Source organism: Micrasema longulum, unplaced genomic scaffold (genome assembly GCF_059751315.1).
Source record: "Micrasema longulum isolate JH-2025_06_02 unplaced genomic scaffold, ASM5975131v1 h1tg000281l, whole genome shotgun sequence".
In the NCBI taxonomy this organism is placed as follows: Eukaryota; Metazoa; Arthropoda; class Insecta; order Trichoptera; family Brachycentridae; genus Micrasema; species Micrasema longulum.
In genome coordinates, this window is record NW_028277485.1 from 1 (window position 1) to 283,835 (window position 283,835).

The window sequence follows — 283,835 nt, forward strand, 5'->3', positions numbered from 1 at the left end:
CACTGGCTCCAATATTTGTTATGAGAGAAGCCAACTTGTCGGATATGCGGATAATATCGACATTCTCGGGATATCAATAATAGACATTTAAGAGGTCTTTGATCCCTTGGAATAAAACGGCACGAGATGTGGGACTGAAAATCAATGTTGAGAAAACAAAAATGATGACACAGAGCAAGAACCCATCGCACAGAGCAAGAAGCAGTGTCCAATACAAAGATAATTACTTCTTTGAAGTGGTCGAGTACTTCACCTAAATGGGCTCTAGTATAACAGAGAACAATGAGGATCAAAGAGCAGAAATCAGAAAAAGACTTAAAGCAAACAAAACATACTTTTATTTGCTGCCAGTGTTCAAATCACGTAACGTCCACAAAAAAACCAAAATCACCATTTACAAAACAATTATACGAACTGTATTGGCATATGCTTGCTTTTTATTTAGAAACTTCGCTGGTCTGTCTTTAAACCTCATCTTTATAATGTCATTTAATCATTGTTCACTCTATATTTCTGTAAAATAAATAAACAAACAATTAATGAATGAAGATGGGTAAGGCGTTATTACTGACAGTGAAGATGGCTAATATACCGGACACATTTGAATGGAATGTACTCCGAAGAATCTGCGGGCAAGTGAGAGAGGATAATCAGTGGCGCATTCGGTACAACACAGAATTGTACAACATATACCAGGCCCCCGGGATCTTGGCACATATGCAGTTGCCTAGATTAAGATGGGCCGGACGTGTACAGCGAATGCCTGATTCACACGTCCCTAAAAGATTAACGAGCGGACACCCGGAGAAAGGAGATTAGTGGGAATACTCAGGCTGAGATGGGAGGGTGAAGTAAGAAAGGATGTAGCGCAGTTTCTCCAGGTGGAAAAGTGGAAGACGGCGGCTGAGGACAGACTTAGTTGGAGGCGAAAATTGCAGGAGGCCAAAGGTCTGTGTCTGTGGCTTAGGCTAAAAGACCCAATGACAAAAATCGCAACATTACAGCAGAGTCACTTTACAGCCATTTTGTGACGTTACGAGTATAATGAACTATTTAAGGTGTTTAAAACTATTTTCAATGAATTACACTACCACATTTGTATTCGTATATATTTTTTTTATATATGTATACTTTTTAATTGACATTAAACCCTCTACAAAATGTTGGCAAGAAAAAAAAAACAGACATTGGCTCTTTTAGACCCAACACACAGGTGACCTTTGACATTCATGACTTACTGTTGTACAATTTTACAAGAAAAATAATTATTTATGCCGAGTACATGGGACTTTTTAATGAAAATCAAGCTGACGCATTAATTAACAAAGACATAAACAATGACCCAATTGTTTTGACTAAATAGACAAACAAAAACGAAAAAAAATATATATAATACATTTTGAATAAATAAAAAAATGGCATGAAATAAATGTCTTATAAACGACTAATTGAAATTTAACAGTCATGTAAAATGTACTTACGAATACCAATAGACCCACAATTGACATGGACAATTGATATCAATAATTTAACTATCAAAATAGCATAATAATCGGGTCTTTTTTTCAAAATCATGCACAATTTTTAAAAATCTAATGTATGAAGCCTGTGTATAGTGAAATCTAAAATATTATATATGCAAGAACTATGGGGATCAGAAAACCGAAATAACATAAACAGATTACAACGACCGCAAAATAAAATATTAAAGTTAGTGTATGACCATCTAACACCAACTAAAGAACTGTTCAAAAGTTAACTTAACAGTTAAATGTATATGAACTTCTCCAACTAGAACCCCTAAAATTAATACATAAATAAGCCAGTGATATAATTGTAGACAAAGAACAGAACTAAAACATTAAAAATTGTAATGAGCAGGGACACAATTCGAGAATATCAGAACAAACAAGAAAGACAGTCGAGACTAATAAACCAGGGACTGAAACTATACAATAAACTACCAGACAAAACTAAACAATAGACTAAGACAACCTATGCAAAACATGTGTAAAATGTTATCACTAACAATAGAGTTTGAATCAAAAAAACAAAAATATTTTGTTAAATGAATGTAAGTGATCCGCAAGGGTTTATAACTTAATTTCTTTTTTTTTACATATTTCTTTTAAACTTCTTTATTTATTCGGGCTGCGGTCCCGTGGTTAGTATTACGGACTCACGGATTAGAGGTCCGAGGTTCAAACCTTCGAGTTATTTACAACTCTTTGAAAATGGCCACCAAAATTGAAATATTTGGGTAAGCTTATGTTTCTTTTAAAAAATATATACATATTAAATTTATATAATTACCGTCCGGTTTCTAAGCTACGACGCGCTCCTTTACTATTATTAGAACAGGAAATGGTATAAAATCTTACGTATTAGGGTAAGATGGACACTGTTAATGCTATACAATAGGATTGTATTACTTTGTAAATTATATAATGATAAAAAGTGCGTAAAAACTCAGAAGGCTGTCGGTAATAAAATAAATACTAAGGGGTTAAAAACAGCGGGTATTTATTTTAATTTCAAATATCTCAACATTGAAAAGACTTATGATCCATCATTTCGTCGTGATTGTAGAACAGCGACAGATGTGCGAAAAATGCGACGTTCACTTTCTTGTATATTTGATCTCGTAAATGTTATATAAAGGCTTTATTTTCCAGGTTTGAAAAAAATATAAATCGAACCCAAGCATCAACTGATATACTTTTGTACTGTACAAATTGTGACATAAAACGTCAAGTAAAATTTTAAACCGCTCTCGTCTAAAGTTGCGTTTTTGTTCTACGATCATGATGATTTGATGATTTGAGTATCTAAATCACTTTGTAAACTGTGTATAAGTTACTTCTAAAAAAATAAGAAAAATGGTAGTTCAAACGTAGGCAGAATGTAAAAAGATACAATTTTAACCGACAACTTAAGGGTCATATTATAACCTAAGAATAGCTAAACATAATCTTTTCTTAACAAACGATTCTTCACCGTGGTTAAAATATCAATAATATCATGTTTAGAATCACTAAAACTACAATTATATATAATGATCATAATTATCGCACCGCTATCCGCATCCAATGGCGCACAGGGCACTGCATTAAAACACAAAATGCAGTGAATCTTGATGAATTACATGAAGGGAAGGTGCCAGTCCAGGGACAGTGAAATATTACAATGCAAAACCACATTTGAACCAAAAATATACAATTTGATAAATACAAAAAAATAAAACAAAGCTATACACGTTTTAATGGGAGTCTAAATACCACTAGCAATTTCTTACAGCCTAATCATAAACAAAAATGTTTGAGTAAGTCCAAATGCTTGCAGACTGGCTGGATTTCCTCCCTAGGGAGTTATCCATATTTGAATTTATTTTACCAGAGAGAGAAAACATTTTTGAGAAGGGAATATGAAAGTCTAGGCATTTACAGGACTTATGACCTGTCATTGGCTGGTATAAGTGGACACTTTAAGGTTTTAGCTTTTTTACTTCACAAAATTTAACAGATGGAAGAGTTGAGGAAATGTGGATGTTCAAACATAGGCAGAATGGTGAATGTTACACAGTGTGTAAAGTGGCCACTTAAACCAGCTAGTGACAGGTCACAAGGCCTGTAAATGCCTAGACTTCCATATTCCTTTCTCAAAAATATTTATCCTCTCTGTTGAAATAAATTTAAATAATCAAAAACAAATTAAAAAAACAAAATAAAAAATCTACCTTGGCAAACAAATGTTTATCGCAGGAGGCAAAACAAGTAGTTCACAATGGAGTTCTAGTGCCAACTCTAATATATGAGAGCGAAGTATGGAATTGGAAAAATAATTATGAAAGTGGTTTAAATGCTGTCGAAATGCGATTCCTCAGGCGAATGTGTGGTAAAACGATGTATGATAGGTGCACAAATGTCGAGATCCGTGAACTGTGTAAGGCCGAGACATGCATTATTGACAGAATAAAGAAAGGTGTGCTGCGTTGGTTTGGACATTTAGAGCGAATGGACAGCAAAAGAACGGCTTAAAGGATCTACGACGCGAATTTTGACAGATGCAGAAAACGAGGAAGACCGAGAAAGACATGACACGATCAAGTCCATCAAACAATTGAAGATGGACATGTCAAGAGTAGGAATACTCGGCGTGCGTGCATGAGAAGATGTATGAATGTAGAGGAAGCGAGGTCTGTGTCCAAAGACAGAGTGATATGGCGTTCTATCCTGTCTGCCTACCCCTACGGGGAAACAGCGTGATGGTTTGTTTGTAAATTAAAAATAATAATAATAAAAATAAATAAAAAGTTAAGGAAATGCAAACGGTAAATCAGTATATTAGTTGTGGTGTCTTGCTTGCATTATATCGATTATCCCTATTAACAATGTCGGATATACATTTTAAGCAATTTTCACTTAGTTATATAAATATAATCACCATAAAAAGTTGCATGGTATACAATAATATATTTAATTGAAAATCATTTTATTTTTCTGTTTCTAGGCTAATATTGTCGGTAGCAGTAACTTTGTCCATGAAACAGTGTTGGTAAAACTAACTAACTCATTTTGCAAAACTGACATTGTTAATAGGGACCATCGATAAACATTAAATACTTTTTAATTTATTGAATTGCGTCCTACAAATATTAATTTCTGGTATAAAAATATTCATTAATTAAAAAAAAAAAAGTTTTAATACTCTTACAATTTTTTTGATGCAATTTATTTCATTATTTTTTTGGGAAGCTTATTTGTATAAAGGCCCTCTTTGTATAAATAATTGCTTCTTTATTCTTGGTGCTATGAGAGAGGTTTTTTCTCATGTAGTAAAATATTCAGGTCTTGATTTAACAATAAAACAAAATATAAATACCCGTCATCGTTAATAATATTAATTTCACCTCGACCTTGCTAATGATCGAAACCGGGACCTCAAGCATGGTATGCGAACGCAACAATAGACCGTCATATTCCTAGTCCATATTCTTATTTTTATTCTTTGTGGTGGGGGTCAGTGCTATGCAAGGGTGTTCCCCCGAGGATAAGGCTCCTTTTAAGATGTAAGGCATTACATTCACATGGAATGTGTATAGGTGTTTCCTCACCTGCACTACAGAACCTACATCTAGAAGTTTCGGAAAGGTTCATTTTAGCAAGGTGTTCGTTCAATCTGCAGTGCTTTAGGCGGGCTCTTGTGATAACCCTCACTTGATTTCGGCTGAGCTTTATTAGGTTAAAGGCAAAACTTTGCGAGTACCCTTTATTCCAAGTCCTACTATAAAAAATACTCTTACCAGAGTTTCAAAATGCATAAAATGTAAACAATATCAGGTAGAGGCCTGTAACATTTTTTCAGGTAATGTTCCATCCTTTGTCCTGTTCAGTAATTATTGAACACTGAAAAATAAACATGGAATTGAGTGATAAAGAATACTGAATCGCTGTAACTGCGTAATTTAAAGCTGGGAAGATGCCGGCTAATATTAATTTTACCCTAAAAATATTAGGTGTCAGTTGCCAGTTTGTGTATCGCACTATTTATCGGTTCAAGAACATTCTGTGTTGAAGATTGACAAAGAAGCGGATGTCCTCGAAGTGTGCGGACTTCCGGAGCTATCTAGTCAGAAGCGGAATTTATCGAAATACATACATATAACATCGAAGAAAACTTCCACAAGCAAATTGACCGGATGTATGCTTGTAGCCCTCGAAAAGCCGCTAAAGTTATTTCCAGAGTTCAAAAATGATATTATCCCATGTCAGTTATGGTTTGGTGGGTTTTTTTCTATGAAAGGGTTGCTAAGCTCCATTTTTATGCTCGGGGTGTGAAGAGTGCAAAAATGATATACAGGAAAAAGTTGTGAGGCTTTTAATTGACACAGTGTTCGGTTCAAGATATTCTATCTTCCAACAAGATTCTACTCCAGCCCCGAGTGCAAAGTCTGGCCAGTATATTCGTGAAATTTACATACTGCAGTTTATTGGCTCTCCAGAAGCCCAGATTCAGATCCACTAGTCTACTAATTGCGCTCAGTATTTGAGAAAATACTACAAAAAGGCGTTTGAAATAGCAAAACACACCGAACTGCACATAGATGACAAACATAAAAACATTATAAAAAAAATTATTGATTAAATAAATAAAATATATGGAAAACTGGCATTGGCCTAAAATTTTGGTTTATTCGTAAATATTGTATTTTTCTGTTCCAATGGCTATTGTTTTCTTTAAATAAATAATAAATTAAAACAAATTCAGCCAAGAGAAAAACAGTTGATGGACGTTTGTGTGCAAAATATTATATAGAGAAGCATGTCAAACATTAAATTTGCTTAAAAACGATGCTCAATGGGATGGTTCAATAGCTGTTGAAACAATTTCTGCTTATCCAACTCAAATACCCACTTTATTTGCAATCATTAATTATTATTATACAACTATGTAGGACTATCCTATGATTTAATGTAAAAGATCTTTACCGACAAGCCATATAAATTGGCTTGGTGAGTACTGTAATTTTTTTTTTTTTTTATGTTTTAAAAATAACTAAAATGTAATATTGTATGTAAATAATAAATAAAAAATAGTGTTGTAGTTGTTTGCTGCAAATGGAGAAATGCCGTTTTTGTGATCAACACTATTTTCAAAAGGCTTCAGTTTTTTGTATGAAAGCGGCCTGGCTATTTTTAGCAGAACATAGAATTGATCTTACTGCCCCCAATTATACCAATATCGCATTTTGCTGCTTTCCGCATAAGTACGTTCAATTGTACCTACGTTCTATGGTCTGATGTAGGAAAACCGAGAGATTTATTTTTATTTATGCAAAATGGAATTATCAAAAACACAGTACGTACGAGTAAGAGTAAACGCGGTTTTCCTTTTTATTTTAAAAACGTATTCCCGGATTTTCTCCCTGGATCATGGCACAAGAGCAATATTTTTTTTACACACAATAGATATTTACCATTGTTGTGTCCATACCGTTTTATTTTTTGGGTAAACTACGAGCTATAACCATCCGAAAATTAGTAAAAACGCCAAGTTTTATATATTATCTTCGGGCGCGCTGTGCAAAAATAATATGAAAACAATGCAAATCCAGCAATAGCAAGCATTGCCGGGGTCAGCTCGTTCATAATAAAGCGCAAAATAAGTTATTTTGTAAATATTGACAAATTCAATATCGCATTAGGTCAAAACATTTAAGCACTATTAGTTCTATAAGTATTTATTCTAGTAAATACTTACAAACAAAAAATTATGAAAAACCATTTTAACATATTTTATGGATAGGCTATTATTATTTATTATTTTATTTTAATGGGGAAAATTCATTCAAGAACCTTTTTTATCGAAATATTTCATAGTCTTTCAAAACAATTAACGTAAAACATGAAAATTATTATTGAAAACGCAACAAAGCATTTTCAATATTATGCGGATTATCTATTTTTTTTCAGTTTCACACTTATGTTAGATGCAATAGCATAATTCTGTTATACAACAATGTTTGAGTCTGTCTAAATGCTTGCAGACTGGCTGGATTTCCTCCCTAGGGAGCTGTTCATATTAAATGTTTTCCCTCTCTGTTGAAATAAATTTAAATAATTATAGCTTAATTTTAATATGTATTTTTCTAAAGTGTACTTTTGTAATTATATTTCTATGTAAATTAATATATGTATGGAAAAATAAACATATGAAAAAAAATCTTTTTTTTAAATGCACACTTTATACAATATGACCAGCAAATATACTCATGAATACGCATTCGCCGAATTTATTGCGCTGGTAAACAGGTAAAATCACATTCCGTAATGATGTATATAGATGTAATAAATTAAAACACAATTTACACAAATCTGATGAACCGCTCGCTCTCCCCTGCTAAGATAAAAAACAGTTTCGCCCAATAATAAACAATTGAACAAGAATTCCCATAAGCGGGGAGAACCACTTACCTCGATTCTTCCTTGTCGGGGAAGCATTGTAAGTACGAGTGGTTATTCCGACGCAGCAGGGCCAGCTGAGGGCCGTCGACAACAGTTGATCGACTGGAACTTGTTGCGAAACCAAACACGGCATATATGGAAGCAGCACTCAGCATCAGTAGACGTTTCGGAGCTGGTATCATAATCGTCGTTATCTAGGCAACGAGAATCGCAGGACCCCCTGTCTGAGATCTTCTCATCAGATCTATCAGAATTTCCATCACAGGATGGAAGAGGCTCTTCTTGGCTCTCGGAGGAAACGGATTCCGGCATGTTCAATGCGATTCGTTCGCGAACCATTTGCATCGCGTTCTTTAGGTTATCCAAGGTGTGATAAGGATCCACGTCACTGATAATTATCCTCGGAATGACCATGGGGGAATCGGGCCTCGTCCCGCCACGGGCAATCATGATTACTTCAAAATCGATTTCGTCAATCGCAAGCGTAGACACCGAAGTAGCTAGAGAAATCAGATCAGTGCCAAGGGCTGAGTGGCCATCCAATGAACGATACAGATCTTATCTGATACGAGGGTTGTCTTTTAAGTTTTGTATACAGGCACATAGAGAGCGCCACGAATCAAATATCACTATTTAAAAAAATCTTCATCTTAAGTTAACCTAAATCCAAAGTTATAGTGCAATAGGTATAGTGGTGTGGCTACAGTGATTGTCAATGTTTACAAATTATTCGAACAATGACATTAAGCCGAGAAAATTTTCGCGCTATCATTTTTTACAACTTTCTCAACAAGAATGCCTCGCCAAGTTGGTTTCTAATTTCGGCAGTGATTCGGAATCAATCGATTTTTTTTTCGTTGGTATGGCGAATTCAAAAGTGGACGGCTGAGCCTTAGCGACGACCCAAGGACAGATGCACCAAAAACGGCAGTCGCCCAGGAAAACGTCGATGCTTTGCGCAAGCTCATTAAGAAAGATCGACAGTTGACAAATTGCGAGATTAAGGCATCATTGTGAATTTAAAAGACCTCAATTTTTTTTAAAAATAATGAAGAATTGTGTCTAGAAAAATAGTTTCCCGTTGGATACCGCATCTGTTGACCGAAGAACAGAAAGAAGCTAGGATCAATAATTGATCAATTATTGGTGTCAAAAAACTCTAGACCGCTTCAACGCGGGAAACTGTAAAAATGTGACATCGTCAGTGATAATGAATCGTAGGTTTTCTCATATGAACAAGAAAATAAACGCCAATCGTCTGTTTGGGTATTCCAAATTGAGGAAAAGACAACAAAGAGCATCCGTGTGTATGTCCAAAAATATGGTCACGACATTTGTTCCAAAAGCAGGTAATTCCTCTGCAAGATCAAAGAACTGTTACTATCGATTGGTAAACAGTTATTTATTTGCCGAAAGTCATCGCTAAGCTTAAAAAAATCAACCCTGAACGACAAATTATCCTCCACCAAGATAATGCAAGTTCGCATACAGCTCTCAAGACAATATATTTTTTAGAGCAACAAAACGTCGAATTTCTAGACTATCCTCCGTACAGTCAAGTCCCAACGATTTTTTTACCCTTTCGAAAATCAATAACGGACTGCAAGGTCAAAGGTTCCAGTCGCCAGAAGAAGCAGTCGACGCCTTCAAAAACGCAATTTCGACTGTACCAACAAACGAGTGGAATAACTACTTCCATAGTAGGTCCGAACGCATGCAAAAATGTATTTATCATCGTGAAGAATACTTCGAAAAACAATAAACTCTTTGAAAACTACATACTGTTTTACTCCAGCTCTATATGCAAAATTCAAAAGACAACCTTCGTACAAAAAATCGCACAAAACATAAAAAACATCAACTAGGCCGTTTGAAAAACACTAATATGTTAAACATCAAAATATTTTTTAGTAAATACCCCCTCTACTAAGGGAAGACAAACGACGTGTTTATTACAAAATGTTTAGTGAAAAATCGAATTGAACTTTTATTTTTTATCAAGAATGTTCAGATTATATAACAGTATTGAAAGAACAGAGATTGACATTTTTTACTGTGGGTTGCTAAGGTTTAAGAAGAGTATTCACGATGCGTTTTTATATAAATGAATTATTTTTACAATTACTTAATTTAGATTATTTACATTGCTAGTTTTATTTAAAGTGTATTTATTAGTGTTTGCATTTGCATGTGGTTTATACATATTTATTTTTGTTTTTAATAATTTAATTTTAATCACTTACACTGATAATTTAATTTTTTTTATTTATTATTTGAATCGGTATGTAATTGATGAAAAAAAAGAAGTGGATTTTTTCATTTGAATATTTCTGCATTTCAAATATTATTTTTCATTATTTGTAGACCAAATAAATTGGTTATCATCAGAATCTATCAGAAAAAAATGGAATCTACGTTTTTCTACATTTAATCTGAAACTCATATAAAGTTGAACACGTAACCCTATACAATAAACTGTAGCTTTCAGAAAAGCTTCCATAAGATTAGAAGATTATTTATCATAATAATATATGTATTAGTTATATTCACGCGACAAAAAATCATAATTCAAAACATAATTAAAAAGAAACAAAAATAAACTTTAATAATTCATGTAAGGATTCAATTGATTTGGAAATTGAAAATTAATGTTTTTAAATTGGACAACTTCTATTTGCTTTGTTAAAAAGTAAACTAAAAACATTTACAAGATTTAAGATTTTTATTAACAATACTTATAAAATATCACAATTCATCCGTCTCGTAATGTATGAAATGTCGGGTTCGATTCCCCACCAAACAAAAACAAAAATGACATCCTTTATAATCGCGTTATTTTTTTTTTGTTTCTGTTAAGACGGATATATTTTTTTAATGAATTTTTTATATTATTTGAATGCATAATGAATAAACCCCTATTTTTATTAAAAAATAACTATCACATTATTTTATATATATACAAAAATAAAATATTGTAAGATTTAAATTGACTACTGACATAAGACGCGAGAAATACAACACCAAAAGCTTAGTTAGCTTAACAGGTGGTTCGGGATGAAAAACCTATTCAACAAGCATCTTAAGAATTTGAGTAATTTGCGCCAGGGTAATCATTTAATAATAAGTTACAAAAATTTGTATTTAAAATACTGACTGATAATACTAAATACTAAATAATATACTGTATAAATACTAAACTGACTAACATTAAAACACCTTTAAAAACAAATTAAATTTTGTAATATTCAACAATTTAAATATCGCATCGGAAAAGTGGCCAAATTTTCTATCAGTGAAATAATTTTGATTAAATTTTTAATAAAAAAATTATAACTACTGTACGAAATCAATAAAAAATAATAATAATGTGTTTCATACCTTGAAACCTTTGATAAAACGCGGCCACAATTTCGAATAAATAAATTACACCGTTAACAACCACAATATGAACGGAAGTGAAATAGGTTCCTAAAATATTTATATCCATTGCTAAAAAATCAATTCTCAAAACAAACCTACTTGAAATTATTTAGAGTAACCGCACCACGCAAAAAGGTGAGGAAAATCGCGGTAGTCTACTTAAACTATTAATTTCACTTACGTAGACAAGTTTGTTAACACGAACGGGTTTCAAAATGTGCTTTGAAAAAATATTAGACGAAAAACTTTACAGAGAAAGACTTAATGAGTCGTCATTTTAAATTTAGTTGAAATTTTTTTGCAGTTAATATAGACAACGTGCTACGGTGCTGGGTGCTGACAACCACTTGTAACGGCGGAACGATGTGTACTAATTCCAAGCGCTGATAATGCAATTTCCATCCCTCGATAAGTGGGGTGCATTCGTACCACGCATGTTATCGTAGAAGAGTGCGGAAAGATGTTGCTATCGGCACTTCAAATTCTGTTTCTCTCGGGACGGCGGCGTTTGTATAACCAATCAGAGCGCTCGTTCTTTTCCGGAAAATGATTTTCCGAACACCGAAATGGTTTTGAAGGGAAATACGAAAACGGAAAATATACCTTCGGTTAGGAAAATTTCCTGAAACGATATTCTTACTGTTTGTAGTGATAGGTATTTCACAAAAACAATTATGACTAACATTGTTATTATTTATTTATATTATACCTAAAATGCTTTTAGGCCCATTTAAATTTACAAAAAAACTTTAAAACTATTTTTTCTTATTTATATATACATAAAATAGTTTAGATTCGTTAATGCATACACATAAATTGATTATTCAACCCAATTAGTCCATTTGAAACCGGGAGCAATAAAGAAAAATTAATTGGTGTAAAAGTTATTTAAAAATAAATTCAATTAATTATGAATGCCTGGCAGCGTCAACAATTAAACAATATTATAAACCGAAAAACAAACGAATAGCAAATTTGATATAATAATATATTATTATATTTAAATTAAAGGATGAATAAGAGTAAGTTACTATTTTAATAAAACAACGTAAATTACTACTATGTAACTTAAATTATTTACAACAGATTTTTAAGATACGTTTTTAAATCATATACTCATTAAACATAATATAAAACTTCCACGAGCTACACTACTCATTTCTGGGTAAGAAAAGATTATTTACAAAGTTTAAAATATTCATTTATAATATTTACAAAACATAAGATACCAGAAACACAAAGCATGGTATTTTTTGATAATGTGCATGCTTCCACTTTCCATTATGTTATATCCCAACTCAATACAGGGCTCTCGGCCTTATAGAGTTAGGGATACGTAATTATTGTTATATAATATGTATCTTTGGATGAATAAATAAAATAAAATAAAGAAAGCACACGTCTTACAAAATTACAACACATATTGTTTAAAAATTGGTCTTTAAAAACTAAATAATAAAATTTAGATGTTTCTTTTCATATATTTTAACGGATAGTATTTTTTGTATAGAAGAGGTACAACGTTTTTGCATTGAAAAAAGTTTAATACATGTGCATTCTTTGATTTTTATGTGATATTTGATAAATTGTGAACAAAAAGATTTAAGTAGCTAGCGAATATTTGGGAGTCTTAGACCCAAGAAATTCCACCTGTTGCGCACTTTTGTTATGCTTGAATATATATATATATATTTATACACACATATTTATGTACGTCTGTACATGGCATGGACTGGTTCTCTTTAGGAATAATAGATTGATCTTTTTTTTAAAGATGTTTAACGTTGTGATTCAGTACCTAGTCACTTGTCGAATAGTGTTTATTATTTGTTTTATTTATTTATTAACGTCCAAAAGACTTTTACATATACAAAGGTTAAAAACAATTTAAATACATAAAATACAATTTCAAATGAAGAAAAATATATTATTTTTAATATTTATCAGTAATAAAATAAATATTAATAATTTTCTGTTCAATGATAACAAATTGAAAATTGAGTACGGTTAAAATAAAAATTATTGTTTCGTAAATATTGTACGCATTACGCACATACCATGTGAAATAAATGAGCTTGATATTTTTATTTCATCAAGGTACATTTTTGAAGTTTTCGTCCAATTACTTTATAAATACAAATGTTATTTTTTAAATCCAACTCTTAAAAAAAAATCTAAAATTTAAATGAGTAACGATCGAATAGATACGAAAGTCGAAAATACTCGTATACTATATAAAAATACCTAAAAGTTTCACTAAAACATTCAGAACATTTGACATCTTTAGTAATTCGTTTATTTTTTCTTTACCAAGTAGCGTAGTATTAAGCACCACGGTCTAAGTCCGAGGGTCAATTTATATGTTACCCTAGATCCTTGAAGTACATCATTGTCTCTTATTGCTAGGAATAATTATAGATAACGCTGTAACCTAATGTAGGTGCACTACCGATGCATCATTAGGAGCCAATAAGGCAAGGAAAACACATACGTGTCCTCGTTACGTTTGTTGGTTACATGAGAAAATAAAGTTACCCGTTAACTGTAAAATAATCTTTGAGAGCCGTGCAATTCACTCCTTGCTCTATTGCAACACCTTTTTCTTATTTTCCAAAACGGTTTTACGACTTATCTAAAAATAACAAATGAATAACATGTTAAACTAAAGTCATCAACCGTTTGTGCTCATTTTACAGTAGGTACATATTTCTACTACTACTACTGCTATCACGCCATTTCCCCGTAGGGGTAGGCAGAGAGAATGGACCGCCACACACGTCTACCCTGGCATACGTTCCTTGCTTCTTTCACATTCATACATCTTGTCATACAAGCCCTTCGGTTCTGTCTGTTTTTCACATGACCAGACTTAAGATTAAAACTAAGTTAAGACTAAGATTATTGACTTAAGATTATTTCTAAAATATAATACATGTATTCCAAAATCTTCCTCTCTCCCAAGGAGAGGAAGATTGCCTGGAGAACCTTGTTGTAGTCGGCAACATAGAGGGAAAAGAGGACGAGGGAGGTCTTTCATGCGCTGGTCGGACCTGTGCAACAGGCACTTCGTTTGTAGCAGCTAATGCAGAGACAAGAGGAGGACTACAGTATCGAGAATACGACATGGTGATCAGGACTAGGAAGAGACACATTTATATGATCTAATATAATAAGATTTATGGTAACAGCACGGGACACCGTGATTTTTTTATTAATATCTAGAACACGGTCAAAATGATGGCTGAAAAGGAACGTTCTGTAAAATACAGGATAGTTAGACATCCTACAAAAAAATTATATATTGAATCTTAAACCACACGCTGTTGAAGGATTAATATTATAGTTTTAGTAGAGACCTTTAAACTGAATTCATGGGTTGCATTAGCTAATTACTCGGACACGTCATTACATTATATCAGTTCAGCAAATAAAAGAGTTGTAACTTACAAAGGATTAGGATAAAAATAAAATTAGCCCACCAGCTGCACAAACACCTGATCTAAAAATGCAACTATTGCGCTGACATGACTGACAAATCTCATCACAGGTTCTTAGTATTGTACGTACACAATATATATTGCTCGTTCCTACGCTTTGGTAACAAATATGTACCCTGAGTTAAAGTAGAATAATTTAGAACACAAACCCCTAACGCATTATTTGAGCATCTTAGAAATATTATTAACAGTAATAAACTACATATGATTACAATATTTGAGTTTGTCCAAATGTTCGTAGACAAAAGACTGGATTTCACCCACTCGGGAGTCATAAAGATTAACAAATTACAACAGGGATGAAGAATACCTTAAATAAGGGAATACGGAAGTCAAGGCATCCCTGTTGTAATTTGTTAATCTTAATGACTCCCGAGGGGGTGAAATCCAGTCTTTTGTCTACGAACATTTGGACAAACTCAAATATTGTAATGAAACCAACAGGTCCAAGAAGAAGTTTAAAAATTGAAAAATTGTTTTTAGGCGTTGCCTATATGTGAAATAATTTAGTCAGATGAATCTCTTCACAACAATAAAGGTTTCAGCTCTTTAATTTCACTAAAATCAACAAATGGAAGAATTGACTAAATATGGATGTAGCATAGGCAATACGGTGAATGTTACACAGTGTGTAAAGTGGCCACTTAAACCAGCCAAAGACAGGTCATAAGCCTTGTCAATGCATTGACTTCCATATTCCCTTATTTAAGGAATTCTTCATCCCTGTTGTAATTTATTCAAACATATGATTATGTTGGCATAAGATGGCGTTATAGAAAGCAATAATTATACCTGTTTTACGCTTCTAGCGAGTGGAATATAAATAATATAAAATGCCTTAGAAATATTTTATTTACAACCAAAAACTTCTTATTAAAATTAATAAATTTGTTATTCTATAAAAAAGGTATGAACTAAAATATTTAAACTGTTTATATTTTTTTTAACGTTTGTTGAATGCCTAACTTCACGTAGAATTATAGAAAAATACCACCAACTGCGTGTAGTTTAGAATATTTGTTTTTTTTTTTTTTTTAATTTAGTGTTTTGTCTTCACATTTCTTTTGTTAGTTAGTTAGTATCTTCGAATCGAATAAACCAAGTCTTTTATGAGAATCAATGTACCAAAGTTTGGTCTAAATTTGAAGAGGCGTACTCTGCCGTCCGAAAAGTAATTAAATTTTAGTTTTATAAAACGTTTAAGAATATTTTTTAACAAATATTACCTTTAAAAAAATGTTGTATTTTTTAAATAAATGTTTTATGATTTTTCTTATTGCGTGATTTTGAAAAAAAACAGCATTTTAAAATGGCTAAATCGAATGATTTCCTTACTTTATGTTCTTCAATAAATAATATTTGTAAATTGAAATACATAAATGAATAATAAACTGATTTGAGACCATGCAATATTTCATAATTATTAAAAAATAAAATCATTATTATCATTCTTATTCCGCATCTAACGGTGCATATGGCACTGCGTTAGTACACCAACCGCAGTGCATCTTGATTAAAAAAATGACTTAAATATAAAAAATTAAAAACTGTTGGTTTTTTAAATAAAACATATTTCCTTTTATTTTATAAATAATATATAATTGTTTCCTGTTTCTAAATCTTTAAAATTTGATTTTTTTCTTTATTATAATAAGATGGTACATAGAACACTACTCAATACGCAAATTGCAATGTATCTCGATAGTTAAAAACATGAGGTGGCCTCCGGCTAAGACACGAGACACACGTACGGAAGATTCCTGGTTCGATTCCCGGTGAGAACACAAAAATAAAATTTGATTTATCTCAAGTCTGGGTGTATTTTGCAGTAATTCACCACCGCAATTGGATCTCCTTACCTATTGTGGTGCATTTTTTTTTACAAAAATTAAGATATAGGGTTTCTGGCACAAGTTAGTAACTACATTTTACTAGTTGTGAGATATTGCACTTTTAAAGTTAAAGGCTCATCCTAAATCAACAATTTTAAAAAAACTTCTAGCAGAATATCAATATTTTCATTATTGTTATCAAAAACATTTTTCACTTTGTGGTATGACATTTTACACTTATTTGTTTATAAATTTGTATAAACCACTTAATTTAATCAAGAAACGTGTGTAGAAATTTTGCATGTCAATAAAAATGGTTTTCGTTTAGATAATTTAGAACGATTAGAAATTAGTAAAGCCATTAATCAAAAACTTCAAATAATAAATAATCACTCATTTGTTTATAAATTTGTATAAACTACTTAATTTTTTTAATTACACTTCGACCGGTTTCAAGGTTACTACCTCATCGGCAGGAATTTAACTAATAAATAATCAATTAAATTTAACTTCGAGTCCTCTTTTGAAACTATTCCCGTTATGATTTATTTTATCTTCTTTCTCTCTCTTTCTTTCAATTTTCTGTCTCTTTCATCCAATATTTAATTATATAAATAGCAACGCGTGTAATTATAAGATAGTTAAATTCCTGACGATGTGGTAGTAACCTCAAAACCGGTCGAAGTGTAATTAAAAAAATTAAGTGGTTTATACAAATTTATAAACAAATAAGTGTATCAATATTTTTATTTATAAAATATTAAATATTTTTATTTACTCTTAAATAAAGAATGTTTGATGCCATTTATGAAGACATCTCATTTTTCGAAAAATTTTGGTTACTAACTTTTGCCAGGAACCCAACGATTCTATCAGTCTCGTTAATTTTTGTTTACTCCAGGAGTTATTGTGCCGTGTGTTGTTGCATTGCATTCTCTATCATAAGGATCGGTGTATGCTCATGGACGCTACAATGCGATCCGAATCGTCGACAATGAGTGCGAACGACATCTGGCACAGTAAAACAGAAAAACTCAACAGGCGTCTTATGTACGGTGGCTGTGTTACCATCATTTTTTATATAGGCAGGCAGCGTTTGCCGGCGCACCTATATCTGGTTCAATGCGTTCTTCGTCCTTTAAAAAAGCTTCCAAACGGTTTTTAACCGATACGGAATGGACAAATAGATTTGGAGATTTATTCCAGTCTGAATCCTCCCTGCTGGAAAGAAAGTTTTCTTGGGATTGCGATGGATTGAGGACGATAGAACTTAAACGTAAATTAGTGTTAGGATGTAATTGATACATCTCGAGCAGGAGCAGTCATAGTTATCATGTAGTATCTGATGATGTAAATGCTAGTGCTTTCAATCTGCCGTGGTAAGGCGTAAAGCAGTCCCGGAGAAAACTAGGGTGTTGATGTAGTCTAGGGAGGTAATGGCTGATTTTAAAAAAAGGTGAAAAATTATGTTTTCCTGGTATTGCCAACTCAAATTAGTTTTGTTCTTATTCCTACTGAGTTTTCAATTTATTTATCACGGCTGTCTTAGCCCGTATGGTGTATTTGTGGAAACAATGAGTTCCAAGAAATTTCGTTAAACAACGCGACAGGATTATCGGTGCTAGTTCTAAATTTTTCAGTACTGTACGAATTCGGCCCCATGATGTCAAAGAGTAATTGCATGTTTATTTTATTTATGTCGGTGCGTTCTGCATTTAGGGTTGTCAGTCCTCCCGGAAACGGAATAATATTTTGTTGAATCTCCCGAATTTCGGAATGCAGTTATAATCTTTCTGAACATATTATTGTATGGTGATTACGGTTGTATTATTGTATGTTGTGAAATTTTCAAGTCGTAACGAGCTTAATAAAGGGAGTTGACTTCTATTTTTAGACGGATATAACACGTTTAAAAATAATAATTGTAAAAGCTGTTTTCAAGATGCGCAACAGTTGGTAAGTTTAATAATTTCGGGGGGCTCCAGAAAATTTTTCATTTTCATAGTGGGCGGTGGGCGTTTTAAGTTCGAGGACCTAGCACAGAGTAACTTAGAATTTTCGTAGCACATCTTTGGACTTTACCCAGTAGCTCGATGCCTTAAATAAAGTGGGGACTTTACATCCGGTATCTAAATTTGAAATGAGGCCTTACACAGGTCCTGTGTATTTTCAATGAGAACCGCTACGCCAAGAGGCGGTAAATTTATGTTCTTAAACAAAAGAAAAATATACTGTTACTAGATAAGAAACACAATTCATATTTCAGTGATGAGAAAATCAAAAGAGAAATTTTGACGTTCATAGACAATGTGTTCTTTAGAACTCAGTTTATTCATTTCAAAAATCAATGTGAAACGTTCGATGTCGTTTTAAACAATACGTATTTATTACGTGTATTATACTGTATTATACTTGTTAACGTGTATTATACTGTATTATACTTGTTAAAAGTATAATTAATATTAGGAATATCTCAAATATTGTAATATGTCTTTTATGTTAAAAACACAAAAGGGTAACAATAGAGCAAAAATAAATCCTGGAATAATTCAATGTCGTTTTGTAACAAAAGCACATTAAACAAAAAAGGCCTTTAAAATGAGATAACAAATATTTTCCAAAAACTAAACGGAAATCTTGAAAATGAATGAATGGAAATAATCAAGGAAAACACTAGACTAGTTAAAAGTTTGAAAAAAAAGTTTTGTATGTATAACGCAAATAAACCAGTAAAAAAACCTAATCAAGAAGGAAAAAAAAAACAAAACAAAATTATAGCTGTTGATCGCATTAATTTTTTAAAAATTATTATTTGTGATTTAGAATCGACTGTTTTTATCCTATATGTTTATGTTGAGTTCATTGATTTGTATTGTATAGAAATATCATTAATTTATGTTATCTTGTGTATAAATGTATTTTCTTGTGACCATTGTGTTAATTCAATTTACGCAATTTTTCATTTTTCGTTCAAAGCTAGTGTTGACAAATTAATGCATTTTACAATATTTTCAAAAATAAGACATTAAGGCAGAGTAAGGGAGATAATAATAATTCGAACTTTCAGGGGTCTTTTTAAAAATATAATGTACTAGCTGAACCCGACCACGTTTCGCTGAGGCTTTGTCTGATATGAATTATTAGGAGCGTAAATAAAAATAGTCTAACAACTGTGCATTTACCGAGAAAACACATTGCTTAATTGAATATCTTGCGTTGCTGTGCGCATTCTGTAGAATATGTAGAAAGAAAATTGTAACTGTTGCTTACATTTATAAAATAGAAGCACTGTGTAGAATTGTCTTCTAGAACTTATTAATTATGACAAATTAAGTGTTAATTTAATACGCATAGAATGTTCCGTTTCCGTTAAAACTTCCGAATAGAAAGTATAAAGAAATGCTCTTCTGCTAAAATATAATGTTCTGTAAACATTTGAGTCAATTCATTGATTACTTTCCGAGATTTGCGGCCTCAAACATACGGAAGCTTTTATAACATACTTGCGGACCCGACAGGTTGTCCTGCCGGAACGACTTTTTTAAGATATTTATGTATTTGTTTTATATTATTATATTATATTATATTATTATTTTATATTTATTATTTATCCAGGAAGAAACTACGTGTTGAAAAAGAAAGTTTAAACCGCGTTTTACCCTGAGCATCCTAAAATTATGACACTTAACTCATCATGCTCAACGCGAATTTGGTCATTCTTTAACCGCCAGCCGGGTTTTGACGTGACCTTGACATTTAATTCGAAACCAAAAGAAAGAAGTAGTAATTTATTTATTCTTTGTTCTAGATTCAATTGTATTTCGTTGTATTTTATTTAATTTGTACCTGTATTTAGTATGAGAAAATGTGTTGACCATAATTGGGATTGACTGCATACGTCCGTCAATAAATAAATAATAATCAAAGAAAAATGACTGTGTCGTAAAAGCGTGGAAAAACTGTCCAGATAAAAGAAAAAGTACTTTTCATAAATATGTAGGTACCTAAGTACTTGTTTATTATTAAATTACAAAACTATTTTGTTTTAATATTCAAATATTGAATTTAATTGGGTATCTAGGTACTTGTTTATGGTTGAATGCCAAAACATGAAATTATTCATTTTCAAATGAGTAATTATTTTTTCAAATGTCAAAGTCTGCGCTACTCATTTGATATTTTACTTATGTTTTTTATAACCTTTCTAATTCATATATCTCAATTTTTTTCTTGTATAAATTGTTTTTCGATCAATTCTGTTTTTAATTGTTTATGTTCAAACTGTTCCCTATTATGATTTGTAATATTTGTTTCATTGAAATAATTATTTTTTAATAATTATTTTACAATAAATGTATCTTACAGGTTTATGTAAAATATTTTAACTTCATTATTACTCCTTGGCATTATTTTTTCAATTTTAATTTCAACAGTTTAAATTTATCATTAATATAAGATGTTTGTGAATATTTTAATTATTTTGTTGTAATTTTTCTAGTTATTAGGTTCTATCTTCCTTCTAATATTTTACTGTAAGTTTCTCTTTTACCTAAGACAGGGATAACTAATTAAATAAGGGCTATTCGATTTGGTTTTTTCGTTAGTGCCTATTTCAATTTATGTTGAATTTTTTTTATTTATTTATTTTTTAGTTACATGTTTTATTACAGTATTCTTGATAATTTGTTGTTTCTATTGTTGTATCTATATTGTATTCTTTCTTTTTTTTGTTGTTTTTATGTTTATTGTAAATAAATGTTACTTGTTTTTGGCCGATGTTATCATGTTTTGGTAAAAGGCCATAATAAAGGGGGAATTTTTTTTACCGACAGTGGTGCATTATGTGTAAGAATCCGTTTTTCACAAATGTTTAAAAGATAGGTTGAAACTATTTAAGCATTACTAAAAATCCATTAAAAATTAATTAATATGAAGAAATTAAGAAATTATAAGTAAATTAATCAATTCAGTAACCATTCAAAATAATTGATGTTTTTAAACGTTAACATACAAACTTTTTAATTTAAAAAAAAAGTCGAATGCAACCATGGAAGTTGAAAAACACATTTTCGCACCTAACTTTTTTTTGATAAACATGTTGAAGGTATTATTATTTACAAACCTAAATCATGTGAATTGGATTATTTTGCAAAATAACGCATAAAAATTAGTCTGGTAGTTATCGAGTCCATAGAGGACAAACTTTTATAAACTCATTTTCATATATATAGAAGATTATACCATAGAATTTAGAATAGTCTAGAAGGAGCGTAGAATCATATTTGAATACATCGGACTGTGTCTGAAAATCCCCCCACTATGCCCCACGTTCACCGCGCGCATGATTAAAGTCGTCGCGCAATGTTGCCAGATCTCGAAAAGTATAACCATAACACTAAAGTAAGATAACTATATTTTTTTAAAAAAGCAATTAGTTAATTTCTCTAAAATCTTATTGTACACGCGGAAACATTGATTTCCAGAGAAGATAAGTAATGGGTCATTTAGTAAGAGTACCTCATTGAATTAATGAACTATGAACTTAAAAAATAAAACAAATCTTATTTTAGATAAAACAGATATTTTTATGTCATGTTAAATAATATTTAATGTTTTAAAGATAACGTCGGTCAAATATCCACCACGGCGTTGTTTAATCCGAGAGGTCTAATTTTTGTAAGTTCTCTCATTAGATGAGCAAAGGGCTAGTCCATGATTGGAAAGTAAAACTAAAGTCTCAGATAGATACCGAGGTGCTGGATTTCGAAGAATGTTGAATAAAAGAGAAAGATATTGAAAGTTGATGCCCTGATCAAAAGAAAGCCATTTTCATTATTTTCGAGAGAAAGACATCAACGATTTTTTTCGAATGAAGAGTTCAGTAAAACTTTTTACCGATTTCCTCATTCATATAAATAATACCTTTTTAAAAAAACATATAAATACAGTCCACCCGATAGTTTTCATTTACCGTTTGTTGATTAAGCTTTTTGGAATATTGCCTTTTAGAAACAGAACTAATCATTAGAGTTTTACATTTAGATAAATGACCTTTTTCGCCATAAAAACATTTCTCTTTAAAATGCATTAATCAAATTATGTTTCGCTTTGTTGGTTTCCAAAACTCATCTCGGCATACTCTTTGTACTATTTTTATCCACTCCGTTTACCTCCTTTCATCAGCAGGGAAGCTAAAGTTCCACTAAATCAATCAAAACCAATGTTTTTATTATTAAAAAGTAACAAAATGTCCATTTTATTTTCTTTGACAATCTGACAAGTGGAAAAATAGAAAAAAAATTGAGTAATGCATTTGCTACTTGCAAATTCATATGCTAATTTCACATAAAATGTGATCCCATCCTGTTTCTTGTTGATCACAGCCGCATTTCTACACTTTAAAACGACATAATACGGCATAGTTGAATTCAAATCAGGAGTTGCGTACTGAGCGCCGTCTACAAAGAAACTAGTGGGTCAAACCGTAAAACTACTCGTTTAAAAGTAGTTTAGTCACCTTCTGTTTGATGCGCGAATGCGGATTCTGGACTATTCCTTATTCTATGGACTATACATAAGACGGTGAATTCAAAATTGATATTAAGAAATTCAACGGAAAATCATGTATAGCATATTCATTTTTAACAGTGGTAAGATTATCGGTGAAATATTTTTTAAATAATTTAAAAGTCAAATACATGCATGAATTTTGATAAACTTCCTTTTCTGTTGATTTATAGAGCCACATTTGTAGAAATTACCTACTTGACTCTCTAGGGTATGAAATGCAGTATATTTTTGTTGGCTTTTAAGAAACAAAATTGTTTATTGAGTCGACAAATAGTCTTGATGGAGATGGAGACCCTCACGGAGATGGCAATGTCTATATTAAATTCAAGGCATTTACAGAGCAAGTACTCATATTTGAATATGCATGTTTTATGTTTTATGAGGTAAGTATTATTATGTTTTAAAACAATAACAAATAACTGATCAAAGCATGCGAGTAACAAGAATACAAAGAAAGAAATGTGTCTTAAAGAAAATAAAATACAATAGCTGAGAAAGAAACATAAAAAATGAGTGAAAAGGATGACACAAGATCGTAAAACCATCATATTGATATCGCTTAACAAGTCACGTATATCGACGTTTCTCGCAGTGTCTTTGAGTAACTAATTCTTATTAAAGATAACTTATAAAGCGCCATTTTCGTAATACAATATCTCAAGGGCGCTTTACAAAGTGATTATATAAAGAAACAAATTCAATCAAATAACTATTGTAAATCAAAATTATTGGTAAATTAAGCTATGGTAAAACTAATATTACTAACGATATAACAACCGGGCCTTAAATAGTTAACTACTACCCACGCAACCTTCGTATTTCTAGAATAATCTTGCTGTACTTTCTTAAGTAGGGGAATTTATTTTTATGTTGACCCGTTAGCACCCGCATTAAAACGCGTAAAACTTCAAAAAAAACTCTCGATTTTTAGAATCTAAAAATGTGAAAGTAGGGTAAATTAATTTTGGAAGGCACCCGAAAAGACAAAAAAAATCTAATTATATGAGAAAATAAACCACTCTTAATTAACATACGAAAAAGAGCAAGTAATATTTTGTATATTTTGTACGATTTTTAGATCAGTAAGTTTTTTAAGCATTTTTACTATTAGAAGAGATATAAAAATATTATAAGGAGATATTGTTATAAAGAGATTACAAATTTATTGATTACTGTTTAAAAGAAACATGCACAAAAACAGTATTTGTTTAAATTATTCGTTTTAAAATGAGTATTTTTTTGGTGATCCCGTGTACCTTACTAGGGATCACCCAATAATATATTGAGTATACTGATAACAGTAACCGTGAAAATCTACGCACCTCATAAGTCCTAATTTGTCGATTTTGAAACTTATAAATCAATGTTTATCAGCATTTCTTGTTTCAATAGTAAATAGGTATGTTCAAATACGTAATTGGAAACCTTTTAAAAAAGCTAAATTGGTGTAATATTGAATAATTATGTAATATTTCATTCTAAATAAAGACTATTTTTTTTAATGTTATAGACTGGATTTTACACCTTAGGAAGTTTATCAAGATTGGCAGATATAACGACAGATAAGAAAACATTTTTGAGAAGGGAATATACATTTTTGAGAAGGGAAGGGAAAGGCATCATCTTGACATAAGATTGAACTTATAGAAGAATCGAAGAAATATGGATGTACAAACACAGGCAGAATAAAGAATGCTACATAGTGAATAAAATGACCACTTAAACTAGGTAATGACAAGTCAAAAGCCTCGTTAATTACTAGATTCTATATTTCCTTGTTCTCCGTTGTGATGCGAATATCTGTGAATTTCTTATACGTTTCTATCATGTGCCGTGAAAGGGTTCCCAGTTTTTAGTACGATTTTTTTACAGATAACCACGTCACTTATCACTAATTTAACGAATCAGCAATAATGCCATTCGACTGGGATAAACTACGGATTTGTATATATTTGTCTTTAAAGAGAGGTCACACAACAGTTTTTTTATAAGAAAAACAACAGCAGTGGGTCTATATTTAAAAAGTTAAGAAAATACAGTCTTTGTGTGACAAATTAGCACTTTGGCTGGCGGCAGTTTGGGCGTTTATTGAGTTTAATGTTTACAAATGCTGGTATTTATAGATCATCATCATCAACCGTCTTTTATTCAAAGGTGAACATAGGATTCCACTTTAAGTTACCACATCTCCCTATCCTGAGCCAACCAATTCACGCAACCCGTCTTATGTCATCAGACCACCTTGTCTGAAGCCTGCCGACACTTCTACTGCCTGTTCTGGGTCACCATTCCAGGACTTTTTAGACTATCTAGAGCAGTCTCGACTAAACTATGCGCCGCGGTATAGTGCCGCAAGATGTTTCAGGATGTGCCGCCAAGGAAGAACCCCAAAAACAGTTTCAATAATGCATATTAAGTAATAATTTCTTCAATTTTAAACGAATTCAGAGGATATTACTCCTTTCTGCATCATTTTCAATGTGTTTTCCATAACTTAAATATCAAATGTACCGGTGGGTTATCAATTCATTTGCAAGATTCGACGATACACACCTGATATTAGCAAAGAAGGAAATTAGAATAGATCTACAAAATGACCCTGTGAACAAAGCCTTATTTTCTGAACTAGAGTTGTCAGCATTTTGGATATCACGTTGGAGTCAATATCCTCGATGATCTACAATAGCAAATATATCTTTGTTGCCATTTGGTTAGTCGTATCTTCGCAAATTTTGGTTTGCAGCGCTAGGGGAAGTGAAATAAAAAAAACGAGAACGGAGAGATGAGGAGTTACGTGTTTGTTTATTTAATTTAGAGCCGCGTTTTCAGTTCTTTCTAAAAATCAATCGCATCCTTTTCACTTTTAAAATTATAACCACCTATGTATATACATATATGTTGATAAAATGTTAGCTACATTCAGGGCCGTCTTAAGCCATAGAGGGGCCCTTAGGCCCATAGAGGTTGAGGCTTTTAGAAAGGGGGCCTTCCAGAATTTCCAGGCTTGTCCTTATGGAAAAGATAATCCTGCTTACATTACGATTGCCTTTATATTAATTTGTACATTTAATTTTTATTTGGTGTTCAGCGAAACAAATCCCATTCACCGGTGTGTAGACAAAAAAATTGCAGACACTGATCTAGAGCCTGCGGTCTGACTATATGATCAGCCCAGCTCCATTTCTGGTTAGCAACTCTATGTACCACATTTATGTCCTTTAATCTCGCTACTATCCATGAGTTGGTTCTTCGGTCTCTAAACGAAATACTGAGCATTCTCTTTTCCATAGCTCTGTGTGTCACTGATAATTTGTGTTTGTTTTTTCGTGAACGCAAAGTATCACAACCATAAGTCAGTAGGAGGAGAACACAAGCGTTGAAAAGTTGTTTTTTTTTAGAATATACGAGAGCTTACCAAAGGTAGCCCATGCTAGACTTCGCTTTCCTATTTCCAGCTCTTGATTATCTTTCCCGGGGTTTATTTCGTGACCTAGGGAGAGCTTACCAAAGCAGCGCATGCTAGACCTTGCCTTTTTTTATTTCCAGCTCTTGATTATCATTCCGGAGGTTTATTTCGTGACCTAGATAGAGTTTACCAAAGACAGCCCAGGCTAGACCTCACCTTCCTATTTCCAGCTCTTGATTATCTTTCCCGGGTTTATTTCGTGACCTAGGGAGATCTTACCAAAGGCAGCCCATGCTATACTTTGCTTTCTTTCTATTTCCAGCTCTTGATTATCTTTCCCGAAGTTCATTTCGTGACCTAGAGAAGCTAACCAAAGACAGCCCATGCGAGACCCCGCCTTCTTTCTATTTCCAAATCTTAATTATCATTTTCGAGGTTTATTACGTGACGTACGTATATATAGGTAAAGCTTTCAACTTTTTCTAAGATTTGTCAATTTACGAAGATGTTCGATGACTGGTTTGCGTCACTCATTACTTTAGTTTTTAAAGCATTCATTTTTACGCCTATTTTCAGGAATGCTGAATTAACTTATAACATGTTTTCAAGCTCCTTCTCATCTTTGGCAAATACCATATCATCTGCGAATCTGAGATTGCTAATGAGTTCTCCGTTGAAGTTATACTGTTGTCGTTCTAGTTGAGAGGTTTAAAGACATCTCCGAAAGCAAGTGTAAATAATTTGGGGGATATTGTGTCACTCATTATTTTTTATGTTTTTAGAAGTTGTGAGTATCTGTGATCTACTCTACAATTATCTTAACCTTTTATCACTGCCCATACCCCTCTACAGAGTCAAAGGCGTTCTGAAAATCAATGAAAGCTAGTGATAGTGACATTTTTATTATTTAAAATATAAAATTTTATATTTACAAAAGTAATTTAAGAGTCCTCTTTCTTATTTACAAAAGTTATTTAAGAAATCCTTTCTAAAGATACCTGTACTGTGTTCAAAAATATTTTTATATATATATTATTATTTAATTTGATTATCACATTTATTTTTAAATTGTTTTAAACGTCTACTTGATGTGTTGATTTAATTTTTATTTCGAAACCGGTAGACATAGAAAAGTCGGTAAGTGGTTATATACAAATATTTAATAACATTTATATTAATTGTATTTCTGGATAATATTTTTCAGGGTCTATATATAATCGATCGTGCTGTAACCTCTCCTACATCCTGCCTGTTCTACCGGTACGTATGCGTCTAGTTTATTAAAGAGTATTATTAATTATTTTTGTGAACTGCTTGTACAAGTGGGATAATAGACTAATAGGTCAGTAATTTTCCAACATCCTATGGTCGCCTTTTTTGTGTAGGAGAATGATCGTTGCGTCGTTCCATTCTTCTGGTATGTGCTCTCCTTCCAGACATTTATTTAATATGGGCACGAATCCTTGCTGAAGAATTTGTTCCCCATATTTTATAGTTTCTATGGCTGTACCATCATTGCCAGAGGTTTTTTTCTATTGCATCAGTATCTGTGTGTATTTATAAGTTTAATATTTAAAATATTGTTGGCATACTTCTGATCCTACTATCAGTTAATGAGTATAATTGTTTCGGTATAAACTGAGTTTAAAACAGCTTTAAATATCCATTTTGCATAAACGCTATTTTAAAATGTATTATTATATTTGTTTAGAATGAACATTAAACGGTTTATACTGTGGCATAAACGGGGGGCGATTACAAACGAAGGGTGCGAAAGCTATATCTACATAAATACGGTATAGTTAAATAATAAAATATCGTCGCTTTTCACACGAAAAAGAAAGATATCCATCGCATTTTCAAGTGAGTAAGAATACCGGGCCCGTATTACAATGGGTAGTTAACATTTATCTTCAATTTTACCTACAAAGTGAAATTGTGTTTTGTGTATGAAAAATAGAAAATGAATACATTTTTTTTTCTCAATATGTACCGATGAAGATAGCATTTGTAATCGCGGCCCAGAATCTTAAAAGTACATTTTTTTAATGGCGTCTCCGACACGCTTGTTAAGGAACACTATTTTCAAATTAAAAAGAATGAATTGAAAATACTTACGATTATGAGTTATGAGATCTTATTATTTTCTTGTTGGATTAAATTATTGTTAAAGATAAAGAAAAATAAGGAGAAGTTAATACTTGGCCATTCAAAAATAATTTTAGGTAACTATAGCGAAATCTAAGGAAAAAAACAGTGAAAATTTGATACCTTGAAAACGGAAAACAATTGACTGAACATGATTAACTTTTATTTTACAGGCCTAAGGATGTTCTATTACTATATTTTTTTTAGCTCGAGTGTCTAGCCACCCTGAAAAGTATTTTTGACTATCCTGCATTTGTCGTTATCGGCATGGCTAACTTTGTAATACCTCAATAGACATAACAGAAAAGCTAAGCATGCCGCCTCGATGAAGACAGCGTTTGTAATCACCCCCCAGAGTTTTCTTATATTGTCGATAAATTAAATCTTATTTTCTGGACGAAAACGTATATATCGATGGCTCAGCTACATAGAGCTGTCACTAGAAATTACTAGTTTTGAGAAATGGCTGAGCTGACCCAAGTTAAGACTCATCTAAATAAATTGATTTGTAACAAATAATTACTTATACCACCTTAAGTAAAGTATATGTTATAAAATTAATCATAATATATATATACACAATGATCATTAATTTTAGGATTAAAGTTGAATACAAATTAACACAACGTTTCAATTAGTTGTGGAGCTGAGAGATAATTAAGTTTATTTATCTACATATGAAAACATCTGTTTACCAAGAGAAAACTAATATATTTTTAGTCATACCTTTATAGAATTGAAAGGGAGTTCTTTTTTAATATAATGAGTAATAAAACCCAAAACTTCATTTTTTGCGTTCTATAGAACTGAGCGATCGATATGTGTGGGAAAATTTGAATTATCTACGTCAGAAACCTGTATTACGTTTATTTCTTTTTAAAATATGAATATTACATTTTTCATACAGAAACTCCTATTTAACTTTAAAGATAATTGAAGATGACTATGTCAAGATGATTCTAAACGGAAATATAAAACTGAATATTCATAGATGGCGCTTTTATAATTTTTTATTGAAAAATGCCATTTTTACGTTTATTTTCAATGTAAATTTTACACAACTTTTTTTTCAATGGAAATTTTACAAAACCAAGTTTTGTAAAAAAAAAACAATTTTTGTAAAATTTCCATTGAAAATAAACGTAAAAATGGCATTTTCCAATAAAAAATTATAAAAGTCCCATCTATAAATAATAATTAGTTTAATATTTTCGTTTAGGATCACCTTAACTACCCATTGTAATAGGAGCCGGGTATACCTACGGATACCTGTGTACATAAGTGTGCTTCGAAAGACTCCATATTTTAAAAACTCTAGTCTTTCAAATAAGCATTTAAATAAAACAGAAATAAACGGCACTCAGTGCATTTTACATATTAGTTACAAATACAGTTAAATATACATACATGTAAGTATAATTATAAGTAATGCAGAGCATTTAAAACAATACTATTAATTTACAAATTAAGAAAATCTAAAAAGATAAACAATAAATAAAAAATTACCAGTTTATAAAAAGTTATGGTTATTAATAAAAAATGATATATAGGTATTAGAAATACTTTGAGCCAGTAAAACAAACTAAAAATACAATTTTTAATAATAGTAAACAATAAAAAATATTAAATGTTTTATTATTTAAAACTAATACTAAGTTAAATAGTATAAAAATATATCATGATGGAAAAAAATTATAAAGAAAAATATTTTGTACTTTTAAATAAAATCAAGAAATGAAAGGAAAAAAGGGAAAAATGAACACTAATAAAGAAGTTTAAACAATTTTAAACAATAGTTATATATTTACAGGGTGTTCTTTAAACCCTGTCACACCCGAAACCACGATGATCAGAATAACCAAGAAGACATATTGGCACATTAAAATAAATTTTTAGAACGAATAAAAATTACAAAAATAAAATATTTAAAAAAAATGGTTGGTTACTTCTGAAAAGGTGAAGCGACAAGAGGGGAGGGGGGAGTCTGATACACCGTCAACCACATGGCCACGCCCTCCTTGCTTCTTCTCCTCGAAGTAAGCAACCGTTTTTTTTTTATATATTTTTTTTAATTTCTGCGTTCTAAATATTGTTTTAAATATGCTAATATGTCTTCTTGCCCATACTGATCGTCTTGGTTTCGGATGTGACAGGGTTTAAAGAACATCCTGTATAATTGTAACTTGCCGTGGACTTAAATATGTTTTATCTACTAACATACAACTTTTTCCAATGAATCTGCAATATGAAACTAAATATCTTTTATAGGAACTCTTCTTAGAAGTAAACTGTTTGAAAACAAGTAAAACTTATGAAAAGATAGTTTAACTAAGGCAGAAAATAAGTAGTATTACTACAAACCAGTGTAGGTAGTAACCTATTTACGAGAACATACAATCAATAATCACGAATATATTCATGTGCAAGGTGAACTTACATCGTATTAATTTACATTTCCTAATAGAGAGATACTTTTAACTCATCAAAAATGATCCCTACGGGAAATCGGATACAAAAATGTTCTCTTACGCGCGGTAAAAATTAGAGCAGTAAATTGTACAGCAAATATATTTTTATAAAAACTAACTACTTTGAACGACGTCACTCGTTCATATAAATCAACCAATTATGAGAGAGTTGTGGAAGATTTCCGGTTTACGATGTTTCAACGGACCGATCGGCAGAACCAACCGAGAAGCGGAAGAGAACCTGAAATGTCGTACGCGCAATACAAAACTTTAAAAATTCATAGCGCTGATAATACGACACATAAAAAAATAAATAAATTGGCTAAGTTTTTAAACCATTGAACTTCCTCATTATTCGAGTAAACAAAAAATAGGAAAAAAATATTTGAAACATTCTGTACCTTACAGGATAAAACACGCGAGTCCATCTTTAGCCATTTTAATGTTTAAAATGCTTAAATTGTAGCAATAAGCTATTTTATAAAGTCCACTCAATTATTTATTTTTATTTTTAAAACATATATTTACAAAATAATCTTCTAAATTAATGTAAGTGCTGCTGAGTTGCAACCATACAACTCGTCAGCAGGTTCTTATATATTGCTTAATGCGTTACCTACATTAATAATAATTTTATTACATATTTTATATTTTATTTTTATTATTATTTGTTGTAAAAATGCTTTTTAAAAATTGAAATAAAATTCTGTAGTGCACCATGGTACGTATTCTGATGGGAAGTTAAAAATTAATTTTAATTTTATCTACTAAGTAAAATTAAGTTTTCTGTATGAAAAATATAATATATTCACATTTTTTTTTCTAAACATGTTCAATTACCGATTACCGATGAAGATACTTTGAATTTTCATACAAATATATACACTTTCGTACATAAATATCGATATTACTTTATACCGTCTCAGTATATACTGATGAAGATAGCCGTTCATAATCGCGGCCCATATTTTAATGCAAAAATATCAGTAGTCCTAGATACACTATTTTAATATGTATTATTAATTCATTAAATAAATTATAAATTTATTTTCATATTTAAAGTAAAAACAAACTTTACATTAAAATAATCCATGACACAGTCGCAAAATATGATTTGTGATTTTTTTATATATATGTGGCCAAATGAGGCCTTCTTATTTGCAAACGAGTTGTAATTATATTTGTAGTCTGCCCCTGTAATAAAAATACTTACCTGATGTTATTATCTCGCAAAAATTAGTTTAAAAAACAGCACATAAGTTTGGAAAGGTTATGAACGATTTACCAGTCCTGAAAATTAGGCAATAATGAGGCGAAAACGCTCGTTGGTCAAATAAAACATAATAAAATTTTACTGATATTTAGTAGACATATTTAAGTATTTGTATCAAGTATTGGAAATAAAACGGAGGAAATCCTTCAGAAGGTGTTCTTTGTACTATTTGTAACAATGACGACGCTTCCAGTTACCTCCGGTCGTAAGCAATAGTAACCTTAAACGCTGCATAACAAGTAAAGGGTGGAACGAGCCTGGAAATAAACTAGAAACCTTCCGCACGGGAGCAACGTTGAAATTCAACCTCACGGGGTATTATGATATATTACCATAATAGCAAACAGCAAGAAGCAAGGAGAAGTACCGCTTTCCAATCATCGATCTATTTATAAAATGTTAATAACGATACGCGGAATCAATTAATTCCAATCTGCTATAGGAGGGTGCATTATTAAACATGAAACATTGAACATGATTTGCAACGTGTTTCTCATAATTTGCAACGATTTGTCCGAGTCCGGGCGGATGAAGGATACAGTTTTGATTGTGAAATATTTTCTAAATCCTAAACGCGTGTTTTCGACCCGATAGCGAATCTCAGATAAAAATTCTGAAAAAGGAAACACAGTGGAGAAAAGTCAGTCTCGGAGTGAAGTGGTTGGCGTGTTAACCTACCATGTATATGGTCCAAGGTTCGATTCCTGGGAAGGTTGTTTGTTGGGAAGGATACATGAAATGTTTATCTATAAGGTGGTTTTACACTGCAGCTTTTCATTGTCCCTGAACCAACACCTGAGCCGCGATTAAAAACGCTATCTTCATCGGTACATATCGAGACGGTTTAAACTAACAATCATATATATGTATGAAACTGTATATTTTTAGGAAAATTCAAAGTATCTTGATCGGTAACCTGTAATCGAAAACGTTTAGAAAAAAAATGTAAACATATTGTATTTTTCATACAGATAACTTAATTTTACTTTATAGATAAAATTAAAGATAAATTGTAAATCTTCTCATTAGAATACGGACCCTGAAGCGTAAGACTGATCAAGCGATCAATAAAGTATAGTTATAGTATAGTAATTGTTTGTTTTGCAATTTAAAATGTATTATGTATACCTAATTTATGTCTAGTGGTCAGACCATAATATTGCCCCAAAACAATATTTTTTCTCACGGGGAACATTAATTTAAAATACCTAGATTATAAAAAAACTATCAAACGCATTGTACCTACAGCCAATTCACTAAACAAAATGATTTTTTTACACTTGAAAATAGACGCACTATATCTTACCTATGTTGTTTATATAAATTATTAAATAAGAAAGTAAACTCTTTCAACCTACTCTCCAAAATAATTTTTAATGTCCCCTTTCGCGTGACACGAAATAAATATTTATTCCATCTGCTAGTATGTACCTCTAACTATGCACAACATACTTTCCTCTATCATTCTTGTTCAAATGATTTTATTTTCATCTCTTGATATATTTAACATGCCCTTTCATTTGTTTGAAAGTAAATTAAAACTGATTCTATCTGGCTGCGTTACTCTCCCACTTGCTTTTTAATTATACACACGCTTAAGCTAGGGTTTCCTAGGACAGCGGTGCCCGTATCTTAACGGCCGTAGTGAACGGCGATGCAGTGGACAGCCGTCGTAACGGTGACTAGAGAGTGGTTTCCTAGGAAAACGGTGTTAATAAATGTTATCAAAACCGTTTTCCTAGGAAACCACTCTCTAGTCACTGTTACGACCGCTGTCCACCGCATCACCGTTCACTACGACCGTTAAGATACGGGCACCGCTGTCCTAGGAAACCCTAGCTTTACACACACCTGAACACTTACTCTCATACAAATGCATACAAAAACGCCGTCTTACATATATATATATATATATATACTAGCGGACCCGATAGACGTTGTCCTGCCCGAACGTTGACTTACCTGCTATTAGATTGGAAAAAGAATTTTCATTGATAAGTAGGTACCTAGGTACTTGTTTATGATTAATTCAAAAACTAAAAATTGTTAATATTCAAATATTGAACTTAAGTAGGTACCTAGGTACTTGTTTAAGGTTGAATTCTAATACATAAAATAAATATTTTTTTCAAATATGGCATTCTTTTTGCAAACGTCAAACTCCGGTCTTTTCACCAACAGAGGGGTGTATTTATGTAGGAAAACGATTTATAATAATGTGTTGAATTTAAAATTATTTCAGTATTACCAAAAATCCAGTAAAAAGAAATAAATGGGCAGAAGTTATAAAGAATTTAAGGAAAGGATCTGATCAAGATTCACAAAAACAAATGCTGTTTGTAAAGATTCAAAAACAAACTTTATTTTTTTTTAATAAATGTATTTTCTCGAACGCAACGCTAGTAGATCGATGAATAAAACATTTATGCATAGAATTAAGATAATTCTATGCATTTATACTCCTTACTTATTTTTTACATGTTAGATTGAAGATTTTAAATCTACGAACACGCGCAGCGCAAAGATCTATATTTCTCTGAAAACCGCGCGTAAATCGGTTAAGCCGTTTAGGAGGAGTTCAGTGATATCACACGTCTAGAGGAGTTATATACAGGGTGTTCTTTAAACCCTGTCACATCCAAAACCACGATGGTCAGTATGAGCAAGAAGACATATTGGCACATTAAAAAAAAAATTTAGTACGAATAAAATTTATAAAAATAAAATATTGAAAAAACATGTGGTTGCTTACTTCTGCAAGGGAGAAGCAAGGGGGAGTCTTATACACAATCAATAAAAAATATTAAATGTATTATTATTTAAAACTAATACTAAGTTAAATAGTATAAAAATATATCATGATGGAAAAAAAATTATAAAGAAAAATATTTTTTACTTTTAAATAAAATCAAGAAATGAAAGGAAAAAAGGGAAAAATGAACACCAATAAAGAAGTTTAAACAATTTTAAACGATAGTTATATATTTACAGGGTGTTCTTTAAACCCTGTCACATCCGAAACCACGATGATTAGAATAACCAAGAAGACATATTGGCACATTAAAATAAATTTTTAGAACGAATAAAATTTACAAAAATAAAATATTTTTAAAAAATGGTTGGTTACTTCTGCAAAGGTGGAGCGAGAAGAGGGGAGGGGGGAGTCTGATACACTGTCAACCACATGGCCACGCCCTCATTGCTTCTTCTCCTCGAAGTAAGCAACCATTTTTTTTTAAATATATTTTTTTTAATATCTGCGTTCTAAATATTGTTTTAAATATGCTAATATGTCTTCTTGCCCATACTGATCGTCTTGGTTTCGGATGTGACAGGGTTTAAAGAACATCCTGTATAATTATAACTTGCCGTGGACTTAAATATGTTTTACCTACTAACATACAACTTTTTCCAATGTGTTTGCAATATGAAACTAAATATCTTTTATAGGAACTCTTCTTAGAAGTAAACTGTTTGAAAACAAGTAAAACTTATGAAAAGATAGTTTAACTAAGGCAGAAAATAAGTAGTATTACTACAAACCAGTGTAGGTAGTAACCTATTTCCGAGAACATACAATCAATAATCACGAATATATTCATGTGCAAGGTGAACTTACATCGTATTAATTTACATTTCCTAATAGAGAGATACTTTCAACTCATCAAAAATTATCCCTACGGGAAATCGAATACAAAAATGTTTTCTTACGCGCGGTAAAAATTCAGATAATTCTATGCATTTATACTCCTTACTTATTTTTTACATATTAGATTGAAGATTTTAAATCTACGAACACGCGCAGCGCAAAGATCTATATTTCTCTGAAAACCGCACGAAAATCGGTTAAGCCGTTTAGGAGTTAAGTGATATCACACGTACAGAGGAGTTATATACCGGGTGTTCTTTAAACCCTGTCACATCCGAAACCACGATGGTCAGTATGAGCAAAAAGACATATTGGCACATTAAAAAAAATTTTTAGAACGAATAAAATTTATAAAAGTAAAATATTGAAAAAACATGTGGTTGCTTACTTCTGCAAGAGAGAAGCGAGGGGGAGAGGGGGAGTCTGATACAAAATCAACCACATGGCCACGCCCCCCTCGTTTCTCCCCTGCAGAAGTAAGCAACCATTTTTTTTTTAAAGATTTTTTTTTTTAATTTCTGCGTTCTAAATATTTTTTTTTAAATATGATAATATATCTTCTTGCCCATACCGATCATCGTGGTTTCGGATGTGACAGGGTTTAAAGAACACCCTGTATATAAAGATATATAATTTAATATGTATGATTATTATTTAGAAACTTCGCTGGTCTGTCTTTCAACCTTTTCTTTATTATGTAATTAATCATTGTTAATTATATGTTTCTATAAAATTAATAAATTTATTTTAAATATGTATAGATATATGAATGGAACGAATCTAAAATGCGACTGCCCATTCAAATTTGAGCTTCAATCACAATGATGGAGTTGTGGTGTATGTTAAGGATATCTTGAACGTAAACTTTACTTTGGTAAAGAAAGTACTTATGACCCAAATAGAAAAAAAAATATCGATACTAAATGTATAATATATGGGCATGTTTATATTGTATGCTTACGTTCATACTTTTGAAAAAAATATTCTTATTGTTAAAAAATATGTAACTACAAAAATAGATATAGAATAATTAATAGCTATCTCATAACAGATTTATTGTACCTAATGAGATAGCTAGCAACTAATCTTGCAGTTTATAAAATGTACATTATATACAAATAAACCATTACGCCGCGCCGCGCCGGTTACATTCGTAACCCTGTCATACATCGATTTCTCATACGTTCGTCTGAGAGATCGCATTTCGACAGCATTCAGCCAACTTTTATCCTAGATTTTCCAATTCGATACTTCACTCTCATACATAAGAGTCAGCAGCAGAACTCCATAGTGAACTGCTAATTTTGCCTCCTGCGAAAAACATTTATTTGAAGGTTAATTTAAGTGCACTGTTCACTCTGTTCCCGGCTCTTGCCCTCCTTTTAATATCTTTCTCCGTCATTCCATCCCTAGTAAGCATACTTCCTAGATACACAAATTCCTCTACCTGTTTTAGTATAACCTCATTCATATTTTCAATTCTTTCAAAAACCATCACTTTCGATTTATCGACATTCATCAGCAAATCGCACCCCTTACATACATCGTGGACTGATGTTACCAAGAATTGCAGGTCTTTTTTGTTGTTAGCAAGAAGCACGGCATCATCAGCATACAAAAGATAATTAACAGTCAAATCACACATTTTTGTCCTCTAAAATCGTAGCCACCCAAAAATAATTTCACCGCCCACCTTTATAATTTCACCCTGGAGCCTTTTGCCTTGTATGGAGCATAACAGACCCTCCAATCTGGGGGAGTATATTTGTCCTCTAAAATCGCAGACATCCAAAAAAAATTTCACCGCCCACCTTTATAAACGAAAAAATATCATTAAAACCTTAAGCTTTTCCATTCTTCATATATTTGGCTATAATATTTTATATTAGATGTATTATTGTAAGAACGAAGCTGTACATAACTATAAAAAACGCTGACACTGGCGGCACTGAAATTTAAATAGATATATGTTTTATATACCCATTAGAATATATATATAAACAATAAATAAAATCAAGTACGTATTTTTTTAGGCGTAGGTTTTTTTGATTTTCAATTTACGAAAATCATCGACTTATGACCATTATAAAAAAATATGATTCATTCCAATCCTGAATCGAAAAAAATCATTTTACGGATTTACTGGATTTAAATATTGATGTTTCCTACCTCTATGTCCATTCCTCTGACGAGGGCACTGTGTGGCGGAGCAGCCCTCAAAAGATCTCCTCCCAGCGTATGCCTTCTGGGGTCATCCCTCCGGGCAAGGCGACCCCTGCTCCCTTCTGTCACCGAGCCTGAAAAAGAACACATTTTTATTACTACATTTATACATATTTAAAATACAAACTGGGGGCTAATACACGGCCGTAGCAGTGTTGACCGACAATAGTGCCATGATACCATGCTGGTGAACACTGGTCAGATAGATGCGACCGGGAGGGTCGGTGGGTTGCGGATAGCCGGCCACGCTGTGGCGTGGCACGAGGCAATGGGGAACATCAATTTGATCCCGGACAAGAGAAGATACCGCCCTTTTCTGTCCAGACTCGATGGTATACCTATCACCCCATCCTGTCATCCAACTAACGAACCTCCCTTCGATCCGATCCTCGACTCCTTCCTACTGTCCAGAGTAGTTCATCACGTTTCCAAAAACCCAATCTATGGTTTAATCCGACCCGTGCCTAGAAATGCATGGTTGCAGGGAAGTGCAGTCGAGAACGCATGGTACCTGATACCAGGCGACCTCAGGTTTTACTATGTAGCCTTTCCTTTCGGTGGAGTTTTATATGTTAAAAATACTCGTGGGAATTTTATGGAAAGTAACACAAAAAAATCGATGTGTGACTTTAATAATCTTCGTCAAAACATAATCCCATAAAATGTTTAATATGATCAAAGTGCTTCAAATCAATCTCCATCAAGAATTAAGGGGGCAAATAAGCACAATTCAACCGAACGAAGGTGTTTGCGATCGTTTATGCGAAAGATCGTATTTGGTGCTAACATGCATTGTTGAGGATTCTATTTGGCGTAGGAGAATATATTTTCAGAAGAATTTTTCTCTATGGTTTAACGAAGATTTGCCAGTTATTTAGCGAAGTCAAAACCGGTTTAATTATATTTGGAGTGCGTAAAGTAGAATGTTTAATTAAAACCAAATAATTGTATTACATTATTTTTATCGTCATCATCATCATTCCCTTTCGGCACCTAATGATGCATAGGGCACTGAATTGGTACACCAATCACAGCGCATTTTGATCATTTTTTGCTACATAAAGGTAAGATGATCAGTCTTACGCTTCAGGTACCAGTCTAGGGAGAATTATGTATTATTTGACCTCATAGGAAATAAAATACTTTCTTTATCAATTCAGCTGGTACAGAGAAATAATATTTATATTTTAATATTTCGTTTTGATACCTACCGCAAAAAACTTTTTGTTTGCAAAAATGATTTACTGAAAAAAGAGCCGTTAGTTTTTAAATATTCCTATTTTTACTCTAAATAATGAAAGTGTTTTCTGATACTCCAACGGTATTATTGGTTGATTAAAATCGCAAGTAATATATTTTAGGATCCCCTGTCGACAAAACTGTTTGTGTATTTAAAAAAATTGTTTAATCAATTATTAACGCGGTAATATTAAAACAACTCACATTATTCGAACTCTGTAAAATATCTTATCCGACTTTGTCTATTTTGCTTACATACACATAAATAATACCCACCGTATGCACCCATATCTAAAAAGCATAATAATATCATTCGATCTTTAAAAAAAAAAGTAACTACGCACATATTGACTTTTTATACCATAAAATGGTTGAAGTTTAATTTTTTGTGTCATGTAAAAGCCTTCTGGGCGTATATAGCTAATAAATAAATATTATTTTTATAATACTATGTACAATCGTCATCTGCAAAATAAGGTTACAACATTTGAGGCCCTTTAGTATCAAAGATAGCCAAACGCTAAAAATAGTATCAAAAAGCGGGCACCTGGATATTTAATCTATCTAAATATTCAGGGCTATTGGTAACTTGACGTATTCCCGGCTAGACGAGGTATGGGTACACAAATGCAAGAAATTTAAGAACCCCAATGTATGGCCGAATGTTAATAGTTTTTGAGATATTTTTTACAACTTTTTTTTACATATTAAACCTTAGGATTCAGATATTATTGGTATGTTTATTATTCATTTTAAATCTGAAAGTAGGGCACATAATATAAGTATATAAGTCTGAATTTTGATATGATATGAATGAATATTTGCTTAATTTATTACTTTACAATTTTATTCAAATTTATAATGGTTTTTTTTTTTTATTGCGAATTAATTTAATCTCGTTTTGAATATTAATTGTAAGAATGGGAAAACTATCAAAATATAATATAAATATAAATAGATAAAAATAAAAGATTCTAAAAATATATATATTAACTGTCTTAAAACGAGGAAAATATTCCTAGTTAGGCAGTTTTAGATCAACCACCATCACCAGCAAAAAATAAATAATATATCTTTATTTTACTCGTTAAACCTATAATAACTACTTTAAATGCAAATTACTATAATAAATACGTAACGTAACGTAAATTTTAAATCATTTTATAGTACAAACATTTATATATTTTTTTAAATCGTAATTTTCTTTGTTAATAATCTTTACAATATCGAACATCCAGAAAAATATCTTAAACCCTTTTTGTGCATATGAAATTTCAATATTGATATTTCGGTGTAACGACCAGTAACTAATATGTGTTTTTACAGCGCAAATAAAATCAAAGATTAAAAAAAAAACTTAGTAAATAAATAATTCCCTGGAATAATATTAAAAATCAAAATCGAAGGATTTTCTTTGTTTACAACGAGTGAGTTCTTCAATTAAGTAATTTAGCATCGACTACCCTTCTATATTTTTTCTCGGGATTATTCTTGGAGCTTTGTTCTGTAGTATGGTGAATTTGTTTCAAATTTGTCGTGGTTTGATAGGCTAATGTGCTGCCGTGGTGATTTTACATGAACCCATATCTACAAATCTTCTGGTTCTTCCCAAAAAATTAAATTGAAAATGTTTTGTTCTCTGCAATAGTTTTCGTTGTAGCTTTCAAGTGTACATAATATATTGGTTATAAATGTTAATAATTAGTACATATTTTAATGATAATTGGATAAAACAATATTAGGACACTCGTGTATTATGTTTGTACTATTTTAAGACTAATTAACTCGTTTTTTAACAAGGTTTTTTTTATTTTTAATCGAGGCTTAACCCAATTAATATCTATTTAGTTGTCTAGGAGTGTAATGTGTGACGTCTAGTATCCACGCAAATGACCGGCGCGGCGGAGCAGCGCGTCCATAGACCTATAAATATTGTCTGTGACAGTAAAATAGTATTTTCAGAATCTGCTACGTCCTTGATGTGCGTCATATTGTGTATATTATGTAGGGCTACGAATAGATGCGATGCAATCCGGTTTTACTCGGTACAAGCTTGTAAGAGGAGCAACTATTTTGAGCTTCCGTTAACGAGGACGACGATCTAAAATATTTAGATAACTAGTGTTTTGCATTGCAATTCATAATTTTCAACTTTTTTAATAACAAAAAATAAAGGAAATATGGGATTCTAGGCATTTTCGGGACTCATGTCATGTCATTAGCCAAGTGTTGACATGACACCGTGACATATAACGAACAGTTTTTATGTTCACAAATATGAATGAAAAAATAATTAAAACTGCTATTGTATTCTTAAAAAATTCTAATCTGTTTTTAAAATTTCTTACTTTTACATTCGATTTTTGATTATTACTAATGATTTAACAACCCGGCCTAATGACTTACTTAAAACCGTACATCAATAGATGTAATATTCTAGAAATTGTCGAAAGTTGTTAATAAACATATTTTTTTAATCCGTTCAAAAATGAGTAACCTTTAATATGCCCTACTTATTATTTTTAAAATAGTTCCGTATGTTTTTCCAGGAATTGTTTACACGGACTCACTTAAAACCATACCTTTAATTTGCATAATTCTGTAACCGTTTTATATCTTTTTTTTTATTTTGTCTTTAAATAGTACAAACATAATAAATGAATGTCCTAATATTAACTGTCCTGTAGAATATTTAAATGATTTTTTTTGTCAGTGTACATAAAAAAACAGTGTTTATAGTATTTCTTAAATTTAGTCATGAATAGATCATGCTTATTTAATATTTACATTCAAATGGTCACGTTTCGCACTTAAAACAAATATCTTTACTAAGAAATTTAAGAAATAAATAAAATTTATTTCTTATCCTGACAACATTGTTCATCCTATACAAGCGCCCTCATCAAACTGCCACGTAAGGCTGGTCGACCTACTTCACATCTTGATAATTACATAACATGAACTCTAGCGAGTAAGATTAACTTGATTCCTTTAAATAGAGCCACTGAAGACCGCAAATAATTGAGCAAGAGGCGCACTTGTGTGCTGCAAATCAATCCCTAGGGTCCGATTACAATGGGAAGTTAACATTTATCTTTAATGGATACAAAGTAAAATTAAGTTTTCTGTATGAAAAATGATATATGTATATTTTTCTTTCTAAACATGTTCAATTACAGATTACCGACGAAGATACTTTGAATTTTCTTACAAATATACACATTTTCTTATTTAGATATCGATGTTACTTTATACCGTCTCGATATGCACCGGTGAAGATAGCGTTTGTAATCGCGGCATTAAAACAAGCGTTGTGAGTGGGAATTTTCAATGACTTTGGGTATTCGGTACTTAAGAATTTAAATGATTCCTGAAACTAATAAATATCTAACATTACTACTTCTGCTACTACCATCACGCCATTTCCCCCCAGGGAAAGGCAAGGAGGATAGACCATCACACGTTATCAAGCATACATTCTTAGCTTCTTCCACATTTATACATCTTGTCATACATGCCCCTCGGTTGTGTCTGCTTTTGACATGACCAGACATTATCCATTCGTTCTACATACACATATTCCCCTAAGAGATCGCATTATGACAGCATCCACACTTCGCTAATACATCAGGCCCAGCACTCACCCTCCTTTCAATATCTATCTCAGTCATTCCATCCCTAGTAAATATACTTCCCAGATACACAAATTCCTCTACCTGTTTCAGTAAAACCCTGTTCACGGTGATTTCACATTTAGCCATACTTCCATTTACCTAACTATACAATACAAATAATACGATTTTTTCCAATTTTAACAATGTAATTGCACTCAAATTGTGGTTTTAAGTGAGCCAAGCCGATTTGACGGCATTTTAAGAATTTTCAATTTTTTAGAACTGTATTTGTATAATTTACAAATTAGGTTTCTCTTTCCTATACGGTTTTTTTTAAACATCGAGATAGTAAAGGAAAAAAGATTCTGAGACGAAATCACAAGCTCTGTCGTTTCACTTGTCATCACGAGCTGACAGTGTGTTAATTAGGTGTTTATTGGTTGAATTTTTCTAATTTTCTGGCTCATTATAGGAGAAGTAGTATATTATACTTAATTAGTTTCTGCACCACAAGAGGCCCAATAAAAGTGGCGCACAAATCACCCAGGCTTGAGTGAAATCACACTATGGTATGAAACAGATAAAAAATACAGTTCAGTGTGTGTGAAATAAAACCAAAAACTTGGACGAGTGCCTTTGGCTCGATGTCTACTCTCATGTGAAAATCATGAAAACGGAAATCATGTGTAAATTAGAAACTCGGTCTATGGTACTAGAGCAGTGATTTTTTCACACGCTTTAAATATTTACCATTGGCGTGTCTTTTACGGAAGCTAGGATCATCCAAAAACCCTTAAAAGCGCCCATTTTTTTCTACCGTCTTCATTATTATAAATGATAAATAATGTTTAAAAACGGAAAAGGTACCGGCACAGAAAATTTGGTTTTGATTCTTTTTCTAAAAAAAAAAATCGGTTCAATTGTTGGGTGCGAAAAACGGGAAAGCGAAACCTTAACTTGGTCAATTTCAGGTAAGCATAATCAGATCCAAAAATCCGATTTTATCATAAAGAACATTTAAGATATCGCTGTTACCGTAATTGTAATACGGGCTCTGTACTGGCGCCTGAAGCGTACGATTGATTACCTTCGTGCGACAAATTATAAAAACCTGCAGCATTTGGTGTGCCAATGCAGTGCCCTATGTATCGGATGCGTGAAAGAGTACAAAACATATAATGGTGGAATGTAGATTGAGTGTAGAGTTGTAGATTAGAATGAGGATTATCGTGATTAACCAACTCTATTATCGTTTAGCCGAAGACATTATCCGAAGATGGAAATAGAACCCTAATTCATTGTAAGATCTGCATAGCAGTGGGGAACGTTGATTTTATTTACAGGTAAGCTATAAAAAATATCATTCATTTTTAAATACATAGTAGATACATAGTATAATGTAAGTGATATATACTATAAATTGTTAATTTTTTTTGGTTCTGTGTGATACAACAACTCTCATCTATGAAATTAACTCGAACGTCATAACTTCGTGATATATTATATTGTGTAGCCACATTATCCATTAATTTAACACATAACTTAGGTAAAAAGTCATAAAAAATAGCACAATGAATTTAGTCAGTATTAGGTATGCTCATTACGATTGAAATGTCAACTGGCCGATTTGTTCTAGAAATTAATAATGCCAAAAAGGCCGCGTCGAGCGCCACATGTGTTGCGAGTCATATGTCAAAAGTATCGTTTCAAAGAAAAATAGTCCTTAAGAAATAATGTTTGAAAAACTGTTTTCCAAATCGAGAATCTTCAAAGATTTTGTGTAATATGAAAGTTTACTCTAGGAGAAAAATCCCGCTACTGGGTTTGTCATGTTTAAAATATAGTACACTTATTTGTATGAAAAAATAAGCTGTAGTAATCGGCTAGTTCCTTAGCTCACTGCTGGCGCTGGGCGCGCTTTATAAATATTTTTATTTATATTTGGAGAAATATGTAAGCTTTATAAGAAATCATAATTATTTGTTTGTTTTTTGTAAATAAAGTTACCGTAAAACATTATTATGGATGTTCAAATAAAATGGTAAGCTGCGCATAATTGCTTCTATACACAGTTCGCCCCTGCTGCATAGAGGCAAAAATAATTCAACAAAATCGTACATATATACACACGGTTCCAAGATACAACTCAATGACTTTAGCACAGCAGCTGTATTAATACCTAAATATTCTATCGAGTTGACATTCAAACTACCTAGTTCCTCCTCTGTATTCATAGCAGAATGTCTAGCTGTAAGAGAAGCTCTTTATTAATGTCTATAGCTATCTGATCCCCCTATAATTATTTTCACAGATTCTTTGAGCGCAATTAAGTCCATCTTTAACAACCTGTCTAAATCTCATCAAAGCGGACTGTTATGTTATATTAGATCTATTTTATGGAGACTGAGAGACTCCAATGGAGATGTGGATTCCAGCCCACTCGGGCTTCAGGGGAAACAAACAAGTTGATGAACTGGCAAGAGAGGCTTTGACAAGCGGTTTACCTCCTCCCTTCTTCCATTCGCAGATTTCAGACTTGTCCTTTCAATTCATGAGCCAGGCATAACATCATCGGGAAATTGATTGAAAGCAGCAAAACGAAAGGTTCCAACTATAGAGGCTTGCAAATTCATATTCCTTCTCAACCCTGGTTTAAGTCGGCAAAATTATCTAAAAGATTGGTATCTAAAATTTGTAGATTAAGCGTTAGAAACTGCTGCGCTTTAGTCATTTATTTAAGATTAAAATAGTTCAGAGTCCATGGTGCGAGAGTGGCCAAGACATGGAAACATCTGACCACATACTGTTTGGCTTCCCAATAACTGAAGGATACAAGCATTATTTTTAATTTACAAACATACATTTTCCTATAAATTTCGCTTCTCTCCTATCCTCACTTACCCCTGAAGTGATTCATCACATAAGAGGATTTCTGAGTGAGAGTGGTGTGCACTTTTAGGAGGCTTTTATTATTTTATTTATTTGTTGTACATAATGATAATTGTACATTAAAAATCCGTGTCTACATAAAATCGTTTACGTGGATGGCAGAAATCATCCTTCGTAGGATGATTTGCCAATAATATGTATTTTTATTTTTTTAAACATAACCTTACTAACATATTTTAACAGAGACGGGAAATTTCTGTTGTTAAGATAATACGAAAGTCTAGGCATTTGCAAAACTTTCTTTAATTATTAATACGAGGGTTTTTGTTTTGCTCGCTGGATCATTTTGTATGGCGACCGTTTCTGCACTTTGGACAAATGCAGCCATGGTAAAAAAAAGCCCAACAAAAGGTTTGCAGTGGTGAATTATCCAGCCTACAAAGAATGGCCTGTAGCATTGTACTCTTCTCCAACTATAGCAATGGAAGCGATATTTTGCCTAAATCATCTACACATTCATGTGCAGGTGGAGGCAGGCATGGCCATGATACGTGCGACGAAGTCAGACAGTGCCAACTGTAAGTCTGAATCTATAAGGATTTGCTCAGAATAGCACCATAGGAGCTTGTATAGCACTGACCTCCACCTTATAGAATAAGAATGGCGGCCGTTTTGCCTTGTAATGAATTTATGGAAACTTTGAATTGTTGTTTTGTTGTTGTTTGTTGTTGTTGTTGTGTAATTTTACATAAACTAGGCCCGTATTTCAATATGAAGATAATAAAATTATCTTCAACTGTCTATAAAATAATATAGAATTATCTGTATCAACAATAGAATATTCATACAAAATAGGTTTTGAAAAATGTTAATTTAAAAGTTACAGAGGAACATATTTCAAGCTGTCATAGATACATTCTTATTTTCTGTACGAAAATAGTATATTTGTATGAATATGAAGCACTCATTGATGCAATGGGCACTGAACTGCCACTCTAATCGCAGCGCAACTTAATCATTTGAAAAATGAAGGCAACATGATAAGTTCAGATCCAGTCCAGGGACTTCATAGTAAAAAATCCTCTTCTACATTAATATTCAGTGTCTACTCGTAACTTATCGGAAATCAAACCCAGGGTCTAAGCCATGGTAAGCAAACGTGCTAATTTCCTTTTCCAGGAGTTTTTTTAAGTAACTATTCTGGACGTAGTCAACATTTTAAAATAAATTACGTAAAAGCCCTATGAGAGTATATAAATAAATAAATATGAACGGTATTATACATATGCATATTATAACGATTAATCCAAATCGAATGTTACAGGGAGCAGTGAATTAGATATAAATTGATAAATACCTAATATATACGCAATAAATCAAGAAAATTGGGGTTATCTTCAAACAGTTTGTCCCTTATCAACTCACATTAGACTCAACTGTATAAAAACGATAACAGTACGTAAAAAATGGTTTACGATTTAGATAACATAAACTCCAAACTATTAATTACAGATGATGACGCCAATTTTCAATTGAAACGAGGTTGAATTAATAAAGATGGACGGAAGTGTTGAAAATACAAACCAACAAACACACACTTCAATCAACTAAAAGGAAGACAATCAGTATGTCTAAGCATTAAAATATATACACATATAATGCAGCACTTAGCACCCGTCTTGTATTCCATCCAACCTAAGTTCCGGAACCTATCTTGTCGTCAGTAAACGTGAAGCAGCGTAAAAAGGCGCGATATACAGCTTTAAATTCACAATAAACTGGGTAGTCTTTTTTACTCTACTACGCGTTTTCCACGGCAATGTTCACGCGACAACACTCATTATTCGGAACATAATTTCATAACTAATGTTCTATAAAGCATCATCTCTATTTAATTATACATCAAAATCTATAAGTATTTTATATATTTTTATGGATGGGTAAGAATAAGATTCAGATTTTTTTTTAAAAGTCAAAATTTCGTCAAATTTAAGTTTGCTGTTACTATTGGTAGATAAAACAGATTAATATTTATTAATGCTTTATTAAGTTAGTTCACAACATCTTAATAAATAATATTCAATCATTTTAAATATTTTTTTGTAAAAAAATTTCAAGAACATATTTTTTCAAATTAATTTTAAATATTTAAATGCGCTATTTTTCTTTTATTTCTTCGGGTAACTCATTGTACAGTATATATTGTAATTACATTAATCCCTTGTACAACATATTTTGAGACTTATTTTCTTCTCATTGGTAATCTTTTCTTTTTTTATCCCTAGTTTCATATATTTTTTTTATTTTTTTTTATATATATGTATAACATTGTTGAAATGAACTTAATTGTTTATATTTTTTTATTTATCCCCTAATTATTTTATGTATAAAAATAGCCTCATTATATTGTATTTGTTGCTTTACTGTGGGAAAGCCAATTTTTTTGCATTCTTTCTACGAGTATATATAATTCTCATCGCCATATTTTGAAAAAAATGTATGTTTTTAATTGCCAACAAATAAAGTGTGCTTTTAATTTCCCCTTCATTACATAAACAAATAAAATAATAACAGTAATTTATGTGTGGACATATGATTATTTTATAGATATAAAAACTATGGCCATTTATGTTTTTAAATCTTTAAGCACAAAGAATAAGGAATTTTAAGGGATTGCTAATAGGAATCTACTCGTATTTCAGTCAATTAAAAAACAGACCGGTCAAATGAAGAGTCGGTCATTTTTTTTACTAAAAACATAATATATATCAAAAGATACATAGGTACATGAAAAAACCTAATTAATTAAAAATAAGTGCTGATTTTAATGTTTTTTAAAGCTTGCACATATAATATTAATAATAGTTTATTATGCTATGCACATTAAAGGATGAGGAATGTGGCATCAGGTAATGAGTTCGGAAGGAGACAAGAAGAGGAACCAGGGCTGGTACTCCATTATATTTTTGTGTCAATACGTATTTGCTAAGAAAAGTAGCATGAATGATTGGCCTCGAGAAGGGAGACTACACTTACGGAGAAATGGAGTCAATGTTAAAAATCTCAAGTCTACAAAACGCAGAAATAACATTGACTCCATATTTATGTTTAGTTTGCTGAATGGCTTAATTGATGTAGCATCGTTACTGGAACAAGTGGCATTCAATGTTCCGATCCGCCGGTTGCGAAATAATAATGTGCTGTTCCTCGATCAGCACAGCACAAACTATGGCTTGCATGCACCAATGTCCCGATTATGTCGTATTGTAAACTCGAGACAAGATCTGAAATTTTTCAGCGTGAGTCTTTATAGATTTAAAAAGTCACTAAGATAGACCGGATCTTGTCTTGAGGTAGTATTTTTTTTTTGTCCTAGCTTTAATTTGATTTAGTTGTATTTTACTTTATTAGTGCTGTATTTATTATAAGAAATTGTATTTACCATCGTTATAATGGACTGCATAAGTCCGTCAGATAAATAAATAAATAATAAAGGAATTACAGCAAAAAAAGTCATCTGAGATCTTCATTTAGAAAACTAATGATAAATAACAGATAATAGCATTTTTATGAAAGAAAAGAAAACGGTGCCAACATCTACATGAGTAGATTGAATGAGAAAGTATATTTATATATTAGTGTTCATTTTACATTTTATTCGAAACTCGAACTAAACCACAATAAACACAGATCACAAAAATTGAAGCTCGCATCGGTTGATCAATGTGGGATTACTGATCAGTTGGTACAAACGTTGGAGCAACCTGTATATATTTTCAAATAGTTTCATTAGCGATCAACAAATCTATAGCTGTCTCTGTAACGCTCATAAGTGTGTCTGAGCGCGAGAGAGACCGAGAGTATTTTGACAATGCATATGCCGCATGACGTCATACCATGCGCTTATTCACAGATACTACACAAGATCGGTGTGTAAATGTATTGTTCGCGCCAGCTTTTGCTAACATACCTGTACAAGTACATTGCCGATAGTATTAACGTCCTTAGTCCTTACAAAACAATCAATAATTGACCCCATTGCAGGTGAAGTGAAACAACTTTTCCGACAAAATCAAACGTTTGTATTTAAAGTTCAAACGTTGTGAGCTTTTCTTTTTTCTTACTAAACTCTTTTGATGGGGAGATACGTGTGAAAGGGGAGTTATGGTAGCCGACACCATTTTTATTTCCGAAGTTTGGACGAACTAATATTTTTTTAATTTATTCTTTAGATAACATACTGTCATACAAAAAACAATAAATGCATATTAAAAATAAATAGACTAATTAAGTTATCAGGCGGCCTCCGTGGTGTAGTGGTCAAGACGCTTGACTCACAGACGGAAGGTTCCGGGTTCGATTTCCGGTGAGAACACAAAAATTAAAATATGATTTTTCTCAAGCCTGGGTGTTCTGTGATGTATTTCACCACTGTAATTGGGCGTCCTGGCCTGTTGCGGTGCAAAAATAAAAATAAAAAATAAAATAAAATATAAAATAAATTACTTACACATCTATATATACAAAACAAAAATGCAATTTAAAAAAAAAACGAGTTATGAGCTAAAAAAATAAATAAATAGAATGTATAAATCTCTTACATGCATGCATGCTACTACAAAAGATGTTTTTTTCTTGACAATAGTTATTATTGTATGTACAGGCACGTCTAATGAATGAATTCTGTGCGTAATTATTTTTGCATTTAGGTACCGGAAAAAGTAAAGTTAGTCTAGTTCAATGAATAGGACAGCGTAATCCAACGTTTTCAATTAGGTACGGTGAGTCTACGAAATCATTTAAGATTTTATAAAGAAAAACCAAATCATGAACTATTCCATGCATTTCATAAGGACAATATGATAGAGATGAATTATTTGAATTTGTTTCGATGAAAAATTTTGTTGAAATTATGGACAAAAAAAGCAGATTTTAATAGCTTCTTTTTTAAATGAATAGAATATACTTTTTTTATAATTTTCTCATTTTTAGCGACAAAAAATTGTGTTCTAACATTAGCACTCATTTTTCAACTTTTTGATATCTATCGTATTCTTCCAGTAGCCTTTATTTCAATTTAAAATAAAATGTATACCCACACACAGGCCATGCCTTTATGGGATTTTTTTGTGTTAATGTAATAGTTTTTTTGTATTTGTAACTTATGTATACCTATTGTAAAATGCAAGGAAACATATATTTTTAATATAAATTTCAAAAAATAAAATAATAATCAAGTCGCTACTCATAATTAAGTATACAATACATATTGTAACATATTACAGAAAGCAGTAATTAATAATCATCATCAACCGCTATGTCGCATCCAGTAGTGCATAGGGCACCGCGTTGACCAATCAAATGCAGCGTATTCACAAATGTAAGGTAATCACTCATACGCTTAAGGTACCCAGGTAGGTTAAGAACAATGAAATATTGCGGTCAAAATAACCTTCAAATTAAATATTTCGCGTCCTTCCTGCCAGGAATCGAACCTAGGACCTCAAGAATGGTTGGCGATCGCGTAAACCACACACAACGAGACGGAATTATGTCCCTCGTTTTACAAATTCGGGACTATTACCTGAGAACAGTTATCGAGTCGAAAACACATGTCCGGGGTGTGATTCTGTCACACACGGAACTATGTTCTTTCATTCAACTTCAACTTTAACAATACTTTTTCTCGGGGTAAATTTCAACAGTATGTTATTTTGATGAAATGTTATAACGCTCAGATGATTCAGCAAAATAGAGAACTAATGGTAAACTTGTTGCACACAATACTATCGAAGCTAATGACCCGAAAGTAAACGGATACGTTGATAGCTAGTAATTATGTCATTATTACTAGCGCACGTCCACATTCTGCGAATTGATCACTAATGAATGTGTCCAATTTATTAACATTGTACGTTTGCTTAGAAGCTGTGGCTAAGGATTGAGTGTCTTCTTCGATCTCCTTTTCAAAGACTATTTAGTACATGCGCATATGCATTCATTAACAAAGCCTTTGTAAGGAAAAGGGCAGTAAGTCACAATTTTATGTATTTTGAGTTATATGTCGATGCTTTACTGACAGAATGCATTAAGTTATTAAAACTGGTTTCGAAATAATCGCATTTAAAGCTTTTTTGTTATTTCAAAGCATTATTTCTCTAACGATATTCTTTTTTTTTTTTAAAAAAAGCTCTGAAGAATAAAATTTGTCTAGACAATAGAATAATATATGCCTAGGCATAGCATAAAATTTGAAATCAACATCTTGCGCCTATATTTAAAAATTGTTTAAATATATAAAGACTGTTGACTTAATGTCAGTATAGATAGCCTCGATATATACCACCGTAACTGTGTTTATTTTCTTTTTTTATTCGATTTAGGTTTCGAAGCAATAAATATAAGTTTTTTTTTTATGTACCTTAATTTTTTTTATCATTTTATATTCTTTTATACTTTGTTTTGCCATTTATTATGAATTATGTTTTTGTTCTGAATATTATATGTTGCTATGTATATTGTTAAAGCGTAATGCATATATTCATCCCAACTCAACACAGGACTTTGATTCCATGGAATTGGGTTTAGTCTCAATAAATGTTACGTATTGTAAATAAAATAAATAAGTAAATAATTTATTTTTTTTAATTTTTCGTTAGACAATATGGCAGTTAGTATGAAGTCTTTAATATACAAACTAAGGTAAACAGCACAAATTTACTGCACTTTTCACTAGCAATTACATTTAACGAAGACATTTTACTAAGATATTTTTGAATCGGGTAGTGGTCCCGTGGTTAATATTGCAGACTCACGGATCAGAGGACCAAAGTTCGAACCCCACTCTACCCCAACTTGATTTCCATTTTCTAATAGAGAGTTATTTACAACTGGTTGAAAATGGCCACTGAAATATAAATATTTGGGTAAATTATAAGAACGCTAGTATTTATTTTTTCTTTGAAAAAAAAACAAAATAGCAGACAGACGGAACAGACATATTGTCTGTACCTTACCGCTCTAATTCAATACTATCGCTATTCACCATTACCAAAAGTTACAGAAGTTTTTTTTTTTCAGTTCAGTGCCGAAAAACGGCGTTTATTGGAAAAATTGTAAAAGTACACACTTAAATTACAATATTAAAAATACGTATATAGTTTTATTCCACCTTCATTTATAATTTTTTACCAGTGACCCACATCGTCAGACTGTCTGACTGTCTGACGATGTCGGTCACGACATAACCCGGTCACTAGTAAAAATTTATAAATAAAAGTGCAATAAAACTATATAAGTATTTTTCTTATTATAATTACACCAAATTCCACCAAGAAATGTCAGTAGAAAAACTCAGTACACACTCGAAGTAGAAAAATAAAGGAAAACCAATATAAGTGCTTGACATGTTCAATTGCAAGAAAATATTCCTAGCAGCTTCGATAGATACAAAAATACCTGTTCTAAAGATGCACATATGCATGAAAACAAGACAAGAGATCAATATCCATATCGCTTTCTGCCCTTTATCCTTTAGCAATGTTTTTTTTTAATAAATACTATGGCAGAAAAAAGTTTTAATTAAAAACAAAAGGTCTTATTTATTTCATTTAAAAAAGCAGTTTTTCGCTTTGTATTGATATTGATGTTTCATAATTTTCGGGTTTATAGTTTCTTTAGAGACGTCAAAATACCTCTCGTATATATAATAGCAAAACCTTGAGCTCAGGTTTTGTTGACTTACTACCGTCTTCCTTACAAGTGAACAGTCGTTCAGTCACGCGTGAACTGCCCGAGTTAATCCTAACGAATAGCGTAATGCATTCATTAGCATGCCTAAGACAGACATTCTTTGTAAACGAACAATAAGCAGATGCTCGTCCGACCAAGACAAACATGAACCCAACAAAACGTACAAATGCTTACAAATGAAAGTACAAACCTTCAAAAGCGCTTCCGTCACCAAAAATATCAAATGTGTAATCGTATTCACCGTTAAAATACATAGAAAATAATAAATATTCCACTTTTCACTATCACTTGTACTTGATCCAGAAAGCGAAAGTATTGACCCCAAAAACTGGCGTAAAGATGCGTTTCAAGGTACACAAATAAACTGATAGTTAAACTTTTTACTATAAACACTTTTTAAGCTGGTTATGTAGATTTATATAAACACCGATTTGACATTAACAATATTTTGAGCGCGTCCAACTGTTTGTAGACAAGTAGAGAGGGAAAACATTTTTGAGAAGGAATATGGAAGTATGGGCATTCTCAGGGCTCATGACCTTGATTCAGTCTCACCTACATCAATATTTTACTTCACGAAAGTCAACAGGCGGAAGAGTTTAAGAAATGTGGGTATTTAAACATCGGCAGAGTGGTGGATGATTGCACAGTCATAAGTTCTGTAAATGATTCTTCCACATCCACTTCTCAAAAACGTTTTCCCTTTCATTTGCTTTAAATTTCAACCGATTTGACATTATTACAACACACTTTTTAAATTCACCTTCTTACACATTTGTTTAGACCGCGCGTTTTACAATTTCTTGATGTTTTCTTTGATCTATCGGGAATAAACGCGTAGAGCGACGGTCCACTCGCGTCCCGCGCGGGAACTATCGACAGAATCACCGAATTCCTCTCTTCCGCTAGTTAATAAGGTTGAGAACACAACACTAGGCTCTGACTTGGTTCTGACACTTGCCCAGAATAGTAACGGCGTGATGCACGGATATTTTCGTACAGCGGGGCGGGGTCTCGCTACGAACGGCCGACGGCTGATAAAGTTTTATCAGCACTAAAAATTGGCCGAACAACCGATCTTCAGAAAACAGTCGATAGTCTGCCGCTGTTATCTTGTTTGTATTCACATTTCCCCTTTCGATTTTCTTATTTAAAAACACGTTGCGATTATTTCATTTTTTAATTGATTTGATTATTTAGGTTGGGGTACCAATGCAGTGCCCTATGCACCACCGGGTACGAATAAGGAAATAATTCAATTTTACCTTTCCTTTCTTTTAACTAAGAGTAAACAGGTACCTAGTACTGCATCAGTAAAATTGTTTCCTTGACGAATCCTTTAAGTGGACATATGGTGGTTCTTACAAAGCCAAATCAGAATTACAGAATTTTGCTATTTTGGACCCTAGTGAGGAGGAGAATGTGTATTATGCAGGAGTAATATAGGCGGCATTTGGTTTTCACTGAGTAAATACCAGATCTCCAGACAGCCTTCATACTGTTGAATGTGGCACCTGTTAATAATGCTAATGGGGGCTGCATTTCATTCAGTCCATGCGCTATGTATCTGCAAGACGTGTTGGGAAACTTACTACACAGAGCTTTTCAGGTGATATTTACAAAGATGCCGCTACATAAATAACATGTAATAATTAAAACGTCGAGATTCGTGCATTATGTAAAGCCGAAATAAACATTATCGACAAAATTAAGAAAAGATTCAAACTCAAAAATAGTATGATTCGTTATTTTGCTTATTACGGGTATTTTTTAAAAAGGTATTTCATCATAACTGTTCACGTATTACATCTCCTCCTGACCTGAGACATCATTGAAATATAAAGAACAGCGCATAATTAAATCAGTTACAACGCAATTCGTCAGCAAAATCAATATACAATGCAAAATTATTAGTATAATAAAAAAAAATAACACGGAGCAATCTCAGCATGCAATCCGGACCGCTTCCACCTTAACAACCTTGTCATGCAAGCCGTTAAATTATGTAGACTTGTGCCGTGACCAGATCAAAGACTTATCTCATCATAGTATGTTGCTACTTTTCATTGATTTTCGCCTTATATACGTTTTTAGGCAGTTTTCCATCATCCATTTGTTCCAATGTTAACTATGCGAGTCCCAGATTTGTATAATCTTTACATCGAGTCGTTATACATCAAACATAGTTTTTTCTCACATTCATACGAAGATACATTATACTATGTACGTCCTTTGATAAAGTATCAAATCGAAATAAGAAATAAACAGAAACAAAGGAGAATTAGAGTAATTAAAAAAATATATTTTTAAAATTATTAGTGACCAACCGAAACCGAATTTCGGCTTCTGTTCTAGTTTCGGCCAAAACTGAAACATATTTATAGGTCACGTCAAGACGCCCAAGATTTAGGCGTTTTTATTGTTAAACCTTAGGAATTCATTAAAATAAATTTAAAATAAAATACACAATGAAATGAAATATAATAATTTGATGAGTAAATTTGTTTATTTTTAACGCTTTTTGACTCGTTGTTATGTTATACATATAACTTATATGTAACATATCTTTAATGTACGCTATAGGATCTTTAATCAATTCACTATAAAGGTATTACAAATATATAAATATGAATGATCTTAGAACCACTTACTATTTTAGTCAACAAATCACAAAATCAGTCTACTTTTTATTTTTTGTGTTAGACAACGTCAATACAGTAACTACTAAGTAACAACACTAATATCTGAATGGACAACAATCCAATATTTATAATGGTGCTAATTTTATAAAATATGTCAATAGTTAAGTATACTTGTGATACTAAAACATTAAACTTTTCAAAAGGCTGCTTGTAAAAAAATAAATTATAAAGACACATCCCGATCGTAGGTTTCGACTGAAACGAAGTTTTAGTCAAAAATTGACGAAACTGGGAACCGAATATTCGGTCGGTCACTAGAAATTCTCTCTGGAATAAATATGTTATAGTAAATTCACAACACAAGAATGTTCCTAAATAGAAAATATTACTTTTCGTATGCCTAATTCATTGAAACGAGAAACATTATTTAATGTTACTGGATTGAAAGGTTGAAATTTTACAACGTGACATTTAAACAGTGTATGTGGAGCAAAATAATGTACACTATATTTTGTGATTTTAACATGTTTTGACATACACCGCAAGACAAAAAAAATTACGAGTTTACCTGCTACCGCGCCCCTTGACTTTACTGAACCCTTTTTCTAAGAAATCCTTTATCGATACCTCTTTCTTTTGTTTAATAAATTAAGGACACTATGTGTCACCTTTCTACAATATTTACATTTTAAAATGTCTCAACAGTCTTGTTTTACCCGCGTTTGAGTGAACATAACACAACAATCATGGAAAGTGCAAAGCAAATGTCGATTGCGATAAAATCCAAAATAATCACATTGTCGCAAGAAAACATATCTAATTGTGAAATATCTCGTCGAGTTGGGTATTCAGAAGGTGCAGTGAGGTTTTTATTTAAAAAAATCCAAGAAACTGGATCCATAGAACGGAAAAAAGGAAGCGGACGGGGGCGCGTGACATCTGCCCGAGATGATCGCTTAATAAAAAAAATTGTTATGCGCGATCGATTTTTAACGGCACCTGAAATACACGCAGAGGTGCAGTCTACCAGCACATCAACATTTTCAGTAAAAACAGTGTCCAGGCGGCTGTTGGAGCATGGTTTCCAAGCACGGAGTCCCGCAAAGAAACCATTACTCACGGACAAAATGAAGAAGGCTAGACTGGATTGGGCGAAAGAGCACCAGAATTGGACCTTGGAGGATTGGCAAAATGTTGTTTTCTCTGATGAATCAAAATTCAACCTTTTTGGTCCAGACGGCAGAAAGATAGTTCGACGAAAACGTGGGGAAAGATATCATCCGTCGTGCGTCACTCGAACCGTTAAACATTCACCCTACGTGATGATTTGGGGGTGCATGACAGCATACGGTTTAGGACCTCTAAATTTTGTACAGGGTACGATGAATGCCATTCAGTACAAAAAAGTGTTAAAAAAACATATTATTCCAACAATCGAGGACATTACGCAGTATACCGCGGACCCAATTTTTCAGGACGATTCTGCGCCGTGCCATAGAGCCCGCACTGTGAGTACAAATATATATATTTTTAAATGCATTTTGTGACCACATGATAAATAATTTATTGTTTTTTTATAGATCAATGAATTCAAGGAGAAAATTGGCTTAAAATCGTTGACGTGGCCCGGGAATAGCCCTGATTTGAACCCGATAGAAAATTTATGGGCGATTATGAAAAAAAAAGTCGGGAAAAAAAAATCTAAAAACATTGAGGAATTAAAAAAAAACTTAATTCAAGTTTGGGAAGAAGAAATAACATCAGAAATTTTAGATTCGCTTTACGCTTCTCTAAATAATAGAATTTTACATGTTATAAAAAATAAAGGTGAATTCACTAAGTACTAAATATTTTTAAATGTTATAAATATGTATAAATGTAAAATACTTTAATTTAAAATAAAGCGATAAGAACCTACTTCTTAAATATGAATTAAAAAATAACATGTCTTTTATTATTCCATCACAAACACTCGACCATAAATGAACCGTTATGGGTCTCTAAGGTTCGGGTAATCTGATACCTAATATATAATGGCAATTTCTAAGTACAATTCATGAGTAAGATTTTTTATTTTAACCTTGAAATAACGAGTAGTCATCACATATGTCAAACAATATAAAAAAAACTAATTAAATATCAAGAATAATTCATTATATGTCAATTTTAGTTTTTTTTGAGAACTCGTAAATTTCGATGTACTCGTCTTGCGGTGTATATCGAAATGAATTCCATAAATTAGGAAGTAGTAAGCGAGAAATTTGCTTAATTTGTTGCTTTCTCCCTCCTACCCAGCGTTTATTTATTTATTTATTTATTAATGAAATCATACAGTCTTTATATAAAACAAGGTACAAAAGAACAATTTTAAAAAGTAAGACCAATTACAGATTCCACACTAATGAATGCAGGAGGAGAGGGGAAAAATAATTTAATTCTAAAAAAGTAAAAATAAAAATATTACATAAAAAGTTCATAAAAAGGAGAAGACATTGTAAAGCTACTCTACTTTCCTCCCTCTCTCTCTGCTTTCATGAACATTTCAATTTAATTGTAAAAAAATCACAACTAACAATAAATTATTCGATGCAGGTAGTAGATGTAGGTAAGTATACATTAAGAGTTGAAATCAAATGATTAAAATTAAAAGTAAAAGTTAAAATGAAAAGTTTAAATTAAAATTAAGTTAAAAGTTAAAATTAAAAAGTTAAAATCGAAAAGTTAAAATTGACGACGCAATACGGAATGAGCTTTAAACGACAACATTTTTCGAGTGTATTTCATATATAGATAGAGGTGAAATTCCTATCCGCCGATTTAGTCGATGGTTGAACATCCCACGGCACCACGACATATCATAGGGTGGATTCATTAATAGTTATTTGTTAAATTATTTAAATTATCAAAATGCAGATAAAAACACGAAACAGTACACCATGTGGCCGACTAATCTCCACTCGATTTCTTTTAGCAAAATTTTCACCCGCGAGTAGAAACTAAATAGATGAAACCAAAAAAGAAAATAATAAAATTGTGTCTATCAACTCTAATTTTACCGGACCGAGTAAATTGGCGCGATACGTGTGAAATGGGCCCGTACACGACACACGCAATCATTCATTTTTAGAATAATAATGTAATATATCAACTGCAATACAAAATTATCAAAAAAAGTTCAGGAATTGATTTGAAATTAGAGTTGAAAATTTCTTGATAATTTTTCAACTATTAAAATTGGTTATGCGGTTATTTCATGTAAACAAAATATTATATATGTTTGTTTTTTCCAAATTATTAATATATGCATGATATTATGACTTTTTTTATTTATTTAAGTATTTTTATCGCATTTATGTTATTTCCGCCTTGTTGTGTAGAGGTGAAAACGTTAGGCTAACAAGCATAAGTTTCAATGCAAAGGTTGTTTTTATTTCCGAATGTGAGATAACACGACAAATAATATATAGAACTGCCTAATTAGATAAATACTATAATTTATTTTAAAACATATTTTAAACGGGTCAGAGAACGGTTAGAAAATGGTAATCATAGAAGTATTAAATTAAATTGATGTTCAATAAAATAATCGTGATGGATTTAAGATAGGTAAAGCTATCAGCCAAAAATTCTCAAAAACCATTCATTAATTATTTTTTTTAATAATTTGATTTGGCAAGGATTTGAGTAATAATTCGAAATTTAAGAAGGGAACCAAAAAAAAAATATTTTTTTAAGAATGTGCTTTGAATAAATATTATTGCTGATTCAGGTCATGTGTATTATGTGTGTATGTATGTTTATGTAACTTTTGATACTTTTTTAGTTTTTAATTTAAGTTAATATTTATTTTTCGATGCAGTGGTTATTTTATAATAAAGCTATTTTTATTTTGTTTTTGTACAAAAAAAAATGTAAAATGTACATATTTATAAAAATCAATATTTTTTTATACATGTCTCTAAATGGGTTTTTCCCAAAACTCCTTGGGAATATTTAAATTTGTTGCAACAGAGAAGGGAAACTTTTTGAGGAGGAAATATGGGAGTCTAGGCATTTACAAGGCTTATGGCCTGTCCTTGAGAATAGTTCATAAAATCTTATATAACCTGCTTTCTGAATAAATAAAACTTTGGCAAACATTTTTTTATCGCAGGAGGCAAAACTAGCGGTTCACAGTGGTGTTCTAGTGCCAACTCTTATGTATGGGAGCCAAGTATGGAATTGGAAAAAAAAAATGAAAGTAGGTTAAATGGTGTCTAAAATGTCGAGATCCGTGAACAATGTAAGGCTGAGACATGCATTTTCGACAGAATCAAGAAAGGGGTGCTGCGTTGGTTTGGACATGTAGAGCGAATCGACAGCGAAAGGACGGCATAAATGATTTACGATGCGAATGTTGAAGGATGCAGTAAACGAGGAAGACCAAGAAAGACATGGCACGATCAAGACCACCAAATAATGAAGATGGACATGTCAAGAGTAGGAAAAATCGGCGTGCGTGCATGAGATGTGTGAATGTAGAGGAAGCGAGGTGTGTTTGCAAAGACAGAATGATATGGCGTTCTATCCTCTCTGTCAACCCCTAAGGGGAAACGGCGTGATGATTTGTTTGTTTGTTTGTTTGTGAATACATTAATTATACATCTAATCGACTTCTCTACCACGGGATCACAATCGACTCAATACAACATTATGAATATCTTCCTTTATGAGGATATTCGGTGGGAGGGCGATATGATGAATCGATATTTGAATATAGTTTTAATGTCGCTCTCTCGTAGATGCCTCCCTAAATACTGTGCGAAAAAGATAACTGCACATCGCGTCGGACTAATTATGCCTAGCTAAAATCGACAAAATCAAGGTCTCGTAGTCCCGTTTTCCGTACCCCAAAACTGAAAGGCCTTTTTGTTTTATTTATTTTATTTAAATGTACAATACAGCACGATTGCCTTTTAAAATGTTTATATTTGATTAGGTATTTACAAAAGCATATTTTTAAAAAGTGCACAATATATTATTAAGGCCCAACATATGTATTGTAGACTGGGCCGATTATGTATGAAGTTTTTTTATTTTTTAAGGCATCAAAGTGAAAGGGGTCTAAAAAGATGCATTTTGAATCACATTGAACGTAAAAATATAAAAAAATATATTCCGTACTACTTTTAGTCCTCAACCGAAGTTTGAGGTTTACCACTGTCTGAACATTTTGCTGATTATTTATATTGATTTTTTTTTTTTAGTAAAGATATAACTTAATCACATTACAAATTCGAACACGTTTTAAAACTACCGAAACGTAAAAAGTTTACACTCCGCGGAACTGATTCCGTTGAGTGCCTGGCTAATATTAACGAAAAAAATAGCTCATTAAAACAATGCTACCTTTTTATTACAATACAAAGTGCAACCCACACCCTAAGATGGTTTTTAAATAAGGTTTAATGCACATTATAAAATTGCACTTATTTTCTTACTTAAATACGAAATGATTAATACGAAAATATCGACTTTTTCGAAAACTTCAAGCTCTGGTTGAGGGTAAAAAGTAGTATCGAATATTATATAAAGTTGGTAAGAGGCAACTTTTTAGACCCCTTTCATTTTAAAATACGGAAAAAAAAATATCGGCCCACCGTAATGTGTGGTCCATAAATACAATGGTATTTAAACACGAATAAGTCACTAATACACATTATAATACATAGTTAGAGAGGAAGAGTCTAAAGCTGGTAAATCCAGCATAAAAAAGATCCATCTTTCTCGGTAGGCTATTCAAATGAGCAATCATCTTCCCCACAGGCATCAACGATAAATTTGTCCTTTTTTTTAAAAAAAAAAGAGTGTTAGAAATAAATTTTCGGTCTGCATGTTTTACTTTTTTTTCAAATATAATAATCATATTTGTATACCGTTAGTCCGAAGCCGGCAGATAAAAAGAGGTAATTTTATGGTTTTTTGAATGGTCCTAGCTCTTATAAAGGACAATTTAAATAATCAACCAAAAAAAAATATGAACTCTCCAATGGTAAAGATGTGTGTAAAAAAAATATCGCACTAGTGCCATAATGAAGGGAGAAAATACGGGAATACGTTTGTACGAAGAAAAGTCAAACCGCGAATCCTCTTAAGCGTAAAAATAGCTATCTTCGTGTTTCTTCAGACACATTGTTTGATAGTTTACTTGGTTTATTTTAGATGTCCTATTTTAGTGTTTTTCCCGTTCAAGATCCGTATAGTAGAAATTTCCATCTGTTTGTGTAGGTAATAGGTACTGTCTGTTTTTGTGTAGGTAATAGATACTGTTTATACTGCTATCTTTATTCATGTTTGCTTTTACTTCTATTGATTTGTTTATTGCCAATTGTAAATAAATTTTGTGTCTCACGTCTTACGTCTTTTTAGAAGAGTTTTAACATTTTTAGTTTGACCTTTTTTAAGCTTATATTGAAGTCAATAACAATACATAGTAAATGACAAATCTACCTTGTAATCTACCTTGCACGATTGTACTCGTACCTTTGTATAATAAATTTATTCAAGTCTTTATTAAATTAAGAAAAAATATTGCCAAAGGTGTGTGAAACTAAGATTTCCTTTTTTTTATTAGGGGCTATTCTAGTTAATACATTTCACTGAATTTAACAAAAGGATGAATGTTACATACATTATTTTATATCATCCGCGAAAATTTGAAATTCTGTAAGAGACAAAATGTAAATTCCTTAAGAAAGGGAAAAAAAAGATTATTTCTCTCTGGAAAATAGAGAGTTTTGTGTTTAATATTTTCTTAAACAATTTACACTTTGTCCTTTTCAACATTTCAAATTTCGACGGACGAGTTTTTTCTGGGTACAACATCGGGGTTAACTTTATTTGAGTAGACATATATTTGGTCTGCATGCAAAAGACAAAGTGATATGGCGTTCTATCCTCCCTGCCTACCCCCCCAGAAAATCGGTTTAACGGTTTATCTGAATGAATTTGAATCATTCGTCGTTTGATAGTCTAGTTATGGAATTCCTTTTTTTTTTTTTTAGGCATTTCATTCTAAGGATATCTGCCAAGGGCAAAATATAATATACATGGTATTGGAATATAATTGTGTAAATAGGAAAAGGCGAAGAAACCCAAATGTTTTTCTCATTTTCTGGCAAGAATCTTCCTATATGATGGATTATTTCAGGATCAAGGATGGAGAGGAGTGATGATATGTTAAAAGGGTAAGGAGGAGTACATAGTAAATACTATATCTGTCTCGTAATGGACAAAAGAACAATATGTGACCACATTCAGACCATGGACTTCCCATAGCATTGATTTCAAACATATGCTATTTGTGCTACAGTGACCAATTCGTTACCCTCTAATATTGAAAATCAACATTATGTTTTGTTTTTGTAACAGGTTTGTTGAATGGAATTAATGAATAAATAAACCACATAAAAACGTAGTCCGTGAAACGGCAAAGATTTCAAATTAACAAGCTGCGTAAAGCAACGACTGCGACACGGTACAAATCTTAAATACATGACGTAACATAAAATGTCATCAGCCCTGACTGCAGGTCTTACCATCGTTTTGTATACTTTGCCTGTGGTTTTAATAAGCATCCTTTTATCGCAGAGTACGCCAGAAAGGAATCTCCACTTCAACTATGCAGTATTGGTACGGTGATGAGCATCTTCATCTACACAGGCACTAGTCGTTATCATAGATCCAAGGTATTTGAAGTGTGACACCTTAGGTAGCTTTGTGTCTTTATTAGTATGTATATCGCAGCCTAAGTCTTCCACCCCTCAAAAATCTCATTCCATGTTTTCAGTTTTTGTACGACTTACTCTCAGTCCGTGCTTTTCCAGCTGTTACACCCATGTGTTGAAGTCTCTTGTAGCTCCGAAGATTTCTTATCTACGAGTAAAATATCATCAGCATACAGAAAGCACTATGGTATGGTTTATTGTTATGTCCTTGTTATGTAATTCATAATAAAGTTGAAAATTAATGGACTCAATGCTGACCCTTGGTGAACACCCATTTCGAAGTGAAACGGATCGCTTGTGATAGCTGGTCCCGACACTCTGGTACTAATGTCATCTTACATATCCTGTATTGATGTCATGTTGGCTTCCGGTACATTATGTGCTAGCAGAGCTTTCCATACTAGATTAATAGGACCTCTATCAATGGCCTTTCCAAGGTCAATAAAGACCATGCAAAGATTTTCCCTGCTAGCCTGATATTTTTCCATCAACACTTAAATAGTCGGAACAGCTTCTGTTGTTGACTTGCCAGCTGTGAACCCAAACTGGTTCTGTGTAATGTCCGTTAACGCCGATGGACTTGCTTCAACAACCCTTTCTCAAAGTTATAGTGTGTGAGATGTTAGTGCTAAGCACAGTAATTGCTAATAGCAATTTGTCGAACGAAGCTAGAATTCACGCAAGATCGAGTGTGCAAATCTGAGAAAAGTATGATTGATAAGATTAATAAAGGGTCACTAAGATGGTTCGGTCATATAGAACGAATGGATGACGAAATTATGGTAAAACAGATTATATATATAGTGAGAATTAATGGTAACGTAGAACGAGGACGACCACGAAAGACGTGGCGTGATCAGATAAACCAAAATATGTAGACTTGTCATATCAAAAGCAAACATATCGAAGGGCACGTAGATATGTCAAGATGCATGAATGTGAAAGAAGGTAGGAATGCATGTCGGGATAGACGTGTGTGGCAGTCCATCCTCTCTGCCTACCCCTTTAGAAAATGGCGTGATGATGGTAGTAGTATTCAATTCAATATTTTAAAAATATTCGAGAAGTGGTAGGTATTCAAGCACAGACTAAGGTACATACGTGCCTTGGGGTTAGGAAATACATTATGATAAATTATGACAAGGGTAGAAAAGGATTGCAGAAAATGATGTCACGGCAAAAAACTTTCAAAATAATAAAATATTCACATCCACCTAGTTTTGAATTATTGTGAAAATGGAGTAATATCAAAATCACAAAACTTGAAAAAATCGTAGCGCTGATATTACGATACATACAAATATTTTTTTAAAATTTTATTCTTACTTTGATAGTCTTATTAACAAATTAAAAAAAATAACCCGTGAACCACTTGTGCGGATACGTGATGATGATAATAATATTTTTTAAGGCGGAAATGTACGAGGTAGTATTTAAATTATAAATTGTATTTATAGTTTTTTTCAATGCGGTAACAATACGAAGCCTCTTTTAGTCATCTAGTGGTCAAATTTAGTAATATAAATAGTTTACAGATGATGTCAATATGTATTTTTCTTTTACTGAAAAATAAATAATTCACCTTTTTGTCTATGTGTAGCTTAAATTAACAATCATTAATATAATAACATATCGTAGTATAATGTGAAACAACGAGACATGAATTTGATTGCAAATTACAACTAATCATAACACAAAGATCAAAGTTTTTAATCAAAATTACCACAAAAATTACTACAAAGTTTTATTTAAAACCTTGTGATTTATTAATGAACTGTTTATATTGGTAGCTTACTAAGCAATATTTTAATATGGTTTCATTTTAAGCCCCAGTATCATCTAAACTGAGATAGCAACATAAAATGCATTAAATTTGCGGTGTTTAGTGACATCTATTGCATTTTACTGCAGTTAACTGCAAAGGTCTGCGCCAGCTAAAGCTTGTGTAATTTTGCCCTGTGCATACGATCTAGTTTAGGAAAACGACCGATAGATGACTATACTGTCACAATATTGCAAAAACTATTTTCAAAAATTAATAACATATAAATTGTAAATATTCTTTGTGAGAAATTTATGATGATTATAAAAAATAAAACAAGTAGATTTTAATATCTAAGGCGAAATTATGATTTTGACATAATACTTAGGAGTTAAGAGAACGAAAGTATTGAAGAAGAAAAAACTAGCGACATCTATTACTGGAAAGGGGTAGGTTTTAAAGTTTTAAACCAAGCATTGGTACATAGATAAACGAAAAATGTAAATATAAAAACACACGCGGAATTTAAAAAGTGAATGAACAGTGCGTAAAGAAATTACTTAACCCAGCCGATGACAGATTAAGAACTTGTTATCTCGCCCAAAGCACCAGTGAACGAGTGAACCTGAAATTTCCGAATTCAAGGTACACATGCAGGATTTTCTTATTACGCCAAAACTTGATAAGTATAAAAGTATATCTTTAACATAACTCAGTTACCCTCGACGACGAGCGTTTTCGACTCGATACCTTCTCTCGGCTAAAAATCCAGAAAGAGGAATCGAGTGTAGGTAAATCCGCCTAGTAGCGTGGGCGAATCGTCAAAATAAGCGATTATGGACTGCTTACCATTATACTGCCGTCATAAGAAAGAAGGACGTTTCTACATAAAACAAAAAACGGAGAAAAAAACTATTTTGTGACTCGGAGATTGAAAATTTCGCTGTGTGAAAAATACTGCAAAAATTAAGTGTATTATTTTATTTATATTTTTGATTTTATTTGGGATTTTTACAGCTATTACATAAACAAAATAAGTAGAAAAATATTACCAATACTTAAGCCAATTAAAAAAATCCACTGTAAATCTAATGCCACATAATATATTTATTTATTTATTTATTCACGCTCTTTATCAAAATACAATTCCATGTTCATTTCACATGAAAAGAGTTAACGTAATTGTATGTGTATGACGTTTGTATTCATGTGTATGTTAATGTGTGTATGCGTAAACGAATGAGGGAGAGGGTGCGTGTGTGTGGGTGCGTAAGTATTATTAGTAATTAATTATTTTTTATTTAGTAATTAAGTAAACGTCTTTCTTTTTTAGTGTTAATATGCCAATTGATTCTACTCAACATATAAAATAGACGTTACTGGCCATTTAGTGCTTTTCAAAATAGTGACGCCGACCTAATAATCAATGAGCCTCGAAATTACGAGCAGATCTTAAATTTAATTGAAAACGAATATGTACATTCATTTCAGATATTTTTAAAAACGAAATAGAAGAAAAAATAAGTATTTTAATCAGTCTTTTATAATTATTTAAGTCAGAACAGCCTTTTATATTTAGTAATCTTCGAGACTTTTTGCAGTTAAATCTCATTTATTAGTGAAAATAATATGGTTGTGGTTATTTTAGGAAGATAGATTTATTCTTAGTAGATGCGTATTTTTCTCCTGATTCCGAATATGTATTTAGCTCATTTTCGAAAAAAATGTTAGATGCGTCCTTCTTTCTTATGACGGCAGTATATTTGACTTGCGATAATAAATGCTCTCTCCGTGGTGTTGAATTGGTTTAATTCCAACAATTTATTATTAATTAAAAAAATACTAAATGTATTAGAGTTGTGAGCCGTGATGTCAAACAAACTATGTTTAGTGTAAAACTTAAAGACAAAGAACTGGATCTTGTGGATACCACTGTATTTTATAGTATAAAATTAGATTCTAAGCTTCAATGGGGTCCACATATAGCTAATTTATCGTACAGACTTAGTTCTGCAGCCTACGCTGTTAAAAAGATTCGACATCTTACTAATGCAGAACCAGCTAGATTGGTATATATCAGTTACTTCGACAGCGTGTCTTACGGTATAATGCTGTGGGGAAGTGCCGCAAATGTTGATTCTGTTTTTGTGCCGCAGAAGAGAGCTGTTCGAGTAATTTACAATATGAGTCCCCGAGAATCGCTTAGAGATATGTTAAAAAGGTCAATATATTGACAGTCACATGTCAATATATCTATGAAAATTTAATGTACGTACATAAAAATATTGTTGATTTTTAAAAGAGATTAAACAGAGATTTCCATGGGTTCAATACTAGAAATAAAGATATACTAAGTGGCTCCACCACTAGACTGCAAAAAAAAAAATCTTTTGCCTCAAACTACATTCGATTCGACAATAAGGTACCTCTTAAAATGTAAAGATTTTGTCAAGCACAACATGTTTGGAAAAAGCTACTATTGAGTGTATAGAGTCGATAAATATTTGCAGGCCAAGACAGCTTGGCATTAGATTGGCGTTTATTAATTTTAGTTTTTTTTTTAATTAAATTCGTTTGATAGGTTTAATTGTTTAATTATTGATTTATATTTAAATAATTGATATTTTATTGTATTTAAATTTATTTCAACGGAGGGGAAAACATTTTTGAGAAGGGATTATGGAAGTCTAGGACTCTGGAAGTCATTTACAGGGCTCATGACATGTCATTGGCTGGTTTAAGTGGCCACTTTACACACTGTGTAACATTCACCATTCTGTCCATGTTTATACATCCACATTTCCTCAACTCTTCCATCTGTTGACTTTTGTGAAGTTAAAGAGATGAAACCTTTATCACATGGGTGAGATTCATCCGGCTGAACCAAATCACCTACTAGGCAACGCCTGAAAACAATGTTCCATTTTTTATACTTTTTCTTTTACCAGGTAGTTAATTCATTGTTATATTTAATTATTTATTTCTTTTACGTAATGGGAAACGTTAATGTAAATATATGTATTTGATTAATGTAAATTTAATAAATATTGTATTTTTATTTGTTATTATTAAAAAAATATTTGAAAAATATTTTATTGATTCATATTTTTTAGTTTTAATTTATTTATTGACGAAGAGATTCGATAAATCCTATATAAAGAATAATAATAACAATGTTTATAGTAAATATGTTCATGCGAAAATTTATAAAATAATTGCTATTTGTTATAAATCACAACGACCGATTATATCTTCCTACAAAAAAATATATATGAAGTGGGCCATGCGCCCTGCCCATTCTCAGTGAACGATGAAACTAGCCTATTACCTCAGCGTATTCTCCATACAAAAAATTACACTGTATTTTACATTTTTAACCCGGGTCAGCTTTTTTAGTACTAAAACGAGCTTGCAGATTACAAATATTATACAAGATTCTCTGTTTGGAAACTAGTATTTCTAACATTATTTTCGAAGGACTATTTTTATATGCGATACCGTTGACATATGTATCAGGATATGTGGTGTGTTCTCAGTGGCCGTATTTGGCATTATTCTTTTATCAGTGTTGACAGTTACTGCTAAATGTCATTGTGGTATTTGTCAATAAACGTTTGTGCAAGTATTGTATTAAAATAGTGTAGAATAAAGCTACATATCGCGTGGTTAATAATAATTTATCATTGTTTGAGTTGATTTTCACAGAACCACAGAAAAAAAAGTCATTTATAATTATATTACTTACATATTATGTACTTGTATGTGGTATGTATTACCTCTATGTATTGATTTATTGATTTATTTTATTTTATTTGGGAAATCAAAAGTTCTACATATATATTTATAGTAAACAAACAGATATAGTGTATAAACTCAGAACTAATAACAAATAAGTTTATACATATAAAAATGTTATTTTCATGAACTCGTAAATATTTTTCAATAATCAAAGATTTTTTAAATATTTTTTTAAGAACAGTAAGTTATTGTAAATTGGGCGGGATTAGGAAAGAATGCTTAAAGAGAGGATAAGGAGGGGAAGGGAGATGTACATATTTATTATTATAATGTCTACTAAGCTACATAATGCATTTTTAGTATATATTTTAAATCTGACAGAGTGATGTTTGTGTAATCTATATCTTTAAATGTATGAAGGTACAAATTAAAAAACATTTTTTGTAGATCACCTATAAAAAAAATACGGCACTCCCTAGTTGTGTAGTGGATGACACACTCGCCAACTATGCTTGAGATCCCAGGTTCGATTCCTGGCAAGGTCGACGCGAAAAAATCATTTTAAAGGCACTCGAAGCGTAAGACTGATCACCTTATCTTCGTGTAGATAGTCAAAATACACTTCATTATTGGCGTACCAATGCAGATGACGATAAATAAATGTAAGTATGTTCATGTTACCGTCGACAGCAAAAAAAAATTCAAATATCACAATATTCACCTCAACTGGTAATGCAACAGTGCAATTCTATTAAAAATAGGGTGCTGATAAAAAAAGGGATTTAAGCTCGGGGGATTACGGAAAATGTGCTTATACAGGTGCGTTGAGAGCTTTTTTTGTCTGAATTTTTAAATATGCAGGGAAAAAAACTTATCCAAAATCAATGAATCTCTATTAGTGTTCAATTGTATTTGGCGGGGTTAACGGGTCAGATTTTCGTGTCAGGAAAAGTTCACATTTTTGTCAGTTTCCATTATATTTTCAAAAATAACATATCTCGTGGCAATATAAGTAGCTATATTTATTTATCAACAATATTTACAGTATGTCCAAATGTTTGTAGTCAAGCTGGATTTTTAACGTGTTGCAATTGAGAGGGAAACATTTTTGAGAAGGGAATATTGAAGTCTAGGCATTTACAGGGCTTATGAACTGTCATTGGCTGGTTTCATAAGAAGGATAACAATTTAACAATTGTTTTCAGGTGTTGCCTAGAAGGTGAAATGGTACAGCCGGATGAATATCATTCACATGGTACAGGTTTCAGCTATTTTACTTCACAAAAGAAAAAAGAAAAAGAGTCGAGGAAATTTGGACGTTCAAATTTAGGCAGAATGGTGAATATTACACAGTGTGTAAAGTGACCACTTAAACCAGTCAATGACAGATCATAACCCCTGTAAATGCCAAGACTCCCACGTTCCCTCCTCTAATATGTTTTCCACTCTGTTGTAACAAATTTAGATATATATTTATAAGTAGTGTTGTGTACATATTGACATAATGTATACAAATAATCGACAAAAACTTACACCTAACACGGCACCAATGCGTACACAACACAAAATACTATACAAATTTCTAACAAGGACAATATGTAATGAGAATACGTATGATATTATTTGTGTTTGTGTTGTTATTGTTTTGTGTCTTTGGAGTGCGATATGTGGAGCATTGTATGTGAAATATGGTGTGTGTTTAAGAAGTAGGTTTAGTTTAAATAGAAAGGGGTAAATATTATTTGAATCAATAAAATTTACCTTCCGTTTAAAGTAAAGAGCAGTCTTTGAATATGTCCAAATCGTACATCTAATATTTTTAAAAAGTACAGATATTTCTTCCTAATGAAAATATTACATGTTTAACTTTTTATTTTGAAATTTAAATCGCAAAACAGATTTAAACAGATTTGTTTGCAGGTTCAGTAAAAGATATACATGCGTAGCGACCGTGGAATTAAACGTTTATTTTGTAAGTATTTCTAAAATAGGTTAATGGTGGGCCTTATAGTTAATTTTGCCACAATTTATCATGGAAAACCTCTTGGGTAAATGGAAAAAGAGATCAATGATAATCACTTACCATCCCCTCTATTCTTTCCATCAGGATTCCAATCTTCCTCTGAAAAAGAAAAAATAGCCAATATTAGCCATTTTGCGAAAATGTTGGGCATTCACGAAGGGTTAAGGTAATTCAATAATATAATTTACTACTTTGTGAATATTTTAAATCAAAGCTTTAATATTAATATATATAAATTATTATTTAAAATAATAAGTTTTCACTGTTTTTTTCTTATTTTATACTAAACATGTTGTGTAAGTTGTCTTAAATCAATGAAAACTATTAATACAATTTATATAAAATTTTCATTATTTCAAGACAGTGTTTTTTACAAGAAATATTTTTTTAATATATGAAACTGTATTTTAGTAGAACTTGTATTGTGTATTGAATAAAATGTAATAAAAATACTTAAAATAAAAATACTTAAACGACGTATATTCCAATAAAAAAAATAGTCGGAAAAGCTAGTCACCAGATGTCGCCTATGAGAAAGAAGCAAATAATTGTAAAGCACGCTGCTTCGACTAGACATATAAATATATAAAACACAATTTCTGAAAATTGTTGGGACGTGAAAATCGCAAACATAATACAGTACGATGATTGTTTCACAGTGTGTAAAGTGATCACTTAAACCAGCATATGACAGGTTAACAGCCATGTTTATGCCTAGATTTCCACATTTTCCAACTGTTCCTTCATTACTGATACGACTGCTACTACCATCACGCCGTTTCTGCATAGGGATAGGCAGAGAGGATGAACCACCACACACAACTACCCTGACATACATTCCTAGCTTCTTCCACATGCATACATCTTGTCATACATGCTCTTTAGTTCTGTTTATTCTGACATGACCAAACTTAAGATTTTGGTTTATCTGATCATGCCAGGTCTTCTATGGTCGTCCTCGTCCTATGTTACCGTTATATATATATATATATATAATATATATATAATATAAATATATATTATATATATATAATATAAATATATATAATATATATATATATATATATGACGAAAGAATGGTAAAACAGCATATATCTATATATATATATGTATATACTGTATATATACTGTATATATATATATATATATATACAGTATATACATATATATATATATAGATATATGCTGTTTTACCATTCTTTCGTCATCCATACATTCTACATGACCAAATCGTCTCAGTGACTCTTTCTCAATATTATCAATTATACCTTTCTCATATTTCCCACAGATTCACCTAAGAGATCGTACTTCGACCGCGTTCACTCTGCTTTCATCCTCCCTCTGGCAGTTCCATGTTTCACTTCCATAAGTAAGTGTTTGATCTAAAACTCCACTGTGCCGCGCTAGTGTAGCTTTCATTCGTTCATCTCTGTTAAAATATCGATACCTTAAAGCGTTCCTAAAGAAAAGAATTTCTGAACACTCATTGTAAAAATATACTTACATATTACGTTACAAAATGTGGCCAGTAATAATAATGTCATCATTGTTATTTAAAAATGCTTAATCCAAATTTTTAACTTGACTGTCAAATATTAGATGTATTGATTTTTTTTCCATAGATTGACTAGAATATTATCTAGTCATCATCGTTCCTTTTTCGCTACTAATGGTGTATAGATCACTGCATCGGTACACCAACCGCATCAAATGTTGTAAATTATCAATCCTACGCTTCAGGTCCAAGCACTATGAAATCTTCTAGCGAAAAAACACATTTCATGAATAAATGTTTTCATTTCAATCATGTCGGGAATTTAGCCCAAAACCGCTTGCATGGTAGGCACTGACCATTAATTAGACCACGAAGCGGACAATACTACATGGTCATTTATATCCTAACCGTGAAAAAAACTTTTATTGGCAACTGATTTTTTTATAAAATGACGCAATCGCTCAATTTAGATGAAATGATTTACACAGAAAACGTTAAGATGAAAAACATAAAAATTATGACTACAACTTACATTCAAGAAATACAAGAGTGCCAAATAATATATTTTACAAACTACCTAGGACTATCATAACAGAATAACAGAAAAAGAAACAGTTTGTTGTATACAGCGATCAAGTTTTACTATTCACTTTCAAAAGACTTAATTTATAAAACGTTAACGCGCTTAAAAAACACCTTAAAAAAAAACTCTTCTTACAGCCAATGTGACGATGTGATGATATGTGATGCTATTTTATCTCCTTTAGATAATGTCATAATATAATATATTATATCCTCTCATACCCGCCCTTTTGCTAATTGGGAATATTCTGTACCAATAAAATATGTAATATCATATGTAATTTAACATGTAAAGTAAAACGATATATTTTGTGATAAATAAATAAATCTAAATCTAACATTATTTATATAGTATGCTGCAGTCATAAGCAAATAGGCAGCTTTTTGACAAAACTCATAAAAAAAATCAATATGAGGTAATGTTCTATAAGAAATTTCGAATCATTTGAGCGGTAAAATAATTATTTCAGTACGAAAAACAATAAAATGTTTTTTAAGATTTTTTAAGGTTTTTACGCAATAACACAATATCTAGACATGCATAAGCAAAAACTCATTGTAGATATGACACACACAGGTATTATGCTTTAGAAACAATCGACATAGTGTGTATTCACTTATGATTAATTACAGATTTTTTAAATTTGCAAAAAGTTGATAAATACTAAAAATAATCATATTAAAATATGAGTTTTGCAAATAACTGTCTTTTTGCTGAAAAGGGCAGTTTAAATATTATTTTATTATTTATACAGTTCAAATCAATATTTTACTTTACTGAAATTACTTTTTTTACATTTATTCGAACTAAGGATTTATGAAAAAACTCGATAAAAAATATGAAAAATTTAATATCCCTCTTGAGTTTGCTCGGTATCTTTCTAGAATCTTGATTAAAAGAATTTTCGATTGAAAATTTGGTTTGAATATTCAGTGAAAATATGAAATGAAAAGTTACCCTCTGACTTAGACGTTAATTTGAAAAGACACTATGAAAGCGACAATACGTTCTCGTCGTGAATACCTACGTATATGGAGAAATAAATTTATATATAAATTAATATGGGTAGGGATTAGGGATGCGCTATCTTAATAAGTGGTCAATTATTGAAACCCAAGGGGTTACGAGAATAAACTATTTATTTTAGAAGTTATTAAAATCGATCAGCGTAAAAAATCGATAGTCTAGAAGACAAACGAGCTATTACAGTACTGGTTAATTTTCAGGAGAGCGGCTTACGGTTTGACAATATGGTTTTTTGTTTTAGTTTTCAAGCCACTTATTATGAATATGCAACTACGATTTGGTAAGAGATTCAAAAATACGGTTCTAGTGAGTGCAAATGCTCTTTCAATACATTTAACGTTAAAATGTCCAAATCGATTTTTTTGTACTTCTTTTTATCTTCCAGACATCTAGACCATCGATATTTTGAAAGCAAACTAAAAAAATATAAGAACTGGATTCAATCCCATTGAGAGTTATTATTATTAAATATTACAACGAAGATGAAGAACAATTGATAGATCGGTCATAAAAGTCTAGGCGTTTACAGGGCAAATGACATATCATTTTGTTTATGTTGCCACCTTACACACTGCGTAACATAATATAAAAAATTAATAATTCCCAGGGCGGTTGAATCCAGTTTTTGCCTTAAAAAAATGTATAGACTCAAAATATTGTTGATAAAACCAGCTGGTCTTAGCTGGTTGCCTATTATGTAGGTGAAATAATTCAATCAGATGAATCTCACCCGCAACAATTAAGGTTTCAACTCTTTAACTTCACAAACGTCAACAAATGGAAGAGCCGAAGGAATACAGATGTTCAAATAAAGGCAGAATGGTGAATGTTACACCTGCGTAAAGTGGCCACTTAAACCAACCAATGACAGGTCATAAGCCCTGTGGGATGCATAGACTTCTATATTTCCTTCTAAAAAATGTTCTTCATCTCTGTTGTAGTATATAAGTATTAACAGCTCCCTGGGGGGGTTGAATCCAGTCCTTGACCAAACTCAAAACATTGTTTTAAAAAAAAAATTAAGGTGATTTTGCACTGCAAAATTTCACTGTCCCTGGATTGACACCTGAAGCGTAAGACGGACCTTACCTCCTGTAACATGGAATGTACTTTTCTAATGCGGGGCCCTATACACCATCAGATGCGGATTAGGGTTTGATAATGACTGAGGTATAATACATAGACACGTTTCTTCTATACTAGCAAAGTCTTATACAATATTATTCAAAGCAAATATTGCATCGCCATCAACAACTTGAAATAAAATAGAAAAACAAATCACGATACACACGCAAACTTCCATGTGAGAAAGAGATTCTGAGCATTTCTATTATTTGTTTGAAGGAAAAACGCCTCTTTCATCTCTTTTTACCATTTTCCTCCATCTAGGTTTGTACTCATTTGTTTTGTATTATAAACATGTTTCAGATAACTTCGTTTCGTTTTCTTGACATTGGATATGTTTTTTCTTTGGAAAAAAAATTGAAATTACCCACAGTAGGTCAGTACGGGGTCATTTCAGGCACGGGGTCACTAGAACTGCCTATACAAGCACACGCGCCATACACACATGTTGGGTGCTTAATGCCAAGAAAATCGGGGGTGAGATGGCTTGGCTAACATCGCGTATGTCGCCAAGTGACATTCAGTGTAATCCGAAGCTTACAAAGTTGTTTTTTTACAGCTTAAGATAAAATAAACTCTTTTTAGTACTTACGCCACAGCAATCAAATAAGTTTATTTTTATCGCAAAACAAACGGCAAATTCGTGTATTTATAAATCAAAAGACAAAATAGAACATATTTTTTAAACTAATTAGTTTTTTACAATATTTGAGTTCGTCCAAATATTTGGAAAAATACTGGATTTAATCCCCTAGGGCGTCATTCAAATTGAAAATTACAACAGGGATGGAGAACGTTTTAAAGAAGGGAATATGTAAGTCTAGGCATTAACGAGGCTTATGACCTGTCCTTGGCTGGTTTAAGTGACCACTTAACGCACTGTGTAACATTCACCATTTAACGTATGTTCGAACATCCATATTTCTTAAATTTTTCGATCCGTTGATTTTACAAACTCAAAATATTGTAATAAAACCAACTGATCCAGGGAAAAGTTTAAAAATTGGAAAATTGCTTTCAGGCGTTGCCTAGTAAGTGAAATAATTTGATCGGATGAATCTCTTTACAACAATAAAGGTTTCAGATCTTTTACTTCAGTAAAATTAACAGATGGAAGAATTGAAGAAATACGGATGTTCAAACATAGGCAAAATGGTGAATGTTACACAGTCTGTACAGTTGTTACTTAAACCAGGCAATGACACGCCATAAGCCCTGTAAATGCCTAGACGTACATATTCCCTTCTCTAAAATATTCTCTATCCCTGTTGTAATTTGTTGATTTTGTTTATTTTTTATTTTTTTAGAGACAGGATCATTGGACATACACCTATGGACAAAAAAAAGTTCGCACTTACCCCGCTATCCGTAATTCCCAGTTTACCTGACTCTATTTCTTAGAAACGATTTTATTAATTAACAATTGCTTTTGTTTATTGCTAAGGAATATATTGGCTACACATTTAAAGTAATTACATTTGTAAAAGCTTCATCAGTATTTTAAAAACTACATCTGAAGAAACATAGCTACGAAAATATGGAGTTCGGGTCATATGTCTATCGCGGTAAAATCGAAAATTATTACTCTGTCACAGAAAAATATGTCGAATCGTGAAATTTCTCATAGAATCGGTTTTTCGGAGTGTTCTGTGAGAAAGTTTTTTTAAAAAATTGTGAAACCGGTTCTTTGGAGTGAAAAAGGGGAAGCGGTCGGCAGCGCAAGACAACTCCTAGAGATGATCGGCTGGTTGCCAAGCTTATCAACCAAAATCGTTTTCTAACGACTGCAGAAATACACGGAGAGATCCAGTCTACGTGCCAAACCACGTTCTCGGTGAGGACGGTTTCCAGGAGATTATTGGAGCAGGGGTTCCAAGCAAGAAGTCCCGCAAAAAAAAACCTTTTAACGAAGAAAATGAAGAAGGCTCGTCTAGATTGGGTCAAAATGCACCAAAATTGGACAATAGACGATTGGCAACAAGTCATTTTTTCCGATGAATCTAAATTTAATGTGTTTGGTCCAGATGGCAAGACGATAGTCCGGCGAAAACCTGGCGAAAGATTTCACCCTAAATCTATTACCCGAACAGTAAAGCATTCACCCTATGTCATGATATGGGGGTGCATGACAGCTCATGGTTTGGGTCCACTACAGATAGTCCAAGGCACTATGAATGCCATACAATACAAAACTATTTTGGAAAATCATTTGTTTCCTACAGTTGAAGACATTACACAATTTAGTTCAAATCCTATATTCCAAGATGATTCTGCGCCTTGCCATCGAGCTCGATCTGTGAGTATATAACTTTATTTTATAAATTTAAATTGTTGTAACTTGGTTTGTGATATCATATCTTTATTACAGGTAACTGAATTCAAAGAATCTTTTGGAGTTACATCACTGAGTTAGCCTGGAAACAGTTCGGACCTTAACCCGATAGAAAATTTGTGGGCAATAATGAAACAAAAAATTGCGAAGAAACGGGCCAAAAATACCCAGGAATTGATTAAAATCATTAACCATGTTTGGGAACATGAAATATCATTAGATATTATAAATAATTTATATTTGTCGATGTCAAACAGAATTTATTTTATGATTAAGAGCAAAAGCGATAATTACAAAATATTAAAATACTATCGAACCCGAAAAAGTACTTTTATTTTTATATTCTTTTGTTTAAAATATCGGTCTGTTTACCCTTCACACAAATCTATTAACCAAATGAAATTATTTGCATAGTAAAATAAATAAAACAACTTGTTTTTAACCACTAATTTTTATTTTTCACCGACCAGTTTCAAAGCAAACAAGCTTCTTTGTCAAGGTTTACGTAACTAAATAATTTATATTTGCCAATAAAGACACAGTGCCATAAATCAATTGTGTCGGGTACAAGAACAATGGTAACGGAGCTACCTGGAAAAAAACCCTTTTTATAAATATATATTGAGCATTTATTTTTATATTTTACTTGGAAACATTACTTTGTCATCAAATCAACAAAAATATATATTTTTAAAAAATCCAAGCAATTGAGAATATTTATTATTTTAAATTAAGAATTTTATTACAAGTGCGAACTTTTTTTTGTCCATGGGTGTAAATCTGGGTCACGTAAATATGGCTTAAGTTACAAATAAGGAATGAACTTTGCGTGTGAATGTGCCGTTATACATAAAAAAGTTTCATAATAGTGGCGTCATAATGAAATGGGACTTGATTTTATGTATTAAAATAAATACTGATTTGGCTAATTTCCTATGACATAGTACAAATTTCCTGCTTAGAGATCTTGGACGGGTATTATAATGAAATAATATGACTATGTAGAAAATTTCGATAAATTTACGGACATAGTCTATTTTGAACATACAGTACGAAAAAAACATATCGAGTAAAAAACAATAAAAAGCAATGCCTCGATTATAATGGGAAGACAAAGACGTCATACCTTCACCTTGACGGTATAATTGAAGATAAATTCTCTCTAGTGACTACGAAGATACACTACCGACCCCCCCCCCCCCCCTTCAAGTTTTGGATAGGTACATCGATACGAAATAAGGGGAAGCGTACGTCACGGGTACACATATCTACGCACTGAAATGACAGCTTTAGTATGACGTCATAGTTGAAGATAAAAGTCTCCCGACCGACTACTAAGATACAGTACCGATCCCCTCACCATCAAGTTTTGATGTAAGTACATCGGTTTATACCGAGGGAATATCGGTTTATACCAACAGATCTAGAACTCCTCAATACGTTTATCAACGCATTGAAAGTGACAAAAAAAAATTCCACCTAGCAATTTTTCCTTTACTTACATTTTTAACTGTTTTAAGATTGGCACTTTTTTTTCTTAAAAGCCTATTCAAAATATAAGAGAGAAATAGGTAAATTTTGAAGTCGAATGAAATTCTGACATAACTGTCAGTTTCGGAAACAAGTGGCTGGACGCAAAAAAATAATGTCGTTAGATTCTGCCCTTTTAAAATATAAGAGCTTAGAGTATATACATCTATCCTCTAAGTATAAGAGTATCTAGGCGTAAGAAAGTTGCCACTATAAAAATATAATTAGTTGTTATATTTTTCCGTCTGTTTTACTATTTTCCGGAGTGTACGTATCGAGACGTCAAATGAGCTGGCTTTGTAGTCACTCGGTAGAAAAATACAGACTATCGTTAAGCATATCGTCTTGGCAAGTGTCAAAAGTCTTTTAAAAATCATTTTCATTTTCTACTTGAATTGGGCTTTATTGGAGTTTATAATTGGTTTGAAGTGGACACTTTCTATCACAGAAGCCTATTTGAAATATAAATGAAAACTATTTTAAATGTTAATGGGGTAACGGACGCTGTCGCTGTCGGTATGATGTCGAGATGACAAGTAGGTAGAACATACTGAAGAAGATACAGATCGTCCAGAAATTAAGTTTGCCGTCTCGATATATACAGATGAAGATAGCGTTCATAATTGAGGCTCTGGGCCCGTATGATGGAAATTAAAAAAATATTTTAAGTTTTATCTACAAAGTGAAATTAAATTTTATGTACGAAAAATACAGTACGTTTTGTTTTTTTTTTCAATCATGTTCAATTACAGGTTATCGACGAAGATACTTTGAATTTTCTTACAAATATGCATATTTTTGTACGCAAATATTGATGTTAGTTTATAACGTCTCGATATATACCGATAAAGATAGCGTTTGTAATCGTGGCCCAATTTGATTATAGACGTAAGAAATTTATTGAATATTATTATAAGTATGTTTTTTAGATGATTAGTAAAATTAGCAAATATCTCAATTCCTAGGGGGTTAAATCCAGTCTTTTGTCTACTATGCAAACTGCAAAATAATTCAGATCCTGATTTTTGTTAACAAGGCTGATTATTTTGGTAAGATGCGCCTGGAAACCATAAATTAGTCTTCTTATGACCGAGGAACAAAATTTCATTATTTCCGAGTCAACGAAAAGAAACGTTTGGGGGTCTTTATTTGTTGGAGAATAGTCGATACATAAATAATAAATTCTTCCTAAATTTGAAATAGTCACCTAATGTGCAGATATACATTTTGATAATTAAGAAAAAACTGTATTATGAGGCTTTTTTTTTCATTTTACTTTGGAAATTAAGGATGAACTATACTTATTACCAAGAATTTTAGATAACCTCAATCTTATTGAATTACGAATAAGTTTGATTGTTTTATTTTTACTTCCAACTTCTAAGAACATCACTATACTAACCTCGAAGCCGATAAAAATGCAGATACAGTCATTGGCCCATTTCACACGAATCGTCCAAACCTATCCTGCCCGGTAAAATAAGGGTGGGTGGATACTTATTTATTACTTTATTTTTTCGTTTTATTTTTTTAGTTTTTACTCGCGGGTGAAAAAAATCGATAAATCGAGAGGAGATTAGACGGCCTCATAGTGTACTGGAACGTGCGTTTATATTTCAAATTATAATGATGTAATAACTTATATTTACATATAAGTTATTAATTAATAAAATAATATAGAATACGGCTTCTGCGGATAATATTAAACTATTTTTCTGTACATATCGGTAGTTTAGCAGCTATCTGCTTTCTATTCATTATATTCTAATGCATAACGTAAGCTACAACTGTCAAATAAATAAATAATACGAGTCGTCTATTTCCAAAACCCGCCATCTTCCTATGGCCGCGATAGGGAGGTATACATCACTAATTTGTCATTTCTTTTTTATTAAATAAAAACTCAAGTTTTTTCTCTCTATACCAAACCATATAATACCAAATTGACATTTTAGAAATATTATATTATAAATATATACCTACCATTCCACAAATACGTTTTCAATATAAAAACTCCTTTTATTCAGTTTGTGAACAAAATACAAAAATTATCAGTTTATTTTCGGTATGGACAGAAAAATTATGTTTGCATGAATTATTTTTAGAGGGCATTATTGATAATCATTATACTAGACACTACAATACACTAGATGACTAGATACACAGCATTTTTATCTTTCTTTCGTAGATTCCAAGAAATACGACCCCAAACATGTCCCTGAGCCGCGATTACAATGGGAAGCTAAGGACGTCATAATTTCACCTTGAATGGGTGTATGGGAAGGGAATGTTTTTCAGTTGCCTAATATTTAAATCTAAATATCTCCCTAGGAAGGAAATCCAGTCTTTCCACAAAAATTTGGACATACTCAAAACATTTTTGATTACTATTAAAACTATTGGACTAGCTCTCCCTAAATTCAATAATAAATACGGGAAAAGAACACTAGAGTTCAATATACCAAAAATGTATTATATGCTCTCATTGAATATAAAAAATCAAAAAAACTTATCTGGCTCAAGAGAAAGACGTCTGCTCAGAATCTGGCTTTTAGAACGTGTTTTTTGATATTAAAGTTTTTTTGTGTTTTTTTATTTTATTTGGACAATTTATTTATTTTCGATGTACATATTTTTATTTTTTTCCATAACAAGAAGAGTTTTTATATGTTTATAGAATTTAAGACATAAGATTATGTGAGAACTATATATAAGAACTTAAATATAAGCTCCTGCAGACGAACTGCATTTTATGCAGTTTAGTAGGACATGATAATTTATAAGTTAATTTTTGTATGCTTTTGATAAATAAAAAAATTAAATAAAAATAAATCCAAATTTGCTTTTTAAGCTTTAATCAAAATTGCTTGATAAATAAATGCCTGACTCTTTTTGACAAGTTCAACGTATTGATGTGAAATAAAGATTTAAAAAAAAAAAGAAAACAGAAATTTAAATAAAACGAAATACATTTAAAGAACGCATGACCTATCATCGACTAGTTTAAGTGATCCCTTCCTATACTGCTTAACACTCATCATCTGTTCCTAAGGAGATTTTACCCAACACTGGAGTACAGTTATTTTGACATGGTTAAAATGACTTACGTATTCCATGCCCGCTCCCTAGGTGGAGCATATTTATCTATTTATACTTTTACGATTTTGTATTTTTTTTATACAGAATAATGGCCCCTCACTGGATTGACCCGTGGTATCTAAAAAAGCTTTCCCGGCATCTTTGTCTCCGATCGACTTCCATGTGTCTTCCTAAGGCAGGTCCACGTCCCGTAGTTTAGACGTGATCTGCCGAAGAACTGTCAGCCGTGGACGCCCAAAACTAGAGAAATTTTAAAGTAGGCAAGTGTGGTTAAAGCTCTCGGGAGACACCGATAGTATATGACTCATTTCAAATGCATTATCGCAATTCACACGGGTAGATTGACATTTATTTTATTCTTTTGTATTTAAAATAAATTCAGAGGCACAAGTAAAAATTACTTAATCGAGTGGAGATAAGGCTACCTTATGGTGTACTGATTAATGCGTTTACCTGCCATTTTAAAAAAAAATAATAACACCCACCAGTTATTTCATCGTACCTTGTGGATTTTTACCATGGTGTGAAGTGGGCCAATGGCCCAGCCATTCATATCGCCTCAACTTGATGTCAGTTGTTACTGAAGGTTTCTGGGTACACTGCGCACTCAAAACATACGTATTCGTAATTTTGTATCGTAGTTTTTTGTTCATAATTAGCAGGATTTGATTGACACGTATTAAATATTGACGTCAATCTTGAATATATACGCAACCGTTTTGGGACGAGGCGTAAGGAATTGATTAGAACCTCGTAATGAGTCATATAACTCGCTAGCAACAAGATTAAGGTTGGTTTTGACTAGTGAGGCGAGAGAAGCAACGCTAACACTTCAATGCGTTTTGGAATACCAAAAATGATATCCTCGTGATAGCATTAACTGATTTTTACTTCGATTTCCAATTTTACGATAAAATATAGGTAAATAAGTATTAATATTAAAACTTATTGCAACAGAGAGGGAAAACATTTTTGAGAAGGTAATATGAGAGTCTAGGTATTCACAGGGCTTATGACCTGTCATTGGTTGGTTTAAGTGGCCACTTTACACACTGGGTACCATTCACCATTCTGCCTATGTTTGAACATCCACATTTCCTCAATTATAATTTAGTTACATAAAACTTTTAAGTATATTTTTTAACAGAAATACCTTTAAAAATTATTGTTTTTATCTATTTATGTTTTTTTTTTATTTTTATCATTGCGTGATTTAAAAAAAAAACCTTCGTTTTAAAATGGCAAAATCGTATGATTTCCTTATTTTGCGTGCGTTTTACCAGACTACAGCCTTAATGGCAACATAAAATACATCGTAATACATACTTTTAGAATACAGATCGCTTAGTTATTTGACGAAACATGTCAAATTTACTCTAAAATAATCAAGATCGTAAAATCTATTTACCGCCCTTATCAATTCTAATGCCAGAATTTTTTAGTCCTGGGATGACCAAAGAACCGTATTTTACTTTAACTCTTTTTTCTAATATTTGTTCAAAAACAATGTTTTATGGATATTACACTTAAAACAAAATGTATTCTAATATTCAGAAACCCCACACATCAACACAAGTCTTTTACGGGAGACACAAAAAACTAAATAATGTTTTTTTTTTCACTTGACACCATCTACGTTTTTTTAGGATTCGTTAGGGAAGTATGATCGTTATGATTCTATCAAAATGTGACAGTCAGGGCAAAAAAAGGTTTAAAGTGACTTTTAGGGTAATCGGTAGCTTAATTTATGGCATTTAATAAATGACTTACGTATCTGAAAATCACAATTTAAATAGTAAAATCTGTCAATAAAAAATATTTTTTGAACTAAGTAAAACCCGTTCATAACTAAATTTATCCCAAGAGAGTACAAAGTGTACATTTTAAAAGCGCAATTGAGGGTACTAGTTGCAAAGTGAGTTACCTCCACCAATTTTTGTAGTGAGAAAACAGTATGAAAAAGGTATTAACATTTTAGGCTACTTTTTAAATATTATTTTTCGCAAATTCATCAAGAAAAATAAAAAGGGTTAGTAAAATAATCAAAGTTCATAAAATACAGAGATTTAAAAAAATAATCCAAGATTAATTTAGCATGTAACCTACTTTAAAGCCACTACCATTGATCGAAAAAAAAATGGGAACCGGCATATGTAACTGATTTTACAACTGACACTGATATTTGTAACCAAATTAATTCATTTTTGTAATAAACTCAATGAGTAAACAGAAGGTGTAAAAGTTGTGTTTGTTTAAAACTGCATTATTAGATAAAAAAAAAACTGGAGCTAACTGATTTTGCAACTAGTACTCTCAATTATCGACGTGTTTGCGTTCCAAATTAATACGAACGGGTAATTTCGACGCTCATGCATGATCGAATAGACAGCTTACAAAGCTACGATGCATGAAACTCATGCATGATCAAATTGGTAAGTATTATTATTCATAATATTTCTGATTAATACGGTGATGCCGGCTGATGATGATATCTCGTCATGGTTGACCTGAACAACCCCTTAGTTATGTTTGAGCTAAGTTTTTCCATTACAGTACTAGGAACCTATTCGGATTTTCCTTCTTTTTCGGATGCACCGTATATTTGGGTTTGGAATCATAATCAGAATAGTTACTTATTATATCTTTATAGCTAGAAGGTTTGCAAGTACCTTTTAGCTTGCGTTAACATTTTTTTTTCATTTGAAGGAACAAACAGTTACTTTAAATTGCAATTACATTAATTAAAAAAGAAAAACATTCTCGGTGGAAACGGATTGAAATTATTTTTTTTTTAATAACAAGTTGACTTTTCAATCAACATAGTCTGATAGAACAAAAAAACAGTTGCATTGTTCTTGCGACATCGTCAGACTGGTAGGTATGGTTTTTATGAAATTTAAACTACGTATAATATAGGCTGTGAAATTGAAGTGAGTGAGTTAACGACGTTTTTCTGAATGTATAATATTTTAAGGAAAAAAATATTAGAATCTTATGCACATATTTTCAAAATCGAAGACTGATTTCAGTCTTATGACCAATTCGAAATTATTTGTTTCGATTGAACAGTTGTGCAATTTTTTTTTTTTTTTTTAATAAACGCAATTATTACTAGACTGAAGTCGGCGTTTGATTTTCATATTAATATTATAATATCGTGGAGTAATTACCACAACTAGGTATCTTTAATATTTTTTAGTCAACCGCTTAAACACATATTTGTATCTTCCTTCGTGAATGCTACAAATCGACAAGTCACGGTGCATTAAAAAAATGATTAGAAAACAATTGATGATTTTGATGCGAATATCAATGAAATTTCTTGATTTAGTTGTATTATTTTATTTTTTAAAGGCAAGACTGGTCTAAACTTATCAAAATCAATAACTATGGAGTTATATTAAAAAAATATTTATAAAAAATATCAAATTATTCGAATAATAATTTGTCAATAAGATACTAATACAGCATGCAAGCACCAACAATATCTTGAGGTTGTTCAAATTTTTTTAGACATGAACTGGATTCAACCCCCTTGGGGGTTAATAATATTTCTATATTATAACATTACAAAATTATTATTTCTATATTATTTTTTTGTCACATTTATCTTTTGCACAATTTATGAAAACTCAATTGGTCTTTTTATGTTAATATTTTTTTTGTTTTTAATACTTATTATGTATGACTGTATGTTTTCTGAATAAAATAAAATAAAAATAAAACAGACACGAAGAACATTTTGTAGAAGGGAATGTAAGTTGTATATTTGTGTCCCTTAAGCCGATGAAGGCTGTGTTTATAAACTGGGTAAAACTTTTTATGCACTCCACATTAAATATAGAAGTCTAGGCATTTACATAGCTTATGACCCGTCATTGGTCGGTTTAAGCGGCCACTTTATACACCGTGTAATATTCACCATTCCGCCTTTGTTTGAATACAATATTCCTTCAATTCTTCCAATAAAGTAGAAGTGAAATAATTAGGTCAGCATCAAAAGTTTCAGCTTTTTTAACTTTACAAAAATTAATAGATGGAAGAATTAAAGAAATATCCATGCTCAAACATAGGCAGAATGTTACACGGTGTGTAAAGTGACCTCCGAAACCAACTGATGGCAGGTCATAAGTCCTGTAAATGCCTAGACTTCTGTATTTTCGTCTATAGAATGTTCTTCATATCTGTTGAAATACATTAATGTATTCTTTATTATTCGGACCGATATCGTATAATTTTCATAGTTTACTAGTATTGAAGTTGTTGAATAATTACGATCTTAGAATAGAAGTGACAATGAGAAATGAAGTAGTTAATCGATTGCCGTTGTACGCAAACAAACGCCATTATTCATTTAGTGTATCACCTCACAATTGAAGACCTCGTTCTAAAAACAACAAGTGTCCAAAAATATCCAAAATGATAGTGTTGAATTTTATTATTCTCTGTCTACGAGTCTATCAATCATAGGTTGAATAAATTAAATTCGTCACAATCATTCCATTTCCGCGCCTAATGGTACTTACTGCATTAGTACACCAATCGCAGCGTATCTTGATCATTTTTGTTACATGAAGGTAAGATTATCAGTCTTACGCTTCAGGTGCCGGTCCAGGGACTTTGAAATATTTTAGTGTGAAAACACCCTTATTAATAAATATTTCCTATCAACCATGTCGGGAATCGAACCCGAGACATCTTGCATGGTAGGCAAACGAGCTGACCATTACACCTCGAGACCGACAAATCACTGTCATTTATGAACGCATTTAATTTTATTGCATATTAAATATAAGAGAAAAATGTGTGTAAAATGATTGTTTTAAAACGCGCATTTAAAAATGTTTTTTTGGAGAAAATTTTGATTGGTGAACCAATGCAGTATCCTATTCACCATTCGGTGCAGAAAGGGAATAATTAAAAATGAATGAAAACATATTATAGGCCTTGAATTTTGTGGCTTGGATCTAAAAGGGCCAAAGTCTTTTTTATTTGTTTTAGTCAAGATTTTTTCAAGTATAAATATCTATTTCTTTTTTAAATATATAAAATATCAGTGTACCCCTTCATATACGTTAATTAATATTATTTATGATGATTTCGTTTTAAATTGTTATTGACAAAGTCAAAGTTTTCTGCCATTGTACGGGTCCAGGCGGATGGAGAAAACAGATCTACGTGTGAAATAGAAGCAACATTCTCGATAATTAGTGTTCTTGACTTAATGGCTACTCTCCGGTAATAGTCCCGAAAAAGATAATGGAGTGGAGATAAGCCCACCTCATAGTGAGGTACTCATGAGGCGGTTATTGCCTCATGGCCAGCCCAAAAACCATCAAAAGAATGAACACAAGAAAACCTGCGATGCGCCCATACACTCCACAAGACGCATTAGCTTTCTTTGTTAATGCAAAGCTAACTGAATCACAATATAAATTAATGCAAAGAGAAACGAAGGAACGAAATGGCAACATTGATCCATCCTACAACAAACTCCTCAAAGCGAAAAAGGAATGCTATCAGTAAGATCTCACAATAACTGAGACATCAGGGCAAAGTCTGTAAAATCATGCTGCAAAAAGACTAGCATTAGTACAAAAGGAAGCTTTCACACGTCTCAACAGATGATATGCAGTTATTAGAATTTGTTGAAAAGGGGAATTAAGTGGAGAAAAGTCCGCCTCGTAGTGTAATAGTTAGCACGATTACCTGCAACGGCTGAAGACCCGGGTTCGATTATTAGAAAGGTCAATATGAAATATTTGTTTGATAGATGGTTTTACTAGTGTTCTGGACTGGGACCTGGTCCATTTCCCCACAAAATTTTCATAATAATCGCATAAAATTCCATATTCCGACTCGCAGGTTGAGAAACAATGAAATACTGTTTTTCGATCAGCATAGAACAAACTATGGACTTAATTCTCCAATGACCCGTTTTTGTCGTACTGTTAACTCAAGACAAGATCTGTTTAAGTTTACAACGATTTAAACGAGCACTAAATAAATATTCCAGGGCCGCGATTATGAACTATCTTCATCGGTATCGATATTTATATACGAAAGTGTGTGTATTTTTATAAAAAATTAAAGTATTTAACATGTTTAGAAAAAAAAGTAAACATATATTTTTCAAACAAAAAACTTAATTTTACTCTGTAGATAAAATTGAAGATACATTTTAACTTCCCATCAGAATACGTACCCTAATCTTGTCTTGATGTCCCTTATGTTTGTCAATGCTTCGTTTCTTTTTTTTTTAATGCTTTAAAATTATTCTTATGTTAAAACCCTATAAATTTTATAAATGGACAATGTCCGTTTATAAATAAATAAATACTCGACACCGTTATAAAGACCGTGGGCCTTTCTATCGGTTTCAATCTTACAAAATGTCAATGTTTTTTTGTTTTCAAGTTAATCTTTTTATTTTTTTACTTAATTTCACTGTAATACTTAAACTGTCCCCTTTCATTGCATGTTTGACAAATTATATGGAGGGCCTTTATTGGATATTGTTATTAATATCTGGACTGACACCTGAAGCGTGAGACTGATCACCTTACCATCCTGCAACCGATGATCGAGATACGCTCCATTTGATTTATTAACGCTATGCCCTATGCGCCATCAGGTGCGTATGAGCATTTATTGATGATGATGGTAAATGATGCTGCTGCCTATGAAATCCCATAAGAACGTCTAAATGAAAAATAATATTCTACATGGAAAAATATTTATATTTCTCTTTTAAAAAAGATTTATCAAGCGACTATATTGAAAGAAGGGGGTGTCTAGAACGTATTTTCTATCTAATATTCAGTTTATTTCATTTCAATTGAAAGGATTAATTTGCTGGAATTTCTTGTATAGGTACATTTACTGTAATTTTATGGTAGAGATGCAACGCCTCTACACTTTATTTGATTGGTTCCGTTCCTAGGAGAAGAAGCGGATATGAACGGTAATTTGAAGAGACTTGATGGGTCGCGATCGTGAAAGCGTCGATAAAATTTTAGTTTTAATCATCATCATCATATCATCCCTTATCCGCATATAAGGTGCATCGGGCTCTACATTGGAACATCTAAAGCATAATAATATCTTGATCATCTGTTGTATGAACATAAGATGTTCAGTGGACAGTGAAATAATGCAGTGTACACCTTAAACATATCTCAGTTTCAGGCATTTACAAGGCTTACGACATGTCAGAGGGTGGTTGAGGTTATCACTTTATATACAGGATATAATCCCTGTAATTAAAATATGTATATTTATATATACTCGTATATATTTACATAAACGGCATAAATTGCCTTTTGTAATTTCCTCGACTTTGATCAACTTCCTGGGAAGTAAAATCCAGTTCTAACTTGTCTACAAAGAGTTGGATCCACTAGAAATCAGGAAAATTATTCTCATAGAGTACGCTTCTGTGGAAAGTGATGAAAAAATAAATAAAAAAGAATTGAAAACATACAAAATACATTTATCAAACATTCAAACTATTGAAAAAATAATTCATTCCCAAAATACAGCAAAATACAACGGGATTCATTTTATAAAAGATCGGCAAATTCTCCTTACTTTCCTATACATGTACACTTACGAATAGTGATATATTATATCACACTGAGCGTGTATCTCTTATACAATTTAGCATACCCAGATTCAATGACGGATGAAGACACCTTTTTTTAACCATCGCTACAACGCGGAACGATTTAATCTGGATTAAAAGAAATATTGTCAATCAAATATGTTCCTCATATAAAGAGATTTTCAATGTGATTTTCATAGATATTTTTATTGAAACTTAATATTCCTTAAAAAAAACCCGCGTGAAGATTGTGAACACGAGCAAAATCTGTAACAACAATATTACCTTTTTTTTCCCTCGTACTTCTATAAACATTATATCTCTATAAGTACAGACGTACTTAAGAAAAGTATTTGCAATTGGCTGCCGCATATCGATGGGAAAGATGTTTTTCAGTTGTTCAAAATTCAGGAATCGTGACAATTTTCTCGCAAGCATCAATTCATTAATTCATTGAATGAAATAATTTATTGTATCATTTTTTGCTTTCCTATCTTCCTTGTTTCAGCTTTATATATTTTGACGTTTTTTTCTATTTTTTAAATCGTTTAAACCGTTATTTTGTTGCCTTATTGATAACATTAATTTATATTTTATATACCATGTGTAAAATATTATAACTATAAATTATATTAATTTTAACGATATTATTATTTTGTATACTGGTTTATGTTTGTTACTTCGTGGGTATGATTTATATTCTATTAATTTTTTGAGATTCGAACCCTCAGTAGGGCCGCAGTAAGTCACATCCTGCTGGAGGGTGTGATTCTATAAAATGCTGCGAACGCCCAGTTGCATTCCACCGGCAGCACTACTGACTAGTCCAATTCGTTAGCGTCCACGTCGCGAACCCTGGGCAATGGGATCACACTCATAACGGGGTAATCACATCAGATAACGAGGATGAAAAGCGAGTTTCTTGTGCCCCAAAACCAGAACCAACCAGCTAAGGGAAGGTAACCCCGACAGAAAAATCCGGGGCGGGAAACAGCTCTGGTTATCTTTTCCTAGGAATTACTATGGTGAGATCATCCAATAAGCAGTTGTCCTGTCTGCGGAGTAGCGCAGGACCGAAATGCTTTCGCTGAAGTGATCGCCAACGTCAGGGGAACCCGATAAGGCACCGCAAGAAGAAGTTATAAATGTTATTTTTTTCATTTGGATTGTTATTTTTTTTAGTTGGATTGGTATTTTTAATATTGTATCATATTTAATTATCAAAGTATTTTATTTTATTTCTTGTATTTAGATTGTTTTTTTTTATGTTCTGTCATATGTAATTATTAATTATTTCATTTACTTTATATTTCGTTGTTAATTATTATGGCTTAACATGGCAACAGCCTAAGTAGCCATTATATGTTGGTGAATATGACATGTATACAAACGTAATTTGAAATAAATAAATCTTCTCTCCCTACTTTCCACTCCAGGTTGCTCCTTTTTCCCATCCATTTGAACTAAATATATTGTTATATATTGCTGCTTTGTGAAACCTGTTATTGGTATTTAATTATCCATGGCATAATTATTTCATTCAGAGGCCTATCGGGTCCATCTGTTGTATACGAATAATGCAAAAGGTCCATTTTTTGTATGATTTCTTCCAGTGGCTTATTCTGTAACTAATTCGTTTCGTAAATTCATTCGTATCATATGAGAGGAAACGAGAGAGAAATACGATTTGATATGCGTTAGAAGGAGATGAATGTATGACGAACGAACGAACTTACGAAATTGCGACAGAATAAGCCTGCAGTATCTCTCTTTATTTTATAACCCGTAGAGTCATCGTTTGATTTTTTATTCCTTTTTAGTAAATACCGCCCACCTCGTGGTGTAGTAAGTACATTTGACTACCATGCATAAAGTCCCAGGTTCAATTACCGGCAAGCTTGAAATATTAATTTTAAATTGAAGTTTATCAAAGAAGTGTTTCATAGACCTATATCTCAACAAAGAAAAAGAAATTATCATTGATAGATGTCTCAAGCAATGTAAAAGAATTTATTTATTTATTTATTTATTTATTTATTCACACTCTTTATCAAAATACAATTCCATATTCACTTTGCCCAGCTAACAAGGGTACATACCCCGTTCCAAGCTAGGCAATTACATTTTAATATATTATAATACTTAACAAATTAATATAGAGCACAGACAAACAAAATATAAACTTATTCGGATACACATTTTGATTCATATACATACAGACATACACATATATAATTAATTAGAATTATCAGGGAATGTGAAAATCTAGGCACTTACTGGATTTATGGGATGTCATTGGCCGGTTTAAGAGGCCACTGTACACACTTTGCTACATTCGGCATTCTTCTTATGTTATAACATCCATATTTTCTCAACACTTTTATCTTTTGATTGGTGTGAAGCAAAGACTTGAAACTTTTCATCCTAATAATGGCGGCCTCCATGGTGTAGTGATTGAGATGCTTGACTCACAAACGGAAGGTTCCGGGTTCGATTCCCGGTGAGAACACAGAAATTTTAAATTGTGATTTTTCTCAAGCGTGGGTGTTGTGTGCTGTAATTCACCACTGTAATTGGGTCTCCTGGCCTGTTGTGGTGCAAACAAAAATAATAATAGGTTAGACCATTCAGCCAGGTGAATCTCACCCTCACCATTGCCTTGTCTACAAACATTTGGCCATACACAAATTATTGTTGAATATTCTGGTGTTTGAGTAAAACACTTTAAAATAAACCCCAGTTAAGAACACTTCTAAAAGCCATCAAATAATCTTCCATCTTCCCCGTCTTAAAGTTCCAATATTCTCAATTCTCGCATCTATCGTTATTATATGTAGGTAGGCATATTAAACCTTAAACCACGCTAAACCCAATTTAAAAGTTGTGCATCCTTCAAATTCCCTCAAGTAAAACTTAATCCTTACTAGCAGAAACATACGCGCAGTAAACGCAAATGGGAAATTCTAGCGAGACTTGACTAATTTAATCGCATTATGAAACTCTCAAGACATTTTTGTATTTTATCAATGCTTTATCAAAAAACATTTTTTGGTGATATGATCAAATGTTTCATAGCCCTCTTTATGCAAATTACGCCCAAAAATTAAACAATATAATCAGACACGCACCTTAAATATACTGACCCGAGAAGGAAAAATAAGTTAAATAAATAATTACAAATAAAAAGCATTTTTCAAACATCGTTTTGATTTTTTTAATTCAGTGAACTCAAGAAAAATTTTGCTGCTTAAAAAAGTGTTATTTGTTTTTTTTATATAAGTCATTTTCTAAAAAAATACATTTTTTTTACTTTGGAGTTGTTAATGTGTTTATAATCAAATTGTGTAGCTTAAAATTTAAATTGAAGCCTGAATATAAATTCTCTCACTTGCGTTTTGTTTTTTCAATAATATTAACAATTTTCATATCATTTAAATCCATCGAAATACGTTCATTCTTTCCAATCTAAGGCTTAGTTGAATTAAATCTAGAAAAATGTCTTCAATGATTTCTAAACCTTTAGGAAGACTAATATATTGTTGCTTTTCTCATTCTACCGCGTTTTTTTATTAAAACGCGTTTGATATACTATACAAGTAAATCCGTTTGGTATGTATTCCTATATTGAACGAATTTTGGCTTCGAACTCTGAAAGGAATAATATGAATAAATCCACCGTATTATGTACATTTTTTAACATATTTCCGCAAAGATATATTCGGATTTATACCTGATATCACATAAAATAATATTCGCTACAAAATGTTCTAAACTGACTTATTTAACAAAATACACTAAAAATTCCACTTTACTGAAGCCAACGATTAATATTAAAGGTAGGAACATTATCATCCGAGAGTAAAATATGCAAAATCTACGAAGGTTTGCATAGGAATGCAAAGCTAAATGAATTATTACGTGTCCTTTGGACCTAGTATCGAAGGCAATGTTTCCCAACATGGGGGCGTAGTTTGAATATTTCGATTAAAATCGTGGTAATATTATTTCATTTTTAATCTTAAAATCAAACACTGATATGAGACTGTAAGGTTTATTTTAATTTTTTACAACAAAATCAAAAAAAATAATATTTTTTCTGCTTTGTTGGGACATTTTCGGACGAATGTTATTAGTTTTTTTAACAATTATAAAATGCAGCTCAACAAAATAAACACCAACTGTATGAATACACTTTATAATTTTAATTAAATTGCTTGTCTTTTCCGTCACAAATTAAGTTGATTTTTTTTATTTGAAATATTCATTTAATTAATTTTGTTTTGAATATTCTTAAAAGACGCAAAAGAAGGATATAATCATGCTTCATTTTCAATTTTGCTAATAACTTTCATTATAAGTTGTTAATTAACTATGATCCATACATATTTTTTTTGTGATCACCCACATAGTTTTATTAAATATTTATTTCAATAAATGAACCTTTGTAACTGAGAAAATGTAAACAAACATGTAAATATTACCGGTTTTTTTTAAATATATAATATGTTTATTTCTAATTTTTTTTTTGTATCACCTTAACATTAAAAAAAAAGTCATATCCATACTCAACAGTTGTAATTTAACATCAATTTTTTTTTTTATATTTGTAAATGTAAAAGCCCTTTAGGCGGTTAACAAATAAATAAAATAGATCAAATATCCAACAAACTGACTAATACATGACAAAGAATCTCATAAAAAAAAAACACTGCAACAAACATTAAATGCGAGCGAACATAAAAAAAAAACAAACATCAAAACAAAGCGCCAAAATTCGTATAACAACTTTTTATGCATGTAACAACATAAAATACACATTCACACAAGATATTATAATTTAAACGTAGTTTCAACAATACATGTGTGCCTTTAAAATTGTTCTAAAACATTCGCATTTTTTCAGAATTTATTTTTGAAACTTTTTTGACATTTGAACTTTGCAGTAAGGACATGGCACCAAATAAGTATATTTTATCAAAACTCATTCCTAATCTTTTCCTTTTCCTACGCTTAAGGCTATAGTCAGGTAAAACGCACACTAAATGAGGAAATCATACAATTAAAAATTGCGCAATAATAAAAAAATATAATACTATAAATTAGATAAAAATAATAATTTTTAAAAGTATTTATTTTTTAAAAAATATACTTGAAAAATTTATGTTAGTAAAATATAATTAGTTTTAGACCGGCAGATTAGGCCATTTCAAATTTAGACTAAACTTAGGTACCTGGGTTCTCATTTATAGATTAAGTATTGAACTAAAAAAAAATGTAATAATTTAAAGATAATAAATTGAACATGAAAAAAGCCGAAGCAAAATCTTATTTTTTTTAAAAAGAAATACAAGCATTTTAAATCACATACATTTATGTGACATTTTCCTTTATTTCTACGTAAAATTGTGCCTTTTATTTATTTATTTTTTAAATAGAATCGTTTTATCTTTTTTTTCTTGAAAGAAGAAATTTCTGGCTGTAATATTCAATTTCTAATAATATCTTATTTAGGTTTTTATAACCTCCATACCTGCCCTTATCGGTACCGGTGAGAGGTAACAGCATATAAGGAGAAAGAGGAATTTCAAAATTTAAACCTAAAGTGAAAGCATTATGAGTTAAGGATGTTATTTAAAAAAAGATAAAATCAAATAAATGAGATTGAGAAACATTGCTTAAGGGCTGGCATGTGGCTTTTGATTAACATACATTCTGTATGAGAATCTTGAAGAGAACACAGTTTTGATAACGTTTACATAATCCAGGGGCTCTTAACAATCTAAAATGCTAATTTGTGCTAAACAAAGGCATCCGAAGATTCAGGAATGAAAATCCATAAATCCACATTGCTGGGGTTGGCACAAGATCTTAAGATATAGCATAGCTAACGTAACTTAACGGAAAGTTGAAGCGAACAGACAAATTAAAAAAATGATCGCATTAGTGTATCCACAACCTATACATTAATAAATATAGGTAATAATGTAAAGTTTAGGATTTAAGAGAGAAAATAGTGTGTGTCGTAGCGAAGCATTAGTTTATTGGGCATGTTCAATGTACATCTAGGGCCACAATTACAATGAAAAGTTAACAGAGTTATCTTCAGTTGTCCCTCTTTAATCCCTCCGCACATTGGCCCGCACAGAGAGACTTGGGCAACTCACGAACGTGTGGGCAGTGAAGCGTTTCCGTAGCCAATACGTGCACCGACATACTGGTGACCGTATTGGCCAACGTGTAGAGCTGGCTTTTCGGGGGTCTTCGGGTCACTGTTGATAAGCTAAATAGGTACTTCACATGCATGGGCTTAAAAATCAATATTGCAAAAACCCATGGACTGAAACACTTCGTGCTTGATGATCAGAATTCCCTGAGTCTGTCAAACCAAATAGTCGAAAGAAGAAGAATGGGTTTGCGGTGGTTTGACTATGTAAAGTATTGATTAATAAGAGAATGGACGCAGCAAACTTCTGTAACGACTTTGCTGTCATCAAGCGGAGGCACGGTTGGCTCGGCCATGTACAGCGGATGACTCCTGAGAGCGTTAACCACGTTTGCCTTCTTTACGAGGAACTAGGTTCTAGACATCCTGGACGTCTACTGCTGACTGTTCGTCGCTAGTTTATGTCAGAACTATGAGACGCGAACCTGGCTTGGGAGGATGTACAGGAGCTGGCAGCCGACAGAGATGCCCGGAGGATCTTCGTGGACACCATATGCTTTAACTAGGAAGCGGACATGGAATGATGATCATTTTGAATAGGCTTTTATGAAAAATGGTAGACATCTCCGGGGGGTAAAGGGTTGGTAGTGTATCTACGTGATCGCTACGGATAATTTATCTTCAACAAAACTGTCACGGTGAAGGTATGACGTCCTAACTTTCGTTGTAATCGCGGCCCTGATATCCACAGTCTACATTACATAATTGGTATAATCTTTTTTTATTAATGTATTTACTGGCTACCTCAGATGAAAGTTCTGGGTAGGGAAAATAGGCCCCATCGTCTAAATTAACAATCACGTGTAAAAAAATAATACAACTTTAAATCCCCTTTATGAAATTTTAAATATCTCTAAAAACGAAGATTATTTTTCCCCTAAATAATCGTATGTTTTGAGAACATGCGCCGTAAATTATGGTGACGACTGTGTTGAGTGGAGGCGAACGTGGCGCCGCGCCGCCAATCGTATGTATCGGTTAAGGGCCGTTTACATGTGGGCAATACAATAAATATGACAATATTGTCATGTCCTAGCTCCGTGGACAGCCTCGACCGTGCAGTACAGAACGCTGGGACAATACGAAAATTCGGCCGCAGCTTACACGTGAGCGCTGCGAAATGAATACACGACGGCGTTTATTACAGGCGAATTCACGAAAAAATATATTAATTTTATGCCAAGATGTAGAGGCATAAAATTAATATATTTTTTTATAGGACCTAAATAATAAAAATTTTTGTTCCCTGCCGCCATTGGGAGCTACACGTTCACCGCGCGCGATAGTGGGAGTAATCATTGTTCCCGAGATAGCCTGCCCGTCTATTTCGGTGGCGATATCTCTAGACGAAGTTTCGTCCTAAAAATTGCTGTTTGCACGTGGACAATGGTCAAGTCCTGGGACAATGGTCAAGTCCTGGGACAAAACAATATTGTATTGCTAACGTGTTAACGTCCTTTAACAAGCCATTATGCCGTCAGAGCGCACGTTGTCCCGTGTACAGGTTTCGTTTGCTTTACCAACACACAAATGTTTTGACGTTTTGTTTAAATAAATAGATCTTCCAGAAATAAGTATTTAGGAGATCAAAAAGTATGTGATACAAAAAGAAAAATTTCCTTTTGAGTTCTCGACAAGGTGAGAAAAAAAATTATTATCAACATACGATAGTTTACATAGCTGCCATCGAAATATATAATCTTAACTATTCGGTTGATATGGCACACGCGCAAAATCTATGTAAAGTATTATTATTAGGGTATCACCGCTAGAAATCAATAAACTGAATTAACTCTCATATGGCACCCATTGAAATGGGGACTCTTTGGCGGGGATTGAAATATTACGTAGGAAAGTACCTATTTGTCAATCAGAAATACCGATAAAGCTATTCAGTACGTTTAACGTATGGCATGGCAATCTGGCATTGTTCGCAACTTTTCATTGGTAAATATTTGTTCACGAGTGATAAAGCTTAAAACATTAATATTCAAATGTAAATACTATTTTTTGTACACGTCGAACTACGCCTAGCGCCGCAATTACGAAGCAAAGCGAACTTCTTAGTTACAGTGCTGCTCTGAGATTTCTTCTTGAAATGCCTAATAAATATTAATATTATTATTTTTATTATATATTATACAGGGTGTTCATTAAACCCTATTATATCCGAAACCACGATGATCAGTAAGAAGACGTATAAACATATTTTAAAAAATATTTAGAACCAAGAAAATTTAAAAAAATAACTATTTGAAAAAACAAACGGTTGCTTACTTCTGCAGGAGAGAAGTGAGGGGAGCGCGGCGCGGCACAGTATCAGACTCCCCTCCCCCCTCCTCGTTACTCCCCTGCAGAAGTGAGCAACCATTTGCTTTTTTGATTTTTGATTTTTTTAAATTTTATTCGTTCTAAAAAAAATATTTAATGTGCCAATATGTCTTCTTGCTCATACTGATCATAGTGGTTTCGGATGTGACAGGGTTTAATGAACACCCCGTATAAGAAAGTGATACTTATTTTGCACAAATATTACAAAAGGAAATGGACGTTAAAAGAACCGTTAAATTTAACAACCTACTTCCAATGTCCATAAGGACAATTAGTGTCTATTCTCACTCTATAGGTATAGTACGGAATTGGAACACCAACCTCAACGTATCTTGATCATTTTTAATGCTTAAAGTTAATATAATCAGCCTTACGCTTCATGTGCTAATCCAGGGACTATGAAATATTTCTGTGTAAAAACACCTATTTGAATAAATAGTTCAAGGCAATCATAACGAGAATCGAACCCGAGACTACTCACATGATAGGCAAATGCGGTGACCATTAGACCTCGAGGCGGACAAAAAATATGATATACCGAATCAATATTTTAGGTGATTTAATTCTGTACGTTATTCAGAATTCACCCCACTCAGAGTTTTCTCACACATCCCCTAATTTTATTTAGGTTACGGTTTTCTTTACATTTTTTGTCATCACTTGCAAGTATTCAACGTTCTTAAGAAGTAAATAATAAATCGGTTCAAACTGCTTCGTTTCCTTGGGTAACAATCCTCCGGAACCGGATTTAGAAGTGTAAGCAGTAAATACGGGTAATTTGACAAATTCTACGAGGCAACCAAATGTCATATTTATTATTCGTCGCTTGACTTGGATATTACTTCCACGAAATAGCGTTTCACAAATAAGAACGTGCAAACATCATATTCATAGTTGTTTATGAAATGCAATAAATAAAAATATAATATGCCTCCTAAACATTATGTTTTCAAATGCGGTGTAGTTCCGTCCCAATTTTTGTCTACTTTTTCTTTCTCTTCGTGTAGATTTGTTGATCTGTTATGGCAGAAAGCTGCTACTCTCGGGACGTTAAGATCTAACTGTCTCTCCATCTTATAGACGGTATGCCAGGAAGACGGTGACCAGGTGGAATTTCCTTAGCTGCAATGTAAGGGATTCTGGAGTAGTCCATTCTGTTAACACGGTGTCTCCGAAATATTCTTCTTGCTCTGCTCAATCGCACAACATCTTTGGTGCCACAGGTCCATCTAATTTCTTCATTCTGGATTTGGTCTCTAAGCGTTCTCTCCGTGATTGCCCTTAATGTTTCCATTTCTGATGTTCTAAGCAAATTCTTTGTCCCGGTTGTGTCAACTGTTGTTTCAATCATATGTCACGATTGGCCTGACACGCGTCTTATAATGTATCCGTACTTTGCTTTCTATATGTACATGTTTATTGCTCCAAATAATATTACGACGACATCTAGAAGTGGCGGAGGCTTTGTTGGTCTACACCCAAACTTTAGATTTTTGTCATGTTTAAAAAATCTTATCTTTTGTGATAAAAATCTGTGCTTTCTTATATTTTTTTTGCCTTAGATACAATATCAAACATTGAAAATAATGTGTCATCACAGGGGTAACGCGTACCAAGGACACTTTACAATATACATTTATTTTACAGGTGAGAATGCACATAGAAAACTTAAGAACATATATTTATATATTCAAAAAATTACTACACTATTTTATATTTTATTTATCTTCGTGTACCTATATCTTATTTATATTATAAAACGCATTAAAAATAAAAATATAAACAATACATTAATTGTAGTGGTTAATTTATTGTACAGTTTTCAGTATTAAATAAAGTACATCGGGCTTAAGAAAGAGACTGCAGGCCTATCGGCTAACCCCGGTTTTGTGGAGCATGGTCTTTGTCATTCATACATTAACAGAGATAAAGGACCCGTGCGACAGAGACGATGCTCTACAAAGTCGGCAGTCTCTTTCTTAAGCCCAATGTACTTTATTAACTGCCGGATACTGTAGTGGGGCCGATATTTCGAAATTGGTTTGGTTTACCATTATTTTGAGTACGTCAAAATGGTTGTAGACAAAGCTGAATCTCACTCCCTAGGAAGTTATTACGATTGAAATTTACTGCCACAGAGAAAAAAAAACATTTTTGAGAACGGAATATGGAAGTCTGGGCATTTACAGGGATTATTAACTGTCAATGACTGGTTTAAGAGGCTACTTGGTACACTGTGGAACATTCGCCATTATGTATATGTTTAAACATCCACATTTCTTTAACACTTCTATCTGTTTACTTTAGTGAAGTAAAAAATCTAAAACCTTAATTGATGCCGCTTGTGTAAAGTGGCCACTTAAACTAGTCAATGACAGGTTATATGCTGTGTAAAATACCTCCATATTACTTCTTAAAAATGTTTTCCCTCTCTGTTGCGATACATTTCAATTCTATATACGTTGCCATTATTATTTGCATAGTAGTAGATTGTTAGAAGACTAAAAAAAAAACATCGTATTGAGTGAAGTGGTTTTTTGTACAATTTATTTCGTTCGAATAATCAATTTTGTAAAATATACAATTTTGTTCTAAAAATTTCTGTGACATATTGACACATGGCATTTTCTCTGAAACGTAAATCTATTTGATAAACGACCAAAATATTTATTCGATTGTCCTATTTCCGAAAAACCTTAAACTGTGGCAAAATATGATGAAAACATTTGTTTTCATAGAAAATTTTAATTGTAAATGTTTCAGAATGCGCAGTGGATTATCAACAAGTGAGACAAAATGAAAAAAATATGGTCTTGCTGTCATAATTATCATAATAATACAAGCACTGTTCGGAACACTGAACTGGTTTGGAGCTACACGTTCGAGGCCAGACTGCAAAATTTTAGAACAACAGTCCCTTAAGCTAGGGTTTCCTAGGACAGCGGTGCCCGTATTTTAACGGCCGTAGTGAACGGTGATGCAGTAGACAGCCGTCGTAACGTCGACTAGAGAGTGGTTTCCTAGGAAAACGGTGTTAAATGGTGTTGATAACACCGTTTTCCTAGAAAACCACAATCTAGTCACCGTTACGACGGCTGTCCACTGCATCACCGTTCACTACGGCCGTTAAAATACGGGCACCGCTGTCCTAGGAAACCCTAGCTTTAGGGTAATAATACGCCACTAATGGAGTCGCCCATACGGACAAAAATCATTCTATGATTATTAATCACGAAGTAAGCTACAGTTTACAGCAACACAGCGGGCCGCAGGTACTCAGGTCGAGAATTGCAAGCGTAAACCGAAAGCGCCTTGTTAATCCGGAAACCAAACCAAAAATTCGGAACGCTTTATTTTATAATACAGCGAAAATGCTTCTCTTTAAGTGGTTGCGAATATTTACTTCGAGAACATAGACTCCGACTCATGATAAACTATGATTTTAAAATGGAGACTACCCTTAATGTCTCGGACTTGCATCCCTTCTACAAACCTCTACCCTCGACTTTTCAAGCGTTTACCTAGTCCACGCCCGGTGCGTATCGCTTCGTTGGTCAAATTCATTTTTATCTCAATAAAAAAATATCAGAAAATTTAAAAAATGCTATTTTCTAAAAGATATTTTTAAAAATATATCATAAAAAAAGTTCCTCTGAAGTTTTGCGGTATGGCCATGAAACCGTGTATAAATCATGTTGTGTAATTGTGAATACATATGTTATATTTAGTATGTATGTATATATATCATATTTGAGTTATTAATTACACAGTAAGTATAGGTGCAGACAACAGACGTGTAAATATTATGTATCTTTTTGTGTTCATAAAAAAATTTCGCTAAAACCAGACAGACATTGGGTACAATCTGTTTATTTTTTGCAGGTGTAGAACAAATTTACCATTTATACTAAGCGAACATTTGATTTGAATACATTTCTTAGTTTTTCACGGCTGTTCAGATGCACAATGCGTTTTTCTGGGTTATTATGCCGAATGTCGTTTGCACTCTTTTCTGACGTTTTGGGTCGCATCACAGCGGCGATCATCAGGGTTGGTGTTTTATTCAACATTGAAAAGGGGCGCATTAGATTTGAATGTTGTCCAAATTGAAAATAATGAAAATAATGTTATTGGTCATATGACAGATTTCACATAATTTTATTACTGGGTTATTACTAGAGATGCCACTTATATTTCGCTACTATTCGGTATTCGGACGAGTATTAGGCCGGATGCCGAATACTAAATCATGAAGAAAAAAAACGCACTTACTACTGAAAAAATAATATTTCTTAATCAGAAGTTATTAGTTTATTACATAAAATCTATCAGTGGTAAGTTGTGATGAATGAAAACATTTTTTTCAGCATTTGTTGGTAGCAAACGATCGCGCTTTTTCTCATAAATAATATATCGCGAGATCTTGTTGTTAGTCAGCACACACACGGCCAGTTTATTATCTTCACTACAAATCTCATATTCCCAAATAAGATTTTTTTTATTAAATGGTGCCATGATGTACAATAAACAAATAATTACTAATAATTATTACAAATAAAGACTATAAGTAACAATGTGATTTAATTATGAAAAAATAACGCGTGTCGCGGCATGATTATTGTATTTATTTATTTAACTTTTTGTACATAATGTTATTTGTACATTGGCGGACTTATTGCTAAATGGCAATTTCCTCCAACCAACCAATAAAATAAGAGTTTTATTTTTATAATTCAAGTTACAAAACATATTCAATAGAAAATAAAGATTAAAAAGCTATAGGTATATCAAAATAGAAATAAACGTAGTTGTTTATAAATTACCTAAAATCAAAACTATTACTAAATGGGAAAAAGGAAAAAAGAGGAAAAAGGAAAGGAGGAGAGATTAAGGAAGAGAAAGGAGATGTTTCTTCAGACGTGATTTAAACAGAGATGATGTAGTAACATCTTTGATGGTGGATGGGAGTTGATGATCTACTCGCAAACAAAACCAATAGGCCTGCCCCGTCACCTCTGCACGCACCGCAATGAGGCAGCTCGTAACCTGTCACGCGCGAAATGCACACACCTTTTGCCGAACATTCAACCGCCGAATATTCGTTTTTCGGTATTCGGCCAAATCACTGTTAATATAACCAAACTTGCAAGGAGTCTCTTGGAACCAATTCCATGTCAAGAGAAGATGCATTAGCTCTTTTAATAGAAACGGGCTTTTTTCGGCACCAATACAATACAGTAAGGTCGAAATTTAAAAAAATATACCCTTCGTATAAAATTGTACAGGCCGAAAAAAAACAATGTTACTCATAGCCAGAAAATATATTTGTAACGGATAATTTGGTATATACTGATTTACAGATTATGCTTAATCTTACGATTGAAAGTTTAATTATCATCTCTAGTTATTACCAAATAACTGCTTAATTAATAACTTATATCACTGCGGAAAATGCATATTGACTGATTTTACAATTATGATTTCCATGTACATTCATTTTCTATATTCATTGTATGTAAAAACTGTTGTTATTTTCCCAAAGAAATAAATAATATTAAGAATAATAAAGAACTAAAAGAAATGCAGACTTGTCTTCGTAATTTTTTTATTGTTGGAAAAGTTTCTTGGAAGTGAAATGAGATTACTTGAATTGTCAGACCGAAGAGTTAAGCTGATTTGTTATTCTTATTTAAAATAATGAAATCAATAATTGACAGCCCTGCTGTACTTGAACTAATTCAAATTCGAATACCCGGTAGGTGCACTAGAAGTAGAGAATTATTTTATTGTAACAATTCTCGTACCAACTTCGAAATGCATTCACCTATATCTAGAATACATAGGTATGAAAATAAGTTCGAAAAAATATTTGATATTTTTAATACAAACTCTGTAAATGCATTAAAATGTAATCTCGCTTATTATTTTTTAGAAAAGGAATGAATGTATTTAAAAATATTTTAATAAATTCAACTTTGTTTTCTTGGATACGTATTTTTGTTTATTTCTTTATATATAAATTGTACATTTGTGGATTCATTGCCAAATTCCAACCAACTGATAATATAAAGGTGTTATTAAGATTATTTAAGCTTTCACATTGATCCAACAAACGTATTATTTATAAAATCTTATTGTAGCATTATTTTTCTTTTTCATTATAACCTAGCTAAATACTAGTCACTTTATGTTTATGTTAAATTATTCCCAAATTTAATTTGCTATATTTATATTTAGAACATAAGGTTTTCTCACTTCAATTTGTTATCTTTTATTTGTCATCTTATATTTCTATGTTGCTTTTTTACTTTTTTTCAGTTTAAAAAAATTAAAAAATTACTAATTTGTTTAGTTTTAATTATTTAGTCGAATTATATAGTTATATTTCATATTATATATTACATAATGAATTGTTCACTGCTGTGATTATTTCTGTAAAACTTTTTATTGTAAAAGGTTCTTTGAACCGTTGATATATAAATAAATAAAACAAGAAAATATAAACCTTTTCTTTAAAAAAAACCAGAAAGCACACATAAAAAAGCAGTTCGTATTATATGCAGAATTATAACAGAAACAGACAATTGCGTTATTTGCTCTAATAGGGAAGGCCCTTTTATGTCAATATTAATTAGCCCAAAAAATTTTCAGGTAGTATTTTAAGTAAAGTACAAAATTATAAAATAAATTTTAGTTCGCAAACTATTCGTCAAACTAGACGTTATGAGACAGGTAAGTACAACAAACTCCACATAATATTTTTTATGCTATTAAGTTCCGAAGCGTTAACGCCAGTCACTTCAGATTTGATCTGTTGTTGGTTGGGTAAGGACTAGGGTCTAAGGCAGAGGTCCCAAAACTTTTTCTGTTCCGTAAGCCACGTGCCGATTTTTTTATATTTTGAGTAGAACCCCGCTTTCCTATTATTTTTTTTACAAATTCATCATCTTTAAATGTTGTTTATGATAAAAGTTTGATCATGACTAATAAGACGAAACGCGTCACATGGATACCTTACCAAATCTTGAAACGTGTTAGGCTGACACAGATTAACTGGTTTGTCAAATTCGTCGCCATGCACATTATCACAAAACTTTATTGAACTATCTCACACATCTCCTTATCATTGAATCACGTATCGCATGTTCTCCGTACACTTCACAAATCTAGCAAATAATGTGGACTGGTTTAATGTTCTTCGCATTAAGCAAACAAATTTTTGACCTTATCTCACAAGCAGCAGTATTTTCAATTTTATTCGGCATTTTAAACAAGCACCACGAAGCGTACATAACGGTTAATCATTTTGGTGTCAAATCATTATCAGAAGGTATGCATGCGCAAAACAAAAAACAAATGTACACGGAACGTACTACTTTGATATATTTTACAATTAGGAAATTAGTTTATGTCCATTATAATAAAGTATTACGTTAGTACCTGTACAGGTACTTCGTGTATTAGGTGAACTAATGCATTTACGGGAAGCCAAAATTTTGGTGACGGCCTGTCTAAATGGGACCTGGACCCCGTTTATATCTATTGCACTCCCTTTTTTTCACTGACATGAGTCCCTTGCAGGTCGAAATCGACCCCTGGGGTCAATATAGACCACTTTGAGGATGACTGGTCTAAGGAATAAGCAGAAAACCCGGAAGGGATCACATTACTATGTCGGGTATATTGTAAAGCCAGCTCGCGTATTGAGAAGATGTAAGGTTACAGGGTATATTGTAAAGCCGACGTAAGACTTGAAGGGAACCACCACTCTCGTATCTCTGTATTTTATCGATCCGCACAGGGCGTTGGCATTTCATTGTCTGTACTCTTTTTGGTTACTAAAGGTTTTTAATGCACTTAAAATTGACGTAATTTAAAAAAGGGACGTTATTAGCTATCGAGCACGTACAGGCGACGCAACCGAGTGGACGCCTTCGAAGAGCAAACGAGAAAAGAGCTAATAAAATGGTATTCAACTGACTGAACTTTGGAGTAAAACACGAGAAGGTATAAACAAATAACCGGCAAACGCCGAACCGCGCCGTGGCGCAGTTGGTTAGACGGCCAACCGTGAAACTGGGGTTCGATTTCCGCAAGTAGCAAAAAAAAAAAACAAATAAAATATTTTGCTTAGTTGGTCTGCGTGTTGTGGTGTATTTTTTATTACTTCCGAATTCTCTCTTTCCCACCTGCTGATAAGCCTACAGAAACTTAACGGGTTATTCAATTTCAAAAATATATATTTGACAGTACATGAACTAATGTATAACATATTTACTTGATTAAAAAGGCATTCCAAAATATTACGCCAGAGGTATTTCTTAAAATATACAAGACCTATGTAATATCTTTATTGGAGTATGGATATCAAGTATGGAGTCTCCACTTGACTAAAGACATCGAGCTATTGGAAAAAGTCCGAAGATGTGCTACAAAAATGCCCAAATTAGTTGAAAGGATGCCTTACCGCGGTAGATTAAATACCCTAGGACTTCCATCATTTGAAGAACAATGAAAGAGAGGAGACTTGATAGAAACTATAAGATACTCAATAATTACTATGACTTCATTAAATCCCAACACAAATTTACGGGGTCATAACTGGAGGTTCTATCATCCCTAATCCCACCTTAATCCCAAGAAAAACTTCCAACAGGGTAGTTTCAGAATGGAATTAATTGCCAAGACTAGTTGTCCATTCCATTTCAGTCAACCGGTTCAAAAACCGTTTGGATGTTTTTTTTATAGTAGAAGAACTCGGACAAAAAGCAGAACACGAGATATAGGAGCATCAGCAAGGGCTGCCTGCCTATAACGAATAATAATAATATATTTTTTCATTGAAGAAATAATACTCTGCAAAAATTAATAATAAGGAGAATAGTACATATTTTATTATTGATAATTTTTCCATTTATTTACCGATACACACATAAAAAGCAGTTGACAATGGAGTTCTGGTACCGACTTTAATGTGTCGAAGTGAAATAGGGAATTAGAAAAACAATAATGGAAATATATTAAATGCGATATTTTAGGCGAACGTGTGATACTACCATCTACATTAGATGCACTTTTGTCGTGGTCCGAGCAGTATCCAAGGCTGAGACTTGCATTATCGACTAAATTAGAAAAGGGACGCAGCGTTGGTTGGGACATGTCGAGCGAATGGACAGTGAAAGAACGATTAAAAATATTTACGATACGAAATATGATGGACACAGAAAACGAGGAAGACTGAGAAAGACATGGCATGACAAAATCCAACAAATGCACGAAGTCCGAATAATCAGCGTGCGTGATTGAGAAAATGAACACATTTAGAGTAAGCGAGGTCTACATGTAAACATCATTATTATTATCATACATCTGCACCCAGTGGTGCATAGAGCACTGCATTATAACACCAAATACAGTTTATCTCGATCATCCGTTACATGAATGTAAGATGAACAGTTCCAGTGTGAAACAACTTTAAAAACAAATATTTCACGTCGACCGTGTCAGGAATTGCACCCGGGACGCAATGGTAGGCGAATGCGCCAAACACTACACTACGAGGCGGACTTATCCCCACTCGATTTATTTTTTCTTAATCTAGTGTTGTGAGTGTGGGAAACTCTTATTTCATATTCAGGATCAACCGAGTTACCTACAATCGATAACAATCGTTCCTCAGCTGAGTCAACATTGTCAAAATGTAAATTTTAACACTTATTGATTTTCTAAAACGATCCGAAACTGAAAAATTTCAAACGATAACGCGACCTTTATGATCCAGTTAACACAGCTGTATTCTATGCTCCATAAGGAGGAATCTTTAATTATCAATTCGAAAAAACAAAGATTGCATCAAAGTTATACATACGCTTTTTGCGCAAGCCCCGAAAACTGTTATTAAATAAAACATTCTAATTAGTAAGTGAACTTCAATAAAAGAAAATCAGATTGGAGTGAACTGTTCAACAAGTCATTCATAAAAAAATATTTAAAAAAAAACTGTTTCACATAAAAACAATTACATCAAAGATGGGGGCATTTTTGAGAAGGGAATATATAAATCTGGGCATTAACAAGGCTTATAACTGTCATTGACTGGTTTATGTAGTCATTTAACACACTTTGTAATATCGAACATTCAGTTTATATTTAAATATTCATATTTCTGAGGCTGATTATTTTCATGAAGTGAAAGATCTGAAACCTTTATTGATGAGGGTGACACTTTAAGGCAGGTTTTAAGTGATCGCTAAAACCAGCTAATGGTAGGTCAAAAAAGATAATATGTGCAACATTTTCGCAAAATCAGTAGGGGGGTATATAAACAGTTGATAGGGAATGAGCCAAACTGAAGAAATATCATCATCAATTTTTATAAAAAGAAAACTCTGTTATCAATGTTACACAATTTTATTATTTTATAAAAAAACACTATTACAGTTTTAGGAGAGCACTCCTCCCATCATAGATATTTTATATCACCCGTTAATGGGAGGACTGCTCTCCCGAAACTGTAGCAGTGTTCTTGTAAAATAATAAAATTGTGCAACACAAATAACAAAGTTATATTTTCATAATAGTTTATAATCGAGTGTTACTAATTATTTAAAAATATCATCATTATCATTCCCTTTCCGCACCTAATGGTGCATAGCAGGGGCGAATCGTCAAAATAGGCGATTATGCACAGCTTACAATATTATATTTTACTTTCGACAGTAATATAGTAAATATGTTTATGCGAAAACAAATAAAATAGTTATTTTTATAAATCACCACTACCGTTTGGGTCTTCCTACAAAAAAATATCTATGAAATGCGCCCAGCCCGTTCTCAGTGAACGATGCAACTAGCCAATTACCTTAGCTTATTTCTCCATACAAAAGGGTACACTTTATTTTACATCTTTAACCCAAGTCAGTTTTTTTAGTACTAAAACAAGCTTGCAGATTACAAATTTTATTTGAAGATTCTCTATTTGGAAACTAGTATTTCTAACATTATTTTCGAAAGACTATTTTTCTTTGATAGGATACCGTTGACATTATTATGTATCACATAGGACATATGGCGTTCGAATTGGCAGTTTTTGGCTTTAATTATTTTAAAAGGAATCGGCCAATGCTCAGTGTTGACTTAAGTTGATTTTCACAAAACCAAAAAAATAATCATTTATAATTATATGACTTACATATTATGTACATGTGTATATAAAGGTAAAAATTAATGAACATTTTTTGTAAATTACCTATAAAATAAATCACGGCTCACCACTGGTGCATAGGGCGCTGCATTGGTATACCAATCGTAGCATATCTTCATTATTTTTGTAACGTGAAGGTAGGATGATCAGTCCTACGCTTCAGGTGCCAGTCCAGGAACTATGAAATATTCTAGTGTAAAAACGTCTCTTTTTTAAACAAACGTTTCATGTCAACCATGGCGAGAATCTAACCCGAGACCTATTGCATGGTAAGCTAAAGAGCTGACCACTACACCACAGGCTGAATAAATATACTAGTATTTACCATTAACATACACTAGATGCGGCACTGAGCACCCGATTAGTGTTTTATTCAACATAGGTTCCGGAGCTTATCGTGCGAAAGGACGCGACGTACAGCTTCGGATTCTGAGTAAGCGGCATAAACAGTTAGTCCTTTTTACTCTACTACGCGTTTTGCACGGCAGTGTTGTTCGATAATTATAAGAATACGATTTAAAATTCACGTTGTATGAAGCGTCATCTCTATTAAATAACACTTCAGTAGTATTTCAAAGAAAGGACAGGTTGGTGAAAAGGCGAGAGATTCCGTTAATCTTGAAGACTCCTTAAAGACTCAAGATCCAGTACTTGTCTACAATCATTTGGATTTACTAAATATATTGTTGAATAATAGTTAAATTTATTGAGATTTCAGTGAATTTATTTTTTTAATTATTTTTTACAAAAATACTTATCATATTGCTTACATAATATAGTTATGTTTCCCAAACTCTATGAGGCTAAAAAGCCTTGTATTGAGTTGGAATATAACATGATAGAAAGTCAAACAATATATATATACGTATGGTAAAAAATAAATATTGAAATCAAAGCAATATTATATTTACATATTGATTTGTTTATGCAAGAGAGTTGTTCAGAGGGGAATGAATTTAAGTTATATGATAGCAACTGTGGCATTTAGGTAAAGAAATATTATGTCACTAAAATTGACAAAATTAGTTGAGTATGCAGTTCCACTGTAGCGCGGAAGGTTAGCTGAAAAGATAGAAATTAGGAAAAAATTATTCGTTTCGAAATTTCAACAATAAAATTAGTTTACGTCGTATAATTCGAAGATACTATTAGGTTAATATTTACAAGTAACTTGTAATAGCTTTTAACAACATAGAAAAACCAAAAAACGAAGAAACAATATTTGACTAATACCTTTCCACACATTTCACATCCTTAAGTTTACGCATTTAAAGTTTATTTTAAGGTAGCACCCAAAATTGCATGTTCTAGAAATAAAACAGTAAGAAAAAATCTTTCAATGGCTGCCCTGCAAAATTAGCTAATTAAATTCCATGCGTGTTAACATAAAATTGATAAGAAACTACATTTTTTAATTATGCATAGTATTTTGAGTACCAAAAGTTTTTATTATTATTTCAGGGTGTGAATTTGAAATTATCCCTTCAAGTTGTGCGTTCTACATTAATCACATTGGTAAAGGGTAAATATTGATGGCGTATTATCCGTCATCTAGTTTCGTCTGTTATATTTAGTACTTTGTTTCATCTTCCCCTTGAATACGTATGAAGTAAAGATGTCTAAGGAAAATTAGGGATCAATAACACCCACGCCGCGGCAGAATTTGTGTAGGCGGATAAAACTTTGCAAACTGATATAAATTAAATTTATTAGTAAATAAATTTATGAAAACGATAACACCTACTTTAAATATGTTATAACAAAGGTAAATAACATCTTTGAAACGATAGTAAGGAAATCTAGGGATTTAGAGAGTTAACGATCATTGGCCGGTTTGAGTGTTCCCTTTCGTAATTGCCTACTCTTCCATGTTCCTATTTAAGTTTCTTCATCTCTACTTTAATGAAATTCCAAGGGGGCGAAATTCACTTATCATCAAACATTTAGGCATTCACAAAACTTTAATATGTACAGTGACCTACCGCACAGGCTAAAGTTAACTACCATACAGAGATTCGAGACAGAAGTGAGACATTTTGAAACCTTTCTAAAATCACATGGTGTGCGAATCAATAGGTACATATATCAAATATGGTTAAATGAACATAGTTTAAATCCTACATTAATCATAAGATTCAAACCTTGGTTCTCAAATCAAAAGTCCGCTTTTACAAATACACATTTTTATTAAATGGATATAAAATATTGTTATTAAGATTAACTTTAAACACATTGATAATGCTGCTACCGAGTTTATAAAGGCAGGCGGTGAAATATTTTTTTATGGATGCACAATTGCAAAAGCTTCTTAACTGATGTTTATAGGAAGAATACACTCCTCCAGATTGGAGAAGGGCTGTTGTTATGCCGAAAAGGGCTCAAGGGTGGAATGCGGAAATTATAGAGCAATCAGCTTTTTGAGTCCTTTTGTCAAAATGTTTTGAAGAATTCTGATTGAGAGAGTAAGAAAAGTTACTCACGATAGAGTGTGGGATATACAAAGTGATTTTATGACTGGAAGAGGATGTATAGATCAAATATTTAGTTTACGAAAAATGACTTCAAAACCAAAAGCTTTTTTCCACATTTGTAGATCTGCAAAAAGCGTTTGATAGAGTTGACAGAAATAAATTATGGAAGGTGTCATCGGATTATGGAGCGAGCAGAAGTCCGACATGTGCTATAGCTTCTCTGTTAAAGATAGCACAGCATGCGTTAGGGTAAATGGATCATATGTACATGTCGTGGTTTGACATTCTTAAAGGAGTCAAACAGGGGTGTGTGATGTCAACATGGCTGTTCAAAGCATATATTCATAAATGTATGAAAAAACTGAAAAGCTTAAGAATGAGAGCAAAAACGGGTGACTTAGCTGTCAATTGTCTTTATTATGCTGAAGATGCCGTGTTTCTTGCTAACAACAAAGTGGACCTGAAATCCTTGGTAACAAAAGTCTACGATGTATGAAAGGGAAGCGATTTGCTGATGAAAGTCAATAAATAAATTGAATGTGATGGGTTTTGAAAGAAATGAAAGTATGACTTAATACAAAATCACTGTAAATGGGGTTATACTGACAGAGGAAGTTGTGTATCCGAGAAATATGTTTACTAGAGATGGAATTACAGAAAGGTATTGAAAGGAGGGTGAGTGCCGGGAACAGAGTAAACGGTGTACTTAAATTAACCTTTGTAAATAAATGTTTATCGCAAGGGGCAACATAAGCATTTTACAATGAAGTCCTGGTTACGTATGGGAGCGAAGTAAGGACTTGGAAAAACAGGTATAAAAGTAGGCTGAACCCTGTCGAAATGCGATCCTTCAGGCGAATGTGTTTTAAAAACTATGTACGATAGGTGCACAAATGTCGAGATCCGTACATTATGTAAAACTAAGATAAGCATTATCGACAGAATCAAGAAAGAACCTCTGCGTTGGTTTGAACATGTAGAGCAAATTAATAGCGAAAGGGTGACTAAAAATATTAAATTTACGATGCGAATGTTGATGGATGCAAAAATAAAGAAAGACATGGTATGACTAAATCCAACAAAAATTTCAAGGTGAACATGTCAAAATTGACAATAAGCGACGCGCGTGCATGTAAAGATTTATGAATGTAGAGAAAGCGAGATCTGTATGCAAAGACAGAGTGATAGGGCGTTCTTCCCTCTCTGCTTACCCTTGGAAAAACGGGGTGAAGGGTTGTTTGTTTGTTGTTTGAAGATTAACTTTAAGTGATTTTCATGAGGTTTGTTATTTGCCTTACACAAAACAAAGTTGTATAAAAGTCAAAAATATCAACTTCAAGGAATGCTTTTTGATGAGAATAATTATACTTCTAAAGGTGTCTGGTATCAAACGCCATCACAAACACTTCTATTTACTTCACAGAAAGGAAACTTTTTATGGTGTTAAAATGGTTTTTGTTTTACAGTATTCGTTGTTAACATTTTTCGTGGTTATGTTTTTGTAAACCGCCATCCGAAGTAACACAAGTGGTGAAAAACAAACATTTTTAAAACAGTAATTTAAAAAATCATCATCTAAAATAAAATATAAACCTCACGTTAAAATTATTATTGAATAAATTTGTATAATTTTTGTTTCAGCGTTCACTTTGAGGAATATTATGATCAAATAGAAGTAGAAAATTACTTTGTTTAAACCCCTGCTTTCAATATTTCCAATAAACGTAAGAAAATCTCTTGTATGATTAAGTTTGGTTAAAAATTACACTCGAGAATGGATATTTCTGTGAATACAAAACAGAGGCAAAATATTTTTGAGAAGGTAATATGGAAGTTTAGGCATTTACAGGGCTTATAACCTGTCATTGGCTGGTTTAAGTAGCCACATTACACACTTCATAACCATTGTGTAACCATTCTGCCTATATTTAAACATCCCCATTTTTCTAACTCTTTTGTCTGTTGACTTTGGTGAAGTAAAAGAGTTAATTTAGATATAAATAGCTCCCAGGGGAGGAAATCCAGCCTGTCTACAAACATTTGGACACACTCAAAACATTGATGAAAACAAACTTTATTTTATTTATTTATTATATGGCAGAGGTGCCTTTTATAATATAACAATATAATAAGTTATTAAGATACACAAAAATTAAAAAACAATATTAAAACATGGTTATACAAAGGAAAATAAAAATAACAAGGAAAATATATATATACATGTATGTATGTCAGCATACAAAAGATATAAAAAGGTCGGTATATTTGAATATAAAATGAGTTAACACCAGATCGTTAGCATAAGTAGCTTTTGCAGATAATTCGTTAATCGTTACTATAGAACGTCATAAAATATTTATAAAGAGATGATTTGAATTTACAGAGACTCGAGTTAAAATGTCGATATGAGAGTGTATAAATGTTGATAATTGGGATAGAGTTAAATGATGATTGGATGTAAGTTAATTCATACATTATAATGTTTGTACTATTTAAGGACCAAATAATTTTTTTTTTTTAAATAACCAAAATTATCTGCTGTTAATTAAAAACAGAATTTCTATTCAAACATTTTTATTCACTATCTAGGTATAGAAGATTTTAAAGGTTGTAATTTCAATGCAACCCTTATAGATACAACAACTCGTAAAGGGGAAATAAAAATGTTAAAAACACTTCAATTAAATACATCAACATAAAATAATATGTCAAATAATAAAATACCAGAGTGAAATATGAAAATCGTACAATTTGTTTCCATGGATCTTTTATACACAGACATATCGTGGGTGGATTTATAAAATGATGCAAAGGACAAGGTGTTAATTGTTTGGAAGAGGAAAAGGACAAATCAAACTGTTGAAAAATAAACATTAACACCGAAATATATAAGTATCGGACATTCGTGTTAAGGAAAATACACCTCAAAGAAAATCCAACTGTGAGCATTTGATTCAGGCCGAGGAAAACTTGTCGAACTCTTGAGCGACCCAAAACCTGGGCCGCGATTATGATGGGAAACTAATAACGTCATACCTTCACCGTGACGGTAAAGCTGAAGATAAATTTTCTCGAGCGATTACGAAGATACACTAAACCCTTCAAGCTTTGGATAAGTACACAGATATGTAACAGGGGGAAGCGTACGTCGCGGTACTCATATCTACGCACTAACGTGACATAGCTTCATTATGACGTCATGATTGAAAATAAATTCTCCCGAGCGATTGTGATGATACACGTGATCATGAAGATGAAGATTGATGCACTCGATGCGCATATATACGCATTAAATCCGAAGATCGTGCTTTTGCCGTACCCGACTACTCTGCCTGGAACCATTTCCTTTCACACTTTCGCATCAAGACAGTCCTACTCAGTTCAGATCTCAACTCAAATTAGTGTTTTCGTTTATCATATTCAATGTTTAAAATAAGATAGTTTAATATATTTAAGTATTACCAAAGCGTTGCCTTAGGATTTCCTTACGTTTAATGTATAAACGTACATATTTGCATAGCGCCAATGATCTGATTTTTCAAAAAAATGTGATTTATAATAATAAGCAAATATTTTGTATTGCAGCATTAAAAATTCCCGCCGGAGATTTTTGCTAGCGAGGTACTCGAAAATGCAGAACTCACAACATCACCCTATTATTCGTATAGTGCTGTTTTAAAATTACAAAGGCGTACGTATGTTTATCCGCTGAATTATGTGGTATTTAATAAGGGTAAATAATTATGAAATGATTTCACAAATACGCCTCATGCGTTATTTCTCATTTCACAAAAGGACTGTAGTGTAGGACTGTGTTTTATTTGCTAAGAAATAACTATACGAACGCTGGAAAATGCGAAATAACCTCTTGTGCGAATCTTTGAATAATCTTAAATAAAATTATGTTTAGACCTACTTTAGACCAATCGTGCAAATGCACACGACACAGAAAAATTGGCTAGGGTTGATAGGTTTTTATTGTATTTTTATTTATATATTTATTAATTTAGTGGTTTAATATGTGCAAAAAGATCACCGTATGCAGTCGGAATTAAGAACACAGTTCTGCTTGTGAAATAAAACCAGAATCCTTGGCGACTGTTTTTGAATTGATGGCTACTAACGAGTCGATTAATAGTCCTGTAAAATTAAATCAAGTAGAAATTAGTCAGGCTCATAATACACTGGTTAGTGCGTTTGCCGGCCATTTCTGAGGGTTTGATTCCGGGCAGTATCGACGTGAGATGTTTGTTTTATGGGTGACTCTTCACTGCAGTATTTTATAGTCCCTTGACTGGGCTTCAAGCGCAAGACTGATCACGTTGCCTTTACGTATTAAATGCTAAATATATGCTGCAATGGGATATCAATGCAGCGTATCTTGAACATTTCTTAATGCAGTTATTTATTTATTATTTACGAACGCCCAAAAGGATTTTACATATACAGAGGTTATAAGAAATATACAAATATAAAAATACAGTTTAAAAATATATATATATATATATATATATTTAAAAACAAATTAAAATAATAGAAACTCAATCATTATTTTTTTTAAATAATGAGGAATAATTGGTTCTTGAAGTTTGCTAAAATTGCAAATACATCTATTTTTTGGTTATCAGTGTGTTAGTTCCCGAGAGAGTGAATTCTCGGGAACAGAGAATTAATGTGTGAATTTGACTTAGATATATTAATATATCTAAAATTAATATGATGCTTTATTTATCTAAAATTGATATGATGCTTTATTGGCCGATTAGGCACATTGAAAAAGATACATTTCACCAAATCAGAAACTTAAAAAATATTATTTGCAACGACATACAAAAAAAACAGTTCAGATACTATTCTTCACTAATTTTAGGTAAATTCAGTGTACATAAGAGAAGATTATAGCGTATATTTTCTCGTGGTAAATGCAGATTAAAATTTATGTTGGATTTTTTAATTTTGTTACAATTGGTAGCATAGAGAGGTGACCAAATTAAAGAGTTGTATTCTAACTGACCAATGAATAATATAATTTTTTGATTGATAATGAGTGATTTTTTTTGTCGACCACAGATCAAGAAAGCGTTTCATATTAGGCAAATGATGATATTTAAAAAAAAAAAAATAATACAACAAAATTTTATCCACTGTAATTTTCCCATGCAGCGCCGTGTGGTTTTATACGACCCTTCTGAAATAAGCCTTACGTTAGCACTCCAAGCTGCCTCATTATGCATGAAGCCTTTTAAACATGGTACTTTTAAAAATATCTTACAGCAGCCTCTAAACACTGCAAAAAAATATTTTTTCACAGCAGAAAACACAGCTTGATACACTCGAAGACCCGAAGGCAAGAAGTTGTTAACTAACATTTTTGACAAAAATGAATTTATAATCCGTCTAAACTTTATCGAAAGTCCACTTTAGTCATAAAATATGTGTTTTAAGTTGAAATAAAAAGTCCTCTTTGTTTTAACGCTAAAAACATCAGTAGGCCCTGATACGCTATTTTAATAAATACTTTTAATATTAAAATAATCATTATTTTACATGGAAAGTTCTTCATAGATTGAGATTACCTCATTTGTTTCAAAAGTGATCATATTTTGGAAATCACATAATTACGAAATCTTACTTCCTGGATATTTCGTTTAGTGTGACATCCGTGGTTTATCCTTTAAAGTCCAGATAACACATTTTGTTTTATCGTTCGGTGGAAAAAAATGCTATCCGGCAATAAACCCGCCAACGCATGTACAAGAAGTTACATCAATAAATAACTACAAAAAGTTTAAAAATATAATTGTAGTTTTAGCATATTGATTTATTTCCTAATTGGAAACTTAGCTATTAGTTAGACTAAAACAATACGTTAAGTTGAGAAGTGTTACATTGGTAACTTAGGAATGTTAAGATAAGGTAAACAAAAGTGGGTAACAAAGTAAAGTAACACATCCAGCTAGCGAGAGAACAGTAAACAGTAAACATCCGAACTTTGTTGTTACCAACTTGAGTACGTTTCGATAGTTTAAATTGAAGCAATTCGATTAATTGTAGCATTAATTAGATTAATAAATTCTGTTTAACAATATTTCGAATTAGCGTGTTGTATTTGAAGCCAGATTGTATCGCGTCTTTTTAATTTTGATTGAAGTACTGTGATTTATTTTTATACGGTGTTCGCTGACTACTAAAACCTATACATGTTTCGTATGTGTGGATAGTTATTTTGATATTCCGGAGATCGGAGAAAAATTGGCAATCTGACCTAGACAAGAAAAAGATTCTACATGCCTGATCTAGAGTATAGGTAAATTAATAATAATCTTATCTCGCAACTCGGGATATCATATTGGCTATGAGCTTTCTCTATAGAATAGTTCATTACCTAATTGCTCACAAATTGTTGGAAACATTTCATATCGAGTCTCCGTCCGCGTCCGTAGACTCGGCATTCTGTACTCTTCGGCATTCTGCGCTCACAGACAGCTCACAGACAATTATATGAAAAACAGTACCCTTCGAAGATAACAGACTACCTATAATGACAGTTTTAGTGACATCGACATATTACACTGTAAATACTATAGTTTTATCAGGTCTGTTAAAGACATTTTAAATTTATCTTCTGCTTAACTTTTACATCTACCTACTACCTGTATCTAATATATTGTTAGTAGTAAAATTTTAGTTATAAATGTAAATGTAAATAGTAACAGAGGGAGAGGAGAGGAGAGGAGAGTAGGAACATCACTATACCGCTTCTTTTCGTTCATTTGCATATTTGTATTTAATTATTAAGTTTGTTTTTTAGTATTTAATTTTTCCACTCTCCTTCTGTGCCCATAATAAATGTGAAAGTAAAATCTGTGATTAGTCTTACTTTTAAAATTATTTTCTTGTACCTTGTATTCTACTAAAAGACGAAATGATTTTTATAACAAATAAATTAATAAATACTGAGAAACTAAGTACAAAGAATTGATCATTTTCAAAACAGAATTCATCTGTAATTTGTGTACATTTTATTAATTTATTTATGCTTTATTAAGTTGGTTCATAACATCTTAAGAACTGATATAAACTTTTAATAACATTACATTTTTTTAATCAAAATTTCTCAATAACATATTTTTTCAAATTAATTTGAAATATTTCGATCTTTTCTATCTCCTTTATTCTAGGAAATCTAAACATCTTAATTTTGTTGTTGTTAAATACACAAAGTTCATAAAACAAATTTACCTTTAATATGTGGGTTCAGTATTATTAATTTGAAAGATCTAAGCTCTTGGACAAAGGCAATTGAACCACACATTTGGAAAATCTATACAAACCGAAGTTGTGTCTGCAATAATTGACATTCTGAGATCGGTATCTCAGCTTAGCATTAATTAAACCAATTAACAGCCAGATAGACGAAGGACAAGCTATCGTCCTAGTTAAGGAGAAAAACAATTGGAAAAAGGAAAAACAAAAAAATATATATATATATATAAAACAATGTTTTAAGCATGTCCAAATGCTTGCAGACTGGCTGGTTTCAGCTCTTTTACTTCACAAAAGTCAGCAGATGGAAGAGTTGAGAAAATGTGGATTTTCAAACATAGGCAGGATGGAGAATGTTACACAGTGTGTAAAGTGGCCACTTAAACCAGCCGATGACAGGTCATAAGCCCTGTAAACTAGACTCCCACATTCCCTTCTCAAAAATGTTTTCCCTCTCTGTTGCAAGAAATTTTAATATATTTATAAATTGTACAAACATTAAGCACATAGGTACATTTCAGAATACAGAAATAATTCTATGTGATGTTTTTCTAAATATCAGAGCCCTATGAACACTTAATCCCCAACTAACTTCCTGTACAATACAATGAAACAATAAATATTTCCATAGAAACGAATCCTCCCTTACAGTATTTATTTTTATTTATTTTATTTTATTTTATTTTTCTCATAAAAACAAAACCCATTCTAGAATTAATACAATGGTTTCAATATGTCGGTAGAAATCTATACGTAAAATGTGCCTCAATTACATTATGAGGATAACTTTTATTATAACATAATAATATTTATGCTAAGTACTTGTTTTAGTGTAACAGTGTAATTATTGTACATGTTAGTGAGGGTTAATATATATATATATATATATATATATATTGTGTGGGGGTGTGTCTTATATATGTATAGGAGTGTGAGTAGTGAACAATGATAATCAATATATTTTTTTAAAACCTAAATGAGGAAACCTATCAACCACCCTATCAATCTATTTAAAATAAAATTGTTGAGGCCGGCCTAAAAATCAAATTTAAAAATACGTAAAAAATTCAAACAAGTAATGAAAAACAAAAAATAAATAAAATAAAATATATATATATGTAAGAACCAATATACAAACATATATATATGATTACATGTATGTATAACATGTAAATATTTAGGATAATTCTTTTAGAACACCAATCATGAAGTTATTTGTTCATATAAAAATAAAATAGAAAAGTTTTATAAAGAAAATAAATAATATGTATTTAAATTGGAATATGAATAATTTTTACGAAACTACCTTTAACTCTTTTTGTAGTGCCATACCGAGTAGTAAAATATAATATATCGAGCTTATTTTCGGTATAGTAAGTAATTTCTCGGTTGATAGGTGAATTCTCCGAAGTATTTGCTTTATATTTCTTAATTTACAACAAGGGCGTATGCCTTGTACGGCATAATGGCACATATAAGTCGGGTTGTGGTCCCGTGGCTAGCGTTGCGGACTCACGGATCAGAGGTCCGAGGTTCGAGCCCCACTCTACCCCAACTTGATTTCCATGTACTAATAGTGAGTTATTTACAACTCGTGGAAAATGGCCACCAAAATTGAAATATTTGGGCAAATTATAAGAGCTCTAATATTTCTTTTACACAAAAAAAAAAAAAATATTAGTGAAAGTAAATCAGGACAGTCGATTTTGTCGTTGATGGTGTTGTACAGAAATATCAAATCTGATAAATTTCGCCTATGCTGAAGGGTGGCCATAATCGAAGCGTTACCATATTTGTATTGGAGTCTTTTTAAAAGTTTATAGGTAGTACACCGCCAACACATGTTTTAAATAATTTCTCCCACTCTGTTTCACTGAAATATTATTTATAGTAACTCTTTCAACTTATTTTTTAAATGTACCTACACCTTAGATAATATTTAGTTTTATATAAATTTTCCTTACACTGTATAATATTCACCAGCCTGAAGATGCGCATTAGAGGGTGAAAGCACTCATTGGTCAAATAAAGTGTTTTTAATTTGTAACTTAAAGATAATTATTAAAATATGCTTCTTATACGCGTTTCTAATCAGAATATCAAATAAAATCATGTATTGTATTTTTATCATCGTTATTTACGTATTCGGCCTTATCTGCAACGGGAATATTGTGTTCGCTTCGGTACGCTTAAAATACAAGTCTATTGGTCATCAATACGAGTTAGATTGTTAATGGAAATGCATTTCTATGAATTGAACCCGCCGCAGTGCGGTGTACCTACAAAGTATATAGAAGTATGAATCAGAACAAATATCCATGAAATTTCATTCAGCGTTAAAGCTTTGGAAACTGCCCTTGTGTACGCGGCGAGGTGGATTGGCACATGTATGGTTTAGGTGTTATGCAATGTGGTGGAATGTTCAAGAGAATTTCATTCATTGATAAATGTATTTCAGAATTCATGACCTGAAATATTTAGTTAGTCTACTGACATGTATTTTCTATATTTATTATATTTTATTTAGAAATGCATACAGTCATTCATATTTAATTTTAAATCGTATTTTCTATTATTTATTTATTCATTTATTCACATTATAAACAATAATGTAACCTCACTGGGGTTTCTTATTCATTTACAAGCGAGAATATATGTATGTACAAAGAAGACTTAATATACAAAGAGAAAGTACAAAATATTAAGACGGTTTTAAACACTACGTATTCATGTTTATATTTCATTTCTGTATAACTTCATTATATATATTATAAAACGCACAATAACAAAAACATAACATAAACTATACGTTTGTGGGGCAGGTGATTCATTATTGGTTTCGGCGAATGAGACAAACCATTTTACTACCACCTTGCTCCACTATCCACTTTTTATAGCCTTTTTGATTATTTTCTCGTTACTAATTGTTTTAATGGACTGTGGAAGTAGGTTATAATTTTTAATTCCATAAAACTCGAATTCCCTTTGAAAAAAGCATAGGTACATTGTACATATATAAATCTAGAAAACATAACTCAATTATCATTTCAATTATGCTTTTATATATATTTTTTTTTCTGTTGATTTAAATCGCGCTCTTATTTTGTGTTATTTTTTTTAATACTACTATATTTTACTATTATTTTGTTAATTTTAATGATACCACTATTTTGTATATTTGATTATGTGTGATTCTTAATTTGTATAATTTATATTTTCAAAATTATTTCTGATTATCTTTTTTGCATTGTATTCTTTGGAATTTGATTATTTATTACATTTACCTTTTTTTCTAGATTGTGATTCTATGTCATTATAATTTGATCTAATTAATTTTACTATGTATTTTTATTGTTATTTATTGTGGCTTGACACGGGCATAGCCTAAAAAGCCTTAATAAGTTCATAAATATTTAATTTTGTAATTTTGAATGAATGAATAAATAAATAAATAAATAAATATAGAAATACAAAAGCGACCAATTAATTTTCATAAATTAAGTAAAGAATGTAAATATTAAAGATGTCCAAAAACCATAAAATATTTTAAAATCTGAGAATATGTAGTCGGAACGTAAAACATAACATATTGAACCACATGTCGTGTTAGCAAATGATGAATTTTACGTTTGTATTTTTTTGATAATAATAAGATTAAGAAGTAATAAGAGAACGGACGGAACAAACTCCACAGTAACAACTGTCATCAAGCGGAGGCTTGGTCGTGTGCTGCGGATGCCTCCCGAGAGCCACGCTTGCCTACTTTACAAGGCATCAGGTTCATGACGTCCTGGATATCCACTGCTGACTGTTCGTCGGCAGTTCGTGTCAAAACTACGGGACGCGAACCTGGCTTGGGAAGATGCACAGGGACTGGCAGTCGACAGAGATGCTTGGAGGATCTTCGTGGACACCATATGCTCCAACTAGGGAACGGACATGGAATGATGACTTATTTAGTAAGATTTAAAATATTTAGTATAAACAGTGTTTTGAGTATGCCCAACTGTTTGTAGACAGGCGGGATTTCCTCCCTAGAATTTTTTTTAAGCATTTCGTGTTCCTTTCTCAAAAACGCGTTCTCTCTTTGTTACAACTAATTTAGATATTTAGTATTTATTTCTTTTTAAGCCTGAACAGAGGAACAGTCATATTCTGAAATCGATCTGTAGATTAAATAAATTTTAGTGATTTTACACAAAGTAAATAGGTTACGTAGTTACGAGTGTAATTCATTATTTTAAAAAGTTTTTATTAAGTAAAGAGTTAAATGTTTTTTTTTAATATTTTTTATATTTGTTATCTTATGTTATTATTATCATCAAACTAAACCAAAATTATTTAAAAATATCTTTGTGTATCGTATTCTCATCGCTATGATTTTTCGAAATTTTGAAATTACTCTGCTAGTGACGTCACTAGTTCTCTTCGGTGAGTTGTCATGAGTGGTGAGTTGGCTTCCCGGAAACCGAAAATCTATCCAACGTTGTAGTTGACTGGCAATAACTTGTGACGTCGTTCAAAGAAGTTCATTTTTATTATTTTTTTCATACGTTTTCGAGAAACTTCGCAGTACAATTAAATGCTATAATTTCTACCGTGTTCAAGGAAACATTTTTTATACCCAATTTCCAGTAGCACTGATCACTTCCTCATCATAATAAATAGGCATATAAAAGAATATGTTTCCGTGTAACTGGAAGGCTAAAAAAAAAGGCACGAAATCAAAGGCAAGGAGTGGATCCATTGCCTAGTCTGCCATATTGAGTGATTATTGCTTGCAAAATGAAAAAAACTGAGTTCCTCATATAAGGAGCATATTTTCTCAAACCATATTCTACAATCTACGACAGTAGTAACTTTCTGCATAATATCACTGTTGGATGACCGGTTCCTCGCTGTAACGAAGCTGAAGGACAAATACCGTTGGCTAACGAAAAGCAGAGCGGCAGGCCGTTGACTGCAGTGATTCCACGCAACATTCAGCGAGTCGATGACATCATTCGTGGTGACCGCCGGATAACTACAGATGAATTGTGTCGCATTCTCTCCTTCACTCAAAGGGGTACTCGAAAGTTTGTGCAAGGTGGGTACCAAGAATGTAAACCGATAGTAATAAAGAATCAAGAATATAATAGTCTCACAACACTTGCAGCGCTTCCGTTTGGAGGAAGAGGAGTTTCATTGCGGGATTCACTTTGAAAATGAGGAGGCCGTAAAACGTCCGTGCGTCAATGGTTTAGGAAGCAGGACCGTGCTTTTTACCACAATGAAATACATACCCTTGTTAAAGTCTTGAAACCAAACCAAAACTGTGAAAATGGACGGAGATTTTATTAAGTGACAAATCAATCGTCAAGAGTGTGGTTTTTAACCTATGTAATTGCATTTTAATTTATTTACAATTAAAAGGAGAAAAAATAAGAGGCATTAGTTTTTGACTGACACTCGTATGTTACATAACTATGTTCCCATAGATTCCATTGAGTAATAATAATAAATAAGTCATTTTACTATAATGAACAATATTTTTTCCCTAAGCTGTACCATAAGTACATCTCTATTTTTTATACATTTCTATTATACGTTCTGTTTATATTCCATATGTCCTTTAAAATGCCCGCTGGGCGTGTATGTATGAATAAAAAAAAGATAAACATTTTGATATAAATATTAATTCGATTTTTCTTGTTGACTTTCGTGAAGTAAAAGAGCTAAAACCTTAATTTGTTTACGAATGTCACATAGTACATTTATAGAATATGTACATTTTTTCTCGTTTTTATTACTGCGCAAAGTTCCCAAAAAAATATAGGTTACGTGCTTTACTAAACTGGTTTCGTTCTCAAATAATGTTAAAAACAGAATGTAACACATCGCTAGGCGATCACGGAACAAATTTTCAGCTGAATAATTCATCTACTGCTTATCAATTCAGGCTCCAGACATGAACAGTGAACAGCCTCAGTATCTGAACTATTTACTAAAATACATATTTTTCTTGCGTGCGTTACATCCGTTAAACCCACAGTGTAGGTATTATCATCATCAAACCCTTATCCGCACACAATGATGCATGGGGCACTGCATTGTTAAATTAAATGGCGGCCTCCGTGGTGTAGTGGTCAAGACGCACGGAAGGTTCCGGGTTCGATTCCCGGTGAGAACACAAAAAAATTAAAAATGTGATTTTTCTCAAGCCTGGTTGTTCTGTAATGTAATTCACCACTGTAATTGGGCCTCCTAGCCTGTTGTGGTGCAAAAAAATTAAATAAATTAAATAAATGCAGTATATCTTGATCATCTGTTACAGGAACGTAAGGTCTTACGCTTCTGGGGCAGACCAAGGGACAGTAAAATACTTTATCGAAACCCACCCGGATCCATTTAAGAGGTCTTGTGGCCTCTTTTGAAATCTGCATATAGCACAAACATTTATTGTAAACTTCATTGAACGGTTAATTACTATTTTAATATTTAAAAACAATATTATTCGTTGACAAAATATTAGCGTTTTTTTATAATTTACATTTACTGCTTTCGCCCCTATCACCGTCAGTGCACCTCAGTAATAGGCAATAATATACTTTAGTGTAAAACCTCTAAAAACAAATATTTCATGCCGAAATTCCCAGAAATTTAACCCGGAACCTCGAACATGGTAGCCAAATGCGCCAACTTCTTCACAACGAGGCGGACTTTTTTCCTATTGACTTCCTTTATCAGAAACAGCCATCGAGTAGAAAATCTAGGATTTTGATTATATTTTACACACACAATATTCGTAATGCGCCCGGACACAGATCGGATGCATTACGTGATCAAAACAAAGTTTTAAGCAGTTTTCCATCGCGCACGAGGTCTGAGGTTCGATTCCTGAGAGAGTCAACGTGCAATGAACCGGGTATGCTCCCGCGGACTCACTAAGTCACCAATCGTAAGATTGAGTTTAGAACTCCGACCTTACACAACTTGATTCCCATTTTCTAGTTAAGTTATTTCTGAATTTCTGTCCCATATGCATATTTTTTAAGGTACGGTGATCAGTCTTATGCCTTAAGTGCTAGTCCAAGATCAATAAAATATTGAAATGTAAAAACACTTTTTAAGCAAATGTTTAGAGTCGACGATTTTGACATTCGCAATATAAATTAAACAATTCATTTAACATAATACAATTATACTGTAATACATATTCAATTACAACAATGATTTATATAAAAATATATTTAATTGTAAATTTGGACATTTAATTTACGTTATGACTATTGATAAATATCATATAAGAATGCCATTAGACACTCGTATGCAGTTTTAATGAAATGTATAGTTTGGCATTTTGGCCCTTGGTGCGATCTTCACTCTTTTATTTACGATTTACAAACAAACTTTAAAAAATACAACAAAAACCAATCCACCCTATGTAATTTTATCGTGATGTGTGAAGTTGAACTATTCGTCTGAAATGGCCTGTAATCTTGCTATCATAATAAATTCTTTTTTTTATTATGAAATTATCGCGACGTTTTCGTGAGTAATCACTAGATGGACAAAGGCGCCGTATTTTTTTAAAAATAATTTAAAAAATAAAGCCCATCAATAGGCTTGAACTTATCATTTACTTACAGACTAATTTCAAAATACAAACGATGTAATAAAATACATTTTATGTATTGGTATTACATGGATTACACCTAAACAATAAAAAAAACTAGTAACTAAAAAAATATCGATATTCGCCGCTTTGTTTTACTATTCTATCTATGTCTATGCGCCATTTAAAAAGGTAAAACTACGATAAAACAATCTAAAAATAATAATTTAAATAGATAAAACTCCAACTAACCAGCCAATGACAGGTCATAGCCCAGTAAATGTTTAGACTTCTATATTCCATTCTCAAAAATGTTTTCTCTCTCTGTTGCAACAAATTTAGGATGAAACTCCGTTTATATTAATTAATTGGCTTGTGTTAGAGTATAGAGAACCATTTTTCTAATACCGGTATTTTTTTTATATTACAATTTTAAATATCTGAAACCCAGTATTTCGATATTTATGCTAAACATATAATAAATACTTAAAAATCACAATCTTGTTTGCTTCGCCGAATTCAGTTTTCATGTTAAAATCCTGGAAATAAAAGTGTTTCGAAGTAAATCAACAATATTTATTTAAATTAAGCTGTTTACTTTTGAGGTCTTTAACTTCAATATTAAATTTGAAGGTACGTGTATTTTAAATGTGAGAGTAACATATTTAACGTAACAAACACATACATTTCTTAAAATACACTACGCTTTAACAAATTTAACAAAACATGTAATAAGTGCACAAAGAATAGAAAAATTAGGAGCTTTAAAGTAAGTAAGTAAGCATTAAATAATATCTAAATAAATAAATAAATCAGCGTGTTGTTGGCAGGCACGGCTTGTAGTACTAATGTTAACTAACTAAAACGACTAGGAAGCTACTGTCGCTGCAGACGCTAGTGACGGAGTTTGGTTAAACGAAATCAGCATTCTGATTTCCGATTGATTGAATGAGCGGAATGGCGTATGGCGTAACAAACGTTTGAACGTTTGAAGTCCGAAACTTTAAAATCAAATAAAATAAAAATATCTTATCTAATATCGAAATCCCTGTAATAGAGAAGTCGATATCGGCGTTTTAAATATCGCGTTTTTAGTCCGATATTCCGGCTTTTCGATACTATCGAAAACCGGTATCTATGATCTAGCTTGTGTGATGAGAAAGTTCAGTGGTTTAAAAAAAACATTGTTATAGGACTAATTAACTAAGCCAGAACAAAAAAAATGTATTATATTGTCATCACTGTGGTTTTTTATAGGTTTTGGAATTTCGAAAATCCCTATCGAAACATTGAAATTACACCGCCGCGCGTCACGAGTTCTGGTCGGCGAGTGATCAAAATACACATCAGAATAGTGAAACATAACTGACAGGAAGCAAAAAAAAACATGGGTTTAACTTACAGACATTCTACGACATCGTTTGACACGATCGGATTCGTTTGTAGAAACGACATTTATTTTTGATTCCGACATTTAAAAGTTGAACCCCGTACAATTACAATTTGTGCCCGCTAAACGTCAAAAAACACGGCTACCCCGGAAACCGTAAATCTATTGCCGGTTGCAATCATGGTCGCAATGGTTCCACAACAACAGAACGCTATTATTTATAGGCTTTTGCAAAAACGTGGTCACGTTGCAAAGCAGTTCATTTTTATTAAAACCATTTTTATTAATTTTTCAATACATTTTCGAGAAACTTCGCTTTACTAAATTAATTTTTATTAAATGCTTTAATTTTTTCCATACAAAAGAAAACATTTTCCATATCCAATTTCCCATAGCCCCGAACCCACTTATTGAGAAACTGATTTATACACACATGTGGAGATAGTCATATTATTAATTGGGGAACTATTACAGCGACGGCGCAATACGCCTACAGGAAATAACCTCATCTGTTTCCCAGACTATTTGCACCTTACTAGACGGAGGTGATTTCAGTGATTGCCTACTCCACATATCACAAGAACTTAACAAGGTTACCCAAATGATCAAGAGGCCTTTCGAAACAAACCGCCGGTAAATTTATGGTTAATCTGTTCCGATTTCCATATTTCCTCCATAAAAGGTTTTCCATCTGTGTTGTAATATTTATCATGAAATATTTGTGTAAAAAGTGCTATTTCACATTAGTAATGTATTTACTTGGACTAGCGTTTGAAGCTAATCATGCTATAATAAAATAATAATATTAATAATGGTTTATTAACAAACATTGCAATTTTTCATCTACTATATTATCGTGATAGATTTCTCTGGATAATGTGTAGTCTGCTTAACTAGGTACAACCTGTTATATGGCAGACATTTTTATAAGTAAAGCAAAATAAACAAAATGACTACCTACTAGTGAATTTATGAAACAAATAAGAAACAATTTTTCTAACTTTTCTCTACCCATCCATGAACCATTTTTTTGTTAATTTATTAAATTGAATTCGGGTCATGGTTTTGGAATATTCGGGCAATGAATTGAATATTTTGCACCCAAAAATCTTAAATTTCTTAGCTTGAATTCGGAGTTTGTGGTAGACCCTATGACTTATCTTCTAGTTTGATTTCTGGTATTCGTAGAATAAATTTTAAAAATATTTTAATTTGTGCATACATATGCAGTTCCCTGTGCATTGTTATGTAAGAGAATGATAATGATGAAGAATATATGTTACAAGTTACAAATGCTCGACTGATATGTGCTTCTTTATTTTTAAAAGAAATATACATCAGCAATCCAAAAATTTTATGTTATATTTTTATTTAAGAAAATAAAATATTCGCGTCTTAGTTATTTACCCAAAGATTTCGATTTGGGGACCATTTTCAACAAGTTATAAAAAACTAACTAAGAGAAAATGGTAATCAAATTGTAGTAGAGCGGGGTTCGAACCTTGGACCTCTGATCCATTAGTCGGCGAGACTAGCCACAGGACCATAACCCTGTTAGATAATAAACTTAAACTTTTTCAAATGCAAAAAAAATACTGTGCTTAAAATTGGAATCAAATTTGTTAAATTAAATTACATAACATTATAGGATATAACAACAAAAGCGTTGTAACCTCATTGTACCTAATTACATATAACTACGAGCCTTCATTATTTGAATATGAATTCGTTGTCATAGGACAACGCTAAACCTTGAATAGGTTTACTGTGTTGGTGCGCTTTTACCGGAAATTAGAAGTAGGCTTTTGGGTTTGTTATTATGGCAACGGAAGATAACTACTGTTTGATGCTAATTGTCAAGTTTAAATGCTGAAAAAACAACACAATAGAATCCGAAACGATCGATTATTTACTAACGAATTCGTTGGACGCAATAGGTTTAACCTTCTCACACCTGAATGAAATCTGGGAGTTGTAAAAAATATTTGATATAAGAGTCGTCTATTTCCACAACCCGTGATCTCCCTATATCGGCCATGGGGAGATAGCGGGTTTTCGAAATAAACGACTCACAAGCGAATCAATTGAACATTTTCGTTTTTTTTTTTATTATAGATCAGAAATAAAGGCTATATTAGTTTAAACATACTGGTTGAGCCGAAAGTTTGTTTCGATTTTTTTTAGCCAGAAGAATCATATGTAACTAGATACTGGCTAATTTTGGTTTTGTGAGATTGCTACGTCTGACGGGACATTTGTTTGTTTGGCTACACTGTTTGGTCCGCGCGCTATGTCTTTCTTTTTTGACGAGTTATGTCCGCACGCATTTCGAATTGTTGAAAAGTATTTTTGCTATTCCGTGAAAGTTATTATAACTTCGCCTATAATCACACAACTCCGCAAACATTTATCATGAATCCATCGCCGTTCACATTATCCGCCGCCTCCAGACGAAATTGTATGCCTGCATTTTTCCTGGATCACCAATTTTCCTGAGAGCGTGAGCTGATCGCCGAGAAGGAAGAGGACTCAACGCCAGATTAGTCAGTGTTATTACATGTTGATTTTCTTTGGTCTTATTACATTTCTAATAGATTGTTGGCTGCATCCTCATATTGTCAGTTTGGAGAATTAATTTACTATCCGCTATCGTAAATATATTTTAAAACGTAAGGTAAATTCTATTTACACGGATTCATCACATAGATTGGGTTTCAAAGGTGTTCTTTTTTACCAGTATGCGAAATGAATACCAGTTACAAAAATCAATTTTATCAAATATAAATTATAATAAAAACGCTTTGAAAAATACATCAATTTAAACATATTAGGTCACTGGCCAGTTGTCATTTGACCTTAAATAAGGCAAATTATAACGGGAGATATCAGATGCTCTAACGAGAGTCGAACTGTCAAATGTGAGAGCCATTTTAGGCGGGATTGGGTATTGCAACCTAGCGTACAAAAATAAACTTCATAGAGAAGATTGTCGGGAATCAGAAAACAAAAACCCGACATAATTATTTATTTTATTACAGAGTAAAAAATAAAAGATCAAATTAAGTGTTCCTTTGAACTTACATACTGTCTTAAAGAGTTAAAGGCAATTTCCGAAACATTTAAATTTATCCAACATTTTAAAGATGGTTCTCAAGAAAAGTATTTTATCTGTACATTTGTGTTTCTCGTTCCGAAATTTATTCGTTTCTGATTTATATATATTTTAATTCGTAAGGGTTTGATACAAAAACAAATTACAAGTCATATTATGTCTCGTCTTGTAATTGAAGTCATCGTGCGCTTTTTAATGTTGATTTTAAATCTCCAATATAATTTATCAAGTAGCCAGGTAAATCATTATAATGTTTAGTAGATTGCATATAATTTTTACGGTCCTGTATATGGATTCTTTGAAAAATCTTTCCTGAATCTTTTGTTGCAACTGGCGGGAATCGAACCCGCAACGCAAATTTCACAGTTAGCCGTCTAACCAAGTGCGCCACGGCGCGGCGCCCGTCTATTCTGTGTATATTTCTTTTTAAATGTGGCAGTGTTGTCGTCTGGTATTCTATTTGTGTATTTCAGTATTTTTGGGTACTGTTATATCATAGTCTTGTATGTTTCCCAATGAGGGCTTATTGCCAAATGGAAATTTCTTCCAACCAACTAATAAAATAAAAGTTTTATTCATATAAATCAAGTTGCAAAACATATTCAATAGAAAATAAAAAATAGAAATAGATAATAATATATAAAAATAGAAATAACTGTATTTTTATATGAATTACCTACAATCAATACTATTACTCAACGGAAAAAAGTAATAAAGAGACAGGAGGACAGGAGGATAGATTAAGGAAGAGATAGATATTTCTTCTGACGCGATTTAAACAAAGATACTGCCTTTACCGAAAACGATACGGGCAGGTCTGAAGGTCATAAAAACGTAAATAAGATGTTATAAATTAAATACTACAACCAGAATTATCTTCTTTTTAAAAAAAAAAGATAATATAATTCTATAAAAAAAGGTTTCAACTAAAACGTTTCAATATTTTTTTTAAGTATTACCGAAAGCATAATTTTACGTAGAAATAAATGAAATGTCACAAAAATGTATGTGATTTAAAATCCTTGTATTTCTTTTCAAAAAGGCAAAAAAAAAATTGTTTCGGCCACTTTCATATTCAATTTATTATCTTCAAATTATTACAACAAATTTTTGTTCAATACTTAGTCTTTATAGAGATTCCAGATACCTAAGGTTAGTCTAAATTTGAAATGGCGTAATCTGCCGGTCTAAAAGTAATTATAATTTAGCTACATAAAACTTTTAAGTATATTTTTTAACAGAAATACCTTAAGAAAATATTGTTTTAATCTAATTTATGTTTTTTTTTTTGTTGCGTGATTTAAAAAAAACATTTGTTTTAAAATGGAAAAATCGTATGATTACCTCATTTTGCGTGCGTTTTACCAGACTACAGCCTTAACCATTTTGTGAACAAACAGTCTAAGGAAAAGTTGTGAATATTCAGAGAAACGTGGTTAAAATATATCGTTTCAAGCATTCTCCACTTCTTTACGCTCGGTGAAAATCTTTCCTGAAGCAGTTGCGATCTCTTTATAAACTAAAATACCACGAGAAATATGATTTCCTAAGCTTCTTTAGTATCAGACGTCGATGTGGCGTCGCGACGTTTTGAAACTTTATCAATACTTCCTTCTATAGGGATTTAAAGATAGCATTCACATCACATATTGTATAACGCTAATATACTCTTATATCATTTTAATTCTAAAACATTATTTGGCTATTATTTATTTATCAACGAGCACAATCCGATTTTTACATGTAAATACACAATCAAATAGAACTTTATTAGAACAAAAGAAAACTTGAAAGATCAGGAAGATAAATAATAATGGTAACGTAACATACAGCACAAATTAACACGACAAAACCTCTGAACCGGATTGTAGTCCCGTGGTAGTATTGTGGACTCAAGGATCACAGATACCAGGTTCATATCCCACTCTACCACAACTCGATTTGCATTTTTCCAGCAAGAGTTACGACTTTTAGGAAACGGTCTGAAAATTTAAATATCTGAGTAAATAAAAAGAACTCAAGTGTTTCTCTTTTTCTTTAAAAAAAAATCTTGTTAAATAACATCAAATGATGAAATATGATATCCCTAGTAATCAAGATTGTAAAATGTATTCACCATCCTTGTGATTCTAGGTAAAAGTGACTGAATCCTGTGGTTGAGGCACAGTGCTTCATTATTCCGAGTAAGAATGCTAAGAGGAATTTTCCACAAAATTTCAGAGGCACCAAGAATACAGTTTATTATTACAAAGATGCAGATTAATTATGTATGAAGTCTTTGTTGCCATTAAGTCGGCCTCGTGGTGTAATGGTCAGCGCGTTAACCTACCATGAATGAGGTCTCGGGTTCGATTCCCGACATGGTTGAAATGAAATATTTATTTAAAATGGTGTTTTTACACTAGAATATTTCATGGTACCTGGACTGGTACCTAAAGCGTAAGACTGATTATCTTACCTTCATGTAACAAAAAACGATCGAGAAATGCTGCGATTGGTGTAACAATGCAAAGCCCTATGCACCATCAGGAGCGGAAAGGGAATGATGATGATGATTAAATCTTCGTTGCGCTAGGCTTGAGACATTCAAACACTTCAGTAATAGATATACATATATTTATTATATTTTAAATTTATTATTCAAACGCATACGTTGCCAAAGTCAACTTGGTACGAGAAACAATCGTTAAGTGTTTGAGACTATTTATGTATTGAATTCTAACAAACTTTAACGCCAAGCTTACGGTATAACACTCAATTTTATCCCTAACAAATATTGATTTATTAAATATGAAAGACACCTTTTAATTACTGTTATACTTAAAATAATTTATTGCTTTTTGATGGAAAAAACTTGAAAAAAATAAATTGTTAAAAGAATGTATGAAAACATACACAAATAAAGCGACTTTTTGTTGTAAGACACACTTGCCCATCTCATTACACCTTATTCTAATTCTGCTAAAAATCACCCAGGCCACAATTTACAGATAAATAATCAATTTTACCCATTGATAATAATTAATAGTATTATTAATATAGATAACCTATACAGCGCCATTTTCTTTTTATAATACCTCGAGTACGCTTTACGAAAGTAATTAAATGCAATATGAACTGAATTCAATTTAACAATGTTCGATTATGTCCAAATGCTTGCAGACTGGCTGGATTTCCTCCCTAGGGAGTTGCTCATATTTAAATTTATTTTAACAGAGAGGGAAAAAATTCTTGAGAAGGGAATATGGAAGTCTAGGCATTTACAGGGCTTATGACTTGTCATTGGCTGGTTTAAGTGGCCACTTTACACACTGTGTAACATTCACCATTCTGCCCATGTTTGAACATCCACATTTCCTCAACTCTTCCATCTGTTGACTTTTGTGAAGTAAAAGAGCTGAAACCTTTATCACGTGGGTGAGATTCATCCGGCTGAACAACTCCCTAGGGAGGAAATCCAGCCAGTCTGCAAGCATTTGGACATTATCAAACATTGTTGAATTACTACCTGGTAAAAGAAGTATAAAAATTGGAAAATTGTTTTCAGGCGTTGCCTAGTAGTTGATTTGGTTCAGCCGGATAAATCGCACCCACGTGATAAAGGTTTCAGCTCTTTTACTTCACAAAAGTCAACAGATGGAAGAGTTGAGGAAATGTGGATGTTCAAACATGGGCAGAATGGTGAATGTTACACAGTGTGTAAAGTGGCCACTTAAACCAGCCAATGACAGGTCATAAGCCCTGTAAATGCCTAGACTTCCATATTCCCTTCTCAAAAAAAATTTCCCTCTCTGATGAAATAAATTTAAATATGAATTCAATTTGACGTAAAATTTTAGTAAAATAAATTATTTTGTCATTATTTGATTTATTCTGATGATTCACGCTCTGCCTCCTCCGCCTATGAAGAACACACGATAAACTGATGGGATTCTATAATTCACTGGAATATGTCGCTCAACGAGTTTCAAAAGTATTTAATGTAGGGTTTTAGTAGTCATTTAAATGATAAATATTAATACAAATTTGTTATTAAATAACCAATATTTCAGCTGACCCATTTCATTATATATTTAACATATTTTATATATACAACCTCCACCAAAAAATATCTACATTTTCATAAATATTTTAATATTAGCATGCAGATCACAATATCATTTCGATACATGGAGCTTCAGCAAGTCCAAGTTTATACAAAAAACTATTTATTTTTTATTTATTTATTTATGTTATATTTACATGTTTTGCAAATAAGTTCGCTCCTAAAAATGTGCTGAGTATGAATTTTATAATTTTTAACTCAAGTCTCTGTGAATTCAAATCATCTATTTATAAATATTTTATGATGTTCTATAGTAACGATTAACGAATTATTTGCAAACGCTACTTATGCTAATGATCTGGTTTTAACTCATTTTATTTTCATAATATACCGACTTTTTTATCTATATTTTTATGCTGACATAAATACATGTATATTTATTATATAAATAAAAGACGAGTAATACTTTAATCCACAAATTTGGAATATCCAGTGACCGGTTTCATCGCTTTCGCGACATCTTCGAGACTGGTATATTTATTAAGGAGTTTAATACATTTATAAAAAACAGAGGTAAGGATAGAGAATTCAAAATTATATAAAAGTAAATTAAATAAAGTTATTTTTATCTTAAAGATCATTATAATTTTTTTTTCTTTTTATTCCCATGTTTTAATAAAGTTTTTTTATTTTTGGATATCTAACTAACTCATGATATTGTTAAAATTTATATTGTAAAGGGCACTTGTGCCGTATGATAAATAAAAACCGTTGCAATTTCGGCCAAATATATATTCAAGTTTCTCTTAAATATAATAACTTTAATTTAACAAAAGTTAATATTAAAACATACATTTATTATATATGTACTAGTTTGAGATTAAATTAATAAATGTTTTAGCTTTTTTACTTCATAAAAATCAACACATGGAAGAGTTGAGGAAACGTGAATGTTAAAACATGAGCAGAATTGTGAATGTTACATCTTTAAATGGAAAATACATAATGCACAGGGCGCTTGATAAATGGGACGGAGGAGTGTCCATTGGTATTGTAAAGCTGCCCACAAGCATGACACAACACTTTTGGCCAAAAACCCCCGTGATGGGAGATCTTCTAAAACGTTGAGAATGAAAGAAAGGTACTAGAACTGGAGATCAAACATAAAACCAAAATAATTAGATTCCGACTCCGAACAACAAAAGACAGTCCCAAAGGGACAATACTTCAAGGTGACCGAGATTCTTATCAATCGAGGCGCGAAGAGTCCAAAACTGAGCCCGTAGGTCCGATAAAGTGTGGCCCGGATGGCCGAGTACATGAAAAGGCGAATTCTCGAGCATGAGACAATCTCTCGGCTAGTAACAAATTATAACTCTCTTGCATTTATATTTTCTGCACCACGGCTGAGAGAGAAATAATTTGTATTGGTATAACCATATGAATAATATATTACCAGCGAATTTATTTTTAAAAATGAGACAGTTATTTATTTTTTTTTTAATTGAATATTTAGAGGAATATTTATTATTTGCTAACCAATTTTAAATGTCTCGGATAATTAAATTGTTTTTTTTTTTACATTGCGAAAATAATTGACTTGCAATAAAATGTGTATTTTATTATTATTATAAATAACCTTAACAGAGTCACTTTTTATAATATAATCCGTTAAAAGCGCTTTACAAGTACTAAATATCGTATTATGGATAATTTAGACAGCGCATCCGAGATCTTAATTCAATGAGACCTTAAGAGCTGATCAACTGAGGCTCGTGGAGCCAATTTATCAAGGCCAAGAGGACAGAATGACTCAGGCCCGAAGGGAAGAATTTACTAGCATGTAACAGTCGCGTACAGCTGACCGTTATTATTTTTAATTACAAATTCTTTACTATTCAATTTCAATCACTTACTAATCAATCTTTATGCATAGATATAAAACATATCGGTAAATTTTGTGTGGTTTTGGAAGCACTTTTTTCGGCCTCGTGGTGTAGTGGTCAGTGCGTTTGCCTGCCATGCAAAATTTCTCGGGTTCGATTCCCGACATGGTTGATATAAAATAATGATTTAACAGGGTGTTTTCACACTATAATATTTCATACTCCCTGGACTGGTACCTGAAACGTAAGACTGATCACCTTACATTTATCTAACAAAAAAATTATCAAGATACGCTGCGATTGTTGTACCAATGCAGCGCCCTGTGCACCATCAGGTGCGGAAAGGGAACGATGATGATTTTGAGAGGCAGATAATTACATTAAGATAACTTCTGACCACAAAAATAAATTGAGACACCCAAAGTGCCAATATTTCTAAGTGTATCAACCGAGGCCCGAATATTTGAACAGGTTACAGTCGGCGATAGCATCTTGATAATCGCATATTTCACTCAAAACAAATGATTTTTTTCTCTTCACTGGTAAACATACTATTTTTATCTCTAGTTTTATATCGCTGTTATTTAAAAATAAATACATAAAATAACATTTAAAACCTGGGTGGGTTTGTCGTCATATGTTCAGAACGCCGCGCTGCCTGAAAAATTTACGGTTAATTTCCAAGCATGTCTACAGCGCACAGCGTACGGTTCGATCCCTCGGGTTTCCTTCACTTTTCACGCGAACATCGCATCGCCGGGACGTATCGACCGATCCCGTATCAACACATGAACGAGGGCTTCGCAAATATGTACCTGTTTACGCCTGCGGGCTGTCAATTTTACAGGAAAATCTATCACACTCGCCATAATCGTCCGGCATCGTTTGCAATCCGACGGAATACTTTCAGGAAAAAAAGCGATGTGGTTAAGGGAATATTATCGTGCTTTCAATTTGAATTTATTTGTTTATTATTTATTGACGTTGCGGGATGCATGGCACTCATAGTAAATACAGTAATATTAAGATGTGTGTGCATTGCACATGCCAGGAGCGCATCTTACCTACTAGGCGATTACATATACATATCTTCATATTTTTTTAGTAAATATTTTGAGCCATAAATATGCAATATTTATTAATGTTAAATTTTCAAATTAGCTAAATTATGCGAAGTACTAATGAAAATTGTAATTTTTATTCAGTTTACGTATCGTTCTCGCGTTTCGTTCAGATACTATGCCAGAGACCTTTCTCATATTTCCTAACGTTTATTTGGTGAAAGTGATGCAGCCTAAAAACCAAAAATGACATCTAGCACACAGAAATTTCCGCTTAAAATGAGAAAGCCGCTGAGAAAAACAACGTCGAAATTTCATTTTTATCTAATACATCTGTTTATTTTTTAACTAAATTTTATAAAGGCGTGTTCTAAAGTGCCTTGTAAAGCGGGTTCTCTGGAACGAACAGGCAGTAATGGAGTACAATTTAATGAATAAAAAAATAAAAACCAACCCAATACATACATATATGTTTGCAGGTGTATAAAATTGCACCGCACCTAAGATACCAGTTCTTTTGACAGATGTGAGTACCTACCACATAAAATGGTATCATTGTATTCAACTGGCTTATCTGTTAGGTGCAGTGCTTGCATTGCAATGTTTACTGAGGGTCGTTTATTATGACTAATACATATTGTTTATTGGGTCTTAATTTTGTGTAGGTTAGTATGTATAATCATAATTATGTATATACGTACATAATAACACAATAGTTAGTATATCGTTCGCAAGATGGCACTTCAAGCGTTCGCGTTGTCATGCAATTTATTTATATGGTCTATGAAAATTACAGACTTTATCATCACATCGCAACTGGCATGATCACCTGTATATATATTTGTATAATATATTGATTATAAGGATTGCGTGTCTGGTGCACAAAGCATCACAAAAAAGAACGGTCAAACAAATGTTTACACCTTAACTTTTCATCTTTATTTTAATATGTATAAATACATATTTTCCACTGATGTACATTCAATATAATTGTGCATTTATACTCGTACGTTTGCAAGTTAGTACATTTCTACATGTACATTTCGGGGGTTAAGGGTCATAAGGGTGAAACTACAAAAACACAGTTTTGAGATAAATGATAAAACAGTTTTCAAAAAATAATACTGTCTTTTAAGGGTAACAAATAAAGAAAATAAAAAATACAGTTAATAGAGCACAAAATGTTTCAGAGACAAAAATATGAAACTACGCTTTCGTCTATATGACCCTAACTTGCGCTTACATTAGTAAATTAACAAAATGATGTAAAAGGTGTTTTATTCTTCTGACTTTAAACAAAACGCTTCATTTGTAGTTTCACACAAATTTATCTAGGTAACTACTTATCGGATGAGTTTCATCTTTTTGTCACTAACAGGATATTTTGTTTGGATATCAGATTAGTACTTAACACAAAACAGCATTTTTTGTAGTTTCGCCCTTATGACCCTAAGCCCCCGATTTGTACGTGTAAATTTGAACGTGCAGTATTTATGAGCTAAATTGTACTAAAATTTGATAAAATGTTGTTTATCTTACTAATTCAGTAACTATTTGTGTTATTTTTCTAGATTCTTGTAATCTTATTATCAAAGCATTTAAAAAACATTTTTATTCATTTAATACTTTAATTCAAAACTATTTGAATTGTTGCTAACCCCTGAACTCTTACCTAGGGCCAATACGGTAATTGATGATTTTTACCACTAACTTTGTTATGTATACATTTATAAAAGGGTATTCGTGCCGCGTGCATCAATAAAAAACAATAAAATAAAATAAATAACGTTATTCAATTTTAAATAAAGACCTATACATAACTACTATTCTGCACTAATTCACCTATTCTGCACTAATTAAAATAGAAAACCCACATCAACACGCAACTTTTATAGAGTCCTAAGTGCCTCTCTGTCTGCTACGCTATTTTAACGAATTTATTGTCTACATACATTTTTTTCCGAATGATTTTAGTCAAATACTAGGGCAGAAAAGAGCAGGCAATCAATAAATATACACGATTTCTCTCCTCTAGTCTTTCTCAATGCCTCCGTTACAACTTTACTGAAAAAAAATGCACTATATAATTCGCTTTGTATTATGAAAAAATAATATACTAAATTTTACATGTATTGTTTCTTGGAACGGGTATGACTGCAAAAATACGCGTATAAAAAATCATTCATATCGGCGGGTTTCTGGCACAAGTTGGTAACTACAAATTTTTGAAAAATGAGATGTCTTCGAAAATGGCATCAAATTATTTTGATTTAAAAAGTAAATATAATTGAACAACTTCCTTTAAAAAATTGATTTGATTAATAAAAAAAATTGAATTAATTAATAAAAAAAACTAATTCATTTTTTTTTTTTTAATTAATTAATGAAAATTCAATTTGTTTTTGAAGATTTTTTACCATTTTGTATAAAAACATTTATATATAGTAGGCAAATTCAAAACCACCAGAAGATTTTTATTAACGAGTGGAAAAATAGCAACAAAAATGTGAATGATTTTTTTTTATTTGAAGCTACGAACTATATTTTGTTCATAGAAACCGGTGGACTGTCCTTACTCTCTTTCACCAATTTCACTTGTGGAGCATGCGGTCCAATGTAAAGCATATGGCCCTTACTAGCCGTAATCACTCGACTCTGTCTCGTGCCAGCTCCTTCGCTTTGTCCCGGGACAATCTAGCCTTCCGAAATTCAACTGAACATAGGCAATCGGGGTGGACTCAGTACCCTTTCCTTAACATGAAATTTTAAAAAACGGATGTCGATAACAATTCAAAAAACGATGTCTCGATGTCGGCGATGTAACATTGCCCATTGCAAGGGGATTGATTGACGTTTATGGTTCAATACTCGCGACTGAACAAAATCAATACATGCAGATAGACACGAATCGTTGACCCATGAACGGATCGCGGTCTGATCAGTGAAAAGCAAAGTTAGTACCTATGCGTTCCCCTATCGACTATTACTGGGGTTAATCGAAACGGCCGAATGGCGAGGGTCAAATTTTCATTGTTAATCCAAAAAAACAATTTTATTTGGCAAAACATTACAAAATATAAAATATTCTAACTATTTATTTAACTTTTTGTACAAAATGTTAATTATAAATTGGCGGACTTATTGCTAAATGGCGATTTTTTCCAACCAATCAATAAAATAAAAGTTTTATTTTTATAATTCAAGTTACAAAACATATTCAATAGAAAATAATTTTTAAAAACTGAAGATTTATAAAAATATAAATGTATTTGTATATAAATTACCTTAAATCAATAATATTGCTCAATGGGAAAAAAGTAATAATGAGGATAGAGGAAAGGAGGAGAGATTAAGGAAGAGAAAAGAGATGTTTCTTCAAACGTCGAGACATTTTATTATTTTTTTTACTGTGTCGAACTAATTGTTTAAAAATCGTCATTTAACTAAATCTCGGTATTTATTTGCAAACATAATTGGACAAACTCAATTTAAAAAATAAATAATCATAATAATAATCAATTAGTTAAATAATTATATGTTGCTTGTACCTTACCGCATGGGATTTTTTTTGGTTTAAAAAATATATGTTTTGGAGGAGACTTGGAATGATTTATTTTATTTAAAAAAAAAAAAAAAATAGTAATATAAATCCTGCCATATACCGTACATTCATTAAAAATCCAGAGTTTAACTTGGCCATATTTGGCACTTCATGCACTTATAACATGCCGACACGATAGCTTTTATGAGAATAGAGAAAATGTGCATATTCACGTTTATACTTCAAGGCAGATATGGCTCTGTATGCGGTATGCGGTATGCGGTAAGAGGTTGATAATTAACTTCACATAAAATATAGTATATTATTAATTGCAAAGTTTAAAGCAAACGTAAAAAAATTTTTTGAACGCGAGTAAAAACAGTATTGTAGTTTAATTAGTATTACTGTATTAGTATTTTATGTTTATCTCTTTATTTTATTTTCTGTTTTAAAGTTAAAGTTTTAATGATAAACTAAATACATATGAGAAGATTGTAATAGAAACAAAAATATGTATCATTTTAAGTTAATATGTATCAATTACGTTATATTAACGTATTGGGATTTTTTTTATTCGCAGGTGATACTATTAGATAATTACTAGCTCGCGAACACAGTTTCAAATTAACTACCCAATTTAAATTTTAGGGAAACAATGTTTTTCAGAGAAAATTTGAAAAAAACTATTTATTTGAATTATTTATAGTGATGATTAATATGATTAGAGGAAAATATTGATTTTTGGGTTACTAAATTACATAATAAGTATTCGAGGCTATTTGCCAATCAAATTACAACCAATCATTGATTTCAGTTAATCAATGAACATGGCATTCGATTCAGTGGAAAAATATGATATTACATCATAATGTTATTTATTATGATTGATCGTACGGCGCGTCGGGCGGGTGGGCTTACTAAATTAAGTCAACACTATTATTTAAGGATAAACAATCCGAAGCACATAAATTGAGATGCAGATCACAAAACGAGTACATCAGATAGGCAACAGGACATTTCTGAATTCTGGGAACCTATCTAAAAAGCGAATGAAAAGGTTTAGGAAACTACGCTCAAAAGGATAGCTACGATTATGTTGAGTATCCTCTTAGTTTTGCTAAAAGTAAAAATACAAACGAAACTACGTGATAGGTAACTAAAATGTTCTTTCATTATATTTTAAATGTCTTTTATTTCAGGAAAAGGCAGGGTATGAGCTTTGAACTTATTCAAATATTCACGGGTCACGGTGTTTTTACGGTAAGAACCTACACCAAACTTTTAAAGATCGACAGCCGTCTGTGTGATAACGAAACTTCTCAAGATGTCCCCCACCTGCTGATGCATTGCCGCTTTTTCGGCATTGAATGAATTGGTAATAAAGATGAGAAATCATCACAGGATACGAGCCGTAATATTCAAGTGAAACGGAAAGGTATTGATGTCTAAATCGTTCGGTTTCGCTAAATTGAGTTTTTTGCGATTTTCTTTTCATGTAAATACGGGGAAGTTCCTATAGAGATTTACAGCCGAACACTTTTTAGGGATAGTAACATAGGAAACTAAACCCACTTACCCGCGAAACATAAACCTGATACAGAGCCCGGACACAGATGTATGGATGAATAATAAAGTATTGTGTGTGAAATAGAAGCAGAACCTTAGAGTGTTTCGACTCGATGGCCAGGTACTACTAGGAAGAAATCCTGAATACAGATATTTATTATTAATTTTTTTTTTATTAACATAAACGGCAAATCTGCTTTTTAGAAAAAAATTATAATACTAACATATTTGGCTTGATATATATGTATTTTTTTTAAAAACATAAATTTTCTTTTACCAAAGATTTATTAAAAAAATTCAACCTAAAATTATAAAAGATTTATAAAAAAAAAATAAACCTCAAATTATACAACATATTCGGCAGAAAGTTAAAACAATTCAAGAATAAATGTAAAAAACAAATTAAATAATAAAATATTTGAAATTAATATAAAAAGAAAATCATAAGTACTGTTTCAAACAGCTGGGCAAAGTGAAAAAAATATAGTATATATAAGAAATGCATAAATAAATAAATATAATTACCATTCACCATCTTTGAAAAAGTTTAAAAGGTTTGTTCTATAGGAACAATACCCTACACTAATTATATCAGATACGTGGGAATAACTATTGCCGAGTTCATGAAGTCTGTTCAATACGATACGGCATTTCAAGTGTACACTGTCCGTGAATTGTTGTTACAAAACGGCGGCACCTGTCTAGTCATTCTTCCAGGCACCCAAGTTGATGAGAGATAACAGTTCAGGGCAATCCCATATTGAATTTACAATTTTGAATAAATTAAAAGGTCTAGAATTTTTCTTCTGTCGTAGATATCGAGTAGAAATCAATACGCCTCGTGGTATGTTTGAGAATTTGTGTACGAAGAGATTCGAGTTCAATTCCTGGCAACGTCGACATAAAGTATGAGTGTGCCTGCAAGACTGATTTTGACTGCTATATTTTAGAGTCCCTGGACTGAATCTGAAGCGTAAGGCTGATTATATTGACTTCATGCGTAAAATGATCAAGATACGCTGCAATTGTTGGATTAGGTACCAGTGTAGTGCCTCGTGCACTACTGGGTTGAATAGGGTAATAATAACAGCGATTGCGAAAGGAACACTTCAATAGACTACACTACTACAAGGAAAAAATCATCTTAGGTAGGATTAGGGAAATATCACGTACAATGAATACCGATAAAAAATATATGAAATGGATTTAGAATAATTAGTTGTATTTTCAAAATCAATATGAATATTGTGGAGAAATGTTTCCATTCATAATTTTTAAAAAGAAAAAAAAATGTCACTAGAAAACCACGACATGTATGGCATTGAAAGTTGTGACATCAAGATTCGTGACGATGTTCTATGAATGTTTTAATAGTTTTAGAAATGAACATGGATCGTGACGTATTAGGGGCGTGGCCAATACAATGACCGTTTTTGCGGGAACTCAAAATTACAAATTTAAAATATTTTTTACGTTACTAATTAGCAGTATTTTTTTTACTGGACAGTATTTCATAGACCCTTATCACTTTAAAAATGTAAAAAAAAGTTATATTTCCTTATTGATTTCAGTGTTTTGTGGGCGTTTTCATGCATTTTATGCGGGAAGACATTGAACTATATTTCTACGTTATTTCTTTTACTACTATTGGAATGCTTCTTGTTTTGATATGCGGTACAATACATACTTATGGTAGTATTTTCACTCTCTTCCACATTTCTATTTTATGCCCTTTCGACCATTCACTTTTATTTTGCGTTATATTTCATTCATCTTTTCAACTCGTTTTCATCCCGTATCAGTAATACGATAAAATTATAACGTTACTCGAAACACAAGTTTACTTATTTTCACGGTCATATTTTGAATAAGACGTTCAAAACGAGGAAATCAGTTTTTTTTCCATTTTTTTTATTTGTTTATAGACCAATAAACTAAGACAAATTCGTTATTTTTATATGTGGTATTATCAGCGCCATGATTTTTTTAACTTTTGTATTTGTGAAAAAACTCCACGTGAGACGTCAGAGGTTATCTCTGTCAGTTCTCCCGATTGGTTCGTTTACGCAAAGCAAATCGGATACTCTTTATTTTTTGTATCCAATTTCCCGTAAGGCTGAAGTTCCTCATTCAAAAAGAAATGTAAGTTGTCTTAGCACCATTTTTATATTTATAAAGAAAATTCATCATCATCATTCCCTTTTCGCACCTAATGGTGCATAGGACACTGCATTGGTATACCAATCGTAACGTATCTTGATCTTTTTTTTGTTAATGAAGGCAAGATAATCAGTCTTACGCTTCAGGTACAGGAACTACAAAATATTCTTAAGTGAAAACACACTTTTGAATAAATATTTCATGTCACCCATGTCGGGAATCGAACCTGAGACCTCCTGCATGGTATGCAAACGCGCTGACCATTACACCACGAAGCCGACTAAATATTTATTATATTTTACGTCACGCAACGTAAGCAGGCTACCTAAAACAAGTGGTAACATCTTAATTCCAAAATTTCATGCAAATTGCATGCCAGTCATATTTTGTAATGTGTCTATCTACACACTTTTGTGACAGTATGTACGTTGGTTTGTTTTTACCAACATTAAGATAAGTTATAACATAAGTTATTATTAGCGGCAAATTGAAAACTAATAGCTGTCGTATAATGATCAGCTATCGTGTATTCGCATACACAGGCACGTATGTTTGTGGAGAACGCCTCTCGCCGCCTACCACCTTCCTTTTTTGCAATATATCTCAAGTATATGTGGTCTATACATGAGATAGTAATTCCATTACTAACTATCGCTTCCCTTGTGACGTCTGAGATACATTTTACTAAAAAGATATCAATCATTATGCTTTCATATGAGATAGTTATCGGATCAAATTCATTCAAAAGATTTAAATTAATATCTCCTAAGAACAATAAGTTTTCATTTCATACTATCTTTGAGGAATGTTGAAATCCCTGTTTGTTAAGATTAAGGGGTCTATATGTTGCCAGGATATGTACATTGCTTTTATTAGGTAAAGTCAAAGTCCCAAATACATTTTCGAAAAAAGTGGTTTGTAATGTTTTCTATTAAAATTTAACCTCTGACTAATATATAGCATTATTCCGCCAACCTGTTTATTAGTTATGCAAAAAATTAAATAAATATACTTTGATATATTATAAAAACAGGTTTCATGTTCCTTAATCGCAATTTCACATAGCATTAGAACATCAATGAACTGTAAGCAGTTCTTGAAATATGCATAGAATATATCCCAATTTTTACATATTGAGCGAATATTTAACTGTACACAAGTAATTTTATTATTCAAACGCTTATTACTATTAATTAATTTAATGAAATCCTCTAGTTTACTAACTCTTATATATTCGACGTCGCTCTCGTAATCTATAATCGTAATCTATATCGTAATGAACGTAGGAGTCGAAGCAGGTTTGAAAACTCATATGTAAAAATAGTTTTACCATATGTTTGTATATGTGTATGTGTATATATGTAAATGTATACATTTATGTATGTGTACATTTATGTGTGTATACATACAAATTATATTGTATTATAACTAGGAGCATAATATAAATAACGTAAATGAATGTCTCGGGTTGTGCCCAGTGAGGTGTTCATAAAGAAAAGAGAGAAAAAAAGTATCAAAAAGGCAAAATAACACAAAACAAAATCATAGTGATGATAATACGATAAATAAAAATACATATTTTTTTAAATTTTGCCTTGGTTTAATAGTCTGTTAGCAAATATAAAAAAAACACTGAACTTCCTCAATAAATGTCGGCAAAAAAATATACACACAGAGTGTTGGTCGGACTCTTGCCACAATTAAACGAAGTTATGCAGGAAGCAGCCAGCCATAGAAAAGTGAAACTTAGATAATAGCATTTTTATGAATGTAGTGAATAATCAAATCTACACAACAGATGGAATGTTTTTGACTTTGACAAATGATAAACAATGAATACATTAGTTTTTTTATATTATACAAACAAGATTACGTATTTGACCAGTTTTAATGATTTTTAAAGTAACGTAAGATTTTTCTAGTGCTGTGGGTGTTTTTTGCCAATTGAGAAATGACATTTTTGTGATCGACACTTTTTTAGAAGGTGAATAATACAGTCTTTTGTACGAAAGCGGTTTGGCTGTTTTGGCAGAACATACAATAGACCTTACTGCACCAGATAAAACAAATATCTATTTTTTTCAAAATAGTGGACTGGCTGCTATCTGCATAACTACGTTAAATTATTATTGAAATTATATAAATTTATTAGCGTTGCTGATAATTGGCGGCATGCATTAAATAACACACCACGAAATCCCCATTCACTGAGTACTAATAGACGTTAACATTTACATTATATAATATTATTCTAATATATTATAGATAGATGGAAGTCTGAATAGTGTTTCGTGCACTGGAACTTCACTTCACACGTATTTTTTACACAGTTTCGAAATAACACGGTCCAAAAATTAAATGTGTTTTTTTCAAACATCAATTTAACACTGCGTGATAGAAATATAAATATACTGTTCGTAATTAAAATGCCCAACATCGCTCTTTTACTTCGTCATTCCCTTTCTGCACCTAATGGTGCAAAGGGCACTGCATTGGTACATCAATCGCATTGTATCTTGATCATTTTTATAACATGAAGGTAAGATGATCAGTTTTACGATTCAGGTGCCAGCCCAGGGACTAGGAAATATTGTATTGTAAAAACACATTTTTGAATAAATATTTCATTTAACCATGTCGGGAATCGAACCCGACACCTCTTGCATGGTACACAAGCGCTCTTTTACTTACTCGGGGTATAATATTACATACTATGATAGTAAATAAACTTTGTTACGATCAAAATATTTCGATGTCATGTTTTATTGAAGAAGAAAAAAAGGTTTTTATTTTTTTAAACTCGGATTTGATTTTTATAAAAGGAAACCTATCCGGCATTGTTATCTTTAGTGTAATTTATTTACACGGTACTGTGTAGAACGTCGGCCTCGTGGTATAATGGTCAGCGCGTTTGCCTACCATGCAAGAGGTCTCGAGTTCGATGCTCGACATGGTTGATATGAAATATTTATTTGAACGGGTGTCTTTACACTAGAATATTTCATAGTCCCTAGACTGGTACCTGAAGCGTAAAACTGATCATCTTACAATTATTTAACAAAAATGATCAATATACGCTGCGACTGGTGTACCAGTACAGTGCCATATGCACCATTAGGTGCGGAAAGGTAATGCGGATGATGATGGGCGGAACGTATCCTCCGTGAAGAAAGAGGTTCCAGTGTCCAAATATTAGTTTTATATCCCCCGTCGATGGGAGGACTGTTCTCCCAGAATAATAATAATTACGTAAAATAAATGCAGCATATTAAGAGCATCTGTTACGTGAAGGCAAGGCAATCAGTTTTAGGCTTCAAGCCCCAGTCCAGGAGCAATGAAATATCACAGTTTAAATAACAGTTAAAATCAATATTTCAACCCAGAACCACGGGATTGGCAGGCGGAAGCGTCAACACTTTACAACGAGATGGACTAAGCTCCACTCGATTTCCTTTTCAGGATTTTACCTGGGCTGCATTATGAATCTTCTCTACCCCCTAGAGAGTGATTAATTCGAAGAGTTTTTTTTTTTTGATGCGACGACACTTTGCTTCATACAATGGCCACACTGATAATAAAACGTCAAATGGAGCATAAAACTGCTTCAAAAACGGAAATAAAACTAATACAGTTTGGTCAATTCAACCTAATTAAGTTTTTTGGGTTGGGTTGGGTCGCAATAATGTTCTAAACGAAAATCATCATGTTTGATTTCACGTGGTTTTAATGCGACAAAGCAAAAATTAGTCGCATTAAAAAAAAAAAAATCTTTAAATTAATCTCTCTCTTGGGGGTAGAGAAAATCCAGAATACCACTCCTGAGAGTAGTATTCGAGTCTATAACACTCGTCCAGGTTTCTGGTACTATTTTCTACACATAACTATTCTTTATCTCCCCAAGTAAAGAACACATGTAAGTTATATTACAAATAAAATTTTATTGCACAATAATTTATTTATCATTCGAAACAAATCGCAGTAAATCGAAAATTGAAACCCTATTTATATGCTTAACAATAGAATTACATGAGCTAACATTTTGCATTCGATTAAACATTAATGCATTAGTCACATTTGATTTACTACATTGAACTGAAACATAATTATAAAGGTACAATGACTGATAGCAAAAAATTCATTCAATAAATTGGTAATTTAAATTATTTCCCTGCTGGGAATTTAATTTTTGGAATATTCCTGCTTTGAACGACAATAAGCCTTTCATTATTTTATATTTTTTTCATCATTTTTATTGTCCCCGTATGAATATTTATTGTATGTGTGTTAAAGTTTAATTTTAAATTTTGTTAATACAATTGTTAAAAATATGTCAAATGTACATTTTTACTTGATATTTTATTTCAATTGTAAGGAAATTAAATAAATGCTCGTACGAATACAAATATCTGGAGAATAATTTGTTAATAAGATTTAAAAGCATTTCTTGACCGGGCTTGTCAAAAAATATATAATACAATTGATAGATAAAACAAGCATTTACAAATACTTATTTGTATTTTGACAATGTTTTATGGGGCACATTTTAGGGAAATTACCGTATAATAAAGAGTTTTGTAAGAAAAAAAATCAACAACAGAATATCAAACTTAACGTTTTGATATTGGAATATATTCCATTGGTAATTCATAATTATGAAAATTTAACTTTTAACCACCACTACATTTTTTTTAATTTGATAAATTCTAATTAATTTATCGATAAATCTATGGACAGCATTATCACACCGCGGATATTAAAATCTGTACCTGACCGTTTCAGCGGAGACGGTGTTTTTGCAAGCGTCGCGTCGCTTCCCGTCGATTAATTAATAAGTCCTTTTTTTCTTTTTCTTAAATTGAAAGAAAAAATACCCGATCTTTAATTATGAGTGATTAAATATAAACAGATTTAGAAACAAATAGATACAAAACAATATGATACAATACAATATGATACAATACAATATTTATCTTTATACCAATTAAAATCATTACTTTTTAATCACTCCTTTTCTAAATTATAAAAATGTACTAATTGTTATTCTTGTTTTACTGTTTAAGCTATGATACATCGCCTCTGTTACTTCAATACTTGTTTTATTTAAACCCTTTATTTATAATATCTTATTTAATTTTTCTTTGTTATTTCCTTATTTTCTGCTGATTTTATTTCATATATCTATATTTTTTATACTGTGTTCAGGTGTTTTGTTTTATTATAATTGTTTTTCAATATTGTTTTATACTTTGTCAAATGTGTAAGCCGTCGAAATAAATAAATACAGATTCGATACGATACGATACGATACAAACATATCGTTCTTGCTCTATATATTTTTTTTCATTTATTGATATATTAAATTTGTTATATCATTTCAGTTTAACGTATGTTATTATTATACCTTTATGTAACTATGTTTCTGTCCCAAATGAGATTTTAATAACTCCCGGGAGTAAAAAAATGGATGAATAAATGATTTGATTAACAAAAAAAATTGTTTTAGAAAAAATGTGATTCTTTGCCTTCACAATCAGATGGAAAAAATAAAGGAACGCTAAAATGGTCATTGTTGCACAGTGCAACCAGTCAATGGCGGGTTGTAAGGCCGGTAAATGCCAATACTTCAAAATCACTCTTAAAAAGGATCTCCAACTATGTTTACGAGTATACAATACTAAATACTTATTAACATATACTACACACACCCTAGCCCCCGCATTTATACACTCACCCCATACTTGTTTAGATTTAATATGTATTTGTGGATATCTGCTATTGGTTTAATTTGTGTTTTGTTCCTTTGTACTGTTTTATATTTATGTATAACAGTTACTGTATGATATACTCAGTAAATAAAATAATTATTATAATAATTAATTATATCATATAACTAACTATACAATATGATAATTAATTAGAGGCCACATAATTACACAAACGACTCATATGTCTTACGACTACATAGTTATTTTATTCAGAAAAACAACAGCAATGCAAAAAAATATAAACAACATTTTTAAAAAAAACATAAAATAAAGCCAAATAAGTTTTCAAAATTCAGTTCAGTTAGATATTAATATGAATAATGAGTTTTTGTGTATGAGTATGCGTGGGTAAGGGAGTGGAGTGTGGTTTTGGTAGGTATGTGAATATGTGTGTGAGTGTATATGGGTGTGAGGGTGGGTTTATGGACAGGGTGAGTGTGTGTTAGATACGAGTATAATTAGAACGGTAGATATGAAAATGTTTTGTACTTTAATCAAACAAATGTTCCGATATTTCTTCTTCCGATCCAAGTTTGTTGGAAGAAATGAGACAATGAATCTATGATAAAAGAATTCATTGAAATGTTAATACAATATGATGAACGCTCTCGGGTGGAGCTGTTACGAGTCTAATCAAAAACTTTTCCGGGGAAAAACAGAACGTAATAATTATTATTTTGATTCAGCGTTAACTTCAGCCGTTAGAAGGAATATATTATGTTTTTTTAAATATTTTTTATTTCCTTTCTTAATTACTATAAAATAAAAAAGTACCTTCTAATCTTTTACAAAATATTTTCTTTTCTCTTTCTTGTATTACACAAAAATATTATACCTGTCTATTTATTATAGGAGCAAAAATTCATAAACATTTCTTGTATACCCACGAAAAAGCCATGCCTTTGTGGGATTTTTTGTTTACTATTTTTACTGTTATATGTATTTCATTGCTATGTAATTATCCCTTATTTTTTTAATACTTTGTTTAACCTCTCATGTATATTGTAAAAAAAAACAAAAAAATTAAAATAAGATAAAAATAATAAAAACAAACCAATTACAGGGCATAACCCCTGTAAATACCTAGACTTCCATATTCCCTCCTCAAAAATGTTTTCTCTCTCTGTTCCAACAAGTTTAGATCTAAAAACAAGTATTTGTAAACAGTTTCGGAGGATGGAAGCATTCATTGGTCCAGACTAGCAAGGATTTTTTCGTATTAAGTTCGGACATTTTATAAAAAGGTAAAAAAGGTATTGCATGAAGTCCGAGTATAGTTACAGTAGAAGTTTTTTTTTAAAAAGAAGTAAAAAACAAACAAAGAATGAAAACAACATCAATTGATTACTGTTTTTTATTTTTTTTTTACTGTCTTAGAACGGGGTAAATAACATTTTTCAGATAGTCAAAGCAACTTTGAAAAAATCTAATTTTATGCACATAATGTGATGATATTCAATAAAAAACAGATCAACAGATCTAAACAAAGAGGAAGAAGAAGAAGTTATATCAGGGCTACGATTTTTTTAAAGTTTTGTAATTTTGAAATTACACCGCGTGAGGACTTCCCATAAACTGGCAATATATTACAACACTATTTCATTGGTTGATTCGGAAAACTAGTGACGTCGACTTTCGCTTGATGAGGTAAAATTCTTCCACGGTTTGAGTGGGTATGAGTGGTGGCAAAAGTTGATTGGCAACTAGTAGTCTTAGGACAAGTCTGCTGCTTTTGGGTACGCCTTGAGGGTCACCTGGGCGTGGTGGTGCTCCAGAGCGTAGATACTAACATTTCTTATCATTCCTCAATCATCAATTCATCTTCAAGCACCCTTGTCCATATCCCGCCCAATTTACTATAGCTGTCCTTAAAAAGTTCTGTTCTTGTGTTCTTAAAAAAAAAAAAAACTTTGTATTGAAAAATATTTTACAAGGACATGAAAATAAAATGTTTATATGTATAAACTTATATGTATTTACCTAATATATAATATATTTTCCTTACTAACTTTGTATACTTTGTGGAAATCTGTTTTTAGTTCTGAGTTTATACACTATATATGTTTGTTTACTATAAATATGTATGTAGAACTGTTGGTTTCACAAATAAAATGAAAATAAAAAATTATCGACATAAAGGGGTTTGAACTGGATGATGGATTTGTTTATTAAATATTCCCCTTGTAGACGATGAGGTGGTTTAGAGCGACAGTGAAAAGGCTATCGAAAGGTGTAAATGAATTTTTTGAATAAATGTGAATATTCGTTCGTAGTTTTCCTTACTGGATTTGGTTGGTAGAGAAAGAAATATAATCAATTCATCGTTATCATTCCCTTTCCGCACCTAATGGTGTATAGGGCACCGCATTGGTGCACAAATCTCAGCATATCTTGATAAAATATTAGATAAAGGTAAGATAATCAGTCTTACGCTTCAGGTACCAGTCCAGGGACTATGAAATATTCTAGACCACGTTAAATCATTATTTCATATCAACCATGTCGGGAATCGAACCCGAGACCTCTTGAATGGTAGGCAAACGCGCTGACCACTCACCACGAGGCCGACATATAATCAATTAGTAATGTAAAAAAAATGCTTGCTTATATGAGTGAATCCGAAGAAAGACATTTAGTCTTTCGATTTGGATATTTTTTTTTTTTTTTTTTTTAAAAAAGAAATATTTGCGTTCTTATGATTTACCCAAATATTTAATTTTTAGGGCCATTTTCAACGAGTTGTAAATAACTCACTATTAGAAAATGGAATCGAGTTGGGGTAGAGTGGGATTCGAACCACGGACCTTTGGTCCGTGAGTCCGAGACACTAGCCACAGGACCACAACCCGATATGGTGGATGCTTTCAACGTCATTTAAAATAGTTAGTTTTTAGTAATAAAAACCGTACATTTTCAATAAACTTCACCGTACAATTTAATGCTTTAATTTTTACTGCGCGTAAGCAAACAATTTTTATATACAGTTTCTTGCAGCACTGAATTTCATAATTCCAATGTTTTATTAATAATTCGAATCGATCCTAAATAAGCGTGGAAAAACCCAAATCAATGTTCAAATCAGACTCCATAATTTGTACATTTTTAGGCTAATAAAAGCTTGGATGTCAATATCATACTCCAATAAATGTAGTTAATTTGTTTCTAGACTACCTACCTATGTTACCCTTTTCCAATTCTGTTCAATTCATAAAACAAAAAACGTAATTCGTTTATTCACAATCATAAATTTCAGAAAAGCCTGCGACGAGTGTTGGGTTGAACGACGACTAAAAATAACAATATAAAAACAGAATGAAGGGTTAATACCGTTGGCGTCGGCGTCACGGTCAGGTTAAAAGCAAAGTCGCGAATCTGCATTTCGATCAGTTTGAGTTACTGGCGAAAATGGATTTCCCATAGTATGCAGCACCAAAACACTACCAGAGTTATGTGATATGACCGGATATACCTACTTAGCTATGCTTATTAAGAATCCCGAGGGGGTTAAATCCAGTCTCTTGTTTATAAACATTTGGACAAACTCAAATATTGTAATAGTTCTTATGATGTTATGAACTCACTTTATAAAGCATAAATAAATAAATACGTAAGTAAATTTACCTAACATAGATAATACTTTTTTTGAATTTTCAATCATCTTGAATATTTGGAAATATTATTTTTTGCAGAACTGTGATTTTGGCACTGACCCGACGATGTTTTGTTACACCTTTTCAAATGAATGAATGCACTTTGCTTCAGTGTAATCCCAGTGATGCGATAAATGTATTACCAATTGATGTTATATTTAAAACAAATAAATTGTTCGGTTCAATGTTGCTCATGTCTACACGGTGGTTCGAGTTTTATTTCTGAATAATTAAATATTTATTGATCGATACTTAAACGTTGATTGATGATTGAATGTTATTAATTGAATCGGCATTCACTTCGTTACACTTGATTATAAATTATTATAAAAAAGAAACTTTGTTTTTAGTGTTACGCAATTTGATTATTTTACAAGAATACTACTACAGTTCCGGGAAAGCACTCCTCCCATCGACGGATGATATAAGTTGTATAGTTTTACTCTTGAAAAATAATAAAATTGTGAAACACTAATAACTGAGATTTATTTTCCATGATGATTTTTTATACTTCATAAATATTGCATAGAACATAAAATAAGATAAGAAAACATAAATTCGCCTCACAAAAGACTTTTAAGCTACGGATAATACAATAAAATAGTATTATATTGCAGTAATTATTTAAAAATTACTAAGGTTAAACCACTTGATGCTTTACTAGTAGCTGTCCACCGGTTTGAAACAATCAAAAAATAATATTGTTTCAAACTATTAAATTATAGAAATCGAATATTATTTTTTTTATATTTAACTTATTTGTATACAATATACCTATGATACAATTTACATTTATTATCATCATTATTCCTGCTGACATAATTTTAACTTTTCTTCAAAACAAAATTATTTTCTTTTAAAAATGTACCGTTCAATTTTAAAACTCATCGAATAAACTTCAGGAGTTTCGGAGTTGCTAAAATGCTCGATTCAAATGTGATCAAAACAATAATAGAAGAATGAAGACATTACAAATGTCTGTTGATAGTTATAACAAAAATAAGATACGCTGAAAAACGTCGGTAGGCAAGCGTGAGATATTAGAATATTGACAGTCGTAAAACATACAGAGAAATCTATCGATAGTAAATTTGTATCTGTATTTGCTCGCTTAGCATGCCTGTAGAAGGTGATCATTTTGGCGAACTTCAACCCTACTTCTTGTACTTGACATTCTATTCGGTTGGCTCGCCGGCTTTCGTATAATGCGCATAGCTCGGATCGATGTACATCCATAGTATACACAATACCGTAAGCCACATCGTAATCATCTCCGGCACAAGCATGTCGGCGTCTTAGATATCACAACAAATACGAAAAACAAAACGTTCATTAGGATTGATAGACGAGACAGGTGTACGGAGATCACACACCCCCGTCTGTTCGAAAGACTGATACAAGAATCCTACTTTCATTCAAAAATCCTTATCGCGAATTAGGTAAACAACAACCCCTGAAATGTCGTACGTTTATACTTGGTCAGCTTTCGAAGCCTCGGATACTTATATGTTATAAAACGAGGCAATACAGCGGCAGTGTCGACGTAGGCACGGTATTACAATTCAATTGATAAATTGTGTACAGCTTTCTGAGAATAATAGTAGAGGGGGTGTAGCGCGCTGCTTACTAGCACACTAGGCATAGGGGCGTTGACTTCCACGCTGACATCCCGGTTAAATGTAAATAATTCCGAAAAATCTATACTACACGTGTGCGCCGGATTATGCAATCGATACAGGCAGGCGGTTTCCCGGAGAGAGAACATAATTGCGTATGCAGTCAAAAGTAAACAAGTATTTCTTTTAAATATATTTTTTAAATTATTATTATTTTGTTACGATTTATTTTGTTTTATTTTTTGTTGTTGTTTCAGTTGGATATTGAAAACAACATTAGCGAGGGAACGCCTCCTGATAGTGCGTTCGTCGAAAGGGTCATGGACGCGTGATGAGGGTTGAACTTACCGCCTTCCCTGCCTTTCCTCTTCTTCTTGGAGCCCCCTGGGGGGGCGCCCGCCCCCTTGCCCCCTCCCTTGTCTCCCTTGTCTTTACTCTTCCACCGAATGAGCATGGCGCCCGCACGCTCGCCAACGACCCACGCCGCGGTTGGGGTAGAACTGAACTAACTGTAAAACTCTGTACTAGGCGGACGGTCCCGATCGACACAGGCAAGTTGGTTCCAAAATTTTGGCCTGCAGCCCTTATACCGTGGGGCGCGATATATCTGTCAAAAGGCAGGCGCTCTCTTATACGCGACACTCGTAATTTCAGACGTCAATAACACGAATAGCAATGACGTCACAATCACGCAAAAAAATAATAATCTTAATTATATTCATATATTATCAAATTTCCTTACGAGACAACAAATTACTAAAAGAAGTTTGAAAATATTGCACGTCTCATAATATATATTACATTAAATAAAACAAGAAATAAGTAACAGCGAGACTATTTAAAAAAATGTGTGACATAAAACAATAATATACACTCGAACCTCGTTTTACGCGGTTTTTGTTTACGCGGTTTCGAAATAACACGTTTCAAAAACGAAATAAATAAATATTAATTTAACTATTCGTAATAATAACATGATAATGCCATTCGTTATTTAAATGCCCAACATCGCTCTTTTACTTGGCCTATAATGTAATATAATAGGGATAGTGATGTTTCGTGTTTTTAAAGTATTTTAATGTAACGTCAAAAAGTAAAAATTTCATTGTTTTGTAATTCCGGAATGATTTTTACTCAAGGAATCCTGTCCAGCGTTGTTCTATTTTTGGTATCCTTTTAATACACGGTACTTGTGGAACGTATCCCCCGTATGAAAAGTGGTTACAGTTCAGTTATTCATTTTGTATGTGTTCACTATTTTTAGATTAAAAATAAAATAAATAATTTTAAATCTGAATGCAAGATGCAAGCATTCTGCCATTGACTAAACACATGGCAAGTTCTGGACGTTTAGCATGTACAAGATCATCGAATTGCGCAAATAATCTTCGAACATTTTCTTCAATCTAATTCGTATGAAATTTTAATCTATTAACATATTCAATCACCCGTAATTTTATTAGGAGATAGCGAAAATATTGGACATTATGACAATTTCACGCGTAAAGTTCAGCTTTACTATTTGAAATAGCTTACGTTCAGTCTCGTTGCTTCGAGTAATAACTTTTTTATGGTCCATTCAAATTTATAACCATTGGAACAAAGCGACAAATTACGGAGGTGCATGTGATTCAGAATAGAACTATCAGAAGTGTGTTTCACCTATACCAATATCGTTATTTATTTTTACTTTTACAATTTTTGTAATATTTTTTTTATAATTTTATGATCTTCGAAAAGCATATATTATTTTAAGAATGAACTATAATTTAATATGCATGATTATCATTTAGAAATTTCGCTGGTCTGTCTTTTAACCTTACCTTTTTTATGATATTTAATCATGGTTGACTGCGTGTTTCAATAAAATAAATATAATGCCTATTTTTTTTTAAACTGGATACAAACATTTTCAATAAATAAATCAATTTGGAAATAATCATTCTTAAGTTGATCCAGAAAATGTTAACTATGATATTTTTCATGGTTTTTAGCTTCCAGTTAAAAAAATATTTTGTAATTATTTCTTCGACGTAGTTTTTAATTTATAATACAGGTGTACTAACTTTTATTCTTCTTTAGTACGTTTAAGTTTAAAACTTCGTTAAAGTGTAAAAACGTCTAGGTATAAATATATATTGTTATATGCGCGTCCCTTAATGAGTTTTTCCAAAAACTTATTAGAAATATTATATATAATTATGTATAACATGTTTTCTAAATAAATTTAAAAAAATATTTTTACTATGCCGAAGAAAACATTTTCCAATTACGATATCGAATAGCAATAAATCGGTGCACGGCTGCTATTGGTGTGCAAGTTTCTTAATTTCAATTAATATTTTAGAGAAAAGTTGTGGAAATACAGCTTTCAAGGCGAACCCCATACCACTTAGCTGCTTACCACGCGCTGCCAAAAGCATACCAAGCGCATGCGTGCATTTACACCAATGCACGTGTTAAGACAGCGCGCGCACGCTTACAAGTCAAGACATTACTAAGGTTATAGCACTATAGTAGTAACATGCGTGTACACAATTGGCAGATAGCATCACTTCCAGTGACAATTATCCTAATAGAACTTGACACGACGCAATTAGGTTCGAAAACCCTATCTTAGCAGAGACGAAGGAAATCGGTAGATATCATAATACCCTTACCCGCATCTCATGGTACGTAGGTGACTGAACTGGTATGCCGATCGCGGCGTATCTCAATCACAGTTACGTTGGTCAAAATAATTAGTAACAAAATGTTACGCTTCAGGGGTGATATTCTGAACGCTTTCGCGGCCGTATAAAACACTTTTATCCCGTCCATTTTGTATGTAAATACACGAGTGTCAGTCAAAAAACTATTAATAATTGCAGTGAAAAAACAACAACTTACGTTTCATATTGACCTTGTCAGGATTCCAACCACGCGTTACCACTATACCATAACGCGGATAGATACAATCATTAGGTAATATAGAAAACTACTACAAAAATATCAACAATTCGCATATTATGGACTTCGTTCAAGAAATGCTTTAACATGTAGTCATGAGCCTTGTAAATGCTATAATTTCTTCATGGTTTTTGTAATCCAGTGAAGGTCCTACACAGAATATTGACAGTTCTAATTCCTAGCAAGTCAAGACCTGAAACATGAAACCTCTGTACATTATAAAAACAGTGAAATAAATTAAAGTAAATCAAATTTATGATTGGGGAACTATTTCATCGATGATACTACGAAATATTATAATGGTTTTTTCGTTAATTTTATTTTCAGGCGCTGCCTAGTTGATGAAATAATTCAGTCAGATCAATGTCACCCAGGTGAATAAAAGTTTCAGCTCATTTACTTCAGAAATTTCAACAAATTCAAAGATCATAGGCAAAATGAGGAATGTTACACAATGTGTACACTTTTTTTAATTGTTTTATATTTATTGTATTTTTTTCTTACATTACATACATATAACAGAATAAAACATAGCCGGTGCGTGGGTATACATGATTTTATCAGTTTTACGTCACAGGACGTACACAATAAAAATACACAGTATAAACATTTAAATGTTAGAAACAAAAAATAAACCTAAAAGAACAAATGAAGACTCAATATTTCCAAAAAACAGTATCTCTAATAAATTATTGAATGATTGAATTATAAATGTTTTTATGATTGAATTATAAATGTTTTTATGAAAACTTTACTATCTAGCGACGGTGGACAATGTATGGTGGAAGTTCGTAAAATGTTGAATGTTAATGTAGTAATATTAATATTATTGGTAATTTCTGCGTTAAGAAAGAATGCGGTACCGTCATGTGAAGTATGTTAAGAAGGTTATTTATTCATAATATACCTAGGTAGATAGAAGGGAATGTTTCCTTTTTGTTAATTATGTATAAGTATAATACTATTGTCTTGTGTTTTTACTGAATTCGGTAAAATACAAAATTCACAACAACAACAAAAAAAACCTTTATTTTGTAATCCAACTCAAAGTCGAGACAAAAAAGTATCTGATAGATCATATATAAATCATCATCCCCTTTCCGCACCTAATGGTGCATAGGGCACTGCATTGGTACACCAATCGCGTATCTTGATCATTTCTTTTGCTACATTATTTTTTTGTTAAATTAATTTCTTAAGTTACCTTATATTACAATGGTGATGTTCAGGTACAATACATGAAGGTAAGATGGTCAGTCTAACACTTCAGGTACCAGTCTAGGGACTATGAAATATTCTAGTGTTAAAACACCGTTTTTAATAAATTATAGACTTAGATATAGATATGGATATGTTAATAAATAATGTTTTTAATAAAATGTATTGTGCCTATTAAATACGTACACACTTCTGTTTTAAATTTTGGTACTTCGGTTCTGTATTTATTTTTCTTTTATCTTAAAATTGCGTTATCATTCATTTATTTTTTGCTTTTTTTTACATCTTTCTAAATATTTTTTTGAAAGCATAAATTATATGTACTTTTTTTCGCTCCTTATATTTAAGTTAGTAGTAATTATTATTATACAACTATGTAGGACTATCATATAATTAATTGTAAAGGATCTTTACCGACAAGCCATATAAATTGGCTTGGTGAGTCCTGTAAAAAAAAAAAAAAAAAATGTTTTAAAAATAACTAAAATGTAATATTGTATGTAAATAATAAATAAAAATATTAAAAAAATATATTCCATATCAACCATGTCGGGAATCGAACCCGAGGCATGGTAGACAAATGAGGTGACAATTACACCACGAGGCCAATAATCTGATAGATAGTAATAAGTAAATGGTTCATTTTTATTATTGTAGTGGAATATCATCAGCATCTCGGATTTTCAAAACAGGGGGAATCATTATCTTTCCTCACAGGTATATTTAAATTTCTTGTCCACCGTATTCTTTTTTGGCTTTGGCGAGCCAGAGTAGTCGTTTATTTGCTGGAGTTAGTTTATAATTTCTGTGTATTTGTTCCTTAAATTCACTGTATTCCAAGTCCTTGGCAGTTATATTATATCCTTTGATTTGTGTTTTATTGAAGTTTTTTTTTCTTTGTGCCTTTTGTGTTAAATTGAATTGTTATATTTTTTTATGTGGATTGAAATAGTAATCGACGATACTATGTTTTATCATGTCTTTACAATCTAATTTTATTTATAACTGTTTTTCAGAACTTGAATTTCAACAGAGGTATTAAGAGAGGTTTGTGCAATCTAATTAGGACGAAATTTTATATTTTTATTTTCTTATTGTATTTGCTTTAATTTGAATTCATATTTTTTTTCAAATTCAAAAATTTTCTTTGAAAAAAATCTAATTATTTGCTAAAAGTTTTGAAGGTTTCCATATGTTTTTTTTATCCCGTGCCATCTTTCATTATCAATTTTATTTTTATTTTTTATTTCTTCGTACCCATTCGCAATTCTTTTCATTTCTATTTGTAGCATTGTTATCAAATTTGAAATGTCTATGATAGTTTAAGATGTGTTTTTTTGAATAGTTAAATTTATGTAATAAAAAGGCCATTAATTGGATGTACACTATGTTTGCTTGAGTTTGAAAATATTACACCAGAATTAGGCTATTTATTTTCTAATATTTCATATTAATAAAATTTCTTATGTCACAAGAGTATCGTAATAACGTTAACTGGTATATCAGTCTTCCACTTCGCTTTTTCAAATTCAATTGGTTTATTATCAGAACCCTTTTAATGCCCAATTTTTCTAGTTCTAACTAAAAATATTTTTTATGTATGTTTTTTAATGCAACATTCCGGGGAAAAAATATTAAATAAACCTAATTTTTTCAAATTTATTTTTTGAGGTATGTGGACAATATGCTATATCGGGCATTAAAGAATTGATAAAATACAATAATATAAGGAAAACAAGAAATAACGATTCTTATGAAAACCTTTTTATGTAATAATTAAACTTGCGGAAAAAATTATTATAATTTCAAATCTTAAAAAAAAAAACAACAACATTTAAACTTAAGTTAAATTACACTTTTGACATAATACGTGCAACTGACTTTTTATTTCAAAGTTTTATCGAAAAAAATTTTACCCTGGTGGCGATTTTTAAATAAATTATAATGGTTGGTTGGCTAGGCATGTTTGAAATCACTTTTATACACCGATAATCGATATGTAGCAGATCGTCTACATTAAGCATTGTAGGGTTAAAAATAAAATATTTTATTAGGTTTGCAAGACGTAAAATAACACGAAATACGTGTCCTATACAGGGTTCAGGCAGTTAAAATTAAATCCTATTAATGTTAAGTTGGGTTTCGACGTTATCTGAATTTAATCGTTGAACTGCAAATGTACATAGATGCCGTTGCCAAAAGTCTGTTATAAATGTATAAGAGCGTGGTGGAAAATTGCAACATACTGTCGAAATGAGGTTTGTATCAAAGATTATTTTTTAAATATTTGGAAAAGTCTGATAAATATTTTCCGGTGGGTGATAATACCTATGAGTAATAATGTGCTACAGCTAAAGAGACGTCATTTCGCTCTATTGCATAGAACAGAAGAGTTCCAAATATTTGGTTTAGATTTCGGTTTAACAACAAACGTGTAACGGACGGTTTCGTCGCTGCGCTTGAGATTCTCGACCTGAGTACATACGGCCCATTATTTTGCTGTAAACTACATATAACTTCGTGATTGTGAATCCTAGAATGATTTTTGTTCGTATGGGCGGCTCTACAGCGTTATTACATACATCAGTTAAGATTTCACAAAATATATTTTACGTCACAAAAATCAACATTGTAATTTTAATTGAGGCAAGATCGGTCTTACTCTTCAGAAACCAGTTTGAGGCCATAAATTATTGCAGGGTAAAATCTCCAATTAATAAACCATTAAACCATGAGGCAGACATAAAACCACTTTATTTCTTTTTTCAGATTTTTTACCCGAGAGTAGCCATGGAGTTAAAAACACTCATCTAGGATCCTGGTTCTATTTCACACACAGAACTACATTCGTCATTGCGTCTAGACACGTGAAAATTAAGCAAATTTGGATATTCAATCTAAGCCAGAGTAGTGAATGTTACTGTGTGAAACGGGCTTACGACCTGTCACCAGACGAATCGCCCGCATCAATAAAAGTTTCAGCTGTTTAACAAAAATAAACAGATTTAAGAATTGAGAAATGTGGATATTCAAACATAAGCAAAATAGTTAATGTTACACATTGCGTGAAATGACCACTTAAATCGGCCAACGACAGATTAAAAACCGTGTAAATGCCTAGACTTCAATATTCCCTACTCTAAAATGTCATTCACTTGTGTTGTAATATGAAAATCTAAATAATTTGTAAGCGGGGGAAATTCAGTCTTTGTCTACAAAAAATTGTAAAAACTTAATGGACTATTTTTTGCAATTTCTCCTTGCTGTTTGTTAATGAATCAATTTAATTTCACAAGTCATAAGTTCTAGTCGGTTAGTTCTGCTGATTGGTGAGTTGGGTGCCCGGAAACCGGAAATCTATTACAATACACTACCATTAGTTGATTCGGAAGAACCTGTGGCGTAGTTCAGAGTAGTTCATTATTTTATTTTATTTAGTCGTCGACCTCGTGGTGTAACTGTCAGCGCGTTTGCTAACCATGCAAGAGGTCTAGGATTCGATTCCCGACATGGTTGATATGAAATATTTATTCAAAAGGTTGTTTTCACACTAGAATATTTCATAGTCCCTGGACTGGCAACTGAAGCGTAAGAGATCATCTTACTTTCACGTAACAAAAATGATCGAGATACGCTGCGATTGGTGTACCAATGCAGTACCCTAAGAAATGTAATGATGATGATGATGATGATGATGATGTTTTTTTTCATACATTTACAAGATACTTCGCCCTTACAATAAATTATTAAATGCTCCAACTTTTACCGCGCATAAAAAAAAACCCTTTTATATCCAATTTTCCATAGCACTTACTTGTAACTTCCTCATTCAACACCAAAATGGTTTAGCAATGTTTAGATCTAGGGTGGAAACTATAGTAATTGGACATGCTTAAGTAATTAGACACTCTAAATCTAATGGTCAAAAATTAGTAAACGCAGGAATTAATCTCCACCTTAAAAATAGACACTCTTTTTGTTGTGAATGAACGCATTACATTGATTTATTTTTGACTATTAGATTTAGACCATCCAATTACTGTAGCATGTCCAATTACTATACCCCCCACCCTATATATCTGTACGCGAGAGTTAAACTACGGTAATTCCAAAAATGATGAAATTGCGTTATTATTATGTCAAAAACAAATTGTTCGTCCGCTATTAAGGGCTAAAAAACAAAGATATTTTTCAATTGTAACTCCACATCACATTAAAGGTAAAATTAAGAAGAAAAAAATTACAGTATTACTTATTTTTAGGAAAAATCATAAAATAGAGTTTACTTTTAAATAGAACTACTTATCTGTTGGTTTATCAAAAATCTAAACTTATTTACGAGTAGTATGACAATAAATGCATGAAAAGCAAAATATTATTTTTACAAAAATCATAAAATAGAGTTTACTTTTGAAAATAACTACTTAACTGTTAATTTATCAAAAATCTAAACTTATTTTGTATGACAATAAATGCATGAAAAGTAAAATCCATCGTTGACGTACAGTCACCCTTTTAATATACATTTTACAAAAAAACATTTTCATGATTAATAAATGAAACTTTTTTTTACTAATAATAAACGACTATTTTTTTCAATCATGTAAAAAAAATCGTTTGGATTTACTGTTGTTTTCCCATACAACATTTAATGTTGAACCAAAAAATATTTAGGGGTAAACGAATATATCCCCAAGTTAAGAGTTTAAAAAGTCTTAAAACTAAGAAAAAAATATTATGGTATTAAGAACACAAAAAAATTAACAGATTTTAGAAAACAAGTGTCTCTTTAAAAAAAAATGTTTAAAGTGCAAAAAATCACTAATTGTCTCTCTAATGGTTGGGGTTTTGGAGATACTGTAGTTTACCTATGACGAACAGATATAACTCAGAAATATAATTACTATACGATTAAAAAATCTAATTTTATTATATAACATTAAATAATTTAATAACGAAATACCATTTAATAACATAATAAATAACAATATGAACATAAACATATGATACAACCTAAAAATATAAGCCTAAAATAAAACCGGTTTTCCAATAAATAACATTTCATTTGTATTTAATTACCTGTAAGGTCTCACACGTGGTATGCGATGACGGTATTATTCAAATCCATTAGGAATATTATTACCAATGAAATTTGAACGTTTATCAGAATGAATATGTGTTAACCCGTTATAGGACAGAAAATATTAATGTCACTTTATATAAAGGTTAATACTTCGTTTTAAACTGTATTTTACTCTTCATGCATTTATAATGTTTTTTTTTTTTATTAGTAATCTATAAACCAAAATAAAGGAAAACTCCGGTAGGCAAGTTTAAGAACGTCAAAACACTGTTAAATTCGTAGGCGCAAATGGCCAGTGGCCAGCGTTGCCAACTTCCACGATGCGAAAATCGGTAGATACAGAAAAATAAATCGGTATATTTTTGTAGATTCAGTGCCCAGCGGTGGGGGAAGTGGGGGGAAGGAAAGATGTATTAAATTATCCCTACCTTTTTTCATTCCGAATTTCACGAAACACGTAAGAAACTTGAAAGTTTTTTTTTAATCAAACGATATGGAGGCCCCCTTGGACTAATGGCTGATGCTTGCCTGACACAAGGAGAGTTCCGAATTCGATTTCCAGAAAGATAAAAATAATTTTTTTTTTACATTTATCGTAATTTTAAGCTTAATGATAAAATAATTACTAAAAATCGCTGAAAAGGGTTACTGAATTTGAGCACAAAATAGTTACAGATGACAAAAATGTTTCATTATTACTGAATGATCTGCTGAAATTCCATTTAAGAACATAGAAAATAAACTATGAAATTATAAAGAGAAATGACATCATTTTCATTCATCAACTTTGAATATAACCGCGATTAACTATTTACAAATACTAATCAACGTATGTATTATGCGCGGCAGAAGGATAAGTAGAATTCATAATAATAAACAGATGGCAGTAAAAGTAGCTTTTTTAGTAAACAGAAAAGTGTGTATTATTTGGTTTATTTATTTGTGAGTGGATTGCCTATAGTGGAACGAATAAATAGTTTTGAAAAAAATCTTTGAAAAAAACTGAAATGTTTAAAAACCAAGAGAATTTCGATCAATTTCGGTAGGTTTCACACAAAATCGGTAGATCGTCCGTAGTCTGCCAGTGGCAAATATGCATACCGCTTTTATTTTTTTCGTCATAACTCACGTGACAAGTTTCAACTCGAATAAACGTTCAAAAATTTCATTTTAGATTAATACTCGTAATAATTGACCTTTACATTAAGTTGCATTCATATTTGCCACTGTCCTATAAAGGGTTAATAGGTGATATCATTTGATTAATTTAAATTACACTACAAAATTTACGTCAAACGCTATTGAAATATTCCGATTCTACATAATTTACCGAAATTCATATCTATCACTCGATTTGTAAGAACTAATTTGGCGTTAATTATGAATTTGAATTGAAGTTATTTGAATTTCAGATCAATTCATTCTTGAAATTATGATTTCAAGCATGAAATAATGTGACACAATTTTACACAAAATAGGTACTTGTACTCTGTGGCCAGGCGGATGAAGAATACAGTTCTGAGTGAAATAGAACCGGAACCCTGGAAGAGTGCTTTACACTCGATGGCTGCTCTCAGGTAAAAATCCCGAGTAAGGAAATTGAGTGGAGATAAGTCCACCTCGTGGTGTAATTGTTGAAGTGTTCGCACAAACATTCTTGAGGTCATGGGTTCGAATTCCGGCAGGGTAGACGTAATATTGATTTTAAAGGTTTTTTAAATTGAAATATTTTATTGTTTCTCTCCTGGCATCTGAAAAGAAAGACTGATCTGACCTTACCTTCACGTGCTTTTGGTTGACTAATGCAGTGCCTTATGCACCACTGGGTACGGAAAAGGGATGATGATGATTTAAAAAATATATTAGACGTCTATTAATGATTTTTTTATTCGAAAAACGTTCTCTCGCTGAAATGCCCCGTGCTGAGGAAAACGTTTTACTCTTTTATTTATATTTTACAAATTATTTTAATTTTTGTACTACAACAGTAGTGAATTACTAGATGTACCCTTTATTATTAACATTTTAAAAAAATATGTTATACAAACTTTTAAATAAATAAAACCCACGAATACAAAATTGTCGAAACCCTAGATTTCCAATTTTGGATAGATGCAATAAAACTGCGGCTTAAAATCATTGATACATCATGTGCCAGTAGTTCGTACGAACTATGCCCAGCACTCTACACTTATACGTTTAGCTCGTGAGTATAATTTAAACTTTCCCCTTATTGATTCGTTCAATTGCTACAAATTAACATTTTAAATGTACGTTTTAAAACACACATTTTTCTCATATACTTAGTAATTTCAATAATAATTTTATTTGATACTTTATATTTTATATATTGTTGACACTTGTGCAAAAATATTAACACACATGTCCACCCTCATTCCATTATAACACCCTCTCACCCACCCTCTCACACACTTCACTCACACAAACACTCTAAAGCTTTTTGTTGTCAACACCATTTAACACCGTTTTCCTGAGAAACCACTCTCCAGTCACCGTTACGACGGCTGTCCACCGCATCACTGTTTACTACGGCCGTTGGCTTTAGTCTGGTAAAACGAACGCTAAATTCGGAAATCATACGATTTTGCCATTTTAAAACGAATATTTTTTTTTAATCGCGCAATACAAAAAAAATAAAAAAACATAAATTAAGTAAAAACAATATTTTTTAGAGGTATTTCTGTTAAAAAATATACTTAAAAGTTTAATGTAACTAAAATTAAATTACTTTTAGACCGGCAGATAACGCCATTTCAAATTTAGACTGAAATTAGGTATCTGGGATCTTAATGGGAGACAAACCTTAAGGTGAGGAAAGTACATTCTATTGGCTTCACCTTCGGGTTATTCTCTGCATTTGAGATTAGAATGTACTTTCCTCACCTTAAGTTTTGTCTCTGCATACGGACCTAAGTATTGAACAAAAGTTTCTTGTAATAATTTGAGGTTAATACATTTAACATAAAAGTGGCCGCTGCCAAATTTTTATTTTTTGTTTTTGAAAAAAATATAAGCATTTTAAATCACGTACATTTTTGTGACATTTTCCTTTATTTCTACTTAAAATTAAACAAACTTATTGAAATATTTTAGTTAAAACCTTATTTTATAAAATTGTATTCTCTTTTTTTTTTTAAAGAAGATAATTCTGCTTGTAATATTTAATTTTAAACAACATCTCATTTACGTTTTTATAACTTTTATACCTGCCCTTACCGAAAACGATGATATAACATTTTTGAGAAAGTTGTTGAAAACGAATTACAAATTTTATAAATAAATTAACAAAAATGATTTTGAGTTTGAACGGGGCTTAAGTACCGATGATACTATGGCAAAAATAACTTCACTTATCAATGATGCTTTAGAAAAAAAATAAAACCATAGGTATTTTTATTGATATACGTAAAGCATTTCTAATAAAAAATAAATATAAATTCTAATAAATAAATAACTATAACAGTGTAAGTCACTCTCCAAGCACAAGAGTTAGTCTCTTTTTTGGAGAGTTACAGTGATAACATTTACTAGATGTGTAAAAGTAGATATGTATAGAATTTTAAAAAAACATGTACCTTTTAAAAAATTTATAAATAAAAAATAAAAATAAGAAGAAAAAAACACATGAGAACAACACATGAGAACCACCAACGCTCTCGCGGCCGTAGAAAAACCATTTGTTTTATGTATTTAGATACAAAATACAAGAGATAAAGTGTTTTCTGCGACCGCAATAGCGGTTCAGAACACCACCCCAAAACTCTATGCAGTAGAAAATTGTGTATCATATATATTATTTAATATATTATTTTAAGAACCCTGTTTTAGAAAATTAAAAAAGAATTGTAAATAAAAAAAAATATGTATTTATGTCGTGTTTGTGTACCATGGAAGAGGTTTCGGGTTCGATTCCCGACATGGTCAATTTGAAATATTTATTTAAAAGGGTGTTTTTCACTAGATTATTTCATAGTCTCTAGACTGGTACCTGAAGCGTAAGACTGAACATCTTACCTTCATGTAAGAAAAATGATCAAGATACGCTACAACGGTGTACCAATGCAGAGCGCTATGCACCATTAGGTGTGGAAAGGGAATGATGATGATATATACGAGAATATAAAAATATAAATGAATGTGAAACGAACTCCCTCTCTAAATACGAGTTTTCACTATATTAGAGGTAGAAACGTTATTTTTAATTATATATGTACTATGGGCACTTGCAACACTCCAGGTGACAAGCCTGCCAACACAGAGACGCAACACGGCGCTAACGACCGGAAACCAAAGACAAACCCTCTCCGACCACCATTGATTCCGGTTGCCTTCAAAACGACGTTGTTTCTCTCTTATTAAAGTTAAATTGTTCCAATTTCCACGGCTAGGTTCAAACAGTATAGTTTAGTGTTAATTTGTTGTATTTCATTTTAATTTATGTCGATTAAGTTGTAAATAAAAGTCCAGACAAAATATATAAGAGATAATACGGCTGCGAGAGCGTTTGGAATACCACCCCTGGCAACAAAACATTTGGTAAATAATCATTCTATACAATTATTATAACCACACAACAGATTCCACGCAGTACAAAACATTTGTACCTTCATACTTAATTTTACAGACAATTTTTTCTATTTTTAAATAAAAAAAGATTTGTTCATAAATTGATTCATACCGATAGTCTTTAATGGAAAATGGGTATAAAGAGAGAGGAAACGAGGAGCGATAAAGGAATTGAAAGGAGATGCTTCTCGGGCGTGATTTAATCAGTCAAACTGTAGAAAACATTTCCTAGAAGAAAAACCTTATATCTAAGTTCTTTGTTACATACTTGAATTCTGTTAAAAAGTCAGTCTGGAATACCTTAATTTTCAAGAATGTTTTTTTCAAATCCTTCAATATTTCTCCATAAACCGCCATTGTTGTCTGGCAGTTTCATTCAATTTAGAAACCGGAAATAATATTGGACCAAAATCACTCGCAAACGAGTATATATATTTTTAAAGAGAAAACAATTTGGCCATTTTTTAGATCTTAATTTCTTGTAACATAGAGGGAAAACATTTTGAGAAGAGAATATGTAAGACTAGGCATTTGCAGGGCTTACGACCCGTCATTGGCTGGTTTATTTGCCCATTTAACACACGGTGTAACATTCACCATTCTGCTTATGTTTAAACATCCACATTTCCGCAACTCTTCCATCTGTTGACTTTTGTGAAGTAAAAGAGCTAAAACCTTTATCACGTGAGTGAGATTTATCCGGCTGAACTAATTCACCTACTAGGTAATGCCTGAAAACAATTTTCCAAGTTTTATACTTCTTATACCAATTAGTTTGATGAACGATGCTTTGATTATGTCCAAATGATTGAAGACGGGCTGGATTTCACTCTCTGTTGCAACAAATGTAGATCTAAAAAAATCCTTAGGGAGGAAATCCAGCCTGTCTGTAAACATTTGGACACACTCAAAGCATTGTTGGCCATTAGTTTACACTAAGCTAAAACCGAAGGTCTAATATTTTCTGACATTTACATCGTGTAACGACCGAAACCCATTCACTAGATACTACAGACCTGAATGCGACAATGATGCCCCAGGAATTCCGGTCTCGTCTCAAGTTAGTAAAGTAGGGTTTGGAGTCTAAATGGTGGCATTATTCAGATTGGATTAAACCGCAGACTTCTAATTCCACAGTCCGATTTATTTTCTTTGCGATTTGACTTGAATTCCCTTCCTTCTGGTTATTTATACTGAAAATACTATGTTAAAGAACGGCTGAAAAGTGCGAATGTTGATGGATAATTTATGCAGCGATCGAGACAAACCGAAAAAGACATGTCATAAACAAATTCAGCAAATACTTGAAGACGGACATGTACAAAGTCGAAATAATCGCTTGAAGAACATTTAATGTAAAATAATGATTGTTTTAATAATAACAGTAGATACATATTAAAATTGCATATCTGGGACTACTGATTTTTTATCCAACGAAAGTAGACTTCGGTGTTTTATTCACGTATAAAATAGCTTATTGCGATAATTTCTGCATATTCAAATTAAATCATATTTTTCTCAAAGCGGTAAAGAGTGGACTCCTGTGTTTTATACCCTTAAGTTCAGATTATACGAGTAGATTATGATATTATTGTCATATGCTAATAACAAAATAAACATGAAATAATAGTACTTAGCTCTATTAAAAAAAAATAGAAAAATGAAAAAAGAAATGCAATTTTGAAAGCAAAAAAATTAAAAAAAGATTTAATATTATATTAATTATTATAAATAGGAACACATCAATGATTTATTTTTTTAATGGAATCCTAATGTTTCATTCAATCACCCGCTGTATAATTTTGTTTTTGACATATAAGAGATCGCATCTATTAAATTAAAAGTACACTGGAACCTCTTTTTACACTGGGGATATGTTCCACAAAGTAATGTTAAAATGTACATACTTGTACAAAAAAAATAAAAATTATTGTTTAGGTCAGGTGGCAGAAGGGACCATCTGTATTTTTTTCAGTTTTTTTAGTTTTTAACAGTTTTAATATATATTTTAGTAAATACACATAGAAAAAAAACAGCATTATTTAAATAGGTAAGTATACAATAACTTGTATTTAAATACAAGTTATATATTAAAAAATACTTGGTACACGTCTACTGATTTATTTGACCAATTAGCGCTTTCACCCTCCAATGGGAATCTTTAGACAGGTAAATATTTTACAGTGTAAGGATTATTTATAAAAAACTAACATTTATCTTAAGTATAGGTCAAACATTATAAAAAACAAGTCAAAAGAGATACAATAATACTTCAATGAAACTAATATTATTATGTTTTACTATATTATATTATTGTATTTTTATATTTTTTACAAAAATGGTTCTTAGGTTTTTTTGTATAATTCGTTGAAATTCTTTATTGGAAATGTAGTATACGTAATTGATTTTATTTTGTCATTTATATTTTTTTATTTATATTTTTATGTACACTTCTGTGAATTTCACTGGTGTTTAAAAAAAAGTATTATCAGATTAAGTATTCTAAAAGTAAAAAATAACGAATATTTATTACAAATATACATCATATTGCAATTACAAGAGTTTAAAAACATTAATATTATCAGCCTTTATAATTTCCAATATGGTTGTGCAAACTTTATCGGTCTAATTGAATACGTACCGTCAGTTCATAACTCGATTGCAACAAATTTGCTTAGAAATTGCAATTGGGTTCTGCAGCTTGAATATCGTGTCAAGTTTGAAATAATAAAAACTAAATGATAGAAACTTCTGTACATGATATTTCAACAAAAAATAAATAAATCTTTGAGAGGGGATAGTGAAAGTATTAAGGCATTTACAAAGGGATAACAAATAGGCATGTTTAGGTAGTAATTCGGTGGAATAACAACAATAAAAGTTTCAAGAAAATATGTACGTCTGGGCGTTTACAGGGCTTATGACCTGTCATTGACTGGTTTATGCTTTATACTCTGTGAAAAACATTTAGACAAACTCAATACATTGTAATTATAATGCCCTCAAGTAAATTTGAGTATTGTGGATTGTAGCCCACATGGAATTTTTTCTGGTTAAATTTAAGGATTTTCTCGCTCGTTATTGTTATTTGCATGTTCATATTACGGAACCGAACATTGTATCTGGGTCCGGGCGGATTAAGAATACAGTTTGTAAGTATTCTCAATTCGCCCGGACCACCACACAGAGTACTGTGTAATAGAATCAGAATAATAATAAAAATAAATGTTTATTAACCACAATACATAATGTGATAAATACAAAAATAAAACGAAGGTATACATGGAATTCTGGAAGAGTTTTTCCGTATCAATGGCTGCTCTCGAGTAGATAAAAGTCCTCCTCGTGATTCAGTTGTTGGCGCATTCGCCTCCATGCTTGAGGTCCCGGGTTCGATTCCTGGGAAGTTTAGCATAAAGCATTTGTTTTTCTAGGTGATTTTACACTGACGAATTTCAGTACCATAATGGACACAGGCTTTTGTAATACTAGTAAATACGGTATTTTCTACAATGTTCGCAATACGGTCATGAGATTGAACGAGTTTGCCAAACATACGGTGAAAGAGGCAGTAAATGTTTAGTTAAGTTTAATACAATTACGATATTGAAAATTTTAAAAGAGTAACTCGTTTATTGATAAAAAAAAAAGCTTTTTTGTATGAGTGAAACCGATAGGGAGACCCGCAGTCTTTAAAACGGTTTAGAGGATTGTGGAGGAATATATTTTCACTGAAGTATTTCATTGTCCTTGGGCTGGCACCTAAAATGTAAGACTGATCACCTTTCGTTACTGTAACTGGTGATCGAGATACGATGCATAGTATTTAGCAATGCAAAGCCCTTGGCGTCATCGTGTGCGGATAAAGCTTTAATGATGAATTGAAAAAACATAATACAATATGAAATCATAACAATGTTTGTTAAACATTTTGGATCAAAACGGATTGTAGCTCATGAGCTGTAATGTGCGCACCCCAATGAAATGTGTTATTAATGGATAAACCATTTGAATATTGTGTCTATTTCAAAATAAAGGATGTTCGTCAATGCATGAACCTTTAATACTATGCGCGATCCGACGTCTACCTGGAACGTACATATACAAAAGGCAATGTTCGTATGTGTGTCCTCGATGAACTGAATAACTACTGGAACGATTTACTTGCGGTAGATCTTGGCCATGAGTATATTTACAGCTCTAAAAATCTTCAATTTATTAAGTAGAAAAAAGATAGGAGCTCGCTATCGTTCACCGGAGCTGCGTTCGCAAGAATGCATGTACAAACAAATTGGAAGAGCGTTATTTTTGTTATGTATAAAAATGTTTGTTTTTAATTTTTTGCAATCTACATTCGTTTTTTATGGATCTTAGATAATTTCCTTTCTCAGATAATTTCCTTAAATTCTTAATAATTTTATTTATACGCATTTTTTTAAATGGATTTTTAGTAATACTAAAATAACATTTAATGCATTTAAAAAAATCATATTCCTACATAAATTGCGTTAATTAATTAAAGAGTTTGACCATTGCAAAATGTTTTTTTTTCAATATTTTTTTAAAAGTTAAACATCTATTTTACGTTTATCTGAAAGGTTTTTACACGCTTTCACGACACATTTAGGCATTTTAGTTTTGAATTAAATGTCAAACTCACGTCAAAACCCGGCTGACTGTTAAATAATGACTAAATACGCATTGGATATGACTGAGCGTTTGGGCATAAGTTTAGAGTCATAATTTTACTGGTGCGTCCATATCTATTAATTGGTCGATGATTTTATTTAATTTAATTATTTGAACCTATTTCTATAGTTAGTCAAATCATAAAGTATCCAGGAATACTTGATAATGTTTATGCTTAAGAGGATACGCGGTCTGACTTTTCGTCATACAAATTTATGTCCGTATCCCTGGATTATGTCAATAGAGCAGTAATTTTTTTACACGCCTGAGATATTTACCGTTGGAGTGTCCCTATTGTTTGTTTTTTTGGATAAATTGTTTATTATGGGAACTAGAACCATCCAAAAACCTATAAAAGCGCCCAGTTTTATCGAATGTCTCCGAGCGCACGGTATACAAATTTGACAACTATTTTTGAAAAACGAAAAAAGGAACGAAAAAGAAAATTTCATTTTGATGCTATGTCTAAAAAATTGACAAAATAGTTTCAGTTTAGAGGTGCGAAAACTGGACAAGAATATATGGAAACTGAAACGCAAAAATAATCATATACTATATACCTATGTACATATCTAATTTACAATAATTGATAGCAAACTTTCGATTGTGTTCATTTAATCTTTATACGACTATATACTCAAAAGTAGCAATGTCAAACAGGGTTCAGCTCGTCAATTATAAAGGATGCTATCAGCTAATTTTAAGACAAATGCTTGGTGACTTGCAAACATGACTAGCCTTATTACTGTACTGTTTTATTCAATAACATTCCAAAACATGTTCATTTAAAATCAGATAGCTTTTGTATTATTTACAGAAATTTCTAGAGATGTAGAACTTTGGAAAATACGGAGGTCTAGACATTAAGAATGCTTATGATTTATGACCTTTAACGAGAAAATTCAGTGCCTAGGGAAATTGGATATAAAAATGTTTTCTTACACGCGGTAAAAATTAGAGCATTTAATTGTACCGTGACGTTTCTCGAAAAGTATAGAAAAAATATTTTAATAAAAATGAACTACTTTGAACTACGTCATTCTTCCGAATAAACCAATGATAGAGTATTGTGATAGATTTTCGGGAAGCCAACTCACTATGCAGCAACTCTCTGACGAGAACTTGTGACGTCACGTGCGAAGTGATTTCAAAATAACCCATCTTTAAAATATCATAGCGCTGATAATACATTACATTAAAACATTTAAATTTGTTTTTTACTAGTTTGCGTGGATGGTTGGGATTCTAATTTCTAGATTCAAATCATGATAAAATTTAATAACAGATAGGAGCTAGATTACAGCACGTCTTGCAGCTACAGAGCGAATGGACGATATGAAATCTAGCCCCTTTTTACATGTTTTTTTAATAGATCATTTTATATTTTTAATTATTTTTAAAAATTGTTTACAAATAAGAGCTGGATTTAATTTGAATATGACTTATCTTATTTTTGTACTTAATGTTATTCATTGTATTTTGTTGTTTGTAAATTTTGTATATTTAAAAAAATGTGTTTTTACTGTACAATATTTCATAGTATCGGGGCCGCAATTACAAACGCAATTCTTATCAGTACATATCGAGACGGTATAAAGTAAAATCGATAGGTATTTATGTACTAAGATGTGTATATTTGTATAAATATATTACGTATTTTCCTGTAATTCAACATGTTTGGAGAAAAAATATTGTACGCATATTCTATTTTTCAAACAGAAAACTAGATTTTACTTTGTAGATTATATTGAAGATAAACGTTAACTTCCCATTGTAATACGGACCCCAAACTGGCGTCTGAAGAGTAAGGCTAATTAAGAGACGCGGCGGTTAGTATACCAATGCAGTGCCATAAGCACCATAAGGTGTGGAAAGGAACAATGAAATGGGCAAAGATCCAAGTTTGTACACGATTAATAAAAAAAGGTTATACACAAATTCTAAAGGGTTAGCCATTGTTACGTCGCTTATTGTGCAAGATTGAAAGTGCTAACGAGGGAAATAAATAAAGCTTAGAATAAAAATAGTTTCCTAAGGTATCCGGTTAAGTTTGTTAGACGCCACCTATAATTACAAAACTTTTACTTGTTTTAAATCTCAATAAAACTTTCATTCCTGGCGTAAACCGGGGTGAATAAAATCCGCTTGTGAAAACATTTTTTAATTATTTTTAATAAAACATAATACATAATACATAAAAAATATATATTATTTCTAGGGGTTATGAAAAAACTCATTTGGGTCGGTATATAAAAAGAAAACATTTTTGTGACAATACTCGTACATAATATCAGATAATCGTAGACTGATAATCAATAATCGTAGATCAGATAATCGTCGTACTGCTGATAATATTACGTTTCAAAATACTATAAAAAAGTGTGCCAAACTATCAGTTGAACGTTATAGCAAATATATATGTGATGTTGAAAATTCAATACAGTCAAATAACATTTTTTTGGAATTATGTTAAATCCTTAAATAATCAAGATTCAAATATAACAGTGTCCATGTCTTATAATTCACAACATGCGAAAAATATGCAAGACACTGTAAATTTGTTTGCAAGATTTTTGGTGAAGTTTATGACGAAGCTCCAGATGATAACTTGCCACACTTTTCATTGAAAGAATGTCTAGATATAACTAGTTGTAATATCTCTGTTTCAAATATAATCAGTAAAATAAAATCATTAGATATTCGTAAAACAGCTGGTCCAGATAATATTCCTCCTACTTTTTTTATATAATTGTGTACATGAATTGAGTTTTCTTCTAAAATATTGGTTTAATTTGTCATTGTCTGTAGACCTATTTCCGAATCTATGGAAAACAAGTTTTCTGACTCTAATATTTAAAAAGGGTAACAAAAACGATATCAAAAATTATAGACCTATATGCATTCAATCAACTATTCCAAAACTCTTTAAAAGCCTTGTACTTCATAAAATAATTTTTTAAATAGGACATGCAATATCACCAGTTCAGCATGGTTTTACTTTCGGCAAATCAGCTCTAAAAAATCTGATTATTTACCAAAATGATAAAATTTATGTTTTAAATCAAAAATGTCAAGTAAATTCGATTTACGCTGATTTTAGTAAAGCTTTTGACATGGTTTGTCATAAAATTTTGGTAAATAAGTTAAATTTGTTAGGAGTTAGAGGGAATATGCTGAATTGGTTTCATAGTTATTTAACTGGTAGATATATGATAGTTAAAGTTAATGATGTTGTGTCACAATCATTTTTGGCGACAAGTGGGGTTCCTCAAGGATCCCATTTAGGACCAATTTTATTTAGTATTTTTGTTAATGACATAATAAACATTTTGAAGAAATTAATATTTTACTTTTTGCTGATGACTTAAAAATATATAAGAATATAAAAAACGTAACTAATTGTTATTCTCTTCAAAAAAATATAAATAGATTGTACAAGTGGTGTAATTTAAATAATCTTCAGTTAAATATAAGTCAATGTCAAAGTATAACCTTCTGTAGATGTAAAAACTCCATTAAATTTATATATTCTTTAAATAGTATCGATTTGATAAGAGTGTCTCAAATAAAAGATCTGGGTATTTTGCTTGATGAGAAACTAGTTAACTTTTCATATCAATCAGATAGCTAATGATGGAATGAAGATGCTTGGATTTTCTTTTTAAGTAGTATTAAATTTTTTAAATGTATTTACTGTGAAAGAATTGTACTGCTCATTAGTAAGGAGTAGACTTGAATACAACTTTTAGGTTTGGTCTCCCTACTATGAAATTCATTCCCACGATATCGAAAACAAAATAAGTTCTTGCGCTTTATAAATTAAAAATACCTGTAGAATCCTTAAATTATGATTTCCTTAGAACAAATAATGAGATTACTTATTTTATCTGACCGTAGAGTTATAGCTAATTTGTAATTCTTATTTAAAATAATGAAATCGATAATTGACAGCCCTGCTCTGCTTGAACTAATTCAAATTCGAATACCTGGTAGGTGCACTAGAAGTAAGGAATTATTTTTTTGCAACAATTCACGGACCAACTTCGAAATGCACTCACCTATACCCAGGATACATAGGTATGGAAATAAATATTAACAAATATTTGATATTATCAATACAAATTCTGTTGATGAATTAAAACGTATTCTCACTCGTTATTTTTTAGAAAAGTAGTGGATTTAATTTAAAATACACTATTAAATTTAACTTAGGTTCCTGAAATACCAAATATTTTATTTCTTTATTTTAATGATTGAGACATAATTTAAATTGTACATTAGTGGATTTATTGCCAAGTGGAACTTCTTCAGACGATGACGATGACGATTTCACCAAATTAAGGTATTATTTAGTTAAATAAGGTTTTTCTTTTATTTTTTTATTTTATTGCTTTAAAAAACTTAAAATTTATCAAGTACTCATGTATTAATTTCTTTTTTATTATTATTATCTCGTTATTCTCCACTTTACTGTTTTATATTTGTATTTAGAACATAAGATTTTTTTATGGTTTTTGTTATCTTTTATTTAGAGATGTAGTTTCTTTTTTTAATTTTTTTTTTTTTTTTTGTATTATATTTTCACTATTTTTTTTAGTTTTAATTATTCTATTGTTTCATATTACGTACTAAATAATTATTGTGCACTGCTGTGATTATTTCTGTAAATCATTTTTTGTACAATATTCTTTGAACCATTGATGTATATAAAAAATCTCGTGTATTTACATACAAAATACACGAGAAAAACTGTTTTCTCGTGCCACGAGAGTGGTTCAGAATAGCACCCCAAGCGTGGTTGGCGGACTCGCCAGTACACCAAAATATGAACAAGCCGCCACCCTACTTCCTATTTCAGAATTCCAACCTAAAAGTAGTCATCGAGGAAACACTCGTAAGGGTTCTGGTTCTATTTCACATTCAGAACTGAATTCGTCATTCCGCACGGACATGGGGAAATGGGAAAATACTTAATTCCAATTGTCTCAGTTTCCGTTACCAGAAGGCAAGATGATCAATCTTACACGTCAACCCTTTGGGGCATCGAACCCGGAACCCAAACCGTAAGCAAACGCACTATCCGCTAAACCAAGAGTGATTTATATAAAGACATCTTAAATTTCAAAACCTAAAAAAATATATAATAACGTGATGTTCTTTAAAAAACGTGTGAAAATTACGATGGAGGCATTTTTTAAACTTTTGCAACGTTTACTGGTTTCTGTGCCGTATGCCGAATAACTTCTGTATAATTCGATCAGATGAATCTCTTCACAACAATAAAGGTTTCAGCTCTTTAAATTCACTAAAATCTATAGATGGAAGAATTGAAGAAATGTGGATGTTCAAACATAGACAAAATGGTGAATGTTGCACAGTGTGTAAAGTGGCCACTTAAACCAGCTAATGACAAGTCAAAAGCCCTTGCATATTCCCTTTTCTAAAATGTTCTTCATGTCTGTTGTAATTTGTTAATATTTATATAAGCCTTTATATAGGTTTTATAGGCTTCCGATCGATCGGAGAAATTTCTTAATCAGAGAAAGAACTCCATTAGGTAACGTCGTTTGTTGAACAAATCCCTTGATAACTATTATTACATAAGAATACATTTCATTATGAAAATATAGGTAGTAGATGCAGTACTTAAAATTTCACGTTATGACAGTGAATATATTCATCCAAATGTGCTGTTTTTAACATTGGCGGACTTAATGGCAATTTCTTACAATCAACGAAATAATATTTTTTCTTCCTATTCCTTGCTAAAGACCTGTGTGATCTGTTCTCCAGGGTTACTCCTGTTAGGTGGTCGGGTTAGGTAAGCTTTCCTTCCATCCTTTGCGAGGTCTTCCACGAGGACGCGTCCCGTGAGCCTGATTACGCAGCGCAATATAAGAGAGTCTGATGGTGTTTATTCTTTGGACATGACAGTTCCAGTCCCTTCTTAGCTGTCATATTACTGTCCTCGGTCTAACATATCTCTTATTCCAGTGTTCCATCTGATCTTGCTTCAACGCCATTGATCATGGGCATCCTTTATAAAATAATATATGAAAAGGATAAATAAATATATATATAAATATATATAAGGACATAAGTCTATCTGTGTCCAGGCGGATGTGTATGAAATAGAATCAAAACCCTGGACGAGCATTTTCGTCTCGATGAGATGGCTGCTCTCGGGTAAATATGCTGACTAAGGAAATCGAGTGGAGATAAGAAAGTGAAGTAGTTGACAGGCTAGTCTACCATTCTTGAGGTCCTGGGTTTGATTCCTGGCAGAGTGAAAATGAAGTATTGATTTGAAAGGTTATTTGTGCAATATTTCACTGTCCCCGGACTGGCATCAGAAGGGCTTATGAACTTTCCTTTATGATCGAAATACGCTGCGATTGGTTTACCAATGTAGTGCCTGGGTGAGGAAAGGAGAATGATAATAGTAAGGACATAAAATATGTATTTTGGCATTTAATAGAAACATGTAGGTTTTTAAAAGTTTTATTTCTGCAAATTTTTTTTCAATTTCTTGTAGTATTATCAGCGCTATGATATTATAAAGTTTTGTATTTCTGAAATAACTCCGCGTGTCACGTCAGAGGTTCTCTTCCGCTTATTCTGGATGAGTTAAGCCCGTTGATCCATTGACGGCAACCAAACCGAAATCTTCCATAACTCTCTTATCATTGGTTGATTCATGTGAACCAGTGACGTCGTTTAAAGTAGTTCGTTATTATTAAAATGTTTTTTATTATTTTTTTCGTACATTTTCAGAAAACTTTACAGTACAATTTAATGCTCCAATTTTTACCGCGCGCAGGAAAACATTTATTGTATACAATATCCCGTAGGGCTGAAGTTCCTCATTGCAATATGTTAAGTTTGTAAACAAAAGACTGATTTCACCACCTTAGAGGTTATTTACATTAACAAATTACAACAGACATTGAGAACATTCAAGAGAAGGAAATGTGGAAGTCTAGGTATTTACAGGGCTTATGACCTGTCATCGGCTGTCATATTTCTATCCCTTAAATGTTCTCCATTGCTGTTGTGATTTGTTAATATACATAACTGTTGGAGATCGGGTAACGAAATGGCAAAACTTACTGAGTATCAATTCGACGATTTTAAATAAGAATTGCATCATTTTAAAACAATTTAATATTAATAATTTCAAAATTTCTCCCTACAAAAATACACGCTTCACTATAATGATGGTTTAGTAGTACCAAAAATATTTAATAAGTATGGTAATAGAACTCTTAATTATTTAGTACCTATCTAATTTTTTTTAATTATTGCCTTAAGAACTTAAACTTAACACAGACTGTAACAAAAGCAAAATACACGAGTGGCTACTCGATCAAAAGTTTATACGAGTGAATGAATAAAAAACGATGAAGAAATAGTTTATATATTATTTTCATTTATTTTAATACTAAATAGAAACTGTTAACATAACTTGTTTTACTTTGATCTTAATTTTTAAACTACTTTCATGTTTTTTTCCCTTATAATATTATAGAACTTGAAAAATTAAAATATTTCATTGATAACATTAGCGTGTAATATGCTCGAAATATGGAAACTTTGCTGGTCCATAGGTCTAATTTTGTATACCTAAAAACTACGTAATTGTACTGTACGTTTCCTGAATAAATGAAGAAAAAAAAAAGAAAAATATGTTTTAAAGGAATAAATAAAGTTACTTGGTTTTATGAACCATTTTTTTTTATTGTCACAATCGACTATTTTCGGCCGTCTTCAGGGTTATATAATACCTAAATATACATACGTAAAAGAAATAGTGAACAGTGGATGTCGATAAGAGGGCAACCTGTAGCTCAATCACAAATAACTGTCGACGTGCTTAAAAACGTGCTAAGCATTTGAGCGATCACAATGAACATGCTTAAGTTATCGCAGTCATTAGTCTACGCGTGTATAAGTTCTAAATCAACGCTTGTGTCGGTTTGTTTTTTGTTTTCCTCGTAAATAAATACAGTTTATTGGCGAAAAATCTTAATTTACTATGAAAAATAATACAATATATTGCATTTGCAAAAAGTGAGGAGTATCTAATACAAAAAAGTTTCTATTAAATTACAATTACTACGGCGACTGCTTTTCTTGACATTTGGCTTGCCAACCGCCGGCTAAATGCAATAAATAGCATGATAAGTAATAATAAAAAAATAGCAGTTTTGGAATATTTTCCATATTTACACCGGTGAAATTCAAATATATGTTTGCGCAGCAGGATTATACGTCGCAAAACGTAAATATTTTGATATTCAATATTAGGTGTTCACGGATGTTCCATTGTGATCGCAAATACGATAAACAACCATGGTGAGAAATTGTTATCACCGCGTATTAGCACGTCGATAGTGATTTGTGATTGAGCTGCTGAGTTGTCTAATCTAGTCGGTTGTGACAATAAAAAAAAGTGGTTCATAAAACAAAGTAATTTAATTTATTCCTTTAAAATATAACAATGAACTACAAAGTTAGTGCCGCAAACATCCAAAATAAAAATAAAAAAATTTTAAATCGGGTTGTGGTCTTGTGGCTAGTGTCTCGGACTCACGGACCAAAGGTCCGTGGTTCGAATCCCACTCTACCCCAACTCGATTCCATTTTCTAATAGTGAGTTATTTACAACTCGTTGAAAATGGCCCTCAAAATTAAATGTTTGGGTAAATCATAAGAACGCAAATATTTCTTTTTTTTTTTTTTTTTAAATTAATATGTTAAAAGTGTAAAAATGTATATTAATATAAATAAATACAAACGAATATCAAAAACTGTTACCTGCTTTCAATTTAAAATCGACGCTTTGAAGTATGCAAGCGCAAATCAACGTCGCGTAATTTAAAAAGACGCGAAGGCTCTGTAAGGTCAATGAAACCTTTGAAACCGAAGACGGGCACTAGAAACGAGCGGGAGGGGGACGCTAGATGCACAACGCGAGTATCAGAGGAGATGGCGGGGGGACAGACGGCAGATTTGCCAGACTGCAAATAATACCTTGCAATGTGAGAGGAGATGTAGGAATAAGAATCGATTTTTTTTATTATCACATTACAATGGAGACGGAGAACGTTTCAGAGATGGAAATATGGAAGTCTAAGCCTTCCTCCGGCGTTACTTGAACGCATGAGCACGGCTAGATATTTTTTAATTTACATGGCTTACCTCCTGTTTTTGTACACAGTAATACAAAATTAAATACCCGATACATTGGTATACGTGAACATAAAATTAAAATAAAACAAATTATATATACATTATATCGTGGGTGTACTGGCAAAAAACTTTTACTCTCGAATTCCTGTTTTGAGAATTCAAGCATTTATATTTTTTTCCAATTTTACTCTTTTGTATCTTATTGAAATATAGTCATATGTTATGTGCTCATTTTTTTTTTCATTCTTAATTTTATATTAAGTGAATATTAAGTTATAATAAAATAAATAAAACAACTTTGTTTTTAACCACTAATTTTTATTTTTAACCGACCGGTTTCAAAGCAAACAAGCTTCTTTGTCAAGGTTTACGTAACTAATGAATTGATTCCTTTTTATTTTATTTCTATCATGTTCACTAAATACTACACGTGGACCCAATAAATCAATTGGATTTTTCTTACACGGGTGGTAATTTGATATCCTTATTTTCGAAGTAAGCCAGGAGAGGACTAAAAGAAATATTGTTTATTTGGTTATTAATTATTGTTTTCTTATTATGAATCGCTTTTTTAATTTCTAAGATTTCTAAGTTGTCTAATTTTAATATTTTATTTTCAACATGAAGTACTTTTAATCCAGTGTCTTTATTGAAGTTATGATTATTTTCTATCCGATGATTTGCGAATTCAGATATAAAGTTATTTAAAGCTTTTAGCCTGAATAAAATACCCGACGACTTAATCTTAAATTTATTTTTAAAACTACAGATATATGATATTTAATATGACTTAGGCCCGGTTGTTTGATCGTTAGTAAAAGTAGAGTTTTACTATAGTTTAATTTACCAACGATTTCGGTTTTACTATTGTTCTACTATCGGTGCGTTGTTTCACCCGCATTTTGACTATAGTAAAATGTAACCACTGGTTTTTCGATTCCAAAGCTCAAAAATTGAATATTTTTCTTTATTATTTTTTTACAAATGGTTACACTGTGGAATGTGACCTTGAAAACGTCAAAACACCAAACAATTTAAACCACGTGACAACATTGCATGGGTACTGAGTAAACGCAACAAAATAACAATGGTTAACATAATCTTATAATTGATTTTTTTTTCAATTTAATGAAATAAAATCCGAGTTACAATAACAATATTATAATATCTTATTTGAAAGCAAGAAGGATAAGAAAAATTAAATGACAACTAAAATACTGTCAATCCAACAAGATAGCAAATTTTAGCTCTGGAATATTATAATGTGGGAATATAATATAATATTTATATGTTCTTTGTTCATGCCATTAATTATAATTTTAAAAAATATCCAAAACATTTTTTAAAACTTTAACCGAATTATATTTAAAAAGAAGACAAGATTTGACTGACAAAATTGTTCGTCCGAGGTTTGGTGAAATAATACTGCCAAATTGTTTTCAAAATGTTTTCGTTTTCTTGACAATAAGTTCAAAATATTATCATTGAAAGAACCCTCCGATGTATATTGATCATAATAAGCGTAATCCATTCCGTATTCGTAAATAAAAGCAAAACTGAGAGACGTGAGCAAATAACGACATCCGGTAAATGTCAAAAAATGACGCCATCTTAATTATTCTACTATAGTAAAACGTTTTACTCGCCAACATTGGCGGGTAAAATTGTTAACTAATGGTTAAAGACTTTTACTATCCACCGTTAGTTACTATAGATGAAACAATCCATTTTGTCAATTTTTTACTATTACTAACGATCAAACAACCGGGCCTTAGTGTATTTTGGCAGTTTGTAGAGCGTTAAAAACTTTACAAAACTGCATCATTAAGTCGAATCTCCATATTTTCGAGTTGACGTTTTTTGCCAGTATACCCTAGATATAAACCAAATTCAATATTTGAAAACCAAAATTTGAATGTAAAACAAAATTAAAGATAAGATACAAAATACACTTACATATAAGGAGGAAACTTAACATAATTAACGTAAATTTAAAGTAAAAAATAAAATTCTAGACATTTTTGATTTGTGAATCACTCGTGATAAAAATATCAACAATATTGCCAAATTTATTCATTTACTAAGGATGAAAAGGCTGAGAAAGTTACTGAAAGGCGGGTGAGTGCCGGAAACAGGGTGAACGGTGCACTAAAATCTACTTTGACAAACAAATGTTTGTCGCAGGAGGCTAAGCTAGCAGTTCACAGTGGAGTTCTAGTGCCAACCAGAATGTATGAGAGCGAGGTATGGAATTGGAAAAATAATGGTGAAAGTAGGTTAAATGCTGTCGAAATGCGATCCCTCAGGCGAATGTTTGGTAAAACGATGTATGATAGGTGCACGAGTGTCGAGATCCGTGAACTGGGTAAGGCTGAGATATGCATAATCGACAGAATTTGGACAGACAAAGTTTGGACATGTAGAGCGAATGGACAACGAAAGAACGGCTAAAAGGATCTACGATACGAATGTTGATGGATGCAGAAAAGGAGGAAGACTGAGAAAGACGTGGCACGATCAAGTCCATCAAATACTTGAAGACAGACATGTCGGTAGTCAGATGGCAGAAGGGACCATCTGTAATTTTCAAAAATGTTGAGGAGAGCTGAAATAAGACTCAATTTCAAGACTTCGATCCACAAATTAAAATATTTTAGTGTTATTTTTGAATAACTAATTACCATTCATGGGGCACTGCATTGATTCACCATTGATTCACCTATCGCAGCGTATCTTGATCATTTTTTGTTACATGAAGGTAAGATAATCAGTCTTACGCTTCAGGTACCAGTCCAGGGACACCCTTTCAAATAAATATTTCATATCAACCATGTCGGGAATCAAACCCGAGACCTATCGCATAGTAGGCAAACGCGCTGACCATTGCATCACGAGGCCGACAACCTATTAATAACGTTACTGTAATTATCATTGGTTCGGCAGTTTTCTTCCAGAAATAACATTTGTTGCCTTGTACGTCTTTGTGACACATGAAACCTTATTAATTGTACAATGAGGGACTTCAGCCCTACGGGAAATTGGATACAATAAATGTTTTCTTGCGCGCGGTAAAAATTGTAGCATTAAATGTACAGGAAATTTTTCTGAAAATGTACGAAAAAAATAATGAAAAACATTTGAATAAAAACGGACTACTTTGGACGACGTCACTGGTTCATGTGAATCAACCAATGAGAAGAGAGTTATGGAAGAATTCCGTCTTGCTTGCCGTGAATGGACCAATGGGCAGAACTGATCGAAAATAAGCGAAAGAGAACCTCTGACATCACACGCGGAGTTATTTCAGAAACGTGAAACTTTAAAAATCGTAGCGCTGATAATACGATACATAAAAATTGAACTTTTTTTATTGGCTTAGTTTAATAGTCTTCATCATCATCATCATTCCCTTTCCGCACCTAATGGTGCATAGAGCACTGCACTGGTACAACAAACGCAGCGTATCTTTATTATTTTTGTTACATGAAGGTAAGACGATCAGTCTTACGCTTCAGGTACCAGTCCAGGGACTAAGACATATTCTAGTTTCACATTCCAATATACAGGACCAACCTGCCAATGGTTATGCCTGTTGGAAGGGCTATCTCTATGTTGAACAATATCACTTTGGACATTGACATTTTTCACGTCTCTGAGGGAGTTTTTCGTTACAAGATTCTCTTACTTTATTAACATATTATTCTTTGGATATTATGTATACTAATGTGTTTTTTTATATGTACCTAATTTTACCTAGTTATTTCTATATGTATGAATTAAGATATTTTATTTTGTAATGTATATATATATGAATAAATGAATAAATTAAATTAAATTTAATCTGAAAAAAATAAATAAATTTAAAAATAAATAGTGTGAAATCCCCTTTTTTAAATAAATATTTCATATCAACCATGCCGGGAATCGAACCTGAGACCTCTCGCATGGTAGGCAAACGCGCTGACCATCACACCACGAAGCCGACTTAATAATCTTTAAAACATATATAAAAAAATTAAAAAACACTGAACTTCCTCATTTTTGAGCAATCAAATAAATAGAGTTGATTATTTTATACAGTAACCTTAAAATAAACATTTCTCTTCTGTCATACAATGAAGGTAGTTTTAGTTCTGATTGTATATCTTTATAGTTAATCATATCTATTGGGATATTGAGCTTGTAGTTAATGTGTCGTAATTGAAGCATATTTAACTTTTACAATTTATTTTTTTTAATTTCATATTTTTTTTACACCATTTAGATTAATTATTAGTATTTTCTTGAATAATATAACAATCTTCAATACTTTCAATAGATCTAAATATTTTAAGATCATAGATAGATTTTAAGGCGTAGATAAGAGATTGTACATTATTTAATTGATCTAAAATATCATTAATAGAAAATATTTTAAAAACTTGGCCAAGATGCGAACCTTGTGGAACACCACTAGAGGCCTCGATACTCCTTGACAAAGCTTTGCCACACTTCTGTCATCAAAGTAACTACTAACCTACTTTAATAGAGCACCATCTATGCCCAATGCCCTTCATTTTTTTAATAAAACTTTGAGGTAAACACTATCAAAAGCCTTGACTGATAACAGTAGACATAACCCTTTACAACCCTAATAGTTGAACTTTTATACATCTTATGAATACATTGTGAATTATAGTAGCCAAGATACTGTCATAAAAAGGAGAGTGTTTTTGTTGAGTTGTCAGTGTTCAATTTCGTAATACCACGAAGTCGTTGTTGAGTAGCGCCTGCTAACGTCAAAATTTGAAAATAGAAAACAGAACATTTTTCAAAATTAGCTACAGGATTAATTTCTTGCCCGGTGAAAACACTCCCTCCACATACCCGAAAACTGTTTTAAAGACCGTGCGTCTTCCGGTTGCCCTTATACTAAAAAAATATATAAATAAACAAAATACTTTCAATTCCATAATCCTCGATTTTAATTGCCTTTAACTCTGCCGCTTTCACTGTGTGTTTGGCAAATTATATGGAAGACTTGTGTCGGATATCGTCATTCTTCCTCAAGAACATATTGCAATAACACGAATGGTAGTAAAAACTATGTTTACTCATATTAAATTAGCTTATAAAAAAATATTTCCATCTTTGTATTTTTTGAAAATTTTATAACATCAATTGAGATTATTTTGAAAAAATTAAATACCGTATTTTTCAGACCTTAAGACTCAATTTTTACTCGGAAAATTCAACCGAAAATTGCAGTGGGTATTAAAGTCCAATGCGTCTTATCGTCCGCAAAATACGGTAACTCCGACGCTCTTTACGTAAGTCTTTTCTTGCCTTGTTCTATTTAGATTTCTGAGCAATTTCCCGCTCAGTTTGATCTTTGCAAAACGGCCATTCGATATGACTAGGGTTGCCATCCGTCCCAATATTTCGAGACTGTAACCGCTATTGAGCCCTCTGCCCCGACGCCGGCGTTCCGATAAAACGTATAATGTCCCAATTTAATCTTACATAATGCAACACTACTGTTAATCAACAAAATTCTTCCACTGCCATACTGATTACGAATGAGTAGACTAAAATAAGTGGCAAATGCTTTTGAGCAATTTATGTGTCTAAAGAACTTCGTAGCTGAACTTGCCTAGATAGGCTGGAAGTCGATAGGTTCTGTGAAAGAAAAAAGTATTTTTTAGGTCAATTCTTGAAATTATGCGAGTATTTATTTTAAATTTCTGCTCATAAAGCCATTCAGGAAAAAGCAATAGTATTGATGTCTGCCCAGTGGAGTGGACCGATAAAAAATGCCGTCTGCTGCCAGGGACTGTAGAATCAATATCGCAGTATTAGGTTAATTTTAAAATTATGCCACCTAGTTTTTCTTCCGCAAGAAGCACCACATGAAATATTTAAAAACATTTCTATTATGTTTTTAAAATTATTATAAAACTGACTTTTTGTTACTATATCTCTCAATCCCAGAACGCCCAAACAACAACGAAATATGGCAACCCTAGACATGACACATGACGCCTCACCATGTTTGGAATAATATTATGATGTAACAAATAATTTCAAAGCAGTTATTTATTCAAATAGGTGCGTGGGTTTCCACGGTCGCTGTTATCAATATGTATGTTTTTTGGGTGATCCCGTGTATGTTGTATTCGTTCCAAATACCATTGCAGGAGCCATCTTCAGGGTAAACTGTGTGTTTTGTAGAAGGAAAGCAAATGTGTTTGTGTACTAGTAATTTGTATTATGTCGCAGTCGGCAGCTAGCAGGCACATTCCGTGTCATTTTTTAGTGTGTAGTGCCGGGAACCATGTTGAGTTTAATTTCTGCCCATCGTCTTTGTTTGTGTTATTTGGGTGTTCGGTAGAGTATTTATTTATTTATCAGTCTTCGTTTTTGTGCTGAATGAATGATGATGTGAATCAGCGTGTAGGTATCGGTTCGTATGGGTTGGTTTTCTGAACACCGTATGCCCAAGACTGCCGTTTGATTTCTTCTTTACTTCGACATCCAAGAACGGAAGATATTCATTGTTTTGTAGTTCCATTGTGAACTTTATAAGGGGATGTAATGAATTTATGTGATCTAGAAACATGATCAGTTTATTCGTCCCGTGTGGCCAACTCGAAAGGGTATCGTCTACATACCTCAGCCACACTTTTAATATCAAAGTTGCCACGAAAATGTACCTTTAGTTTACTGCGTTTGTTTATTTATTCCAGGGCATGCATGCATATACTACCAAAAATTAAAGGATACTCATTTTTGGTATAAAAAACTTTTTACCTATTTTAATGTTAACAATCAACATTAGTTCAAATAAATTTTGAATTCATTGTAATTTCGACCCATTTATTTCTTTTCACTGAATTTTGAGGAATGCAAAAATTATATTAACCCTCATTTATTATGTTTTAAAAACGTATTTCTATCAGTGCATCCGTGTAAGTAATAAGAACTTTGCAATTGCGACTGAGCGTTTATGCATGAGTGAGGTGTCTGATTATGAGGGCTCAAGACATCTTCTCTATGTGTTTTAAAATGTCAATGGGTAAATTTAAACAGAAAATCGATACCGAAACAATCAACCTTCTTTCTAAATAATTATAAATGTTTTTACATAGGCGCCTACAGCATGAACTCCCAAATTTATGGAATTATAAAAAAAAAACATTTTTTGCATCTTTTCACTACTCTTTAAAAAAACAATGGTTTTGAAAATATATATATGCTTTTAATTATTTAAGTTTGTTAGTTAGTGAATATTGGTGAAAGTTCATTGTAATTTATTATAGAATACAAGTGATATTAAATGTTTGTAGAATGGTGAAAACTTTACTACAGAAATGAATAGTGCGCCCTTCATTTGTATGCAAACAATGGACAAATTTGACTTTAATAGTAGCGCCGATGTCATTCGATGTCGCCGCTTAGACTAAACACTCCCTCGCCTCCCCCGGAATAATATTTTTGGTGGCTCACCTGCTTAAATACATCTAATAGTCCCAAGGGCCAACTCTGCCATAGGAAACCTTTTGATCACGAAACGCCGTATTACATGCCTCCTACAACGCTGACTGTTATTAAATAGTAGCAAACCAAACCAACAGTAGGCACATTTCAGACATATCGGGGTCGTACAAATCTATACGGCACGGTAAAATTACCTAGGGTAAATGTATTTTTATTGTACTATTTTTTTTATTTATTTTATCATCATCATTTCACTGTCCGAACCAAGTGGTGGATAGGGAATAGCATTGGTACTCCAATTATAGCATATATTTATAATTTGCTGCGAACGCGCCAACCACTGCACTACGAGGCGGACTTATCTCCGCTCGATTTCCTTTTTCAGGATTTTTAGCAACCGACGCCTTCGTAATTACAGGGAGAGATTTTGAAAATAGAAGGAAATTATTTCAACTCCAAACAATCTGTTTCCATTTAGAAAAACTCCCATATTTTACAGTACTCTAACTCTAACAGTAGCTAAAAAATTAATAATAATACAATAAAAATCGATCCACTTTAATTTTACCTTGGCCTCTGGATTTGTATGACCGCGATCAATGTTTATATATTTGAATTTATTTATTTAGTTGGTTAGTTATAAAGTTCTTACTTATCTTATAAATAACTTATTTTATTTTTTGTTTTGTACACCATTTTGTGAAAAGGACGATTAACGAAGAAATTATATTGTTATGATATTTGTTACAATCAAGTTTTGTAAAATTTCCATTGAATAAACGAAAATTTTTCATTTTTCCATAAAAAAAAAATATATCTATAAATAATTACTTTCATATTTTCGTTTACAATCACCTTAATATATAAATCTACATAAAATACACATTTCTTATCCCTAATGCACACAAAACATTTTGATCGAAAAGTGGAAACCCTTCCAGCTTCTCTAAGGCTTTTTGGCAACTCATTAAATATTTTTAAACCTTTATAATAAAGGTTGTTCTGAGTCACAGTAAGTCTCACCTTTAGAAAGCCTGAAATCACCTCCACTTCTAGTTCCATACTTATGGAAATCCTTGTTGTATTCTATATCCTTTAACGTGTATCCAGGAAGCATTCCGTTTTTCAACTTCTAAATGAAAGTATTGATCAGAATTTTGTTTATAGTATCCAGGATACGTGAAATAAGCTATAGGGCTGTTTAAATTAATATACACGTTTACGGGGATCACATCTGGGTCTTGTGTCTTGTCTTATTTTCGGTTTATACAAATCTATTGTTGAATTTTTTGAGTAATGTAAAAATACTTTCTTTTGCGGACAATGTAAAAATTTATAGAACTGTTTCAAGTACAAAAGACTGAAATAATAAAACAAATATGAACAGATTATTTGAATGCTGCTTTAAAATAGTTTTACCTTTATCACAACATTTAAGTGTCAAACCGTTATTTTCTCAACAACAAAAAAATTCACTATTAGTTATAATATAGCATTTATGACCAGGAACTGGTAAAAGTTAGACTAATTAAAGACCGCCGTGTTGATTTTGATAATTTTATCGTATTGTATCAGAAATAAAGCTATGAAGCCACTTGATTTATTTTGAGAAATTTAGAAGACTTTAGTTGAATCAATCCTCTAAAAATCTTACATCCTGGAACCTCTTTTTACACGGGGGATACGTTCCACACAGTACTTCGTAAAAAATGTATACTTAATCAATTGAGGGGATTAGGAGCAAACTTAGAAACCTCAATCATAAACGGAAAACTAGTTATTGATGCCAAAATAAACTATATCTACCAGGGACGTGCGGTGAGGTTTTTGATTAGGGGAGCAATTAATATATCAGTAATTGGTACATGATATATACACTGGCCTTAAGAATTAAAGACAAACTAATATTATATGCGTATAATTAGAAATAGTAACAATAATTTTACATATTTAGTTATAAAATGTAATAAAAAATCAACCAACTTCAGTATATACTTTAATAACTGCGAAGTATTTTGTGGCATTTTACTTTATTTGACTAAAATGCAGTGAAACCAAAATAGATATTATCTTATTAAAAAACATGAATTTTCAACGAAAAAGAATTGGTCATTATTTGAAGCGGAAAAATCAACATATGTAGGAGATTATATACTTTTTCTTATAACAAGTCATTATTATATTGATGTAATGTTTGAATTAAATTCTACATTTATTGTGCATTCCTACTCCACCACAAAATAATAATTAATATTATTTTCAGCGCCAAAATACTAAAATCGCATCTGTGCTGCGCGGCGGCGGCATTCCGTTCGCATCGCATCTAAACTACATGGAAAATAATGGTTTGGTATGTTTGGAATTCTTCCGTTAAGTAGTAAAAATTTTAGTCTGCGCCTGCGCCCGGACTGCGCGTTCAGTACGGCACTGGAACGGAATTTCGTATTTGCTTCCATCGCGATCGTTCTTTAAATCGATACCCAGCCAGCCAGTAGCAAGTACGCGCCGATCAGGCGATCAGTACGCACTTGACAGCCTGATGACAGCGCTGGTCAATGGATGTGCCGGGAGGTCATGTTGCTTTTTACCATTTTCTAAGGCGATATTTAATTCCTCCGCAATTAATTAGTAATAAAATTATTATTACATTATTTGTTTATAGTAATCTAAACGTAAGATTTTATGTCTGATAATCAATTTGTTTAATATGCTATTTTATAAACCCTATTTGTCTAAATTTAGGGGAACCAATGGTTCCACGCGTTCTATTAACGCACCGCGCGTGATATCTACCTACCTAAATAATAGTGTAATTTAAAACCGTCTCTAAATCTTACAAAAACAGATTTCAATTATGCTATTTGACACCGCAAACTTAGCATTCTCCATTGAGTTAGTGAATCATAATTAGAAATTTAACAAGTCTTTTTCAAAGTTTTTCGCAAATATCTCAGTAATCTATGTTTACTTCGAATACCGTCAATTATTATTGTATAACATGAAATAATACAGCGAATTAGAATCACATTCAAAACTTACTTCCAGCAAAGTTAATTGCTTTCACGAAGAAACGCGTTTATACTTTTCTATTTGTTATTATAACATCTTCATTTTTTATTTCCTGATAACGATTAGGATAATTCGCAATTCGCATGACTGGGATTCGAATAAACGGAGTTCTAGTGTACTATGAAGTCATATTTCTTAAAAAAAATACACATTAAAAGGTGTAATTGCACTGATAATTATTAGACAGTTAATAAAACATTATATGTTATTATTTATTTGTATATTTCGCAAATACGTATTTTGACATTGATGATCGACATATTTACTTAAACATCAGGTAAGAAACCTTTCTGATAAATCGTAATCCTAAAAGCGGGTGAAAATAAGTCGAGCTATATTCGTCGCTCATTTCTCGGTACACAAGAAAGAAAGTTTGACAGCTGAAGGCATGATGTCGAATGCGATTTTCAATGTCGAGCGCTTCGGGGTACTCGAGATAAAGTCGACTGATTTTCAATAGACTTGCACGGTTTGAGAATGTCGCACAAGATTTTGAAAAGGAATGAGTGCAGTATAAGGTCTCGGATATTATCTCAGTTCTCGAAACCAGACCCAGAGTAAAACGGGTTAAAAATAGCTAAAGTTAGACTTTTACTAGGTTAACAATAGTGCATGATGTCATAGTTAGATGTCTAGATATAATACAAGACGTGATATATTTCTATTATTTTTTTAAAATAATGAAGTCGTATTTTGCTATAATAGACCTAAATTATACGATTATTTTAAACAGGTTATAAAACAGTAGGTATGTACATTATTGTATACCAGAGGCAAATCGTCCATAAAATCGATTATGCGCAGCTTACCATTACATTTCAACAACAACAACAACAAACCATCACGCCGTTTCCCCATAAAAGTAGGCAGATAGGATAGAACGCCACAACACTCTATCTTTGCATACAGATCTCGCTTCCTCTACATTTATACATTTTCTCATGCACGCGCACCGATTATTCCGGCTTTTGACATGTCCATCTTCAAGTATATGATGGATTTGGTCATGCCATGTCTTTCTCGGTCTTCCTCTATTTCTGCATCCATCAACATTCGCATTGTAAATATTCTGAGCCGTTCGCTGTCCATTCGTTCTACATGTCCAAACCAGCGCAGAGCTCCTTTCTTGATTTTGTCGATAATGCTTGTCTCAACCTTACATAATGTATGAATCTCAAGATTTGTGCATCTATCGTACATAATTTTACCACACATTCGCCTGAGAGATCGCATTTCGACAGCATTACTTAGTCCATACTTAGCTCCCATACATCAGGGTCGGGACCAGGACTCCGTTGTGAACTGCTAATTTTGCCTCTTGTGACGAACATTCATTTGCCAAGGTCGATTTAAGTGCACCGTTTACTCTGTTCCCGGCACTCACCCTCCTTTCAATATCTTTCTCAGTCATTCCATCCCTAGTAAACATACTTCCCAGATACACAAATTCCTCTACTTGTTTTAGTATAACTCCATTAACAGTTATTTCACATTTAGTCATACTTTCATTTCTTTCAAAAACCATCACATTCGATTTATCGACATTCATCACCAAATCGCTTCCCTCGCATACATCGTAGGTCTTTGTTACCAAGAATTGCAGTTTCTCTTTGTTGTTAGCAAGAAGTACGGCATCGTCAGCATACAAAAGACAATTGACATTTAAATCACCCATTTTTGCTCCCATCTTAAGCCTTTCAGTTCTTTCATGCAGTTATCGATATACACGTTGAACAGCCATGGTGACATCACACATTCCCGCTTCACTCCTTTATGAATTATTCACACCATTACATTTGACAATAAATAAAAATGTTTTATAGTAGTTTTAATTATGGGAAAAAAAATCTTATTTATTATAAATTAACGTCACCGTATATATCTTCCTCAAAAAATAAATATTAACATATATAAGCGCGTCCAGCCCGTTCCCAGTGAGGGAAAGAAACTGGCCGATTACTGCAGCTTATTTCTTCATACAAAATGTGTACTGTATTTTAAAATCTCAAAACCCAGGCATATTTTCCTTCCTGAGTTCACTCGCAGATTACAGATATTATTTGAAGCTTCTCTATTTAGAGAATAGCATTTCAAACATTTTTTCCTTAGGACTATTTTCCTTTGATTAGTATTCTGCAGTTTTTTCATCCGCCCGTCTTAGATAGTGGCGCTCCGCTCGGTGCAGCGTCAATTTTTATTCATATTTAGAAGGAAACGAGCCGCGTATATACTTTATTACTCATATGTATCTACGTACATGCAGGTACAAATTATGAAGAAAAAAAATAGCTTGCCTCTTAAAATGTCACTATTCGCCACTGCTATATACGAGTACAAACATTTCGTTTTGAATAACTTTATTTGAAATCACTCGTTTTCTTAAACGTTAAACGTTACCGCACCATCTCCGGAGAATTTTTTTAGCGTTCTTAAGAATTAAACAACATTGAAGAATTAAAGAACTTTTTAACTTTTCTTTTAAAGCACTTTTTTTATTATTTTCCTCTTTTTTAAAATTGCTATTTTCTTTAATTTGCCTTTCTTTTATTTAGATAAATATTTATGTTTGTTACAGATGTAATATTTTCTTTTTTTATAAATAATGTTTACTATTGTACACTTTTTCGTATGTTTTTGTTCTTTTTTAATATTATGCTATTTCTGGTTGTATTTATTTTCACTGGTTTTATTGTAATTATGTAAAAGGCTCATGGAACCGTAAATAAATAAATAAGCATTAATTTCATTGTTTTCATAATTCCCTTTCCGAATCTAATCGAACCTCTAATCGGTTTGTGGTCCCGTGGTAGAATTGTGGACTTACGGACCATAGGTCCAAGGTTCAAATCCCATTCTACCTAAACTCGATTTCCATTTTTCCAGCACAAGTTATTTACGACGTTTAGGAAATGGTCTGAAAATTTAAATATTTGAGTAAATAACGAGAACTCTAGTATTTCTCATTTTGAAAAGAAAAAAAATGATGCATAGGGCACTGCATTGATACACCAACCTACAAAAATACCTTTTTAAATAAATATTTAATGTCAATCATGTCGCCAAAACCTCTTGCATGCTGACCATTAATTAGACCACCCATTATTCATTAATTTATTATTCCCTTACCCAAGGTGCATTGGGCACTGTATTGGTATATCAATCGCAGTGTATCTCGGAACATTTTTGTTACATATAGGCGTCATTTTACGTCAACCTTGCCGGGAATCGAAACCGGGACCTCAAGCACGGTAAATAAATGAGAGATTAAACTCGCGTGTGGGGTAAAAATACTATACCTAGAGTTTTGTTTATAATAAAATGTTCTACAAAGTAAGTACTGACACAATAAACTTAGTATAATAAGTACGAGTACATTTAAAAGTTAGAGTTACAATTCTTACCTTGGTAGGTGTGGACTGAATATCCTGGAGATATTTTACCACCAAGCATAATTCTCTGGACCTCTCCAGCTTCTGAGCCGCTCTCGGACTCGGAAGCGCCGGTGTGGCTCCCAGAACTACGAGCACTATTAACTTTCTTAAATATATTTTTAGCTGCACCGGAGATCAAACTCAATCTAGAATCTTTGAACGTAGTATCGTCATTTTGGTTAAGACTCGAATCGGTTGATGGAAATTTCATGTCTCGCCGGTAATATTGAGGAGTTGATTGTTTAGCAAAATTTGTATTCTCTATCGTGGCATAAACACCCTCAAGGGGCTTATTTTTGGTGATTTTTCCATAGATATGCACATCAGGGGGTGACACGTTGTATTGGTTTACCGGAGAACGCAAATGAGTGGGTTCTAAAGATCTTGCCACGCGGAATAATTGAAGATTTCTAGAAGGCCGAGCAACACTGTCAGACTCCATTTTATTGGTAATTTGAGAACTAGATAGATTTTCATACACGCTATTAAGTTTTGACGTATCTGAACTATGAATGCTAGAAAAACTTACACGTTTTTCTCTTATTGGCTCTTTCATGGTTTCGACTGATAGACTTCCCTTTTTAAATATTGGTAGCAATACATTTTTTCCTTCCGTGGGTTGACAGTATTCGGAATCAAAATTCACATTCGGTTGTACATTTGATGGAAGAGTATGCGTTGAGAAGTTAGAATGTGTTTGAAATTGCCTTCCTGGATTATTTCTTATTGTAATCTCAGGAATTGCTCCAACAGTGTTTCTTCCAGGGGAATTTCTAACAAAATTAGGATTAATATTTCTTTCACGCGGGATAGGTTGAACCACGCTGAAATCAACTTTATCTGTAAACTCCTTAACTCCGCTAGAACAATTTGTTGGGTTGGGGTCGTGAAAATATGGTAAGCTACTACTTCTTGGTTCATTATTTCTTGTGTAAGCGGGACTCACACTTCTACATCTCCATGGCATCTGACAATAAGATAAACCATCATTCTTCACTGAATACATTGTAACTTTATTATTATCCACGTTAGTCGTAAACAAAGCTTGGGTGAGAAGCTGTTGTTCTTGCCGATATTTCATTTTTTTTAATTGCTGCCAGTAAAATGCTTCGACATTCTGAAGGTTTTTTATTTTTTGGTCAGGCGGGGAGTTCTTAATAATTGAGGAATCAGCATTTTTATCTGGCATTTTTGATGTTTTATCCCAAATACTCGATCGCATTGGAGATGATGTTTCCTTTTCGGATTGATTGAATCTTTGATAATCTACATCAGATAGTGAATCAATGGATTTTTCAGAACACTCCATAGATTTTAAATCAGGATTATTTTTTAATTGATCGGGTACAGAGTTCAAAATAACAGGACGATAAATTTTTATTTCGTGGCTCACAATGGGATTGTTCCTTGTCTTTGGTATTGGAGCCAATAAATTATTCCGTTCATATTGTGAGGCAGGATTGATTGCTGTATCGAGAATTTGATCTGAATTAGAAGCCATACTTTTAGCAGTTTTAGGAACTGAATATAACGCATAATTTTCAATACTTTCTGCATTATCGTATTTTATATCATCACCTAAATTTGGAGCTGGTTGTGACCTGTTCAATTTATTTTTGTTTGGTGATAGACTACGAGCTCTCAGCTGTTTTCTTAATTTAACTTCAGATTCTTTTTTAGGGCTTACAGTTACATTGGTTTTAGAAATTTTAACTTCTGCTCCGACAGATACAATGTCCGAAAAAGTTCTAGGAGCGTGGTTCAACATATAGCTATCCAAAGATTCGAATTCTTCACGATTATTATTTACTTTGGACTTTGGAAGCTCATTTAAATTTCGCATTTTATTTTTATCGTGAAAATAAAAGTCCGACTGCTTAGAAGATTTTTTAGTTTCATAAACGTTTTTTTCTATCTTCGGTGATGGTTGTGATTCTATTATGACCAAAGCATCCTTCGTTGTATTTGGTACTGGAATTCTGGATATAGGTTTGTTCAAATCCCTATCCTTTCCTAATTTATCTTGAGATATAATTATTTCATCTCGCAACTCATGCGGAATATCCACATCTGTTTTAATTTGTTTATCAAATGAGGAAAAAATGTTCTTTCCGCTAATTGGTGAATTGGATACTGAATCTTTTTTTAATACTAAAGCCTTGGTATATCTAGTTTTTGCAATAGCAATGTCCTGCAAACTATCTGGAACAAGGGTAGTTGTCGATGAACCAATACTTTCAGTGTCTTTGGGTGGAGAGTTGATTCTATTTTTTTTCGTTTTGTCATCGAAATAATACCTTGATTTATCATCGACTGGACTATTTTCATGACCTGAACTTTCCGGATATTCTGGTTGTTGGGCTGATGGACAAGATTTACTAGAGTGTCCTTCATCTTTGCCATCGACTTTTTTACTATTGGTTTTTGATTGAGAAGAAAATATCGAAGGAAATATTTTTTTCAAAGAACTTCGTTTTTTCTTATTCTCCATGGTCAAAACTTCTATCAAGCTCGCGTACCCATCTGAAGTATTTTGTAGCCGGGTGGCCGAACGGAAATCCTCTATAAAAGACGATTCACTACAAGTTTCCTCGGGATTCCTTGATGCGAATATTGTCGTTGACGTAGAACACAAAATATCATTATTAGTGCATATTGAATTGTTTGAACACCTGGCGTAATTATTTTCTTTAATTTGTTCTGATTGTTTTGGATGCTTTATCAACGACTCATTTCTAATAGTACATTGACTACTAGATACGAGTAAATTGGATTTACTGTTGTTTCCTTTAATAACTTCTTTATATTCGCTTAAAATATCGTTATTTTTATTGTTTCGTATTACTAGAGTTTTTTCTGACGTACTGTTTACATCATCGTCGTCTTCATCTTTAAACGGATTTTTTCGGTCGACAATAACGTCACCCTCCAGAAATTTCTCAACCGTATCTTGACTACTCATGAAAACTTTTTTCTTTCTACAGAAAATGAAAAGCTATTATTTACGAATAAAGATATAACACGCGTTAATTACAAATCGTATAATATCGATTTGTTCTCTCACTAGTCAGTCTTCACTTATTAATATAATTATTTTTATTTTTTTAAAATCACTAGCACTTATGTTTACCAGTTATTAGTTTTTTAAATATTTTTTAAGTAGGTATGTTTTAAATCCAATATCTGAAACAAAAGAAATTAAATGTATAAACACCTACACTGATTTAAAAAAAATATATTATTTCATATAATTTTCACTTACTATGTTATCCCATAGTTTCAAAACTTAAAGAATTATTCCCTCCCTTTTTGAGGACTTTGCCTGGAATACACAGGACTTTTACAGCAAAAGCATCAATCGACTACCATTAAAATGGCTAAACTGTAAAGATAATATTGGACGATATTTTACAAACAAACCATGATCCGTTTCCCCGCAGGGGTAGGCAGAGATGATAGAACGCCACATCACACTGTCATTCAAACATCTCAGGCACGCACGCCGATTATTTCGACTTTTGACAAGTTCATCAAAAGCATTTGTTGGATTTGGTCATGCTATGTCTTTCTCGGTCTTTCTCGTTTTTTGCATCCATCGCCACTCGCATGGTAAATATTTTTAGCCGTTCTTTCGCCGCCCATACACTCAACATGTCCAAACCGACGCAGAACTCCTTTCTTGATTTAGTCGATAGTGCTCATCTCAGCCTTACATAATGTACGGATCTCGACGTTTGCGCTTGTGCACCTATCGTACATAGTTGCACAACTCGCATTTCGATAACATTCAGCTCAGCCTACTTGTATCCTTGTTTTTCAAATTCCACACTTCGCTTCCATAAATAATTCCTGTGAATGCAAAGACATGCATTGTTGGCACATTTATATATTTCTATTATATCCCTTCAAATGAAAAATTCTCAGTAGAGACGGTAAATATCTAGGTATCTAGATAAAAACAATTTATAAATGCACACAATGATTTGTTCATACTAAAAATGAATTAGAAAATATTTAAGAGGCCTACTGTTTTATAAAAAAAAATTGCCGGTGTCTTTTTACAGTTTTCAAATAATGAAAAGTTTTACCCATTTCATATCTTTGTTTACACACATGTAAGATAAAGATAATGTATTTTTGTCCATACAAAACTCTGTCAGAGCATTTAGCACTTACGTCATTTGGCAAAGCGTTTTCTATTACAAGTTAGCATTATTTTTACCGCCACTTCTCAGCAAGAGTAGGCAGAGAATTAAACGACAAGCGTGACTTTCTTTCCCCGGCCAACAATCTTGACTTCTTCCACTTCCACAAATCTTGTCATGACTTGATTGGTATTTATTATTTACAAAAATACATTTATTTTTTTTTCAAAATGCCCAATCATACATTTACATATAATGTAGATTCCTAGAGTTTCTAAGAGAGTTAGTTTCGTTGCATATCGCACATCGCACCCCTAGAAGTACACTGACATAAGTCTAAGGCTGTTTTAAGTTGTGAATGCAGTTTAACCACTTTTTTTTTCTTGGAACACTCGCGTATCTCTACGATCAGCCGGATTGTGATTTTAACCGGAATACATATTGGCTAGCCAAATTACAAAGCGGCGGATCGACGACTCCACAAATTTCAGTACTCTTAGAAATCAATTGAGTAAAATATCGAGAAGAACACTGCGTTCAAAATTTTTCATCCCAAATTTAAAAAAAATTACAATGAAAAAAATATAGGTACAATCTCAGAGTAATAATGCGTTAATTTTTCATAAATACATTTATTTATATTTTTATATCCGTGTCTTTAGCTTTTTTCTATTAAATATATTTTGTAACTTGACTTAAAAAAATAAAACTTTTATTTCATTGGTTGGTTGGTAGAAATTGTAGCTTGGCGCATTATTACTTTGAGGGTACAATACATCAACAATGAACGACATTATTTGAAAAGTAGTAGGTAGGCGTTAAGGTGGGATTAAAAAATAATAAATTTGAAATTAATTCTTAAAATTTCTATAATTGACTTGCTTTGTCTGTGGTGAGTTTTGTTTTACTTTTCATTTTGGTTTTGTAGTACAATAGGATGAACAGAATAACGATGCGATGAATAACGATGAATAACGATGCCTAATGCCATAGTCTAACGGAACGTCATTTCATAGTGATAGGTGGAGGACCGTCAATCGATCAAGCTACTTTCTATCTCTAAAATATATATAATTCCGTCGGAAAAATTCTTATTGATAAACAACAAAACTAATTAGTTACCTAACTAATTTCTGCCTAATACCACGTGAGCGAAGCCGCGTGTAAAAGCTAGTTGTTTATAAAGTAAAATCGAATCTTCTGGATGAAAAATGAAATGTTAATTTATTTTTAAAACATGTATTCAATCACAGGTTACCGACGAAGATAAAATTCTAATATGAATATGAACATTAAAAATTAGACAGCGGAGAGACTATCACTCCCTCTCACTTCTGTTCAATGTACTTCATAGTCCTTACGCTCCTATATACCTTTGTCAACGCTTATCAGTTCATGGTTTACCTCTTCGTTCAAATTCTCAAAGCACACTCTTAATACCCATCCACAATTCCTCTTTATTCTCTTACTCATATAGTGTCCATGCGGTTCCACTGTGGAATCATCTCTCATACACCATCAAAGATGTTACTACAGTTCTCTGCTTAAATCACGTCTAAAGAAACAGCTCCTTTCTCTTTCTTTCCTGTTTCCTCTTTTTTCCATTTTTCCCATTAAGTAATGGTATTGATTTAAAATAATTTTTCATAAATACATTTATTTCTATTTTTATATACGTATCTTTAGCTTTTTTTCTATTAAATGTGTTTTTTTACTTGACTTAAAAAAATTAAACTTTTGTTTTATTGGTTGGTTGGAAGAAACTGCCATTTGGTAATAAGCCCGCCGATGCACAATTAATATTATGTACAAAAAGTTAAATATGTAAATATAAAAATAACATTTTCGTACAGAAAATTTGATTTTACTTTATAGACGATTGACGATAACAGAGTTATCTTGGACTGTCTATAAAGAAAAACCGATATTTGTGTACGAAAATTAGTATATTTGCATGAACATTTAAAGTGTCTTCGTCGGTAACCTATAATTGAACATGTTTAGAAGAAAAATATGTATGCATATTCTGTTTTTCGTACAGAAAAATTAATTTGACTTTGTAGATAAAATTGAAGATAAATGTTAACTTTCCAATGTAGTTAATATCCTAACGGGAAGTTAAAATGTATCTTCAATTTTGTCTACAAAGTAAAATTAAGTTTTCTGTGCGAAAAATAGAATATGATTTAAAAAAAATTCTAAACATGTTCTATTACAGGTTACCGACGAAAATTCTTTGAATTTTCTTACAAATATAGACATTTTCGTACATAAATATCGATGTTACTTTATACCATCTCGATATGCACCGATATACATACATTTTTTTTGTTTATTTAGCTTTTTGTACATAATGTAAATTGTACATTGGCGTGTTTATTGCCAAATGCATTTTTTTTCCATCCAACCAACCAATAAAATAAAAGCTTTATTTCTATAATCAAAATTATACAAAACATATTCAATAAAAAATAAAAATAACTGTATTTGTATTTAAATTACCATAAATCAATACTATTTATTACTCAATGTGAAAAAGGAATAAAGAGGAAATATATATTTTACTGTAACAATAAGTTTTTTCATCAATAAAAAAAAAACGTTTTTTCTTGGAATTTTCTAAAACTAAAATAAATCAAACTTACTTTCATTAAAGTTGCTAGTTACCAAGAAATACATTTTTATTTTTTAGTTTGAAAATATTTCGAGACAATTTTTATTTTATTATCGGACAAAAGTTGTTTGATTTACTCAAATAAAAGTACTGTAATGTAATTAAATAGCTTACCTCTCGCCGAAGGGTGAACTAGATGTTTAGCCCTGTCATGTCAGTCCAATACACCCTAAACTCTAAACACCAACAGTGTGACTATGGCACATAAACCCAAGAGCAGATGTTTCCACTCACCCCACAAATTAACCACCGCAAAAGGCAGCAATATGTAACATTAAATTTATACAATAACTTAGTACCTATGCCTGGTTACTAGTTACTAGTTACCCGACCACTGTTTACTCAGAGACACTCCGTTATCACATCTAACTGATACTAATGACAATATTGACGCGAATGACAAATAATGAAAATATGAAACGGAAAACATATTTGCACAAAAATTCATCACAGAACACTCACGTACACTAAAAGTCTTTCTTGAATAATGTTAGATAAATAAAACAATGGACGAACATACTTAAAAGCGGTTTTTTCGATAGTAAACAAACTAACAAAAAACGTCGCACCAAACTTTTTTCACAATAATTGCACCGTTTTCAAACGAATCTTTGATTGCAACGCGATTCACTGATCAATTTGTATTTTAACATAGGAATTGATTGTGATTATTTGTCACAGTTAGTCCAAATACATTTTTTATTCGATTTGAATACATTGGGACGAATTTAAAACTCGATCCAGCGCTCGCCGACTCGGAAACGTCAAAGTATCGTATGCACACCTACTACAGTACTACACTATGGGACAGAGCGCAGAACAGGCATCGCCGGCCGCCGCGGCTACAGACGGGAGCAAGCGAGAAATCTCGTATGAATGCAATGGAACACAGAACTTTGTAAGCGAAGTTTAACAATTTGAAGGTCAGGCAGCATGGTATTATAACTTAGAGCCTTTGTATCGGTCTAATTACACCACTATTATAATACCTGATTTGAGGCTAACGTCGTTTTCATATTATTTCTATCACCTAATCAAACTATTTTAGCCGCTGTAACTTTGCGTTTGTAGAACTTGAAATTACCGCTTATTTAAACGAGAAATTCAATCAACAATTATTATAATGTAATAACTACTCAATAAATACAATTTTTAATCGTTTTATTTCTTAAGTGAACTTTTCGAAAATTTAACTTTACGCTTTTCAAAAATAAATAAACTTTATCAACCTTACAATTTTACTGGAAAAATTGCACAGAGAAAAACAAAAATAGAAAAAAGCGTAACAGAGAAAACCTATTAAAATACACTATTTGATCTTAAAATGAAAATACCTGACGCTATTTAAGAAAAAGGAAAACAAAACCATTATATTATTTATAATATTGCAAACATGGAAACTTATTTACTTTTATGAAACCATCAACCGATTAAATTAGTACGCCAAACAGTAAAACTTAGTTTTAAGAAATATCAACAATCGCGCTGATCAAATACGACGACACAGATAATTTTCTTTTTTTAAAAATAAAATGACTTTGCATAATAATTTGATGCTTTTGCCCTTAGAGTATATTTGCCCAAAGGCATAGATAATATAACTTTTATATTTTCGAATTTTCCGCTCTTTCTATACAAATTATTATTTTTCACAGTACTTACCTATCTACTTTGTAGGTTATTGTGTCATTCTGGTTGAATTGTTATAACTTTTGCAAACTTACGTCATATTTTTAACTCTTAAAAGGCTGTGGTAAATAATTATTTTGCGCGCGGTGATGTAACATCGTGTTACCACAAGCAAAAGACGGAATATCCCAAAGTTCACGCATATGAGAAAAAAAACATGTAGACATACTGTTTAATAATTCCTTTTCCATAATTCATAAAAATGTTATTTATCCCTGATATAGCAAAATAAATTGAAAATCATAAATACACCGCTCATTTTACATGCGTGCGTCCCCTACCACTGCCAATAACCAACTGAATCTGTTTTACACAAACACTGGCCACAGAACAGCATCTCTGTCATCCTTGTTATGAATTCTATCTTTGTGCTATCTCTTATACAGATTTATTGCTGTATTGGCGGACAATGATTCTTGGTGTTGCAACGATAAATATTTTTTGTATTAAAATCCAGCATAGTAATACAAATTTTACTTTCCAAATCCTGTTTGAAAATGTCCATTTGAAGATTACAAAAAATACAACTTCATCATTAAAAAAAATATTTATCAGGTCTTATATTGCATGTAGACCAGTGTGACATCACAGCCACACAAGAGTTAAAACAATTTTTTTCTCCAATTTGTATGAGTGTATGTCAAAATCATAGAATTAAGAATAGTCTAATTCTATGGTCAAAATACTGCCTGACTAAAAATAAACGCAAATTGAAATATTTCCCGAACAGCAAAATGTTGCTGTACTTCCGAAAGTCATTATCTGCCTTATCAAGCATAAGTTTATTTTTAAAAACACTAACTAATAAAAAAAAATATAAGTATTTTGTAGTTAGGCTTAGACAAGCATTATTGACAAAATTGAGAAATGACTGCTGCATTGGTTTGAACATATGGACAGCGAAAGAACAACTATAAGGATTTACGATGTGAATGTTGATGGATGCAGAAAACGAAGAAGACAGAGAAAGACATGGTATGACCGAATTCAATTTAGAGGCAGTGAGGTCTGTATGCAAATACATACTAAAGTGGCGTTCTATGCTCTCTGCCGCCCCATGGGTTTCTTTGTCTTGTTTGTACATTGTATTACAAAAGTACGTTCAGTTGCTTATAATAATTGTTTTATATCAAGCTCAATTTTCATATTATCAAGCAGTAATTAACTTTATAGTCGTCCTCGGTGGTGCTTTACAAATGTGATAGGTGTCACACTAAAAAATCGGAAATTGCATTTTGTACAATGAGTTCTTTACGTCATGAACTGGATCGCAAAATTAATTTTGCTTTGCTATAATTTTATAAGTAGTAACAATATTTTGAGTTTGTCCAAATTTTTGAAGACAAGGTCTGGATTCAACTCCCTGGGGAGCTCCCTGGGGAGCTGTTTATATTTACATATTACAATAGAGATGAAGAACATTTAAGATAAGGTAATATAGAAGTCTAGACATCTACAGGGCTTATGACCTGTCAATGTAAAGTGGCCACTTAAACCAGCCATTGATAGGTCATAAGCCCTGTAGATGCCTAGACTTCTATATTACCTTATCTTAAATGTTCTTCATCTCTGTTGTAATATGTTATTATAAGTAGTTGTTTGACGGGTTGTGTCCCGTGGATAGTATCGCAGACTCCGGATCAGGAGGTCCTAGGCTCAAACCCCGTTCTACAATAACTTGTTTCCAATTTTCTAAAGCGGTTATTTACGACTCTATATACTATATACTAAATATTTCTATATTATGAAAAAAAATATTTTATATCTCGAAAACAAATAAAACATTCAAACAAACAATTCCCTTTTTCCCGTAGGAGTATTATTTGTTAAATTTGATCATGCTTTCTCGGTCTTCCTAATTTTCTTCATCCATCAACATTTGCACCAGAAATATTTTTAGTTGTGTTTCACTGTCCATTCGCTCTACATGTCAAAAGCATTTCTAAATTGAGGGTATTAGAAGCAAACTTAGAAATCTCCACCAAAAATGGAAAATTAGTTATTGATGCCAAAATAAACTATGCGTAAAAACCTACTTACCTAAATACTAGCGTAATTCAAAACCGTGTCTAACTCTTGCAAAACAGATTTAAATTATACTACTTGACAATGCAAACTTAGCATTCTCCATTGAGTTAGTGAAGCATAATAATTATAAATCTCACAATTCTTTTGTAAAGTTTTTCGCAAATATCTCAGTAACTCCTTCAATGGAGAGAGTAAGTTTGCTTCTAACCCTCATATATATTTCATAATCGTCAGTTCATTGCAAAAAACGAGGAAATTTGTTTACCTTTTTTGGCTATCTATTTCTTTTGTCAAGAATTTGGGTGTGTAATACGCTTCCTCCCTTATCACGTACACATTTATTTACATTCACCAACAGATAAGACGTTATTAAATCATAGAAGCTAATTATAAGAAAGACATACTTTTATGGACAGATTCTTGGTCGCTAGGAGATGGAGTGATTTGGAATGATTGGAGATGGCGGAGTTAGGAATAAACTTCAATTTTTAATGAATTCACACAGGATTTGAGGTAAATAATAAATAATTGTATCGCAAGGTCAAGGATAAACTTAGTAAATCATCTACGATGATGGAGGTATTGGATGACTTGTATATCACATACACATTATTTTCCTTTATGTTTTTTATATTGTGTTTATTCTGCTTTATGTTGTTTATTCTTAATTTATACTTTATGCTGTTTATTCTACTTTTTTTTTGTACTATGGTTACGAATGTGTTTCGTGTAAAGATGTTTATATTAAATTTAACTTACCAGTTTGTTGTACAACACATGTGTTGTTTTGTTGTAACCTGTACAGGTTATGTGTATTCATATGAAAGATTCACTTACATTTTACATGGAGTTACTAATTTTAGAACTTACTTAATTATATCAGATGTTAGAATATATTAAGAAATATAGATAATATTGAATGAATTTAGTCGTTGCAAGATTTGAATTTACAAAAATGTCAAATGCAAGTTGTGATGTTGCGTTTCACATCTAGTACCAGCGTTGAACAGAGAAAATCTTGCTTCGCTGATTTCCGGTTTCCGTTTTCTAGCGGCTAGTGGCATGTTAGATTGGTGTAGTGGACTGCTTGGCATTTGGTGCTGCCAGTGTCCATACTATTTATATTTTTCAAATTTTTTAAGTAGGTTTTTGTAAATAATGGTTTATTTTACTCATATTAGTAATTTATAAAAAAATAAAATTTTTAAAAAGTAACTTAACTTTATTCACTTCTATGTGTACATTTAAAGATTGTGTTTTTCTCCTTACGTGTAAAAGGCACAAAGTGCTGTTAATTTGAATAAAATAAAAATACAATGAGGAAAACGGTTTAAAATATGTACATATTTAAATTAAAAAAACATTTATTTTGAAGAAATGCAACAATACTTATCAGGGTTCATCTTTTACTTAACTTTTTACATACAAGGTTTAGATTATGTAATACAAATTTAGCTTTATAATCTTCTTCATAAGAATTTCAAATAATGGCAAATTTTAAAATTAGTTAAGCTATTCATCCTTGGTAGCATAGTGCTTGATATATCTAGCAGAGGGATCAGTGGCCTCCACCCATTTAGGCATCCAAAAGTATGGAGTAAGTTGATCCAAGCTGGGGTAAGACTGTTCAAAAACTTTCCTGAAAATAAATTAAGAGTTAAGATAGTGAAGTATAAAATTCTATAATCAGGTTTGATATTTTCTTTATCAGTATTCACATATATGCACCTAATGGTGCATAGAGCACATTGCTAGTTCATGGACTGAGGAATTTTACGGTGTAAAATTACTTTTTGAATCAATATTTCGTGTCAACCATGTCAGGAATTGAATCCGAGACCTCCTGTTACTATTACAATTTATATTGGGATGTTTTTTTACTGTACCTGTAATAGTAAGACTCCTTGGTTTTTGGAGTACAAAATGTAAATTTCTTTGCTTCTGATTGAAATTCTGCATCTGATACCCGTTCGTTTACAATTTCTCCAAGAATGGTGAAAAGGGATCTCTTCTTTGACGCTACTCCGTCACTGTAAAATTCAAATAAAGATTTCAACAATCTGATGAGGATACCAATTAAACATTTGTGTTGAAACAAGGTTTAGATTACCTTTATTAATTTGTTTAAAGGGAAGAAACTTAGTTCAATTCAAGATTGACAAATATTTTAGCAGAGATGTAGAACCTCTTTGAAAAGGGAATGTCTGGACATTAATTTACTATAATGGTTTTTCAGTTAGATCTTACATTCAATATACATTATTTCCAGACAGTAAATTATATAATAAAATTTCAATGACAAAATGATATGCATGATTTTAACCATAGTTTGGCATTCAAAGTGTAAAAAAGATATTTCAAAAACATATACAAAATATATGTATTATTTATATTGAAGATTTTGTTTCTTTTATTTATTCTTATGATTTACCCAAACACTTAAATTTTGGGGGTATTTTCTTTTGGTAGTAAGTGACCATGTTAGAAAAAGTGAAAAATCCGGAGCAACACTACCCACAGGACCAAACCTGTCTCAAATGTTATCTTTTTGTATTATTTTGTGATAAACACAGTGTTTAGAATTGTAAAACAAATAAAATAGTTACCTAAACGCCTCCTTATGGCGCCACAAAATACTGTCTGGTAACAAGTTTTGTCCATCAAATGCACTTCTTAACAAAAATTTCTCCAGTCCGTTGTTCGGTTGCCTCAACTCCTTAGACTGACTCAAGTAATACTGAGTGAATTTTATATCCAGGAAAGGAACTCTCATTTCCAAACTGCAATGTAAGTTTCAAAATAATGACAAGAATAAAAACGTTACACAGAAAAAATAATGCATCTTTAGAATTCATATAATATTGAGGACAATTACAAATTTGCATTTAGTTATTTTTCTTCTAGTAAGCTGCACTTTATATTTATAGATAATATCAAAAATCTTATTCAGTAAACTGTGAAACGCATGTATCACTATTTTTGTTTTTGAAAATATGCGGAATAGGTTGGAGGAGTGTGTACAAAAGAATGGTTGACATTTATTTAGAAAATGTGATCTTTAAGAAATAAAATCCGCCTTTGTCTTCCATTCATAGTCATAAATAGTTTTGATGTATATTTTTTCGTTATTTTCAATTAATTTTCAAAATTGAAAATTTGCTACTGCCACCTTGTACGAGGTGTGTTCAGGAAATAATGGGAATTTTTTAATTTTGCGGGTTTGGAAAGTCCGATTATCAATCTAAAAAAAATGTATGTTAGTATACATGCCAACTGCAAATTTCAAGCTGTATTTATTGTTTACTGTGTCTGTGGCAGCCACTAAGGTTAGACGTGTTTGGCAATTTTCGTCTTGGCGATCAAGAATGCCTCCACTGGGACGATTAAGCCTTAGTTTCGATGTCATATCCGTAAACCCATGTTTCGTCACCTGTTGTAACACATTTCAGTAATTCTGCATCGTCGTTGACTTCATTTAGTACCTGAGCAACTTCCATTCGCAGCTGTTTTTGTTCAAAGTTAAAAAATTTTGGAACAAATTTTGCTGCCACGCGTTTCATACCTAAAACATTTTTAAAAAATTCATAGCATGAGCCAATCGATATGCCAACATCATCAGTGACTTCTCCGAATGTGATTCGGCAATCGTTTATAACCATTTCATTAGCTTTTTCCACGTTTTCATCCACGGTTGTTGATGACCTGGGGCGTCCGGGCCGTTCATCATCATCAACGTCTTCACGGCCATCATGGAAATGCTTTTAACACTCTTAAACTCTTGTTTTACTCATAGCAGACTCACTATAGGCCTTTGTTAACATTTTACATACTTTTTTACACTTTATTAATTTTTTACACAAAATTTGATATAAATTCTTTGATCCATTTAAAAAAAAAACAAAATCGCAAAGCTCATAAAAGCACATGTATCCTTAGCGGCTGCCACAGACAAAGTAAACAATGAATACAGCTGAAAATTTTAGCATATTTTAGGGGTATGATACCAACATAACAAAGAAAATGACAATCGGACTCTCCAAACCCGCGAAATTAAAAGATTCCCGTTATTTTCTGAACACACCTCTTGTAATTTTCATCTGAAAAAAACATGAAAAAACATTTTACATACAGATTTTGTGAAAAATAATACAGTGCAAGAAACCAACATCGCATGATTATATGAGTAATTTACAGACAGCTATTGCTAATATTAACAAATTATACAGTTTTATTTTGTATGACACCTCGCATTGTGCTGTAGAATTTTTTTCAACTCTATTTGGCAGAATTTTTAAACGACAGAGGGACACGAGATTCACATGGGAGGAGGGGGGAGGTGAGAGTGTAAGCTGACGATAGAATCTCCTGAAGGCGGCTGGTGATGTTCACATGCTCCACTTAGGAGCAGATCTGGTAAATATGTTATTGGTGTGATTAATTATGTGCAATTGATTATGAATGATAAACGCATCTCATGAGGATCCGTGTTTTTAAAAAAAAATACATATACATATAATATATTTACATTAAACAATATTTTGGTCAGCCTTGTGGTGTAGTGGTCAGCGCGTTTGCCGGCCATGCAAGAGGTTTCGAGTTCAATTCCTGACATGGATCACATGAAATATTTACTTAAAAAGGTGTTTTTACACTAGAATATTTCACAACCACTGGACTGGCACCTGAAGCGTAAGATTGATCACCTTACCTTCATCCAATAAAACTACTTTTTTTATTGTCAAGATGCGCTGTGATTGGTGTACCAATTCAGTGCCCTATGCATCATTAGGTGTGGAAAGGTGATGACGATATACTAGTATATTTGTCTGAGATAATTCAAATTCCATTGAAGTACAGGATTTTTTTACACTAGTGTATATAATATTATTCTAAATGATCAATACAAAGTTTAAATTTTATAAGAAAGAAAGTCTTTCTAGACATAAAGAACAGAATGTAATTCAACCTTATCTAAATTTGCACAACATACACATTATCAGTTTAATAACAAATATAAAATACATCAATTTTGCTTCACAAATAAAAAAGAATACCAAAAATAAAACATTAGTACTATAAAAGTCGCTTTACCTAGTGACTCAAGGTTTAGATCTCAGTGAAGCAATAAATTAAAAAATACAAAGAATCAATTGTATTTTTGCTAATTTTTTTGTCACATTACCACATGTACTTACAATACAAATATATTCAAATCAGTATATTAAATATTATAGTTGACATTAAATAACATAGCACAAAGATACGGTTCACATTGATTTTTTAAAAATAATTTGTAGTAGATTCAAGTTGCTTTAGTTCAACATGCTTGTGTAAAATTTAGTCATTGTTACTAACGTAAATGAATTGATACAAAATCATATTTATATAAAATTAAGGGACAATGATGCCCAGTGTTATTCTGATTAATTTCACTTATAACCAAAATAATATATAAATTTGGTTTTATCAGTGCGTGACATTTCTGAGATTACATTTATTAAAAAAATATTATACAGAGAAATCATTGTTTAAAAATGAGAACAAGCTAAATATGAAATCATTTTATTCAGAAAATAAAATAATATTGGTAGAGACTGACACATTTAGGAAAAATCACTGTGGTCATTGGCATATAATACTCAGACACGCCCTATAGAGTAAAATATTTTTAATAGTAACGACACGAAAACGTACCCATAGTTACTAAATTTGTTTATATATACAGGGCTGCATTCAACTACCATGCATATGCTACCAAAAATTGGAGGATACTCATGTTTTGTACATAAAATAGCTGGTATTTGAACGCAAATAATCAATATTAGTTTTTGAAGTATCCCCTTAAATTCCTCATAATTTTAACCCATTTATTACTTTTCCCTGGATTCTGTGTGCAAAAATAATATTAACTCAAATTTATTATATTCAAAAACCGTATTTCTATCAGTGCACTCCTGTAACTAAGAAAAGCTTCGCAATTGTGCCGCTAGGAGTAGTTTGACATTCACAAAAAATAATATTTATATTTGAATATTAATTGTTTTAAGCTTTGTTAATCATTCATGAACAAATATTTACCAACGAAAAGTGAAAAGTTACTTCATGTAACAAAAATGATCAAGATACGCTGCGATTGGTGTACCAATGCAATGCCCTATGCACCATTAGGTGGAAAAAGGGAATGAAGAAGAACTTCGTGATTGATAATCCTAGAATGATTTTTGTCCGTATGGGCGACTCTATGTGCATTATTACCACACAACAATATATTTATTTTATTTTTCTCATAAAAACATGACGGTAGAAATATTTATAAATAAATAATCATGTGATTGCGTCGTGGACTCACAGAACTTTGGTCCATCACAACTTCATTCCCATTATCAAGGTTATTTATGACTATATAAAAATAGATTAAAAATCTAAATATTCAACTCCCATTGAAAAGATTGATATTTGAAAAAAAAAAGATTACAATATATGTATAAGTTCACCTGCAAGCACTTGTTGTACGGTCAGCTCTCAATCCATCATACAGATATATATCAGATAGTAACCTGGAATCAGAATGATGAATAAAAATTACTACCCTTATTTTATTTAATTCCATGATACGATTGGTTTTTTTTTATTTTTTTATTTATTCACACTCTTTATCAAAATACAATTCCATGTTCACTTTGCCCAGCTAACAAGGGTACATACCCCGTTCCAAGCTAGGCAATTACATTTTAATGTATTATAATAGTTAACAAATTATTATAGAGCACAGACAAACAAAATTTTCAAAATTCATTTATTTTAACTGTTCAGTCTGATTAAATATCGAAACATCAAATATTATGTTTAAAAGGATCTACAGTACCCGGCAGTAAATAAAATACATCGGGCTTAAAAATGAGACTGCCAACTTTGTAGAGTGTCATCTCTCTCAAAAGTTCGGTATCTGTATGCATGTATGTATGACAAAGACGACACTCTACAAAGCAGCCGTTTGCCGATTACGCCTGCAGTCACTTTAACAAATAAAGAAGTAAATGAAATCACAGCTAGTTAAATTGCATAATTTACAATTTAATGGAGCCAATTTTTTAATATATTATGGCCACTAAATATGTATTCCGGTTAAGTGACAACCCAGCTCAGACATATTCATATATATAAACTAGTATAATCAATAAATAGTTTTTCAAACTACAAAACTTACCTAATAGATTCATCATGAGCTTTTTGGCTATCAGGAGCATCTCGGAAGTAAATATATCCTTGAGCAAGTTCATCAGCTCCCTCTCCACTGAATACTACAGTAGTATCAGTATTCTCCTTTATGTACTTAGACAGCAAAAACATTCCTGTAAAGTTAAGTCATTCAGTATATAATTACCTACATAATAACAAGGCTAAAAGTTGTATAAATAGGAGACGAGTATGTTGGTCAAACCTCCATAAATTTATATGCTCCACTTCAAGCCATAAAATGAGCAAAATGACTGTATGAAAAAAAAGTTAGCTGTCAAAGGTCTATCGTTCCTATTAGGAAATTTCCATCATAATATATATGTGGGTATTAGAAGCAAATATAGAAATATCCACCAATAACAGAAACTTAGTTATAGATGCCAAAATATACTATACATAAAAACCTACCTACCTAAATAATAGCGTAATTCAAAACCGTCTCTAAATCTTGCAAAAAAGGATTTCGATTATACTACTTGAGACTGCAAACTTAGCATTCTCTATTGAGTTGGTGAAGCATTATTAGAAATCTCACAATTCTTTTTTCAAAGTTTTTTGCAAATTTTGCAAAGTTTGCTTCTAATTCCCTCATATATAATAAATTTAAAAAAATTGCAAGTTTGCCAACTGAGTAATTTTCAATTTTGTATCGCATTCAAAAAAAGTTCAATGATTTTCAGAGGGCATATCATAATATTGGGTTGTTCTAAAAGTAATTTCGTATTTTGTCGCATGATGGGGTTGAACTTAATTTGCTCTGGCAACACTACCGATTTTGACAAATAGGCTCACGTTGACTGTGAAAATCACTTGTCCCAGTTTTTTGCCCACAAACCACAGAAGTTCTATGAGGATGGGATTATGGCTCTTCCAAAAAGATGGCAAAAGACCATCGATAATAATGCGTAGTATTCGGATTGATTCTGTTTACTTGAACAAATAAAAAAATACATTTGAAATAACTTGAAAAATACGAAATTAATTTTTGAACAACCTACTAATATTATTAAACTTTTATAAACGCAAACAAATTGAAAATACTCAGTTGGCAAACTTGCATTTTTTTAAAATTCAATAATATATGTATGTAATTTCATATTGTTTTGAGCAACTGCTATTAATTTGATAATAATCTTATTTTGACGCCTGATTTTTGCTGCCCTTTAGTAATACTTGGCAAATTAGTATAATAAATGGTACCATACAATAAGTTGAAGACATAGCCCTTTTCTTGGTGATATATCCTATAGGATACATGTGATTACATTTAGGATGCATTTTTTATCATGGACTAAAACACAAGTAAAACAGCATTCTGTTAAAACTGCATTACCATATTCTTCATTCTTAACTGCATTATAACAATTAATAAAAAACTTTGATTAAAACACAAAAACATATTTTTGTTTGGGACTCTAAAGCCTTTTCAACCATCAAATATATGAAAAAAAAAATTTTCGTTCTGCCAAGATAAAGGTTAAGTAATTGACAATAAAAATAAAATTAAAAACTAATCTTGAAATAACTCTTGACATAAACCTTGTGTTGAAATTTTTAAAACTCAAAGATTCATGTTTATATTTTTGTTCAAATATTGAATTGACCTACTGACTAAAATTATTCAATTACGTACATAGTTATTTTTAACAAAAAAACGTGTTTCCAGAAATTACATAAATAGTCATTCATTATTTTATTCAAATAGAAAGACTGAATGAATTTGAATCAAGCGTTCGAATCTTGTGTAACTTATTGTACCATTTACGCACTATGTTATACCCGCATAAAGTGAACACACTTTTTTTTATTTCGGGCATTTGAGGAAATGTGCAAATTCAATATTTTTATGACAACTGTCACAATGTACTAACCTACACTAGCTCGAATAGTGGTAATGTCATAGCACTCCAAATGATAAATTACTTCGTCAAGACACCGAGCCACATCACTTTCATCAAACATCACTTCATGGTGCTCGGAATCTATAAAAGCAGCAACTTTACGAGCGGCTATCAAATCTGGTGACCCTTCCATACCAATGGCAAAAGTCTAAAATGAAATACTCAAACATTAAAAAAAATAGATACATCGTAAAAATCTTCAAATGTATATATTTATGTACATAATATAATAAATAAATAAAAAAGGAAAAAAATATTTTTATTTATTTAACTTTTTTTACATAATGTTAATTGTACAATTTCTTCCAACCAACCAATGAAATAAAAGTTCCATTTTTGTAATTTAAGTCACAAAACATAAAAAATAAAAAAGCTAAAGATTTACAAAACTATAAATAATTGTATTTGTATATAAATTACCTTAAATCAATACTATTACTTAATGGGAAAAAGGAATAGAAAGGAAAGTGATTAAGTGTATAAAAAAACATTACATTGAATACATAATATTTGACAAGATATGATAATGATTTTTTTACTTTTTTACATATTGTTTATTTATTAAATTGAATATTTACGTCTATATCTTAACTTAAAAAGAGAATACTAATTTGTTGTAACTACAGAATTTCTATGTTTAGTGTGTAATGATCGCATACTAAGCTGTCTAGAGCTTTCATAACTAATATTTATTATAAATGTCATCAGAGTGTAGGTAAAATGTGCATACTAGAATAAAAACAAAAATAAAATAATATATACTGACATTTCTTGGTGGAACTGCATTTTAATTAGAAATAAAGTGGGTTTTTTTTAGTTTTGACTACATTTAAATTAGAATTGTTTATCAGTGACCGAGTTTCGTGGTGACCAACATCGTCAGGCTGGTAGGATACTATACAAAATTTTATAATATTTACAAGTGAGAGTGAGAAATTAAATGAATTGTATTATGCAATTATGATTCATCTTGCCAATAGTCTCCCACCAGTCTGACGATATCGGCCACAGCGAACCTCGGTCACTGGTGATTCATTATAAATCAAAAGCGGTCAAAACTGAAACGAATTTTATTTTTTATAAATAATATACACAAAAAAATAACTACCTGGATTTTGTACGGAATGTTGGCTTCTTTGGCCAACTTTGTAACAAGGGCAGCAATCAACGAAGAGTCCAGACCTCCAGATAAGAGACAACCGAGCCTACGGTCCGACATCAATCTCTTTTTACAAGCGTCTCTCAACAAACTTGACACTTCCATCTTGACAATGTTTATGTCTGTTCAAAGTAAAGAGTATACATTTAAGTAATCAATGCTAAAAACACTAGTTTTACGAAGTAAAGTTCTGATTCAGATTAGGAACATCTATGGGTATATCTTTTCGTTATTTTTTTGTTTTTATCTTTTATAAAGCTTTACAAGAGAATATTTTCATCAAATTTATTTTTTGTACTTCTACAAAAATAATATCTTAGTTTAAAATCTTCCATACTTATAAAATGGTTAATCTTACCACTTTCTAGTTTTATGGGAGTAGTAGGGCTCCCAGGTATAAAGTAAGTTTGCCTTTCGATAAACTTTATTGAACCGTCATCAAAAATACTGTATTCTTCCCACGTCCCCGGTTTAAATTGTTCTAAAGATCCTTGAACTTTATAATCCGTGGCAACATTCATTATACCTACAAAAATACAAAACTTTTATTTTATGCATATTATATATATTTATTTGTAAGGAACGAAAAACAAGAAGACGGATGTAGCAACTCCCAGTGACAACTGGCATCTACTGGAGATGATACAGTTGGCTATGATATACTATGAGATGTGTATCTGACTTCAGAAGTTAGCAGCTGATGGAGAGGCCTGGAGGTTATTTGTGCATATCATAATTATGCTCCAACTACAAAGCGGACATGGGATGGTGAATTAGTCCATTACAACTGAAGAGTGATTTTTCAAAATGTCCTAAGTCAAAAATTATATACTTCAAAGTAAGAATGCTATTGTAATCACAATGAAAAGCTTCATAACCAGAAAGAAAATTTAATCACTAAATCCAAAACTATAAGCCTTTAAAATTTCACATATTCCCTCAAAAATCCTTATTTTAAAAGTGTTGATGGTGGCAAATGACCAAAGTGTACATAAGTGATCTGATTGCATGGCTCGAGTCTAAAATCACTTTGACATGTCATAAAAAAAAACTTGATCTGATAAAACACCAACAACGGTTTTTCACTAAATGATATTTTTTGATTAAGGCCACTTTGAAAAATTACTCTTCAGTTCATGCAGGGATACTTGGAATATAATATCTGTACCTTAGAGGATAAAACATGGGAGTCCACGTTTTGCCGTTTTGAAGTTAAAAATGCAGAAGTTATCGCAATAAGATATTTTATACATGAATAAAACACTGAAGTCCACTTTAATCGTAAAAATGTTTTTTTAAGTTGAAATAAAAATCTGAAGTCTACTTTGTTATGAAGCAAAAAACATCAGTAGTTCCAGATACACTATTTAAATATGTACTATTATCATAAAAGAAATTCATTATTTTACAGGTTGAAATTATCTCGTTCAATAATTCAAAGTTATGGAAAAATATTTTAGAAATTGCACAATCACAAAATCTCGTTTCCTGAAAATTTTGTTCAATGTGACTCCCGTGGTTTATCCTTTAAGGTACTGATTGAATACTGTGGTGAAATTTTTTTTTTTCATTTTTGTCTTCTTTAGAACATAAAAATAAAAGTGTTGACATAAAATTGTTGTTATTTAGTACCGGTACAGAATAAAGATTCTACGTTTTTTACTGATTGCTGATAGTAACTGTTTCAATGGGGTTATATAATCAAGAAATCTGATATTCCTATCACAATGTTTACTTTTCGAAAAATTTGTTTTAAAAAATACATAATCTAGGTCATTGTTAACATACATTTCAAGTTAAATACCTTTAGCTTCGGAACTAACAGCTAAGAATCTGTTTTCTTCATTGTAAATTCTAAAGAATGGTCTCACACCATAAGGATCTCTAGACAAAAACACTCGTTTTTTCTCCAAATCAATCAAGCAAAATGCGAAAACTCCATCGAGTGATTTCACCGTTTTCTCAATACCAAATGTGTTGTATAAATGAATAATACATTCAATATCGCATTTGGTTTCATATTTGAAGTTGAACTGCTTTTCCAACTAAAACAAAAGAAACAATTAAAGTTACTGAAATACATTTGAGAGCATTAAAATTTTCATCAGCACTGATTTAGTATTCATTTATAAGAATTAAAACAGAGCATAAAACTCAAGAATGTCAGAATAAAGTGGGATAGTATGTGTGCTCCAAAACACAATTTCCATTCCTTTGGAAGCTCTCCTTAGTAACAAAAAAGATACTCTTAGCTCAAGAAATAAAAAAAAGATATTCTTACCACGAGATACTTTTTAATGTTATATACATAGAATTAAGAATAGTCCAGAAACCGCATACGAGCATCAAAAAGAAGGCGACTAAACTACTCATAAATTAGAAGTTTTATGTTTTGACCCATTAGTTTCTTTGTAGACGTCTCTCAGTACGCAACTCCTGATTTGAATTCAACTATGCTGTGTTGTGTCCTTTTAAAGTGTAGAAATAGTGCTAGGATCTTAAAGAAACAGGATGGGATCACATTTCATGTGTTTCATTAGCAAATGAATGTGTAAGTAGCAAATAAATTACTTAAAAATTGATTTATTTTTCCATCTGTCAGATTGTCGAAGAAATCAAAATGGACATTTCGTTAGTGTTGCCAGGGTAGTAAATTTTTTGACCCCACTTTGCTCATCTAATGAGAGAACTAATTAAAATTGGACGTTGGATTAAACAACTCTGTTGTGGACATTTGACCGACATTATCTTTAAAACATCAAATATTACTTAACATGATATAAAAATCAGTTTTATGTAAAATAAAATTGTTTTATATTTTAAGTTCAATGTTCATTAATTCTATTACTTTATTAAATACCCTTTACTTATCTACTCTGTTGTGTCAATCAATATTTCCGCGTGCACAATAAAATTTTAGAGAGATTGCCTTTTTTTTACCTTACATTTGTGTTATGGTTACATTTTTTCCTATCGTGCAACATTACGCGGCGACATCTCGAATGCGCGCGGTGAAATTGGGGTATAGTGGAGGGATTTTTGGACACAGTCCGATGTATTCAAATATGATTCTACCCTCCTGGACTATTCTTAATTCTATGGTTATATACATTTCCAAAAAAATATTTTGTCTGTATACAAACCTGGTACTAATACAACCTTACCAGTGACAAACTCTTGCTTTAAGATGTCTACACTTAATTAAAATATATAATATGAGTCCATTGCAGGTGAAGTGAACTAAATGACATTTTAAGGGTAAAATAAACTGATTGCTTATATTACATTTCTATGAGCGGTAAACCTTTTTTCCTGGTTCTTTACGCACAAAAATCGATGTTAATTAAAAATATCAAAACAGTTTAGTAAAAAGAGCAGAAAAAACTCATAGAGTTGAAACTTTGAATACAAAAGTTTGACCATGTTGTCAGTTGGTTCACATCACCTGCAATGGGCTCATATTCATTATATATTTTATGTTCAATCATCATGTTTAAAAACTCCGTTTCCAAATTTCTTAGTTTCTTCTGTTTTTGATTTACACTCTACTATCTCGCTTATCTAAAAGCTTAGTGGTTTATAGGACCCTGTATTGGATTGGTACAGCTTTATCTTATTTACATAATGGCCAGATGTTTTGTTTTATTCTCATTAATCTTTCTGTATTGGGCGTCATAGAATATATTTATTAAAATTTGACTTACTTCATATTTATAGCTTTTAATAAAAGTGTAATTATTGTTTTCTAAGTAGCCAATCAAATTCAACTATAAAACAGGTGATTTGATTTGTATCCCTGTGTAAATGACAGGTTTTCCAAAAAGTTAAATTAATCAATCACAAATTTAAGAGATACTAATAAAATGCATATAAACATATGTGAATTACGTACATCACATAAGTACTTGCATCAAACAAATCAATGTTACATGTATTATTGTTATCTCTCACATTGTGATACATATTATCACATACATGTATTAATAGCTTGTATCTTAGTAATTTATCAATCTAAACCAGTTTAAAACCAGATTCTATGTATTTTTATTTGACCTTTTCATACCAAAATACAATGTATTGTTTTACCGTCTTGTATCCGTATAGCTCGCCATTACAAATAACCACACATTTAGGATATTGGTGAATTTTCATCGGTTGCATTCCATACAAGCAGTCCACAATAGCAAGGCGATGAAAGCCGAGATGACATTTCTGTAAAGAAAAAATACACACTTTGAAAATTAAGTGAAAATGTGAACAAATGTCACCAAAATTACAATATATTTAAAATTTAAAAACAATACAATGTAAGCTAGATAATCTAGAACACCTACCAGGTGAGATTGACAATTTAGGAATGAAATCGAAGTATTTCATAACTAATTCTGTTTATAATTTTTTGTGTACAAACGAAGCATAAACCTAAAGAACTATTTGGTTCATGGTTTTGCTGTAGAATACAGCATATATTGTGGCTATGATCCCCACATGACCTGCCTAGTTAGCCTAGGCGGCCTCCGTGGTGTAGTGGTCAAGACGCTTGACTCACGCACGGAAGGTTCCGGGTTCGATTCCTGGTGAGAACACAAAATTTAAAATGTGATTTTTCTCAAGCCTGGGTGCTCTGTGATGTAATTCACCACTGTAATTAGGCCTCCTGGCCTGTCGCGGTGCAAAAAAAAAAAAAAAACTTAACACTCGCATAATGGGGGCTTGAACTCTTTGCAATATTACATAAACAAGCACCTTCCCCAGTGCACTAAGTAGCGTAATGCCGTGATAGTTGTCGCAGTTTAATGAATCTTTATTTTTATGCAACGTGGTAATCTCCCTATTCACCGGCCGCTTGGGTACCTCTTTTCTTCCTTCTTCCTAGAGCCAACAATGCCAGTGATGCTGTTTAAAGAAATTCGGGGTGTATTCTATCAACTCCCGATGAGGTACCACTTTTAACTTAGACATGGCTACTTTTCAGTTGAACAGTCGAGTTTAGGCACAGTTAATTTGTTATTTTATGCACATTTTACAGTCCATTTAATAGGCTTCGTTTATGTGTAGGTGAATAATAGAAAGTTTTTGAATAAAATATTTAAATGTGCATTTTAAAAATTGTATGTTTACTTGGTTTACCGGCAGGCACTAACAGATTAATTTAGGCTAATGCATATTCAAATACACTTTACTAAAATCGTGGTTAAAAATAAATTGCACAATTAATTATTACATTTTGAGTATTATGCAATTAAAATCTGCCACTATCAATCAAAACAATTAGTATCGAGAAAATGTTCAAAAAAGCTATAAAAAATGAATAGTGGAGGTGGATAGAAGTAAAATGGATTGCTTCATTCGCCCAAACCAATACTGAATCACCTGCTCCACAAATGTATAGTTTATGTTATGATGTTGTTCTTTTATTGTGCGTTTTATAATATAAATAATACAGGTATATATAAATTAAATAAAAGCATAAATACATAGTGTTTAAAACTGTCTGAATATTTTGTTATTTCTCTCTGTATATTAGGTCTTTTTTGTATATTCTCACAAGTAAAAAAAAAGCATATTGTTAAGTTTCCTAGACACGGCCTAACCCCAGTGAGGTCACATTATTTTTATTATTAATCATTTTTTATAATGTGCAAAAAAATCATATTAATAAATAAATATGAATAAATACTGGTTTGATCCTAAAATTCCTGCTCGGTTGCAATGACGTGACGACACTTTGCTTCATATAATGGCCACACTGATTATTAAACATCAAACGATCTATAAAACTGTTTAAAAAATGGAAAAAAATAAAGACGGTTTGGTTAATTCAACCTAATTGAGTGTTTTGGGTCGCAATAATGTTCTAAATAAAAATCTTCATATACGGTTTCATTTGTTCGTATTTATTTTATGTATAATCATCAGTGTGGCCATAAATGAAGCAAAGTTTGATCGGGTTGTGGTCCCGTGGCTAGTATCTCGGACTCACGGCTCAAAGGTCCGTGGTTTGGATACCATTTTCTAATAGTGAGATATTTACAACACGTTGAAAATGGCCCTCAAAATTAAATATTTAGGTAAATCATAAGAACGCAAATATTTCTTTTTTAATAAAAAAAAAAAGTTTAGGTACATGCAAAAAATAAAAATCACCAAATTAATCACTCTCTAGGGGATAGAGAAAATTCAGAATACCACCCCAGGTGTATGCGGTGAATATTATCAGTAGGGATTCTGACTGAAAAAAAATCATGCTCTTAGTTTGAGTAGGTGTAATAGTAGTTATCGAGGCTTTACTGACAGAATGCATTAAGTCATTAAAACAAGTTCTGACATAATCGCATATAAAGCTTTTTTATTCTTTCAACGCATTATTACTCCCACAATTTTTATTTTTAAAGCTTTGTAAAGGTAATCTTTATTCTAGGCATAGCATAAAATTTGGAATCATCATCTTGCACATAGGTTAAAAAATATTTTAAATATACAGGGTGTTTATTAAACCCTGTCACATCCGAAACCAAGATGATCAGTATGGGCAAGAAGACATATTGGCACATTAAATTATTTTTTTAGAACAAATAAAATTTTAAAAATAAAATATCAAAAAAAGCAAATGGTTGCTTACTTCTGCAGGGGAGAAACGAGGAGGGGGGAGGGGGAAGTCTGATACTGCGCCATGTTCCCCTCACTTCTTCCCCGCATAAGTAAGCCACCATTTGTTTTTTTAATATTTTTTTTTTTTTTTTAATTCTTGGTTCTAAATATTTTTTTAAATATGCTAATATGTCTTCTTGCCCATACTGATCATTGTGGTTTCGGATGGAACAGGGTTTAAAGAACACCCTGCATAAAGACTGTAGATTTAATACATTTATATTACTTTTATAATGTTATTTACACTTTTAATCAGTAATGTATTTGTATATTTACACTGTTACAAAATTGTAATTTGAATAAATCCTGAGCACATGATGACAAATAATTAGTTTTTCTGAAAACTTTAACTTAAATTTTAAGTCAACTTAAATTCAATACTGCATAGAATGACTTTTGAAAAAGTGCACTTGAGGTATTATGATACGAAAATTGTGCTGTATAAGTTTTCCATTACAATAATAATAATTATAGTTTATCATTAAATTAACGCTTCAAGCGGTGAAGCTGTAAACATTAAGACAGCACCAAAAACTCGAGATGTTCTTAAATTTTGGCCAAATTTCAACAATACGCTATTTAAAACTTTATGGTATATATTATTAAAGTATTTTTTTCTCTGTATTACACATTTTGGATGCTCTTATCTTTAAGAGTCTCATAGAACAATAATACGTGGTGGAAAAGTAATGTGAAAAAGTACATTATTTTTCTTAAATTAAAAAGCGCCCATGAGGAATTATATTACGAAAATGGCGCTATATAAGTTATCCATAATTATTATTATTATTATGTGCGGAAATTCAAACAATCAAGCCACCACAGTGTTTCCCCACATCACTGTCTTTGCATACAGACCTCGCTTCCTCTACATTCATACATCTTCTCATGCATGCAAGCCGATTATTTCTACTCTTGACATGTCCATCTTCAAGTATTTGTTGGATTTGGTAGTGGCATGTCTTTCTCGATCTTCCTCGTTTTCTGCATCCATCAATATTCACATAGTACATCCATGTGGCCGTTCTTTCACCATACATTCGCTCTACATGTTTAAACCAACAATTTTCTTGATTTTGTCGATAACGCTTGTCTCAGCCTCACATAATGCACAAATCTTGACATTAAAAAAAATTATATAAGTATACTTTTATAAAATATGTTACCATGGTAAAATACATAAGTATTTTTATTCTGAAATGCCTTTCGGAATAACAACAGTCATAAAATTTTATAATGTGGTGTTTAAATTTATTTACTTCTTTTTGAAAAAAACATTTTCCACGTTTTTTTTAATGTATTAATTCATTATGTTTAAGAAGACATTTAGATGAACATGTAAACAATTGATAGTATAAGACATATTATTATTTATTTGTTGGATAGATAACTTTAAATTGTTAACAAATTGGGAACTAATGCAAATTTGGATCACCTACTAATTTCTTATTTGATATGCAAAATATGTTGAAGTCCACGAATTAAAATGATTAAATTCAGTATAAATATTGTAAGAAAACATAATACAGCATACATAATGTATATTGATCTACTTAAAAGACTTCTATAATATGTGCCATCTAGACCGACAAGACAAAATCTTCTGGAGAAAAAAAATGTGGAAGTCTAGGCATTTAGAGGGCTTATGACCTGTCATCGGCTGGTTTAAGTGGTCACTTTAGACACTATGTAACATTCACAATTCTGCCTATGTTTGAACATCCATATTTCTTAAATTCCTCCATTTGTGGATTTTTGTGAAGTTAAAGATAACAACTCTTTAGGGGTGAAATCCAGTCGTCTACTTTGGACAAACTATAAAAAATGTCGCTAGTTGTTACAATCCGAACGAGATAGGACAACAACAAGCGCCGTGCCGTACTATGATACAGAGAGCCACCACATCAGGCGGCACTGTAAGATGGCTTCATAGGCAGCGAAATCAAAATACTATTTTACGCAGAAACACCTTTACGCATCGCTTTTGTATATTGGTCGTTATTATTCAATAATTATCTACCTATTATGATTTAAGATGTATCCAAATACTGTTGTCCTCTGACAAAATCTTAATGATCCCTGTCTCTGTAGGTGTAGGTAGTAGGGTGGAAGTTTATCCAAATGAAAATTAATAAATTTAATGTATAAAAAAAACTTAGAAATCCTCAATAACTACTACTGAATCTTCGACTGCCACTCTAGACAGAGGTTTTTTTTTAAAGATCACAATCCAAGGTCATTTTATAGAAAAAAAACATTTGCGGGGCGACATTTCAAAGGCTTACACTATACCGTCTGCATCATACTAAGAAAATCTATCGCATGTCAGCATGGCCCTCGAATTATAGGTAATTTTTCATATAATATATATAATATTTATTTATTTACCTTAACAGTGTCGTCATACTCCAGCCGCCACGCATCGGGTCCACGGTGTTTAATTTTGTGGAAACCCGACATCGTTCCTTCAGGACATGTGATGCCGAATAAAGCCCAAATTCCACACATTTTGTTGACAATCTGTTCATTGTAAAAATAAAATAAAAAGTGATTATTTCCAATTTAGCGGGAAAAACAGGCACAATAGAATTAGAAACATTATTCGTTTGCATATAATATGTTTTGCATGACGAAATTATTGAAATACCAAAAAATAATTAAGGATAGAAGGCAGAACTGTCATTTTTTTTCAAATGACAGCCATACAGACATTTTTGAAAATGTAACCTTACCGAAAAAATCCCGCCACGTATTTTGAACTGTTTTCGAAGTACCTACGCGTACGTTATTTATACCTTCTATTATCACTCAACCGAGCTACTGAGCAGAGATCAGTATCAGATTTTTTATTTATATTATTTTATATGATATATTTTATTCTTTTCAACAAGAAAGTATACGAAACACCAACACACAATACGTTAACAAGTTGAGTAACAAGGACAGACAGCGAACTATCGCATCAATTCGTATTTCGTTTGATAGATTAGTAGATTTGCCAGATGCCAACCGCTAACAATAATTGAATATTGAATGAGCATGATAAGGATGATGCAAGATATTTCAGTATTTCCTCTAAAGTATTTCAAGTTTCAAGTCAGTACACGCAATAACCACCTATCAGGCATTTAAGATACCTTTAATTAGAAATTAACAATAGTGCAAAGATCAATCTATTTTTAATCTAAAACTACCGCAAAACCGTCAAATTTTGCCCGTTTTTTTACAATTATGTTGATTTTCTAAAAAAAAATGTAAGTTATGCTTTACTTTTTAATTACTTGGAAAGACCTTGGTAATCATTGAATTGGGTTACAATTGTAAACTCAGTCATATTTAAATGCGATTCCAAGCAATTAAAATTTTTGATGGCCGGCAAAATTACCTCCATGTTCGTCCATGTTTGCCCGCAACCATTATTTGTTGAACTATATCTCATATGGCGTTCATGTCTAAAAACTACTTTATTGAATTATTAATTCAAGGGCAAAATTGTCGTCCGAACATATTTTCAATGGCTAACTAATAAAAAAATTCGTTTAAAAACAGTTGGACAAATTTACTAGACGAATTCTATTTGTTTTCATACAAGCAATTTGTAAGCCTTAGGGTTGTCAGAATCTGGTTGATAACAAAAAAAAATTTTTTTGAAGAAATGTTTTATTTAAGTACACATACCTATGATCCTAGTCATAATTACCAAAATGACAATTATTAATATCAAATAGGTAAACACATTTTTTGAAATTGAAAATACTTATACCTATGTTGTGAGAAATAATAACTGTTTCAGGAATATAGTTAATGAACAACTAAGAAGGAACCAGACGACATCAATTTGAAAAATTTATAGAAATTATTTCGGAATCTAAGTCCTACGAAAGTAAAAAAAATTGCGTTTGAGGGTGGATAATAATGGAGGCTGGTTAACTCCAGATATAATGAAAATGATCTAATATAGAAACAAATTGTTTACCATAAAAAAAGAGAAAAACTTCAGAAACTATTAAATAGCAATATAAGGAATATAAAAACATATTATCAAATGAATTAAGAAAGGCAATGAAGAATTAAATTCAATTATTCACAATAATGATAATACTTTTGAAAATCCAAAAAACCCAATTTGTGCAAAACCTTCCTAATAGTTTTAATTTAATTTAAACTAATTATTAAAATAAGAAAGTGACAACACTAACACATTTTTTCATTTGGGCAAAATTTACAACCCAGTGGCTCAACTTATACGGGTTTATGTGCCCATCATCATAATTCTTGAATTAAGCTACTGACAGCACTTAATATAAACAGGAAATGATTTGAAAACCCTTGTCTATATTATGCAACAAGAAAAACTTCCCTTTGTCTTTTCCATCGAGTAGTATATTAAAAAACACAGAGTCGTAATTGGCCCGCAACAAATTACACGCGCACTTTGACAGGTTCTGATAAGCCACTGAGTAAAGTTAGTGACAAAAGCTTCTGAGTGGAGTTAGTGACATAAATTTACTTTCCACCTTAATGTAAGAAATTTACCTAACTCAAATGGAAATATTTATATTTTTTATTTTAAAGGTTGAGCAAAGATTAGACTCTTTGGGCAAAATATCCACCAAGGGCAAAATTGGACGGTTTCGCGGTATATTGAATTCATTTCCGTTTTCACTTACCTACGGTGAATTAATTCCAATTTCCCCTTAACAATTACCAATAACCGGGTTGTTTTGTTGATTTTTTTTATCTGCGGGATTAACAATTATTTATGATGTTCCATGAACCTTTTTCACAATTACAATAAAATCAGCCAAAAAATTTCATGAAAAAATAGCATAATACTAAAAATAACAAAACCATCGAAAATAAAAATACAAAATAGTAAACAGTATTTATAGCAAAAAAGAAATTACATTTGTAACGAACATAAATATTTACCTATATAAAAAAAAGGTAGACTAAATAAAATAGCAGCCTTAAAAAAAGGAAGAGAATAAAAACAAATAAAAAAGTGCTTAAAAAGAAAAATTAAAAAGCTAACCTACATCATGGTTTTTATAAATGTTAATACTTTACAAATTTAAATTTAAAAAATGATTGAAAACACAAGAGTGAAGAATTAAAACAAAAGTAAAGAACTAAGTTCCTTGAATTTTCAACTATATATTCTTTTTCAAAACACAGAACTTAATCATCAGCGGCGTGGTATAAAATAAATCCAAATCATCACTGTATTGATTTGCAAATTGCTGAAGGTGAATTTAACACATAATTAGTGGTGAATTTAATACATAATTAGTACCATGATAATGACTGTAAAACAAAAAACTCAGTCCTGTTGGTCTATGTGGAATACGATACTTTCTTAAAGTTAACCGTTCTGGGCAATCTATTTTATTATTTATTAATTTATAAATAAACAAGAGATCATTTACTGTCCTGCTTAACAGTAACAGTAAATTGAAATTAGTCATCAGGGATTGGTAATTTATTTCTGACACAGGTGGGCCTAATTTAAAATGAATGCATCTTTAACATTTTCTTTGTATTCGTTCGAGAGCATACGAGTTGCAGTAATAAGCAGGACTCCAAACAGCAGATACATACTGGTGAATTTTTTAAAGCTGGCGCGTTCGCAATACTTACACAAACGCATTTTGTAGTATCTGTGAATAGGCCATGGTATGACATCGCACGGCATACGCATATGGGCTCTTATGCAAATGTGACATAGACAACTATTGCTTTGTTAGTTGCCAATGACATGGTAACAAAATATACACAGGATGCTTCTGCGTTCGTCTGAATTTCACTGCGATTCTTAATAGTAAAAATATAACAATATGTATTCGATGTAGACAGGCACCGCGGCGCAGCTGGTTAGACGGTTAACTGTGAAACCGGCGGGTCGCGGGCTCGATCTCCGCCAGTTGGAAGATAAAAAATCTAAGAATGATTTTTTCTCAAGTGGAGTGTTGTGGTGTATTTTTCATTACCTCCTTCCATATCCCCTCTATCCCACCTGCTGACTAGCCTCAAAATAAAGGCTTAGTGTTCATTTTTTATTCATTTTTAAAAAAATGTCTGTATTAAAAACACTGGTTTATAAATATTTATTTTCATTTAATCAAATCATGTATAGGTCGATTATCTAGTGCTGGCGCTTTCGTAAAACTTACACAAAAACATTTTGATTGTACAGAATATTGATTTAAAAAATCTTTATATTATTATAAATGTATTATTTTCTTTTGGATTAGAGCGTGAAAAAAAACAATCGCTTAAGAAAATGTCTTATTTATTTTTAAACTATCATGTTTTTATTTAATCTTTTGTGTTCATTATAATAATAATTAATACAGTGTAATTAAAATGCAGAGGTACAAATTATATTGAATAAAATATGTGTACACACTTATTGATAAACAGTAAAGATAGCACATTCGGTTAAAATTTAATAAAACCTTTTTTTTAAATCAACATCAACGAGTTTTGCGAACGCGCTAGCTTTAATTAAACAACCAGTACTCTAGCTGTCATCTTACAATAGTACAAAATAATGTTACGATTGTTTCAATATTTTGAAAATGCTGAGTGATACCTATAACCAAACCTAACATTTGCATAGATTGGAGATAATTTCAGTGATGTGAGAAAGTTAACTTAGTATCAAAAGTAGCACCTAGGTCTTGGACTTGTTCAATAGCTACATTATTAATAAAATATTTTGCCCCAATGGGTTTTCTGGATCGATTAATGGAGATATGGTTTATGATCGCTATCACAGCTTTATACCGAGTATAACTTTATATGTGGTTTAATAATTTTTACTATACCATCCTTATTCTACCACTATGCCTATGCATAATTTGATACTTAGTCTTTAAATAAGGCCCTACGTGTTTTTTTTAAAAATATTATTATTATGGATAACGTATCTAGGCGCTATTTTCGTAATGTAATCCCATAAGGGTGCTTTACAAATCGATTCATTATTTATAAAAAAATATTTTTTTGTCATACGGATAACTTATACAGCGTATCCAAGATCCTAATTAGCCAAAGCTTTTTGGAACAAATTCATTCAGGCAGGCAGGGCTGATTATATGAAGCCCGATGAGTTGGTAGTTCACGTAATAGTCAGCGATTGCTTACTGTTATTTCTTATTTTAAATTACAGATTCTCGGCTGTTAAATGTAAATCGCTTACAAATAAAAAAAATTGTGGAGATATTGAATATACCTATTATATCTGTACATGTTTTGCGGTTTCAGTGGCATTTTTCTGAGTGACAAATTCTTCTTTATCTCAATTAGATTTCTCTGAACAAAAAATACAATTGTAATGCCCAAATGGGTAATATTTCAAGGTGCTCAAGATCCTAACCAACAGAGGCCCGGAAGGCCGAATACATGAGGTCCGAAGGGCCGAATTCCCTATCATGACAGCCAGCGGCTGTTGCCTTCTAGTATTTAAAAATGGCCCTAAACTTATTTTTCTATATCCTGAAGCAAACCGATTTATACACTATGACAATAATTAACTTTACAACAATTTTTTATCGGGTAAAAAAATATTTTATTTTATCATTTTGTAATGAAAAGAACATTGTTATTTTATATATTTTTTGAGTACCTACCTAGATAAATTTATCGTTATTTATTTAACGTTGGTATTTTGACACAACCCGAAAACCTGGAGTTCTTGTATTCTGACTTCTGACATTGGTAACCCCTAAAAATTTCGAAGCCCTGCTAGGGCCGTCTTCAGTCACTATTTTTTTCAATTTTGTACATTTTTGATCAGTGACGATTTTTTATCAATTGTTGTGTTCAGTAGAAATGATCTCTAAATATCTTCTTGTGCGTTGTAATTCTTCTAATTGTATTTCGTTCTCAGTCTAAGTCTAAGTCCAGTTGTGTCGCTACTCGGTCCGGTTTCGCGCGTACTTACTCCATCTTGTATCGTTCATGTTATGTACCAAAATCGATATACTTTTTAGTCTTTTCTGGAAACATAAAATTCACAACGCCTTTATAACGCTACTTTTGAACTTATTAGAGAATATTCCATTCCTACACGAAAACCACTAGTTCAGTACCAAGTGAATTTGTCTCTAGAAATTCCGGCAAAATGGTGGACACTCGTGATGAAATTCAGTGCTAAGTTCTTAGCTCGATAGTCTACATAAGTTTAGTCATAGTTAGGCTCGTAGCAGTCGTATAATCGAATATCAAGCATCGAGATGAACGAATTCGACAGTCTACGGCAAGAGGCGGAGTCCCTGAAGAACGGCATCAGGGATGCGCGGAAAGCGGCGTGCGACACCAACCTGGCGCAGGCCACCAGCGGGCTGGAGCCCGTGGGCCGCATCCAGATGCGCACGCGGCGCACGCTGCGCGGACACCTGGCCAAGATCTACGCCATGCACTGGGGCACGGACTCGCGCAATCTCGTGTCCGCCTCGCAGGACGGCAAGCTCATCGTGTGGGATAGCCACACCACCAACAAGGTGCACGCCATCCCGCTGCGCTCGTCGTGGGTCATGACGTGCGCCTACGCCGCGTCGGGCGCCTTCGTAGCGTGCGGCGGGCTGGACAACATCTGCTCCATCTACAGCCTGAAGACGCGCGAGGGCAACGTTCGCGTGTCGCGCGAGCTGCCCGGCCACACGGGCTACCTGTCGTGCTGTCGCTTCCTGGACGACAACCAGATCGTGACCAGCTCGGGCGACATGTCGTGCGCGCTGTGGGACATCGAGACGGGCCAGCAGTGCACGTCGTTCGCGGGCCACACAGGTGACGTCATGTCGCTATCCTTGGCGCCCGACATGCGCACCTTCGTTTCCGCCGCCTGTGACGCTTCCGCCAAGCTGTGGGACATCCGCGAGGGCGTCTGCAAGCAGACTTTCCCGGGACACGAGTCCGACATCAACGCCATCACCTTCTTCCCGAGCGGCTACTCCTTCGCCACGGGCTCCGACGACGCCACTTGCCGCCTGTTCGACATCCGCTCGGACCAGGAGCTGGCGCTTTACTCCCATGACAACATTATCTGCGGAATCACTAGCGTGGCCTTCAGTAAGAGCGGCCGGCTGCTGCTGGCCGGCTACGACGACTTCAACTGCAACGTGTGGGACTCCATGAAGACGGAAAGAGCCGGCATCCTAGCGGGCCACGACAACCGTGTGTCCTGCCTCGGTGTGACCGATGATGGGATGGCGATAGCTACCGGATCGTGGGACTCGTTCTTGCGCATCTGGAATTAGTGCGATATTGATAAATTGTACGCATCTTTGTTTTCACTTCTCGCTTTGTGAATTTTTAAAAGTGTAATCTTATTATGAAAAATTAGATAAAAGAACTACCGGCTGTAGTTAAATGAACCGTTGGAAGTTATAATGGAGTGCACCACTCCTTATAAGGCGTGAAGTAATGTTTCTCAATTGTACAAAATGTATTTTACGTCTAGGCTTCTAATTAAGTCTGACTGCTTCATTGACTAGGTGAAATTAAGAGTTTTATACCCTTCCTAAATTCTAGGTCTTACTACCCTCATAAATCATTGTGAAATATTGTTTGTAAACATAAATTTTATAAATTTTTTATTCATGTTTTGTCCGTGTGACCTGAGGCAGATTTTAAAATGTGATCAACATAATAGAAGCCGGGAATAAACTACTATTAACTTTTGATTTGAAACAATGTTTTAAATTTTAACATAAAGATTACACTATTTTTTTTATACGTACATTTGATAGAATGTTAAGTATCCTTATGAATAATTGGTTCTAAATCTAGTCATTTAAGATGCGTATTATCTTAAACATTTTAGGATTGTCTTTATTTCCTGGATCTAACAAAAAGTATTTCTGCTCCCTGATTCTACGCTTCTGCTTTCAAATAGACATTTAAATTCTTTTTATTATGCAATTAATATTTGCCTCTAGCTGTTAAAATAAGAGTTGAATAAAAATAAATTGTTCTTCACTTTAGTTGTTATGACATTGATTTAGTTGGTTTCACGAACAACATTATTAAATGTTGTCTACAGTAGGCAGTGACGTTGTACTTAGCCAACTATTATTTAGACATGTGTGGTGGCCAATATTCAAATCGTCAAAGGGTAAAAATAGTATTTATTATTTTAACTAAGTATGTGTTCATAATTTATTTATTCATTAAAAATATATTTATATTTAATTTAATTTAACACAGCTGCTGGATTAATTAATGACTGACTCACTTCATTATATTTCTATTCATTTTATAATATCATGATTCTAAAAGTACCCAGAACATTTTTCATGAAAGCTTTATTCTTACCGATGTTCTTATCGCTTTGCTTACTATTGTAGGTTTGCTCGACCTTAAATGTGAATTTTCGTAACATTGCTGGAAACTGAAACGAAATGCTTCCACAAGTATTAAATTTACAATACAAACCACTTTTGTCAGTTTATATCATAATATACATACTTACAATACATAATACTTATATTAGTAAAGTAATTAATTAGGAATATCAATAAATAGTACTAAGCCAACACCGTAACAGACTTATTTGAGTAGACAAATGGAACTTTTGAGATTCATTTAATAGTATGTAATTAAGTTAAGTATACGTATTTATAATATTTATGTTAAGGTTTTTATTTTAATATTTTTATTGAATGTTCTAACAGTTAAACTGTGGGTTATTAAGCAGCATTATATAAATGAAATTAAGAAAAATAATCGTAAGAATTTAAATTAAGTCCCAATTTTTATATTATTGTATAATATTCTTCTGAGACTCTTTCCAAACCAAATCGATAGATCAAATCAACTAGTATCTTAAAAAATAAGTATTTATCCATCACTGCCAAACCAGTTCAAAATTCGACCTTTACTTATTCTCACGTTTTTATTTCCCAGTGCATACCAATGATTAAATAAATGCTGATTACTCATCAAATTAAATCAACTTTCGTATTTGACATCATATTTAATCACAGGTTTATTGTTTTATCTTGTTAAAATTTGTAGATATATTGTATTGAGGAGCTAAGTAAAGAAAGCCACTGACTTATAACAAATAGACACGTTATTGCCTACCTATTCATATTTAGCACATATTGGAGTGTCGTCAATAATTCACAATAAAAGGTAGCAAATCACAATATACATGCAAACATTTATGTGAGCAAGATATATAATATGTGCGTGTCCTAATTTCATATTTCTGTGTATTTTGTTACCATAGGCATGACACTAAAAAAATGTATTAGATATTATGAAATTTAATAAATTTGTACATTCAATAAACTGGATTGGATTAACGAATACAGCAGTATATGTGTTCTGCTTTAGACAGTTTCATTGATAAACTTCAGCCATTGGAAACAAAAATGATTTCTTACGCGCGGTAAAAATTAGTACATTAAATTGCAAGGCAAAGTTTCTTGAAAATGTACAAAAAAATAATAAAACATTTTAAAAAACCAACTACTTTGAACGACAACCAACCAATCGGCAGAACTGACCGAGAAGTGGAAGAGAACTTGAGACATCACACGCGGAGTAGTTTCAGAAATACAAAACTTTAAAAAATCGTTGCGCTGATAATACAATACATAAAAATTTAAAAAAATATTTTTTTGGCATTGTCTCATAGTCTATTAACAGATAAAAAAAATACAAAAAACCACCGAACATCCTTATTGAAAGTAAATAATTTTCATCCCACACAACGGCATATTTCTACTGTCACAGAGAATTAAGTCACGGAAGGCAATTACCCACAAATAGAAATTCCATTTTTTTCATGCTTGTACGTGTCTATTTAATTATACGTCATTGGAAGGAGCGTGGTGATTTTAGGGTGTTCTGTTATACCAGGAATACATTATTTATCATGTTTAAATTGGAAAAACTATAGAAGTTAGCATGCTTGGAATGTATCTCTTTCATTTCTTTCATTTTTAGATTTACAGAGAATTCCTAAAATGTATCATTTACGCCCCTCTTGTACTCGGCTCCTTATTTATGAACAGTTCGTCAGATTAGTGTAGTGTGCAGAACACTTTATTTACATTTTACAGTACAGTACATTTTGAAGAAATGTACGATAGGTACTAGGTACTGCTTTTATCGGTCCCATGAAATTTGCATTTTCCATATATCTGGACCATTTTCAGGACGCTTGTGTACTTGTTTCATGGGGTAATGTAGAATAAGTAATAAAAATAAATAATATTCCAAAAAGAAACCATAAATCAGAACCCGTCATTAAATGTATTGACTTGTTAAGATTTCAGAATGAGTGTGCCCAGATAATTTATAATCATTAAACCTGGGCGTGACTTTCAAAGGTTTAGTGCTATGATCTACAAATATCAACTGTATCTATATGATTTTGTTGGATACCACTAAACACACAGGGTCATGTTTCTATACAAGATGATGCCCTATTCAAGTTTGTTAATATCAAATGACCATTATAAAATTGGCTTTTTATTACGTAGGTTATTTTAATCCAGTCATGTCCCGGGTGAATCTCTGACTTAAGGTTATATTATATACAATATGATTTGTTGTGCTGGAGCATTTATGTGGTGATAGTTATTAAGCCTGGCATTTCATGTATTGTGTAACTCATGTAGTCTCTAAGATCACAATATTATACACATTTCTAAATCTTGGCAGAAGTTTGTCTATGGACCATTGAAAGAACACAGCTATTAATAAAATACAATATAGCCTCACAATTTCTAAATCTTTTATGAAATATAATATACTCCAAAACAAACCTTTTTTACGCATTTTTAATATGCCCTAAGTAAAACTATGTTTATTCCTCTACGGATGTACGTTTTCTTGCTTTTTAGCATGAAATTTACCAAATACGGTGATTCAACAAAAACAATAAAATAGTACAAACAAAACAAGTATTTGATTTTAGAATAAAATATTATATCTAACTAGTAGATTGATTAAATATAGCATAAAAAAATATTCTAGAGTAAGTTGTGCGTAATGGGTGTCTAGATTGTGTCTTTACAGCATAAAGGTTTTAGGTATAACATGGAAATGTATGTATAAGCTCCAAATTGATTATAATTATACAGTCGACGTATGTTGACATATTTCTCCACTTTATTTCTACTTTTGCATACTTATACATGTATTGTAAAATTATCTACTACTGGTAACATTTTATTGTGCGATATATCTAAAATATATATGGATGTGTAAATGCGTTGCGATACCTTTCGAAGATTTGAATATGTCATAAAAATCTTTTACAGCAATAATAAAACCGGTAGTCAGGTGGCAGAAGGGACCATCTGTATTTTTGTCTATGTTTTAGTTTTCAAAAGTTTTAATGAATATTTCAGTAAACACAAGCAGCAAAAAAAAAAAAACAGCGTCATTTAGAATGGTAATTTATTATTGAAAAGCAACACTAAAATATTTTAGTTTGTGGATTAAAGTCTTGAAATTGAGGCGTATTTCAGCTCTCCTTAACATTTTTTAAAATTACAGATGGTCCCTTCTGCCATCTGACTACCGAAACAAAGTTGAAGGTTTTACTAAATGTTATTCAATATTTGTATTGAAGGTTTTAATCGAGGTTATTATGACTTATTCAAATATTGTTTTTATAAATCCTGTTATTAACAATTATTTCTTAGCCAACCTAATATATGGTCCTTTCATAATGTGGGTGGTTAAGAATTATTGGTATTAATTTGATTAAATTTTATGTTGCGAAATATTTTGTGCGAAATATTTATTATTGTGTTATTGCTTCAAAACCATATATTTCTTAAAGCACTGTCTATAGAAGACTTATCACTTCTTGTGGTTGTTTTCATTTGGGAAAGGTTTGCTACAAGCACCCTCGCTTATTTCTATGCAGGACTTTTCGTATGCTTTAGAAAAATCCTATTTCATCTTGCTGAACTCATGGGTCTAACAAATTACTTCACTGTGATGGATTGGCAGACAAGATATACATTATATCTACCTTTATTATTGTTTTATTACTTAAGATGAGCGTAAAAATATTTGAATTTAGATTTATAAATGCTTTTGTCTTTTGCTAGCGATGTATAACCACTACTAATAAATTCTTTAAAATAAAATTGTTTAATTTTTTCCTTTTACTAACAAATCATAAGTTATCGCAATTTCTTAATCTGAATGAAGACTTTTTACATATTCTTACACAATCAGAAACATTATTTTGTTTATCCCGAGCTAAAACTCACCCAAAAAACAAACAGATTTTTTTACACTGTAATTTCATTTAATTAGTAAATAAGAATTTATCATCATCATTCCCTTTCCACACCCAATGGTGTATAGGGCACTGCATTGGTATACCGGTGCAGCTTATCTTAATCATTCTTGTTACATGAAGGTAAGATGATCAGCAGGGGTGTGCAGTGGGGTTTTTGATTAAGGAAGCAATTAATATATAAGTAATTGGTACATAATAATATACACTGCCCTTAATAAATTAAAAACAAACTAAATACTATCCACATATGATTAGAAATAATAACAATAATTTTACATATCTAGTAATAAATTGCAATAACCAACCTCACTATAATATATACTATACTAACTGCGAAGTATTTTGTGGTGTTATATTTGTCAAAAATGCAGTGAAACCAAAATAGATAATATCTTGTGAAAAAACATGACTTGTCAACAAAAAGAATTGGTCATTATTTTAACTCAAAAAATCAATATACTCGTATGTAGTCAATAATAAACTTTTTTCTTATACCAAATAAACATTATATTGATGAAATGTTTGAATTCAATTCTGCATTTTATTTTGTATTCCTACTCCATCACAAAATAATAATTATGATATTATTTTCAGTGCCAAAATCATATCTGTGTAAAATGTATGAAAAAAAAATTATCTATGTTTCGATTGCTTCCGCAGCCGAGTGAGAATTTTAGTCATCGCGCGCATGACAGCGTTGATGAATGGATGTGTTTTGGTGGTTACGTTTCTTTTTATCATTGTTTTTACTAGGCGATAGTAAAACTACTCCGCAATTTATCACAATTATTAGTAAAATTATTATTACATTGTTTGATTATAGTAATCTCAATGTACTAAGACTGATAATTGAACGTAGTTATGCAGAAAGCAGCCAGCCATAGAAAAGTGAAACTGAGATAATAGCACCTTTGTGAGAAGAGTGAATTTTCAAATCTACACAACAGTTGGAATGTTTTAGACTTTGACAAATGATTAACAATGAATACATCAGTTTTTTTGGTATTACAAACAAGAATCTTATGTATTTGAACAGTGTAAATGAATTTTAAAGTACCGTAAGATTTTTCTAGTCCAGTGGGTGTTTTTTGCAAAGTGAGAAATTCCGTTTTTGTGATCAGCACTATTTTCATGAGGTGATTTTTACAGTTTTTTGTATGAAAACGGTCTGGCTATTTTTAGCAGAACATACTTCTTACTGCACCAGATAACACCAATATCTAATTTTTTCGAAATTGTGGACTGGCTGCTTTCAACATTATTTGTCTAAATTTAGGGGAACCAATGGTTCCATGCAATTTATGAATGGACCGCGCATGATGATCAGTCTTACGCTTCAAATATTTTAGTGTAAAATCACAATTTTAAATAAATATTTCATGTCAACCATGTCGGGAATGGAACCCGAGACCTCTTCATGATAGGCAAATGTGCTGACTTTGATTCAGATTCCTATAAATTCTGTGAATGAGAATTTAGGAGTACTTTTTAAGTTCTAAGTATAGAAATGTAAAGGCCGGAAGGTAAGCAAATATATAGTGTTTGCTTTCAGAATGTATTCATTTAAATAATTGTGTTATTTGCATGTACCATAAATATATTGTTTTGCATACATTTAATGCAAAAAAGAAGTAACGTGACTTTGACACAACATAACCCATAAAATACCATTGCTTGTAAACATCTCTGTTGCACGAGAGCATGTTAATGCGTTTTTAAAAAATTAAATGTGATTTACTTATCAACATATCAGCTAGGGAAAATTACAGAGACAATGCCTTAGGCTACATTCAAGTAAAACGGGCGGGTGATATTTGCATTGTAAAAGGTCGAGTCACCCCAAAACATAAAGTTAGAACCAAAGCATACTCAGTGACGTTGATTTGCGATGAAGTCCAGGAAGTAGTAGATTCTTGCAAGTGTGAAGACTGTTCAGCACTCAAGGTCAGTTACCATTTTGTAAATGCAATAAATTTCACAAATAAATAAGGTAGGTTTTCAAACAGCAATTTTTTAGTAATTTTATTTATTATTTATTTAGAAAACCAACAGTTCTACATATTTATAGTTAAGGAAATATTGCGTAGGCTCAGAAACAATAATAGGTTTCCACAAATTAAACTTAGTAACAATAGTACAGAAATATAATTAAAATATAAACAATAATATTAACATTCAAAGAATAAACTATTTTAGTATTGAAGTACTTGTCAAGCTTAATAAGTGTTAATTTCAGTGCTGATAGTATATTTGTAGTCTATATCATCAAATTTAGTATTGTGTACTGAACAAGATCTACGGAAAAAGTATAGTGGGTTGATTTTTTTTTAACATCTCTTTTCATAATGTTCAAATGCGTTCAACCATTTTTTCCACATTTTTACATTACTAGGATAACGATTTCCAATTTTTACTTGATGTCCTTTACTATACAGACGAAACCAAAATCATGTTCAATGTTTATATCTTATAAAATCAACTATGAATGAAAGAAGTAAACTAAAAAAAAAATTTAACTGTTTTTTAACTATTTAAATATTACTATTAAAAAACAGCGCTTTCTCGGCTTTATCAGGTTTCAAGCGACTATTATGTGCCGATGTGGTCGCACACAGAGAATGATTATTCGAAGTCCACCAGATCAATTGACAAGACACAAAGATTTTGTATATTAATTTATTATTCAAAAGATATTACAAAAAGCAATTCTACTACACTTGAAAGCTACAATATTTAACTAAGTATTATGTCGTACTAGCGTAAGATTATGTCTCTAATTGTTTCCCAAAGGACTGCGTATGGATTTATATAATGCTAGTTTTGGTCCTATGGAGGGGTATGTTAATATAAAAAATACTAAATATTCTTCCCACATGATATCCTGAGATTCACTCGAAATTCTATTTCTCGCGCAGCTGAACCATATGGTTTTCAATTGAATAGCATTAAGCGATTCATTTAAATAAAAATACATGATTTCTGTATTGCTTAAAAGATTAGACTTGGTCCCTGAGAGAGTTTACCAGACGGCTAATCGCTAAATGCATTTGATCTATGGGTATATTACATTCTGTGGGGTGTGTTATTTCTACCACCAGCTAACTAAATACAATATGTACTATGTAAGTACATGACAGATACATTACACCCTAATGCGGAGATTTAAATTGTAATTTCAAACAAAAATAGGACATTAAAAGGTAATTAAAATTCAAACATTTTAAATAGAAAGGTAAGTATCCCTTACATTGCGAAATAATACTCTAAATAATGAAAGAATTAAAAATTAATTTAATTTTTGTTTATTAAGAAAAACAACAGCAATACAAAAAAATATACACAACATTATAAAAAAAACATAAAATAAAGCCAAATCAGTTTTCCACATAAATACAATTATAAAAATCCAGTTCAGTTAGATATAATTCTTAGAAGTGCATGTGTGCGAGTTTTTTTTTTTTGTGAGGATGCGTGTGTAAAAAAGTGGAGTGTGGTTTTGGTAGGTATGTGAATATGTGTGTGATTGTATATGGGTGTGAGGGTAGGTTTAAGGACAGGGTAAGTGTGTATTTGATATGAGTAAATAGAAACAATTTAAAATTATAATGTAAAAATATATATATTTTTTTTTATAACGAAACATAATTTTTTTCCAATAATAGTTTTTTAATTTTGGTTTAAAAGTGAGTTTACTGCAGTTAAATATGTCTATGTTATTGAAAAATAAATTATAATTACGCGTCAAGCGAATCAGAGGAGAGTTCTGTGCATAGTTGGTGCGAACTGTGGGTACATGGAAAAGAGATAGATTCGTGTGACGGGTGCGGTAGCCAGGTACGTTAAGGGCCAACTCAGAAACCAGAACAGGACTATCAAGACGTCCATTAAGAATGTCATGTAAAATCCCCATATCTAATAACAAACGACGATCCTCAAGACTAAGTATATTATGTATATGACAAGAAGTTTTATAGTTAAGGTCCGTAAATCTGGATCTCCAATTGAGATGTCTCAAAAATGTTTTCTGAATATTTTCAAGCCTTATCTTGTGTATGGAATACTGGGGAGACCACACAGAGGAGGCATATTCAAGGAGACTACGAACGTAAGCGAAATAAATTAATTTGATACTACCAATATCATTAAAAACTTGGCAAGTGCGGATAACAAAACCTAAGTTTCTGTGTGCCCGGTTCACTATATTTTCGATGTGGTTTTCATACGTAAGTTTTTTATCTAGAATCACACCAAGATCACGAACACTTTAAACTCGTTGTATAGCTTGATTACTTAAAAAATATTGATGTGAAATAGGTTTGGAGCTACGTGAAAAAGAAATGAGTAAACATTTTGAGACATTTACATTTATGAAATTTTTTTCATAGTAATCTGTTAATCGGTGAAGATCGTCTTGGAGATTATGGCAGTCACTAGTATCTTTAATATTCAGATATATTTTTTTATCTTCAGCATACATCAAGAAATTTGAATTATGGATGACTGCATATATATCATAAAGGTAAGCATTATAGAGCAAAGGACCTATGTGTGAACCTTGAGGAACTCCCGATGTAATATCTATAAAATTGGATCGAAAACCTCCGAGTACGACAGCTTGGCTCCTGTTGCTTACGTAGGATGATATCCATCGATATACGTCACCTCGTATTCCAAGGTTAAGAATTTTTCTCAGAAGGATGATATGATCCACACGATCGAATGCCTTTTCAAAATCAGTGTAGACCACATCCACCTGTTCACATTTATCCATACAACGAAGTACAAAGTTCGTAAACTCAATTAAGTTAGACGCGGTTGATTTGCCTTTGAGAAAACCGTGCTGATGTGGAGGAATTCCTTTAACAATAATGGGACAAATGCTTTTATAAACAATTTTTTCGAATACCTTACTAAACGTATTAAGAATGGAAATACCCCTGTAGTTAATAATTTTAATTTTAGAACCTTTTTTATGGATAGGTAGAATATGAGCCTCTTTCCATTTGAGAGGGAAATATCCCTGCTTGAGAGAAATATTAAATATTAGATTTAAAGGGGAACATAGTGATTTCGCGCATTTTACAATAAAATATGGAGGCACTCCATCACTACCAGCACCCCCGTTAGCATCCAACATGGACAAAAGTTTACAGACCTCACTTTCCGTAGTTTGGATATTGTTAATTACTCCATCATCATTGCAGTATGGTGGGTCGAGATTGGTTACGGGATATATGTCAGCAGGTTTGCTAAAAACAGAACTGAAAAAGTCATTAAATCCAAGACAAATTGACTGACTTTCCTCACATTTTGTATCTTTATATTCAAAATATTTGGGGTAAGTAGAAATACCACGACGAGCTTTTATATAGGACCATAGCTGTTTTGGATTCTTTTTTACGTTGTCTTGCAGCGATCTAATGTACTTTTGGAAGCAATCTTCTTGTAATAACTTTTGTCGTTTACGCAACAATGCAAATTCGTCATAATCAAGCGGATTAGCATATTTTTTCCATTTCGAGTGAGCCTTATTCTTTTCCTTGATTAATTTCAAAAGAACATCACTGAACCAAATGGGATAGAATTGCTTTTGGATTCTTGTATCAAGAGGAATATGCGTATTTATTACTCTCCTAAGCAAATCATAAAAACTAGTAACTGTATCCTCTACAGTTAAACCAGCAAAAAGTTGAGCCCAGTTTATATTTGTTAATTGCTCATTGATTACATCATAGTTGGCTTTACGAAATCTTCTTCTTAATACAAAAATTATAATACAACATAGTTTTATAATTAATAATTAAAATATTTGACAATACGTTATTACAATTAAGCGTACGTGTTAAAATTTAGACATACAAATTTCTTAATTTCTAGTAAAATCAATTAATTAAAATTATTATTTAGGAACATGAGTGAAAATAATAACCATTTTTTTTTCATTTGGAATTACTCGTAGTAGTTCTTGCACTCCTATGCAATGGTTTAGGAGTGTTAATAAAAATCAAATTTTCATTCGCAATTTGTTGTCATCAAAATCTGGAGTTAAATTTTCCATAATTATTTCATGAGGATCATGATTTTCATGCCGCCTCTTTGTTTTAAAACAGCTTATCATGCTCATTATTAGATTAACTATAATTGATGGGTTTTGATTATTTCCTCGCTGAGGACTATAATCATCAGAATTTGTGCCAATGTAATTATTTTTATGACACATAGTTTGTGAAAATTTAGATCTTACACAATTATATAATACGTATAACGCAGATATGATAAAATGTGTCACGAGTTTTCTTAATAAAAGGTGATTCAAAACATTGTTAATGTTTTCTTCAATTTTGCCAAGCCTATCTGAAGAATGTTGCAATTCATCAAGGTTAATATTTGTCAAATGTAAAGGCGGTAAAATCATATACTGCTTAGTATCATTATTTTTTACTTTCATCATTTAATTTCTGGCAACAAGTGTTCAATTGAACTAGAAACTGTTTGTTGGAAACAATTGTGAAATGGACGTATAAAGTTTACAATTATTTTTTATTGTTATCATTTCTGTATTATTCAATGTAATATTGACTTTTTTCGAGTTACATAGTAAATTTACAATATATGGTTTAGACAAAATATACAACCAAGTTTTTTATAAATATCATAAATATTGTAAGATATTTTTACATTGCATAACTGTAAAATTTTGCAACTAATCAAAGAGTCGTTTCACAACTAGGATGAGTGGAAGTTACAAATAATGTATTTGATGTACAGGTATCTAGTTTGATCAATAGTTTTACAATTACTTAAATCATTAGAAGTTTTATATAAATTACTTATACCAGTAAGATATAAATATTTATTAGGTTTAAAAAAAATAAATCTAATCCACGCTTTACAGAAAATGGAATTACATGTACTAATGTAAGTACATGACAGATACATTACACGGCAACGCTCTGTGGTTATTGTTAATCCCACTGTTGAAAACATTCTTTTGCAGTGTTACTGACGTGACACCGCGCATACGAAATCTTAGCGGCCTTTCCCGGGGCCTTTTAATATCTACATAGAATAAGGACGCCGGTATGTGTATGCGAGGTACTGCCTCCCTAATAAAGACTCGCATTTGTCGCTTTCAGGGGTGGTCATCTAAAAGTAACTTAATGATGATGGGGGTGATCGAGTAGGTTGTGACATATTGAAGTTCTCTATTTTTGCAGTAATTTTATTTGAAGTTTCTTCAAATCTACTTTGGGAAGAAAACCCATATTTTTTTACATGTCATCAAGAAATGTTGCCTATGTGGATAGTTCATCTATTTCTACTGACTTAAATCTATTGTTTATTTCAATGGTTAAAATTTATATCATATTGACTACCTCTGTGAGGTTTTCTGGATCGCTCAGTTTATATAAATTATTCCAAGCCTTTACAAAAATAATTACTTAAGATAATGTTTTTGTTTTTTCAGCAGATATTTCCACTGTTATCATAAAACAATTCCAAAGGAATTAGTGATTTCTCCAATATAATCCAGTTTGATTGCAAAAGGGAGTTTAACTGTGGATTTTCTACTGCTAAAACCATCAACATGGCATTTTTTATTTTTAGAATTCTGTTAACCATATCGTAAGTAGAATTCCACCTGGTTACTACTACTACGCATTGCTTTAATTTTAGTTCAGGAACCCCTATTTGTGATTGCATTGAATGCAGTTTCGACAAAGCAGATGAACTCCGTTTAAAATACTCTACAGTAGATTTGACTTTACTGACTGGTAGTTTTATGGAATTTATTCCAGATTGAACAGCTAAATTTACAGTGTGTGCAAAACACGGAAAGTGCCGCTACTCGGTTAATCCTATGGCTGCAACAATATTGGATGCATTTTTCGATACAACATGAAATTTTGTCTGTTAGACCCCATTTATTAACCTGTTGCATGCCATTTAAAAATGGCATGCCAAATTTTCTGCCGTATGTCTCTCATTAAAATTTGTACAGCCTAAAAGGTGGGAATAAGGGAAACAGCCTCTTTAATTTTTTTCGATGAAATGAGCTGTAATTGCAATTAAACTATGGTTATTTATTGATATCCATCCATCTATAGTCAGATTTACAGCGTCAACATTTTGTAACTTTGCAAAAACCGTTTCTTTAGCACTTGTATATATTAGTGGAATGATGCTATTTGAAATGGTTTTCCTGCTTGGCATATTGTAGTTTGGGCATGGCATGTTCACACACTTTTTAAACGGAGCATGTTTAACAATATTAAATGGGTAATACTGCTTGACTATAGCTCGAACCAATTGTTCATTTGTTTAGATCGAGATACAGAAAATTGTCTTCCAACAAAGTTTGTAATCTTTTCTTGATGACACGTTTGTATTATGTGTGATGTGGCAGTTGTGTTGATGACATTAGTCGGGTGGAAGAAGACGGAGTGGGCTTGATGGATGAATTCGATGCAAGAGTATCAGAAACAGAAATCTCTTTTCCAGAGTTAGCAAGTATACTCGATTGGACATTATGGTCTACATAACATTAATTAATTATTGGATACCGTTATCGTTGACCATAGGTCACTATTTCTAGCGAAATGCCTAAATGTGGCGATCAAGATTTCCAGTAGCGCCTCCCCCATAACTTTACTTTACTGCAATATCCACATTTCGCCTTAACTGGGCTTTTTTGGACTGGGCTGGACTGGAATTTTTTCAAATTTCACTTCTTTTGGTTTTTAAATCAGCCATTTTGTACAGTGAAAAAACCAGAACACACTACATGCACTTAAACCACCAAAACAATATGAATATAATTTTGAACATATGAAGTCAAAATAATTAATCCACTACCATAAACCCTAAATTAAGTTATCAAGTAAAAATTTATAAGCGTAACACAAATTCCCGCTTTACGTATATTTGTTTGAAATAAATAACTCCACCGAGATCAATCAACAACCGAATCGAGCACCGCACAATGCATCAAGCTATGAAATTGACAAAACAAAAGTATGAATCACCAGATCAACCTGATATGCATTGATCACCTGACGAACTGATCTGCAGACGACACAGTTGTTTTGTTTGAAGCTAGTGACTGGAACTCGTGTTTCAAAAAGCTAATTGCGGCATTAGAAGTGTCAAAAACTGGCTGGATGACAATCTGTTTAAGCTAAATGTGGATAAAACCAAATATCTTACATTCAGTGTAAGAGATGGGTCACCACGTGGAGCCAGTTTAAAGATGCAAATTAACCAAAGAAATATAAACACAGCACATGAACCAAATTAAATGTACACAATATTTAATTTGAGAAATAAAAAAGTACAATAGTTTGACAAAACAGGAGAAGACCTAGTTGCGTTGTCATTTTTCTGTATTTCTTAAATTAGCTTATATTACAATTAATATATAAACTAATATAACTATACACTTACTTTAAGTACATATATATTTATATCATCTTAAAGCAAACGAAATATTTCTTTTTAAATTAATTCAAACTCTTTTCATTCTTCATACATTCAGGCATTTTTAAACCTTTATACATAAGTCGTGCCTGTTTAATCTCTTATCAAATAAGTTACATAGGGACTTTTTAAAATATTTTTTTTTTTTATATGGGAGTTGCTTTATTATTTACCTTGCTTATAATGTACAAGGTTTATATTTCAAAAGTGGATTTTTCTCCAATTAAATATATCTAAACTGTTGGGATCAGAAGGGATATTAAACTCTTCAGGAGAAGCCGGCCTGTTGGCAGTAGTCAACAGGCTTTCCGTTCCACTAGAGTAGTGTTCGGAGTGTCCTTTGTACCGGCTGTCTTCAGCATTGCTTCCATTGCCTTGGCTTGGATCTGGCGAGTCGATTTCTTCGGTGTCTGTAGCTTCTTGGGTAGCTCGGGCTTCTTTTCCACGACGGGATTCACTAATTTTGACTGGTCCTTCTTAGTCTTCAGTTCCGGGCTGCTCTTTGATCTAATAATGGCTGGGAGAGAACAAGGCGTAAAAATTGAGGCGTCTCAAAGGGGTTCTACGCAGGCGATGTTAGATAAGGAATGTTGGATCACACTTTGGTGGGATGGATATAATTACCAGAATCCTAATACTGTATTTTCCAATGCTGTACTTTATCTAGCTAAGGAATACAATATGAAGATTGAGGATTAGTACCTTGAGAAGGGCCATACTCAAATGTTATATACATGGCGCCATCAAAGAAGCTCAACCAAACCCTTTTTTACACGGTTCTTGTTATTTTTTTTGGTTTTTTAAACTACGCTGATAAAAAAATACATGATGTATGATTCCATTCAGACAGGTTGTGGAGTAAAATTTACTAAACAACTGGTGTGAATGGAATAATTAATGGTTTGACAGTTAATATTATAAAAGTTTTGAAACACATCCCACAAAGCCTTATTTACTATGAAGTGAATTTTTGTGATGATTTCCAATTACTTCCTAGAATACCAAAATGTATGCAGTTTCCTTCTATCTTCCCTCCTAGTTATAAAGAAAGGCTGAAAGTGGTGTAAACCGAATGGATACACCTATAGCCAAGGGCGGATTTAGGGGGTGGGGGGGGGCACAGGGGCATGTGCCCCCCCAGACGGTTGTGGAGTTTCCATCACAGTACATACTTATAGGCAAATCAAATTATCAGAGTTGTTAAAATAAAATAATAAAATACAGAAAAAAACATGAGTGAAACTCTTGTCTGTTTTTGGTTGGAATAGTCGCGCGGTAGGAAACCGCAGGTCGGGGCTCGGGGCGCAGGCGCAGGCGGGGCGCGGGATAACAAAAACAAAAATTCGATTTTAAAACATGGAATTTTAAAAAAATTAAGGTTTGCAGACATTTATTTAAATGAAATTCATAAGTAGGTAAATTAAATTTAACAAAAAATATTTTCCTAGTAAATAATTTCAAATTTATGTGAAATCTATTTTAAAAATCTCAAATTCGATAGTATTGCCGGAATTTGGTTTAAAAAGTACAAAAATCTCATAATCTGGTATCCGTAGCGCTCTCAAACTTAACCAACTTGGGAATTCTTATTTTTTTACGTTAATTATATACGGATTTCGTATGGAATAAATTAAAAATTTACTTTATGTATTTTATACAGATATTCGCAATCTAAAATACGGAAAACGGTTTTTGGGACCTGGCAACACTGACGAGCGCAGTCAGGTGACAGGTTAGCTGAGTTGGTTTTCATGCGCTTGTTATAATACGTTAACTAAAATAAACTTCTTTTCTTTCATAGTTCAGTGTAGTTTTAGTGAGTAACAAGTGATAGAGACAAAAAAAAGACAAAAGAGCATAAGTGCGTTTTAAAAAAAAAAAAAACAAAAAATTGACGATGCAGCAGATAGAGCCGATACAGGGAAAGGGATTAAATTTGATGGTGTCTCATGTACATCCACGCTTGCGGCAAGCGGCAACTACATCAATGCCAACAAATCCATCAGCAGTATCAGCCTCCACTAGTTACATGTTGCAGGAACGAGATATAGGTGGGAGTGGGTATCGCAATCTTTATGTAATTCAACATTTTGTGTAACTCTACAGAATACGTCAACTGTTTGAATGAAAAACACTTTTAAGGTTATGTGTCAAATCGTACAAAGTTGTTTACGTAATTCTGTGATGTGTTCTGCAGGAAGTGACAAGTGACTTCTAGCTATGTATCTAAACGGTTAATAATTTTTGTTTTCAGGTACACTACTAATCAAACAGCAGGACGGCTTAGTTCTTACAGACGAAGAAAGGTACCAGTGGTTGAAATATACTTGGCAACCTACAGCAGACTTTAAGTTTCCACTTGTGCGTGAGGGGAAAAAAAACCGGTCTTTTCAAATGAGCTGGTTTAAGGGACATGAATGGCTAGCATACAGTAAAATTTCTGGTGGCGGATTGTGCAAAATGTGCATTCTTTTTGGCCGACGTGAAGCGGGTATAAATGATGTGAAGCTGGGAAAATTGGTATCAGAACCACTGATTAGATATAAAAAGGCCATTGAAACGATCACACACCACGAGAACACTAATTATCACCGAGCGAACGTGGTAGCATCTCAATTTTTTTTAAATGTGATGGAGGGAAAATCAATGGATGTTATTGTCCAAATGAGATCCCAGGCAATGAAAACTGTTGAAGAGAATCGTAAAAAACTTATACCCATTATAAAAACAATTATATTGTGTAGAACGCAAAACATACCCTTAAGAGGTCACAGGGATGACAGTAGTTTAGAATCGCAAAGTTCTTACGATCACGGAGAAGGCAACTTTAGAGCGTTGTTGAAGTTCCGAATCGATGCTGGAGACGAGATACTGCGTGATCACGTAAATATGTGTGCTAAAAACGCTTCCTATATCAGCAAGTCGACACAAAATGACTTAATTGAATGCTGTGGGGAATTAATCAGAAACAAAATAGTGAAAAAAATTGAAAAAGACTTCCTAATGTTTGTCGAAGTTGTTGAACTTACTGGTGAAAACATTGCTCTCCATATTTTGAAGGCGTTGGAAAACCTTAACCTGGACTTAACATTGTGCCGGGGTCAAGCATACGATAGAGGAGCCAACATGAGCGCTAAAACAAAAGGTGTTCAGGCAAGGATATCCAGCATCCAGCCTTTAGCCTTTTTTACCCACTGTGCAAGCCACCGACTCAACTTAGCTCTCAGTACAGCCTGCAACGTACCCAGCATAAGAAATGCTGTAGGAGTTATCTCAAGTGTAGCAACTTGTTTCGTGAGTCAGCTCAACGAATACATCTCCTCAGAGAAGAAATGCAGCTCATCTGCCTAAGGAAAAACAAAGTATATTTTTTTTAAATGCGTGAGACCAGATGGGTAGAAAGACATGAAGCGGTTTTGACATTTTTGGATGTCTTGTCATGTCTACTAGAAATTTTGCAAAAAATGCAAAGAAACAGGAGTGCTACATCTCCATTTTCGTTGCTCCAATCTATGATGTCGTCGAAATTTCTCATAAGCTTGGTAATTCTTTCTGATATTTTAGGAATCACGCTGCCCTTATCCCGATCATTACAAGCCATTGAAATCGATATACTTTCTGCATTTCAGCTTATCAATACGACCACAGCAAGTCTGCAGAAGCAACGTGAAAATAGCACAAACGCATTTAAAAAACTTTTCAATCAGACTGAGGCCATCGCAAACGAAATTGGTACAGAAATCACGGTCCGCAGAATCACCGGCCGTCAAACAAATCGGCTGAACATTCACTCAGTCAGTGAAAGAATATTACCGACTTTCAGTATATATTCCTTTTCTAGATTATTTATTAAATGAAATGTCATCCAGGTTCCCTAGCACTCCCATGCAAAGAATCGGACATTTTCAAAAGTTGTTGTCACATAACTTCAGCGATGAAGATATAGAGGATGTTTTGCAAGGCGCTGAACTATATAAGGAAGACCTTCCTTGTTTTTTAGCTTTGAAAGGAGAGCTAAAAATTTGGCAACAGAGAGAAAATATCCCAAAGTCGCCAGCAGATGCCTCCAAAAGAACAACGGTGCTGCCGAATATTAGAACTCTTTGTCAATTGCTGTGCACGTTTCCTGTTACTACTAACACTGCCGAGCGATCTTTCTCCACCTTACGCCGATTAAAGTCGTATCTTCGCAGCAGGATGGCAGAAGAGCGCTTGAATGGACTGGCTTTAATGCATATCCATCAAGACATTGCGACAAAAATAAACGCTAATGAAGTGCTGGATATCTTTAGCAGGAAACATAAAAGAAAACTGACTTTGTTAAACATGTAATTTTTCTATTGTTTTCATACTTAAACAAACTTTTCTATAAATACTACAAGTTTATTTTTAACAGTAGTTTTTTTTATTTTATTTTTTATTTATTCACACTCTTATCAAAATACAATTCCATGTTCACTTTGCCCAGCTAACAAGGGTACATACCCCGTTCCAAGCTAGGCAATTACATTTTAATATATTATAATGGTTAACAAATTAATATAGAGCACAGACAAACAAAACATAAACTTATTCGGATACACATTTTGATTCATATACATACAGACATACACATATATACACACATGTATATAAATATACACATATATACACATGTACATACACACACACGTACATACACCCATGCGCATACACATACACATACATACATTCATAAAAACATAGACAATTTATTTATGCGAAACTTCATGGTTGTCGTCTATAAATATATATTTTTTTAATTATTCCTTATTTTTTATATTTTAATTTTGACATCCAGTAAGGTTCTCCAATCCGTGGCATGCATCAACTTTTCTGACTCCCTACGACCAATGTCATGAAAGAGCGAGGTCAACACCTTCCGTAACTTGACAACACTCCCGTCTTTCCACGATTCAGGCAAAGGTTATGGACCTTTTTGCCTACGTTATAGTGTTGTCTCGATGCCAGAACAGTGTTGACCCCTTCACTTAGTATCAGATCCCTATTAGAGTATCTTGTATTATGGTTGTGGTTGACGCTTGGGTAAATGTCTCTCTTTATGTGTGTAACCACTACCGTTCTCAATATATACTGTTGAATAATATTCAGTACTCTGAATTCTTTGAAGAGCAAGTCACTTGGATAACGAAATGTTTTTTTTTAAATGACTCGGATTAAAGATTTCTGTGCAATTGCTACAGGTTCAAGGGCGGTTATTGTTGATTATTTTTGCCCCTCTGCCCCTTGTGCCCCGCCCCTCCCAGAAAAAAAACCTGGATCCGCCCTTGCCTATAGCAATTGAAAATGGTTTTACCACAAGATTTTATTATATAGATAACTTATTTTCATTACTTAACAAAGTTTTCTTTCATACTTCATACACTCAGGCATTTTGTACTAGTAAAATGTAACTACCATATTGTAGTTAGAAACCCGACAACATTATGTAATGCAATGGCACATTCATCGGCTGCGCTTGGCATCAATGAGTGGCCTTGTGAATTTCTTTTTTCGTTCATCGTAGCATTTCATGTATGTTAGATAACTGTTTTAGGTGTAATTTCTTTATTACTTCCTCATTATAAGTCACGCCCTCATATTTACATTGAATTATTTTATTCTATAAGATAGCCAACCATGCAAGAGGTCTCGGGTTCGATTCCAGACATGATTGATATGAAATATTTATTTAAAACGGGTGGGTGTGTCCCTGGACTGTTACCTGAAGCGTAAGTCTGTAATCATCTTAACTTCATGTAACAAAAATGATCAAGATACGCTGCGATTGGTGTACTAATGCAGTGCCCTAATCACCATTATGTGCGGAAAGGGAATGATGATAATATGGACATTAAATATTTGTCCCTAGACTAGAGTGTGCAGCGTAAGACTGTTAAGCTTGCCTTCATGTAACAGATGTTCGAGATCTGCTGCATTTGATGTACAAGTGCTATACAAGGATGATGGTGATGAAATTACTTCAACTGTAAAATACATGGATAAAACTACAAGTTATGTTAAATGTTTGAGTACATATTTTTATATAAAAAGACATAATCTATTTCTTTGCAGTCTCACTCTTGGTAATACTATAAATACTTCCTCTATTTGCAGAAAGGTTTATGGTGTGCATTCCTGCTGTGAGTATGATAAACTAAATCCTCTGTTGGCAATGTCAGGGCTCTGATCAGTCACTAATCCCTCATTAGCATTAGTAACAACGTAGAGGACGAATGGCTTGGAAAAGGCTGGAAAAAAGAACCCTCATTTAGTTTTATTGATCTTCAATTTATTTGCATTAAGTATGGCGTGATCTAATACTATGTAATATATTATCTTAGGGCAATAATTTGCTACCGCTTAAAGAGAAGCCTTTTAGCTCTATTGCATAGATTTTTTTTTTTTCCAAATTTTTGGTTTGATTTTTAGTTTGAGAACAAACGTGTAACGGACAGTTTCGGTTAGCGCTTGCAATTCTCGACTCGAGTACATACTGTTTAGTATAAAACGGCATTTATCAATATTTTTCCTGGCCAGTTACTTTTGTTTCCCATCCTTCTATTAACCCATCCTTATAGTACCTACCGAAGATCAAGATGGAAGATTTACCAAAATATAATATTTCAAATTGGAACATTATAAACAAAATTTAGACATTACATCACGTGGCATAAGAATTCTTGGAATTGTCACACGGCATTGTAAACGTTATTATAATAAATCGTTAAATATCATAATTCAATTCAACTAACCCGAAGCCTGTTACGATATACCGTAACCACAACCTGATTAAAATATGAATGTTGAAAGACATTACAACAATCCTTTGAGGAGGAAATCTAGACAATTACAGGGCATATGACCTGACATTGGCAGGTTAAGGTGATTCGTTTACTTACATCACGTTCACCATTGTGTGATTATTTCTTAAAGTCTAATGACTATACTTCCGTATTCCTTTCTCAAAAATGTTTTTAATCTCTTTTGTAATATATATAAATATACATCAATTGTTTGATTATGAATTTGTTTAAACCACTTTAATTTTCAGTTCAAATATGACCGGGAATTTTTAATGAAAAAGAACCGCGCTCAAGATATTTGTATTTTTTTCCCCTTAAGGTCGGTAGGACAAAGGTACGATCAGTCTTGTAGTTTATTTGCAGCAGCTGTGTAAACAAGTCAATCTTTGGTGTATTCTGCGAATTTTGCTAAATTTTCTTCAAAAAGATCAATGCAAACCTGTCGCTGAAGAGACCTTTCTATGGACGATGCTGCCGTTCAGCGCATTATTACGGATGAGACCTGGGTGTATGAATATGCCATGGAAACAAGTCGAAAATCTTCAGTGTGGCACTTGCCAACTAAGCCAAAACCAAGAAAACTACGGCAAAGTCGCTAAAAAATCAAGTTCTTATTAAAAAAAATTATGTGTTTAAACGATTGAAGAGTTTTTACTCAACCGTTGGCAATATTTTTGTTCAGTATGTCTGAGAAATAGCTTGTTATAACCAAGTTTGATTTTATTTTGTGATATGTAAATGTTTTTTTTATACAATGCCAAAAAAATATTTATTGTTGTTACATGTTGCCTACAATGGTGATTAGGAGATAAAATAAATATTCAAGAATAATTGAGCTGAAGCGGTTTTTTTTTTTATAAATTCCAGGTCATATTTGAACATAAGGTATGTTGACCGGTTTCAAGGTTACTTAACCTCTTTATTAAGACTTTCATTAACTTGAATCACTCACGTAACTATTATTCCAAGTTAGTACAAATTCTCATGATGTTATAGTAGCCTCGAAACAAAAATTTTAACGGTTTATATAGATATATAAAAAAATAAGTGTAAAATCTCATACCGCAAAATAAAAAATGTTTTTTACATGGAATTAAAAATAGTCATTTTTGATATTGAAAAAAAATAATGATAAAACAATTTTTTACTCACTTGTAACTGGAGACATCCCAAGACCACAATATCGGTCTACGCCGGGTGTATTGCCATTGGGTATAATTACAAAGTCTGTTACACAAGCAGCTCCAGTGACTCCGGCAGCTGGCAAATCTGTTCCCGGCACGTCTCCAGTAACTGTGAAGGAGTATTGGCCAGCAGACGGAGCCCAGACAATACTGCAGAAGTCTGTTGCCATTCTAATGCAAACTCCGTAGTTCAAGTTGGATATCTCCCTGGTCCCCGGTTGGTTGATAGCTGACAAGGCTTGGTTCTGCATTGTACCGTAATTGAAACTCCTAACCACCCCTGAGCGTTGAGAGTAATACATCAGGCAACCACTAGGAGCTGTAAACAAGACAATGAATTTAACCCTTAACCACTGACGTACGAATGTGGTACGTCCCTGAAATTGTTTTCCATGCGTGTTTATTTCATAACATCAAATTAAATTTACCAATAAATATTTTTCCCTGAATATGATTGTTTTATTTATCTTTCTGTCTTATATTTAAAATATTTAAGTATACTGAAAACAGTAAAAACTATAATTATATTTGATGAATAAATTATATTTGAGGTAAAAAAAAAAAACAGACAAATGTCATTCTTACGTCAGTAGTAGTGTTACAAAATGACACGTCAGTGTTAAACATCTATTATCTTGTTTTATTAAACAACAAATGTCGAATTTTTTTCATTTACATTTTATTTGATCTTGTGATTCTCTGGCTATAACTTTCAAAAACATCTGAAAAAATATGTTACTCAAATCAACAAATTCACTGTTTTATATCACTGTTATATCTGCTATTATTTCTTGTTCGGTTTTAAAATAAATTCAAAGGTACAAATCAGTATTATTGTTCATATTAAAAAATCAATAAATGTATAATACGACATTTTGCAAAGTTTCCACTAAAAACAGCAAATTTCCAATATTGATTTATTAAGACAAACTGGCAAATCGCTGGCTTTGTGGTTTTAAGTTTAAAACCAAAATGACAATAAGATGCTCCGCTCCATCGCATGATTTAGATCAGTGCCTGTCTAAGTTTTTTACCTCCCGACACACTGGTGAATGGGATTTATTCCGCAGCACACCAAATAAAAATACCATACCTAACTCCTCATCTACCAATTATAACCGCTCTCATTTTTTATTTATTTCATTTCCACGAGCGCTGAAAAACCAAATTCGCAAAGATATGACGATCTAAACTGCAAGAGAGAATTAATTGCTGTTGTAGCCAACGAGGAAGTTTAGTGGTTTTTTATTTATTGGTTAATAGACTATTAAACTAAGGCAAAAAAATATTTTTTTCAATTTTTATATATCGTATTATCAGCGCTACGATTTATAAAGTTTTGTATTTCTGAAATAACCCAGCGTGTGACGTCAGAGGTTGTCTTCCGCTTATTTTCGATCAGTGCTGCCCATTGGTCCATTCACGTCAAGCAAACTTGAAATCTTTCATAACTCTCTCATCATAGGTTGATTCATATGAACCCCCCCTGCCTACCCTTACGGAGAAATGGCGTGATGGTAGTAGTAGTAGTAGTAGGTCAAGGCTACTCTGAATTAAAATTTATGTAATTATTATTTTTTGAATTTATACACTTATTTATTTTTTCAAAGAATTCAGTACCAATGCGAGAGTACAAAGCACAAGGAAGAAGGAAAAGTTAGGTTATCTATATTTAACTGCTCTCTATGCCGGATTGTCAGGTATAAACAGGTGAGTTGGTATTACAAATTTACACTCATCTGTTTTCTCATTGAAATATATTTTAAAATAAAGATTATTGAGAACACTACGGGGTATTAGGTTGCCGAAGCAAAATCGGTTGACTTGCAGTTCTCGTGCTTTAAAATTGAAATATTTGAGCAAGCGAGTGGTGCACAACAGTGATCTTATGTATGGCATCAAGCGCGAAACAAGTGTAAATAATGCGGAATATTGCATTATTCAACAGGATTATTCAGCCGGACATAATAAGCCGCGATTTGTTTGTTTATGTTATTATGTTTGATAAAAAATATATTTAATTAGGAGAACAGATGGATGAAGGCCGATCTTAGTCGAGATCTTGTACAACCTTCGATAGACCTAATAAAGTGAAACCACATACTTAACTTATTTTCCCAATTTTAGTGCCATGTACAGTCCATTTGAATGTTCAATAGCTGTATAAAACAAAATACGCAGCAGTGTTGGGAGGATCATTACCGCGCTTCTTCTACAGGTAAAATCCTAAAAAAAAATGTCCTAAAATGTTTTTCCCAACGCCGACTGATGCAGCAAACTTCCGTCATCATCACCAAAGTACTTTCGAAACAACCCTAATTTTTACCAGACACGGAGCTATGAGAAGTTACCTGTATAGGTTTAAATTAAGGAATGATGACTATTGTCCATCCGATGATATTTCTTCACAGAGTATCGAACATCTGTTATTTCAGTGCCCATTTTTCAGTTTACAACACCATAATCTTGAAGCAGAATGCAGGAAAGATGAAATATCCTTAACAGATAGATAGTGATAACTACTTTTAATGACAGATCCACACTGTCATTAAAAGTAGTTATCACGCACCATTGTTCTTGGACTTTGCAACAATGGTGATTGGACTCATAAAGGTAATAAACCAAAATTAGTGATTGAACATTCCATTTCCAAGACAAACAAAAACGATTTTTTCTGAGTACCTTAGCCTTGTACATGACACGTAGGGCTACTTAAATACAGGGGTCCAAATATATATTTTTTTTAATTAAAAAAAATAATGTTTAATAGCCTATATTAATGTGTTAGTGGCCGTGGTGAAGCAAATAAATATACAAGCTATGATTATGTTAGGTAAACACATTTGAAAATTTTGTTATGCACACATAAAAGGCTATTAAATATATAATTGAGTTGTACGTCTACCTAAAAGCCACAGGAATATTAGAGCTTCTCAAGATTAATGGTACAAAAATAAAATTTGTCCTTTTTTTTTTTACTATTAAATTATATGGTTTTTAGTTCTTCTTGAAAACCTGTTTGAATTGAGACATGCGGTGTTATATTATAAGTGATAATATGAAAAATAAAATGCTGTACCTAGAGTGGGACAGTTGCATGCAATCTGCATTATCTTTATATTCCATCTGCGGTTGAATGAGATTGCAGCGCTGGCTTCTATAGAAATGGTGATGGATTCATCTCCGTTGAAGTCCACGTAGACATGCTGCCCTGAATTATCTCCGCATATTCTCGGCACTTGGGAGCCTCCTCCGGTAATTATCAGGGCATCGGTGATACAGTTACCATCACCATTTGGCTGAGACAGTTGTAGCTCCAGAAATTCTAGCCGGAGCTTTGGAATAAAAAGTAGAGCTTTTATTTGATTTATTCACAAATATACGTGTTTTAATTCACTAAATTATGTATGATATTAATGATGACAGGTTTTTGTAATTTATAGTTTGATAAAAAATATGAAAATCCTCAATAATGGAACAGTTGTGTTATGAACCAGCTAGTTTTAAGATTTAAATTAAATTATATAAAATTTAATATAGTATAATGATGTAACATGTATATTGGTGTTTGTGAATGCAGATTTAAATACATAATTTTAAATCTGGAAACAAACCAAACAAGTCATTTGCTGAGAGTAAAAATTAGGTCCCTGTAGTATTTATCTTTCAATATTGTATTCCTATTAAAATGTTACGGGGTCAACAATGAGCATAAAAAAATAACAAAAATCATAATAATATTTTGAGTTTGTTTTTACAAAAAAATGTTTAGAAAAATGCTGTATGTACCCCTATAGGGAGTTTATAAAAATTTACAGATATTAAAATATTCTGCCTATATTTTAACATTGTCAATTTTTCATTTATTCCATCAGTTGATATTGAAGTTAAAGAGTCGAAAGCTTTATTGATATAAGGTTATATTCACCCGAACTATTTAATTTAAAAAGAAACTAAATTATTTTTCAATTCAACATCACAATTTCTTTTCCGCACCCAATGGTGCATGTGGCACTGCATTGGTACACTAACCGTAGCATATCTTGATCATTTTTGTTACTTTGAAGGAAAGATAATCAATCACAAGCTCCAGGAGCCAGTCCGTGGACTATGAAATATTATGGTGAGAAACTTTTTTGAATAAATGTTTTAAGTCAACCATGTTGGGAATTGAACCCGAGATCTCTTGCAAGGTAGGCCAACTTGCGGACAATTAGACCACTGACTAAAAAATACTAATAAAAATACTGACAAATAAAAATTATTAAAATACCTGACAAATGTCAGAGTTGCATCTGGTCACTGATATCGTACAACGAGATCCTCCAGAAAATGATCCAGGGTACCCAGAATTGGTGAAATAAGTATTATTCACGTTGGTTGAACCACCACAAGTCCTTTGAACTAAAACAATACATTTTTCAATAATAAAGGAGTAAATACATAAAAGGACAAGCAAATAAAGTTACATTGAACATAAATGATTGCTAGGTCAATTCGTTTTATTATAAATTGCAATTCTTTTTATACATGTTTTTTCATAATATTATTTATATTTTATTCTTCTTTGTCTTTATATAATTATTTTTCTAATATTTTATGTATCTTTTTCATTTATCCCTTTCCTTACATCTTAATAATAATAATAAAATGCTGTGGCACGTGTTGTATTATTTGAAGCTTTAATTTTTATTTCTAGTTAAGTAAAAAGTAACATGCTTTTTGTATAATCAAACCAATTGTGCTGTATATACAGTGAACAAAAGTTTTATGTGAATACATATGTTGCAATATCTTACCGACACAGCACACTCCTCGCCTGTTGGCACATGATCCTGAATTGGATCCACTAAGATCTGTGCACTCCCTTCTCGTAAAGCAGGTTCCATTGAGACTGTTAGAGCCAGCACATTCTGTGTTAGGAAAACGGATGATACTGAAGAAAGGAAAAACTAAAAAATAAATACATAAGCAAAATCAGTTTTATCAAAAGGGTTTTTTCGGTAATCCATCTCAACACTTGGGCGACATTTATTTATTTTATTTTCTAAATTTATTGTATAAGTAAGTATACATATTTAATATTAGAAAATCTATACATATAAAACTAGTCACTTAGAAAATGAATATGGAGCGTCCTCTGGTTTGGATAGTCCCCATATAACGTGCTCAGCCTGTTCGAAGACAGAGATTTTTTTATGTTTTACATTACAAGTAGTTAGTTCTATACTAATACAAGTATATTGTCGAGTGTCGTTGGCACGGGTAACCCCAGTGAGGTCACATTATTTTATTGTTATTCTTTGTTTATAATGGAAAAAAATAAAAAAATAAATAACAATAACAAAAAATAAACTAAAACTGCATAGCTAGTCAAATGTAAGAATTTAACAATCATTATTATGCAAATATAAAGTATATATATATATATATATGTGCTAAGAATACATAACGTTACTTAAAAATAAATAATGTAGTGAAATATATAATAAAAAACAAATATAAAGTAATGTATTGCAAAATAATATGTGTACCAAATATATAAAGTAATACGTTTATTAGTCTACATTTGAACATTATTTTCTGAAATAGTCAGCATTACAAGACAATTTCAAAGTAATTCAAATGTAACTTTAAAATCAGGATTTTCGAGTTAATCACTAAAACACATAATTACGTCTTCCTCCATAAATGCTGCAAATAGACAAGTCATGATGTATTTAAATAATATTATGATGATTTGAAGGCACGACTTGTCTATTTGTAGCATTTATGGAGGAGGATCCAAAATTATGTTTTTGGTGGTCAACTCAAAAAGGCTGATTTTGAAGTTACCTAGTCATAGTAATCACCCCATAAAATGGTGTCCCTCATAAACCCAAATTAACAGACAAAAGTTAATACTTAAATAGTGTTTAGATGCCTCCAACTTACCCATCTGAGGCACTACAGTTATTGGCATAGTGCTAACTTGCCTACGACTATTTAACCCTCCATCAGGCGCACCTCTGGGCCACCCGAGTTTGAGCACAATGTGCCGCCTGGCAGCCACTGTTTTGAATATAACCGTTCTTAACTATACATATTAATTTCAATTTTGCAAAAGTAATGAGTGACCTATATAGGAATGTGTACTGAGATAATAAATTAAATTTGATGAAAAAAAAAAGTTTATTGACTCAATAATAATAAGTAATATTGTAATAGAACAAAAGTAATCAAATAATGAAACAAACGTAGACATAAACATCTCCAATCATTAAAGTTAGGTAAGTTGATATATATAATATGTTACATTATAAGGTACTTTAATGTTACGAAAATCATATTCAATCAGAACTGATGCATTAATACAACGAAAAGCAAGGCTGACAGACCAATATTAATTTGATGGCTCATGCAGATGGCTTTGTGACAAATTCGACATTCATATTGAGACAGCCTTTTCACACCCGTCGCCAAAGTGCACGTAACATATCTACGTCTTTTAAATGGTGAGAGGATGGTGATTTTTCTTGATTATCCCAAGAGAGGAATATTTTTATCCAAACTTGAAGGCCGTGGGGTATATTATCTCGATTCTGCATAAGGAGTTTAATCTATTCAGTGCAGGAGTTCAGTCACCAGTTCCTGTGATAGCTGTTACGGAAATAAGCACATCGTTTGTGGGGCACTGCGTACGCTTCTACAATAGAATACCTGACAATGTCCTAATTATGACGGACAATAAATTAAAAATTTTCATAAAAAGCGTACTTCAAAAAAGGGCCTATTATGGACTTAATGAGTACATGGAAGATAGCAGTATATGGAACTAATAGTATTATTTTATTTGTGTTAGTTTATTTGATTATTTTTGGAATGTGTAGTTATTTATTGAAAGCTGACTATCTCTTTGTGTTATTTTGTTTATTTATTTATGTATTGACTTTCAATAAGTGTATAAATTATACCTATATTGAAGAAAAAACTAAAAACTAATACTCTTTTATGTTTTGTTTCTAGTTTATTTCTAAGGTAAAATCTATTTTAAATTGATTTCACTAACATTCAACATTGCCAAGAATATCACCATTGGCCACCGCTTGGTGCTTCAGCTCACAATGTTTTTGTTTCACGTTTATTTCTAAGATAAAATCACTTGTGAATTGATTCCACCAACATTCAACATTGCAAATATCACAATTGGCCACTGCTTGATGTTTCGGCTCACACTGTAAGTAGCGCACATCTGATCTGTTGTATCGACAGCACTCTTGGTCAAATTGTAAAAAATGATAATCTCCGGTTTCATTTGCTTTCCAGATTGAGGATCAATGTCGTTGTCATCGTGCAGAGTTGATACATAGATAACTTTATCTCTTTTGTGCGGGATATAGGAAACCAAACCTTTATCGTCACGGAAGCCAAAAATACTGGTGTTTGCTTTTCTCCCTTTGACGTATGTATTGCTGAAGCGCACATCTGCCTTGAATTCACGGACACACTACACTGTTTCGTAGCAACAATTCACGGACAGTGTATACTTGTAATGCAGTATTAAATAGACTTCTTGAACTCGGCAATAGTTATTCCCACGTATCTGATATATTTATTTTTGAACTTTTTCAAAGATGGTGAATGGTAATTATATTTATTTATTCATGCATTTCATATACAGTTTTTTGTTCACTTTGCCTAGCTGTGTGAAACAGTACTTATGATTTTCTTGTTGTTTTACTGTAGAATGTTTTATTATTTAAACTTTCTGCTGAATATGCTGTATAATTTTTGGGTTATTTTTTAAAATATAAATCTTGTATAATTTTTTATTTGATTTTTTTTTATTTTTATAAATCTTGTTTTTAAAATTCATGTTTTTGAAAAAAAAGGAAAAAAATATTAAGCCAAATATGTTAATATTATAAATGTTTGTAAAAGGCAGATTTGCCGTTTATGTTAATAAAATAAAATAAAAAATAAAATAATTCCTGGAAGCATTTCATCAATAGCAAGATTCTCTTAAGGATTATAGCTATTCTAGCAATTTTCCACATATTGGTCAAAAACTTCTAGAACTGGGACTAGGCTTTTTTTGGGTGGCTTGATGGTCCACTTGCTCGTTACATCTTTCCGCAGTTTTTCTTTGTTTTTTCATGTGTGTCCTCATCAAATTACTCAATCCCTGATTTGAGAACACATTGTTCAACTTCATCTTCATGGTCAATATCGCTCTATTTACTAAGTCTTCAGTTTGTACTGGATCTTCTACAACTTCTTCACTAAGCAACTGCCTTATTTCATCGATGTGACTCGTATTTGAGAAACCATATACTTTCCCGTCCATTTCAAGAGAGAATCCGAGGCAAAAAAAAAAACTTAAATTATGACACTCTCAGGTGCAATGTGCCTAAGTGGCCACCTTGAGTTTTTCCTTTAATTTTTGTAAAATATCGAAAAAAAAATATTGTATCATAAAATAAGCTAAATAAATAATAGTGATTAAATATAAAAAAATGCGCACCTTAAAAAACATGACGAAATCGGGCACAATGAGCCTAATAGAACATGGACCACATGAGCTATTTTTTTTGTAGCCTCCATGTTGTCAGGACAGAAACTGATAAGGGGATTCAATATTCAATGCACCTCCTAAAGACAGAAAGTTACTGGGGGAAGGACGAGATCCGAGGCTGCTCTGACGAGGAGGAGGTAATAAAAGATTCTGACTTCCGACCTGTGCCTGTCAGATCAGGTGCGCCCGACGGAGGGTTTAAGTTATTAACCAGCATTATGTCCAAACAACTACGCTTTTTAGCCGTTAACATATTATTTAAAAAATAATAAACAATTATTGGTAATTTTTTAAATTTTCAGATATTATTTAGTTATATTTTTTAAACATCTGTACATCATCTATCAAGGACATCAAGGTAGTTAAAATAAATTGTGAGGTTAGAAAATAATTAAGACAACGAAAACGAAAATAAAACTCACTTTTCTCATTATAAAACGGTTTTTTTACGAACGTCGCGTTTCAAACTTCCAAACGTATTTTTGAATTCACGATTTACGATCCACGCATAGATTACAACAGTCAAAGCACCGAAAAACGTCCAAATAAATAGATAAAAGACGGGGATGAATAAAATATTGTTGCCACACTGAAAAAAATAACTCTATATTTAAGCTATAAAGTACTTACTTACTTTGGTTTCATAGAATTTTTATATACATTGAACATTTTCATAATATTTGAATACATCGGACTGTGTCCAAAAATCTTCCCGCTTTGCCCCACTATCGCCGCGCGCATGCTTGGAGTCACCGCGTAATATTGCCAGATAGCGAAAAATATAACCATAACACAAATGTAAAATAATTAAATTTAAAAAAAAGCAATTTGTTAATTTTCTAAAATCTTATTGTACACGCGGAAACATTGATTAACACAACATAGTAGATAAGTAAAGGTTCATTTAATTAGAGTAATTGAATTAATGAACTTTGAACTTGAAAAACAAAACCAATTTTATTTTACATAAAACGGATATTTTTATGTCGTGTTAAATAATGTTTAATGTTTTAAAGGTAATGTCGGTCAAATGTCCACCACGGCGTTGTTAAATTCTAGAGGTCCAATTTTCGTTAGTTCTCTCATTAGATGAGCAAAATGCTAGTCCATAATTGAAAAGTTAAACTAAATTCTCAAATGGATACCACGAGGTGCCGGGTTTCGAAGAATGTTGCATAAAAGAGAATGAAATTGAAAGGTTATGTCGTGTTCAAAGAAAGCCATTTTAATTCTTTTCAAGAGAAAGATATCAACGATTTTTTCGAATGAAGAGTTTAGTAAAACTTATTACCAATTTCTTCATTCCTATAAATAATACAGTTTATGAAAAAATATCAATATAGTCTATCCGATAGTTTTAATTTCCTTTTTGTTGAATAAGCTTTTAGAAACAGAACAAATCATTAAAGTTTTACATTTAGATAAATGTCATTTTTGTCATAAAAACATTTCTCCTCAAAATGCATTGAGCAAATTATACTTCGCTTTGTTGGTTTCCAAAACTCATCTCGCCGTACTTTTAATATTATTTTTATCCACTTCGTTTTTCTTCTTTTATCAGTAGGGAAGCTAAAATTCCACTAAATCAATTAAAACCAATGTCCTTATTAATAAAAAGACGCGTAAATAAATTGACCACCCAGGCAACACTAACAATATGTCCATTTTGTTTTCTTTGACAATCTGACTGGTGGAAAAATAATTTTAAAAATGAGTAATGCATTTGGTACTTACACACGCATTTGCTACCTACACATGAAATGTGATCTCACCTTGTTTTTTGTCGATTCCGGCAGAATTTCTACACTATAAAACGGCACAACACGGCATAGTTGAATTCAAATCGGGAGTTGTGTACTGAACGACGTCTACAAATAAACTAATGGATCAAAGCGTAAAACTACTCCTTTAAAAGTAGTTTTGTCGCCTTTTGTTTGATGGGCGTTTGCGGTTTCTGGGCTATTCTTAATTCTACGAACGTACCATTATTTTTAAAAGTTACATACGAGTATAAGCAGCGACAGATACGCCAATTTGAATGGGGTTGAATAATTGAATTGTTTTCCATAGCATTACAGGTTCACTGCGCAAAATAAACTAGGTAGGTACTAAAACCATCAGCCAATGACAGGTCATAACCCCTGTAAATGCCTAGACTTCCATATTTTCTTTTCTAAAATGTTCTCCGTCTCTGTTGTCATTTGTCAATAATAATCACGGTGGTAATTTAGATATTTTCTACTGCACAGAAAATTAGCGTGGAGTGCTTTATGTCCTACTGTCCTACAATATGACGCATGAAAGTAATTATGGTCTTATGTCAAAAGTACCATCTCAAAGAAAAATAGTCCTTAAGAAACAATGTTTGAAATACTGTTTTCCAAATCAAGAATCATCAAATAATTTGTGTTTTCTGCAAGTTTAATCTAGGAGAAAAAATCCGCATTGGTGTTGACATTCAAAATAAAGTATACTTATTTGTATGTAAAAATAAGCTGGAATAATCGGCTAGTTTCTTGGCTCACCGCAGGCGCTGGGCGCGCTTTATTAAAATTTATATTCATATTAGGATAAAAATACAAACGGTGGAAATGATTTAAAATAAATGGTAATTATTTATTTGTTTTTCTGTAAATAAAGTTACAATAAAACATTATTAGGGTTAGTCAAATATAATGGTAAGCTGTGCATAATCGCTTCTATACACGGTTCGCCCCTGATGTCTTGGTACTTATTGCCCAGAGTACGCAGTCTATTGATGACTCCATTTTTAGCGTATGAAGTGGAATAATTGTTGCCACAGTATTAGAAGTTTGGCGAGTTGACATTTTCGGTACATTTAAATGAATTAGTGATAAAATTGCAGGGTTGTCAAAGATGGAATTATTAATTTTATGTAAATCGAATAAATCAGTAATAATTCTCCTGTTACTTAATCTAAATAATTCAATTTCTTATATTTTCACGGCCGTTCATATCCACAGTAAGTTTTTATGGGTTATTATGCCGTGTGTCGTTTGTACTATTTGCTGATGTTTCGGATCGCAATGCACGTCCATCATACATCATGCAGCATAAATCAACCCTGATGATGGACGCTGTAATGCGATCCGAAACGTCGGTAAATATTTCAAATGACACACGGCATAATGTGTTTGATTATTATTTTGTTATTTTATTCTTTTTTTGTTGTATGCGTTTTTGTATAAAGTATTATGTTGGTCCAAAGACAAAAATGTGGTACCTACCCACAGTAGAAATCGCAACATCTTAACCAGGGCCCAGTAGGCAGCAATCAACGTGTAACACACAATCAGTAAATGTGGCGTAACCGTACCTCATATGCAAACGCTCAATATCTTTGAAATCTTTAGTGGTCTTGATTATAAATCCTAACATTTCCAAAGATCTATTACTAGTGCTATTTATGGACTCATGCTAATTTGATATCGAAAATAACACCTAAATTACATATTTCAGAAAAAGAGACAAGTTTAGAATCTCCAATAGAATTATTAAACATTATTAGATACTGTTTCCTGTGAAATCTAATTATTTGGAATTTCATTACATCAAGTTGGAGTTTATTTGTTGAACACAACGAAAGTAGTTTATTTGGGTTATGTTAAATATAAATCCAGTCATTGATAGTATAAACAATTTGGAAATTTTGTCAATGTCAAAAATGTCGTCAGCAAATAAAAAAACTTTAATGTCGTTAAATATGTCGAAAATGTCGTTAATAAACATGTTAAAAGTATCGGACCCAAATGGAATCCTTGCGGGACTCCCTTAGTCACCCTCAAGTTAGGTACTAGATGTGTGTCACAAATTTTCACTACCAATGAGTATATTGTGCATAATTGTTGTCAACAGATGGAAGAGTTGAGGAAATGTGGATGTTCAAACATGGGCAGAATGGTGAATGTTACACAGTGTGTAAAGTGGCCACTTAAACCAGCCAATGACAGGTCATAAGCCCTGTAAATGCCTAGACTTCCATATTCCCGTCTCAAAAATGTTTCCCTCTCTGTTGAAATAAATTTAAATTTATATTTTTAGCTGAATTATAAAAAACTTGATTGGTCTTTTTCTTATATCAATGTGTAGGTTTATTTTTTTATACCATATAAATAAATAAATATAGGCATGTGGTATATGTGAATATTTTAGTTTAATTCAAGTTAAATGTGTTAAATAGCGCATTGTCAAATTAAATATAATACAATCATGATAGTAAACGCTGCGCTGTTAGTATTTAACACGTAATTTATTTAATGTCAGGTATGTTTGGTTATTAAAAGCAGCGTTGGGATATTTAAAATATTTACTGTCATTCATTCGTTTTAGAAACAAATTCAATACTGAAACGAAAATTTATCACATCCACTTAACTGGCTTCCAACTTCAAAAACATATCTCCCGTCATATACATATTAATACATAGACATGCCCTGAGCCCTCAAAAATGATGACATTTAACTCATGAAATGATCGCGCCACTTGCCTGTTTTGTCTACTTTTCCACCTAATCCTAATACAATGAATGCACTTACCCACCTTGTACTGGGATTCTGACACCCTATTGTTTGGAACTTCTCTCGCGGCAGTCAGGATCAGCTCAGATCCTGTGGTCAGGAAGGAAGGGCACTTGACATGGTTCCTTGATTACTATTATTGTATTATTACACGACACAGTGGATTAAATGAGTTATTGATCGCAAAAATAACTTATTCGCGATCGCGGTAAGAATATCAAAATCACGTGCACATACGATGACAGTTCGATTGTTATTTTGTTTTTTTTTTTTGAAACACGTTTGAATAAAATATTATTATGTTGGGACGAACACAAAAATGTGGTACCTACCCACAGTAGGAATCGCAACATCTTAACCAGGGCCCAGTAGGCAGCAATCAACGTGTAACACACATTCAGTAAATGTGGCGTAACCATACCTCATATGCAAACGCTCAGTCATGCCCAACGCCTATTTAGTCATTCTTCGACCGTCAGCTAGGCGTGGCCTTTACATTCGAAACTGCCTACTTGTATCATAAAACCGTCGAAAATCATTTCGGATAAACATTGTAAAAAGGATTGTGTAACTTATTATTGGTAAATATTCGTTTATGAATGATTGACAAGGTTTAAAAAAAATACTTTTCAAATATAAATACAATTTTTTGTAAACGTCAAACTACGCCTAGGGCCCAATTGCGAGGTTCTTACAATGGTACACAGATAGGAATACGTTTTTAAAATATAATAAATGTGAGTTGATATTATTATCTCTTCGTTCCTAAAAATCCAGTGAAAAGAAATAAGTCGGTCGAAATTATAAGGAATTTAAGGAAAGAACCTGATTGGGATCCACCAAAAAATAATGTTGATTTTTAAAAATGAGTATCCTCCAATTGTTGGCAGCATATGCACACTCGTTGAATGTAGCCCTGGTTTAAATCAACGATACTTAGTAACTATGGGTACGTTTTCGTGTCAACACTTTTAAATATATTTTACTCTATAGGACATGTCTATGTATTATATGTCAATGTCTCTCATCGTAAAAACTCGCATTTGATAAAACAACAGAAGCATTATTCATCTGATTTAAATAAATTTATAAAGAAAATTCATGTATGAACGGTGCATTTAAACCTTAAATAAATTTTGTGCATGTGTGGGTAAGAAAAAGTTTAAATATAAATCATTAAAATGTTCGTGTTTACGCAAACAAAAATTGTATGTTTACTTAGTTCACTGACAGGCAGCAACACATACACATAAGCTTATTAAACATTCGAAATCACTGCACTACAGTTAATGAAATAAGGCATTTTAAAACATGTAATAAAATCAGACGATGCCTAAGAGCAATCAAATTAATCGAAAATTCGAATATGACGCAATGCAACAACTGCAAATAGGTATCTATATTTTACATATAAAATAATATATTTTGAACTGTAATATTTTATTACTTAATTAATTAAATATAAAAAATAAAATCGTATTTTTTAAGTAGGTACGCGATTTTACAATGAGGAAGTTCAGCCCTACGGGGTATAAAAAATGTTTTCTTACGTGCGGTAAAAATTAGAGAAAATGTGCGAAAAAAATAATACAAAATATTTTAATAAAGACGAACTATTTTGAACGCCGTCACTAGCTTATATGAACCAACCAATGAAAAAACAGTTGTGAAAGATTTCCGGTTTACGGTAAGTCCAAGGACCAATCGGCAGAACTGACCGAGAAGAAGCGATAGATAGCTTGAGACGTCACACGCCAAATAATTTCAAGATAAATAAAAATTAAAAAACTTTTTTTTGCTTAGTTTAATAGTCTATTAACAAATAATAAAAATAAAAAAAACCACTGAACTACCCCATTTAAGAAATGTTAATATAATATGTAAATACATTTATACATAAAAAAACATGTTAGCTTTACTACAAACAATAAATTTAATCCGAATAGATTCAATATTTATTATTCTTATTGCAATGAACATAAATAATAGCAATGGATCAAAATGGGTGCAGCAATTAGTCAAATATGTATCAACGCTCACTAACTTACATTTAGGATGTCTGCTCTGTTTCTGAACGCCGTGATCTTCATAATCTGGATCCTCATTTTCATAGGAATCAGATGCGCTATTTTTTATGAAAAACGCGCACACTAAAAAGAAAATAGTTGATTTTACACACACCATGCTTTATAAAGTCAGTTCCTCACTATGTCAAGGGGTCCTGTCACCGATCCCCTTTTATGCTCTCGTTATTCTTAAGACATAACGGGCCAAAGAAGTAACCACAGGCTCTGCTGAGGTGTTAAATGTTCGATAAACAATCATAATTGTTACCTACCGTAAGTATCTTTTACAGAGGCGTATTTTGTAATTCCTTATTACGTAAATAACGTTTATCCTGTGTTTACTCTTTAAATTAAATAATTATCTACTGCTACCATAACGTCATTTCTCCGTTGGGATGGACTTTCACATGCGTCTATCCTAATAGCTTGTTCCACATTCATGCATCTTGTCATACATGATCATGTCACGTCTTGCTGGGTCGTCCTCGTCTACGTTACCAATATTTCTCGCCATATAAAATATCTGTTTTCTGCTTCTTCTCTGTCGTTCCTCAGTTCTGGGAGTCATGATCGTTGGTACTCTCCCCAGCCATTCCATTGACAATGCGTCTGCGCCCTCTCCACAGAATCGTATAGGGCCACCCGTGGCGTTGTTTTCACCCGGTCGATCCATCGAGCTTCAGCTCTGCCTTCGCTTCTTCGTCCTGTCACACTGCCCGTGATTATTATTTTCTCCAGATTTTTTTGGTCACGTCTAGCTATGTGTCCGAAGAACTTCGGAATACGTTGGCAGCATATGGCCAATAGGCGAACTTTCACATTGAGTTCTTCCAGTATAAAGAGACATTGGTTCTTCTGGCTGTCCACGGGGTTCTCAGCATACGACGCCAATACCACATCTCGAAGGCATATATTCTTTCCTGCTCACGTGCTTTAATTGTCCACGTTTCTGAGCCATAAGAATATTGGAAACACAAGCATACGCAATATGTACATTTTAGTTTCCTTTCAGATGCCCCCGACTTGCCGAATTTTGGTCAGTCGTTTCATGGCGTTTTTGCGATTAGGATGCGTCTTTTAATTGCCGATGTGCATGTACCACCCGCAGAAATGGATGAGTCCAAATAAACAATATTGTACTTTTTTAAGGTCTTAAAGTTTTTTTGATGGTTATATCTGTTTTACTCTCAGAATAATAATAATAATGGACAAAAAACATTTTATGATTATCAACCTCGAAGTTAGCTACAGTTCACAGTGATACAATGGACCGTTGGTTAAGAATTGCAAGTGCAAACCGAAATCGTCCGTTACACGTTTGTTGTTAAACTAAAAACCAAACCAAAAATTTGGAACGCTTTTGTTCTAGAGCAAAAGGGTTTCTCTTTACAAATTATTACTCTGAGGTTTTACTATTCTTTCGTCATCTATTCGTTTCACATTATCAAATCATCTTAGTGACATAAATACCATATTGTCCAGTCCTACGATCATCGATGGCCAAATTGGCATGTTATCATTTCATTACTTCCTCGCTTAGATTTACCCCATACAATAAACTGGATGTCAAGAATCAGAGTATAAAATCAGAGTATTTGGAACAAAATAAGCAAAATTTTAACATTACATAATATTGATAAGAATTATTGGAATCGTCGTACGTCGTTGTGAAAGTTGTTAACATAAATCGTTTAATAATTCATTGTGAACTTTCATCATTTAGTGCACTAATATTAAGGAACATCCTCATCACATCAAATGTAGGTCCATTCTCGTGCTGCATTCCTTTATTCAAATACTCCAACTTTGTACGAAATTGAATTATATTAGTTTTTACAATATACAGTCCGCTTTTTGTTTAACAATTATGTTTTTTAATACGTTTGCGTTTATGTAATTGAACATGATTCTCCAATACGGTTCTGCCTTGCTCTTTTGGGCCATGTTTGTACAATATGATCTGAATTTTAAGGTTTACCGGAAACATACTAGATGCAATATTACGACTTATATTTTGATGGCCTAGAAAAAAATACAACTCATCGCTATACCTGCTACCTGCTACCTACATAATGTATGTGCTTATCGGTAGATAATTTCTCAGAATGGGCACCTCTACAACGTCTCAGGAATATTTTTCATCGCCGTTTTCATTTTACTTATATCAATGGACTCTCATTCTTCTAACTAAATAACTGTCTGATACTGTACAACTGGCGGATGACGAATACATTTATGTGTGTGAAATAGAACCAGAACCCTGGACGAGAAACGGAAAAACGGAATCGAGTGGACATAACTCCGCCTCGCTGTGTAGTGGTTGGTGCATTTGCCGACCATGCTTGAGGTCTTGGGTTCAATTCTTGGCAGGGTGGACGTAAAATATTGATTTTAAAAGTTGATTACACTGAAATATTTCGTTGTTCCTGGACTGGCACCCGAAGTAGACCTTACTTAATGTAACCGATTAGTGAAATACGCTGCATTTGGTTTACCAGTGAGCAACAAAATAAATTGTTTTAATTAAATTACAAATTTAAAAGCTTCAATTAAATTAATTTAACAATAGAATCACCATGTAAAGCGCCCTTGAGGTATTTTATTACGAAAATGGCGCTATATAAGTTATCCATAATAATACTGCGGAAAGCAGAGTTATGGTGAAGATTTATCAAGAGAATATAATGGTCTCTTAATTATAATATTCATATAACGCGGATTGAATCGGTGCAGCTTAAATTTTTAAAATCGTTTATATTTAGAATTGGATCAAATACTTTTATAATTAACTATTATGATCTTATAGAGTACTTTCATATCTTCAGTTTAGAATTCAGAAGGATTTTGGCTGGTTTAATATTCTTGCACAAATTAATATCTAACTGCATAGATGCCCATGAACTTCTTGCTCAGATTAACCTCAATGTACCTCACCGTAACTTGCGTACCAATTCTGTAGGAAATTTTAAAACCACCATCGGATTCTTTTCCCTCTGCCAAGAATCCTCAGAACAGTGAACAAAATATCATAAAACGGTACTGTCGATGTGTTCCTACAGCAAAGGCAAGCATTCAAGAAGCAAGAGGTGTTGTCACCCCTGACTCGCGATGACACACTTGCTATGTCCGCCTAGATTATGCCATAATTATACCTTTGTAAATTTAAATAGATTTTAAGATTGTTTAGATTAAGTGTTATTTTATAATATACACTAATTTATGCCAATTTGTTAGGGCTTCCATAAGTCTGTTGATGAGCATTTTAGTGCATTTCATTTGTTCGCAAAGGCTTATAAAATAGTATTATGAAAAAATCACTAACGTTCGGTTTGGAATATGAAAGTGGATAAAGTCATTTATTATCCGAATTATTTTCTAAAAATTATAACAGTTTTAATCGAAACCACTTTTCCAAAAAAATAAGTTAATAAAGTTTTTAAAACATATCCCCGATAAAAAAAAACCTCCTATCAAGGGTCCCCGACGTTGGCAATCACTTCTAAAAAGTCTTCTCTGTCTTGCGCTGCCCGGAACAACTCTTCCACACGCTTCATTCCGCTCCAGTCTTTTATATTGCGCAGCCAAGACGTTTGCCTTCTCCCGGGTCCACGTTGTCCTTCAATCTTGCCCATTCGTATAAGTTGGAGGATTGTATACTTGTCGTCATGCAGGATGTGACTCAGATACGAAATCTAAAGGACCTTTATGCATTTTAAGAGTCATCTGTTGTCATTAGCTCTCCTCAGGATTTCTACATTGCTGACCAAATCTGTCCACGGTATACGAAGCATTCTTCTATGAAGCCACATCTCGAATACCTCCAACCGGTTCATAGTGTCTACTTTAAAAGTCATGGTTTTTGAGCCATACAGTAGAATATTTTATTTTTTATTATATTTCGTTTGCATTTTTTTGTTTAAATTTTGGTACATTTTTTATTACATTTATCACTATATTTATTAAAACCAAAAAAAACTCATATAGGCATTGCCCGTGCTTATAATCTAGAATAGGTACATAATGAATTATATGGTGAAGATTTATATTTAAATATAAAAAATGTAGACATTTAAAATAAAAATTTTAAGTTGCATTCAAGTTTTTTTTAATGCGAGTTAGTGGAAAATTAGAGAATAAGAAATAAAAAATTGACATCGATACAAAAATTAATAAAACCAAAGTAGATAATTAAATTAAGAAAAATTACAAAATCAAATAAAAAGTTCATAAGAAAAAGAAACTATTGACATTTATATTTGTGAACCAGTTCATAAATAAATTATAGTATCAGAAGGAGAGATGCTTAAATTATCATTATCTGTTGTGTCCTTATATAAGAGTTACAAAGTTTAGGGGTTAGGACATTTGCATGACTCTGTCCTACTGTTAACGTACATAACAGAATCTCCAAATGGAATTTCTTTTTTGACTATGGCGCATGGCGGTTCGAATTATCCGGAAACAAGTATTAACGATTTACAACACATTTTAGATATGAAGAAAATATATTTGTCTCACATTCAAAAGTTTCGCTTCTTGGAATAATCAGACATACCAAACATGACACTTCACAATTCTCTGGCTACGTTTTAAATCCAATTTATTATTGCAAATGATTGTTCTAATTTTGTTAAATGTGCTACGGGCCATTCCAATCCTGCATTTCACTTCAGTATTATTACAATGTCTACAGACATTGTAATAATACTGCTCAGTTTAAATTGGTCTACCATCTCCAACAGTTCATTTTCTAACCGTAAAGTAATGCAAGAGCACTCTGCTCAGAAAAATACCATCCACTTAGTATTTTTGATGTTTATGATTAAACTATAAAACTAAGCAAAATGTTTTTTTAACGCTCATAGGGCCGGGCCATGGTTACTACACAATACTTGGGAATTCTCTGCCTAGCCCTTCGCTGAAACGGATAACGAGAAGATACAATTAAATTATATTATATTATATTATATTATTTATACTACCATATTATGAACGTGCTACAAAACACTGGCTACAAAAACACACGCTATGATCGTGCACACACGATATGGTGTGGAGTTTGTGACAAGAATTTCTATATGAGTTGAAAACACGTAAAACCCATTATCTTAAAAGGAGATATTATTTCTAGTTTGAAACGAGCCATCGATACAGCGGGTCTGCCAAGATCGGGACAGGTACACAATAAAAAAGTCCTTTGATACCGAAGAGTGGAAAACGCCTTAAACAAGAAAATTAAAGCAGTCCGTATTATAAGGGACAGTAATGGCCACATTGCCTCGTTCAGAAAAAAATACACGAAATTCGCTATTCTACAAGAGAACGCAAGCACCATTGAAGATTGAGTTCATTGTGCAGAGGAAAAGGGTGCAGGGCATAAGATGCTGAGAGGAAATCGACCCTTAAGAACGAGAGCAAAGGGTTTCCAATGGGTTGTGGTAATATTATACTGAGGGAAGGGAAGTGGGTCGATGGCACGCAAGCGCTGCACTAGTCAGTTATAACAGGGGTGGCTGTCATCTGCGCCACGTTCGGAGAATCCCCATAGAGCAAGTTCTCACAAAGTAAGAAAACGCTGAACGTTGAACGTTGAACGTTTGAATCCAACTGTAGTTGAATCGGTAAACTGTCAGGAGGGGGCTTCAGGGCTTAGAGCAATAATGCGCGCGCTGCCACTTATAAACACACACAAAAGTGTACAAAAAATGCATGTACTCGTAATATTGTAATATGTATAAATAAATAAATTAATTAAAGCGCGAAAATTGATTGATTTTTGACAGCACGCCAAACATGAAGTTAGTCCTAAACAATGGATCGTACTAAAATTGGGATTAGACAAATGAATATTAAATATCCGATTCACCTTGTTTTCTGTATTTAAATACATTTCTTTAAAATCAAACCATCACGCCGTTTCCCCGTTAGGGTAGGCAGAGAGGATAGAACGCCACAACACTCTATCTTTGCATACAGATCTCATTTCCTCTACATTCATACATCTTCTCATGCACGCGCGCCGATTATTCCGACTTTTGACATGTTCATCTGTAAGTATTTGTTGGATTTGGCCATGCCATGTCTTTCTCGGTCTTCCTCTATTTCTGCATCCATCAACATTCGCACTGTAAATATTCTTAGCCGTTCTCTCGCTGTCCATTCATTCTACATGTCCAAACCAGCGCAGAGCTCCTTTCTTGATTTTGTCGATAATGCTTGTCTCAGCCTTACATAATGTACGGATCTCAACATTTGTGCATCTATCGTACATAGTTTTACCACACATTCGCCTGAGAGATCGCATTTCGACAGCATTCAGCCTACTTTCATCCCTGTTTTTCCAAGTTCATACTTCGCTCCCATACATCAGGGATGGGACCAGGACTTCGTTGTGAACTGCCAATTTTGCCTCTTGTGACAAGCATTTATTTGCCAAGGTCGATTTAAGTGCACCGTTCACTCTGTTCCCGGCACTCACCCTCCTTTCAATATCTTTCTCAGTCATTCCAACCCTAGTGAACATACTTCGTCTGCCTACCCTTACGGGGAAACGGCGTGATGGTTTGATGGTTTGTTTTAAAATCATAAATAGATAATATGTATATTATATATTTATAAATTTACTTTTAAATGGCTATTTTTATAAATATTTTGACATTTATTGAAAACTATTTTAATCGTAGTAAGATATTTTTTAATTAAAAAATACAAATATTGTGTTAAAAAAAGTGATGAAATAAAAAAAAATTGAAGTATCGCTTCCGCTTGATGACAGTTGTCCTGCATCCGTTCTCTTATTTCCTCATTCCTTACAAAGTCAAACCATTGCACGTCCAAGTTTCTTTTAAGACATATATTATCTAAATTTAGTATTTTGTTTTTTTAGGCCTTATCGAGATACCACGATTCGCATCCATAGAAAAGAATAGGTTTTATGAAAGCGTTGCGTTATTTTATTTTATTTTTTAAGGTAATTCAACAAAGATACATAATATATGCTTTGAATATCAGTCCAGCAACGGACATAGAAAAGCACCGTATTCAAGCGTGTTAACTACTGTATAATCGAGCTGAAAATGAAGTGAAATTATGAAATAATACAACTAGAGCCCTTGAAGTGATCTTCGCAAAAATGGCACTATTTAAATTATTCAAATATATATAATGAATATGTGAGGGTCCGATGTCTTACAGGACACCCGCTGACAGAACGCGGGTTTAATCTGAGCAACTTGGTTGTTCTTGGAGACTCGTCTGCGTAATCTATAAGTGTAAAATCACTATAGTCAATTATAATATGAACATAAACATATAAACGTGAATAAGAAATATAGGTACTTTGTTTTTATTTCTTGATCAAAATTGGTTTATAAAATAAGAATAAAATTACATGGGGTAAGTAGATTTATAATATATTAGAATAGACTGTATGATTGCGTAGTAAACAGTTTTGATATTTTTTGGAGAGAATGTTTCTTAAACAGTTTTTCGTTGATAGGCCAGAATCTTCTTTATCCGCGTCTCAGCCCAAACAAAAACCGTGAGTAATTTGAAGGGGATACAAAAGTCATACAATACATGTTTAGTTTATTGTTGTGTTACAATAAAAAAGAATTAGCCTTTTTCTAAAGGTTCTTGAATTTAGCACCACAAAAGTGATTTTCAATTAATTTGCTCTGAACAGGAATGCAACAAATGGAAAGAGCGGAAGCTTTTTTTTTGTACTACCGCAAGAAGATCTTTTAACATTTAAAAATGTTTTTTTGTTGAAGAAACAAGTTTCATTAAAAAAAATACTTAAACGAATAGTAAAAAACAGGTTAGTTTTCAAATTTACATTTTTATACTTAAATTAAAAATAAAATTATTAAAAAAAAACAACTATAAAAAAAATATACAAATAAAATAATATGAAATAATAAATTTGTTCCTCATCGTTATCGGTCCAGTCAATTTAAAAAAAAAAAGACGTATAAATTTGCATATTTTTTTGGAATTCCATGACCGCGACCGCGCAATACATACAATGACAATTTGTGTACTTCAAAAAAATCGAATCGAAAATCCTTGATACCTGGTTTATGTATTATTTTTTGTAAGGATAAAATAAATTGAAAAACACGTGGAAAAAAAAAATTTGGAAAAAAACAAGATCGACTTACTTACATATGTATATATAGTTGGATAATTTATATAGCGCCAATTTTGTGAAAATCACCTCAAGGTGCTGTACAATAAATAAGTATCCCTGTACGTCTTGCAGCTACAGAGCGCATGAACGGTAAGTAATCAAGCCCCCATTTACATTTTGTTTTAATTTGACAATGAAGTAAAGTGTTTGAATGATATTAGAATAAAAACATAAAAAAAACTAATTTTTAAAAAAGGAGTTAGATTGTAACAAGTATTGCAGCTACTAAGAACGAACTACCTACTTTGGACAACGAACGCTAGCTCTTTCGAATCAACCAATGATAGAGTTCGGTTATATATTTTCGGTTTACGGGAGCCAATTCACCAATCAGCAGAACTTACCAAAGAGATCTTGTAAAGTCTCGCAAGGAGTCATTTAAAAATTACAAAACCTTAAAAAATTATACCACTGATAAATATTTAAAAAAATTGTGTTAGTTTAAATAGGTGCGAAGGTTTTCACGGTCACTGTTATCAATATTATGTATCTTTTTTGGGTAACGTCGGATCAAATCCAACATACACGGTATTACCCAAAAAAGATACATAATATTGTGTTAGTTTGATAGTATATTAAAAAAGAGTTTTTTTTTATACCCTGAACTTCCTAATAATACATTATTGATGTGGAAATTTTTTTTGAGAAAAGAATATGGAAGGCGAGGCTCAAGACTTGCTTTTGGTTTTCTACAAACATTCGGACATGGCCAAAATAACTAGGTCCAAGAAGAAGTTTAATATAAACATTGAAAGTTTAAGTATTTTCTGGCGTTGCCTAGGCGAAGGCGTGAGGCGTGAGACGTAAGGCAAGCTTACACTACGGGGGTCCTCGTACTAAACTATCACTGAGTGAAATAATAATTACTATTTTTTTTAAATTTATCTATTCATACTAATACTCGTACATAAATATTACAAAAAATACAATAATATCTAACGCATCCCAAACTCTATGAGGCCAAGGGCCCTGTGTTGAGTTAAGATATAACATAATAGAAAGTGGAAGTACGTACATAATTAAATAATAGCAAAAATAAAAATTCAATATTGTTACATCTTCTTCTTCTAGTGCCTTGCCGGGTCCCCCCGACGTAGGCGATCACTACAGCGAAAGCATATGTATCTGTCCTGCGCTAATTTTACATTTTGCAGCCAGGACGATTGCTTATTGATGTACTCGCCGTAGTGATTCCTGGGAAAAGATGACCAGAGTGGTTTCCCGTTGCCTTTTCTGGTGAATTTTCTGTCGGGATAACCTTCCCTTAGCTGGTTGGTTTTGGTTTTGAGGCGCCAAAAACTCGCCTTTCATCCTCTCGTTATCTGCTGTGATCACACCGTTACGAGTGTGATCCCATTGCCCAGGGTTCGCGACGTGGACGCTAACGAGTTGGACTAGTCAGTAGTGTTGCCGGTGGAATGCAACTAGGCGTTCGCAGCATTTAATAGAATCACATCCTCCAGCAAGATGTGACTCACTGCGACCCTACTGTCAGTTCGAACCCCATACATAAATTTTAAAGGGCATCTGGACAACACGCTTAATAGTATATAAATCTATGCAATGTCTCGCTGCAGTCTCCTGCAATAGTCTCTTCCCTTAGACGAAATCCAAATTTGCACACTTCTACTAAAAATGGCTTTCGTTTTGGAGAACTTAATATGTTCATCCGGGATATTGAACACTCTTGGGGCCACAAAAGAGAAATTCCTCTGAGCAAACGTCGTACGTGTTTATGGAATTAAATAATTCAAATTACAGGAAAACCTCGTACGAGCCTTCTGCTGGGATCTACTCTTGTGAAATGTGTCAATGACTTTTAAAAAAAAAATGTATATTGTCCAGTACCTTCACGAATTGGGGGGGGGGGGGGGACAACGCAGCATCACTCTTAGTATTAATTTTGTACGTTTATTAGGGGGTTCATGATAGACGCAGTTTATCACGAATACATAGGTACTATTCACTTCACACCTGATTTTTAAAGAAGTA

The 283,835-nt window shown here is 32.2% G+C and overlaps 3 protein-coding genes and 1 pseudogene across 5 annotated transcripts; 1 reads left to right on the forward strand and 3 right to left on the reverse strand.

The window, feature by feature from the left end:
• Nucleotides 1–828: 828 nt before the first annotated feature.
• On the reverse strand, nucleotides 829–207,503 carry LOC148282862 (uncharacterized; the record flags this gene model as incomplete). Its single annotated transcript, XM_088224373.1, has 6 exons — nucleotides 207,471–207,503; nucleotides 206,176–207,061; nucleotides 199,213–202,425; nucleotides 71,936–71,974; nucleotides 38,397–38,524; nucleotides 829–968 (listed from the first exon to the last, which is right to left on the reverse strand). Coding segments are annotated over exons 3-6 (3,299 nt in total), but the record flags the coding sequence as incomplete, so codon positions are not given.
• A 3,476-nt stretch (nucleotides 207,504–210,979) lies between these two features.
• Nucleotides 210,980–229,728, reverse strand: AsnS (asparagine synthetase). 2 transcript variants are annotated; one of them, XM_088224385.1, is made up of 12 exons: nucleotides 229,461–229,728; nucleotides 229,117–229,248; nucleotides 224,164–224,289; nucleotides 221,882–222,122; nucleotides 220,436–220,603; nucleotides 220,027–220,199; nucleotides 218,889–219,066; nucleotides 216,986–217,130; nucleotides 216,273–216,335; nucleotides 212,385–212,558; nucleotides 211,665–211,808; nucleotides 210,980–211,417 (listed from the first exon to the last, which is right to left on the reverse strand). In XM_088224385.1, the coding sequence occupies exons 2-12, from the start codon at nucleotides 229,234–229,236 to the stop codon at nucleotides 211,291–211,293; spliced, it is 1,659 nt and encodes a 552-aa protein (XP_088080511.1). In that variant the 5' UTR covers nucleotides 229,237–229,248; nucleotides 229,461–229,728; the 3' UTR covers nucleotides 210,980–211,290. The 2 variants fall into 2 exon arrangements, with proteins under 2 accessions (XP_088080511.1, XP_088080510.1); XM_088224384.1 differs by lacking the exon at nucleotides 229,461–229,728 and having other exon boundaries at nucleotides 229,117–229,432.
• A 4,704-nt stretch (nucleotides 229,729–234,432) lies between these two features.
• LOC148282864 (guanine nucleotide-binding protein G(I)/G(S)/G(T) subunit beta-1 pseudogene) lies at nucleotides 234,433–240,128 on the forward strand (annotated as a pseudogene). The gene has a single exon (XR_015822008.1). The product of XR_015822008.1 is annotated as a guanine nucleotide-binding protein G(I)/G(S)/G(T) subunit beta-1 pseudogene (transcript).
• A 12,640-nt stretch (nucleotides 240,129–252,768) lies between these two features.
• On the reverse strand, nucleotides 252,769–267,562 carry LOC148282865 (uncharacterized). Its single transcript, XM_088224370.1, has 6 exons — nucleotides 267,471–267,562; nucleotides 263,294–263,446; nucleotides 262,768–262,898; nucleotides 261,574–261,829; nucleotides 258,463–258,813; nucleotides 252,769–256,755 (listed from the first exon to the last, which is right to left on the reverse strand). Exons 4-6 carry the CDS (start codon nucleotides 261,602–261,604, stop codon nucleotides 256,628–256,630), a joined length of 510 nt encoding a protein of 169 aa, XP_088080496.1. The 5' UTR covers nucleotides 261,605–261,829; nucleotides 262,768–262,898; nucleotides 263,294–263,446; nucleotides 267,471–267,562; the 3' UTR covers nucleotides 252,769–256,627.
• Between the last annotated feature and the right edge of the window lie 16,273 nt (nucleotides 267,563–283,835).

What these genes read in the sequence shown, in the direction of transcription:
- AsnS (XM_088224385.1), bottom strand. Translation starts at nt 229,236, where the DNA reads ATGTGTGGAATTTGGGCTTTATTCGGCATCACATGTCCTGAAGGAACG. An exon ending in AGTATGACGACACTGTTAAG is followed by an intron (nt 224,290 to 229,116) that starts GTAAATAAATAA and finishes TTTTCTTTACAG; the next exon opens with AAATGTCATCTCGGCTTTCA. An exon ending in CGTACAACAAGTGCTTGCAG is followed by an intron (nt 212,559 to 216,272) that starts GTGAACTTATAC and finishes CTTACATTGCAG; the next exon opens with TTTGGAAATGAGAGTTCCTT.
- LOC148282865 (XM_088224370.1), bottom strand. Translation starts at nt 261,604, where the DNA reads ATGCAGATTGCATGCAACTGTCCCACTCTAG. An exon ending in ATGCAACTGTCCCACTCTAG is followed by an intron (nt 258,814 to 261,573) that starts GTACAGCATTTT and finishes TCTTGTTTACAG; the next exon opens with CTCCTAGTGGTTGCCTGATG. An exon ending in TGGGATGTCTCCAGTTACAA is followed by an intron (nt 256,756 to 258,462) that starts GTGAGTAAAAAA and finishes TCTTTTTTCCAG; the next exon opens with CCTTTTCCAAGCCATTCGTC.